The 257,363-nt window shown below is 44.5% G+C and overlaps 1 protein-coding gene and 1 long non-coding RNA gene across 8 annotated transcripts; both read left to right on the top strand.

The window, feature by feature from the left end:
* Window positions 1-18,078: 18,078 nt before the first annotated feature.
* On the top strand, window positions 18,079-240,980 carry PALD1 (phosphatase domain containing paladin 1). 7 transcript variants are annotated; one of them, XM_059729907.1, is made up of 22 exons: window positions 18,079-18,183; window positions 35,979-36,025; window positions 89,445-89,639; window positions 90,337-90,439; window positions 91,287-91,466; window positions 94,143-94,307; window positions 95,066-95,226; window positions 95,861-95,936; window positions 100,061-100,209; window positions 101,995-102,091; window positions 104,180-104,284; window positions 111,994-112,089; window positions 112,632-112,766; window positions 113,243-113,359; window positions 113,488-113,667; window positions 115,451-115,648; window positions 119,598-119,738; window positions 121,053-121,124; window positions 123,993-124,133; window positions 179,885-180,040; window positions 193,707-193,859; window positions 213,629-225,187. In XM_059729907.1, the coding sequence occupies exons 3-22, from the start codon at window positions 89,458-89,460 to the stop codon at window positions 213,776-213,778; spliced, it is 2,757 nt and encodes a 918-aa protein (XP_059585890.1). In that variant the 5' UTR covers window positions 18,079-18,183; window positions 35,979-36,025; window positions 89,445-89,457; the 3' UTR covers window positions 213,779-225,187. The 7 variants fall into 7 exon arrangements, with proteins under 7 accessions (XP_059585890.1, XP_059585889.1, XP_059585893.1 ...); XM_059729908.1 differs by lacking the exon at window positions 18,079-18,183 and adding an exon at window positions 35,147-35,331; XM_059729906.1 differs by lacking the exon at window positions 35,979-36,025 and having other exon boundaries at window positions 18,082-18,183.
* A 3,890-nt stretch (window positions 240,981-244,870) lies between these two features.
* Window positions 244,871-256,589, top strand: LOC132251178 (uncharacterized). The gene is made up of 3 exons (XR_009463055.1): window positions 244,871-244,964; window positions 255,521-255,578; window positions 255,772-256,589. It is a non-coding gene; the product is annotated as an uncharacterized LOC132251178 (long non-coding RNA).
* The last annotated feature ends 774 nt before the right edge of the window (window positions 256,590-257,363 follow it).

Raw genomic sequence — 257,363 nt, 5'->3', positions numbered from 1 at the left:
AAGAACATTGTCAGGTATGTAGCATTTAAAAATTAGCCCTTGCATTTCTACTTTTCCTTCCTTCACTATTTACCCCTGGGAGCCTGAAATACTTTTCCTCTGATCAGGTTATAGACATGTCCATATGGTGTCAGGAATTGTTATGTGGAGGCAGCAGCCAGGGAAGAATGCTCATGAACGTTTGAACAGGGCTCATAAAGTCTGCAGGTCTTCTATCTATAATGTTTTCCATGGAAAATATACCAAGTAACTTAACCTGTAATTATTTCAGAATTTTAAGAGGGATCTACAAATAAAATATGAACATTCCATCTGCTTCAGCAATAGCTGATGGTATCCCTAAGGAGGAGCCCTGCCCATCATTATAGATTTCATAGATGTTAGTGGCCAGAAGGGACCTCATGAGATCATCAGGTCCAGCTGCTCTGCCATAGGTGGGAAGGCATCTGGGATCAAGTGACTCCAGCAAGAAATATATCCAGCTGTTTTTTGAAGGAGTCCAGAGTAGGTGCTTGCACCACCCCTTGAGGGAGTTTGTCCAGATCCTGGTTACATGGAAGGTTTAGTGCCAAGGGGGTCCTCCAGGGATGGACCAGAAGGGTTTGGTTGGCTTGCTTGGTACTTTAAAGACTGTTTTAGTTGTGGGGACTGACTGAGAAGGTCTCTTGGGAGCAAAACCTGCCTTAAGAAGCCAGCAGGCTAGGCAACCTGCTTGGAGCCTTGGACTCTTCCTAATTATCAGAGGTCCTCCATTAACTCAAAAGGAATCCTTAGTCTTACTATCCAGTTAGCCAGGCAGTCAGTCTGTATTGTAGCAAACAATAAGACGCACAGCTCAGATGACTGAAGGGAAGAAGCACTGCATTATAATCATTTTTCTGTTGGTTTACTATCCTTTGAACTAACAGGAAAAACGTAAAGGATGTAAATTAATCTTTAAATTGTAATCTTCAAAAAAAAAGTAATGTGTGCTCACTGCAGAACCACTAGCACAGTAAATGCTAGGACATTTACTTCATATTTAGGCTGTTGGGAGCCAACAGGTCAAGTGGAGGGGAGGCTGTAGTAGAAACTTGAAAGGAAATACAAAACGAAATGTTTAGGTAACAATGCACCTTTTAGCTTAACTAAAAGAGGCACTTAGCCGGTATTCATTAAAGTAGTTGGAATGGTATATTGTATTTGCAGTCCACCTCTACTGGTAGTATGAGACCCGCAGCATATTATTCTGATTGAGTACCCATTAAAACCACTTCCAAGACTGAGCAGTTGTAAGGAATGGAAGTGTTCTAGCCCTGCATGACTACAGTTAAGTGGTTGCTTTTTTTAAAAAAGCATTTTCCAGTGAAGGTTACATTTAGAGGGGCTATTCCAATACTCTCTTAACACTGATGTAACTCCATTGACTGAAAAGGAATAACAGAATCAAGCTGTAAAGTTTTAAACAGGCTCTTAGGTTTTATTTTGTTTTAATAAGGGAGGACTTTTTCTAAACACGATTCTACTCAAAAGACAAGAAAGAGGATGATAACATTATGAGCTATGCAAGATAAATTACAGTAGACCGAAAAAACTACTTCTGAAACCAAGGAAGATACATTTATCTTTAAAGAGAAATGTATTCTCATGTGCTCTAATATATAATGTATTACATGATCAGTTTTGTTTTTTTTCACTTCCCTAGTTTTGTATTGAAATCATGCTCTAAAAATAGCATTTACTGCATTTTACACTGATGAACTATTTTATTCCTAATTTCAGTAGACTGTGCAGTGCAAATCTAAGATGATATAACAAGCATGATTCACATAGCTGAATTGCAGCACAGCCATTGTTCTCCGATACCTAATTTTGTCAGTTGGGAAAGGGCAACACATGGGAATTTTCTGATCCCTACCCCCCCCCCCCCAGCATAGCTGGTCAAAAATAGCGGGGGAAAATACAAAACCTTTTTTCCTAAAGTTTCTATTTTCTCCACAATTTTCAGATTTCAAAATTCCAGCAACATCTGGCAAAGTCATAACCCCACTGTTCACTCCCTACTTCCAAAATGTCAACATCTTGAAATTTGGCATATTTCAAGCAGCCCTGCTCTCTCTGGGAAAAATGCTGTAGGATTACACTGGAATGCTCTTCTGGGCAGCTGCAGGTTGTTGTATAGCTTACACTACTATTGGGCAGCAAAGCAGTATCAGCTAGGGAAGAATAAAAGCCTGGGTTTCCATTGGGCAATGGAAACAGAGAAACTAGCACAAATCTCTCTGGGATTTTCCGTAGAAAATGGCTAGTAGCCACCTGAGATTTCTTGGAGGACTGCGTGGGAAAGTGTACTTTAAAGACCTCACCTTACCTATCCAGTCCCAACTTTAGAAAGGAAATGACAAACCTCCTTTAAGCCTTGTTTCAACAAACTTTAGATATCTCTGTATTTCTATACACACACTATGGGAAAAATGATGAAAGACTATATATTAGCAGAGGTGGGTACAGTTCACACCACAGAAAGCTATACAAAACAGATTAAGATTAAATCTATGGATGCATGAACAGGTTAACCCACAGAAACCCAGGCTGGCTCATTTCAGAGAAAAAATTGTGAATTTATGATTTATGTCTTTAGGGTTAACAGCTGAGTTGTCAAAGTTCAGTGCTGAAGTGAGCAGCCAAGCCAGGATTCACAACAACAGGTTGCCCTTGCAAACCATGTGCTGCTACAGCCCAGCTCTGCAAGCACAGTGAAGCAACTTTGTTGCCCAGCTGACCAACCACCTATCCTGCCTGCCAGGGGCTAGGCTGGAAGAAGCCTCACCATTAGCATTCATCTCCCATGAGTGGAAAGAGTCTCTGAATATAGCATCCCAGAAACTGGGGAGAGGTAAAGCCTTTATCTGATGACTGCCCCAGCTGCCTACAAGTCCATTCATACGCTTTTTTTTTTTTAAGTAGTACTTAGTATCCCCTGAAAGAGATATCCCTGTTGGTTGTCAGTGCACACCAGTCAGAGCTTTGGCTGCTTGAACTGGTATGCTAGTCTTTCTGGGCACATCCACACATGTAGGCACATGTGGTTGCAGCAGCTCAGATAAGAGCAGCATAAATTTGAGCTGGGGATTTTTGCCTCAGTGCCCATGCCCAGACATGCACTTTGATGCGGCACAAATTGTGCCACTTGGGGCAAAATAACCCTGCCCAGCTCCTCCTGGATTTGCAGTCAGGGGGAGCTAGAGCCTGGGGTCAGTATAAAAACCTGCCCTGTGCTGGCCCCAGCAGTATAAAAAGCTGCCCTGGCAAGCAGCTCAGGGCTACTTGCTCTCAGGAGCTTCTGGGGCACTTTTTTCACATTTTGACCCTTAACCCCCATGTCACTCATATCCTGCTTTTTCCTTAGTTGACCTCCCAAAAAAGTTAGTTGCATCATTCACCCTTTGGCCCCACACAGTGGGGGCTATTAGTTAGATAGGTGGGCCTTAAGGCCCATGCTAACTGGAAGATACAAATAGGAGCTTCTGGGGCCCAGCAAATTGGTATCTGGGGACACTACCCCTTGTGCCAGCTAGGCTGCTAAAGCAGCCCTAACCTAGAGTCCCCTGCACCCTTTACCCATTGCAACAGTCTGGCAGTGGGGGTGCTGCCTGGCTATGACCTGCTGCCATCTGTGACAGCATGTGGCCCCAAGGCTGTGTCTGCCAGACCTGGACAGGGACTATATGGCTGCAGCAGAGGCATCTGCACCTCTGGGCTAACTGCCAGTGGGCTGTAGCTGCACAGTTGGCCTTTTTGCGGCACTACTGCCATATGTGCCATCATCCTGCCATTTGGGCAGCTATTGCCCAGAACATGTTCTCAGTGTGGTGGCCTGCTTGGAACTGTCAAAGCATGTCCTCCTGGCCCCAAGTGGCCAGGATGTCAGCCACCTCCAGCTGGGTCCTGGGTGCCAGCCCCAAGCAGGCTTCTCTGCCTGGGTCGTGCCACCAGCCTCACTAGCAGGAATTCTGGTGTTCCTTATTTAAAAACTGCAAAATCTCTGATTTAAAAAAAAAATTCCAAATGTACTCTTTAAAATACCCCAAAATCCATGTTCTTCCACAATGAGAGAAAGAGAGAGAGACGGAGATATCAGTTGGGCAGTGTTTTATTGCTGTATGTACAATGTTGAAGCAGTTTGGAAGCCTACCAGTGTCTCTATCATCCTAATAAAATAAATTCTAAATATCTGTTTTGATGTTTGCTTCTGGTTTTCTTATCATACGTTGGGTGTGTAAAGGGGGGGATATGGGTTTGCAGGAGTGGGGTTGGAAGGGATGTGGGTAGGTGTGGGGGCACTGTGGGTGTGAGGGGATTGTGTGGCGGGCCTGCTCAGGAAGGGTGGGTCCCCTGCCCCCACAGGGTGCAGCCCCTCACAGGGTGCATAGACTGCTCCTCCCCCCCCACAGGGCAACAGGTGCCCCCTGCGGTGGCTACAACCCCCCTACAGAGGGCACAGCTCCCCCCACAGGGCCCACATGCCCCCTTGCAGAGCCCATATGCTCTCCTGCTGGGGCTACAGCCCCCCCACAGGGCCCACAGCTCACCACAGGGCCTACAGCAGCAGCGGCCATCGGGGTGTTTGGGGCACTCCTGGCATAGCCTGCACGTGGTGTGGGGCAGCATGGCTCACTCCTGGCCACCTGGCACCCAGTGCTGTCTGTGCCGCATCATGCAGGCTCGTCACAGTGCCATGTGGCTTCAGGCAGCTCTGTGCCACTTGGGCTGTCACCCGGCACCTTGTGCTGCTTGCGGGGACTGTGTCACGTCGGGCTGGGTCGTGCCTGCCCAGGCTCCATGTAGGGAGGACATGGCCTGGTGCGACACACGGTCCCTGTGAGTGGTGTGGGGCCCCAGGTGACAGCCCGAGCAGTGCAGAATTGCCTGAAGCTGCGCGGTGCTGTGTTGAGCCGGGCCCACATGATGCAGCATAGATCTGGGCCAGGCCAAGCTGCGCTGCCCCACACCATGCAGGGACTGTGTCAAGAGGGCCCTGAGCACCCCAACAACTGCTGCTGCTCCAGGGGTGAGCTGTGGGCCTAGCATGCAGGCTGTAGCCTCAGTGGGAGGGCTGTGGACCCTGCAGGGGGCAGCTGGGGGACTTCCCCCCCCCCCCCCCCAGTCCCTTGCACCCACATAGCCCCATCTCCAGTCCTGCCCTGCCCCAGTTCCTGTTTACCTGGGGTTGGAGCCTGGGTCCAGGTTGCTGCAGCCTGCCACCACTCCTTGACCTGCAAATGTTGCAGCCTGCTGCAGCACCGGGGCAGAGGGCAGCCATAGAGATGCTCTGGCCGGCTACCAGAGCATCTCTTTGGAAGACCCAAGCCTCCAGTTCAGTCAGGCCTTTTTTTATGCAGGGTTTGTTGTTTTTTTTTTTAAATACACCCGTATATCAATGTATCAAATTTTGAGCGTGCGCTGCAAATAAGCAGCTCAGGGAATGGTTTTTTTGTTCCCAGTGTGCCTCTTGATGTGTCTGAAATGGCTTTGAGACACGGCAAGAGGCATGCACAGGCTCATCCAGATGTGCCTTCTGTCTTCATTGCCTAGCCTGAACCCAGGCTTTTTCCCTTTCCCTAGCTGATACTGCTCTGCTGTCCAACAGCAGTGCATGCCATACAGCCTGTAGCTGCTCAGAGGTGCATTCCAGTATCGCCCTGCAGCAGCCTGGATAGACAATTCCCTTCTGCAATCAAGAGGCTCAGTTTAAATTTTTATGAGACATGGCAGCAACAGACAGGAAGGCTGGCCAAATCTCAGCAACCCTGATACTTATCTTAATGACCTCTGTACCATGAGCAATTCTGGTGTGCCTCCCTTTTTTCATAAGGGAAAACAAGTTAGAGTTTCTGGATTCTCTAATATCATATGCTTTTTTTGAACCAGCATGTATTAACATGGATACCTCTCCCATGGTGGTCAGGTAGGACCTGCAGTGCAGTAGGAGAAAAACAATCCTTTTCCTATATATGAGTTTGGCTGCCTGATGGAACAAGCATTCACATTCTTCCCATCCTCCATTTATCACTTCCCTATAGTTGCATGTGAATCCATCAGTGACCTCCAGAACCTTAGTAAGTCTTATGACATATGGGATACTACTTTGCACTCGGCAGCACCAGCAAGAAATTTGCCCATGCCAAACTGATTCATAGTAAACCAGTTGTGGTTGGAGGTTGCAGCTTCCAGGTATATGGCATATGCTGCTGCTTGAACAAGGAGAACCTGTTGCTGTTGGGCTGCCCCTGTACAAAGGTAAACTGCCTAGCTCCACAAAATTCACCAAGAAAGAGGCCTTCTTCCTCAGGTTTTTGCACCATTGGTGATCCATTCATGGTTATCTCCACCAGTCCATACTTGTTTCCTGCATGCAGAACCAGCAGTCCACAGAAAGAAGATGGTCCCAGAGCAAGTCATCATTTATCACTGGATATCCTAGCCTTGAGGTGGTTTGCTGCCATTACGCTACATGCAGCCTGCTGTGATCTCTTAAGTGTTGCATAACAGAACTGTCCGTCTTAGCCCCTTTGCATTATTTCTGGCACACCATGAGGTACAAGTTCTCATGGACATGGCTGAAAATTTGCAGTACAGTACATAGTTGGAGGTAGGAAGCCTGATATATAATTGTAATCTGGTGCTTGCTGAATGAGGGTGGTGCATATCTATGCAACTGCCTCTGTGGTCTGCAAATAGTGCTGCCACCCTGTCAGGAAAAAGTCACTACAGCGAGGGACAGACACTCAAGAAGCCCAAACCTGAATTGATTCAATCTTTGCAGGTTAATCTAACCTGCAGAGTTTGAACCAATTTGTAAGTGGATAGACATTCACTTAAAATTCAGGAAATTTAGGCACATGCCTGTGGTGGCTCAGGCTGGAAAAAGGGGGCCACTAAAGGGAGCCCTCCCTTCCTGTCTCCACTGCTGAGCTGAGGGGGGGATGTGGCCTGGGCCTGGCCCTGGCCCTGGCAGGACACTATGATTAGGGAGCGATTTAAACCCCCACCCTGGCCTGCATAGTCCCCAGCTGGGGTGTGCCTGGAGGTGGAGGGGGAAGCAGCCCTCACCAGCCTGTATTGCCCCCCTCTTCCTGCTCACTGCTTAAAGGGCAGGGAGTGTTGCCAGTTCCCAGCCCCTGGCTAGTACTTGGAGGCAAAGGGCAGAGGGGGGACTGCTTGTGTGGAGTGCATGCATCTGTTGATGATACTGAGCTTTTCAAGCTCCCTTTCCATGCTTCTTTATGTTGTCTGCAGCAAACTGATGGCTTTCACAGGTCCCATGCATTGCAAACCAGGTCACTTCTCACACCTCTCTCTGTCCCATCTTGAGCCCTGTCAGATTGCAGCTTTTGAAGCAAGCTAGCAGGGAGTTTATCAGAACATAAAGCTAATCAGCCCATCAAGGAAACAAGTATCAGCTTTTTCCAAGGCATTTGTAAGGAAGAATGGAGGGACATTACCATCTGGCCTGCTGATTAATTCCAAAAAGCCCTAAGCAGACACTGTTCTGTCTGCCTTTGTTCCAGTGAAATTGGAGACAGCTAGCATGGGGGTGGTATGACCATGACCAGAGGCTGGTGTGTGTGTGTGTGTGTGTGTAGGAGTTTCCTTGCTTGAGAGGGGATGGGGCAGGGAGAAGCCAGGCAGATGCTGCTGTGCTTGCAGTCTCTACCTCCTCAGCCAGTTGGAGCTCCAGCTAGGGAGGGTAGGGGTGGGGCTAGCCATGCTCTGTGGTGCAGACAGCCCAGCCCAGGGCTGAAAAACAAGCTGAAATGCCGATTTAACTTAAACTAGGAAGGGGTCCGAGACGCAAGTTCCATAAATTGGTTTGACCCAAATCAGTTAAGTTTGATACTACATTCAACCAGCTTTATCTTAAACCAGTTTCAGCCATTTTGAAACTGGTTTATGTGCACTGAACTTATGTCCTGTTACAGGTTTAAACCAGGTTCTGATCATTTAAACCAGTTTATGTGTAACTTCTGTCCCTAGCCTACTTATAGGGTTACCATATTTCTAGGACCAAAAAAGAGGATACCTGTTGTGGGGGCAGTGACATGCCAGTGCCCTGTCCCTGCCCATTCTGTTACCCCTCGCTGACAAGCCACACCTCCCCCCCAGCCTTGCTGCTATCCCTCACTCCCAAACAATAGTACCCTGCCCTCCACCCTTTGCTGGTGCCCCTCACTCCTGCCCCACAGCCCCCTGGTGCTGCCAGTGCTCTGCAGGCACCCACATCCCCTGTGCCCTTCACTCCTGATCCACAGTCCCCTGCCCCCCTCTCAGCCCTGCCACTTCCCCTCACTCCCTACCCACAGCCCCTGCCCCCATCAGTGCCCCTCACTCCTGACCCGCAGCCCTCTGTGCCCCTCCCAGTCCTGCCAGTGGCCCTCCCAACCTGAAGCCCCCTGCCCTTCTCCCCAGTCTGGCTGGTGTCCCTCACACCTGCAGCCTCTGCCTCCCAGCCCTGCTGCCCAAGCAGCTCCTGCATTGTGCACACACACTCTTTCTCTCTCTCCCTCTCTCTGTAGCTGGATTGCCAGAGTCCTCACAGGAAGCACGTGATCCCCAACAGCCAATCACTTTGCTTGCTGCTCCCAACCCGAAACAGCCAGCCCGGGGGAGCAAAACACCCAGACATTTGCCCTTATTTTAAAAACCTGCCCAGATGCAGCACAGGGGTCCAGAAAGGACACATCTGGGAAAACCCAGATGTATGGTAATCCTACCTTCATGAATTCTGGAATTTTTTTCTCAGTTGACCCCTAGAATGTGAACTTGGAAACTTCCAGGTACATTTTCCCATGCAGCCCATCATTCCTTGCAGCAAATATCACCCATAGCACAGGGGGAGGCAGCACTGCAAAAGGACTTTGGGATACCAACCTATTCCTCCCCCCCCCCGCCCCCCCGCCTCATCCTTGCTCATTTGTGGAAAAGCAGATACAATGTGGATTGCTCTGGTTTATGCTTTTAGCTTTGTCTCTCACAATTGTCTCTTCATGTGTCCACAGCCTGAGAGAGTGTCTCATGGGGTGTTTTGGATGGGGATTCCCTACAGAACAACAAGGGATTAAAAACAACCTTTTGTTATTTAGGGGAATTTATAAATTGTTTCTCTCAAGATTAAACAAGATTAAAACCTAAAATAGATTGAGGAAGTTGGGGCAGGACTCTTAATTTAGATGAAGATCACACTGGAGATAATTTAATCACCTCTCCTCACCCCCCCTCCCCCCTTGAAAGGAGCATAGCAGGATGCAGGTGGCAGATCTATTTAGATTTGTGTGGTAACATGTCTGGAAGTGGCATAGATCTACATTCTTTGTTGTAGGGGAAAGCAACAAAAAAGCCAATGGAGATTAAGTGAGGCAGTCTTTAAAGCAAGGCTCTTTCTTAGGTACTTGCATTGTTTGCTCATCCAGCTGCAGGGATGTAGATTCACACAGCTGGAATTGTCTGGCAAGGAGAGAATGTGTCAGCTTCTCTCCCAAACATCCAAGGAAAAGTATGTGATACCTGAAAGCATGTCTAGGTCTATCTCAACAATGTAGTTGATCCAATAAAAAATATCATCCACAAAAACCGCTTAGGTCTTGCATATTTCCAGGACCATTATGGCTACAATATCACTTCAAAACTAGGGGGCAGTGGCTTTTATGGTCAGGCCCTAAATGCACCCCTGAGAGGGCTGTATCTGGAGAACACAGGACTGGTTTATTTATCTACACTGCTAATCCCCACATAACTGGTTCGAGACAGGCAACTATCTGGAAACCAGAGATATTTGAATGGTCCTTTGTAAACAGCTTCATAGACAGTTTCTCATCAGTACTAGCTGCTACAGAAAATCCTGCTGCTAACACTAGTAGTATGCACCAGCAAATGTATACTGACTCACCTGTAAGGCCCTTTAAGAGGCTTGTCTGAATATAATCATGCTGGCTGGATAAAGGTGGCTGTGAGTAGCTGGTTAGGAACAAGGGCTCCAAGCAGTAATGTAATACATATGTCTCCTAATTCTGTCCCTCTCCTTTAGTTTGTTTATTAATAAAGCTAACCTGTTCCTGAAAACTGACTACGACTCCTTTACTGAACCTACAAACAATATGACCCAAACTGTTCCTGAATGCAGTTATATTTATGTGAGATACATAGGTATGGACAGATCATATATGTGCACATGCATACACATGACATTTTATATTAGCACAAAACTTGAACATGTGCACCTACCACAAAATGCAGATCATGGAAAAGGTGACACGAATATGACGCAAGCACATGTCAAATCGGCTCCACTAACAGCTAACTGTAACAGAGCAGAACTGTGGTAAGTAGGTGAACACAATTCTGTTAGTATATATGCCCTTATTAGAAATGCAAATAATAAACCCAGAAATCATGGTACTGGAATAACACAGCACAGGGCCCAATGCTGCAGGCTGGTGCATGTGCAGATAAACCTAGGGACTTTGGGTAGTGCCTATCCCACCTAAGTCAGACTGAACAGTGCCCTCACTAGGGAAGAACCAGTGGCACCTGGGCACAGCCCTCACTATCTTGAGAGGCTGGACAATCCCATCCCCGTGCACAGTGCTCAGGGCTGAGGGTAGATTTCTGTGGAGGAAAGGATACTAACTTTTTTGTTCTGTGGCAACTGCCCTTGATGTCTGCCCAGAGCAGGAGGAGAAGTAGTCCCAGTGCCCAGCACAGGAGGGGAGGGATTGCGTGAGGGTGAGGAAGAGTGAGGGGTAGAGAAAGGTGTGCAAAGTAAATTTTGGAGTGAGGGAGATGAGGATGCATGGGGGAAAGTTTTGTATGTGCGTTTTAATGGTCCCAGTGAGGGTAGTGGGGAGAAGCCCCAGGCATACAATGAGGAAGCCAATTTTTCCTCTCCCCCTCCCAGCCCCATAGGCACAGCTGGGTATAATAGGCTCCACATTCCAAGCTGCTTGGTTGCTGCTCTAGCAGGTTTGCTGCTAGCATGTAGGCCTCTACACCTTCTTATCCTGTACAGCCATTCATCTCTTTTTCCTTCACAGCCATTCACACCTCTCTACAGTCGCACACAAACCTATTCTCCACTCTTTCCTTTTACATCCTCGCATGCCTTGTCTCATGTTGCCTTCTACTTGCTGGTGTCTTGAAAATTTCCTCCTTTGAGATGACATGGCTGAGTTCATGATGTCCAAAATGTGCAACGTCCAAAATGTGAAACATCCAAAAACAAGTGAACTTGGTTCTCTCTTGGCTGACACTTATTATCCACTATGGCTCTGCAAAGGGAGTATAAAGTGTTACCAAATGAGAACAGCAGCACTTTTCACTTCTCTTGCGCTCATGTGGCACAGCTCTCCATGGGAGTGCAAGACAGTAGAGAACCAAGATGCACGTTTACAAATTATCCTGCTGACACTGTAAAACCGTGTCAGGTTCTAGCACAACTGAACTCCAGCTGCTTGGCCAGGCAACCATCTCACAATCGATCCATAGCACTGGATATACCATCTGAGTATACCTGTGCATGTGCTATATTTGGTAGACATACTTGCCTCGCTAGATTCTGTAAAAATCTATTCTACACAGTGTCAGGGGCAAGGGCAACAGTCAGGCTAATCTGCCCCCAACTAGGCCTGGTTATTGAATGGGTCTAGCTGCCATTGGCCTAACTACCCCCAGCTGGCCCCAGTGGCTTATATGGCTGCCTGCATATAAACAGCTCTTGCAGTATTCTACAAGCTACTCATTTAGAAGGGTATTTTTCTGTCTTTTCAGAAAAGACAGGGGGTTTTGATACTATGTTTTTAGCTTCTTGTTTCTTATCTTCTTGAGTCTTAGTTTTTCAGTTCCCAATTCTTGACTGTTTGCTCACTGTGTTCTTTGTCCTGTTTTTTTTTTCCTTCTTTGGCCTGGTTTCCTGTTTCCTGGGTCTTGCTTGCTAACTGTTATCTCCTAGTCCTAGCTCTAGCCTTGACACCTTTAGACTCCTTTGCTGGCTCTGAGCTTGTGGCTTAGCTTGGTGATTGTCTGTACCTTAATTCTGTATAGCCCCAGTGGCTTGTTCTGGATCCTACTTGCTTACGGGCCTCATCCTCCATACTCACCTGCTTCTGATCTCCTAGCTGTACTTGGGATCCTTGCTTCCCTGACCCTGTCTGTTCCTGATCCCCTGTGTTGTGACCCTTCAGGCCAGTGGGTCTCCACCTTATTAGATTCAAGGCATCCCTTGGAAAATGCCAGCTCTTAGCTCTTACTTGATGTATGGAGTACTCCTTTTTTCTTTTTTGTGCTTAAAAATGATGTAGTCATTCTGAATTTAATCTAACAGAATTTCTCTAAGAGGTAGTTCTGAAGCATAGTTCTGACACTATAGTTCCTATTTGAAATGTCTGGTGTAATCTTGGTAATCATGTGATCTTACCAGTGCTAGTAGTGTGGCACCCTAGCTGAAAATCACTGCTCTAGAGCCAAGCCCTGACTACTTATATCCTGGTCATGTCTATGACATAGTAGCGTATCTTACAACCACAGGATTTTGAGTTTTATTCAGTTAACTTTCACAAGTTGACTTAACTGGATCTATAGACCTCCCAAGAATCCTGCATGCCACAGGAAGCCATATTTGTGTTTCATAAGTTGTTCTTTCATTCTTTCCTAGAGTCAATACTGAAATGTTGTTTAGTTTAATGCCAGCAGGCAGCATACTATTGAAGATGGCACATTGAACCTACAAGTAAAACCTAAATACATGGAGACATGCAATTTCCATGTCACTCTTACAAGGTGTGGTGTACATTGATGTCCAGATAGTACTTAATTTTGGGAAGTATCTTCTATTGAATCATCTTCTTCTAGAAAAGCTTGCATCTCCTAGAATTATTGGTGCGTGCAGTAATACTTGCAGAGATGGCTGCAGTTTAACCTTGGCTGAGGGATAGTTTTAAACAATATTTCAGAGTCTTTCAGAATGAAATGTATGGCTTGCAAGTAACAGTTAAATCTACTTTTGGTAGTAGACAAATGTGGGAAAAATGCCATTCAAGAAATACCTTTTGAAGTTTGACCTTGTTAGTGGATTTTTCTGGGCAGGAGCCTTGATATCTTCTTCCTAGGAGGGAGGAAGTAAAGGAAATAAGAGGAAAGAGCATTATCTTGACTACAAAACAACCTACAGAGGGTGATCAGAAAGCCAGGACATCTCTGCAAGAATTGCTTAAGGAAACTTCCTATAAACATTTTTTTAAGAGCTGGGGCTTTGGGGAAGTGTAGCGTAAGGCACAAAGGCCTTATAGCATGGACCCTAGGCATCCTCAGGAAAGGGGAAACACTCAATCCTCCAACAAATTCAAGGAGAGATTTACATATAGCCATACTGGGCTCCCATCCACCATTTTGCTACTGGCTGAATATTCTAGGTACTGCAAAGCAGTGGCAGCTGAAGGAATCCGTAGGAAGTAAATTCTGCTTGAAATAACTCTCTTCAGGGTAACAATACCTTCTAAACTCAGTGAGGGTAAGTACTCTTCTAATGCTACCTAGTTGTTAAGATATCTTTTCAACATCTGGGGCATTTTGTTGCATTTCTTTGTATTAATATAATTTGCTGTATAATACATACAGTTCAGTGAAATAAGTAGTATAAATAGTGATATAAAATATAAGCTTGTTAGTAGACTTTAGGAAGGAGCAGATCCTTATCAATTCTGACCCTGTCTTGCTATCTGATACAAATGGGTGAACCCTTATGCCCATCTAGATAGAGCTCCACTAACTTCAGTAGAGCTTTATGTGGTCCACTTGTACAGATCTGATTGCAAGGCTGGGACCTTTATGATTATACCAGAGAAAAGGTATTAAAGGCATCTAGCCAAAATAAATAGGTAGATAATCAAGACTTACCATTCACATTTTATTTACCTGTTATTATAGATAAACAAATAAACAGCCCCTAAATAGCTTGCTGCTCTGTTCCACTGCTCTGAGTAAAGGAAATTATTCTTAAAACAACTGAAAAAGAAAACCCAGTATCACTCCATATGTCAAACAGAAGGAACAGCTATTTGTAACAATTAAGCTCCGTGAATATCTAGGGAATCCTTTTCCCCACACACATAATTTTACTGAATATGCTCTCCAGTGTTTTAGTACCACACTAAAGTTTACTTAGTTCTTCATTGTCTGCCTTCCTAGGCATGTTTCACATCAATGATCTGTGTGAAATGGGAACAAAAACAGTTAATAAATATAAAATGTTTTCATTTAGGACTTTTATGTAGTGGGGACAAAATAGGTCTTTGTGTTCATGTCCAGAGACATTTGATTGATATTTTCTACATTTATTTGGAAAGATCCACTGTGCTCAAGACCAGGAATCTAGACTTTGTATTGTTGGGAAGGAGAGCTGGATGAGGTTCCAGTTCCTGATCTTTGGCTTCCTGGGATCAACAGAAACAGGATATTTTGTGCAGAAGAAGCCCCGAGGAAAGGATGCAATAGCTGAGTAATTGAGCTAAGACTTTTTGTTAACATTACAAAATTATCTACCTCAGTAATGCCAATCTGCCATAAATCCACCTTAATTGCCCAGTTAAAGAGGCTTGTGGTTGCCTGGGTCATTGGAGAAGTGTAAAGCAGCCAGCGATTGTCAGGATTCTGGCCCAGGTTCTTTTTTAAAACAAATTCTTTTTTTGAAAATATTTCCTGTTAACATGACTGAAGAGGAAACAATTGTTTTCTCCATATCCCTGTTAGCCAGGAGTGGGAGTCTCTTGCAGGACAGTGAACACACCAACAAAATGCAGTAGATCTATTTAGTGCTTAATCTCTAGTTTTGCCAAACTGCATTGGTTACTTTTAGGCCTTTATCCAGTTTGGGATTAATTGCTGAGACTTTCTGACATTTCTTTGGGAAGACCATTCAATCTTGCATAAAACCATGAAGAAGGTCAGCCTAAATTTACCTTTGCTTAATTTCATCCTATTCCTCCTTGTCTACAGCCTTCAAATAACAAACATGATCTTACTTGTACATAACACCTTTGACACTCAGGCAAGAAAGATGAGACGGAAAGAAACACACTGGGTAAGTGCCAGACATAACCATTTGTTTACTTTATTTGCATTCCTTCCCAGCACCTCTGTTATCTTATTTACATATTTTCAGGAAGCTCTTTTATGATGTGGGATGCATTTTTTTTTTTTTTTGTAAAGGTCTGTAAAGCACCAAGCACACCTTTGGTATAACTGAAGTAGATAAAGAAAATAAATTAGTTGTACTTTTAAAAAGGGATTTCTCATGAAGAAGGGCTTAATGCAGTGACTTCTTTAAGCAGGGTACCACAAGATCCTTCTAAGTGTAATGCAATATCAGCAGTGGTAGGTGTGCAAACACCTACATGTGATTCACAAGAGGTTTGAAACCCAGAGGTTTTACATAAAAAGCCATAGCATCAAAACCATTCTGACCTGTTGTGGTCTCTTTGTATTCAGTGCAATGTGGGACTTGCTCTAGTATTTTTCCGTAGTCTAGAAACCAGTGAAGGCTAAGAACTGGCATTTTCTAAGGGGATACCTTGAGTCTAAGGAGGTTGAGAACCACTAGCTTAAGGACTTTTTCTCTTTTGCACTACTTGTGTAAAGAGCCATATAGAGCTGTGTTCCTAGCACTCAGGGGGAAACAAAGGCTGTTCTATTTGCCTTCTCCCCTGGCAGCACAGTTCACAAAGTAGGGAGCTTGGACTTCTGATTTGATTTAAGACTAACATGATTCTACTAGTAGAGAACTTGTAAACCTAGGAGCTCTAGGACCCTACCTGAAACATAGCTAGTTCTCTTCATCATGAAGGCTGCATGCCCCCAGAGGCTGGGAGGGCACAGTAACTGCCCACAGGTGTTGGTGGTAGTTTTAGCAGTGGGGAGCTCCTGCAGGCGGTTGCGGTGGTGTTGAGGAGGAGGAGGGGGGATGACCACCTGCAGATGCTGCTGGCAGTATCAGTGGTGGCCAGCGGCGATTGAGGACTCCCCGAAGATGCTGCCAGCAGTGCTGGTGGCAAGGGGACAGGATGGATGAGTGGTGAATGCCCGCAGGCACCTCTGGCAGTGTCAGTGGTGCTTTTTGCAGGGGGTGCACTGCCAAGCTCAGGGGTCTCCATCCATGATCACATCAGATTCACAAGGCTGATTTGATATAAAGTTTTTGGGGAAGGCTAGTGATATGATTAGTCGGGATTCATGTATCTGACTTATTTTACATGGGGAGAAGGAGATCTTTAGGTTCCCTATCACCTTCAGCTACATAAGCAGAGTTCAGCTGCTTGTTCTTCTCTAGTCCAACAATCAGTTTAATTCAGTTTTAGTAGTTTGTTTTCAAGCTGATCCCAATACAGCAGAGCTAAAAACATACTTTAAAATTTGACTTGATCTTCTCCTTCATTGGGCCTTCACTGTTAAGGGACTGACACAAATAACTTTCAGTTCCTTGGTGGATTTAAATACTAAACTTCAGACAGCCAAGGTTGAAAATTGGACACTGAATGCGAAATACCTCTGCTGCACCCTGGAATCTCCAAATGTTGAAGTACTGGCAACAACTTTCTGCAAATGATTTTCACTGATTTATTTTTTTTCTCTTTAGGTTTTCATCAATCTGTTTATGATAAGGTTATGTCTTGCACTTCCAGAACTATTTTTCTCAAAGAGCTAATTCTTACAATAACTCTGAGGCAGGTAAGGAAAATGCAGAGACTCTCAGGGACCTCTGGAAGAGATTATCTCAACTGTTTAACAGTACGTGGTAGCACTACATGGGGCAAAAATACTAGGGTGGGGAAGATGGGGGTGGTGGAATACTACATTCAATTACCTGCAGGAGAAATTTTAGAAAGGTTGAATGTATCTGCTTGCATTAGAATTTGGCCAGGACCATAGTTCGTGTCCCTGCTCTCTACAGAAAAATACTGCAAGATCTTTAATTATCACTGGTAGCCAGGAGTTTGCTTTTGCATTTTATCCAGAAGACAGTGTATTGTCAGTATTCCTTTGATCTGTATGTTTAACTGCAGGCACGGCAAATAATTCTGGGAGGAAGGAGTAGATCCTGATGATGCTGGGTCACAGCTCTTTCCCTTTGTCTCTCTCATCTATCTGCCTCCACCTTGAGGGGAGTTTGTTTGAAATGACTGATGCCTTGTACATCACAGTACCATTGGAGATGATTCTGTGCTTGTATCTCTCAGATATTGATGATAGTATCTAATTTCTTCAGATTGGTCTTCAGGTGTCACGGAATCTCTTCTTTTTCCCACCTCTAGAGTGGTGACTATCAGTGAGCTGAGGATATAAAAACCTGTTTTGGGAGCCAGTTGTCAGGCATCCTTATGACCTATCCTGTTCAATGGAACTGGTGCTGTGTAAACATGGCTTCGTGTTTGATTGAGCCAGCCTTCACCCTGCATGTTTTCTTCTGTCCTTCCCTTGATATGGAACATTTTCCAAAGATGGTAATGCTCCAAAGCTTTCAGGTGTTTCCAATATGTTGTCCAAGTTTCACACCTGTACAGTAGGGTAGGGGTCAGGATGCTGTGGAGGACAAACCAAACACTGCCAGGGCGCCATTCCTAAGCTGGCATCCAGCCACTTAGTTAGTTGTGTGGAGACATTTAATGAAGGACAGGCCCAGGCTGAATGTGCCAGGCGCGGAGGGATTGTTCAGTACGGTTTGGGGGGGGGGGGTTGTCTCTTGGTGTAAAAGACCTTTTTTTCCCCAGTTATAAGTTGCTGGGTTCACCTAGCACCAGCCGCCCTGGGCCTGTGCCGGGACGGGGCAGCTTGTAACTCGAATAAATGCACAAACCGTGGGAAGACGAAGTTTTTGCTGGCTGGGCCCCCCCAGCCTGAGGGCAGAGCCCAGGGGGCGGCAGGCTGGGGCTCCACTTCAGCGGGAAAAAGCAAGCCCTGGGCGGACGGGCGAGCAGTGGCAGGAGCCGCCCCCCCCGCAGGGGGTCAGGCGCGGGGCCCCAGTGCCGCAGCCCGGGTGCAGGGCGCGAGGGGCGGCGGACGGCGGCGCATGCTCGGGAGGCGCCGGCCCCGCGGGTCTCAGCCCGGCTCGGCGGGAACAAAGGCTGCCCCGCGCCGCCCGCGGGCGATGCTGTGGCCCCGGTGAGTCCCGGCGCTGCGCGGAGGGGAGCGGGGGTCGGCGGGGGGGTCCAGCTGGCCTCCCTTCCCGGCGGTGGGGTTTGCTGGGCGGATCCGTCCCGGGCAAAGCCTTGGGCTGTGGGGACCTGCAAGCCCGGGCGACATCCCGCCTGCCCGGGCTGCTTCGCGGTCGGTGCTGGGGTGTCGGTGACGCGGCCGGCGGAGGTGCGCGGGGTCCAGCGACCCCTTGGCTCGCTGCAGGGGCGGCCCGGCCCGCTGCTGCCCGGGAACAGCCATCGCCGGGCGCCGCTTGTCCCGCTGTTCCGCGCCCTGGGACGTGGCCGCTGCCCTAGGCTGTCCCCTCCCCGGCACCCCTACACGGGCAGGGTCATTCCTCTTCTGCCTTCTCTGGTCGTTGGCGACTCCACTAGCCCTCCCGGGTGCTGGGGCGCTGCAGTGCACTAGGACCTGGGCTGCAGTCAGGTATTTAAGACGAGGGGAAGATGGCATGGCGAAGTTCTGCTGTGTCATCTTATTCTTGGGTAAAGCAGGATGTCCTGGAACCGTAGCCTGGGGGGGAGGTGGTGTTGGGTAATGGTTCCTCCGCTCCTTCCCTCCTGGTGTTTGCTTGGGTCTTGTTTCAGATTAGATAGTTCAGCTCTTTTGGGCCAGGAGCCCTGTCTTTCTGTAAGACTTAGCACAATGAAGCCCCAATCCTAGTTGTGGATGCTGCAACCATCCAAAGAATAAAGGAAGCTTTAGGAGGCAATTACTATCCTTCCCCTCAGCATTTTTACTCCATCAACCTATTTGGCAGAATGGAGGAAGAAAGATCGTGGGTTAGTGTTAAGAGCTATGTCATTCCAGGGATTCCGTTTTCTGTTCATGCATGTTTATAATGCAGGTTCGAGGGTTGATGAGGTGAGCTATTTGGGGGCCACACAAGTATTCAGGTACCCACTCAAAGTAGGCCCCAGATACACTGTTTAAACACGTACAAAATATGGGTTCAGTAAATAAAGGGAATCCTTATGCTGTTTTAAAACAAATCATAAAATACAAAGCTATTTCTTTGAGCAAAGGGAACACATTAATCTACAATATTGATTTTTTTTGTTGATGGCATGGAGTGTTTTTCTTATTGAAAACATTTTCAGCAGTTGGACTCATAGACAAACTAGAACATGTTCCTGTTAGGCTGACAGGCCAAGGAGGGGTATTTATATCTGCTACTTAATGGGCACATTTACATGTGGTATTAATGCACAGCAGTAAAGTCTGGTGATATCGCACAGGAGTTTATTGGTCTTGGGCACCCTGTTTGAATGTGCGCCCAGGACTGCAGCACATTGAGCCAGGTTGGAGTAGCTCTGGCTAGCCGGAGGTCTGGGAGGTCAGCCTGCCAGCATGGGGCTGCTCTGACCCAGCTCAATGGCCTGCAGAGGGGCTGGCTGGGTCACAAGGGTGCTTCAGTTTGGGTGCTAGCTGGTAGGCAGCCCCCGCACCCTTGTGCCCCAGCCAGTCCCATTGACATCTACATATGTGTTGCTGTGGAGTAAAAAAATTTGTGTTTACAAGTACTATTCTGCTGTGGAGTTAGTTAGTTTCCTGAGGCCTAATAGCACTGCATGTGTAGATGCTGAGATGTTTACTGCCGAGCTAATTAGGAAACTGCAGTAAAGTCTTGTGTAGACATACCCGTGTGTGCTGAAGAATCCTGCTATTAACTAATTGCTCCAGCAGAGGACACTATAGGGTAACATCATCAAAGATTTCATCTGGACATAGTGAAACTACCATACCAATCATGGTAGTTCTGACAGCTGAATAGAATTGTTTTAAATCAAGATCACAAATCAAAACATCATGTGTTTCAATATCAGTGGTATTAGTGAAGTCTTTGTTTTTGGGTTTCGTGACAGTTTTCCTTAGGCATGCCAGGTGGTATTAAGATTTACATTCAGGTCTTAAATCATACATGCAGATGAACTGGACTTAGTCTGACCTCCAGTGGTTACTTGTGCACATTACAGAATTGCCTCATGATTTGCCTTGATGAATATTAGGGCATTTTCTATATACATGCTCCAGGGTGGAGGGGGCTGGGGGTGGTTTAATTAGAGCGGCTCTCAGCGTCATGTGTATTCAGTGTCCTGTGTTTCAAAATGGCAGCAGGAGCGCTTTTACTAAACCTCATTTGATGAGATTTAGTTAAAGCTGCCATTTTGAAACATGGGGACACTGAATACACATGACACTAGCACATTGCAGCAGACTCACAGCAGATTCAATTAATCGAGTCTCCTCTGATGTGAAGAGCTCTGTCACATGTATAGGTGTCCTTAGCTTCTCCTGAGGGAAGATTTAGGTCCGGAGTGGAAATAGCAGGAAATCTTTTAGGTCAGAACTGTTAACAGTGTTATATGGGCTCTCTGGAGTAGATTAGCACTGCTGCTACAGATAAGAATTATCAGTCTCTGGGTAGACTTTGGGGTATATACTACCCTTGGCTCTAGCTAGTTTGTTGTTGGTCCTTTATTTTTTGCAGCATTAAATTAAAAAATCTCTCTTAAGAATGAAATAAGAGAGCAGTCAAGACATTCTTACACTGGAGCTGCCCAGGAATTCCTCATAATCTCTGATCTGGAATTCTGAGATGTCTTGACACAGTTCCACATGTCTCTTGTTTGATTTCTCCATTCTGCTAATAGAACTGTTGAGATCAGTTTATGGATTTTCATATAGGGATTCCATTAGGTCTCTTGTAAATGGGGATAGTGCCAATTTCACCACTGAAAACCTGTTGCTTCCTTTATTTTCCCCCAAAGAAATTCCACCAGACTAAGTCCCCACCCCCAAATACTACAATCCTATCTTTGCTGCTTCTGATGAAAAAAATAATGTTCAAATCTCAGCTGGAGTCAGATGGATTCATGTCATTCTGGAACAGCTCATCATATAACCATTGTATTTTTTGGAAACTGAATGAATGTGATATTGTCATACACTTTCACTAATGCCAAGTTGAAAGATAAAAAGTATATGGAAAAAGATGTATAATGTGATGAGGAACAGAAGCCTTTTAGAATAGGAGAACATGCATTCTTCTAAAAGAGAGATTTTCTTTCCATATGTGGGGGGAAGAGAGAGACTCTCTCTACATTGGGACCCTAGTCATACACCACCACTGAGTTACCCTATTATGGTCTTGTACTGTACAATGGTATCAGTACCTTCTGGAATGTAATTCAGTTGTTTAATCAGCTAAAGGGATGAGCTGATTTCCCTTCATCCACTGGGAGACTGGAGTGCAGGTAGTTTTGTGAGTGAAGGCTTGTCAATTGAACCTTTAAACTAGGTTTGTTGGGGGACAGGGATGCAGAGGACAGAACCTAGGATCAGCGAACCATGAGCCACGCACTGGATCAGCCCAGGTAAGTACTAAGGGGCCTGATAGACATCCGGACATGGGAGTACCAAGGGCACGCATTGGAGGCCTTAAATGTCTCTACACTAATGCTAGGAGCATGGAGAACAAGCAGGAGGAACTCGCACTCCTGCTTGCAAGCAATAACTTCGACTTGGTTGGGCTAACCTAGTGTGACCCTATTCATGATTGGGCAGTAAGCATTGAGAGCTATAGGTTATACAGACGTGATAGAGTGGGGAAAAAGGGGGGGGGGTGTTGCTCTTTGTGTTAAGGAGCAATACACATCTTCTACAATCAAGATGGGATCAGAGGAGGAGCAAATTGAGGTACTGTGGGTTAGGATACAAGGTGGTCAGGGGATAAGAGACTTGGTAGTGGGGGCCTACGACAGACTGCCACACCAGGAGGATGAACTAGACCTGGAATTCTCAAGGCAGCTTGCAGAGGCTGTACGGTCAAGGGACACGGTTGTCATGGGTGACCTAAACTACTCTGACATCTGCTGAGAGGAGCAGTCAGCCAAATGTAACTGCTCATGTAGGTTCTTAACCTGCATACAGGACCTCTGCCTAACACAGGAGGTATACTGTCCCACTAGGGGAAACTCCTTACTGAACTTGGTGCCAGCTACAGGGGATGACCTGGTGGGGATCTACAGGTACAAGGTAACCTATGGGATAGTGACCATCAATTGATTGAATTCACTCTCTGGCATAGGGTGGGAAAAGTAACCAGCAGGGCAGAAGTATTAGACTTCAGAAAGGCTAACTTCATTGTGCTCAAGAGATTTGTTACTGGGGCATTAAAGATCAAGAGGATTGGCGAGATGGGAGTCCAGGAAGGGTGGTTGTTCCTCAAGCGAGGAATCCTTCAGGTGCAGAAGGAGATGATTCCATTGTGCACAAAAGGGGGCAAAGGGACCAAGAAACCCTCTTGGCTGAACAGGGAAATCCAGGAAAGCCTAGGAGCAAAGAAAGAGGCATACAGGCCGTGGAAACAGGGTAGCTACCAAAGAGGAGTATACCTCCTTGGCTCACACTTGCAGGGAGTCAATTAGGAAGGCCAAAGCAGCAATGGAACTCAGGCTGGTGACAAAAATTAAAGACAACAAAAAGTCCTTCTGGTATATAGGGAGTGAAAAGAAGACTCAGGGTAACATAGGCCTCCTACAAGACAGGCTAGGGCAATTTGTGACAGATAGGAGGGGCAAGGCTGAACTCTTCAATGAGTTTTTTGTCTCTGTATTTCTGAACATGGATTAAGACGCATCTCTCAATTACATTATAGATAGACACAGGAGGAACACCAGCCCACCAATGGTCAGCACTGACCTAGTAAAGGGACACTTGGAGGGGCTAGATATGTTTAAGTCAGCAGGCCCAGATGATCTTCATCCAAGGGTGCTGAAGGAGTTGGCCACTGTCATAGCAGAGCCACTGGCATGGCTGTTTGAGCACTCTTGGTGCTCAGGTCAGGTCCCAGAGGACTGGAAAAGGGCCAAAGTGGTCCCTATTTTCAAGAAGGGGAGGAGGGAGGACCCGGGTAATTATAGGCTGGTTAGTCTCATCTCTATCCTTGGGAAAACCTTTGAAGAAAATTATCAAGGATCACATTTGTGGGAGCCCAGCAGGAAAAATAATGCTGAAGGGCAACTGGCATGGCTTCATAGCAGGTAGATTGTGCCTGATTAACCTTGTTTCTTTTTATGACCAGGTCACAAAATGCTTAGATGCAGGAGCCGAGGTGTATGTCATATACTTGGATTTTAAGAAGGTCTTCAATACAGTATCTCATCCTAGTCTCATAAACAAACTGAGTGGCTGTGACATAAATGATTACATGGTCAGGTGGGTGGCAAATTGGCTTAAGGGTCACACCCAGAGAGTGGTGATGGATGGGTTGGTATTGACCTGGAAAGGTGTCGGTAGTGGGGTCCCCCAAGGCTCAGTCCTTGGACCTGTGCTATTCGGTGTCTTCATCAGCGACTTGCATGAGGGTGTGGAGAGCACTCTGTCCAAATTTGGCAGATGACACAAAATTATGGGGTACAGTAAACACACTAGTGGGAAGGGATCAAATAAAGGCGGACCTGGACAGGTTGGAAGAGTGGGCAGAAAGCAATAGTATGCAGTTCAACAAAGACAAGTGCAAAATGCTGCATCTAGGGAGAAGGAATCGCCAACACACCTATAGGCTAGGGGATGACCTCAGCCGAACAATGGTAGAAAGGGATTTTGGAGTCATAGTTTACTGACTCCAAGATGAATATGAGCCATAAATGTGACAAAGTAACCAGTATAGCTAACCACACTCTGTCATGCATTAGCAGGTGCACCATGAACAGGTCGAGGGAGGTGCCGCTCCATGCGGCATTGGTTAGGCCGCAGTTGGAGTACTGCATCCAGCTCTGGGTGCCGCATTCAAAAGGGCTGTGGATAACCTTGAGAGGGTTCAGAGTGTCATGATCCAAAGGGTATGATTGTGTGTGCACTTCGGCACAGCAGAATTATTTCCTGCCACGTGGAGCTTTCTTTGCACGGTGCAATTCTCAGTCGCATAGAGAAAACCCCGGTGCAAAGGAGTTCCCGCCACCCGTATGTAAATTTGTTTCCCACTATTGGCTGTTTCTAAATTATTCCCACATGGCAGCTAGCGATTGGCTTGCTAGACGTATAAGAGGCTTGAGCAGTTTCTGCCCAAGCTGGAGGAGGAGAACTTCATATCCATCTCGTGAAGAACTCTAAGTGCGCTGTGGAGCCTAACAAACTCCGTGTGTGCGTTAAAGGAGGATACAGGGGCTTGATCATCCTCTAGCCTCTCCCTGTCGCCGCCTGATCCCTCGACGTACCCCACCCTGCACGCTCGTGGAGAGTCACCTTTCGGACTCTCATTTTGGTCGGTCCACGGAGCCTAGCAAACTCCGTGTGTGTATCCAGAGTCCTGTCCGGGTTGTTTCAAGAGGCTCAAGTTTTCTGCAGGTCTTGTTCGAGTTTTGTTTTCATTTTGTAACTGCAACTTAAGAAAGTTTTCCTGCCTGCACCACGACCACCTACGGTGTAAGTAAAATAATCTTTAATCAACCTCTATGTGTCAGTGCCTAATTCTAGTTTGCCGTGCTGACCACTTTCCCCGGCCCACGTGCCCGGGCTGCTGGCCTTGGCCCCTCAGCCCCGACACAGAGGAGGGCCACTCATATGGTTAGGGGCCTGCAGGTAAGGCCCTACGAGGAGAGACCGAGGGACCTGGATCTCTTCAGCTTCTTCAAGAGAAGGCTGAGAGGTGATCTTATGGCCATTTACACATTCATCAGGGGAGGGCAGCAAGAAATAGGAGATGCTCTGTTTACCAGGGCAGCCCTTGGAATAACCAGAAACAATGGCCACAAACTGACAGAGATCAGGTTTAGGTTGGACATAAGGAAGAACTTTATGGTAAGGGTTGCCAGAATCTGGAATGGGCTTCCAGGGGAGGTGGTGCTCTCCCTTACCTTGGGGGTTTTTAAGAGAAGACTGGACAAGCTTCTAGCTGGGGTCATATGACCCCAGTGCTCTTTCCTGCCCAGGGCAGGGGGTCAGACTCGATGATCTATTGAGGCCCCTTCTGACCTTAACAACTATGAAACTATGAAACCTGACACTGTTGAGTGTCATTGCTGAGCACTAGAGTTGTGTTATGTAAAGGTAACTTACGTTTAGCCATGCTTGCCTGAATGGAGGCCTAATAGTTAAGGTTCCTTTTTCTTAACAATTGCTGATTAAATTAATCTTCTAAATTTGCAGTTCCTAGTGTTACACTTTTTTTTTTTTTTTATTGGTAGAGCTCCTCCAGTTTTTCTCCATAAGGATTTTTTTCTGGCTATGTTGATCCACACCCCCCAGAAAGAAAAAAAAAAAGATGGAATGCAAGAGGGGAAACACCAAGTAGAGATTTGATTCTGTAGACATACTCTTTTAGTATTTTATAAGTCTTTTATTTGTGTTTTAGAGAATTTGAACTTTATAAGACCCTGCTTTTCTGTTTTCAGTAGGCAGCTACACAGATTTTCTTTTGTTTAAGAACTTTATGCCAGTGGTTCTCAGCCTTGTTAGACTCAAGATACCCATCATAAGATGCCAACTCTTCGCTTTCATTCATTTATTGGCTACAGAAAAATGATAGAGCCAAGCCTTCTGTTGCAAACAACTTGGACCACAGCAGGCTAGAATAGCTTCAATACTATGGAAATCTTTTAAAAACTACTTGAAATCTTTAGGTTTATCTTGTGAATCGTGTAGATGTTTATTGTTTGCACACCTAACAGTATTAATATTCATGGTATCCCATGGTACCCTTAAAAGGACCTTATGGCACCCTAGGGTGCCACAGCACTGTGGTTGAGAAACACTGCTTAATGTGAAGCTATCTTCCTTTCTCCTCATCTCTTAAGCTTTGTATATAGTGTTGTAGCTAAACAATCTATAAGAAGAAAGCTCTGTTGCTTAGAAACAGCCCAGCAGCAGATCCTTTTTAAAAAGCAAAAAGAGAGGTGGGGAAATAAAGGAGAACAACTGCATTCCTCCTGTTGCTAAATTGAACTAAATTTGATTTTTTTTGGGGGTGGTGATGAAACAAAAAGGGAAATTTTAATGACATTTTGGTCACAACATTCCCTGCTTCCCTTCCCCCCACCATTAATTTTTAGCTAACTATAAACTTGATCAACTTTTCTTCTAAGCAAAGCAAAACAGTACATTTCCTCTCTTTTATGACCATTTCTAATGCTAAAGTTTCCTCAGGGATTGATATTTTCTGTACTTCTCTAACCAAAATAGATTACTGTGGTTTTTTGAACAGCTGCACACTGCATGTAAGTGGGGAGCAAATGTTGTGACAACTGCATGCTCTCAGGATTCTTGTGTTTCTGTTGTTTTAAAAGGGAAAGGTGAAAAGTGATCTTCCAACTATAGGGGTGAAACATCAAATGTTTTTGCTTGGATTTAGAACTCTTGGGGTGGGAATTATTCATGTTCTACATTCAAAACTTGGCGCAATGAGGTTCAATCTATGACTGACATGTCTAAGTGCTACCACAATATAAATAAAAAAAGCTGGGGTGAAACCAGAGTGGGGAATTAATTAGGTTTGCTTGATTTTGGTCAGTTTCTGCTTTTTAATGCTTACATTACTTTGTTTTATTTCAAAGTAACTAATTCATGACTTTTACTAAGAAAGCAGAAGCATGTATGTGTGTATGAAGAGTGAGTGGGAGGGAAAGGAAGGGCAAGGAGATGTGGGGAGGGAGGGAGAAAGAAAAAAACACTTTACAGACTGTACCATATGGAATTAGATGTGAATTGTTTCATATGCTTCTTCTCCCCTAAACCTCCACCACTCCAAAAAAACTGCAGCTAGGCCTGGGATATGAAGCAGCTGCAATAATTATATATTTTTATTTTTATACTGTAGCTGAACTTTTTCATGAATCCTCTTGCATTCTGCTCATGCTTCTATGCAGCTGCAGTTACCACCAGTAGACTACAGATGCAATTTTTTTACTTTTGTTAGATGCATTCTTACATTTTCCTTTTGGTTGCATTCTATGCTGCCCTTATGGTATATATATTATTTGCAGCTTGTCACCTATGTGTTGCTTATTTCATATTAGATTGTCTCATAATTTATCCTGTTTCTCCAATTCTTGTCTATTGCTTTCTGTGCAAAGGGGGATTTTATTAGCCAGAGAGTGTTACCTATGGAAAACTCCATGAAATCTCAAGATTTTATTTTTTGTTTTGTTCTCTTGCTGGTGTTTTTTGTTTTTTTTTTGCTGTTTCTGAATTGAGCTTTCATAAGAAATAAACAACACCCAGTGTTGTGTGTTGTTGGCTTCTTGTTTTCTAAACTGTAATGAGTTCATTAGGCACAAATAATGTAGATGACTTGACTCCAGTTAATCAGTAGGTTGGGGTGCTTGGTAGAATCCAGACTGGAACTGTGAATTCTTAGTTTTTATCCCTTTGCTTGTGAACACCCTGGACCTTCTGACCTAACTGCCTGGGCTGAAGCAGCTGTGATAAGGAAGATGTTACAATGCTCAGTGTCCTCTTATGGCCCAGCAAGGTGTTTTCAGGCCTGGCTAAAGTCAACTAACTCCTACATCAGCCTGTAAAGTAGGGTGTCTGGCTATTATCTAGTAACCTTGGGAGCTTCATCATTAACAAACTTTCAAGCCATGTCTTCCAGCCTTACCATTTTCGGACTGCATTTGGGCTCAGTTTACATTCCTCTCCCTCACTTCCACTGACATTTAATGTGTTAATACGATTTTTCTTTTCCTTCAGGCTGTTGGTATTCTATAAATATTTATTTGGCTTCTACTCAGCAACTGTAATGTGAGTTGATGGTGTCCTCAAAAGAAGCATAATATCCACAGAGGATATTTAGTATATACATAATTTGGGGGCTATGAAAATACCTGTAATAATTCCTATGATGAAAAATCTCTGACACAGTGCAGAAAGGAAACAAAGTGTTTCAAAGTGGCATCTTATCTGCTCACAGACTGTTTTGGTAGTTCTGGGAGGTCAGCCTAGATCTAGGCTTTGCCTTGGTACTCTGTGGCATGAGGTGCTGAGAGTGCTTCTTGTGAAGTGTCAGTTGGCATGGTCTGCCCTGGATGTTTTAGGAGCAACAATGATGTGATTCAGAGGGAGCTGGATCTAATTCATCTCATCTTTTAAGGCAGAGGACTTAAGTGTGTGATCAATTACAAGAGTAGATAGGAATTGTTGATATTAATGAGAATTAGGTACTTAAATATCTTTCTGGAACTGTGTACTCTCATCTGAATAAAATATTGGGCATGAAATGTATGTCCAGAGGAGGAAAAGTGAGAAGAAAAAAGTAATTGGGAACAAATACATTCTTAAATATTTTTTGATGGGTCAACTAACACTGGTCATGTTAGGAAAGTGTTTGATACATGAGTGATGCCATGCCAGGACTTGTCAGGAAACAGGGAGGAAATTGGTTCCCCAGAAATGAAATTTCTCAGTACTGTTCAAGATAGATAAGTTGCAGCTACGGACCTGGAGCATCTTTACTGTTTACTTTTTCTTAATATGGGAAGCAAAGAAAAAAGAAGAGAGAACTGTAATTGGCCAGGGCACTTGGTTTTCTTTCTGTGTGAAAATTCCCTGTAACTGTATGGTATGCTTGCAGAAATTGTGCCCACCTTTGGCCTGTGAGCAAAAGTGCTGGGCAGATATAAGCTGCAGGCAACATCATGCTTTGTGCCCCCAGCCAAAACCGAAGAAATGTAAAATGTGAAAAGCAAAATTTGTGGTGGCTCTGAGCAGTATTGGAGAGTGTTATGGGCAGCACATTGCCTGTAAACTGTGGGTTGGCATCATTCCTTTGTTGGCTCTCAAACTCGGGAATGGTGTATGTGTGTGTCAGGGGTGGGGGTATTATCTTGAGCCCTTGACTTGTTGTTTCAGTCCAGACTGAGTCATGTGGATCTCTTGTATTTTTTTATTCTGAGAGCTATCATGCTGTTTCCCCTCTAATATTTTTATTGTTAGACCCCTGTTATGATAGCATTTTCCAGTCAGTTGGCAGAGACTGCTTGCAGAACAGCTCTTATCACTGAATCTCTTGGAATAATGCAGTGTCCCATGTGGTAGCACACTAGGTCATCCACACCAAGACGGGGGTGTAGAAAGTCCATTCCTTGGTATGGAAACTAAGTTCTTTGCTGTCACCAAGCCAATGGGGCAGCTGATCTGAGGCACTAATATTGTAACAAATATCTGGAATAGTATTCAAGGAAGCTTGGGAGTAAGCCAGGGAAAAGGATAACGGTGAATGAACTGGTGAGAACACAGTACAGTAGTCCAATGAGCCATTATCTTTATTTGCACCCATAAATAAAGTAGACAGGATAGTTCAGCAATTGAGTTTAATCACAGATTCTAAAAGTGTTTGTCAGCATGGATCACCTTGCAAGGGAGCAGGAATCTCTTCAGCACGCAACTGGATTTTCTTTTGAAGACTAGTGCCTCTCGGGCCCATGCATGTGCCACATATGCTTTTACATGGGAGCATAAGGAGGTAAGGGATGAAGTGGCTGTGACTCAGTTAGTTACTTGTTGCCTATGGCAGTGATACAATTTGTGGCGAGTATCTAACCTGCTATTTTACAACTGAACTCAATTTCTCAACTAGATCTTGTAAAAAACAAAACAAAACCCATCTTGCTCACTTGCTCTCTTGCTCTTTTTGTTGTTGGTTTAAAAAAAAAAAAATAGCTCTGAGAGAATTAATCTGTACTGATTTGGCACTGGCCCTAATCCACCCACGGCCTGCCTTCCTTCGCAACGCCCCTTACGGAGCAACCTCCCAGATGAGAATATGATGATGCTCTCTGGGTCAAGGAATGGGAATCGCAGAAAGTCATAAACAAGTTCCTTGTGACAACCACCACTTGTCAATTTGCTGGCTTTGAACTATCATGGTGAGAGTGGTCCCTGCCAAACAGGTTCAGGACAGGCCAAGGCCTCTGTGCAGCCAACCTTCATCACTAATGTCTCAGTTCTGCTAACCCATTGTGTGCTTGTAGAGAGATGAACAATGCTGCATACCACTGAGGAGTGTCCCTCTGCAAACTAAGAGGTAGGTTATTAACTTTGAACTCGGATAATGAGGAGGCCATTGCTTGGCTTCATGGATTTGCATTTGCTAAATAAATAATACTGGCCCTATCAGCAAACTTATTATCAGAGCTGATGGAAATCCAAGAGAAAAAGTGGAACCCAGGCATAGTTCCACAGAAAGAAGAATAGACATCCCTCCTCCTGAGCTTACCAACACTTCTGGCATTGCTACTCTTACTGAGTGTGGGTCCGAGGTATATCTACCCAGATATGTTTGGATCTTCTCTTGGACATAGTTGACACCAGCACAGAATCAAGTACTAGGCTGGAGTCCAGATGTTGCCTCTGAGTGACCACCACCCCTCACTGTTGCTGGACCCCACATTTATCTTCCACATTAAACATGGATGCTTTTTTGACAATGACTTTAGAGACCGTATAGAGACCCTGCAAACAGGGCACTCACTCACCACAGGTGGAAGTAACATGGGCTAATGATCACTCAAAGCCAGACCATCATCCAGTTAACTTGCCACACTGACTATGCATGTAATTTCACGTGTCCTGTAGCAGGCCTCCTTCTTGCAGATCCAGGAGCAGGAGTAAAACAGGCTCACGGGTGTCAGTCAGAACCTAGATCGCCAGTGTTTCAGCCCAAGGCCAGTGGCCAGGAGCTAGGGGTGGAACTGTAAAAACCAGTCTCCAGAGAGAAAATCATCATTGTCACCCACTAACGCTTTCCATACAACCCTTGCTCCGGTGGTTGACCTGGCCTTTCAGGATTTTTTAATGTGGATCATGGAGATCCATGTATTATGAATATAAACAATAGTTTTATAGGAGGAATTCTATTAATTCTTTGATGTACTGTCAGCTGTTTCCAAGGCCTGTCATCTCATTTGCAAGCCTTGGCCATCACTAGTCCTAATTTGAGATGGGTGAAGAAAGGCCTGTCAAGTGCTCTGTAAAAACTGGGGACACTTCCACCCTAACCTGCGGTTATTGCAATGACACAAGAAAAATATGTCAACAAAAAGCACATCCAAAGAGAAGGGTCCCCTACTCTCCCAAAGTTATATCTTTTCAGGCTCAAAGTGAACTTGTTGGACTTATTGCAACTCTGAGTGGCAAATACTGCTTGAAAAAGTGTCAAGTTCTGTTTCCTAGCAGTGGAGGAGGGGACTCCTTTTTTTTCCCAATTGCCTTAGATGTGAGCTGAAGGCAACTGTTAAAGCAGGCCATATGTTTGCCAGGGCAGCCCTACAGGCAACTATGCATTCCCAATACACAGTTGCAAGGTCAGTGATCACAGTCATAGCCATGAGGTGTGTCTCATGGCTCTTGGGTTTTGGGATGTGGAAGAAGGTACAGGATGACAATGAAGACCTCCTGTTGGAGGGGAAGCTCTTGGGGGACACCCTGAAAGTTGTGGACATGTATTCATCAAAAATCCAGAGCCATTATAACTGTCAGCATCACTGTGGAATGGCTGAGCACCATGGACAGGGACTGTTCCTTTTTGGGTTTGGAAATCCTGATACAGAGTAAGAAAATATTACCAGGAAGAAGTATTCTTCAGAATGGAAGAGGTTCTTAGTATAGTTGTCTAAAAACGCCTGGGCCTAGATTACAGGGGTGTAAGGTTGTAGCCGTGTTGGTCTAAGGACATAGGCAGACAAGGTTCTTTGGGTGAATCTGATATCTTTTATTAGACCAACTTAAATAGTTGGAAAAGAATTATTAAGCAAGCAGTTGGTGTGTGCTCCTGGAAGAGCACACACCAACTGCTGAAACTTCCTTAGCCTGATGAAGGGTTTTTGAACCCGAAAGCTTGCTTAATAGTTGTTTTCCAACTATTTAAGTTGGTCTAATAAAAGATAGCAGATTCACCCAAAGAGCCTGGCCCTAGATTAGGCTTTTATACCAGTTACTTGGCTACTTACAGCTTCTTAGACAGTCGGGTCTTTCATCCAGCTCTATTAAGGTCCACCGTGCACTGCTTTCAGCTTGTCAGCTACCTGTGCAGTCATGCTTCATCTTCTCTCACACTGCAATATCAAAGTTTTTGTTACAGGGCTACAACATTTCCAGGAAGATCTGCTTGTACCCGGGACCTCAGTATAAGGCTTCTGAGACTCATGGGGCTTTCTTGGGTTTCTCCATGTTCCATATCTCTCTGAAGTTGATCTGCTTAATTGCTAATATTTCAGTGGGAAGAGAGAGTGAGATTCAAGTAATTGCAGCTTAAACTTACTGTATGATATTCTTTAAGGACAAGGTGGTGCTAAGAGCACATCCAAAATACATCCCCAAAAGAAATCTCAGGTTTTTAGCTTAACCAAGCCACTCAATTATGTCATTGTCTTGGAATTGTGTTAACACCAAAAGATAAAAAATTATATACAATAGATGCATTCTAGTCTCTGCTTTTTTACACTGGTAGAACCTAATCATCCATTCAAACTAGGGGCCCTATCAATTTCTGGTTTATGACTGGGTGTTTAAGACCAGGATGGCTTGTTGCAAATAGCATTGACATATCCCACAATTCATCTCTTGGTTACCAGTCAGTCTCCGAACCTCTCCCACTGAAAAACAATGCTTGCTCTCCTAGAGTTTAAAAGACACATTCTGATGTGCCATGATTGGATATCAACAAAGCAACCAGTAACTTAGTCCAAAGCATCATATTTGACACAGTGGTTAGATGAGATGCTGGATTTGGGAGAGGATGCACCTATAGCTCCTCATTCCCACCATCTTGAGGAGGCATTGCTTGCCAGTCATCTATGGTGGGACCCACACAAAACACTTTAAAGAAGAAAGGTCACGCACACGGCAGTAACTGTAGTTTCTCAAAGTGTTATCAGTGTGCATGCCATGCTTTGCCCTCCTTGGTTTTTAGAAGTTCTAAGCTGTCACAGGCATTGAATTGTGAAAAAAAAAATGGGGGAGGTTCATACCTGTTCTGTGTCCTGTGCCTCCTTGTATTCCTATGTGAGGGCATAAGGCATGGACATAATCCCAGTGGATGTGGCTTTTCCAAAAAGCCAGATCATACACTCACAGGACACATGAGGGATCCCCATTGACTAGAATGTCTCAAAACAGTCACTGTACAGAACTGTCCTGTGCAGTACTGCAGCGAAAGTTCTGATTGGGAACTAAAACAGGTAATTATTTAATGGGGTAACTGAAATTAATTAAACTTCCTTAATGAGAGCAGGAGAGACTCTGAAGGCAGGCTGTCTTCTAAGGGTCCTGCCCATTCTGGGCAAATCATATCTACCTCTGAAAAACATCTGAGTACTTTATATTTCAGCCTTTGGCAGCACATGTAGAGTCTGTAATATGTTGTATTAAAGTGAAATAACTTGAGAATAGGTGGCTGGCTGGTTGGGGACATTAAAAAAGCTTCTGAGGAATGGTGGCAGAAAGAGGGAGGCAAGTTCTCTAGAAAAGAGGATATGGCTGCAGTGAATGATGCACAAGTAGTGGGGAATAGGGAGATGGATAGACCCTGTCTTATCTTTGACCCTTTAAAATTTGGCTGCAGCTATAGCTAGACACATTTTGCATTGAATTCATTGTAATAAGATGTATTTCCCTCTCTTACTTACATGCCTTTGTAAGATTCCTTGGTATAAAAGGAAGATTTTACAGAAATAACTACTTTGTTTTATAGATAAGCAAGAATGTGTAAACATATTTATGAGCAATTTATTAGTGATTTGTGTAACAGAAATTCCTAGAGATCAATTGAGATCATATTTTTAGCATGCTAGGGACTGAACAGAGGAGGAGAAGCACTCCAGGCTCTGAAGAATTGATAAATTAAAGAAACAAGGCAGGCAAAGGGGAGGGAAAAGGTATATAACATGCATTAAAAATGAACTCTGCGAGGGCCAGAGGACATCATGTTAGCTTTCTTCAAAGTCAGTGAGAAGTGCCCAGAGAAATGCTATAAAATTAGCAGCAAGCATACATAGTGCTAACTTCTCAAAATCTTCACTACTCTTAAAAAAGGCTGTCAAGACTTGTCTAATAAAAGATATCTCTACTACAAGATTTTTGCAAAAAAATTCTTTAACTGCAAGCTTTTGGGCACAAACACCCTTCATCAGGCATTGGAGAAAAGATTGTAAAAGTTCTCCTGGGTAGAAATGAAAGTTCATATTTCATAGGATTTCACAAAGGAGTCAATATAGATGAAAAACTCCTCTGGGTAGTCAGTTCATAGCTGGTATGGAGCTTCTCACCTCCTGTGAGGATTTGTAATGATGCAAATGACCTTGAAACAAAGGCAGGAGCAGGATCTCAGGTTTCGGGTGGTCCCAGCTGCTTCCTGCTTGGGAAACTATGAAGATTTAATTTAAAAAAATTGGCTAAAATTCGATATCTTCCATGTGCTGGGTATCCAGGTTGTAGCCATGTTGGTTTAGAGGAAAAGGCAATTAGGACGCGTAGTAGAGATATCTTTTATTAGACCAACAAAAAATCTTGCAAAAAAATCTTTTTGGTCTAATAAAAGGTATAATCTCTACTATGTGCTCTGATTGCTTTTTCCTCTAGACCAATACAACTAAAACCTGGATACCTCACTACTCTTAACTTATTCAGTATAGTCAGTTCCTCTTATTGGCAGAAGTTGTTTGAGTATGGGGGCAGGAATAATTTTTTCCTGTATAATCAGTGGGGAAGATCTCTTTGCTTAACAACCATATTTTTCCCACTGCTGGGTTGCTTCCAGAGCCTCTGGCATGAATGGCTAGGCTCTGATCACTCATCTCGTCCTTTCTGCTTAAATGTTTAAGAAATTGCAGTGTGTAACTCAGTTGTACAGTTGCAAGGTGCTTAGATTTTGCTGTCTTTGATATTGCAGGAGTCCAGAAAGTTGGTGGCCTCTTGCCCTTTTTAAACATATACTTTGGAGCCTGGTTTTAGGTCAGGAACGTGTTGGTTCTGCATCCTGGACCTGCTTTCTTGGGCTGTTTTATTGTGCTTTTTGAGTCGGGAGGAGAAATAAGCAGTTCTTGCTCTCCAGTGTGACTCCTCTGCTCCATTTGCAGAGAAGTTGAGGACCCTTCCAATGAGCAGCATGAAAAGCAGGTAATATCAAAGAGCCCAGAGGTAAGAAATTATAGGCTCAACACTTTTTACTAAACAAGCTTTTAAAATTTCCCTGTGCTCCTTCTCTCAGAAAGGTACAGTGCTGTCTTGCCCAGTAGGTGGGAGTAAGGGCAGGAAAGAAAAGGAGGTCCTTGTTTGCAAGCCTTTCGTCTGCATGGTTTATATTGAATTAGTCCTTCTGTGGCAGTCCCCACTTACTGAGTTTAGGTTGTGTGCTGCGGTTGCCAGGAGTCGCAGGCCTTTGATTGGCAGAGAGAGGCCCACAGAGTTGGCCCTCTTTAAAGTCCGCCCCCACATCCTCTGCATACAGACAGTCAAGGCTGTGCTGCTCAGAGTCGGAGAGAGTGCGTGAGCAGAGCGAGCTCCTGTTGCTCCACCCGGCTATTTTTGCTGGCAATAAGTAGGGCTTGATCACTGACAACAAACTCTTACAGATTTTGCTTCTGCTGCTGGCTCCTGAATCAGCCTCAAATAATGGGTTTAACTGCTTTGTTGCCCTGGGAGCCTTCAGTGGATTGTCCGGAAAAGTTATAAGGAGAGCAAGAGGAACTTCTTAAACCTGTGCCGAGAAGCTGTTGTCTGAAGTTTTGAACTTTTACGGGTTTTTTTTTTTTGTGTCCCTCCAGTACAGCAGAGAGGAAACTGAATGACCTCTGGAGCTGCTGGAATTCAGGTACTGTTGTGGCTCTGTGCATGCTTTTGTTGTTTCTGTTGCATATATTTGGACCCCTATCTCCTCGGGTTTTTGTTTCCTCCTTGTGGTTTTGTACAATGCTGCAGCTCTGTCTGCTGTTCTGCTTTCAATGGGGCTTGGGGCTTAACATCTTGCTTTGCCTGCTTTCTTACTGTGCCTTTTCTTCAAGAAAATTCCCACTCTCCCCACTCTTGCTTCCCAGTTTATTTCTGTAGTCTGTGGTGGTGGAAGGATTTCTTCCCAGCTTTCTCAGCATAGCTGAGTGATGCCAACCACAGGGCTTCCACTCTTATGCCTGGGACTGAGGAATTTTCCCATTCTTCTTTTCTTAAGAACTTGTCCTAGTATTTTTGAGAATCTGAATATTTCCTTTCTTTGTGGTGGAGCAGAAAAACTTGCAGTGTGTAAGATTCTTTTTGAAAAAGGTGGCCTAATAAAATGCAAAGCCTTAATGTCTCTGTTAGCTGTGAGGAAGACCATTGGGCTCAATGTACTTTGTGATATGTAAAATAAAATCAAATCCTGTCATGGAGGTGAAGAGTGGGAAGAGGATATCTGGCATTGCCCAAGACTGACCTTGCTGAATGATTTAAGGACCTGCTGTGACAGGCTGGGAAGGGAATTGCATCTAGTCTTTTTCAGACAAAAGGACGGTGGTTGTGAAACAAGTGCCTTGAGAGTGGCAGTGGCAATTCAGGCAGTGAATGAGAGAAAGCAGTGGTGGAGGAGAGGATCCTCTGTGCCTCTGAGAACAGGACTCAAAAGTTTAGAAATCTTTACAGAAAAGAACTGTGCACACATGTGTGCATGCACTTATGTAGTGAGTTGTAGAGGCTGATGAAAAGTACTGTATAAACGCAAACAGAATAATAGTTTTATACTTATTTTGACCACTTCTGTCTTAAGTAGGTGTTTGTGTCAACTGTATTTTAGCTATAAGCAGTCTAATATTGGCTTTTCTGTGGGCTGTATTTCCTTATAGGGGTAGGTGTATAGTATCAAATAGACTACATGAAATAAAACAGCTTCTAAGGGCCAACATTCTGGGGAACCAAGACCTTTGATTTGGTCCAAGTCCTAGTTACCTTTCTTGTTTTGCCATTCTGCTAGCGGCTGAGGGCATTTTCTATGACTCAGTCAGAAAAGCAATAGTGATGAAACAACTGGAATTTACCTCTATGATCTGAAAGAGCTTGTCCCTCTGTTCTTCTACCTGTTGCCTTCATCAGTTTTAGACATCCCTAAGAATAGGGGATGCATGTGTGTCTGGGGGGGGAGTAAATTTTTAATCGCCTGTCTAGTTTTGTCTTGCTTAGCTGTATTAAATGGAAGTGGAACTGCCCTGTTATGTGTCCTAGACCCTATACTTTGGAGTGAGCATGAACAAGTTATAGCAAGGCTTGACACTGCTGAACAATTAACAAAGTGTTTTTGGCCTTAGATTTTAAGAGAGTGTCCTGTTCACTTAGCTGGAAGTAATGACCTAGCCAGCAAAAAGAGAGAGAAGCCAGAATGGAAATTAGCAAATTGGAAGATGAAGAAAGGTATTTGTATATCTTCTGCCCCAAAGGGAAAAATACTCTCACCTCCCTCCTCTCCCAGCTCCTTCATGATTTAAGTACCAGACAGCACAAGAATAAATTGGGTGTGGTAGTGAGCAAGGAGGGATGCTACCTCAGCAGTAGGGATGGCTCAGAACAAGAATTTCATGCTAGAAATATGCATTGAATGAGTGTTGTTGTTGTTCTTCTGAACCCATACTTGGGTACAGATGGAAAATATGTTATGCTGCAAGCTCAATTTTATGGCAGCTGAATCTTGTACTGAGTGCTCAGTACCTAAAGTTGATGTTTGGGTGTGCAGGGTTGAAAACTGGGGTGCAATATTTAGTCACTTGCCTGGCTTTGCCTTTAAAGATCCTTGCCAGTTAAATGTTAACTTGGATGGCTTGGAATTTTTCCATTCTTGTGGTCCCCAAAGAGCATGTGTCACTTCCATTAAACTAAACAGGGCTGACAGATATGCCGCGTGACTAGAAAACTGACACCTTTCATTTATGTTTACAGCAGAAATTTAAGATGCCCAAATGCAAGGGTCTGATTTTCAGATGTGTTAAGCACCTGCAGCACCAGTTGAAAGTCAGTGGGAGCTGTGATTGCCCAATGCCTTTGAAAAATGAGGCTCTGAACAGGCTACTGCATGTTGATTAAAATTGCTCGGCCAGATAGGAAGTGTGGTTTTAACCTCTGCAGTTGGCATAGACATTCACTGCCATTTGCAGACACGCAGTCTAAGGCACACCCACTCACACAAATAAGCACTGCACATCTGTATGACACCAGCATGTGTACAGAACTGCTTTGCTCTAAAAGGTACATCCTTTGTAAACTTACTTTAAGGCAAAATCAAATGACAGCCCCATAGGAGCTTTTGCTTTGCTGAGGGCAGTACACATCCTGGCTTCTTAAATATTAAAGGGAGTGCTACCTAACCTGCCTGCAAGAGAGAGACTCTCCATTGAATGGCAGGCACTGTTGTAAATCTGCACTGTTTAACAACACCATCCCTGCTCCTAAATGTGTTGGACTGAAGTTCATTGTAAACATTCCCTGCTTTAACGTGCTGTTAGAAATAACATGGGCATATGTGCTGCTCTCTTGCATCCTGGATCTACCATATTTTTTTTACTGTTCTCCAACATGACAAGAATTGCTAGAAAATATTTTCAGCTTTCCAGGATGACTCGGCTCTGCCTGTTCTGGGATTAGTGGTCCGTGGATAGGAGAGAAAAAGTGCTCTGTTTTTTGGGCTGAAGACGAGAGCTGCTGTTAAAAAGCATCAGATCAAAATGTCCTACACAGGATACTTATTAATCTGTCATTTTCTTTCTTTAGACTGACTTTGAGTCTGTTTTCAGTGAAATCAAGGTCTGATGTGCAGAAACTGACTTGAATTTGTGCTTCTTGGGCCTTTAAATAGCACAGTGTAGCTTGTTTAAGTTTATTTGTGTTTTTTTAATAATGCATGTGATATCTAGTATGCATTTGTCTCTGACAGAAGAGTGTGGGACCCTGGCAAGATTAATGGTTAGTGTGGGTAGAGGTTTTTGTGGTACAGACACCCGGTATGTTAAGTGTGATCTGCTTGGGAAGTTTACTGCCACAGGTGTCTTTGTCCATGACATGACAAAGCAAAGTAATCCATTGGGGTGTGTTGGTCTTAGGTTTAGGCCAGCAAGGTGGCTTTGATTTTTGACAGAAGGGTTCAACTTGTGCAGCCTGAGATCTTTGTTTTATGGAGCCTTGCCTATAGATCTGCATATAGGTATGATAATTATGATGGTAATATCTTGCATTGCTTAAGTGTATCTCAAACATGGATGTTTCAGTATTTTATGAACAATAACATAGTGTGATTATATCCCTTAGCAAGTAAGTGAGTCTCCATTTTGCCAGTAGGAAAACAGGTTGGTTTTTTGGGCGGGGGGGAGGGGTTGGAGGGTGTGTGTGTGTGTGTTTAACTGCCTTCCCTTAATGGAAGTTTGAGCTGTTGAGATTTGGACCCTCTGAAAAATTACTTGTCCACATTTATGTGGCTGGCCTGTTACAGAGCCTGGACTGGAACCACATCTCAGAGTCCCAGTTTTGCTCTTTGAAAGGGTCAGAGTTGACTTGACTTGAAATCTAGTCGTTTTTAACAAAGGAGCCGCAGGGATTTTCAGGACCTTTGTTTTCCTACTTCTGCAGTTTTGTTATCACATTTTCTGTTTTACATATGTTGTTCTCTCCTATGCTGGGGACAGAGACAAAAGGGGAAATTGACCATAGAAGGGAAGAATGTAAATGACTGACTGGAAGCAAAGCACTGTCAAATACAGGCAGTCCTCAATTTACAACGTTTCAAGTTACAATGTTTCGCGCTTACGTTTATAAATTGATACCCTGTTTCAACTTTATGAAGTCAGTTTCAACTTTACAATGCTTGATCCGATGTGATGCCACTCCAGCAAACCAATTTGCTGCGTTGCTCATTTCTCTGGAGAACATCTGTCCAAACTTCCTTGGATACTTTCTTTAACAAAGCAGAAAAGAGTCCAGAAAAACCTGCAGCCAAGGCTCCTGAGAAGACTCCAGCCAAGAACCCTTCAAAAAGTCCAGCAAAGTCACCTCAAAGAAGTCCTTCCACATCATATTGTAGATAACAATCGTATTAAATACCTTAATGTAGCTATGCAGGGGTGTAGGTTGTAGCCGTGTTGGTTTAAGGACATAGGCAGACAAGGTTCCTTGGGTGAATCTGATATCTTTTATTCACCCAAGGAACCTTGTCTGCCTCTTAATGTAGCTATATTACTCATCTATAATTGACTGAGTACAAAATTCTGGGGTATTTTTGGTGAAAAAAGAATATTGGGCTTTGGTTCAGGAACCATTCCCCCATTTATAACATTGTTTCTTATGAGAAAATTGGTTCCAAGTTACAATGTTTTGACTTAAGACATTGTTTTCAGGAACCAATTGTGTTGTAAGTCCGAAGACTGCCTGTGCTTGAAACAAAAAAGAAAAATAGAAAAAAAAAATCTTCAATTGTAGTTATGGTGATCTTAAGTCCTGATTGTCTTGACAGCAGCCAGGACATTTTTAGACAGAAGTGATATGTTTAGGTTGATGGTGTCCCTTTGAACACCATTCCTGCCACATGCTCATGTAGTAATGCCAGAAATGGTCTTGCTAGAACTACACCTTGGGTGGAAATGGAAAGCTATTGGAATGTTTTCCTATTCAAGTAGTGAAGAAAGAAAGAGAATAAAAAGAAGAGCTTTAAGCCCACTTTCCGCCTTCCCCCATTCCTCAAGAAGGAACTGCATCTAACGTAAAGAAAGGAAATTGCATGCTAAAGGCTCCAGTGTGGTGTTCTGATGCTGTAAAGCAGTGATTTCCAAGTGGGGTGCTGTAAAGTGCTTTTAAGGCTGGTGCATGATATTAGCACTGTGAGATGGGCAAACACCTACATGTGATTCACAAGACAAACCCAGAGATTTCAAATAGGAGCCCCTAGTATAAAAGATATTCTGACTTACTGTGGTCTGAGTTTTTTGCAGCAGAAGAATTTCTTTATTATTTTTTCTGTAGTCAAAAAGGAGTGAAATGAGTTTCTGAAGCAACCCATTCCAAAAACATTATGGGGAAGAGAAGCAGGGCTTTGAATTGGAACAGGTTGACAACCACTGCTGAGCTGCAGCCTCTCAAGCTCAAATCGTGGAGTTACTGGGTTTTTGGTTGCAGCCTTGTTGGTCTAATGGCATAGGCAGGCAAGGTTTTTTGAGTAGACGTGATATCTTTTATTAGACCAACTGAGTAATTAACTGAGTACAGCAACTGAGAGACTCCCTATGCCTGAAGAAGGGTGATTGCGCCCAAAAGCTTGCTAAGAACTTTTTTTTGCCAACTACTCAGTTGGTCTAATAAAAGATATCACATCTACTCAAAGAATCTTACCTGCCAATCGTGAAGTTAAGCACTCAAGTCAGCAAATGGTAAAGTCAAGATTATGCATCCCCCCCTTTAAAGACATGCATCGACTCTTTGTATTTAATTGTATGGTCGCCTACTATTTCTAGGCAGTGCAGTAGAATACCATACCTGTTCTTCTGTGATCCTAGGATATACATGTAATGCCTGTGATAGATAAACAGTCCACTAAATTTGTTCCTATGTAAAGAACATGGTCTCTGTTGCACAACACAGTCTAGCATAGTGGGCTGTAGAGTACTTCTCTGTGGAGGGAAGGGAGAAAGGGGAATATATTTTAAGTGGTGCATCATTTGTTGCCTTTTTAAAAAAAATGTAAAGGTTCAGAAGACTTATTCTGTAACCAAGCTATATATACAAGGGTTTTGCAGTACCTTGCTCCTTGCTGTACCTCCTTGTACCCTACTGGTGCCTCTTCCTTTTTTTTTCTACGCAGTCACCTGCTTCTGCCACTTCAGTTTTAGTTTTAGCTCTGTTGCTCTTAATGGTGAGTAACTGGGTTTGAGACTGTGTGGAAGTGCAGTGCCTGAGGCAGCCATTGATAAAACAGTTAAATGGGCCAAATGAAAGGCACTGTGTAAAGACCCTTGGCAGATGTTGCATTGTATTGTGCCAACTGGCCATACATTAAAATTATTGTGGGATGCTACTGCCCCACAGAGAAGTTTGGTGGGCAGCTTTATGGATGATCTGCCATTTTTATCTGGGGTAAAATGGTTTAACACCTGCCATGTTATGATTTGTCATGTGTAACTCATGAGAGATGTTATATGTACCATAGCTGCTAGGCACCAAGTGGAACAAACATAGAAAGATGCATTTCCTTAACTGTCTCGTTATAGTTCTTTCATGAGTGCATTGTAAAGTTAAGAGTATTGGATGAAATTGGTTTTTTTGTCCCCCCCCCTTCCCTATCCTGGATGATTGTGTAGCCATAGGAGCCAGGTGGTGGTGGGCTAGCCTTTCTGGAAGCGAGGAAACTTGTCCTTGTTGTTCCTTGGTCTATTTTAGTCTGTGTCATTTATGCAAACACGGCCCTTGTTTTAATGCACCTAACAAGCTTGTTTTGAATGTTCACAGAGATGAAGAGAGAGTCAGATTTTGTTCTCCCATTACTGAATACAAAAACCGTAAAGAGGAAGAAAGGAAGCTTATTTGCTTTGCAGAAGGTGTGGTTTTTTAAAACCCTGTTTAAAAACAACCGTCTTTTGCATGCACAGCAGTAATGTGGAAAGACCATGCGTGGCTTGTAAATTGATCCATCGTGTTGCTTTCAGAACTTTCTAATCAGGAGAGGACATGGTGGTTAGCTAGGAATAGAACAAAATCATAGCTTTCAGTTTCCAAAAATGCATTTTTTCATATGCTATGTGCTCTCTGGGCCAAATATTATATAGACGAGCTTTTCATGTTGCTTTAACTGGCACTTAGCAGTTAGGTTTTGCTTGGGTGTTTCCTCATCTCTAGGTCAAAAAAGACCTAGTTTATTGAAGGGTTGTTTCTGGTATGTAACATTTTGTTTAGGCTTATTTTGTTGGTATTCCAGTAGAGCCAGAGCCATGATGAGACATGGTCTTCCCTGAAAATAGTCTGCTTCATGCCCAAGAGGAAGCTGGTCTTACCCTGTTCTCTGGCCATCTAGATTAACACTGCTTTTGGATAAGTATGGTTATCTAATGCCTTAGTGTTTTCAGTGAGAAGTTAAAAGTAAAGTTAATTTCATTAGGAAATGTGGTCAGGTGCTGACCAGCCGGGATGGGGAGGGGCACAGGACAGAGCTGCAAATGCCTCATCCAGGTGGTGGGGGGCGTGTACCCCTGGATCTGTGTGGGCTGGGCTGCAGCTGCGGGCTGGGGACGAGGCAGCTGCTCATAGCTCTATCCTGTACCCTGCCCTGGCTGTGCAGCCCCTGCCCCAGCCCCACTCCTTCCCTTACTGTGGGAGCTTCCCTTTGTCCCCCTGTGCCCTGTCCCTCCCCCCACCTCTTCTACCTTGGCAGACTTACCAGCTAGATGCTGCTCTTCAAGGTGCCTGGCTGCATATTGGCAATCGGAACGGTATTGGCCTATCTAGCTCGTTAAAAATCAGTATCAGTATCCAAAAAATATCTATCCATGCATCCCTAGTGGCTGCATTTCTGAAATCAAAAGTGAATGTCTATTTGCTTGTTTATTGATTCAATCTCTGCAGCTTAGACTAACCTGTGAAGATTGAATTGATTCAGCCTCAGGCTTTTTGACTGTCTGTACTTAGCCCTGGACTACAAATCAGGCAGTTGGTCCCGTAAGAGGTGTGACCCACATAAATTCTTGACTCATATTTCCAGGACAATCATGGCTACAGCAACAACACTCTAGTTCCCCACTGTTTTAAAAGTCATTCATAAAAGACTAAAAGCTTAACTCTAAGAAGCTCTAGTATTTCATAACAAAGGACATCACTGAGACTTTTGCTAATGATAACTTCAGTAACTTCAAGATTGTGATCCAAAGCGTCATATATTTCCTTACAGTGCTGCCAGGGAAGTGCATATCTAACCTACTCCTTGTGGCTTCAGAAGCTCTGAAGTAATTTTCTTTGTAATCTTTTAATATTTCCATGTTTTCTTTAGACTGATAGAATTCAAGGTATTGGGCACAGGGTTTGAGGCATTTACAGCAGGCTACACATTCGTACATCTTGTTTCATGGGACCATCACACATCTCGGCTGACCGAACACAAGACATTCCAGATATTTACAGTGCCCTATTGAAAAGCAGATGCAACAATAAGTATATTTTGAGGTATTGCTGGTCTATAGCCAAAGGATTTTAATACATGAAAAATACAGTAAAAGGCCCCAAATAGTATAGCATAATTTGCTTTTGCCAAAGCTTGCACAGTGTAAGCGTCAGTTTGGGGACACCATGGTTCACTCTATCAGTCCTGCACCTAGTATAATGGAGTCCCACTTGTGGTCAGAACTTTCTAGACATCCCTACAAATCAATATAATCAAAAGAGGTGTTCTGTTAAATAGGTTTTGAGATGGTTAGGATCCATTAGATGTTGGAACTTGAGTATCTTCCCTGGTCCTGAAGACTGCATGGCATAATATCATATCAAAACATTTGATAACTGTGGTGGTCTGTCTGATGGACTTTGAAACTTTTGCCATGAAGCAGTTTGGATCTTGCAGACCTAAAAAAATTATTTCAACCTCTCATGATGCTTATAGGAAAAGCAGCAGGGCCAGTGCTGTTTGCTAATGCATGTCTGTTTTAATTAAACACACTCTTGTTCTCTTTAAAAATGTGTTCCTAAGTTGTGCACAGGGCTTGACATATGATGGTCAAATCCCATCACTGCTGTTCTTGACCCCTCTCCAAGATTTTTGTTACATCTCCTACTAGGTTGTGGTTTAATTTACATAGGGAACTCTTGGGTCTAAGGATCTTTTACCTCTAATGATCTTGTATCAAGACCCTTCTCCTGACTAGGATCTTCGGGTGCTTCTGCACAAATAGTTGCCGGAGGTTTGTAGCTTCAGGTGCCCAGGATCCATCATATGTTGGTCTCATTTGATATAAGGGGGAAATTCTAAGGATTTACACTAGTTTTTTCTGTCCCAGTACAAGAAAACCCTGCAGAGGAATTTTGGAGAGCAAATCTACAACTGGGCATCTGTCCCGCAACAGATGGACTGCAGTTCATGTAACATGGTTGTTATTGCTGCCGTGCACCAAGTAGGGAAAAAATCCACCCCATTGAGAACTGTAGTTGAGTGGAGCTAGATTGAGATAATGGGATCCAGAGCATACTGAGACAATAGAAACAGAAGGTCCTTGGGGATGTTGCACTATGTAATTCTGAAGAGAGTGATTTATTTCTGGCAGATGAGAACTAGATAGGCACAGATTTACTGAGGGCTGAAACAGCACTTACAAAAAGCTGTTGCTCTGTTCTTTCACTCCCCAAAGACCAGATGGTGGTGGTAGTAGTGGGGGTGGTGTTTAAAAAAAAAAAATAAAAAATTGCCTAATGAAAACAATTCATTATGTTGCATTTCCCCCCTTAATATCTTGTTGGTATAGGTTTCTGCTATTGAGAGATGAGTCAGGTCCTTGGTTGATGCATATCAGTGCAGCTCCAATTAAATGAGATCTGAGGAGTGATATTTTGTACCAATATATAATGTGCCATTCTGAAAACTTGAACAGGTTTGTAAAGTGTCCCTGTGACATACAGAAGTATTAATTTATAGACCAGAATGCAGCAGAAAGGAGTTACCCACAGTCACACAGAGCTGATGCTGGGAAAAGAAGAGTCATGATTTATAATCCAATTACTAGACTCCCTACCATACTGGTTCTGTTGACAGCAGGTGTCTAAAACTTGAGGAAACTATGCAATAGTCATTGTCTCCCCTGGATCTGCCCTCCCACCAGTGACAGTACTTGGTACTTTTCATGTTCAAATATGAAAATGTAGTTGCACAACTGGGAAGACTGATATGGATTATAAAGCGTGCCACAGTCAGTGGAATTACTGGTAGTCAGTGGAACAGACAGCAACAGATTGGGAGCTGCTGATTCTTTCTTTCTGGACTCTAGTCACTGGCCCCTGAATTTCATGCAGTCCCTGGTGTTGTAGTTGTTATAAAATAGATTAGAGAGTTTGGTGCAACATCACCTGGGGAATTTTTTCGTTGACAAGGGAATGAGCTAGATTAACTTCTCTGCCTTTTTATTGCTGCAAAACCAGTGTGCATCAGTTTTCAAAAAGGTTGCTGTGTATGATTGACTGAAGCTGTCTCAGACATTTGTGCAGTCTCTCATCATGTTTGTGTTGGAGGTTTGATGTGGCTGTCGCTATTGCAGATGCAGTTCCTGTTCTTGTCTTTATGAAAGCTCCTGCAGTTTCTCTAAATGATGGCTTTAGTTTGGCAGATGCCTGTTCTTACACTGGTGAGGGGAGAGGGAAAGAATGGGTGGAAAATGGTTGTTCTGCAGAGTGCATTCAGGGAAAGTTTTTAGAATACCTAGTTTCAAAAACAAAAGCTAGCAACAATAGGAGCTATTTTCTAATGCATTTTTTAATACCATAGCTGCAACTCAGAACAACCAGTGGAGAACATGAGAGATGAAGGGCCAGGGGGATTTGCTGAGATTTCTTTTTGTCATATTCCATGGCAGAAGCACTGTTATAGTGCTAGTGCTTTCCTTGTGATTTTGTAACTGCGGAAGAGGCCTTCTCCTTTACGTGGAGTAAATTGCCTTTTCACACCAGTGAATAGTATTGGGGGAGGAGGGAGTGAGACGCTGATGTTGGGGAGAAAAGCTGATATGATCCTAGAATAGTGAGCATCATTGGGAATAGTTTTATAGATTAGTGATTTGACTATATGTACAAATTACTTCTAGGGGAGCTAGAGTGTAAACTCATGGTAAATCAGCTCCCCTGTGGTAACATCACATATGCAAACTCTTACCCCACTGTAAATGCAAGATAGCCCCCACTTTTGTTGACGAACAAGCTACTTGCATTTATCACTGGGTAAGAATGTGCACATAGACAGTTGCTGCAGAGCAGCTGATGTGCTGTAAATTCTTACCCTGGTTTATCACACAGCCCGCAGACTGAGCTTGAGGCATAAAGTTGGAGCAAATTGTCCTCTGGCAGCTATTTGCAAAAGAACAGGCAGAGCATTTGAAGGTGTGAGAAATGAGCAGTCTGTGTATTGAAAGGCAGGTGCTCAAAAGCATGAGAAGATTGTCCGTGTTGGGTGTCTGGGGCTAAATGTGCCTTTCTTGGGATGGGCCTGCATCAGGTGTTCATCGTTTTTTCTTTTCTTTTTTTTTAATAAAGGGTTAACTTGCCACAGGTGACTATTCCTGCGTCCATGGCCAATACTCTTCTAAGCCTTGTCTCCTTGAACTTTTCCCATCCCATTTACACTCTGCAGCAGCCACCATGGGAGCCCTCGTGCAGGCAGATTCCCAGTGCTGGAATCGCTACATTGGCTAGGCTTGCTGTTAAGTAAGCAGTTTAAAAACAGGGACCAGTCTGCAGTAGGTTTGTGATGGTTGTGCAGCAATGGGAGTTTTGGGAGTAGAGAAAAATGCTAGTGTAGCAAGCAGCTGAGATGATATGATAAAGTGGGAGTTACAAAATAATTTCTACCTTTCTTGGGTAAAAATGTAGTGGGGAATGTGGCACCAGTGGCTGCAGTATTACTCAGAGAAGTGGCTTTCAAGACTTTTAGCTTTAAAACACCCCTTTTTAGCTTCAAGGCATCCCCCAGAAAGTGCCAGCTCTTAGTTGGAATATGAGTAAGACAAATAATAGAGCAGTTCTCCTTTTGTAAAGAGCTCCATTGTAGGTCAGAATGGTTTTAACACTATTAAGTCTTATTTGAAACCTCTGGGTGTTTATACATATTCTCCAGGAGGCAGGGTGGGGTGCTTTAACTACATGAGCTCAGAGAGCCACTCTAATTAAAGTGCCTGAAGCATCATGTGTATGTGTCCCCATGCTGAAAAACTGGTTTTGGGGATGCTTTAACTAAAGCTCATTGAACAAGTTTTAGTTAAAGCACCCCCACCACGGGGATGCCGATCCATGTGACACTGGAGTCTGCTGAAGTGCAGCAATTGCAGTGTGTCAGAGCAGCCTCTATGCACATGTATAGGCACCCTCTTTGTCTACCTTGTGAATCATGTTTGCACACTTAACATTGCATGGCACCCTGCAGTACCCTTAAAAGGCTCTGAAGGCACCCCTGAATCACTGAATTGGAGGGTTCTTGCTGTGCTCTATGTAGATGTCCTAGTGGTAGAGGAAATTTATTTCTTCCTTATTTTATATTTTAGCTAGAGGCAGATGGCACAATAGTCATAATGTGCTTGCATCCTTTTGAACCGGGGGGTGGTGGTGGTGGTGGTCTGTGAAGCACAAAGCCATAATTTTCAACCTGCAACCACCTGGCTGAGTGGCATTAATAGAAGGTACATATCTGAGCACAAAAAAAAAAAAAAGAGCATTTAACTTGCTACCAAAATTAATCCCTTTCAGCAAATGCCATTTTCTTCATTTAAATTGTGTATGATGTAATAGGCCCGATATTTGTTCTAAGGTATCTAACTCCTCCTGCTCCACAGAATTTTGCTTTTGCCTTATCCCCTTTGTAAGGAGCACTGTTTACCATTTTTCCCCTCTTAGTCCAGTAATTCTCAACAAGGATTCCATGGCACCCTGTGGTGCCTTGAGATCCTATTATGGGTGCTGTGGGGTGCCATTCAATGTTAGCACTGTTAGGTGTGCAAAGATGTCTCATAAAAAAATCCAGAGATTTCAAATAGGGATTCATAGTGTTAAAAACATTCTGGCCTGTTGTGGTCTTTCTGAGAGCTTTACAGTAGAAGAATTGCTTCTATTATTTCTCTATAGTGAAAAAACAAGTGAAAACTAAGAGCTCGTATTTTCCAATGCATCTCTTGAAGTTAAAAATGTTAAGAACCACAGTTATAGTCAACCACAGTAATGTCTGATCTATTTATATAGGTGTTCATATGGCCCCTTTGCCACAGTAACTGAGTACCTCTAAAGTTTTTAACACCAGCCATTTCTTTCTTCCTTCCATGCATGGAAAACAATATAACTTGATTAATTTAATGGGCTTCTTTATTTGTGTGTGTTCATGTGAAGCATTTACTGAGGGAGACCTACAACTCGGGGAGGAGCTTTGCCTTTAGCTTTGAAAGTGGATCATTGTTATCTCTGAATTCCACAGTCTGGGTCCAGGTCCTGTGAACACTCTCTGCGCTCATCAGCTTCCCCGATTGACTGACTTCCCTGCTTGTTCCAGTGGAATGTAGCTGTCATGATAGGCTATGCTCATGTGGGGATTTCTCAGGTAATACAGGTCAGATCCTGGGAGGACGTTGTGTATCAGGATAGAGAATTCAAACTGTACTCTGGATTCAGTGGAGGAACCAATGTAGAGGGGTGGAGAGGTATTGCACTGGATCTTGATTTACTGGTGTAGTGAGACAAAAGGAGAGGCTGCTCTTGTGCAGAGAGACAGTTTAGAAAAGGATCCTAGTATTGTTTTTTAAGCATTTTTAAATGCCCTTTAAATGCTTATTCTCTTTTCCAGTCTAGATAGTATCTGTCACCTTGGGTGAGCATTCTGGAAGCATGAAGCGCTCTCTCTTGCTAGTTCAGAGTTTGAGTGGGAAGCAATAAATTACATCCCAAAGTTGTTTTTTGGTGGATCAGAGGACAAGGAAGTAGATGTACTTTTGTTTGGGGCAAAAGATGTATACACTTTTATACCTTGAGGAACATTCAAATTTGGCCGTGAAATTCCAAGGGGCAAGGTTGAAAGGGACTGTCAATTTGCTTGTAGGCTGAACTTTTATGAAGACAAAATTTAGACCTTAACTGGGCTGTAAATACTACAAGGGGATATATTTCTTTTAAAATCTCTCACTATCCATTGGTAATTTGTATTTCATATCTATGTATCTATATTATATTATTAAAACAAAATCTGAAGCCTAATAAGGGTGTAGGTTGTAGCCGTGTTGGTCTAAGGACATAAGCAGACATTGTTCTTTGGATAAATCTGATATCTTTCATTAGACTAACTCAAATAGTTGAAAAAATTCTGCTTAGCAAGCTTTCAGGTTTAAATACTCTTTGTCAGGCTGAGGAAGCATCTGCAGTTGGTGTGTGTTCTTCCTGGATGGAATGAAAGCCTAACAAAATATTTCTATATATAAACATGTGTGCGCAGACACACACGTGTGGGCACGCATATGTGATATGGAAATATTTTGTTAGGCTTTAGGTTTTGTTTTAATACTATATATTATATGTTTGTACCCATTTGTATCCATGTGTATACATGGATAGTGAGAGGTTTTAAAAGAAATATATTCTCTTGTAGTATGTTCCCAGCCCGCTTACTGCAATACTGTCAGCACATGGGAAAACAATTCATTGGAATTTGGTATTCTCTTTTCATTGTGCAAGTAAACAAACAACATAAGCAGCAGAAATTTAAGGTTGCGTCCCTTCTAAGCCTCATTGTAGAAAGAGGAAGCTCTGCAGCAAACCAACAAAGAGAAATCAGCATGTGATTAGTTTTTAAAAATTTTGTGTTCCTTTTCTTTTAACTAGAAGTAGTAAAATAACATTAGGGCATGCTGGTGCAGGGGCGGAGGGGGTGTGATAGTGGTTAGTGGCTGCATTTTCCCTTTCTTTTCTTTTGTGTATATGTAGCGATTCAGTGAAGGAAAATAATAAAGAAAAGGTTTGATTTTTTTTTTTTTTTTTTTTTTATGTTCTATTTCAAGGATATTCCAATTTTCTTTCTAGAACCTTTTTTTTTCCCCTATCTCTGGTACATTGCTAGACCAGACCTTTGCTTAACAAGGAAAATTTGAAATGGATAAATGCCATACTTTACAAATACAACAGGCTTGAAAGAACAATCTAGTCACAGTAGCCTGGAACTATACAAGTTGCCAGGAATGCAGCACATGCAGAACAGAAGATCCCAAGGATGAGATTGTTACTTGGTATGGAGAGTCAGGCTTTATGCAGGTGGGGTGGATTTTGCTGTTAGTACTAAGGTGATTTTATTGAGTGCCAATAAAATTGGCATTGACTCCCCATAAAATTTGGTGTTGACAATAAGATATTTCTAAAGTAAAATACAGCATATTTGCATGTATGATAGAACATTATATTACCATTTGTCCTTGGTAGCTCCATGAGTTCTAAGTCTTAAGCCATTTTGAGTATCTGAGATACATTTGTGGGCCTGATTCTGATCTTAGTTAAATCCATGTAATCTAAGAGCCATTTCACTGAAATCTGCAGTGTATCAAACTGCCATAACAATTTTGAGCGACAGGAGACTCAAACTCCTATCATTTTAGGGAGGAAAGCCCTGTAATAATGCATTTCTGTTGGCAACTCTCTCATTAGTTTTAATGGTAATACTTAGCATGTTTCAACATGAAATCTAAACTGCAGAAAACAATTTAGAGATATTTACAGTTAACATTTTAGGAATGCTAGTTTGTTGAGTAGGTTTTTCTTCAATCCTTGGATGAAGGAAGTTGTACAAACACCTTCTGTAATTGCTATCACCACAACTATTAAAATGCAATTTTTATATCATATTTGTGTGTGTGTGTTCAACATGAATGTACGTTTGTGTTTGCAGCTGCTGTGATTTAAACTGATTAAGTGTTTTCCTGGAGAGAGATTTTTTTTCATTGCTGTTGTCAATAGAAGAATCAGCTGGCAGGTCAAGATTAGTGTACTTATAATAATAATAATTGACACATTAATTGTAATCATGGTAAAACCTTCTTTAAGAAAATCTGATGCGTACATGTAGATTTACAATTTTAACTCTTCCTGTAATCTCATTAGACCTCTCTTAAGTTGTGCTCCCTCCTCTTTTTAATTGCTTTGAGGTTGCCCTCCCCTTTGACCCTCTTCCTTTCTTTTACATACCCAACTTCCCTGGTTAATGGTGGCAGGAGCATGAAACAAAATGTCTTCCCTTGACTTGTCTAGCTGGTTCCCTGTCTGCTGTCAGCATATATGTCAAAGGGAGAAGGGGCTGTTAGCCTTTATACTTCATAAATTAGGACAAGAAAGAAGAATATCTACTGATAACATCAGGAGCATCTACACCAGGGGTAGGCAAAATGTTTTTTGGCCAGAGTGCCAAAAACCCCTACAATGCCTACCTTGTAAGGTGTCTGAGTGCCAGCATGCTAGAAAAACAAAATGAGGGCAGGGGGTACATGGCAGGATGCCTTGCTTGTGCCCCTTACCCCCCAGCCCTGCTGCCCTGTGCCCCGCACCCAAAGCTTCTGCCCCCCCAGACCTGCTTATGGCCCTTGCCCCCCACCCCTGCTCATGACCCTTGTCCCCCGCCCCCCAGCCTGGGCTCTGTGGCTGTCAGCAGCTACCCAGAACCTGGGCCAGCTGCAAACATATACTGCCTCTCTGCCCCAGTCCCAGCCCCAGCTGCCTCCCAGCCCCGGCTCTGGGGTCTGGGGAGGCAGCACATACAGGCAGTGCTTCCCGCTGTGCTGCCCTCACTGCTTCTGCAGATCAGCGTTGGAACCTGGTGCGGCAGGGCACAGTGGGGGGTGCAGAAAGCTGCCTGCTTCCAGCTGCTCAGCCATACTTCCCCTGTGTGCATGGGAGCAGCGTGGGCAGCAGCACAGGGCTGTTTTGTGGCCCTCACTGCTGCCCTCACCTGTAGGGAAAGTGTGGCAGGGCAGCTGGGAGCAGGCAGCTTTCTGCACCCCCCGCTGTGCCCTGCCGCGCCAGTTTCCAACGCTGATCTGCAGAAGCGGTGAGGGCAGCACAGCAGGAAGCATTGCTGGTATGTGCTGCCTCCCCAGAGCCCGAGGCCAGGTCTGGGGCTGAGGCGGAGTGGCAGCAGCTGTTTGCAGCTGGCCCAGGGTCTGAGTAGCTGCTGATAGCCACAGAACCCAGGCTGCTTGCAGCAGGGCTTCCATGGGAGTAGCCTGGGCTCCGTGGCTACCAGCAGCTACCCGGAGCTGGGGCTGGCTGCAGCCGGGAGGCTACAAACACCTGCTACCCTCCTGCTCCAGCCCTGGCCCTGGGCTCCGGGAAGGCAGCAGGTGCCAGCACTGTGCCAGTTGGGGCCAGGGAGGCAGCAGCTGTTTGTAGCCTCCCGGCTGCAGCCGGCCCTGGCTCTGGGTAGCTGTTGATGGCCCCGATGCCCGGGCTGCTCCCAGCAGGACTTGCAGCATCCCAGCTGCCTGCTGGGAGCAGCCTGGGCTCCCAGCTGGCAGCAGCTACCCAGAGCTGGGGCTAGCTGCTGCCTCCCCGGCTTCAACGTGCGCCAAAGAAAATGGCCTTGCATGCCATGCTCGGCAGGTATCCCCGGGGGTTGCTGACCCCTGATCTACACAAAGCATAAAAATTAAACTGGAACTAAATAGCCACATCTTGAATAAAAAGTATCTATACTCAGACTGTAACAAATCATAGCAAGCCTCCCTCTCTGCCAAGCTATTCTACAGTAGATGCTTGAGTTAATACCATATTGTCTTGCATATACCACACACCTTGTTTCCAAATATCAGCTGTTGGGGATTGCAGTGCACGTTATACCTGAGAAATATGGTAAGAACAATTTCTACTGGTTGCTATGTGAAAACAGAACTAACATTGGCTCCCTACCTGCTGCTACTCAGTTACTTACTACAAGGAAAGATGGTTTTCCTTTTTTCTGCCTTTCAAAAATAAAGTGTGTGTTTTATTCTGGGGTGTGTTGTATGAAGAAAATATGATGGATAGAATCTACAGTGAACTCAGACTTTGTAGGAGCAAGGGGAAGCAAATCCTGTAGTTAAATCCCATGTGCAGAATGTACCTCATCCAGGCCCTAAAGTTTAAACTGAATTTTACAAATTAGTACATCCCAGCTGATCTCACTCGTTAAGACAGTACAATTTTTGAAGCAGCCAACTTAAAAATAAGCACAGCTTTCCTGATGAAAACCTGCACCTTCAGTTGTACCCAGGAACAATTTTTAATTGAGTGCAATCTATAAAGCACTTATGTCATGTCTTGCGTATGCAACACTAAGCAGTTTCCATGTGCAGCATTTGCAGAAAACCCCATATAGGAAAGCAGGCAAAGATGGGGAGAAAAAGTGTTTTTGAACACCAGTACTGCCTGGAAGTTCAAGAGCAGAAATATCTAAGAATGTTTTTTATTTAGCCATCAACTGCTCCCAAACTAAACTTCAAGGACAGGTTCTCAAGTGGCTCTCAAACAAGCATGAATCTGAGCATAACCCCCAATAAAGCACACATCTGGGTGCAATGAAAGGAGACGTAGAGCTGAGTCATTACATCAGTAACAATGCAGCTAAAACTGCTTCTCTCTGCAGCCTCATGGGTCAGTTAAATGGGAGATGTGACAGTATAAAGTACTTTATTGGTGGTGGTGTCAGTGGCAGCTCCTCAAAATATGGATGACAGTCTTTCAGTAAATAGGGAAGTCATTGGTGAGTCCATAGATGAGTAGGGAGGCTCTTCTGAGGTCTGCACATTGAACTGCAAATAATTCCAGGAGGAAGGAGTAGATACTGATGATGTCAGGTCACAGCTCTTTCCCTTTGTCTCTCTCATCTATATGCTTCCATAGTGAGATGAGATTGTTCAGAATGATTGATACCTCGTTGTACATCACTGCACCATGGGTACAATTCAGTATGTGAGTCTCCCAGGTACTGATGTTAATATAATTTCTTTAGGGTGGGCTTCAAGGTGTCCTAGAATCTCTTCTTTTGCCTACCTCTAGAGCTGGAGCAATTATATTTTGGATGAAGGGCCACTTAATGAGTTTTGGTGAGGTGTCAAGGGCTGCAAGGGTAGCCCTGCTCCTTGACAAGAGCCCTGCCCCCTGGTTGCCATCTTGTGATGGGAAGTCCCACCCTTAACCCCTGATCTTTTTCACTAGAAGTCCCTCCCCTTGCCTCTGGAAGTACTCCTTTTGGGAAGACGGTTTTCCATCTTAACCAGAAAAAATCCCAACAAATTATATACTAAAAATCAAACATCCATAATAATACAATTTAATTTAAAAATATTTTTGTCCTGATTTGTGTATTTTGTGCTGTATCTATAGAAGTGATTGCATAATAGCTCAAAATGAAGTCTCCTGCCACTCCTTCATATTGTGTGGGGTGTGGAGGGGTATGGGGTAGAGGTGCACCGATATAAGGAAAATTAAGTGTATTGGCAATTGGCTTTTTTTTGTCTGAAGTGGCCAGTAATGTGGGTGATAAATGCCCCATGCATGTGCGCAGCACACAGGAGGCCAGGAGCACAGGCCATCAGTGTGGTGAGCAGCTAGGTCTGGCTAGTAAGTCTGTTGTGCGGGAAGGGGCATGGTGGGGACAGACTGAGGCCCCTGCAGTGAGGGAGGGAGTGGGGCTGGACAGGGGCAGGTGCTGCCCAGCTGGGGTGGGGCAGGGCATGGGATGGAGCCGCAAACGAGGGTTAGAGGGCTACAGTGAATTTTGGGGTAGCTGCAGCCCCCTCATATAGCCCCACTCCCAGCACTGCCACTGCCTGTCTTGAGCTCAGCCTGGCCCAGCCCCTGCTGTTGGGTAGAGCCTAGTGCTGTCCCTGACCCAGCCTGCCCTCGCCCTGCACAGATCCAGGTTCTTATGTCCCCTGTGCCCTCCTGGGATGCGCATAGTGGTGGGAGCAGCTCTTTGCACCCCCTAGCAGCACCTGTCCCACCACCAGCCCCAGTCTCATTCCTTCCCTCACTGCTTGGGCCTCAATCTGCCCCTGCATGCCCCTTCCCTCCCCCCACCCCTTTCCCCACAACAGACTTACCAGCCGGTCACCGCTCTCCATGCTGCCGGGCTGCACGTTGGCAATTGGATTGGTATCGGCCCTAAAGAATCTCTATTTGGTGCACCCCTAGTATGGGGGGGAGGGGGGAAGCGGGTATGGGTGGTTGGGTACGGGGTTTGTGGGGAGTTGTGGGTGTGTGGGTGTGGATATGGGGGGGTTTGTGGGGATGTGTGTGTAGGTGGGTATGGGGTTTGTGGGGGGAGCTGTGGGGCATGGGGAGGGGAAGGGTGGCTTGGGTTGTGTGTGGGTGCATGTGTTTGGTGGGGTGTGTGGGTGTAGCAGTGAACAGGGCTCCCCTCAGGCACATGGGTGTGTGTGTGTGGGTATGGTATTTGTGGGGTGTGTGATTGTGTGTGGGGGAGAGTGTGGTTGTGGGGTTTGTGGGGAAGGGTTTGAGGGTATTGCAGGGTGTGCATGGGAGCCTCCTGCAACAGCTCAGAGCCTGCGCCCTGCGGCACCTCCCTGCCACCACCAACAGTGCGCAGCCCCAGTCCACTGCCCTAGTGAGCTGCCTCAATGCACCCCATGCCTGCTCCATACTGCCTGGCTGTGGAGCATCCTGCTACACCTGGGCATGCAGGCTCCTTCCATAGTGGCTCCTTCCGACTGCCACAGCTGGCCCCAGCCCCACGGTAGTGACAGGGACCAGCTCATGCAGCCCCGACCCTGCGCTGACTCTGGGCATTAAGACAGAAGCAGCAGCACTGGGCAGAAACTGTTGCTCAGCATGGGGGAAAGTGGCCTCTCCTCCTTGCTGCCACTGGGCATTTTTTGGTGCTGCTGCCCAGAGCTGGTGCTGTGCTGGGCTGCAGGGCAGCTCCATCAGTGCTGCGTCTGGGCTGCCCAGTGTGGCATTGGTGACAGTGTGGGGCAGCACAGAGGCAGTGGTGATGGAGTTGCAGGACAGCCTGGCATGGCATGGCATGGGCTTCAGGCGACTGCACCAAAAACTGCCGGGGGCAGCAAGGGAGAGGGGCTGCTTTCCCCCCTGTGTCAAGCAACAGTTTCTGCCCAGTGCTACCACCGGTGTGGCTGCTGCCAGTGCTTTGCCGGGACTGGTGAGCCTGAAGCAGGTGCTGGGGCTCAGGCTGAGCAGTGGCAGTGCAAGAGAGAAACTGCTGCTCAGCACGGGGCAAAAGCGGCCCCTCCACCTCACCACTGCTTCCTAGTGCAGCCCCCCAGAGCTCACATGGGGCTGCCTTGCGTCTGCTCTGTGTGGCCACTGCTGCCCTGCAGGGCAGCCCAGAGGCAGCAGAGATGCAAGGCAGTCCTGCGTGGGCTCTGGGCAGTTGCCCCAGGAAGCCATGGTGGTAGTGAGGGGTTGTTTTTGGCCTGCACTGAGCAGCAGTTTGTCCTGTGTTGCTGCTGCTGCTCAGTCCAGGCAGGTGAGCTTGGACCTGGAGCAGGGTGCACAGGGTGGGGGCTGCACACGCTAGTCTGCCGATACCACAGGGCAGGGGCCAGTGGCAGTGGCAGCCTGAAGGAGCCGCCACTGCCCAGGCTGTCTAGCAAGGCAGCCCCGCTGAAGAGCTGCCCCAGCCCTGCTGCATGCCCAGGGGGTGGCAGAGCATGCCACGGCTGGGCGACACCTCAGCCACGTGGGACTAAGTGACTCACCACGGGCCAGACAAAGCCCCTCTATGGGCTGGATCTTGCCTGCAGGCTGTATTTTGCCCACCCCTGCTCTAGAGCAATGACCATCAGTGAGTTGGGTGTACAGGCGACCCTTGCTATTCGCCCTTCCCTGCGAATGGCAAAATCTGTAAATAAGGCACTGCGTTCATGAGCACAGTGCCCCCAGCGGCTGGGGGTGGGGCACGGCAGCGGCGAGAGAGTGGTGGCAGCAAGTGTGGAGCTCCCAAGGAGCTCCTGTAAGTGTATAAAGTGTATTTAAGATGTGGGTTTGGCATTCGCAAATATTTGAAACCATGAATGCCCAACCCACGAATAGCGTGGGTTTTCTGTATGGGGCCTGTTTTGGCAACTGGCTGTTAGGCATTCTTATGACATGTCCTATTCAATGAAGCTGGTGCCATATAAACATGGCCAGTGCTGGTGGTGTTTCCTTGAGCTAGAATGCTGGCTGGCATTCATTCTTCTGTCCTAGCTGACAGAGAGGATTTTCTGAAGACATCACTTATGGTCACATTCCAAAGCTTTCAGGTGTTTCTGATAACATTAAGGTTTCACATCCATACAACAGTGGAGGGAAAATCACAGCCTGATAGGACCCAAACCAAACTTCTTTTCTGATGTAATGATCAAAAACAGTTTCACCTCTCTAAAGGTAGCACTGGCAAATTATATCTGGTGTTGAATATTGTTACCTATGTTTACTTTTTGGGAAAAGTGGTTACCTAGGTAAGGGAAATGCTTAGCATTCTCCTAGGATTGCCGTCTGATTGTTCCAGTGTGGTTTCAGACCACTCAGAGGTACAATAAATATGATCTTTGTTGCTACACAGTTTCAGGAGATGTGCCATGACCAACACACAGATTGGTGTAACTTTCATTGCCCTAAGGCCTTTGATTCAATCTAACAAATAGGCCCTATGGAAGACCTTGATGAGATTTGGATACCCATCAAAATGTGTTACCAGCATCAGACTTCTTCACAGCAACTGTCTTAAGCAATGGCTTGGAAACAGACCTCTTCACTATGAGAGCTGGAGTCAAGCAAGGATATGTAATTGCACTCTTCTGCATTTTATTTCACAGCTATTCTTCATCTTGTTGCTGATAGACTTCCACTTGGAGTCAGCATCCAGCACTGTATGGATGGGAATCTCTTTTACATCAACTGGTTACATTCCAAATCCAAGATATCTAATACCTCCATTACTGATCTTCAATATGCTGATGATTATGCCATGTGTGCCTACTCAGTTAGAGGTCCTGGTCACTCTTGGTTTGCTTCTGTGAAGCAGATGAAATTCTTGGACTCATGTCAAATTCACAAAAACCAAGATCCTTTACTGAGCCTCCCCAAACCAATTGGTTCCACTTCCACTATTAGAATTAGAGGGCAGTCCTTGGAGAAAATACTGTAGTATTTGCTTGAGAGTGTGCAGGGGAGATGAAGGCCAGTGCTGCTTTCTGGGACCTGTATGAAAAAAAGGATCAAAGCTGCTCAAAGAGGACAGTGCTTTCTCTTCTGTGATCTGAAGGGCATACGAGCATCTGATGGCATCGAAGGCAGCTAACTCCTTTTTGAGAATCAGTATGGAGACCTGCCTTTTGTGTATCAGGAGATCTTCAGCTACCAACATTGTATTATAGCAGAGCTAGCCTATTGCAGCCTTTTCAAAACACAAAGACTAGAGAGTACCTGACAACTAGAAACCCCTTAGGCATTAAGGCCTGATTTCTTGAGCATTAGTCTTCCAGTTGCTTGCTTCTTTTAAAGGAGGCTGGCATCTTGCCCTCTTAATGGAAGACATTGTTGATGTGGTCCCAGTGTGCATCTGCTAAATTAAGTTGTATTTGAATTGTAGGAGTTTTTTGTCGCCAGTTCCTACAGCAGCTTGAGAACCTTGGAGAGAATGGTTAAAACCCAAAGACCCACTTTCCCAGGCAAGTGTTTACCATCACATAGGTAGGTTAGCCATTGTAAATCTGTTATACATTACCTTTTAAAGGGGAGAGAAATCAATGCAGTGCGAAAATTTGCCTTTCCATATTTTGAATGATGGCAGCCAGGTTTTACCAGTATTTACCCGTGTGTGTCACTTTCAGATTTACCTACCTTAGCACCACCTTGCTTAGAGTAGGATCAGAAAATAATAATAAGCAATGTTTGATCCCTGTGTCCATGTGGCTTTTCTCCTCGTGACTGCCGCTGGAGGTATGCTGAGATTTGATTAGGGTGAATCTCATTTGTTTCTGAGCTGATGCATCCCAAGTTTCACTACACCAAAGTGTGGCATTGTTATTTGTATCTTGACAGCCCCTAAAAACTTTAATCAAGGATCATGACCCCGTTAGATGGGCTTTGTACTTGCAAACAAGGCAGTCCCTGCTACAGAATGTTCAGATTCAGAAAAATGGATGTGGTAGGTGGACAAATGGACACAAGACAAATGATGAGGGAGTGAGTCTGAGATGACAGCAAATACTGTTTAGCAAAAACACACTTTTTCCCCTCCATTCCTTTAAATTGTGTTCTCTCCTAGTGCCACAGGAAATAATTTTGCCAGACTTGTACTAGGAATATAATACAATGCAATTTGGCTGTTCTAGCTCCTCACCTGCCTTTCCATATCACTTTGCATTCTGAGTTTTCTGAGTGCAGGGCACGTTTGTGTCAGCATGTGGAGAGCTGGAGTCTAGTTGTGTCGTTCATCTTTAATGCTTGGTATGTGCCAACTACATTGGAAGAAAACATTAGAAAAGTAAACCACATAAAGCATGCCCTGGTATAAAGGTGAAAAGGTATTTGTGAGGTTGTGTCTGTAGAACTGGGCAGTGTTTTAACATGGGACACGAGGGCATTTAAAGGAGATATTGGAAAAATGGAACTTTTAAAATTTAGTTGTCCAAGCGCTCACATTTCCCTTTTTGTGGCGCATTGAAGCATTCATAGATTTGGAAAGCAAGATAATCTACAGCTAGAGTGTTTAAATATCGTAAAGTTAGAATGTAACAAGAACAGACCCTTGGCTCCTGCTAGCAGTGGTTTATTTTGCATATAAATGATGGCTAATATTCTGTTTTGTCCAGGGATCCTGGTTTTCTCTATTTAAAAATCACAAATTCTCTGATAAATTACAAATTCTCTGATTAAAACCTCCAAAATTCATGATTAAAATGAAACGCCCCCCCCCCGGTGTATATATATAGTTATCAAATGAGCACAAGGTTTTATTGATATAGTTACAATTTAAAGCAGTTTGGAAGCCTACCAGTGTCTCAATCACTATAATAGAATAAATTCTAACTACCTATAAATTTTGGTATTTGATTTTGGGTTTTTTATCATGGAAAATCAGAGCTCCCCCTGCCGCCTTAGTCCACCAAGATGCAGGTCTAGGCCCCTTACTGCCCACCCACAGCATCCTGGCCCTGCTGGTACCCCTCGCTCTCCACTTCCCCCGCCATCAGAGGGAACCTCCAGCTGCTAGGGCTACAGGGCCAGGGACCTGGGTCTGCAGTCTTGTGCCCCACAACAGCGCCCAAGACCCAGCTGTTGCCCGTAGGAGGTGGCAGTGGCTGCTGTGATGGAGCGGAGCCTGGTTCCCCCTCCCCCATGGACAGCACAGCTGAAGCAGAGCCTGGGGGGGGGGGGTGTGCTGCCCACTGTGGGCTTGGGCTTGCTGTCCACTGTGGGCTTGGGCTTCCTGCCCTGTTGCCCTCCCCCTGGGGCCTCCGCGGCCCAGTGGGCAGGACCCAATGAGGCAGGGCAGAGTGGGGCTGGATGGGAAGCTTATTGCTGCCACTGGGAGCCCCGTGCTGCCATGGCAAGGAGCCCCCTGCCAGCTTGGCAGCAGCAAGGGACACAACTGTGCACTGCTACCCCTGCTGCTGCCAAGCTGGCAGGGGGCACTTTGCCAGGGAGGAAGGAGCTTCCCTACCTGGCCCTGCTCTGTCCTGCTCTGCCAGGTCTCACCTGCTGGGCTGCAGAGGCCCCAGGGGGGAAGGCAGCTGGGTGGGAAGCCGGAGCCTGAAGTGGGCAGTCTGCCTCTGTCCCTGCCCTGTGCACAAATCTGGAGCCAACCCCCCTGTCCCCCATCTGCAGCTCTGTCCTGCTCCTCACTGGGGCCCTGTGCATTCTGTTCGCAGGCCCCAAGCCATGTGCACTGCCCCAGCTGGGCAGCAGCCGCAGCCCTGCCCAACTCCCTCTCTCCCTCCCTATGGGGGCCTCAATACCCGCTTTCTCCCATCAGAGTTGCCTGTGAGAGCTGTTCTCCAGGCTGCCTGGTGGCCACGTGCATGTGTGAGCGCGCACATGCACATGGCACCCCCTGCCTGACTGTCTTCCTCCTGCTGCCCCCAGCCCCTTGCAGGCTGGAATTTTGCCAGCCTGCAGAGAGCTCTGCAAAAGTGGCAAGTCCATGTGTTTCTCCATTAAAATGAGAAGTCTGTGGGTTTTTTTGGTTAAATGGAAAAAATCCACTGGTTTGTCCATTTTTCCATGGGAAACAAAAAGCCAGGATCCCTGGTTATATCTAGTTTTTCCGGTGTTGACTCCCAGGATCTGAGAGCAGGTACAGTGTGGACAGTGTCCTCATTTGTAGTTCATTTGTTTTTTCGTTTCTTTTGGAATAATCAGATCTCTCAGTGGAGATGAGATAAAATGGAATTATGTAAAATATTTGAGTATTAACCCATTTCTGATTTGGTAGATTAACTCTTAATAAATCCATGAAGACAGTGTGTAGATAGAAAGTCACTTAGATAGTTTAAAGTGAATGTTTAGCACTGATGCTCAGTTGGCTTGAGTTTGTGTTCTGGTTTTGGGCTTCCTGGGTCAGTAGACCTTGGGAGTGTACGTCAGAAGTTGGAAAGAAGTATTTGCACCTCATATCCTCCGATAGAAGCAATCTCTTGGTCATAGAGAGAAGCTGATAGGAAGTTTTAATCTGGCTTTGTGAGAGATTTTGTGATGGTGAGGAGAGAGAGGAATTGTTAGACTCGATCAGTCATGAGGAACTGACAGCAAAATTAAGGTTTGTTTGTGTGGTTGTGCCCACAAGAGATTATCTTTCAAATTGCCACGTAAGAGTTTGGTGACTGCCACTCGGGGAATTAATTTATGTGCTGGGAGTTAAGCCGGTCACATATATTTCGACAGGATGTTCTTTCCATTGGAGAATGCTGATTCATGAAATTGAAACATTCCTTGGAGATGGTTTGGTTTGCAGTGAAGGCCCCATGAAACAAGGAAGGATTTTGTCAGGTCTGGTTTCCTTCCATCTTGCCTGCCTGAGGCCATGGACAGACATGCTGTTTGAAGCTCTCCATGTACCTTCAGAGTGCTCCAAACAGTGGGTGTGCAGACATTCGTGGCTGAGGAAGCACTTAAAAAATGCTCCCTCGCCCCCCTCTCCCAATAGATATCTTTGAAGTCTTTTTCAAGTGTGTCCTGGAACGTCTGCACGCTGTAGTCCTCTGTCATCCCACACTGCGGGAGGAGCAGGGTGGATAGCCAGTAAATGCTGTATTTTGCTGTCCTTGGGAACCTCCAGAGATTAGAGGTTAAGAAGTATGCATGTAGGGATTCCTGCTGTGTGGCGCCCTGGATGGAGAGCACTGCTGCTACATGCCTTCATGAACAGTTAGTTGATCTGGGGGTGGAGGTAGGGTCATGTCTATGTGATGCTGAAGCTCACTGAATATGAACCATTCCAGAATGTGGAGTACTTCAGATGCATTTCTGTTCTTGTCCAGAATCCCAAGCAGATTAGGTTACCAGGATCTTGGCTCTTTGGAAAGTAGAAGCCTGAGAACCACTAATAATTCCAGCTATAAAACTCCAACTGTCAGGCTCTCTGGCTTTTCTGCAGCTCACCTGATGGGGAAGCAGGAGCATGGAATGGGATGCTCCCCAATGCTTTCCTTTTCCTAGTGACTTCAAAACTTCTTTGTTTTTGATTCAAATTGGAACAAAACCAAATTTCAAATATCAAAATCCTCTTTGGAATGGAATTAGAGCTTTGCTAGCAAAGCTCTAGCTAATGAAGGTAATTCCACCTGTGCACCCTGTAACCTAGGTTCTGGTTTCAGCTCTGTCCTTGTTCCGTTGTGATTTGCTAAAGATCGTACTTTCCCGTTTGGTTTTGCCCCAGGAGGTGGGAAACTGGGAATTTCTTTTTTTAACAGGGTCATTGTTCTGGCTGTTGTAGTTGATGGTTGGCTGAGTGACACATCCTCTGCCTGCTGCTGTGGTATCACTAGTTCCAGCTAATAGAGAATGTTCCTCTTTACTTGTGAGCCAAAGTCAATCAAATGTCTTCTGACAAGGTTCAGTGTTTTCTTCTGTAAATAAAATTCCTAGTAATTTTATTTATTTATTTATTTTTATTTTAAGGTTCTACAGCTTCTTTCCTACTTTATTTCCTGGTGGTTGCTTTTTTCCTACTTTCAGTATAACCTGTTAAGTGAATATTGTTATAATGCCATTTCACTGGGGAATATGCTGTGTGATGTTCCTGACAGTGGTGGTTTTCCTGCTTCATTGTGCAGGCCACTTTAGAAAGATGGATTTAAATGGATGCTTGCAATTTTCAGTTTCAATGATGTTGTTTGTCAATTTTGCTGTCAAGAAGGGTAAATTGAAGCCAGCCTGAGAGCCTGAAATTGAGCCATCCAGGAAAGTTTATTTGTTTTATGCACATGCACATGTGCATGTGTATGTATGATCTTGCTTCAGAATTTCTGGTCCCTTTTACCTTATTTCTCTGCAATTTTTAAATGTTTCCTTCCAAGATTACTTGAAATACAGGAAGTCTTGTTTTTGCACTCCGTTTATGGATGTTTTCTTACATAGATGATCCTCATCACCTGGGAGAAACATGATGCATCATATCTCTTGGACCTTAGCCATAGACTTGGAGAATGAATTATCCAGGAGAAGATGAGGTTTTTAATGTGTCTGCATTTGTTGCTGGCAACTGATAATACAGCATATTTCTTTTCAGTTTTGAATATTTATTAGCTCTGTTTTCAGACATGCAGTCAGATCATGGCCTTGTGCATAGTTAGCCAATTAGGATCAAAATCTTTCTGTGTATGAAATGCCAGCAGTTGTGATTTATTGCAGTCTGAAGTGATAAGCAACAAACAGTCCTAGACAGGTTTGGAAGACTAGCTGGAGGTATCATAGATTATCACCACTTTCCTGCTGTACAGGATGTGTCTCTTGGCTCTGATCCTCCTGAGCTAAACCATCATCCAGCTTTACTGAGCTGAGTTAAGAGAAAAACAGGAAGATGAAAGGGGCTTCTTTCTAAGAGCTATATGCGTAATGCCTCCCCATCCTTATTTTCCCACTTCTACAAACGTCATTGCCACTGTCTTAATTTTCTTAGAGGTTTCTGTCACAACTGAAATAGTTCTTATGGATACCTTAGTACTGGTGAAAAGAGACAGATGGATAGCGCTGAAGTTTATCCACAGGACAAGTGCAGTATGGGCAGTGCCATCTTGTTTTCCATTGTCTTACTGCCATATATCATTTCTGATGGAAATGCATCTGCAGGACAAAAGGCAAATATGCTCTGGCTTTGTTCATTTCTTGGACACTTGGTTGAGGCTGCTACCCTGAAGCATTTGTCATCCACATCACAAACATCCACCTCAACGAGGCCAGTTCCTAGCAGGCTAGTGGTACTGAGACCACCAACTTACCTGGCAGGAGAAATACCATGATCACTAAGGCAGTTTTCCTAGTCACCCCTGGGGATGACTGCTTTTCTGGCATGAGGTAATACCCGCAGAGGTAATGTATAGTAAACATCCCACTTGCTGCTCAAGCGGGAAGATCTTGGCTTTATGCCCACTTTATGGAAATGGGAAATGCCTCCCTAGCTTGCCCCTGGGGCCTTATAGCTGAGGGCAAGCGAAACTTGGAGGCATCTGAACCCCGAGCCTGTGGGCTTGGGCTTGCACGTAGGATGCCTGCCAAAGGATTTGGAAAAATCTGAAGCCCCAGGTGGGTTGGAGGGTGTTTGCTGGTAGTAGGGCCACTTATGGTTCTTGACTGACTCCTGGATTTGGAATTGATTTGGATTGGAGCACGAATAATTCTCTTATAAAAAAAACCCCAACAAAAAACAAAACCTCAGATCACAGAATAGCTGTCATTATTGACTCAGTGCTCTGAAGCTAAGGTGAAGGATTCATCTTTGCGTCACATTACCAATTTCCTGAGCTATTTCTCCCCCTTTTTTATAACTTTGGAAAATCACTTCTCTGTCATATGTATGTGAGTAATCTCATATAATTTCTTCTACCTGACATTATTAGTACATCACAAGCCTTTCACTAAAAAGGGTTAAACCATTTCCCAAAGGATCCTTTATTTTCTTACAGTGACATGAGGAAAATTATACCACACAAGGTAGCAGATATAGGTTGTATGTATTACAGCTTTTTATAGAAAGGTTCTGTAGTATGGTAGAATGAAAATAGCAAGGGTAGAGGTAACAGTTGGCATTTCAGAGAGAATAGGAGCCTGCTGGTATAAAACACCCCTTACTGAGCTGATCCACTCCTCTTGGCCTACAAGCAGTTTTCTTAACCATGTTCAAAACAAGAAGTACAGCTTGATGGCTGGAAACACAGAGATAAGGCCCCATCCAAATCCTCCCTGCTGGAGGGAGGATGTGTGGTAGATTTTAAGTGGCGGCTGCTTTGTGAGAGACTGTTAAAGAGGGCACGTAAGATGCACAGGATGTTCAGTGGGAAATAGCAGAGGACAGCATGCTTGGTTAAGTCACTTCCTTCCGTGTTCAGTCCCCTGATTGCTGCCGTCTTCCACAATAACATGTTTCCGTTTTACTGCCACAGATTTCCAATCCCATTTACTTCCATTGCCTAGGTCATAAGCAGCTGTGTTGTACTCCATTAAATGTTGCCCTCTCTTATTGAAAATGTTTTTGTCCATTTGTGTGATTGTTTCCGGTCATGTTTAAATCAACTTTTCCTGCTTAGGGATTTTTTAAAGTTGTTATTGTTGCCTGCTGTGCCATACTAGGGGAACAGAATCTTTGTTTTTTGGTGACCTCCCAATAAAGCAGAGTTTAGAAGCCCTAAAGAATGATAACCAGGGATCCTGGTTTTCTCTGTTTTAAAAATCCCAAATTTTCTGATTTAACCTCCTCCCCAAATCCATGCACAAATCTGGGGGGAGCGGGGAGACGTGCCCTCCCATGCCCTCTCCCTGGGAGTGTCTCCCTATGCCCTCTCCCGAGCCAGCCTCCCTGCTGTCCCCCTAGATGAACCACCTGTGGTTCTGTCCCGCTTCTCCCTGCCGGGCTGTGCATTCCCATCCAGGTCCTGGGCAGCACCCCCCGCCACAGCCACCATCCCGCGTCACTCCCCCACCATGGCTGCCTTAATCTGCTTCCGTGCCCCCACATCACCTATACCATCTCCTGCCCCCCCCCACGCATCACCTATGCTCCCCCTTCCTCCCAGACTTACCTGGGCAGAGCTTGCCTGGGGGAACTATTCTCTACCTCTGCCTGGCTGTATTACTGACCACATGCATGTGTGCATGTGCACACATGGATGTGGCACCTCATACGTCCCATTCCCTTGAGCCCCAAGCAGCCCCTGGCAGGCTGGAACTCTCCCAGCCTGCCAGGGGAAATTCGTGGTTTCTCATGTTTTCTCCTTGAAAGGAGAAAATCTGCATTTCTCCATAGCAAATAGAAAACCCATCTCCCTGATAATAACCTACAAACTATGGGCATTTTGTTTAAAGTAACACTTGTTTACACTGCTAATTTTATTATGAATTAAAGGCATTTGTTGTGGGACAGATAGAAAATAATGAGAAAAATGCCATTTGCCAGAGCTCTGGAATATGTGTTGGTATATATGTGATTTCTATACACTTTTATGAGTGTAAACCCAAAATGTATTTATTTATTTATTGTTTGAGGGCCATCAAGCCTGGTATAATGGTTTTTTAAAATAAAAGCAAGAAATTAAAAAATTCTTTAAAAAAATTCTATTCAGCTACTATTGTGATATTAGTAATATCATTGACATTAATTCTATGTAATAGACCTAGGATAATTTTGAGAAAATGCTCCCAATGAAATAGGAATTGATTTATGGGGAAAAACAAATACCTCAAATATAGTTATTAGAAGTAAAAAAGTTTTGAGGGACAATTGTGCTTAAAGCAATGAATTTTGTTTCCAAAATGTCAAAATTCTAATCCAAGTTCTGCTGTTTAATTGGAAACCAGTATTGTGATCTGATTCAATTAGGTCTTTCTGCAACTTACCCCGATTTTACAGTATTTTTGTCTTTTTTTCAGTCAATAGAGAGATAAATTTACCTGGGTGCCTATGTAATTCTGGTAACTCTGATTAATTGGCCAGTGTTTATCAAGCACAGTGAAGATTGCCAGTCCCATAAACTTCTACATATTTTTATTACATCTCCTATCACTAAGACAAATGCAGTGGGTTTTTTTCTTCTTATTTTTCCCTCCAAATACTCACATACTGTTGAACTGGGCCACTATTCCTGTTAGGGTCAGATTGATCACCTTATTTGAGGTCAGGAAGGAATTTTGCTCCATCTTCAGATTGGTATGGACTGTGGAGGTTTTTGTGTTCCTCTTTAGTGTGGGGGGTAGGAGGTGGCCTCTACCTGGGGTCTCTCAAGCTTATATTAACAACCTTTTATAAAAGTAGGACATTGGCTACCATGGTTCCCCTGCTTAATCTGTGGCAGGCTTGAGCTACATCTTGTTGTCTCAGGGTTTTTTGGTAGCTTTTACAAAGAGTTTAGATTATGGAGTGTTGGTTTGGATAAGAATGATCCTGCCTCAGGCATTGGACTAGATGTCTTCTGGAGGTCCCTTCCAGCCCTTCTTCTCTATGATTCTATGATTTAACAGACTTAAGCTTTTACCATGCTAGTTGATGACCATTCTTGCCATGATCCATCAAGTACTTAAGCACGTGAGTGGGCCTTTCAGTTAAATGTGACTACTTGGGTTAAAATACTGTGCTGGATTGTAGTCAGAGTAGTCAGCACCTCGCAGGATTAAGCTCTGAGTAAGTATTTGTGCTATGAATCCAAGTAGTATTATGGTACTTTGGATTTTCTGTAGGGTTTAGGGACAGAGATGAAACAGAGCTCTAGGTTTCAATTTGGCAATGATCATAAATGGGTGGGGGGAATACTAGTAGCAGCCTAGTTAAACATATGGCCCCATCGAAGTCCTAGCGGCACATTAATTTGTTGCCGTTCTATGGTAAGAAGAAACTTGTGCCTAAGGTATTAATGCTGGGTACTGGAGATCAGCAGTTTCACCAGTAATACATCTATAAGCAAATTTTAAATATTTGGTCAGAAGTGCCTATTAAGGATTACATTTGGCATTGTTATTTTAGAAGATATTCTGGTCCATGAAATAAGAGAACCTTTCAAAGTAAAGTCTAAATGTTACATACTACATGGGCACTATATGTGGTATATACTGTAAAATGCATTATTATGATATTGATAAATGTTGCATGATTATATTTGGAGTATTCCGTTGTATGGAATTTGGACTTACTGTATATAATGCATGGAGACTTTCCTGAGTTGAGTTTCATCTTCAGTCATATTATCACAACATCAGCACAACATCTTCAGTCATAGGCATTGAATAGATAGCTGCCACACAAAGCTAGTGATTTCAGAAGTGATTGAGAGCCATGGGATTAAGAAATGAGCATATTGTTCTAATTTGCTTTCATTGGAACAGAGATGATAGGTACTCCATTCCAACATCAGCTTTTAAAGGGGTACTGTATATTAGAAATGGTATCTAACTGACTAAGAAAAAGTTTGACTGATTACCCTTTAAATAGGGTATTCAGATCTAAACAGAATTCTAAATGAATTGTTATTAATGTGGTTTGTTAAGCATCCTTTATGGATGTTTACAATAGGCTTTATGCCAAAAGAGGTTGAGGAACAGAGCTGTAAATGCCCAGGTAAACATGAAAGGTTCACACTTCCACTCTCCCGTTGACTATTATATTAACTGCAGATGCTAGTTATGGTTGCAGCTAGTCCAGTACTTCCAGCAGAAGTGTGACTTTTTTCCCCCTGCCCTTGTAGTTGAGGCTATCCCTTTAAACCTCCGCTGGATCCTTGGTATGAGAAAGTTCTTAACACTGTGCAAAATAATTCTGTGGTGTGAATTTTAAGCCAGCCTACGCAAACAAACAGCATCAGTCAGAAGCATAGAGATGTGCACATCAGCCTTAGTATCTGGTTCTAGAACTTTTCAACAGGGGAAATGTCATACTTGACTGTCTCATTAATATGTGTGGATGCATTTTGTCCTGTGCAGGGTCAAATCTTTTATTTAAACCTTGTGGAGAGTGCTTTTCTTACCCTTCTGGATTCTCATCTTCTATACCACCAAGCAATTGGCTTGGTAATGCAATGTGTGGGCTGTTAGAGGATTGTGTTTGGTAGCTGAGAAATCAGTGAATTGGACACAGAACTGTTATCTCAAGGGCTTCTTATATAAACTGGTTTCATAGTCAGCTTGTCAGTCATGCTTTCACAAAAGGGACCAGAGTCCTCTGCTCCTCTGTTCATCTGGATTAGAAAGGACCAAGAGCAGTGTGACTGAGTCTGTCTCAAGTCATTGGTGTCTCTCTGCAAAGTAAGGCTTTTTACTGAGTTGTGGGTGGAGAAGGTGGGGAGGTAAAATGAGAAAGGAAATGGGTTGAAGCTCTGGGGATTCATAATCCTCTCTATGTGCCCAGAGCTCCAAAGTGCATTTCAAACTGAATGTTGTGGTTAAGAGTTAGTCTGATTCTGAAGCTTAAAATAGCCTTGCTGCCTGAGGATGGTATCAAGTTGGGGCTTATCAAGGTGGGGAAGGAGCTTCCCACTTCCATATATCTTGGGGAACTGATGTGGTTCTGCCTTGGGATATATAACTTCCCAATATGCATTTTGGTGCAAAAATAAATGTTATAACTACCTGAAGAGTATCAGATTGCAATAAGTTATAAAGGATATTTCAGACACCTGGACACCCATAAATAGGTGCCCTTTAAATCCTCTCAGTGATCATGTGGTTCCTATCGAGACAAGTAAATCTATACTAAATATGGAGCCAAGTAAATTAGTATAAATTCAGACCACTTGAATACCCCCAGACTGACAGTTTAAAAAAAAAAAAAAGTACAGAATGGCAAATGTTCCACTGTGCTACTCTCTGGAAACAAGCAGGAGAAGCCAGGAGGGCCCCTGGCAAAGCTGCCTGAAGGGCGCTTGCATGGTGCCTACCTATGTTGTGATTAACACCAGCCAGTGCTGTTAGCCCTTCATTTTCATAGCATCAGATTCACTCACATTTTTTAATATTCAGACATCTCTAAATACATTTTCCATAGCAACTCTTGTCAGTGCTGTAGAGTGACTGCAAAAAAAAAAAAGAGACTAAATTGTAACAGAACCTCATTAACTGCTGCAAACATAGCTTTAGTCACAAAGGCTAAGGACAGACAATCAAAAAGCCTGAGGCTGAATTGATTCAGTCTTTTCAGGTTAGTCTAAGCTGCAGAAATTGAACTGAGATGCAAGTGACCAGACATTCACTTTTGATTCTGGAAATGCAGCCACATGCCTGCAGTGGCTCAGGCCAGAAGCCGGAGGCTCTAGAGTATGCCTTGAAGCCTGCTTGCCACTGCCAAAGGGAAAGGACTGAATCTCCAACTCTTTTCCCCCTTCCCTGCTCCAGCAGAGGGGACCTGGTCAGGCCCCAACCTCCATGCTGGCATGCTGAGGCCATGGGGAGGGGCACTTTAAATCCCCCACCATGGCCTGCATGAGACCCCAACCAGGCTTCTGCCTCTTTGAAAAATTCATACATTTTGTTGAGGTGCTATGTGTGAGATGGGGAACCAAGCGTAGCCTCATTACTGTCTCCTGGTGCATCTTGGGATTGGCATTGGCCTTGAATGGGCTGCTCTGGGTGTCCCTTGGGCAGAAGGAAAGGAAGAAGAGTGTAGGTGTTTGGGGCAGGGGAGAGGGGAGGAGAGGGGCAGAGAGGGCTCTTGGGTGAGAGAAAGGTGGGAAGAGAACAGTTTTCACAGTGGGAGAGCCCTCAGGATACCATCTGGACTAGTCTTCACATGGGGCCTGGCAGGGGAAAAGGGTTTTACGATCAAAAAAGTGCATGGTGCTGGTGGAATGAACAGAGGTTTATTTGTATTGACTTCTTCAGCTCACAATGAGAAAGCCAGGCAAGTGTATGCTTCCTTCTAATTAGTGCAGCCCTAGACAGATGCATCCTGCAGCTGTGGGGCTCTTCTTCCTCCCAGATAGACATGCTGGCTATATTTAGTCCCATTGTTAAGTCTGTCTTTGAATCCTTGCCAAGTGACTACTCTGTTGGAATGTAAATTCAAGACGTGTGAATAATTGTGGAATTGGACAGTGTCTGAAAGGAGAGAGTCTGAAGCATGTGAAGTTGGCACAAAGTTGCTGTGTCGTCCTGTTTCTGTGAAGAAAGGAGATGCTGCTTTGGGATGTTGAGGGTTTGGTGTCTTTTTGTTACCCTGCTAAAGAAAATGTCATGTTCTTTTAGATTGGGGAGTGGGTTCAAGGTCACTTTTTTATGCTTATCCATACACGAATCCTACAAGTTTTAAATTGGCTTCTCCTCACTACTGAAAACGATGATTTATTATGCCTTTCAAACTCAGACCTTATAGGGTGAAAGTAAACTGACCCCAGAAGACCAGAGTGATAAAATCAAGCGACTAGAATTGGATCTTCAGTCCAGCAGGAGTCGGGGTTCCTTGAACTTTCCTCAAGGATTTAAACAGGATTTTGTCAGCTGTCTCTCCTAATCCTCAAGCATTTAACAGATGTTTATATTTTCAAATATTTATTTGTGGGTTTTTTCTTTGTTTTATTTTTGAAATTGTAAGGGACTTACTCTTTTTTTTTTTTTAATATCTTTGTCTTTTCTCTCAGGACATTTAACTTAATGAGGAAGAAAAGTGAAAATTCAATAGTTTGAGCTGAAGGCAGCACTGAATCTGATGGGCACTGTGTTTGGTGGGGGGGTAGGAGAACTGGATATCGAGAAGGTTTCTGAGAAGAAAAAGTCTTGGCAGAAACTTGATTGGGAAATAGGAATGAAAGCTTCATATCATGCCTGTTCTGAGGTTTAGGCATTGTTTTGCAGTAAAAATGGGTCATTTATTCTTTTGATGGCTTTTCTTGTTTATGATTATTCTTTTGTTTGTTTTTTTTTTCTCCCTTCAGCCCCTCTTTCCCTCTTGCTTTCTCTCTTGCCTTTGTTTCTGCTGTTGCTGCCTTTCCCCTTTCCTTTTTTTGTTTACAGCCAGAGTGCACTGGTAGGGGAGCTGAAGGCTTGGATGTCTGCCTGCTTCTTTAGTTTGCAAGCCGTTGCTTTCTATGAAAACATGACAGACCTCAATCTGTCTTTCAGGGAATTCACTGCAGCATGCTTGAAGCAGACTGGTTCTTTCCTGAAACATCTATTGCAAAATTAAATCTGTTTTCAACTTAAACACTGCCTCCAAGTCAAGTCTGGGGGAGCCTGGTTTTCAGAGTCCCTGACCACCTGCAGCTCCTATAGTCTTCATCTGGAGCTGCATATTTTCATCCCCTGTGGGAATTAGTCTTTTAGCAGTTCTGTGAAGGCTTTACAGAGGGCTATGGCACAGATGGGTGATTCTTATAGACCTGCAGTTGGCACTGGTTTTTGGCAGTGGGCCAGACAGACTCATCTCGAATTTGAGATGGGCTGGTGCTAGGACCCATTTGCTGCCACTACCACTTCTCCTTGTTGCCTGGCTTGAGGCATGGGCAGAGTTTATGCTACTGAATGCTGCCAGAGCCCTCTGGTTCTAATGGCCAAAGGTTGCTGACCCCTGGTAAAAAGAGCACAGGTAGATTCATGTGGTGGCTCAGGCTGACAGTCTGCTGTTTCTAATCTTTATCTTCTAGTAAAGATAGTTACTCGTAGAAAACAGTGAAATTGTAGAAGAGAATAATAGAGAATTTCACTTGAAAAAAGTTTAGCTCAGACCATCCCAGTGTTTTAACTTTTTGAACTGGGACTAATCACCGATCCCTTGTACTCCTGGTGACAGAGATGTGCTTAATGTCAAAGGAGAATATTTCAAATCACTTGAGTAGTCCCAGTGGCCAGTAAATGAAAACAGTGCTAAATTACAGCACACAGCAGCAGTTAATCGGTTATGAAGGGAAGTAGGACTCTTCTGCTGGCAGCTGTTCAGGGGCTTCAAGGGTGTCAGGTAGATGGGGATCCTGGGGATTGTGGAAGGGATATAGAGGAAATGAAGGCAGAAGAAAGGGTAAACCAGAGTCCAAAGTGTATCTGTGCCATTGGCAATGCTCTTATTGGAACCTTTATGTAGAATTCAGGAAAAAGCTGGTTAGTGTCTCGCTCACAGAAGCTTCAAGGAAGCATACACAAAGGAGCGTGCTTTTAAACATAGGATATTGGAAAAGAAAAATTACCTCTTGTCAGGTCTGTCACAGTTTTCTCATCTGTGGGGCATGAATTGTGAGAAATCATTGTATGCTCCTAAATCCAGTATTCTCCATTCAGTACAGTTTATTGATCAGATAAGTTCATAGCCTTGCCTTCATGTTAGGCAAACCTCCGAGCAAGCTTATCTAGCTCTGTTGGTTTAGTGAGTGTACTGCCTTCCTATGTGGTAGCTCTTTCTAATTAATATCTGAAAATGGTATCTTCATTAAAGAACAAGACAGACCTAGTGTGATATCTGGTATCCCACTCTGGATGGGTCAGAGGGAAAGTTCCTTAAAAGTAGTGCATCCCAGCCCTTTGAGAGCTTTTTGAGGAGAGGGAAGAAGAATTCTGTATCTTGCTGTGCAAAGAAATGATCCTTTTGGTTGATTAAAGAAGTCAGAAGCCACGAAAGGAATGTAGCTGTGTGTGTTCCTTTCTCACCTGGAAGGAGTCTGTGTGTGTGTGAAATGGGGTCTCCAACTTGGGGGCTAGGAGAAAGAGGGGGGAGGCCTGTTTGAGAGAGTGGGGATCTGTGGGACCCTCTGAAGTAACCGTATGTCTGACATGCTTACAGGAATTGTTTGATGCCTTTTGTTTTTTTAGGAAAGCAAGAGAAGGTTATATTGAAATCTCAGCAGAGCCTTTCCATTCCTGGTTTGAAATTCATGATGTTTTTGCTCCTCCTTTTTTTCATCAACCACAGGAACTGTAGGCCACAGACACATTCCTGAGAATTCTGTTTCTTCCATTGCCATGACTGGAGGAGAAACTGTAATAGACACTTTTGAGCCTCGTGATGCCCCTGCTATTAGAAGAATTTATTGTAACAGTATTCATATTCAGGGAGAGAGCGCCCCTTGTAAAATGTGGGGAGAGGGAGCATGCTAGTGTTAGCTTTGCAAGCCCTAAGGTGGTTGAATGTTAGATATTTAAGTTTTCAAATAATTTTTTCAGGGTTGTTGGTTGTAGCTGTGTTGGTCTAAAGACGTAGGCGGACAAGGTTCTTTGGGTAAATAGTATATTTTTTATTAGACCAACTAAAAGTTGGAAAAATTGTTCTTTGCAAGCTTTTGGGCACAAACACCCTTCTTCAGGCATAGGGAGAGTCTGCTGGTGTTTTGTGTTCTCACGGTGCCTACCTCACAGAGGTCTTTGAGGCTTAGCCAGATGTAGTTGGTGGAGCTCTCAAATTCTCAGGTGGGGGTTGTTACAGAAGAGGTAAATGATGCTGGCTTTGCAGCTCTGGACAGCTTAGAGCCTCCTTCTGGGTTCTCAAGGTTCGGGGTGTAAGGGAATCTCTCCGACCCTCCGGTCTTTCTCTACAGCTGCTTGTGTACTGTTCTAGGTTCCTGCCAGGAGTTCCTAAAGTCTGTTTCACAGCAAGAAAATTTTGCTGTCTTACTTTTCTTTTGTGTGGCCGTTGTTAGGGAGGGGTAAGTGATGAGGAATATCTGGTTGGAGGCAGGTTTGGCACTGTACAGCATTTTAACAAGAGGGGATTTATCTCCTGGACGTCTAGTCACTGGAAAGAGAGGCAGACAAAGTGATGGCAAGGCTGTTATTTTAATTGGGGCTTTTGTCTTTGTGTCATTTCTGTTCTCTAAAGAGGAACCATAAATACTGTTTTGTCCAAGGAAAGCAATGCTTGAAACCCAATGGGACTTTCAGGCTAATGATTAACTTGTGTATTTCTGCAATTTGTCCCCTCCCCCTTGCAAAATGATCCAGCTTCCTGAATGCAAATATGGGCTTTTTGTATGTTTTCCTGACGTGACAAAACTCTCTTCTTATGCAAATAATTTTTTGTGGGTTTTTTTGTCTTTCTGACTTAAAGACAAATATTCTGTACTTCAATAATACATCCTTCCACTGTGGTTTGTTTTTTCAGACTTTGCCAGCTGGTGCCTGTGGCTGGAAAATCTATGTGGTGCCATGATTATATCTACTCACGTTTAACTTTTCATAAAATTTGAATACAGTGCAGTGAGACGCTCCTAATAACCCACTGATTCAAGATTATCTAAATGGATCATTTCCATGCACCGAACTGAAAGATCAACACGAGTAAAACACGTCTATTTTAATGAATATTTCATAACAAACTTTTTTTGAAGGAGGAACATCTACTGGTATAATACAGTGTTTAATACGGCCTGATGTCGACTCTGAGCTCCCCCCACCATTTGTAATGGTGGCTGCAGTTTTACACAGCTCTTTCGTGCTTTTCTTTCTCTCTCAAATTTTGCATTTACGTTTTGAATGTAAGAGGATTTAGCCGAGGCATATGCAAAGCCCTTTAAGTATTATTTTCTTTTTTCCATAATAAACCTTGGGAAATTTACATCTCTTTCCTGACTAAGAGATTACCTCTGTTGTATGTGCATGCATTTGCATGCCGCTGTTAGCAGAGCAGCAGGCTTTTGACTGCTCCTGCTTCTTCCTGAGGCCTTATCTTCCTCAGTCTGCTGTTACAATGAGGATTGCAGAGTGCTGGGAGAGGGAGGAGAGCAAGGTGCATGTGCATTCTGGCACTTTAATTATGTAGGCCACAGGGCTAAAACTGGTGTAAAAAGCAGCAGACATTTGTTTTCCATCAAACATTATGTCCTCCTTGAGTTTTGAAACTTTTCACAATTTTGGTCAGCTCTTGTCATAAACCCATGAATTAGGGCAACAAGCCTTGGAATGAACCTGTTATCAGATCGTTGCCATTGCGTGTGTGTGAGTGTGTATTTGTGAGGGAGAGAGGGAGGACAATGGAACTTTTTATGCTCTCATGTAAAAACGGAAATATAGGGCTGGGAGGGACCTTTAGAGGCCAAGTACTTCAGCTTCTGCCCAAGAGAGAATCATTGGCAATTAAAACCACAGATCCCAAATTAGAGGTCTGAGCACTTACCAGTGGAGTTGCAAGCTGCATGGAAATTCAATTGGAAGAGCTGGATTTGTGCAAGAACCAGCATTGATGTGGGGGACCACTCGCTTAGACTCTGAATGGATGAGATGAATCCAGAGTGGGAAGAGCATTGGACCTCAAAGTGGTGTAGCAACTTTCCTGTCAGGGGAGACAGGTAGCAGGTCACTGGCAGAATCAAGGCTTGAGTTCAGGATTCCTAACTTCCAATCCAAAGTCTTTTTTCTATTAGGTTACCCTGTTTTTCAAAACAGAAGCAACTCCACTGAAGGCAGAAGGCACTCCTAGCTTAACCTTGCCATGGGATTGCAAACAGATCCACAGGTTTTAGTGTTGAAGCCATGTGTTGGGTGTGGGACCTGTAGCTTTTGAGACAGTCTCATCCTATAAATTTTGGCTTGTCTTAAATTCTTTATAATCTGTTGAGGAGTGATTTACAGGCCCAAAATAAGAGAAGTGGCCATTCTTGTGGGATGACTGCACAGTGCAAGACAGCATCATGCCTCTACACACTGAGTTGGCTCTGTGCATGCTAGCTCCAGAACTGGAGTAAGAATGGGCTGCAAGTACAGGGCACTGCCTGGGCTAATCAGCTTTGCAGAGAATTAAGAAAAGACAATCAGGAATAATTCTCTGAGAACTGGATCCAAAAATGTTATATTAAAATAAACAGATTTGGAGAGAAATGTAATGCTCCTGGTTAGAACAGGTTTGTCTGTGTTGGGGAGCAAGGACACCGAGGAGGAGCTTCTGTGGGAATGTGGTGTGCCCTTGTAGGGCCTGGGAGCTCAGAGCACGTACCATCTGCACTTTCTGAAAGTGCTAAATGGAGCTTGACTTTGCAGTTGGAGTTAAACTTGTGTTGGTGCTGGCTCAACTGCTTCCTTTCCTTGCTGCTTGTCAGCTGGAGGATCCATGTCCTAGGGAAGACGATGTGTTTGGAGCAAGCAGTCTTTGCAGTCCTCATGGTCTTAAATAGTGATATCTTCTCTGGTAAACTGGATGCTGGCCTGACTTTATTAATAGCAATTCCTGTGTTTAAATATTTGATTATTAGAGAGCTTGCAGTTTTGTCCTTTCTTAACCATAAGAGGGATTTTCCACAAACTCTGATGGCAGTATGGATCCAGATCCAAACCCTCCCTTACTTCAAGGGTGTTTAGATCTGTGGTTTTGGTTGAACCCCCTGTAGGAAAGAGCATTCAGCTATGAGTTAAGGTCTCGATACAAACTTTTCCAGAGTTTGGGAGTATCTGGAAGTATGACTTGGATTCAAACTGCAGTGTTTTATTGTTACAAAAGGAGAAGAAAGTCACTAGAAAATGTCTAGTTTTGCAGCCAAACCTGGAAGCTTTATAGGTAATAAACTGCAATAGTTGGGTATTTCTCAATTTTTAACTTTTTTTGGGGGGTGGTGGGGATGTCAGAAAATATGTGTTGAAACTGAAATATTTGTTGAAACTAAGATTTTTCTCACAAAAAATGTACCTGCTTTGACAAAGCTCTCAGCTGGGAGGTGTCTTGGTCTAGGGTGGAATTTCTGGTTAAAATGAGCAAGCAATGAATCCCTCTTCCAGCTCCTAGGAAATGGCCAGTAGCTCAGTGCTTGGGGCACTTATCCAGAGAAGCTTGGTTCATTTCCCTGGGGTAAAGCAGCAGGGCCTTGAACTTGAATTCATGCCAGGTGAGTGCCCTCGTGAATCAAGGACTTCCCAAGTTTCCAGAGTCAGATTCTCTATCTGCATCTTATCCCATGAAAAATTTGAAAAGTTCTTGATTTTGTTCTCCATTGCAACAGAAACAAATGTTGAACCTCTGAAATGTTTCCACATCCCAACGTTTTTGTTTTTTTGGCCAGCCTGAACAAAGTGGAGTGTGCAACCACAGGAAAGCAGAAGAGTCTGATGTCCTTGCTTGAAATTCTTCTTTTGTCCCCACCCGCCCTTTTCTTTTGATGACCTACAATAAAGTTTATGCCTGACTTGGAAGATGTTTTCTTGGCTATCCTCTCTCAGCACAGATAACATAAACACTTCCCTATTATGGTGGTTTTCTCTAGAGTTGTTCCAGTGGCCACACAGGATGCCAATTTGAGGCTACACAGCCTTGATAGTGACTAGGAAATACTAAATATTCCCCTTTTCCCTTTATGGATAGTTCTGTATGTCCTGGTTATATATAATGCTTCTGTGTGGTAAGGGAGAAGGAGGCAACATTGAAATCAAATTTCTTATTTATTTCCCTCCATGGATTAACTTGTGTGGTAATAAAAACAATTTAAAGCTGTCCAATATTGTTTTTTTCCATACAATTCCTTGCAATTTGCTGCTGTGGTTTGTTGCTCAAAATGATCTTTGGAGGTTTATAATGAAGGTTCAAGATTTCAAACCTCAAGTGGGAGGAATGACCCAAACTAACAGCTCTCCCCTGTACTCCAAGTACAGTTATTCACTGTGCCTCAATACGGAGGGAATGTATGGGAATCCTGTATGCAGAACGTGTTCCTCTTGCAGTGAAGATGGCAAAGTTGTTTGCAGATGCTGGATAATTATTGTCAGTAGGGTTGTGTTTGCTCTTTTGAAAAGCTCCATTGAATCTGAATGAAACAAAATTATGTAGAAAACTATGTTGGCTAAATGCCTTTCTTCTGCTTCAACTCCTTGAACTTTTAAAGCCAGCCGATGGCTGGAGCAATTTTTGGAATCTTTTTTAATTTAATTTTTTTTCCTGATGATTGAGAGAAATGTACAAGTCATGTTAATGAAGGTTAAAATGATACTTCCCTTATTACTGGTGCCTCCTTCTAGTTGCCCATTACTTTCTCAAACAAACTTGGGATTTTGCATGTTTGGTCTGTGCCCAGGATTGACTTCTTGGGGAACGTTTCAGTAAAATCAAAGTGTTCATAAAGTGTGTGTGTGTGCGCGCATGTGCACGCATACATGGTTGCCTTCAGTTCTGATCAAAAGGTGTGTAAATAAAGTTCAGTGACCAGTTAAGTTTTTTCAGTTTGTTGCTGAACATATTTCAGATAAGAGGAACAAGCCAACTTTAAAGAAACTTGATTAAGTAGTTTTAAAGTGGTGCTTGATTTTTATTCTCTACAGATGCAGTAAGATATTTTTGTTAGGTTTCTTAAAGCTTGGGAGATTGAGAGTAAGTGTACAACTTATGTTTTGTCACACTTTTGCTTTGCTCTCTGTGGGGATCATGTGGTGAGGTCCCCAAAGAAATTTTGGCTTAATCTGAATGGACAAGGATTTTAAAAAGCTAGCAAAATTTATTAAAGCATTATGAGAGTATCGAAATATGAAGGAAAGGGGCTGGTAGAATATGCCAGGGGATCTTGACTTACCTCAGTCCATTAAAGTCAATGATAAGACTGCCATCAGTGGGCTTTGGATCAGGTCTCTTGGTGGGGGTTATTGGTGGTTTCTCTGAAAATGATGAAATTGCAGAGGATTTTCACTCTTTAAGCAGAGTTGAAGACCAGGAGCCAACAAGATTTTCAGAAACAAAGAATATGTGTTCATACAACTACCTCTTCATAGTAAGGAAACAAGAAAGCAGAGTACAGGAAAAATGTGCTACCGAAGCAGAACAGACTCTAAATAGAACATTTTTTAAAGTTTTGTCTGAAGTGTCAGCAGTTGTTTCAGGGCATCATGTTTCCCTGGGGGGAAGCCTTTCTGTAAATGCTCTCAGCAACCATGTGAATGGATTTAAGATCATTTTCTTGCTATTTCAGTTCCTTCCAGTCTGGCTGGTGTGTAGAAAAGGCTCACTGCAGCCAGCTGGGTCCCAGAGGTTTTGTAAGTCTCACTTGAAGGCTTACAGCCAATACATTTGCTGTCAGCAGGGGAAAAAAAAGTCTCCATGCATATATGCGTGAGATTATATTATTCACTTTAGTGAGGTAATCTTCTGTTTCTTGGGGGAAAAAAATTAGTCTTAGTGTTGTCTTTATCATGCTGATGTCTTATGAACAATGTACTTCTAAATGTAACCTGCTGTTTCTTTCCTTGAAATCATTCATTAGATATTTGTTATATTCAGAGAAGAAGAATAGCTGCTATTTTTGTTTAAGGGAAGGAGTGGAATATTCTTATTGACAAATAAAAATTCTTGTGATCTGGTCTCAGTAGGGGAAATGTTTCCAAGGGGATGGAACAGTGCGTCCAATTTTTGAACCCGTGGTACTGGGGTACTCCCAGTGTGTGTGCTTCGCTACCTGGTGGAGCTCCAGTTCTGTGGTACCTGGCGATTTTGTTTTGGAACCAAGAAAAGTACCCTGGTCTAGTTCAAACAAAAGAGCAAATTGCATTGGTGTTAAATCGTAAGGGAAGAATGCAACAAAAAGCTTGCTATGAACTGTCTCTAGGTCACAACCAGTCCCCTCTTTTTATGCAACATCTGGTACTAACCTTTTCTTTGAAGAGAGAGACAATTGAGGCTTTTATAGTCCAGAATTTGTCTTGCTTTACAAAGTTATTTCTTGACAGTAAGTTTTGAAATACTGTGGAGGAATCCACTTCACTTGAGAGACTAGGGGGTAGGGGGGAAAAATATCTTAATACTGCTTTTACCTTCAGTTGCAACATCAGGCTGAACCCTAGGATTGTGTCCATCTAAATGGATTTGTCCTTATGTTTGTTTACCTGAGGGGGGAAAAAAATTAGCTGCTTGTCATGAGGATTATTTTAAATTAGGGAGAGGCAGATTCAATTTTGCAAATTAGTCATCAGAGCAGGCCACTGGGCATGAGCAGTTCAGGGTTCTTGACTTGTCTCTGCCATCAGTTTGCTGTGACACCTCAGGGAGGTCACTTCTTCTTTCTGCTAGGGTGCATGGGCGACTTGTGCCCCCTGTGTCAGGGGGGACACATGCCCCCACAGTGGCCAGTCATCGGCCAGGGAGGGGGAGGGGTCCCCTGTGACCAATCGTACTGCCTGGGAAGTGCGAGCGGCACTTCTTGCACCCCCATTGCCCGGCCAGTGCTCGTGGGGGGGCACCGGTGTTTCTGCCTGTTCTCCCTGCCCATTGCCTAAGTGGGGAGCGCTGACTGTGAGGGGGTGCACCAGCGCTCTCAGGGGGTGTACATGCACCCCCATGCATCCCTTACGCGTTGCCACTGCTTGGGTGTCACCAGGTTGTAATCCTATGTGGTGATTAACTCACTGAAATTAAAGAGTGCTAAAATCCTCAGCTTAATGGCACTGTATGCACTAATTGAAGATTTATATATACATAAATCTTCAATTAGTGCATACAGTGTCATTAAGCTGAGGATTTTAGCACTCTTTTTCTGGAGCTAAAATCTCAGTAAAGTTCCCTTTAAGTCTAAGATGCAGCTTTTGGGGTTTATTTTCTGGTGTGACTTCTGCAGTGCCAAGAAATTAATTACAAAAAATGTTATTTTGTTCCATCCTTGTCCTCCAGAATATATCTGGTTCATACTTGTCTTTTTTCCCATTCCTACACGTAAGCCTAACATTACACTGTCCTTTCATGTCATTTTGTGGACAAGAGCTAGATTATAGCTCCTTCTAGGGCTCACAGTGATAGCGGGTGCATTGTCCTAATGAGGTAAAGTGAAACAATTGCTTCTGCCGTTGTTTCTACAGCTTGTCCAAATTTTGGAAGGTTGGTCCTGAGAGGTAAGACAAGAGTTGTGAACTGGATCTTATTACTGTATAGTTAATTTGGAAGAGGGATCTCAGCCACCAGCAGAAAAAGGTGGAATTTGTGATCTGTGGTTGGAGCTTGGGTAGGGGGAGGAAGCATTTACTCAACATTTTTCCAGAGAAGTTCAATTGCTGAGAGATGCTTTTATAGAGAAGGAGGGACAACTGCAATGATAGTGGCTTTCTCAAAGCAGCTGCTGGGTGTACAGCTGCAAACATCCATTTTGTCTGGGTTCTGCTGTGTGGGAGGAAGCCAGTTGTGTAGAGCAGCTGCAACCCATCACCACCACCATGCATTTGTAGGTGCTACAAAGCAAGAGAGCTGCAAGGAAATAAATAAGGTCATTTGTGCTTCCCCAAAACCTTCAGTTCAGGGAATAAATATTTGCTCAAAATAAAGTTCTCCAAGCCTCAGTAGTTTACAACTTCATTCCTAAGTGAATAGCATATTGCAGTTATGCTGCACCATTCCACATGGCCAAACCCTGTTTCAGTGTTTCTGACCTGTGGTTGTATATCATTGCACTCTTTGGGTGCAGATGCATAAAATGTTTACTTTAATTTACTTTTACTTCAGAGTAAGTTTAGAGCTCACTTATAATGTTCTGCCCTTTGCTAGTGTAAGTTACTCCACTCCAGGGCAAAGATACTAGATGCAAATTATGTTGCCAGTGTGTCCAAAGTACTAGCTGGTTTCTAATGCAGTAGCTCTTTGGCCCTGTTCAGACATGCAGGTAAAGGTGAGAGAGGATCTGATGCACAGTTCACACAATCGTGCTTCCTGCTATGCCACACATGCCTGGCAGGAGGTGTCATTGTAGGATCGTGCATCAGATCCCATTATGCCTTGCAAGTAGCAAGCTCCCATGGCTGGGATCCCCCTCATTTGCCAGGGCTCCCAGCTGCTCTGGGCTCCCAGCCACAGGGGTGTACCTGGCCACGTGTTCAGTGAATGGCCTCATAGGAACTAGCCACAAAATTGTTACACTTTTTTGGTGGAATAACTTTGTGGCTTAGTCCGTGTTTTATCACGCCCATTACATTTATTGAACCTGTGACGGGGTCACAAATTAAGATGTGATTAACTAGTTAGTCACGTCTGAAATGGAACGTGTGGCAGGGGCCTTTGTTTAATGCAAACTGGCCATCACTTTTTGGTGAGGTGCCTTTTAATTATACCTGCCATGGATGGTTACCTCTAGAGGTCATGTTGTCTGTGAACCTTGTGTTTTCTGTGAATGCCAGTGTAAATTTAATCTGGATTAAAATCCAAGGTAAAGTAATCCCAGGGAAACATATCATATGTTCTCACCCTTAGCCTCTAATCTAAGCATTTTCTGGTCATTGGCAAAAATCCGTTGGTGCAGGATCAGGTCCTCTAAGTGTCTCACATGGTTTAATTTCTCACTTCAGAGCTCTGTTCTGTGTTTCATTGCTGTGTTGTCCTGAAGTCTTGATTGCTTTTTGAAGCTTCTGTTTAAAGGTGCCTTACATTCCAGCACAGAATGTCTAGTTAAAATTCACGCAAATATCTCGGATGTTAGCAATGATGTGAAAATAAAGGGAAATCCTAATATATTATGAAACTCTCATTAAAATACCTTTTGGATTTTCTTTAATTTATTAAAAAAAAAATATATATATTGCCTATGGGATAAGTTCAGGGGAGGAGGAGATGTGCAGTTTTGAGAGGCTGGGTTAGGTTATTTGAGGCCTTCCAAATGGGCTTTGGCACATCAGAGAGTATGCACAGATGGCCTGAAGGCTGCCAGGTTGCCTCCTGTCTGCTTCACTGACAATGCTGTTTGTGATGAGGATAGGACTGGAGCCAGTAAAGAACTGTTGTCTGCCCAAAAGCCTTGAAAGACCAGTGCCATGAGGATGCGAACAGTCAGCTTGATGTCTTTTCCCTGTCCCCTCACCCCTACATGTGCAGCAAATACAGGTTGGAGCCACGCATATTGGTATCCCTTGATCAGAAAAGGAATAATCTCCAAACTGGCTGACAGCTGTACAATGTCCACTCCAGGCACATGTCAAGAATGCCCAGAGTAACCAGAATTAATCATGAAATAGCTAGCAATCAATACACTGCTGGTTATTTGAGTGCTGTATCCATGTAAACAGCACTCCAAGATTTCTGCAAATTAATTTTAACCACAGTTTCCAGAGTATTGATGGGCACCAGTTTAATGTTATAAAAATGCAACGAGCTGCTGACTTCTAAAATGTTACTGATGCCAAGCATAACCAGAGACTTGGGGATTCTGTATACCCAGTCCAGTGGTTTTCAAGTGCCTTTATGTCATCTGTCCCTTAAATTGATTGTACTGTGGTGTACCCCCACATTTTTGTTAGGGATAAAAAGTAGTACTTGTGTCACTAAACCCACACTGTTATTTCTTCAGCAGCCTTAGATAGTTATTATTTTTTGCCTTTGTTCTTACTTCACTTATTTTGCTTTTCACTTCTGCTTTCCCATTTCTTCTTCTCATGTACTGTGTAGAAGTTTGCTATGTGCCCCATTTTGAGAAAATCCCTGACCTAGTCTGTAAGTAGGTATTGAAATCCTTCAGGGAAAGTTGGGTTGATGTTTGTTGAGTCCTTGTGATATATAGGGGGGTGCCCTGCTCACACCATCCTGGGTATAAGTAAAATGGGAGCACCTAGTAGAAGGCCCCTGCCACATGTTATACTTAAGAGGTGATTGACCAGTTAATCATGCCTTGAGTTGTGGCCCCACCACATATTCAGTCAGTTAATGGTGTGATAAAACAGGGAAGAAGCCACAAAGTTATTCCACAGAAAATATGTAAAAACTTTGTGGCTGGTTCCTATGATGCTATTAATTAAACGTGTGTCCAGGTGTGCCCCTGTACCTGGTAGCCCTGTTAGCCGATGGGGCTCCCAGCTGCAGGGGAGCACCATGTGTTTCAGTAGCTGGGATCCCTGTGAGCTGATTGGGGCTCCCAACCATGGGGGTGTGCCATGCACTTCCAAGCCTGGGAGTCCGCAGCTGAGCCAGGTGTGGGGACGCAACATGCACCCCCATGGCTGGGAGCCCAGAGCAGCTGATGGAGCTTCCTGCCATGGGAACTTGCTGTTTGGTAGTGCAGGGGGAGATTGTGATCTTAAGGCATGATGGGATCTGATGCATAATCCTGCAACGATGCCTCCTGCCATGCACTTGTGGAGTGAAGTGTATGTGGCATGGCAGAAAGCACGATTGTGTGGGTTGTGCATCAGATCCCATCACACCTTTACCTGCATGTCTGGCAGGGGTGGAAAAGTAAACTAAGACTTGAAAGAGAGAAATCTGTAGGGAAGCCCAAAGTTTAGGATGATGCTTTTATCTTCTTGTTGTTTTTTGAGTTTCCAGTATAATCAAACCCCAAGCAGGGGGTAAATTTGGATGAAATGCAGTCTAAACAGACTTCTTCTGGAATAGTTTGGAATCTCCATCTGCTCATAGTGGGAGGAGGTGCATGGTGAGGGGGAGGAAAGGGAACAGTGCTGCTTACTTCTTCAGTTTACATGATGGCCACAACCCTGGCGTCCTAGTTACTGTTAGAAGCAAAAGCTGTGCTGGCTGCAGCATTAGGATAGCAAATAGCTGGTTGAATATGCCTGGGTAGGTGGAATGGAGGCTTCACTCCAGGGAACCTGAGTCAGATAGAGACTTAGTGAGTTATTAAAAGAACAGTGTTACATAAGTACAGGTGAGGAGTGTGTATCAGTTGACATCAGCAGGAAACGCTGTTAAGTGAACTTGGTTACCTTTTGTTTGTTTGTTTTTTCTTTTTTTTAAAGATGCCTATTAAATTGGCATGTTAATAATCAAGGAGCAGACATTGTAATAAAACTTGGAAATGAGATTGGGGGGCTTATGAAAGAATTACTCAGCCGTTTAAATATTTCTTAATATTTACTCCATAAAGCATCTTCAGTCTGGGGCAGGAACTTTGTGTTTGAAGTAACTAACATACTGCTTAGCACCACAAAAATAAACAATAGTGCTAATCTTTGCTTTGAGCCAGCAGCGGCTTGTGCTCAGAGTTGCCAGGAAAGCCTTATGCCACTCAATGGTGCCATCTGCTGACTGACTTAAATCACACTAAATGAACTGTTGAATTCAAGACAATGGATCTTTTGCAGGTGGGTATTTTAGTCCCCAAATATTAGAGAAAAATACCCATTTCTGACTCTCTTGGAAAGCTTTACTGATGGAAGGCTCTTCTTCATGAGGGTCTCTATGCTGGCAGGAGCATTAAGGTTGCTTCAATTAGCCTTTCCCAATTGTAAGGGATTCATAACAATATGAGATAGAAAAGGGAGTAAATTAGACTGAGGGAAGAGGGCTAGTTTGGCTAATGCCCTCCCTCCATCACTGTAGACATTCTGGTGCCATGTGGGGATATATGAGCTCTTTCTTGGCAGGGTGTAGTCATCCTGAAAGTAGAGTTAGAGGGCAGCCCTGTGGATGATTGATAACACCTTCCTGTAAACACCAGGGAAAGAATAGAAGAAAAAATGTGAACATTTAGCCTTTCCATGAGACACCTATGCTTTAGCAAAGGCTTTCTCCTCAGTCAGGACGCTGCTCCTCTATCCTGTGTACAATGCTTATCCCTGCTCTGCCTTTCTAGCCTGGTTCCACAGCTAGACTAGAAACAGCTTTTTGCAGCACATGTTTTGGCTTCTGTACATCTCTCTGTTTCTTCTGCGTGTCCCGTGACATTGTTTCAGATGGTCTATATTTCTGTCTAAGAAAAGCTGTTTCCATTTCCCTCTTGCATATTAATTTTCAGCCTCTGTCACTGCTCTCTGTTTGGCTATCATTGGAAAGACGCTTAAATGCATCTTTCTGCTGCAGTACTCTGAGATGATGGCTAAGAGCAGTTAAGCATATCTGGGAGGCAGGTGGCTAGACTGTCTGCACTCTCCTACCACTTAAAAAGGCAAAAATATGTTTGTCTGGTCTTTCACACTAGAGTCTATTCAGGATAGTGATGTGGTACTAAGGAAGTGTTAGGTTTGTTAGGTGTGGCTGCAGAGCAGACAACACATCCCTTTCTCCCTCCTGCTACAAAGAAATACATATGAAAGAGTTTGGAAAAGTGTGGTGTCATCTAGCAAAAATGTGGGAGTAAGAGCACATTTTTCCAACCAAAGGAAAACACCAGAGCCATCCCTTGTCCTCTGATCCAAATTATTCAAATCTCTCTGTACCTCCCTGTGTTCAAACTCCAGCTCCTTTGTGCCTGTTGGCTCATACTGGTATGAAGATGGGTGTTTAAGGTGAGAAGCTTTACATCATCTTGAGGTATGAGCTTAGGACATTCTATTAAAAAAAGGTTGGCTGGACTCTCCCCTCTCTCGGCAAACCTGGTGGTCTGATGCATTCAATATGCCTGAAGTCTGGAGAAACAAGAGATTTTAATCAAGGGGGCCCATCATTTTCCTCTTGGCCGTGATACAGCCTGTACTGCCTTTCCCCAGCCTCATTCATACAGGCTGATGGTAGCCTGCAGATTAGACCTTGGTTTGTTATTAAAATGGAGAGAAAGGCAAAAGGAGAATGTGACTGCTGAGATAACTGAGCTGAGTAGCAAGAATGAAACAAGAAGGCAGTACCTGTTCTTTTCCTTATCCCTCATTCTGCAGTCTCCTTGGCTTTTCTGTAGAGGAGGACTCTCATTTGTTCATCAGTAGATTGCAAAGAGCGACGCAGATGGAGAGAGTGAGGCCAAAACAGCCAGGTGCCTTGTCCAAGGCCACTTGGAGACTTATGGTAGAGCCAAGGGCAGCAGTGATTTCTGTGGGGACAGTGCAGGAATTGCAGTGGTTTGTATTAATCCTTGATGTGGAAGGACAGAAGCCACATGTCAGGCTGTGAGAATGGAGTTTAGTCTACTCTGAAATGGCAAGGTAGTTAGGATACATAGCCAGAGGGAACCATGAACTTGCAGCTTATTCGTGTGTTCCTTGAGGCTACTTTTGTATTCTTTTCTGTGAGAAAGTGGAAATGGATCAGAATGTGTCGGAAACCCTAAGAGTTCTCAGCTTCCCTTGGATAACTGTCAAACAAAGTGTTGGGGGTGTTTCTGTTTTGTTTTGTTTAGGTTTTTTTATGTCTGAGTTAGTTCTCTGGGGTCTGACAGGCAGCGTCTGCTGAACAGAGACCATGGGAATAGAATAACAAGGCTGAATGGAAGAACTGATTACTTTTTTTGTGTGACTTGTAGTAGTGGCTGAGAGAGACAAAGATAGGAACTGAAGTGCACTGGATGATGGGGTGTGCAGATGAGCCCAGGTTAAAGAAGATAGTGGATTTTGCCAGGGAGTTGCCAACGCTCTTCCTGACTCTAGTGAGGGCCTACAACACCTTGCTTTCACAAGCATTAAAATAAATGGAAGTCTTTAAATGGGCAGATGGTGTCTTAGAATTGCCTGTGCATTGTCAAACCTGAACCTTTCTGAAGTATAATGTCTGATGACTGTTTGTTGGAGCTGGGACTTCTTTAGAGTAGCCCCCTAAAGGGTTTTTATTTTTTTCCACTCTCCTTATTTCTTCCCCTTTGCCTGCTGTCTGTCTTCCTGGTTGAATTGTGAAGTTGCCTGTGGATTATGGGTACAACTGCCAGCACGGCTCAACAGACTGTCTCAGCAGCTACGTTTGAGAACGTTCACGGCAACGGGACCATGGACGACCGTCGCTCTCTTAGCATCCACTCCTTCCAGACGGTTGGTCTTCACAACAGCAAAGCAAAGTCCATCATCACCAACAAAGTGGCACCAGTAGTTATTACGTGAGTTGCTGAAGCCAGGAATTCTTTTGTAAATCATGGGTCTTTTTGCCCCAGCCAGTTGGCATGTGGCATTCCCTCCCTGCCAAAGCTTCTTGGAGCACTGCCCTTCTTGTTATATTAAAGACTAGGAAATTTCCTCTGCTTTGCCTGAATCATTGATTTCAGGATGCATTTTGTCTTCCTAAGCAAACATTCTTCTGGGGGGAAGAGGTGAGTGCTTCAGCCACACTCTACTGCCTCCTCCCCTAGTAGGGACAGCCTTTCAGAAGGCCTGAGCACCTCTCTCCTGTTCCCTCAGGTCAGCAGGCTCCTTGATGGGTACAGGATTCAGGGATTTCTCTCTTCATCCTGTTCCACAATAGCAGCTCTGGCCTATTGGAGCCAGTCATTCCTGTGCTGCTAGAAAATGCCTTGTCCCACATCTTGCATGGCACATCTGAAGTGGTTATTACCATGCACAGAATACAGTATAATTTTGGTTGCATGACAAAAATTTAACTAATGGTTTTAGTTATAGACCATATGTCATACTTGGAGTTCCCTAATTTAAAAGGATGGGAAAGTTGGGTTTTCAAAACCATATTTCTGCTTCCCTGAGCTTCAATCACTTGACCTTTTCCAGTCAGCGATTCCCATACTGGAGTGGAGAAAGCCCCTTTGTGTTGACTACCATGTGACTTTTGTATGTGGCTTTCAGTTACAACTGCAAAGAGGAATTCCAGATTCATGATGACCTACTCAAGGCCAACTACGCAGTGGGTCGGATTTCGGAAACCACTCCAGAACACTACCTTGTACAAGTAAATACTGCTGACCATCTTTTGCCATTAACATGGTTTTTTTGCATGGAGCCTGGAGCAAATAGGTTAGGTTTCTTTTTTTTTTAGATTAAAATAGTGCCTTTTATGAGCTAAAGGAAGGGTAGGATATCTGGGCAATTTTCTGCATAGTTAATTTCATTTCAGCCATTGGAAGTGAAGCTTTCTTCTACATTTGGGATTGGCTGATTTGCATCTGGAAGAGAATGCTTTGCATAGGTAGAGTGGGTGAGATGATGGGGAAGAACCAATGTCAGGGGCTACTTGGTGGTGGAAGGAAAAGAGAGAGGCAGCTGAGGTTAGTTTTAACCTAGTCATGGGAACAGTCTCACTTCAGTTTTTTGAAAGGTTTTGATCTCAGGTTCCCAAACATGGAATCCTCTGTTCTCAAGCTGTGTACATGTGGGCTCTGGGATTGGTAGCAGTGATTTGTTTAGCTTTTCAAGTTGAACTAAGTTTTCTGCTTCAGAGTATAAGCCCTAGACCTTCTGGAGAAAGACTTGGGAAGAAATTTTTCTCTATAGCACAATGGGCTGAAGTTGTTTTCTGTTATTCAGAAAAGGCAAGCTGATACAAATGGGTAAATCACTACGGGAAAATAGAGTACAAGTAGGCAGAAATATTCTGCTGCACACTTGTGATCATCCATGATCAGAAGGGGTGTGCGGAACAGGTGTTTGGGAAGGGTTTCTTTGAGGAAATTGTCTTCTCTTGCCTCTGTCTCTTCTTGCAGTGCTACAGGTGTATGTAGATGTTTGGCTTTATGTAATATGTTGTATGTTTCCTACTCAACACTTTTTTTTTACCCCCTCCACTACCTATTTTGCAGGGGAAATATTTTATGGTCAGAGATGTATACAGTAAGTTAGATGTACTGAACACTACTAGTAGTTGTGGAGCTCCGAATTTCCGACAGGCAAGAGGAGGGTATGCAGTGTTTGGAATGGGACAGCCCAGCCTCGATGGATTCAAGCAAGTGATGCAGAAACTCCAGAATGATGGGCACAAGGTCTGTGTATATGGTAGGGAAAGGGGACAGTCAATGGCAAAGTTATCTGTATAGTAGACATGTTATAAGGTTTATTTTTCTGTTTTAATATGCATAAGTAAACCCTGTTCATCAATGGATGTAAGTGTTATAAAATGAACCCGTATATACAAGTGAAGTCTTATGTAGTGAGGTCAATTTATATCAAAGTATAATGTAGTACTGCTTACAGTGAAATAAAGTGTCATTGTTGAGGTTTTCTCTGCTTTTGTAAGTTTAGAGTTTGTGCAACAGAAGGGATAATCAAGCTAACTTGTTCGATGGAATCTTTTGTTAATATGTAGGCTGGGTGAGCTGTCGCTCTGCCCTTGCCTAGGCTTTGCAATGGACTGTTACATAAAGTGCTGCAACATCTATGTGCAGTGCAGCCAAATGACACTGGACCTCCTGTTTGTGACAAGTGTTAAGTTCAACCATTCAACTTGTTCTGACGTAGTGACTCTTTTTCAATTTCTGTCTGTCCTTATGACTGAGGCAAGGATTTCTTGGGGTGATATTTTTTACTGGACCAACTGCAGGGTCCAGTAAAAAACCCCAACTTTTGTTGGACCAATTGCAGAGTCAGGGTAGAGTTAGACAAGCTTTTGAATGCAAGACATTCTTCATTAGGTCAGACATCACTCTAACAGTACTTATTATCATTGACGCGTCGGGCCTGTTGCCACCTATGGGCAGTACAAAGTGAAGAGTACTGTGCAGTCTGGATAGGAGTCTCTATGGTGTTTGAGAATGCAGTAGCTGTACATGTAACTCAAAACACAAACAGGCTAGTGATGGAAAATCCCAGCTTAAAGTTCAGCTGTTTAATGCATGTCATAACTACCTCCAGAGGAATAATCTAAGAGCTGCCTTGCTCTGTGCCTTGAGGGCAAGGGGAAGATCATAGGAATAATGCCTCTGTGGAAATTTCCAGCTGTTCAGTCCCCTTGTGGAATACCAGCATTCACTTGAAAAGAGCCACTCTGCTTGGTTGGATATGGATAGAAGTAAGATAATGTTCTAGTATTGCTGCCCTCCTAATTTATTTTTAGTTCCTCTTATTCCCATTTTACTGAGAAGAACAGCTGGGAATCTCTGCCCGATGGCAGGGTGTGTGGTATATGAGAGAGAGAGAAGGGGGTTGACTCCCACAACTCACACAAGTAACAGAGTGGCTCTGGTAGAGAGATCTAACTGAAATGGTTGTCTTATTCTCAAAGGCAGCCTTTCAGAATTTGGTATCCCCCCTTGCATCCAGGACAAGTACTTCTTGAAGATGAATAACATGTTCATCCTTATTGCCATCTCAGCTGTTATAGGGCAAGATCTTGTACACAAGGCAGTGAATTTTATACTATTGTAAGGCTGTTCTAAGAGCCTGTGAGAGAAGGCATAAAGGCTGTTTTTTTAAGTTTCCCAGAACACAGGACAAGTAATAACACTGTCTCCTTACTGTTTTACTTGCTCAGTCCCAGTTTTGGGTAATGGAGCTCTTCATTTTCCAAGCGTGTCAGGATTACAAGTCTCTCCCAGCTGTCTAGGTTCACATATTGTGCATGTCACCATAGTAGGTCAGTGTGTCACAAGCATTTAAAAACTAGAATAAGTTGTCCTACCACCTGGTCAGAAGTAATTTTCTTGCATCAAGCATAGATTCTTTCATTTGTCATTATCTGTGAAAACAATATTGTGGAATGAGAAACAAGCATTTTTTTTCTTTTGGCTCTGGGATTTGGGGTGGTCTGTGGCCACCCTTTTATTCCTTTGCATCAGTGAGTCCCACAGTCTTGTTCAGCTCCTGAGAAAATTCTAACTCCTGTTACTGAGGAGTCTTCTGTGCTTAGCAGTTCTAGGAAAATGTAGCTATATCGGGAGCTCTTGATCATGGAAAGAAGGGGGAACCTCTCAGGTAGGTAGGGTCAAAGCCCATGGAGAGACAAAGAAGACAGAGACTTTGAGGTAGACTCTATATTCAGTGGAAGTCAGTACAGAGACATGTCTGGGGTGACATGTATTGCTGCTGCATTCTTTACTACCTGGTACACTGTCAGTTTGGGGAGCTTTATCTCTAAGTAGAATGTGATTCAGTAATAGAAGTTAAGAGTCTGTGACTGTGGGGCTCAGCATAGTGAGTTCTGGCTTGCAAGAACTTTCTGGACAGGTGCAATTAGAGCAAGGGTGGGCAATTATTTTGGGCGGAGGGCGGCTTACTGAGTTTTGGCAAACAATCGAGGGCCGGATGACAGGCATCCAGGGCCAGATAGATATTTTCTAAATTTTTTAGGGGCCTCGTGGGCTGGATAGAATGACCTGGTGGGCCACATCCAGCCTGTGAGCTGCATTTTGCCCACCCCTGAATTAGAGGCAGGTGTTTTCACTATCGTGCCTGCTTTGGCCTAGATATAGCTATAAGGTGTTCCAAAGGACTCTAAAGCTGGTAACTGATTTAGCAAACAGAGAGGGATCTGTTATGGCAGAATCAAGGTCTTGGAAAAGCTTTTTCCCCCTCTCCCTACCTGCATTGCCTCCTTGTAGCATGGGTTCAACTTTAGCCAGAAGTTTTTCAGCTAGATGTTGATCTCAGCTAGGCCTTCATCTGCCATTCACAAAGCTAGCTAGTTGGAAGGCTGTTGGCTGTACATACTTGTGTCTTTGCAGGAGTGCATCTTCTTTTGTGTTCGTGAGGAGCCTGTGGTATTTCTACGCATGGAAAATGATTTTGTACCCTACACACCCAGAGGAAAGGAGAACTTGCATGAAAATCTGCACAGTCTGCAGAGAGGGGTCAAAGTGGAAAACTTGGAGCTTGCAACCCGGAAAGAGGTGATTGAACATCTAAGCTGGCCATTTCTTTGAATGGGATGCTGGGAACTAGTTCTCCTCTAGTTATTTTGAGAGGTTTGGTGAACAGAGGTGATAGGAGTTGTGTTTGGCAAGAGAGAAGGGCAGTTGGGAACTCATTGTGGCTGTGTGATAATCTTGATACTATGCTGTGGGATGGCTTTTCTGAAGACTTTACTGTCTTGGGAAGGGTCCACCTTGAGGTGTCATGTGTGTGTAAATGTGCTTGCACAATATATATGTAGCTCTATTTGCTTGCGTGCTTAAGAAACTGGTATGCTGAAATGGCACGGGGTCTTGTACTGACCTTTTTTCCTTGCATGAAGAGTTCCTGTGGTTCCCATTCTGGGCCTTTGCAGTTAACTGAATTCAAACAGCTGTGCGGTTCCACTCAGGAGCATCTGTATGACTTTGTCCCTGTCTTTCTATCTGCCCCTTCTGCTCCAGTGCTGAGTCTGTATGCTTTACAGTTCACCTTAGTCTCAATTTACAATACTTTCCTTCCTGTTCCAGTCTTTGGCCTCTTGTGATTTTTGCACAGTGAGCAGTACCTAATGAATAAACTGCTCATGAGCTCAGTAGAGTAGCAGGTTATTTTGCAAAATGTACCATATGCTACTTATAAGAATTGTACCATTTCTCTAGCATCCTCACATGCTGTTTTGGTAATATAGTTGGAAATGGAAGTTAAACAGTAAGAATGGCTTTTAAATTGATTTTGTTCGGTTTGTCTACTGAAGATACATGACTTTGCCCAGCTGAGTGAGAACACGTACTATGTCTATAATGATATTGAACATTTCAAAGATGAGCCGCATTCTGTGAGCATCCATTGTGAAGAGGACATCCATGTGACAGAAGAAGTATACAAGAGGCCTGTTTTTCTGCTGCCATCTTACAGGTAATGCTTAGACATAAATGATATTCCCATATTGCTTGGGTTCCTTTCCTCTTTCTTTTCCTCTTCTGCATGTTTATTCCATAATAATTTGGCAGGTCTTTGCCTAGGAAGCCCATCACATGCTCAGCTTGGGGTTTTGTTTTGTTTTGTTTTTAAATCCAAGGTGCCAGACCTGAAACAGTGTGTTCATAATTACAGCTCTGGGTTGTACTCATCATCTTCCAGTGCACATGGGCTTTATGGTTTCAACATGTGTATTCAGACTGGTGGAAGAAAGGGAAAAAGCCCTTTTGTCTTGCTGGAGAGCAGCATTAGCTGTAGGGGGAGCTAGACAACTCTCTCCTCCCAGAACAACAGGTGAAGGGGTTGAAGAAACATTTACAGAACACCTAATATTAGACATGGATTTCTCCTACGCCCATAAAACCTTTCGGTGCTCAAGCTTGAATGGCAGAACGACTGCCCTTTATAACCATAATAGGAGTCTCTAGATGTACAGGTAAACCAAGTGAATGTTACTAAATGTGTAACAATGTTTCTTGTTTATGCCTTTCTTTGTGGGACTTTCCCAGCCGTCCCCTCTTATTTTAAGTCTCTATTCGCCCAGTGAATGGCTTTTTACTGTATTTGGCAGGTACTGTCGTCTGCCTTTGCCTGTGGATGGGGCGCCTCTTGAAGCACAGTTTGATGTTTTCATCAATTTCCTCAGGGTAAGAATGGCTGAATGCAGAAGTCTCATATTAACAATGTGGAGAGAGAGAGAGAGAAAACATCAGATGGCTGTTGGTTTTTCTGCTCAGAGCAACATAAATTGGGTCAGTGAATTCTGCCCATAGTTGCTGCATATGTTGTAGCTTCTCCTGGGGGAAACAAGGTGAGGTCAAGTGCAGCACCTGATTTCCAGGAAGGGTTCTGTCTTTCTTACCTAGCTTCCCTGCTAACTAAGGCTTGGGCAAGGGAGGGAAGAAAGGTGACGTACATGAGTTGGTCATATGATGAGTCTGACTGAGCCTAAGTTAGAGCCAAGGCTTGCCCTGGGGTTCCTAGTCAGTGGAATAAGCAGACTAATGACCTTCTTACAGTACACTTACCGGATGAGTTTGATTTTGGATTTGGAGCTGGGCAGCCACTGCCTGCCTCTGTTTAAATTTGTGGTTCTGCTTTTAAACTTAAATAGACAATCATAGTTTTGTGGTAGCTGACCAGAAATGCAGTGCTGAACCCCTCTGCTGCAGGAGGTAAGGCCTGTCATCATAAAGGACACTGTTACATAGTTGCTACAAACCTGTACCACGTGGGATGCTGAGAGCACAGACCAGAGGCCCTTCAAGTATTCTGGGGGCCGGAATGACTTGGGCATCACTGGTGGCGCACACATGTACCTCTTGCCTCTAGTTACTGATTCAAATCGGCTTGGATTCAGTCATCAGTAATCCGTTGCCAACACAGGGCTGTGCTCTGTGGCTTCTGTCATGAGAGCTGATAGTCTTGGTCCAGTTCCGGATTAATGAGGACCATCACTATAGTTGACACCGTGGTGAAGAGCACATTCCCTAGAGAGGCTGTGTCCAGATTCGTGGTTCTCAACCTCTTTAGACACAAGGCACCCTCAGACAATGCTAGCTCTGCGCATTCATTCAGTTTTTGACTACAGAAAAATAGACCAATTCTTGTGTTGCAAAGAACTCAGAAGGACCACAACAGGTCAGAATGTTTTTAAAACTGTGCATTTCCTATTTGAAACCTCTGGGTTTGTGAATCATGTTTGCATGTCTAATAGTACTAACATTATATGGCACCCTGTGGCACCCTTGAAAGGATCTCCAGGCACACCAGGGAGCTGTGGCACCTAGGTTGAGAATCACTGGTCTGAGTTAGAGTGAACTGTGTTGAGGGGAATTGTGAATGAGGCTAACAGGCTGCTGACTGTGCTGTACCCATTCATGCATAAACTGAGGGTTTGAGTCTCCTGGGTTATCACTCTTGCTCTTTTTATCAGATAACTCACAAAACAATAAGCTTTCTTTTCTTGTTTGTGGTTCATATTGTGTGGCTCTATAGAGCAGTAGTATGTGCTTTAAATTAACAGTCTGTGTTAAAGTAAGACTTTCTTTTTCAGTTCTTTCAGAGAGACTTGTGTGGAACAGACCTTTCTCCTAGGGAACATTTAAAAACTGCTACTGCTTTCTTGGCATTCAAATTCTCCATCGAATGAGTTGTTTAAGACTCAAGCACAAATGACAAACAGCTGCCTTGAGTTCAGATCATTTCAGATGTGGTTGTGTGTTACTCTGAGGCAGTGCAATAGGAAAAAATCAGCGACTATTGTTTATTTTAGCTCCTTCCTATTTGAGTTGCATGCTGAGGGCAACTGCTCTTCTAAACCTTTTTCCCTCGTGCCTTTATGCTCTTTCACACATTCTCCTCCTTGCCCTGCCTTTTTGGAGCTTTTTGTTGGACATAGCAGGATGCCTGTTCGCCTGCATAGAAGCTTCATCAGTTTATACTCTTGAGAGCCGTGTGCACCTCTCATGCCCCTTAGGGATGAATGAAATGCAATATTTAGTCTTTGTTTGCCTCCACCATCTTCCTTTGTCCCCTTTATTTTTCTAGGTCATTTTGCTTTAGCCATTAATTTTTCTAGGGAGCCTGCTATGTGTAATTTGGAGTGAGTGTCTCTGGTAGCCTTGACTCAGGTGTTATGATTTGTTCTGGTATAGGGTTTGCTTAAGGACTAGCTGCAGCTGAGTACTTGTCAGCCTAAAAAACTCTGTGGTAATGAGCAGGTTGACAGAGAGGAGGACTTCTGTGTGCTCATTTTCCTCAGTTACCCCATGGAGCGACTGGAGTGTGTGTGGAGGTCACAAGATAGGAATGGGACATATAGATTTGAATACTGTTTGAGGAACTTGTGCTGTTTTTCTTTAGGTTTTTTTTTTTTTGTCTTAGTCAATAGATTTCCTGCTTCAGAATAGGCAGATTTTGTCCAATACCTTAAGTGGAGTACCCAAGATGACTACTTTATATGCTGGAAATGCTGTCTATAGTTCTCACTCCAACTATTTTACTTAATATGGATTTCTTTTTTGTTATTGTAACTTAATAAAATGTATCTAAGGCCCCTGCCATATGTTATGCTTAAAATGTGATTAACCAATTAATCGCGTCTTAAATTGTAACCCAGCCATATCGTAAATCCAGGAATAAGCCACAAAGTTATCCCACAGAAAATGTGTAATATTCCCTACCATCTGATGAGTGTCTCAGCTGTGGGAGCTTGCAACTTGCCAGTGCAGGGGGATCCTGGGCTCCCCTAGAACTGGCAATGATGCATGATGGGATCTAATGCTCGAGACCATAATCACGCCTCTTATCATGCATGTGTAGCACAGGAGGAAGCACAATTGTGTGATGGTGGGTTCTTCACTATCACTTTAGCTGTTCACGGGAAAGGCATAAGTGTTTTCAGGTGAAAAATAAGTAACAGTGGTGGCAAAATGCCTTTTGTGGCTAACTTTCATAGATTTCATAGAGATTAAGACTGGAACTGACCTTGTGAGATCATTGGGTCCAGTCCCCTGCCCAAGAGGCAGGAAGTCATCTGGGGTCAGATCACCCCAGGCAGATAAGCATCCAAGCATTTCTTAAAGGTATCCAGAGTAGGTGCTTGCACCACTTCTGGAGGGAGTCTATTCCAGACTCTGGAGACTCGGGTGGTAAAGAAGTTTTCCTTATGTCCAATCTAAAATGGTCCTCTAGCAGTTTGTGATAGTTAGACCTAGTCTTCCCTTGGGGTGCCCTGGTGAACAGATGTTCTCCCAGTTCTTGATGCACGCCCCTTATATACCTATAGGCTGCCACCAAGTCACCCCTGAGCCTTTGCTTCTCCAGGCTGAAGAGTTCCATGCCTCTCAGCCTCTCCTCATAAGGTCTGTTCTCTTGACCTCTAATCATGTGTGCGGTTCTTCTCTGGACTCTCTCAAGCTTCTCCACATCCTTTCTAAAGTATGGAGCCCAGAACTGAATGCAGTACTCCAGCTGCAGTCTCACCAAGGCTGAGTAAAGCAGGAGAATGACTTCTTGGGTCTTGATTAAGATTCATCAGTAGATGCAAGTCAGAGTTTTAGTTACTTTGCTGGCTGTGGCATTGCATTGGTGGCTCATGTTTACCTTGTGGTGGTGGCTAAGTCTCTTTTGGTCATAGTGCTAGTGAGTGTAGCACTGCTGAGCCTCTAAGTATGATGTGAGTTTTTTTTCCCCATGGTGGAGCACCTTGGATTTCTCTGTTGAATGTCATCAGGTTTTGATCTGCCCACCTAGCAAGCCTGTCCAGGTTGGCCTAAATTGCCAGCCTATCCTCTAGTGACCGCACTTCCCCATAATTTGGTGTTGACTGAACTTATCCAGTCCACTTCTGACACCTAAATCCAGATCATATATGAATATATTAAAGAGTACTGGTCTAAGTACTGAGTCCTGGGGAATGCCACTGGTCACCGTATGCCATGCTGACTCAGTTTCATTGAACACCAGGCAGGGAATCAAGTCTTAGCTTTGACACTGACTCAGAGCATGACCTTGAACCAAGTCATTTAATCTCCCTAGCTCAGTTTCCATTTGTGAAAACAGCAAGACTTTTCTCCCTTTGTGATGTACTTTGAGACTTCCACATGGAAGATGGGATTATGTAGGCACCAAGTACTAGTATGTTAACATTTTTCTTCTGTCTTGTATATTGTAGTCTGCTGTTTGCCTGTATTCTCTGTGAAGTGTGTTGTGTTGCGCCTGTGCGTGAAAGAGGTTATAATGCAATCCATGTATATCTCACTCATAGGAGAGTCCAAACCTGCTCCTGCTTCGGGACCCTGGCAAACCACCTCCTGCTTTACTTTTCAGCTGCCAAACTGGAGTGGGCAGGACCAACTTAGCCATGGTCTTAGGCACTCTTGTGCTCTATCACCTCAAGGTACCGCAAAAGCCAGAGTAAGTATGTCTTCTATCCCCTGCTTTGGGAGCTCATTGAATGAAATGAGGGGAAGGGAGAAGTGATGACAGGCCCTGTTTGTACCACAGCATCTTAAAAAACTGATTTTTATTTAAAACCTGCCCCTGAAATTCTGATGTGCATTCATGCTATACATAGGTGTGCAAGGAGGGCAGCTTCAGTCTCTCTACTGGGGACCCAAATGTGAGTTAAAGGTATTGACGGTTTTGTCCCATTAAATAGTAGTTGGGCTGTGTAGGTCTTTACAATAGCATGTTTGGGAGGGTGAGGAGGCCACCTACCAGCAGAACTTAAAAAGCCCAAAACAACTCCTCCCCCCTCCCCCCCCCCCCCCCAGAAAAACCCCCACAAACCAAACAACCCCCACTCTCCTTCAAAAGCATATGAAGCACCAATAGCACCTTCCCATCATATGATGAGATCATATTGTGGATTATTAAAAGCTTTTTAGTTCTAAAACCATTTATGCAATGCATTCCCTCCCTGCACCATTGTAGGAGGGGCTGAATTTCTCTACCCCTTCATCCATGGCTTTCCCAAGGGGTAGCTCCTTTTGTTTTTTCTGAGAAAGGTCTGTAGGGTAGCAGGAGCCTGGGCTCTGGTGGTGCAAATAGACTCTGACAGCTGCTTAGAGAATGGGATGTTTACCTGCCAGGGACATATATCTGGGAGAGAAATGAAAATTGAAACCAGGGGGTGTTCATAGGAGAAGGGTAAAATTAATGCAGTTAAATAGAGGATGGACCTTGAATGCAAAGTTGATTTAATATAACATGCAGCATACTGCATGCATCTGTTTAAGTCTGATTTGTTCAGATGTGTTGAGTACCCAGTAACATAAACACACTAAGTAGAATCACTTACTCATACTTGTAGCCCTTACCGCTCTAGATTTAGATTATGACCGTGATCTCCTGCTTCAAGACTTCACTAGGTTGCTTGCAAGGGGCAGAAGGGTTATTTTTCCCTGATATAGCTGGCCAATTGTTCATCTTTTTTCCTTCACCTTCTGAAGGAAGGTGATTACAACTGGAAAAGGAACAGTGGACAGGAGGGGCTTGATGTTTTGAGGTGGTATAGACACTTATCTTTCTCTAAATGCCTGGTTGGTGTGTTGCTTAGATGTATGGGATGTACTGATCACCAAATTTAGGATAGGACAGCAATTTTCAGCAGCTTAAATGGTCAGTCACTAGCATGTTTTCGCTTCCTCTGTGACTTGGGGTATATTTTGCCTGCCAGAGTCATTTGGGCATGACTTTGCAGAGGCCTCAGGCACTAGTGACATTTTTTTCTGCCCACAGCTCAAAAGGTTTTAGTCTAACTGAATGCTTATTTTACCTATAGTCAAATTTAAGGGCCTGTGATATACAGGAGGTCAGACCTGATTTTTTTTCTTTGTTTTTTTTTTTTGGTTCCATATGACCAAAAACTCTATGAAAATGTGCATTACATATGAAATGTAGTTTACTGGAATTGTTAATATCTCCTTAGTGTATTCTGAATTTTAAATGTAGAAATAGCTCTAAAATGAGAATCTTTCAAAATGAAAGCAACTTTGTAAGTATGACTATTATATGCACAATAGAATATATCTTGCCTACTGAATACTCAGTTGACTGGACGAATTATGCAAAGTGGGACAGTTTCCTTTCCAGTTTTGCGCTAGTACAAGCATAAAAAATACAAATGGGAGGGAAATAAAACAATGAACCAAAATAACAGAACATTTTAATCTGCTCATTTTCTTTTTTTAATCACAGCCTTCCTCATCCTGCTAGAACTTCACCAAGGGATCGATTTCAGGTTATTCAAAACTTTATTGACATGGTACCAAAAGGCCAACAAATAGTAGAGGAGGTAAGTGTCTGTGAGCAGGCTTTAATTTGTAGTTACAGATCACATGGGTGAACTTGTGCTCTTGGGGTAGCCTACCCTTGTGCGGAAAGGATACCTCCTGCAGCACAAAATGTTGGATTCTCCCCAGTTGCCATCCTGTAGTTAAGCTCCATAATACGGCAGTGTCAACAACATTTGGCATTTGAGATGACCCTTATGACTTGGCAAGGAGGTTTGGGGCTGCAAAACATTCTTTCTGAGGAGCCGGTATTGCGAAGATGGCCCTACCTGCCAATCCCAGCACAATGTAGTACTCCTGAAATTTGACTAGAAAGGTGATTACCCTGAAGTCAGTCTGAAGTTAAAGTTCACACATCTCTAAACCAGTTAGTCCCTGACCAACCTGCTTTACCTTTTTCCTGAAATTTGAGAAGTTCATGCCACTAATACACCCCATTTTTTCTCTAGTTACATGTTAGCCACTTGTCATGTATTCCGATGCTACTTCCTCATTGCCCTTGTAGGCTTTATGTAAATGCATTGGTTCCTCTATGTGACGAGGTCTGGACACAATTATCTTTTAAGCCTATAAGTGCTGCTTCTTCGGGGAGGCACCTAATATTTCAGTGAACATATATATCATGTTTGGTTGGCTGTGGACCCAGAGAGTTGCTTATACATTTTGCCACTTTAATCATGCTAGTATGCTTACAGAGATGCATCCCTCAGCATGGGTATAGTTATATCCATATATATTATAAACATGCTTATAGTGTTGTTACAGCTTGTTTTTGCTCAGGGAGCTAAATAAACTGTGGTGGTATAAGGCACTTTTATATCAGCTTATCTTTGTTTCCCCAAGGGCTCTTATGAGCAAAACTATGCTGGCAAAAAAAAAAGACACCCACCCCTAGCCAACACAGTGACTCAGTAAACTTTAAGGTTGGACAAGGTTGTAGTCTCTCTCTCTCTCTCTTTTTGTTTTTTCTTTTTTTTTTTCTTACGAGGTCAGAAGTGGTGATCACAGTAAAGCAAGAAAATTTTGTCCTTCAGTATGATCTGTTTCCTACTATAGCTGGTCAAAAGATTTCTCTTAATCTCAGTAAGAGCAGAATGGAGTCCTTGCTATTTCAGACACAGACTTGTCACTTACACAGCTCCCCTTGTCATTGTGCTCCTCTCTATGCACAGTTGTTGCTTGGAAATGAGATTTTGTTTTCTCTCCTTATTTATCCTTTTAGTGTATGCCAGGTTACTGAAGAAGGTAGTTAGCTGTGTTAGTCTAAAGTTGGGCAGAAGAAAGGGCAAAGTTGCACCTTATAGACTTTGAAATTCAGAGAAAAGTAAGCTTTTGTAAGTTGTGAAAGCTTATGCATATCTGAATTGGTTAGGCTGTGAGGTGCAACTCTGCCTTGCCTTCTGCTTGAACCAGATGGTAACCTTGTGATAGATACCACACAATGCACAGCATAAAAATCTCTCAAATGCAGACAGAATAGCACCGTGGAATGGTTGATCAGAAAGCTGAGCAAGTTTTAAACGCCAGATTGCCATGTGGCCTTCAAGGTGTGAGGCAAACGCAGCTTCATTTGTGGGATAACACTATGGTGTACATATGACATTTGTGACTTGTGTGCATAAAACCTGCAGCAAATTTCAAGTGCTCTTAAAATGCTTCCAGCTGCACTACTGAAGAGCAGCAGGGACTTTTGGGGTACAGGATGGTTTTCAACTGATAAAACACAGTTGGCTCTGCTAGTTGGGAGCAGTAATATAACTACAGGTGGCTGAGAGGGGCACCCACCCCAGGTGCCAAAATAGGCCCTGGAGGCAGCAGCAGTGGTGGTGGGTGCTGCTGCTGCCTTAAGAGCAACAGCTAGGGTAAGAGATAGCAGCAGCTCAACTGGGGACTGACGGTCCCTGGCATGAATAAGACTGCTTTGCCTACAGGGTTTGCCAAGGGCACCAACTCTACTTGTTAGGCCTCTGGTTGAGGGGGGGATGAAAGCGAGATGACAAGGGTTAAGGAAGGGAGAGAATAAACAGGACCAGCAGGAAAAGGATGCATTTTGCTGCTTGAATAACTGAATTCCCTTTGATCCTTCCAAGGTGGACAGTGCCATCACCTTCTGCTCTGAAATGCATGACATGAGAGAAGCCATCTATGAATATAAGAAGAAATTGGAAGGGATTGGAGAAGATTACCAAATTCAGGTACCAGAGGAGAGGCAAGCTACCTCTTGAAGATAATAACTAGCTAACCACCATTATAGAAGAAAATAGTACTCTGAGAATACACAATTCTTTGGCATGAATGCAAGCAATCTAAGGCAGGGGAATATGTTTGTCTTATTTTAAGTGAATTTTGTCTAGCTGAAAGTTGCTAGACTGGCAGATTTGCTCCTGCTTCATTCAGAAACAAAAAGGTTCTGAATCTTCTGGTCTTTTGCTGAAGGCTGTGGGCACTTTCTTCAGATCAGAGACCTCTCTAGGTGACACCTTTATTGCCCCTCTGTGGATGGTGACAAAAATGTGTCTATTAATAGAGTGAGTCAGTTTCCAAGCCCTTTTTGGTGAGCAATTTCTCTGTGAACAATGCCAGTAAGGATGCAGAAGACAGTGTTACTTGTGGTTTATGTTGATGTTTTTTATGAGGTATGGATCTGTCTATTAGCGACTGAATTGAGATGACTGAACATTACATTAAATGTTATGTCCATTTTTCTTGTGACTAATTATTGCATTGCTGGCTCCTTAGCTATGTTTTCTCCAGTGGAGAGACTGTTTGTGTTTAATGAGAAAAGAGAAGAGAGAATTTATAAATTATGCCATTGGCAGATCTTAAAAACACTTTATGATTATAGAAAACTAATTCTAACTAAAGTACAGTGTATCTCTAAAACAGCCTGCAAACCTCGAAGGGACTGCTTGGAGGTACAAGATGCTAGCATTTACCAGTTACATGAATAGAGTGCCAAGTATATATAAAGCCACATGGAGTGGAGTGTTATAAATTCAGTGTTATAAGTTCAGTGAGACTAGTTCAAAGTATGCTCAAGTATTTGACAATTGAAAGATCGTTGTAATTGATGCCAAAAGTCATGTTTGTGATTAGGTAGGAACAGAATCATCAGAGGGATGAAGAGATGATTATTACAGCAGCTGGTTCAAGGTGAAGCTCCCTCACTGCCACTGGAAGGAAAGACAAGCTGATGTGAATTTCTACTTGGAAAAATACTTGTGTAAAATGGCATTTTTTTTTACACAGTCCCTCTCCCCCCAGGGTTTATTCAGGCTCTATGCTGTGACCAAAATATAATTTTCCTTGTATTTTTGCTTCTTGTAGTTCTGTGCAGTCAACACGACGAGGTGATTTGGATTCTGTTCCTCCTTGTGCCTCATTGTATACTAATTTACAGTTGCAAGAGCAGTCAAGTGTCACAGAAGGCACAGTTCAGCTTGGAGGGCTTACATAGCAGGTGTCAGTGAATGGAAAGGAAAGAAATCCAGGTTAGGGGAGATGGGCTGCGTAAAATCAATGCTGTTTTTCACAGTTTTTTTCCAAGTGGCAATTCACTTCAGCTTGTACTTCTTTACAGTGACACTGAGGGGAAATCCTGTTTTCATTATTTTTGAAAGTTACTGATTTTAAATATGGATGCTTGTAATGTCTTTCTGACTAGGCCACTTTCAGAGGTGAGCCAGGCCTGCTACTGGAACTTGGAAGACCTAGGTTCAATTTCTGATTCTTTCACTGTTCTGCTGAGTGATCTTGGACAAGTTGCTTCCCGTCTTGTGCTTCAGTTTTCCCATCTATAAAATTGAAATGATGGTGCTAATTTATTTGCAGAGGGCTGTGTAATCTGCAAAGGCTAAATGCTATATGAGAGCCAGGTATTGTTAATCTAGTAATTCAAGCAGAACATTCATAGCACTATCAGGATAAAAGCTTTGTTCTTCAGTTTGGGGGTCACTGGGGCAATGGTTATCAATAATTAAAAAGCAGCTCTCGCGTTGGGATTTCTACGGTCTTTACTGTTAAGGTCTTTACCATTTTTCTTTAAGATAGAATAATATTAAATACATTTCTCTAGAAATATAGTGAATATAGATAATGTTTGTGCCAACTTTTCTCACATTTGATCTATGAGAGTTTGTAGATCATCCCTGTCCAGTACTAGACCTCTCTTGAGCAGAGGGTGGCACCTACACCCAATGACATGGAGCTCTTTGTGATAAGAACAGTTTCAACTACTGTACTTGTTTTTAGTTGTCTCCTCAGAGTCTTGAGCTTACACCCCCATGCCGTGAGCCTGTTAATTCCCTTGTAATAAATGACAGTGCAAATGAAGAATTGGAAGAGGAAGGATGGAAATGTTTTAATTTTCCTTTTGAAGTCCCCTCTACTGAAGGATATAAACAGGATAGACTGGATTTCTTTAGGTGTAAATGAGGGACTCTATAAACATGGGCATTCTGTGGTATTAGATTGTGTTAAAAGCCAGAAGGCCATCAATAGGACAAGTTTGAGCCAGGTGCTTGCTCTGAAAGCAGAAGGAATGTTGTTTTCTTCCAAGAGAGCACTTTGAGAAGAAAAATTCCCTTTCTTGCTTTTGATGTGTTGATACAGCTGTCTGAGAGAGGGTGCTTTGTTACATTGCACAGATGTGATCTTATCCCTGTCATAATGTGGGTAGGGTCTGAGGGAAGAGGCTTTTGGTTGCAATGCAGTGGCATGCTTTTGGCTTCATTTTCAGATAGCACTCCTGATCTTGCTTATGCTTTCAGGAAATAATTTATGATTTCCTTGCTGGCAGATTATTGTTGGCAGATGTGTGATTTCAGGAAGGCTCTTATGGGAGCATGTGCTTGGAAGTTGTAAGGAGTGTGTGGAGCTCCTTTTTTATTAGCTATTCCGAACAAAATGAATAAATAACATCCAGACTATTGAGCACCAAGGTGATGCTCTACCCTTCATACCAGCTGCTGCAACTGTATACCCCACAAGAGATTAGAGTTACCTTTTTCTTCTTTCCTCCTGATTCTTGAGTGATATCAAAATGATAATAGTACTTCCTTAATTTATTGTACAATATTTTTGGATGATTTAAATGTTTTACAAGATCAGGCATAAACCATTCCTAACTTTCTGTGGTAGCAAATATAAAGCAAGAACATGCTGCAACTGGATGGCATGAGCTTCTGGGGAAGGGGGTCTCTTTCCTGCGCTGTGCTGCAACAAGGTAGCAGGGAGAAGTGGTGAAGGTGACCAGGCTCCCGTGCCTGCTCACCTCGGACCTGAGCTGGGTCATTCTGGCCCCACTGCTGGAAAACATTGCCAACTCGTGATTTACACTACTTCCCATTCCCAGTGAACTCTACAGAGCTCATTAGCCTGGATGCAGCCCTGTATGAATACAGTTATACCGCTGGTAGTTTGGAAGGCTGAGTACTACAGGAATGTTTTGGGACCAGTTGCCTGAATTTGAGGCAAAAGTTTCATGGTAGGGATTTTTTGGGGACCCTGCCTCAAAATTCAGGGCTGTCCTGGATAATACAGGGCAATTTATTATTTCAGGCTGATAATCCTATTCTTTACGCCCTGTCCAATTCAATGTGAAAAGGTTCAATACAAAATTAATTAAAAAAGTCATCTTAATCTTTCTTTTGCTGTATCTTTCCTGGGGGAGTGACAAAAAATAGGGAATGACGTTACTTGCTGAAGGAGAATGCTGTGTGTCAATTGTTCTAATTCCCCTCACACTGGTATAGACCCACTACTGCCCCACTGACTTCAGTAGATTTACTCATAAATTTCACCAGTGTTAGAGGAAAACCAGGCCCTATATAAGACACGTCATCATTTAAGACTTCTTTATTCAGGAAACTACCGAAGATAGGGTGGATATGATGACCTATCACAGTGCCTTCCAGTCCTATCTCCCAAGGAAGGATTAACTATATCAGAACAATTTCTGGCAAAGTTTGTCTAACATATTCTAAAAAAAAAAATCTTTAATGACAAAGATTCCATAACCCTTTTAAGGTAATCTATTCCCATGCATCCCAGTGCAAAGTTTTCTTTTTTTCACAGCAGTATTGCAGTGTTGACGAGCGTTCAGCTCATTGTGCACTATAACTCTCAGATCTTTTTCTAGAGAACTGCTGCCTAGCCAGTTGTTCCTCATTTTGTATTTGTATAGTTGATTATTTGTAGCTGAATGCAAAGCACTGCACTTACTGAATCATGTTCTATTTTCATGCTGTGCTCTACCATCTCCTTTTGGGTAAAGCTTTTATATAAGGTTGTTCTTGTCTTAAGAGAATGTGCTTGAGTACCTTTAGCTGCTGTTGCCCCCTATTTATGGGACTCCCTTTTGCTATAATAGACTGCATTTTCACCATCCCTACGATGGAGCATGTGCTAAGACCATGGGACAAGACCACTTCTTAAGTCGCCAAACCAAATGATCATTCAAATGGAATTCTATTTTATTCAGTTGTATTTGTGTTATAATTGCTCCTGCTCTCTTCCACTCATTTTACACTTGATTGAAAGGCCAACTAAACAGTTGGTGCTGTGTAGCAGGGATGTGGTCCTTGGGATTGTTGTGATGCCTGGGTGAGAGCTGATTTTCTGCGATCTGTGTATCGGGTGTTTTAATTTTTGTTTTGTGATGCCTCAATTACCACACGCTATTTAATTGAGACAAAACAAGGCAATTTAGCTCCTTTGCATTGTCCACTTAAAGCAACATGTATTGGAAAAGGTCACGTATGGCCAAATAGTGCAACTGTCTAATGTATATAGGATCATTCTAGATCTTAACCTGTTGTAAATGGATATCATTCCATTGAAATCAAGGGAGCTGTGTTGGTTTACAACATACAAACATCTGTCTCATGATTTCCAACTTCTTTCACTGACCTTTCAAGCCACCCTGCTTCTGCTGGCTGAGGATTTGCACATCCTAGATTCACTTGACTCTTTTTTAACTTTGATTATGGCTTTTTTCAAACCTTTTTTTCTATCCATTTTAAATAATTAATGTGCAGTTAGAATGGAGTGGAAATGTCAGTGTCGTTCCTCCATGGGCAGTTTTAAAATGTGCACTATCCAGCCAAAGAAAATGTATTTGCCATTTATCAAAGAGGAGAGCACCATTAAAATGATTAAACAGAAAAGAATGTGAGATGGCACTTGTCTAATTCTTCTCAGGAATTCATGCAGATCCAAGATGTTTTCCCCCCACATACACCTTTTTTTTTTTTTTTTTGGTGGCATTTGGAATATTCCTCTGTACACTGAGGTGTTCCATATACCTAAATTATGTTCAGCAGCACATGAGCAATACCTTGTACTAGTGGGCATGTTCTGGCTATGCATATCTTATGTTCTTGGCTCAGCAAGAGTAATGTGTCACCAAAAGTGTAAGTGAAAGAGAAGCTAGAATAACTTTTCAGGTTTATACTCAAAGGCAGAGGGTTCAGATTCTTTCTCTGAGGGTTGCTTGCGTTTTCATGCATTTTATATATCATTTTGTATATCATTTTTACATGAAGGCCTTCACCCTTGTAGAAGTTATACTAGGGCTGACCAGAGAGCTCCTTTGAAGACTATCAGTATTGCTTCTTTGTGACCTAGTGGAGTCAATGTCCTGTGAGAGTGTATCCCTGTAACATTACTCTTCACTCATATTGGCTGGGGACCAAAACATGGGCAATTGGAGTTGATGTCTCAGCTGAAGATTGATTTGCTCACCCATGGCACTCCCGAAGTAACTTTTTATACTAGAGAGATGTAGTTAGCCATTTTATTCTGAAGACAAGTAGAAGGTAGGTTAGATTTGTACCTTATAGACCAACCAAGGTAGAGATGTATGTAGATATGTATATACCTCTATTTTGGTTAGTCTGTAAGGTACAAAGCTACCCTGCTTTCTTTGTATAGTAGACATAGGGCCTCCAATTAGGGTGAAGTATTCAGAAATTGGCATGTAAGCTGTTTTTGTGAAATGTGGGCTCCGCAAAGCTTGTCGCTGTGGGAATGGATATGTTTAATGTATATAAATCACAGTTACAGGAACATGAATGTATGCATAAAAGCATAGCTGAGATGTCATTATGTGAATCTATCAGGTGCTTTCTTTTTTCTCCTCTTTTTAAAGAGAAAGTGTGTCCTGCTAACAGATATAAAACTGGAAAACTGAACCCTGGAATCTGATGTGGCGCCATTCCCTATTTCTGGGGCTGGTGTTAGCTGAAAGAGTCCTCTTCATCTTTTGTTTTTTTTTATTTGAGCAAGAGGATGGGGTGTGTTGTCCGTCCCTCCTTCCCCCCCCCCCCCCCCCCGAAGGGGTGCAGTTTGTATTTTACTCAAGACTTATGCTGATTCTGTATTGCAGCGATTTGCTGTGATGGGAGATGGCTGGTGTATATCATTACTGGCACTGGAAAATAAACTTTTGGGGATTGCTGTAAATTAAACAAGAGAAGTGTTTATTTGAAGTTCAAGTAAAGCTATAGCAGTTTTAAACAATGGAGAGTTTCCAGGAAAATTTGCTTATTGGACATGAACTGCATATGGCGAGAAGGGGAAACAAAAAAAAAATAAGAAAGCAAGGATGGAATATGTTTGGTAGATTTAGGGCCAGATTTTTAGCTAGTGAAAAACAATGTAGCTGCATTGAAGTCAGCAGGCTTTTGCTATGTTCTTAAAGGCTCTACTGGATTGGGATCTCGCAGAGTGAATATTCCTAGATAGTCATTTTGCTGTTGCCTTTTTGAGGTATCAGGGAATTCTCTGCTCCCTGAAGTATGTGTTCCTTCACAAAACTGAGGCAGTAGAGCAGAGCCTGAAATCATCTACGTATGGAAAATAAATGCAGCAGAAGCAGCAGCAGGTCAAGGTTTCATACCTGACCCTGCCAAGATGTTTCCACACCTGTCCTAGAGGAATTGCCCTTTGGGCTGAGGGAAGGTAGCTGTTTGTCTCTGTTCACTCTGTACTTCTTCACAGGCTGTTAGCATAGGTGTCAGCTAGTGTTAAATGAAGAGGTGGCTCTTGTATTCTGGACACCTGTTACAAAAAGAATGAACTAAAAAGCCATAAAATGGTCACTGCTTTGTCTTCATGAGCCTTGTCTGGTTTAAACTTTCATTGACATGGGTAGAAGGACTCTCTCTGCTTTCTAACCAATATTATAAAAAATCCAGTTTCAGTCTCTTTAAATTAAGTCATCTTAGAACAGAGGTGGGTATTAAGCCTGACTTTTTTAAAGCCTCTTTTTAGGGCATGTTAGGGATTTGTCAGAGGTAAAAATAAAGGTAAAGAAAACTGGGAAAAATAAAACAAAATGCCTGGAACCTCCCTCCCTCCCCCAACCCCTGATGGTGATATTAACATCAGTAGAAACCTGGAATATTTCCACAATTACAGACTTTGTTTTGAGTTTCCAGAGTAAGCATGTTTCTTAGTCTCTTGATAAATGATAGAGAGCCGGATTTGTCTTGCAGGTAACAAGTAAATATTCATGAGTCAATTACATAATGTCAGAGGTTTCCAAGTGATCCTTGCCAAATACTCCTTTCCTCCCCCGGCATTACAGGGAAGTGTCTTAGAAATAAACAGTTACAAGTTAGAACATTTTCCATAACATCCTGAAACTGGATTTTCAGTCTAATCAATTAGGGTTTAAATACTTGTAGCATCCAGGTAATCTGTGGTTATTAATGGAAAGAAAAATGATCTTCTTATCTTACCTGGATGACAAATAGTGTAGAGGGACACTTTTTTTTTTATACTTGAAATCTGCATTGGCCTTAAACTTTGCTGTATATTAATAAGTTTCGTTTAAATGCATGGTTCTTACTGGACAGGCTAGTTATGTCACAAGTGTCACCTGTTTTTTATTTTATTTTAGGGGAATAGCACAAAAGAATATTTTCTTCAAAGGACTTTGCAGTGCCTTGAACGCTATTTCTACTTGATTGCCTTCAACTACTACCTTCATGAGCAGGTGAAAATCCTCCCCATCCCTCTCCGAAGCCTGTGTCTTACTCCTCCTCCCTTTATGGTTGGAGTTACAGGTCTAGTGAAATAGAGTAAAATCAAAGTAAAGTAGTAGTGGAGGCCCTTTCATTTCCCTAGCCATGTGCTGTATATATAGTGCAGGTGACTCAATGGATTACTGTATTAACCTTTCCCCTATGAAGTCTAAACTCAAACATTGGTTAATTGTTTTATGTAATTGCTTCAAAATTCTTTCATTTAAAAAATGTATTCTGTTTGTTCAAATGACAAAAACATCCTTCAGTTTAGCAGTGCTTAGTCTGAAGTCTTGGATGAAATAGGAAGTAGTGTATCAGGTCAAGCTGTGTGTAGCTCTGTAATGGGAGCTCTAAATACTGATAAGTTTTTGGCAGTGAGCTTTCAGCCCTTTTATGAACTGCTTGTAAGAACTGCTCTTTGAGGTTGCTTTCTGTGTAAGATATACATGCCATACAGGATAATGCTCGCCTGTTCCTGAATCCAGCATGTCTCTTTCTCTGTGAATGGCAGTACCCCATGGCCTTCGCCCTTGACTTCAGCAGATGGATGTGTAGACACCCAGAATTGTATAGGCTGCAGGTGAACATGAACCTGTCAGAGCTCACTGTGACAGGGGAGCTGATAACAAAGGGGATACGAGTACTGGTGAGTGACTGCTTTAAATCTTCTTCCACGTCCCACCTTGGCAGGTTAGAGGCAGCATATTAGACATGAGGTCTGCCTGTCATGTGCCAGGGCCACCTCAGCCAAATGCTGCTCAGAAACAAATGTGTACACTGTCTCGTATGCTAAAAATCCCCTTGGGTAGGGCCTCCTGAAAGCTGTCAGTCCAGCAGCCCTCAGTTTTGGAGTGTTTGAAAGAGTCCAGTTCTGTGGCTTCAGTCTCATCCCTCTCTTTCTCAGACTTCTGTATGCTGCAGTGCCAGGGGCGACATTTCAAGGAGTGGAGGGAGTGTCTTATGATGGAGGCAGTTTTACCAGTGTGTGCTCCCTGCTTTGAGGGAGTGACCAGCTGGGAGAGATTCTCTGGGAAGCCTTGCAATGGCAAAGGTGCCAGCAGAAATGGGCAGGCAGGGATGTCACTGATTGTCTCCAGTTTATGGTGGTTTGTTCTGCTGCAGGTGGTAGATGAGCGCTTTTCCCCAGATGTGCTCAGTACTGTGAAGGAGATGAACGTAGCCAACTTCAGGAGGGTTCCTAAAATGCCTGTGTATGGGACAGCACAGCCCAACTCCAAGGTAAGTAGAGCTCTTGGCAAATGGGAAGGTGACCAGGGAACAGGATTAAAACCTTCTAGTTTTTATACTCTTTGTAGTGCTGTTTGAATCATGTGCCTTGCATTTCATTTAGTTCCCATTTCCCCTAGGCCATTGGGAAAGTCCTGAGCTACTTAACTGATGCAAAGAGGAAGTACTCCCACATCTTGTGGATAAACCTCCGTGAAGAAGTAGTGCTGGAAGGGAATGAACAAACCTATACCCTCAGGGAACCTGGGAATCTTGAACAACAGATTACAGTCCCTGTAAGAATGCCTGAACAACTAGAGGTGAGACCATAGCACCTTCTTATCCTCTCCCTTTTTTTGGCTTGTGGCTGAAGTGTGGGATACATCTTGGTGTTTTTCAAATGTATTGGTATTATTCAAATGTAGAAGACAGGACAAATAAGCAAACAAATTTCTGCTCCAGTGTGTGCTAATTAGTATGCATCAGAGCAGACTTGATTAATTGAGTCTGCTGGAGTGTGCTAATTAATGCATTCCAGAAGCTTCCGTGTTACATCTATTCAGGATACCTGTGCTTCAAAATAGTGGTGGGGGTGCTCTCCCAAGTTGTCACTCCTTCAAAATAGGCAGCACATGTTGGTAAAACTGCCTCCATCATGAGACACTCCCTCCACTCCTTGAAATGTCTCAGAGCTGCTCTAATTAAAGCATCCCCCCTCCAGCCTGGAGCATATGTATACATGCCTATAGCTCCTTAATCCTGTTACTGTTCAGTGCATTAAAATGATAATGCTAGATGGTATGGTTATTTTTCCTTTTCAAAGAATCTCTGTACCTTTGTGTGGGGGACTAACTTTTTCATTGCTAACAAAGGAGAGAAGAAACATCAACACCAAATACTTGCCTTAACATATAAAAAGCAGACAATGAAAATCTACGCTCTTGGAGAGTCAATTAATTTTAGTTGATGCACCCACTTAAAACATGTCCTGTTCAGATGTCCCTCAGCACATTAACCTAACCAGCTGGCCACCTGCCTGGCTGTTTGATACCACCCAGCACAGAATGGTGCATGCTTGATAGGAAGAGACTGGGTGCTGTCCCCCCCCCCCCCAAAAAAAAAAACCCAAAACAAAAAACCAAACAAACCCCAAACAAACAAAAAACAACCCACCCCCCATTATTATTATGCATTTATACAGCACTCTAAAATGTGTAATGTTCTGCAAAATGTAGAGCAAAACAGTTCCAGGAAGAAGAATGTGGCTTGAAAAGACTGGACAAGGTCCCATTTGGTGAGGGAGAACATATGTTCTTTTGAAAGCATGTAGTCAGGAAGACTGAGGGGAGAAGGCTTGTTACCAACAGTGGCAAGCTTGAGTGAAGAAAGTGCAAAGAGAGTAGATCATGTCAGATGCGTGGCAAGAAGCAAGCCAGGTCCATTGTGGTTAGTTTTTAATGGGATCTTGAAATGAATGGGGAGCCAACAGAGGCATCTTGAGTATGGTGCAAAACTAGCTGTGTTTATTTGTGTATAAGAGAAGGTGGCAGTAGTATTTCAGACATGCTGGACTCTGAAGAGTTGGGATTTTGGCTGGCTATAGAAGAGATTTGTTTTGGGCTATGATGCAGATGTGGGTCAGGATTTCGGCACAGGCTAAGCCAAGATATTGTCATGTACAGCCAATGGAAATGCAGGAGGAAAAGCACTGGCCCTAAGACTTTGAGCAGTGGAGGCAAATGGGAAATCAAAGTCAAAATGGGTTAGTTAGTTTCACGCATCACAAAATGTCACTGGTAGGCTCTGTTGAAGGGAAGTCTGGATGTGAAATATCAGCGATTGTTACAGATCAGGTGAATGGGGATTTGGGTAAACTATGTATGGAAAGCTTCTTAACTGTGGTCTTGCACTGTGCCAGACATTATCACATCTTTCTATGAGCATTACATTCACCTACACATTTATGGAGTGTAAGATGTCCTTAGAACAAGAAGGGAAAAAAAAACTTATAAAACGTGCAGTACTCAGGTAATGAGCAAGTTCTGATTTAGTGTCCATTTCTCTCTCTCTCTCTCTCTCTCTCTCTCTCATTCTCTCCTACAGAAACTAGAGTGCACCCTGAAGAATGACATGCTGAAGTCCCAGAAGTGGCTGGAGGTGTATCTGGAGCAGGAAAAACAGATGAAGACATTTAAGACTTGCCTGACCATACAGGAGATATTTAATCAACACAAAAGCACATGCCAGGGACTGATGTACAAACGGATCCCAATCCCAGACTTCTGTGCTCCCAAGGAGCAGGTAATGGAAGAACAGGAAACTACAGCCATTACCAGAATTTCAAAACTCTTTGAAGAAGGGCATGGTGAAAAACTCTCTAGGATGGGAACTTCGTGGAGCATCTTCCTGTTTTTCTCTAAAGAGTAGGGGATGGGATAGGTCAACCACTTGCTCCCTACAGCCCCTTGTATTCTGCCTCTTATTCCTTGTCCCCCTACTGATGCTCACCTCCTCTTCCAGTTTGATTTTCTTTTCTAGCTCTTCCCTTCAATTGATTCCCTCTCTTACTCTGTTTTCCATTTTCCTCAAATTTATCCCAACTCCCTCTTTCATTCCCTCCTCAGTTGCACTGCTGTCTTTTAGTTCCTCTGCTTTTTGGAAGGGATGGCACTCCTCCAATCTTTCCTTCACGTGAAGGCACAGTAGCTTCTGTATAGTGGAGCAGGAAGCTGCTATTACATTGGCTTGGAGGTGGCTGCTACATTTGCTCCTTCTTCTCTTTTCTATCCAGACATCAGGAGTAAGAACATGGAGGAGGTGATGAAGCAAGTCGCCAGATGTCCTTCTACTGGCTTGTCACAGTGGTGGTCTTTAGTCCTCAGAAGAGGGAAAGGGCAGCTGTAGTTTTGGTTTCTAGACTGTGTAGGGGACTGGTAAACCTGGGAAGATTCTGGCCAGAGTGAGAGAGACTGCAGGTCTGGATTGTGTCCTGTACTCCTGTTTCTGCACAGGTTTATGAAGAGGAAGCTTGGTTTGTGTTCTTTCCCAGGATTTATGTACACTGAGTCCCTGGAGAAAAGGGAAAATGAGAGAGTTAACCCATAAATTGATAGTTAGTTGTCCATCTTTGGCCCAGGCAGTGATCAGTGACACTTATCTGTGTAACTTGACTGCTGTAGCTTTCAGTTCTGGGTTTGTCACTATGAATAGTGGTGGGATCAGGGCTGCTTTTCAGTCATGCTGATTTGAAATGCGTTATTGCCATCTGCTGGCTCCACTCTGCAATGATAGATTGGTACATGTAGTGTGAGTCTCTGAGCATTTCTTCTTGAGTTCATAGAATCATTGAAAATGAGGGTTGGAAGGGACCTCAAGAGGTCATCTAGTCCAATCCCCTGCTCAAAGCAGGACCATCCCCAACTAGATCATCCCAGCCAAAGCTTTATCTAGCCAGGGCTTGAAAACCTCCAAGGATGGAGATTTTACCACCTTTCTAGGTAACCTGTTCCAGTATTTTACTACCCTTCCAGTGAGAAAATTCTTCCTAATATCTAACCTAAACTTCTCATGCTGCAACTTGAGACCATTGCTTCCTTGTTCTGTCATCTGCCACCACTGAGAACAGTATAGCTCCATCCTCTTTTTGAATCCCCTTCTGGTAATTAAAAGCTGCTATCAAATCTCTTCTCAGTCTTCTCTTATCTAGACTAACTAAACCCAGTTCCCTCAGTGTGTCCTTCTAAGTCATGTCCCCCAGTCCCCTCACCATTTTTGTTGCCCTCCACTGGTCTCTCTCCAATTTGTTCACATCCTTTCTGTAGTGGGTACCCAAAACTGAACACAGTACTCCAGATGTGGCCTCACCAGTGCAGAATAAAGGAAAAGAATCACTTCCCTTGACCTACTGGCAACACATATAACAGTGCATCCCAGTATACTGTTAGCCTTCTTGGCAACAAGGGCACACTGCTGACTCATATTCAGCTAATTGTCCGCTGTAATCCCCAGGTCCTTTTCTGCAGAGCTGCTGCCCAGCTTGTCAGCCCCCAGTCTGTACTGGGTCATGGGATTGTTCCATCCTAAGTGCACTTTGCAATTCTCCTTAAGAACCTCATGAGATTCCTTTTGGCCAAATCCTCCGATTTCTCTAGGTCACTCTGAATCTTAGCCCTACCCTCCAGCATATCTACTCTTCCTCCTGCAGTTTAGTGTCATCTGCAAACTTGCTGAGGATGCACTCTATGCCATTTTCCAGGTTGTTGATGAAGACACTGAACAAAATTGGCCCCAGGATCAACCTCTGGGGCACTCCACTTGATACTGGCTGCCAACTAGACATTGAGCCATTGCTCTCTGAGACTGATACTCCAGCCAGTTCTACCTTACAGTCCATTCATCCAGTTCATACTTTCTTAGCTTGCCTGTGAGAATGTTGTGTGTGACCATATCAAAAACCTTGCTAAAATCAAGGTACACCACATTCACCGGTCTCCCAGCATCCGCAGAGCCAGTCACCTCATCATAGAAGGCAATTAGGTTGGTCAGGCATGACTTGCCCCTGGTGAATCCATGCTGACTATTCCTAATTACTTTTTTCTGCTCCAAGTGGTTAAAAATGGATTCCTTGAGGATCTGCTTCATGATTTTTCCAGGGACTGAGGTGAGGCTGACTAGTCTGTAGTTCTCTGGATCCTTCTTTTTCCTTTTCTTAAATGTGGGCACTGTGTGCCCTTTTCCAATTGTCTGGGACCTCTCCTGATCACCATGAGCTTTCAAATATGATGGCCAGGTTCTGCAATTACATTAGCCAACTCCTTCAGCACCCTCATGGACTTGTACATGTCCAGCTTTTCTAAATAGTCCCTAACCTATTCTTTTGCCACTGTTGCCTGCTCACCTCCTCCCCAAACTGTGCTGCCCGGTGCAGTAGTCTGGGAGCTGACTTTGCCTGTGAAGACTGAGGCAAAAAAGGCATTGAGCACTTCAGTCTTTTCGGCATCCTTTGTCACTAGGCTGCCTCCCCCGTTCAGTAAGGGACCCACACTTTCCCTGATCCTCCTCTTGCTACTGACATACTTGTAGAAACCCATGTTGTTACCCTTTGAATCCCTTGTTTAGCTGAAACTACAATTGCGCTTTGGCCTTCCTGACTTCATCCTTGCATGCCTGATTCTTCCCTAGTTATTTGCCCAAGTTTCCACTTCTTATAAGCTTCCTTTTTGTGACTTAGTTTACTGAAGAGTTCTCTGCTAAGCCAAGCTGGTCTTCTACTGTACTTGCTAATCTTCCTGTGCATTGGGATGATTTGTTCTTGCAGTCTCAGTCAGGCTTCTTTAAAGTTCTGTGACTTCTATTAGAAACCTTATATTGATGCAAAAGAAATTAAGAGAACAGTAATTAAGAAACTTTTCTAGGATAATTCTTTAGCATTTCCATTAAAGTGAAAATGTTAATGCTGCTGTAGTTACAGTTATGTATTAACTTTTTTCAGAGTTGCAGAAACCACTTGGTCTGGGCTTGGTATAGTGGCACCCAGAATTCTGTCTGAAGGAGCAAGGCTCTGAGATCCATGCAGTAACATAATCTACATGCTATGATGTTAATCCCATTTTAAATATATTTAGGAAAGGAAGGACAGCTGTTTTCAACACATATGGGGGGGGAAAGTTAGCCAGCCAGATTAAAATGATCACAGTTGTACAAGTTAATGCAGATGGTTTACAATATATCACAATATTGGATTGAATGGCCGATCTTGTAGGGAGAAGTGTTGAGTCTTCCCAGTTCAGGGAGTTTGTATATATGAATTGAATGTTAAAGGACATAATTGTCATGTAAGTTTTTTTCCTGTAAGTCTCAGGAAGAATAGGTCATCATACACTTGGTAGTAACACAGTGGCATTCTTGCTGGCCTAAAGGGTTCATATTCTCCATGGGTAGCTAGGATCTTACCTCACAGCTGACCCTGTTAATGCAGTCTGGGCGTATATGCTGCCGCTCTGATAGAAGTTAGAGATTTTTTGGCGTTTTCTGTAAGGAATAGGCATTGACATGTTGCACTAGTCACATTCTCTCCCCAGTACCTAAAGCAGATTATGAACTACTGTTGAGTGCCTCAGAGGGTGTTGTAGATGTATTTTCTTGTTTTATATTATACTTTGTGCAGAAACTGCTCTTAATTACAACAGAGTCTGCGGTTATATCCGGTGGGAAAAGTTCGTATTTAACCTTTTATGTTTTCCTTCTGCAGGATTTTGATCAGCTGCTGGATGCAATGAAGAGTGCATTGGCTGAAGATTCCCACACGGCCTTTGTGTTCAACTGCCACAGTGGCAGAGGGAGAACCACCACAGCCATGGTTATTGCTGTCCTCACACTTTGGCACTTCAATGTAGGTACTTGCTCAGGGATGGGCCTTTCAGTGGATGGAAGGCTGGAAACAGAGGAGTGATTCTTTAATCTTTAACTCTAAATACCAGAGCCAAGCCCTTACTCTGAGCAGTGAAAGTGGGCTGTGCTGGAGCATTCACAGCAACGTTGGAGTAGAGCGAGGTGTCTTAATAAGGCTCTATTACACTGCTCCTGAGCTGGCCAGAGGTGTGTCTGCTTCTCTGAGCAGGACCATGCAGGAGAAGAAAGCAGTGACCGAGCATTTCCTACCTCATTACAACCAGATATGACCCTAGCAGGGTGCGGGGTACAGGGCAAATCAGCCTGTGTGGGGCCCAAATGTGAAGAAGCCGGCAGCAGCAGCGGTGGGGTGGTGGCGAGTGGCTCGATGTGAAGCCTCTGGCAGCAGTGTGGAGTCACCGGCATTAGGCGGGCCCTGCAAGAAAGACCGCGGCCGCTCGGCTCAGCCTGTGGTGCCTCCCAAAGTGCAGGGCCCGGGGCAGTTGCCCTGAAATGCACTCAGGGCATTTCAGGGCAACTGAACTGATCGATCCAGTCTGTTTCTCTGAGCTCTGCTGTACAAAGCCAGGTGTGGAGCATTGTCTAGTCACAAAGATGATGAGACTGCTGAGTAGCATTGTTGAAAAGCATCACAAAGCTCACAGTGGCAAGAGGGATTTTCAATGAGCTGTGTGGACTGATGCTTTCAGACTTTAGGGAATGGCTTTGGATGCTGGAGACAAAGGGACCTCCTTGTCCTTAACCCTTTAGTAGGGTTAGCCAGTAAATTAGCTGACGAACATGAGTTAGTGTGACAAGATTACTTTTTTTCAGTTTCTTACCACCTTCTATGCAAGGAATTGCAATTCTTGTACACTGGTGAAGGAGTCTCTTTTAACAGAACAGAAAACTAAGACGCAAAAGCCCAGTAACTTGTTTGACATGGCTCACCAAAACCAAGCCAAACCTGGGACAGACCAGGTTTGGAATTCTGGACAGCTTGTTGCCTATTCCTGTTTTTCCCCACTGACTCCTTGGGCAAGTCATTTAAGTACAGTACCATGCTTTGCTGGTTGTTGGTGGTGGAAGGGGAACATCAATGTAAGTGCTTTGGGAGCTATTGATTGGGGAGGTGCGGGGGGGAAGGGCGCGAAGGTATATAGTATAAACTATTATTTGAAAAGCCATTTCTTCTGACACAGTTCAGAGCTTAGACCTCTGTCTCAGCATTATTAACTGTTACATTGTAGGTAAGAAGAGGTTCTGGTTTAGTGTTTTAACAGCCCCAATCTCGTTTGGCTTCTTTTTGCTGTAGGGTATTCCTGAGGTGAGCGAGGATGAAATTGTTAGTGTGCCTGATGCAAAGTATACCAAAGGGGAATTTGAGGTGAGTCCTTCTGCTGTTATTATTACTGCCATTATTTTGAGGTGCTTTGCTCAAATCTCCAAGGGCTATTTGCATCCCATTCCTTAGGCACAGCCTCATTTTTTCAGCTGGTTTGTTCAGGGACTGAATCTGCCAGTAAGTGACAGGATCTGTGTTTAAGGCCATCAGAAACCAGCATCCTGAGACTTTTATAGCTAGTAATGACCATGTTAAAGTGTGGATTCTGGGATCTGGCTATTTAGGACTCGGACATTAAGATTTGATACGTTTTGTGTTTGGAAATTAGCATGATTTTTAAAGTAGCATAAAATGCCCAAGGAGAACCAGGAAAGAAAGAAATAACCTGTTAGTTTTAGCACTTGTTTTAAGGTGATCTGTGGAGGTGGCAAATGTTTGCTTCATTTGAAGACCAAGAATTAGCTCTCAGATGTGCAGCCTGGAGGAGACCAGTCATAAGAACACTCCCCTGTCCAAGAACTGCAGACAACATGCGGGTATCAAAGATGGCAGCAAGCTTACACACTCACCCCACAGCCCACATCCCAACAACATGCAGGAATTAACTGGCTGTGCTTTCAAGCTTTCTAGACTTTCCTCCATCCGCCAGTGACAGTATCTGATTATGCCCTGTTTTATTAACCCCTGCCTCCACTTTGTCACTATTCAGCATTGGACTGTTTTGACCAGTTTTGTTTTATGAAAGTCACAAGTATTATTTACTTAAAATACCTGTGCCATTTTTATTTCCAAAGGAGGTTTCTGAACACTGAACAACACAGTGTTGTGGTGGTTGTATTCGTGCATAATGCTGGCAGGTCCACGTCCGACCTGGAGACCTGCAGGAGTCTGGTATGCCTAAGGGCTAGTCTATACTGCCTCTGTGACATGCCTGGGAATCCTACCATGAATGCTTCACCCACTCATTCCCATTCTGCTTGTGCCAGATCCAGAAATGAGACAATGAAGTTGCATTTGAGCTTCCATGAGCACATGCCAGTGAACATACATGGGACAGAGAGCCTGAAAGCAGCCCTGGACACATGCTCAGAGATACTCTAAGGCAGGGGCGGGCAATTATTTCAGGTGGAGGGCCGCCTACTGAGTTTTGGCAAGCCATTGAGGATCATGTGACAGGCAGCCAGGGGCAAATAAATATTAATTTTCTAAACTTTTTAGGGGCCCTGTAGGATGGATAGAATAGCCTGGCGAGCTGCTTGTGGCCTGTGGGCCACATTTTGCCCACCCCTGCTCTAAAGTGGTTATGTTGCTTCATTTTTGGCAGTGGGGGCACATACTGTAGTGGTGAGTATGCAAGGTGTGTGCTTCATGGTGGTGCTTCTTAGTGTTGGATACAGACATGCAGACATGCCCTTAAGTACTATGAGCACAGCAAGTTCTGGTAAAACGAAGCTCTCTTGATAGTGAAGTAAAACAGAAATCTCTGAGGGTTTGAGAGTGATTAACAATCCTGACTATCATGACATCTTCCTAAGGGAAGCTATTTCTTGTAATCTACTGTGTACAGTAAGAGAGCTCCACTGTCATTCTGCATCCTGGGCTAAAAAGACTTCAAAGTAATACTGCATTTTTGTTAAGACTGGTGAGCTGCTCCTCCTGTCTTACCAACATATTAAGATAGCTGGTTTTGAGATGCAATTGGATAACAGACATTTGAGATTTTTAACTAAAAAAGAAACTCAAGCAGTTTGTCTTTAACTGCCTGACTGAGCCAAGAAGCCTGAAGTGACCAAATGGATTAAAGCAGCAGGATGGTTTGGTGGCTAGTTTAATCATCTGAGTCTAAAATACATGGGTTCTAGTCCCTACTCTGCCACAGAAAGTCTGTGGCTAGTGCTCTTAAGTGTCTCAGGATTAGAGACACCGTGGGTCAGAGGTATTGAGCACTTGCATTTCCACTCATTTCAGCAGTGGCTTGTGTGGGGTGAGTGTCCTCCATTTTTTCTGGGCATTGTCTTTAGTAGAATGAGGTAAAATATTCTTCAGGAATCTTTCTCTTAAGAATAAGTATTTTAGAATATAGCATGGCTGGGATTTTGTTGTAGCTGAGATGGTCCAGGAAATAAGTGAGAAGTAAGGTTTTGTTTTAAATAGTGATATCTTTTCTTGGACCAGCAATGTATTTAGGAAGGATGCTAAACGAGTCTTCAGGCATAAAGTGCTCTTTTCAAGGTCTGAGGAGGAAGCAAGTGCACTTAAAACAATGGTGTGTGTTAATGCCATATGTAAAAAAGCAGGCACTTAAGGCACAGTAAATTAGGAGTAGAAGAGAAAACTGTCAGAAGTAGCTTCAAAGCAAAAAAAAGTTTAATCAAATAGATAACCTAATTATGTAAAAGAACAAGACCAGAATGGAAAAAAATACCTGTGGTATACTGAGAAGTTAGAAGAGGCACCAGCTAGATTATAATGAATCACAAAACCATTGTCTATGTTTAGTCCACTGTTTCACATCCAGTAGTCATCTTATTTCCTGTCATCTCCTGCCACCCCAAAGCTATTGCCAGCTGACCAGTAAGCAACCCTTTTCTACTGCCTGCAGAGGAGCCTGACTGTAGATGATCTGAGTTTATGGTCTTTGCAGATGGTGACTGTCCTTTTGTATTACTGTTGTGCCCAGGGGCCTTTGCCATAGATAAAGACCTCACTTTTACTGAGGTTTGAGCAAACACAGGACAAAAAGACACCTGCTCACAGAGCTAATGGTACCAATATACAACAGAAGACAGTTCATGGATTTAGGTATACAGATGGGAACAAGGGTTAAATCTGAACTAATTTCTTCTTCAGAGGGATTTTCAAAATATGTAGATTTTTGGAATAAAGTGCCTTGCTGCTTCTGTCCCCCAGGTAGTGATGAAGGTGGTCCAGCTTTTGCCAGAGGGTCACAGAATAAAGAAGGAGGTAGATATGGCACTGGATACTGTGAGTGAGACCATGACACCTATGCATTATCACCTGAGAGAAATCATCGTGTGCACATACAGGCAGGTGAGTGTGGCTAGTGACTGCTTTTCCCAGATTAACTTTCTGTGCTCCTGACTCTCCCAGAAATAAACCATGCCAACTCTTTAATGACCTGGATGTCTTTCTTGTTTGACTTGTTAGATATTCATGTTTTGGTAGAACCCTGAAGCCATCAGCAGCAGTTGAGTACTACTGTGCTGGTGCTATAGGAACATACATGAAGGCATGGTTCCTTTGTACTCTAAAGCTCTGTTTCTTTTGCTTGTGTTGCTTCTCTTGCTGTTCTGTAATTTCTTGCAGAAAAATCTTCTTCCTGTCTCCTCCAGCAATAGCACATGAGCATTCCAACTGTTGGTTATCTGATGGGTCATAGCAGACACCAGAGTGGGTCACAGTGTTTTTATCGTTTTCATTTTTGCTGTGGCTGCGAGTCTCCAAACAGGCTAAGATGATGCTGTCATTTGAGGCCAAAACCTAGATCTAGCATCATTTTTCAAGGCTCAGTGTTCAGGAAGATGGTTTGGCCCTTATTCTTTAGCTAGTTTATTATTCACTTCAGTCACTTCCAGAAGTATAATGCCATAAGCTCATGCTAGGTATGACATTTCTATTACATGCTTAAGTCATATGCCCTGAGGCTGATAACTTTTGTTATAGCTCATCTTGCACGATGTGGATGATTGGCAGGTATTTGGTCATGGAGGGGAGGTTGTGAATGAAAGAAGTTTGAACTAAAACCCTAAAAAAAAAAAAAGCAAGTGGATGACTTTCGGAGGTAGTTGTCAAATGAAATGAACTGACTAATGTGCAAGTAGCTCACTGCATAATGGGACAACTGGCTTATTTTTTGGATGGGGGGGGTGGGGCTTTAAATCTGTTTTAACTGGGTATTCCTTGCTTTTAAGACACAAAATATTCCATTTGCTACTTTCAGCCAGCAGGGGGCAAGGGTGCTCTGTTTGGCCTGTGCTTCATCCACATGGTTATGGTTACTTACCCATTTTCTTGTATTTGTACAGCTTTTTCTGTTAATTGAGGGATGGGGGATGTGGAAAAGAAGAGGGCATGTGTTTGTGGGAAGGCACCCTGGAGCCCAACAGTCCCTTTTGGAGACCCTGGATCATCTTTCTCTGCTTTTATATCTCCCTTACTCTTATGCAGCAATAATATCTGGAGAGCTTCTCCAGACTCCCATTGGAGCCTATTCAGTGTTCTGTAGTTGTCCTATTTCTGCCAGTGTGTTTGCATGAACAGCACTGAATGCTAACCTTGCTTATTCCTTGCCACCAGCTGTAGATGTGTGTATGCACATGGGATTGTTGATGTAAGGAGCTGAAGGCTGCTTAAGGAACCTAGTCACAGTACACTGCATGTGGAGTATTACTTGTGCAATCTCTGGAAAAAGCATAAAAATGGAGTCATAAATTTGTGGTTAAGTTCAGAAACAAGTGCAGTAAATAGAAGTTTCTCGTGCACAGATGGGGAAGCTTTTGTCAATCTTTAAGAAATGTTGTCTGGACAGATGGGCCCAAATTTAACCAATTGATAAAAACTTTGCATTTTTCCTTTATAACCCTGTCTAAGGAAAAATGAACTCTTTCTCCCACCACCTACCAAAACTCTTTCATGATGAAAATTCAAATTACTTCATTACCAGGTAACTGAGTTACAAAAGCCCCTGAGTTTTCTTCCTACTTCCTGGCTTGTTTGACTATTACATAGGCGTCTCCACCCATGTTCTACCCTCCTGCGCACGAAAGAGATGGGTGAATTCCAGTGCATCTTAGAAAATAACTTCTCCAACAGAACTTTAGTGCCACCAAACTTGTGCTCTTTTTTTTAGTCAGTAGAAGAGAACCTTTTCTGCCAGCTGGGTGTTGCTGTTATCCAGCTGGCCAGGTGCATTTGGAGGGGAGGGGATGCTAGTTGCTGCCATATCCCTGGTTCCAGGTTAATGGAAGGTTTTGTGATGGAATAATGATGGATAGTAGAACTGTAATAAAATAACAACTTTTTAATTAGATATTATTACAAGCTCTGGAGGAATTTTTTTGCGCTGGAAAATATAAGCCAAAATTTGACAGGGCTTTTGCCAAGTTGGCTATGCCCCAAATTGGACTTACGTTAAAATATGAACTTCTAAATATAATTTAAAAAATGAATTGCTTATTTTGAAGCTATTTTTAATATGCTGTCTGTGCATAACAAGGCAAAAGCCATGTGTTTTACTCCTCCTGCATTTGATACTACAGTAGCAATTAACTATGTTCTCAGAAGTGTGCTGATGTAATCCATGAGGTGAGCACACAAGCAAGAAAGAAGACATGAAAAGCACAGGAGATCTAAGCCCACTAAGGAACATGTTGGTGGGGAGGAGCAGATCCAAAACAGGAGGGCCAATTCTTGCCCTATGGGGTAGGGACAGAAATTACACACAAGCTGGTATAAGCGATTGGAAACCAGTTCAAATCTGTGACACAACAGAAGTTCAGTGCACATGAACTGCTTTCAAAATGACTGAAACTGGTTTAAGATAAACCTGGATGGATGTAGTATCAGACTTCTCTGACTTCGATTAAATAGGTTTATTGAACTTCTGTCCCAGATCCCATCCAGATTCAAGCTGTCTGTTCTAGCAGAGCAGGGAGGCATGCTCTAGTGCTCCCTAGCTTCTGGCCTGGGACACTGCAGGCATGTGGATGCATTTCTGGAATCAAAAGTGACTGTCTGTTCACTTACTTGTTGGTTCAATCTATACAGTTTAGAGTAACCTGTGAAGATTGACCTGATTCAGTCTCAGGCTTTTTGACTGTTTGTATTTAGCCATGGAGACACAAAGCTGACGGTGCACGCATATGAGCAGGTTTTACAAATCAAGCTGAAAACGTTGTTTTTTTTTTAATGTTTACTAGTAGCTCTGCTTTTCAGACTTGTGCCAGCTACATAAATTCCTTCCCTCACTGCAGTCTGGGTGCTCAGGGCTTTGGCTTTTGAGTCTTCCAGCTTTTTCATATTAACATGAAATGTAAATACAGGAAAGGGGACATAAGCTCTGTGTTCTTGCAGGTAGTTTTGTTCCCAGCCTAGTGAAAGAGTCCTTTCCAGTGACCTCAAATTAACCCTGTTCCATGTGGTATTTTTGAAAAGGGAAAGCAGAAACCTTCCCAAATAACAAGTGTGCCTCCAGGCATTAAAGGAAAACAGCCAGGTAGGTTAGGCTCTGAGTAGGTTCAGAGTATTACATACTCTTTGAGTTACAATTTAATATTGATTTAGAAATAGTCTCATGATTCAATGAAAAAAGAAAATTAAAGAGAGGATTTGAAAAGTGAGTTTGGGATGTCACTGGTCCCCTGCAGCATCTGCTGTTCACACACTGCTGCAGAGCTTTTCTGCATGAAAATTGGAAACTGAAAATCTGTGGAAACAAAAATGAATTTGCTCATTTATGTTTCTTTATCTAGATGATTGAAATACTAAAAAGCAAAGAAACAGCCAAGTGGCAGAAGTAAATTTATACAAATTATTCTCCCCCTTTTTCTTTTTAATTTATCAAAAATACTCTTAGAAATGCAAATAAAGACATTTAATAAATTAGCCAGCTAGTTTCTCTTCCACAGACTTACCAGCTGTCCATAAATGTATGGACAGTCTGTAAATAACGAGGCTAAACATGCTTGTCCATAAAGTCTGTTTAAAAAAAAAGGAGCCATCTGTAAAGACACTAAACAATGGGAGCTGATTAAAGTTCCCTGTCAGAAATGAAGCTGGAGCTAAGTGTTGAAAGATAAACAGAACAGAGGAGTGCCACTTGGTATCTGAGTAGGAGCACAGCACCCTGCAGTAAGCTCTTTCAAGGCCTTGTAGCTCGTGAGAGTTTACAGAGCCTCCTGGCCTAGTCTGTGTGCTGCTGCTGGGTCCTGTCATTTGCCTGTAACAATGTTGGGTTGCAGGTAGGCAGGCGATCCTTCTTTAGGGGGTCCATGCCAGAACAGGGGTGGGGACAGGGCTGGCAGAGGTAAGGCTGGGGGAACATCCAGGTGTGGGGATGAGTAGGGGACACAGGGCAGGGCAAGGCAGGACAGTGTGAAACAGGGATGGGCAAAATATGACCTGCAGTAGGTTCCTTAGTCCCCCTGGGCAGAGCACCCTTGTTCCGTGCCAGCCTGCAGCTTGTTCTGGGATGCCTGCATGGTGGCAGCAGCCCCCAGCCTTGCTGGCTCAGCAAGAGGCAGATCCGTGTGGGGCCAGCAGCAGGAGCCTCAGTGAGGGTGCTGCATCTGGGACTGGGGGCAGGACCAGGGGTGGGCCTCCATAGAGACTGTGCACAGCTGGACAGTGAGCTGCACTTGGGGCTGAGGTCTGGTCTTCATGGGAGTTTTGGTGATTGTGTGTGTGGGTAGAGAGGAAAGTACTGACCTGACCTGTGTCAGTTTGCCAAAACAGCCTCTGTGGCTCTCAGGCCCAAATAATTGTCCACCCCGGTGTAAAACCATTGCTGTAGGGCTGCCAACCCAGAAATTCTTCTTCCCATCCCCCCCCAGTAACCTGTAAACTTTTTACTGACAGCCAAACTCTTTTTACTATGGTTGGTGTTAACCCCTAAATTTGAACATGGCCCTTGTTCAGGGTCTGGCAGAAGGATTGCATTTTCATTATGTAAAACATACATCAGTAAAAAAAACTTTGGCCATCAGTCAAAAGCTTTTTGGATTGTCAGTAAAAACAAAACAAAACAAAGTCTTGCTTTGGCAACTCTGCTCTTCCAACTCCTTCTCTTTTTGCCCAGTGCTGTTACTGCCTAGGCTCCTGTATCAGGCACTGAAGTGTGTTGCATAATGATGTATATGGACTTTTGAACTGCAGTTGTCTCACACAAGGACCAGGAAGATTTGGGCTGAGGCTGGAAGGCAGTTTTCAGCAGAGCAGTATGTTTTATTCACTGAAGTAAATGGGTTCCAGGCTGTGGAGGAAAAGCCCTGCCCTTGCCTAATATAAAAATGTTGTAGATGTTTTGGTTTGTCTTTTACGTGAGCCCAGGTGCCCTTTAAATTACCTACCAAAACCAAGCTACAGTCTCTGAGCCTTCCCACAATATTGGCACAAAGCTCCCCTTTTCAGCTCTGCAGGTCAGGGAGAGGCTAAGGGGAAATACAAGTCCATGCTTCAACCTTTATTTGCTTAAAAAATATTCCCAAAGGGGCAGGTTGGCGCTATTGTTACCTCCATCCTTCTTTTGCTAAATCTGCCCTTACCCAAACCCTCAATCACAGGGATGTCAGGTTCCTTTCCTCCCCCTTTCCCTTGCATCCTTTTAAACTGGTATCAGTGACCTGATCATAGCCAGATGTGGCCCCTTCAACCCTGCTAAAGTGCCTGCCACAGACTCTGGATACAAAACAATGGGGCTTTATCCCTCTTCTTTCTCTTGGTCTCGTGCACACACTCACTCTTTCTGTGGCTGCCAGACTGATAGGTTTATTTAACTGGGGCCTGTGTTCTTGCAGCTGTGGAGCCTCCTTCCCCACATGCTGCTTCTCTTCAACCAAAGTCAGCCTTATGTCTTTGGCAGGGAAAAGGGGCTGACAAGGAGTGATGGAAATGCTAGACTGTAATAAGAATTTGTTCAGGGTGATGTGAATGTGGGAAAGGAAATTTGTGATACAAGGAATAAGTCAATTAAAAGGATATTGTTAAGCTGTAGGTCCTATATTGTTTAAAACAAATAAAAGGGCCTTTCTGGAGCTCTGAACATGTGCACAATAATTCACATTCCAAGGTTTACAGCAGAAAACATGACAATAGTAGTAGCTGGAGTAATAAACTACCCATCCATCTGCAACCTACCAAGCAGAAATTATGCACATGCTCATTATTCAAGTCTGTTTGGTTTGAAGCATTATATGCTATTTCTCCCTAAGACACCTATGTAATGTACAGGTAGTTTTGGCATTATAGAGTAGACTGTTTACTTATTCTTTCTTATATATTATCTATATGTTCAGGAAGAAAGGAGGGCATATCAGGAACATCTACCCACCCAACCATGATACCCATATCTAGCTATGAGAATTTGAGAAGCTGATTTTAATACTGCTTCAACTCTTATTTCAAAGGGCCAATCTTTTTTGAGAACACGTGTATATGCTCTTAATAAAATCAACACCAGTAACTTAGCAGTTAGGAGACAGCCTGCAATAATGAGCCAAATGTCTGTATATAGCAAAAGACAAGCAGTTGCAAGCCTACAAACAACTTTGTGTATGGCAGATTTGGAAATGTTGTAGAGTTTTGCACCCTGATATAGAAACACATTAGACATGATGCCATTTTCTTTTTTAAGTATAATGTTGTTAAACTTGAAAACTTGTTTTCTTGATTACTTAAAAGAATGCTAGCAAAACGTAAGTAGCTCAACCTAAAAATCCAAACCAAACAAATTCCCCACCTAAAACAAAAATTCCCCACATGCTGTATCTGCATATTTATCTATTTTTGTGCTTGTATACATGCATTCATTCCTCAAGGGTTATGCCCCTGTATTTGGTTCTCAAGATATGCTGTATGCATTCACAATAATTGAAGTATCTGTTTGATGACTAGATAGAAGTAAGAATGAACAAGTAGCAGAGATGTTGAAGTTGGAGATCAAATGCACTATTAGAATATAAATCTATGGAAAATTCCTTTCCCATCAATGTGATCTGAATTTTTCCTGACAGCTTGAGGCCTGCCCATCTGATTTCATTCTAGATCCCTAAGTCATGTGTCCAATTGTAAAGGTGTCCTTGATACAGAAAAGTCTCTGGGCTCCTTGAAGTGAGAAACAAAACACAGTTCAATATTTGACTCTGGGTTGTGCTGTCCACCACCATGACCTCATCATGATTGGTGTGCACAAAATCCCTAGTTGCCCTCTGTTCTGTATGCCAACTCTGGCATGAGCTGATGTGGTGCTGGAAGTTAAATGTCTCTGAGCAGTAAGAAGCTCAAAGAGCTGAACTGAGTCACTTAGTTGAAACAAGCTACTGGAAGCACGAAAGGGTTTAGTTTTACTTCTTTGCACTCTGAACAGAAGACTACTTTTCCCTGCCTTTTATTCAGATTTTTCATAAACAAGGTGTGAAAAGATTGCTTACTCCGTCTTGGATCCAGGTGACACGTTGCACAGCATTTGCCCTCTAACAATGGCCTTTGTTTACCAAGGGTATCAGGACTTCTTCCTTAAAAACAGAAGGGCCAGGAAGAATGGAATTTGAATTTGGCCCATGGTACTTCGTTGTTGTGTGTGCATGCTTCTAGTTACTCAGTCCATTGATGGAACACCTTCGTAGCACAAGACTCCTGTAGGATCTTTAGTAAAATATTAATGGCAAAAGGTATGCTTTTCTTTCTTCCATTTTGTTTTTACTTTTTCAATTCCTTCCGGTGCATGAACTTTTGCCAAGATCAATATTTTTAACTCTGAACTAGTGCAGAGACAGATCAAGAATTTATTTGGCTGGGATACTACCTGCTATTGAGTAGGGCTCTCAGCAGGTGAATGCAATTCCCAGATGGCATGTGAATGTGAGAGAGTTTACTTTACTTTACCCTATTTTTACTATTGCAAGAGTGGAATTACCATGTTACTTTGCATAGAAGCTTCACTCCGTTTTTAAACAGGCCTTAAAATGAAGAGTGTGGAATACCTGCTGCATTTTAATTAAAGCTGCCCTTAAATAGAAAGTTTTTTTAAAATATACCCACAACTTTGAGTGTCAGTCCCTTTCTGGAATCCATTGGGGGATATCTTTGCTTATAGCAGTGTTTAAAACAACTGGCTATGTGTTGTTTGTGGTGTTTTATTTTTATTTTTATTTTGCTTTGTTTTTAAGTCCTCACAGGCCAGGAAGATATTTCCCAGGCAAGCTGGCCCAGATTGGAACAGTTTGTTCTGTTGAGGGCCTACACAGAAGTATAGGACTGCATGATTTTTCAAAGTTGCGGGCCATGAAGCTCAAGGCCTGGGATTTAACTAAATCTCTTCCCTCACTCCTTTACATCTAGTATTAATCATTATTAGTAGAGTCTGTTTAAGTGATGGTACTGTGCAAAGACAACATACACCCTGTTTAATGGTGTGGAATGGGACTGTATTTATGAAAGGAACAAGTCTCATTCAGAACCTCTTTTAATTTCTTGTTTTTCTAAACATGGATTGGGAATTTTCTGTATTTAAAAGGAAAATGATGTAGCTTGAAAATGCTTTTAATGTGTTTATTATATGAATACCCAGTTTTTTACTTAAAAGCAGAGATTCACTTCCTTCCACCTTCCTTCTTGTTTTAAAGCAGAAGAATGCTCAGATTCACAATGGTGACTGCCCTATCACCTGGTGGCCCCAGTACTGAGATGCTCTGAAGGTGGCATAAAGCATACTTTCCTTTTTTGTGCATTGTGTTGTATGTGCTCCTTGACTGCAGCTTAGGATCTGAACCTTAGGTTTGGCAGGAAAATGGGCCTTATCTAGACTTGGCGAATTGCTGTATGGGATTAGACAACATGATACAACTCCTACTACCTGCTTACCCTGATGCTCCCCCATGGTATATCACCACCAGAAAAACATTCCAGATTTTTAAATTTAAAAAATCTCCTATTGTGCAGAAGGCTTTAGTGTGTGATACAATTCAACCCTGATGTTCAACTGTTCAACCAGTTGCTTTCTTGATTTCCCATCATTCTGTCATAGGACAGGGCAAAATCTATTAAAGGTGCTCATGGACTATACCCAGCCTACCAAATCCTCCCAGCAGGAAGAGAGGCAGCTTGTTCAGGCAGCGTTTAGGATGGGAAAGCTTCTAGTCTATGAAGAAATTATTTGAATGTTCTCACGTGGCTTCTAAATGCCAGTTTCAGAACGTGATAAGAAACAGCAACACCAATAATTAAATCTGCCTATATGACTGCAGCAAGGTTTGTACAGCTGCTTTCATTAGAGAGACCTGGAGTTTCACCCAGTGCAGTATCCAAATTTTGTGGTTACTAATCAGGATTGTGATGTTGCTCTATTCCTTTGTTCCTCCTTCCCACCAAGAGCACATAGTCCCCTCCTACTGTGCAGGCAGAAAGTGCCATGTGGCATCAGTCCTTTCAGCAATGAGACAGTTTTCTTCTGTTCTACAGCCATGGATATACTGGTTGTTGCTCTATGGGAAGACTTTAAGCTGTTTCTCTAACAGGTGTGGCAGTGTCCTTGGGATGCGAATGTGTTTGGCTTGCCATGGTTTGTGCTGAATTAGCCCGTCTCCTGATGGATCATGGATAGGATCTTAATCGTTATGTAAGGCTTCACCCTTTTTCCTCCTCTTGTTGCCTCTTAAGATTGTTTTGGCTGAGTAATTCTGTTTCTCATGGTTTGTCTGGAGTTAGGTAGTCAGGACAGTTGGTGCTTAGACAAGAGGTAGTGGTGCTCTATTGATATATGAGTGAGTTGTTGTTTTATATTTATTTTCTGTAGGGCCCAGATGTATTAGGCACAGGAAAGAGAGAATGCTGACAGTTGTTGTATGTAGGGCAACATGTGACCAAATTTTACTTGCCTTATTGCTGGAGAAAGATCCTTCAATTCTCAAGGCAGTTCTTATGGACAGTTTGCGTGGGGAAGGAGTGGGGAAGTAGCTTATAGTCCAGTCCTGATTCTGTTGAACTCAATGGCAAATCTTCCATTGACTCTTGTGACTTGCTAGATTAATACGGTTAGTAATGAGTGGGTGTGAATGACTATAGTTGAAGATGTAAGGGCATAGTAGTAACCCCTACTGAATCACACTTTCTTGCCAGTGGCTGTTTCTGTTGGCAGTGTGTGGCTGTGGGTTGGGGTGTCCATCCATCCCTCCCCCCAGTACAGTTGCAAAGAAATAGAGTTTTCAATTAACAACAGAGAACAATTGACTGGAAGAATAAAAAAAAAACATAATCACCCAATAATGTTTCAGCTTCCTGTCAGTATGACTCTTGATGCATGTAATTCTCTGGACTGCCAATCAAAAGCCAGCCACAGGAGCTGGACCTAGACCGCTGAATTTCTACCTGGACTGTTTGTATGTAGCTTTTTGAAGTCAGCAGGGCTGGATTAATCCTTTAGTGGGCTCTAGGCAAGTGGGCCACTACTTCATAATGTATATATATTTTTTCAATTAATTATAATATGTAAAAATAAGCACAACTGGGGCCCTTCTTCACTTAAGGCATGTGCCTAGTTTGCCTATGTGTTAATCCGGCCCTGGAAGTCAGTTTTCTACAGTTACGGGGGGGCGAGAATGGAGGATCCATGTTGCTTCTACTTGATTTTATTACACTGTACCTTGATAGATCAGTGAGTAAAAAATGCACTGCCCGTCTGTTCAGAGGTTGTTTTTTTGTTTGTTTTTTTGAGCAGCTGTGTCTGGCCAAGGTAAAACTGCAGCTTAGGCTGGATGAATCATTTCAATGAATGAGGGGTCTCTCTCTCTCTCTCATGCTTTTTTTGTTTCTCTTTTTTACAGCAAGTTATTTTTTATTCCTATCTTCTCTGAATTTAGTGAATTGAAGTTTACTACCTTTGCTATATTACTATATTTAATTATTTCCCAACCCATGGCAAAAATCCATCTCCGCAACATGAGAAACCAAGATACTCTGATTTTTCATAATTGTACATGGATAATATGCATAACATTGACTGTGGGACAAACCTGGGATAAAATAATCTATAGTTTACCAAGTAGCATCAGAAGTTTTGTCTCATTTACTGAGATGAAAGTTTGTGTGTTGTCCTCTTGTGTTTGCTTGCTGACTGCCAAAAAGCAGAGACACCAAAGGCCCATATATTCCATTTGTATTTCTTATATTGAAATATGACAGCCAGTATTGCCCTAGAGCAGTGCTTCTCAGCCTTTTCCAGGCAAACCCCGTTAGACTTGAGACTCCTGTCACAAAATGTCAGCTCTTAATTTTCACTTGTTTTTTGACTACAGAAAAGTACTAGAGCAATTCTTCTGTAGCAAAGATCTCAGAAAGACCCCGAACAGGTCAGAATGTTTTTAACAGTATGGATTCCTATTTGAAGTCTCTGGGTTTATCTTGTGAATCATGTTTGCACACCTAACTGTGCTATGGCACCTTGGTTGAGAATCACTGGTCTAGAGCCTGATTTATATCCAAACATATCCAGAGTGGCATTGTGAGGGTCACAGCAGAGATCTCTTCCTTTCCTTCTCCCAAAAGGAAATCACAGAACCAGCTTGTCCCCTTGCTTCCACCAAAACAGAGTCTACAGGCATTCTTTCATGGGCATGTGTCCTGTTTCTGTGTGAATGGGAGCTCACCTGCCTCCAGTGAGAATCAAGATACCGCTGCACTAAGCCTGATTTGCAAATGCATACAGAGATTCAGACAAGTTCCCACGTTGAGTTGCTCACATCTTCTACCTGGCTGCACCTATAGCTGTAATCTTACAGGCCCAGTCTGGTGAAAATGGGTGTCTTGAGGAGGATTGACTTTTGGGAACACAAAGCAGGATGCCCCGATCCTGACTAATCATCACTGGGCACTCTGTCAGTAGAGCAAGTGTGAGAAGGATCCATGTGTCCCCAGTGCTGCCATCACCAGGCCTTCCCACTGCTTTTATGGTTTCTTGTTAGGGCATCATTCACCTGGCAGTGGCTCTTCTTACTTGAATGTCTCAATTCATGAACTACTGAAATATTTCAAATAGAAGAACCAAGTCAAGGAAAATCCTCTGCCTTCCTCAGCTGTAAATGTTTAATCTTTTTTCAAAAATTTCAAACCTTTCTGGCTGGGATGCCTTACAACTGTTAGTCCTAATGTAAACGCCATGCCTGGCTTCCTGCCAAGTCAGCAAAACCTCAGGCATAGACACCAAAAGCTTTCCTATAGGTTTAAGTGCAGCATGTACTGGCAGCCTCTTCCCTCTTACTTTGTTTCTCATCTTGCCAGATACTCCCAGAAATACAGAGAAGGGTCCCCTTTGTGCCAGATTATTTTTGAGCATTTCAGTGCTCTTAAATCTCTATTTTCCTTTCCTTTCTTTCCAGATTTAAAAATGAATTTTAGTGTTCCTTTAACAGAGGCACTGCTAGTATGGGCTAGAGCCAGGCGTAGTGAAGGCATGTGTTGTGCTGGCTTCCTGCATAGCTCTGTTGGGACACCTCTCTCCATGCCTGTTTTGTTATGTAGTTGAGCGGACTTGAGTCATGCTGAACTGGCTGTTGCTTCTGCAGTCCTGCCATAGGCTATGTGGTTAGCTAAATCTAGAATCACTTTCTTTATGATGCTGAGGAGATTTGAGCTAGTTTCTTAAATGCATAGGCCTCATACACTTGCTTTGCTGAGTTAGACCTTGATCCTGAAGTTGTATCCCCAAGGTGAGCCCTCCTGTGGCCTGTTTGGGACACCCCTGACTTGAATGGGACTTCACTCAGGTATGAGAATCTGTCTGCTGCATGGATCTAGCTGCAGGATTGGGGCCTAAATTGGTGTAATGAGATGCTGTCTGCTTACACTCTGAGGCTCTGCATTATCAGGAGAGCTCTAAAGATTCCTTTTTCAGAAGATATATTAATTTTTGCTAATGAATATCACTGGAGTCCTAAGGTTGAAAGGGTTATAGTCCTGCCCCCCTGCATGAATGTAGAATGCACTATTCCTAAACCATGTGTCAAATGCTCATCTGTCCTCTTCTACTCTTCTGAGTCATAAAAGTCACAAAGAGTCTTTCAGCAGAGATGGATTTTACACATACAGGTCTACCTTATGGAAATTTTTAGTGGAAAATCACCTGTATTAAATGTGAGATGTACTGAACAAATCACCTTTCAGTCATTCCTGTACAAGGTTGGAGTACACCTGTATTCCATGTGACCTGTACTGCTGAAATGTTTTGATGAAACTGTAGAGTTTATGATGAATGGCTAGCCTAACTGGTAAATAAGGCTAATGAGCTTGATCAGAGGACTTTGTCTGCAATGATAACAGATTCTTAAAAATGTATTTTCTTTAAATATCCCTCCCTGACATTGTCTCTCTGTTGGTTGTAAATATTGATTATTATTGCAAACTGATGGTGGACACAGTATTTCTTGAAACTGCACAAAAGCTACAGTAATGTTGTATAATAGAGGAATACAGAAAGTCTTGCAGGAAGTGAAAAGCAATGTATTTTTCTTGTTTGCTGCATGCTGTCCCTGACTATTCAGGCAGGGCATACTTTGGGGGGGAAGCAGAATGCTTCTTTTCCAGAGAATCCCCAATGAGGTAGAAACCATTGGCTGCGATTTTTCATGACATCTTCCAGGAGGTACTGCCTGGGAGCTCTGTGCCCTTGGGTTTCTGGGCTGCTCCTAGGGCAGGTGAAGCTCACAATGTTAATTAGAACAGCAGTCAGGTGCTGCTTTTATTTATAGCAGCATCATGAGGGCTGCCTTACTGGTTCCTCCATGGCTTCTTCAGCAGCCCATAATTGAAAATGTGAGTCTTGATGTTGTCAAGCTTGTGGCTGATCAGTTAGTGGAGCACTTGACTGTATTCTTGCACTGGGGACTACCCAGTTAACTATCCTCTTTGTTCATAGGTGAAGACTCATACTTTTAAGCATGTTTGTTCTTAGTTAATCAGGTTTCACTACTGGGTGTTCCATTGCATGAAATCCTAAAAATACTTCTTCTCCAGTTGGCTTCCATAGTCTTCTGTGAAAGTGAGGATTGACAACACTTGTATTTACTATGTAAAGAAATAAGGAGGGGAAAAAGTACTACTGGTGGTGGTGAAGTGGGTGTGGGAGACTCAAACCTTTTTAGTTTTCACCCCTTGCAGTGAAGCAGAAGAGGGCATATAAAAAGATTTTCTCTTCTGCTATCACGATGAAAGAAAGATGCAGTGCTGATGCAGGAACTATTAGCAAGGGGCTGGATCTTGTAGCCCCTGTTCACAAATTGGCATTGTGACTGACTGGAAAGTCGACATAGATGGAGAAGGGTGGTTATTAAAATAGCCAAATTGGAGGTGGAGAGAGAGATTTGGATTTGGTATAGAGAGCCTCCTTGTATGCTTACCATTATGGGTAACAGTATGAAGGTGGGTCAGGTAGAAAACTGAATTGAATGGAATGAGCTGTTGGTATATCTGATTAATAAGTCAGTAACAACCTTGTTACATACTCTTACTGCAATTCTGAGGGATGTTTGGTACATGTCTTAGCACATTTGTCAACATGGAACAATGTAATAGGAATAAGCAGGTCATATATCTACTAGGTAGGGTCCAAAAGGTTAGCCTAATGTATTATAGGTTGTACCACTGCTGAGCAAAAGCTTCATCATGAACAAGGAACTGGATAGCTATGGATTCAATTATGGTAATATGTGACCCAGAATAATCTTTTTGCCTCTGGTAAGGCAATAGTGCCACTGATATTCATTAGGCATATCTGCATGCAATGCAAGAATCTTGGATCAGATAGGCCCTTGTCTAAGTGAGAGCAGATTTGGATTTGGTAATATTTGTTTTGCTAGCATTTCAAATGCATTACATAAAGCTTTGCTGGCTTGTTTTGCATGTTTACTCTGAGGTAGTGTCATGCCGGGGCTCAAGTTGAGGGGGCTATTGTTATCTTCTTTGTTAAAACACCAGTGATTAGTTTAATAGACTCCTAGCAAAGGAAGTTCCCTTTTGTGGCATGTTAACCATTCAGGCACTTAGAAAAGCAGTTGAATAATGTCCAGATGCCAGGGTAGCTATGTAAGCAAAATGCAAAGCATACATCCCTTATAAATATTTCTGTTCACCAGAATGGAAATCAGTACTGCTAATGGTAGTCCCAAGATAGTTCTGTCTTCTCCTTTAATCTCCCTCCCTGACTCCCTCCCTGATCTTGAGGGATCACATATCTCCCAACTATAGAATTGGTCCACTAAAATACATCATCAAATACATCATTAGACTGGACATTAGGAAGAACTTCTTCACAGTTAGAGTGGCCAAAATCTGGAATGGGTTCCCAAGGGAGGTGGTGCTCTCTCCCCTACCCTGGGGGTCTTCAAGAGGAGGTTAGATAGGCATCTGGCTGGGGTCATCTGAACCCAGCACACTTTCCTGCCTATGCAGAAGGTTGGACTCGATGATCTATTGAGGTCCCTTCCGACCCTAACATCTATGAATCATTCTTGCATTTTCTCTTGACTATCATGGTAACTGCAACACTACCATGGCTCATTGTCTTTGACACTGAGGAGAGTTGAGGGGAGCCTCTTTGAAGAGGGAGAGAGACAATTTCTTCTTTCCCGGGGCAGACCCCAGCATGGTTGTAGCAAACCCAGTTTAAGTGACCTAAAGATCGAGGATCCTGAAGCAGAGAATCACATCTTTTATTCTTTGCCTGAAAATACATGCACCTCCAGGGGCTCAGCAGATGCCTATAGATAAACATTTCAGAAATGGGTAGATGTTTGTGTCCTTGAGATGTGACATCAGATCACTTACACTTTTAAAGCCAGGCATTGCTCTTTGAAACCTGGAGAAATTAATGCTGAAGCCATCAGGCAAAGTGAAGGAAAATATGGTCCAGTGATGAACTCTGATCTGGCTACAAGTTCTGTCTCAAAAAAGAGTGCTAATGGTTCTGACTGCCAGGATCAAGCTGGAGCCTACTAGAGCAGAGAGGCCTTTCTTCTCACCCAGCATCTGGATCCTGTCGTGTTCTATGGCTGTGTTTGCGTGGCACATACCGGGTCTTGGCTTAAGATGTGAAATTTTAGTCTTTCTCCCTCCCCTTTTCTAATAATTCTTTTGAAAAAGCTTTTGAGAGAACAGTTTAAGTATTAAATAAACTCTAACTCATGTTGAGGTTTTCAGCAATATCGGGTGTGAAGTTTACATAGAAGATCTATTGTTCCCAGGAGAGGCCTGCACCAGCATTTTATCTTGATAGCTGGTAACGAACTTGGGCTATTCTTCACCTAAAGTAGTTCAGTGTGACAGGCTGTGGGGGCCCAATGGTGGGGTAGAAGGATCTTATAGATTTTGGTTCCATACTGGCTTCCTGCTATTCAGGTTAGTGAGAAGTGTAACCCTAGTGCTTAATTCCAGAAAGAGGCAGGGTGACAGGTTGTCTGCTAGCAGAATGAAATGTTTTTAACAGACTGAAAGAATGGCTGGACATGAGGATGTAAAATGCATGTCCTGAATTGTGTGCAGCTGGCTGGGATGCCCTGGGTTTGTTTGTTTGTTTGTTTGTTTTTTTCATTTCCCTCAGTCTTATTAATTTTTAATAAACTGCAGGAGTTCTTTCCCTTGTGATGTGTAGCTCTGTGTTCCTTTCTGCTCTTGAAAATTCATCTACTGTGCTGCTGATAGGAGCCTTAGGGCCAAATTCTGCTCTTGTTCTGCCTTAGGGTAAATATGGAGTAACTCCACTGACTTCAGTGGTATAAACATAGCCAAAAACAAAATTTAGTCCTCAGTACTGTTAACAATCTGTGTTCTCCCTTGAAGAAGAGAATAATATGTAGCTCAGTTAAAACTGTAAACTAAACTGTTTTTGATCCCAAGTAATTTCCAAGCACTCTAAACTGAGTGGAGGAAAGTCCCAGTGGTCATCCCATCTGGATGTCCTTGATAATCTTTTGCAACATCCAATCTGTTCTGCAGTAAACAGATTCCCTATTAATAGAATATTTGTTTAATTGTAATTACAAATATACCAAACTAAAAACAAAACCAAGGCTAATCAGTGCTTTTGCTTACCTCCCAATGTTAGAACAACACGTTTCTCCTACAGGAGCTGATGATGTCACTGGCTTCCTGTTCCCTGATCTGGTTTTGGTGTTAGTGATGTTAATGAGGGGAAAAAAATCGCACATCAACAGAGGACTCTCTGTTCAGGTCTTGGCCAATTAAAAAGCTTCCCCTTTCATGGGGTATTTCAGAATTTGGTGGAACTTGGAACCAAGTTTGGAATTACTCCTTTCAAAGAATAATTTTGTTAGTCTCTATATATAAAAATATTTTATTTTTGTTATGCCAAGGAAAGGATTAGATTACCGGGGTTAGACTGAGAATATTTTAAACATTTGCTTACTTAACTTGTACTTATGTGCTGTATTCTTCTGCTTATAAGCTGGCTTCTGTTTTTCCAACAGAACCATAAAAATGCACTTGTTTTATATATAGGCTTGACTTATAATCAACCCCTCTGCACTTTCTGTAATGTCAGTATCTTTGGGCATGCAATAAAAATACCAAGTCAGAAATATTTTCCATGTAGTACTTTTTTGTTGTTAGTTTTTGTTAGTTAAACCCTTTGGGTCCTTTCCTTGATTGTCTATTTCTCCTGTAGGATTTTCTAAAGACAATAACAGTTCATGGTTTTTTACCTGTAATTATTAAATTATAATTTGGGAGGTTGGGTGAGGTGGATGCCTAACTCTCCTAAATGCCTTCTGGAAAACCTCAGCTCCAGTTTTCACTTTCATTGCAAGTCAAGGGCAGTGAGGTGATAAAATACTGGTCACTTGTCTCCATTTTTAGATTCCCAAGTGTTGTTACTTTAGCTGTCTCTGGGGAACGGTCTGATTAGCTGATTCTGTGCATGGATTACAGTGAATTTTGTAAGTAAAATCTCTGTTGATTCTTACAGACCACCCTCTTCGCTTAAAGCACAGGTGCCCAAAAGTTGAAGACTTTGCTTTGCCTTGGTACACCGTGGCTAGGGTTGTAGCTTTTATTTTCTTTCCCCCTCTTTCTCCTCCTCTCTTTCCCTTTGAGAGTGAGCTGAACTGCATAAACGTTCAGTGCATGGATGCATGTAGCTATATATCACATAGCTATTAAATGCTAGTTTCTGAACCTATTAGAGCACAAGTATATGGTGTCATTGTTGATTCTGAATGGGAGAGTTTTCTTTCCTAGCTGAGGAGATGGGGAATTGTCTTACTTGGTTAATGACTGGAATCTTCCTAGCCCCATACCATCCTACCTACTCCCAAGGATTTTATAATAGTCACCTTGTGACTACATGAAATAGGTCTGTGTCCATATATATGGTACACGTGGTACCTTTGAAAATGTATGTGTATGCTCCACAGATAGTGGATATAGATACCATGTACTTTTCAAGGGTGAAAACCAATTGAAGTAATTAAGTCATTGCATTGTTTGTAGAGATTTGAACCATCTTGTGTAGGAGAACATTTGGACAACAATTCAGGTGACCTTTTTTCACTTCTTACAGAAGTTTGACACTAATTATCAACACAGGGGTGTTCCTGTGTGCATCCTGATTCCCATCCAGCTACACCTGGTTCACCCTAACAACCCTGATAGAAAAAACAAGACAACCAGAGAACTCTGCTCTCTGTGTTTTTCAGTCTACTTTTATTAATGTCCAATTTTTTTTTCCATTGCATGTATTTTTCTCCCTATACTCTCTTGTCTAGTTAGTTCTTGCCAGTTTTTTTTTTGGTATGTGTCTTTAGAAAAGAACTCACGGTGTTTATACACATGGTGGGAGGAGGGGTGAGCTTTAACAGAGCGGCTCTGAGAGCCACTGTAATGAAAGTGCCTGGAGCATCATGTGTATCAGCATCGCCACACTAAGAAAATGGTGGCATGGGTGCTTTAACTAAAGCACGTCAAACAGGCTTTAGTTAAAGCATCCCCGCAGCCATTTTTCAATGCGTGGATGCTGATACAGATGATGTTGGAGTCTGCTGTAGCATGGTAATTAACATGCTCCAGCAGATTCAGTTAATCAAGTCTGCATCATAGCTGTCTTGCTGTACATATATAGGTAACCTCAGAGTCCATCTCTCTCTGCAAAGGGGCTGGCAAATCTGGCAGCAGACTGTAGGTGGCCGGGGGATGCATCTCATTGGCTGAGAAAGTAGGGGTGATATCTATACTCTGTTCCTGACATTCTAAAATAGGGATGCTCTCTAGGGCATGTGCCTCCTGCCCTGATTCTGGTCTCATACATCATACCTGCCAATGTTGCTGGGAAGTCACTTCAAAGGAAAGGGGAGGTATCCCCAGAGTGGCTTCAGTGCTGCATTTCTAGGTTTGGAATGTGCAGGTGGGAGCATCCCTGGCAGTGCTGGGGCCGTGATGTGTATGTATCCAAAAAACCAGGCTGTGCCTCTTCTAACTCACCTAATTTATACCAGGGAATGTGTAACCACTGGAAAGAGGTTGAGAGTCTTCACACTGCACTAATGCTCTTACATTAGTTCATACTTCACAGTTCCCATCATATTTCCTTAGTTAAAACCAATGTTTCCAATGCCTAGTTTTACTGTTAACAAGCTTGTTCTGCAAGTTGATGGTTCAGGCCTCTTCAGTTTCTCATTTGTTTCTTCTACTTTCTGTGTTCTCCTAAATTACACAATAGCCTAAACCTTCTAAAAGTCTAAAGAAATTTTTAAAGGGTAAGTTGTGGTCAGTAGAGGAAGAAGGATGTAGAGAACCCCAAATCTGCAGTATCTAGAGGGATTAGCACTCATTCTTTGTTCGGGAATGGCTGTGGGTCTGTGTTGTCTAGAAGAGTAAATACAGTACATAGGGATAAGTGTTAAAGTGTCTGTTCTGCAGATACAAATCCTCAATTTAAATATACATTTTAAAAAAGAAGGTATGGCTGAAATCCTGGTGACATGGAAATGTATGGCAAAACTCTTGCTGACTCAGCAGTCAATACATCTCCAGAGGATGAGTGCCCTCATGAGAAGGGACAGTACGTCCTTCCTGACCAGGAGGGGACCATCAGTTGGACTGCAACTTCAAGCCTCCTGGCCCCTTAAACCCTTAACCTGTCTTCTGAGACTCCCAGAACTTGGATGTATTGTTTTTTGATTTGCACAATGTATTTGAACTGGCATCACTTAGTCATATCTCTTCCTATTTATTGGTCTGGCGTAGATTTAAATAGGTAACCCATGACTTAAGAAGGTACCGGGTAATGTGGGGCCTCTGCAAGATACGCTAGGAAATCTGGTTGTTGCACCAGATGATAAAGCTAACCTATTTAACAATTTCTTTGCTTCCATTTTTCTGAGCAGGGACTGGGTCACCCCCCCCACTGGGACCCCCGTAGACTCCAGGGGAGGTGCACCCAGGCCTAGGGTCAGTGAGGATATAGTCAGGGAACTTCTGGAGGGACTGGACGTATTTAAATCAGCTGGTCCTGATGATTTCCACCCCAGAGTGCGGAGAGAATTACAAGAGGTCATTGCGGGACCCCTGGCATGGCTTTACGAGCACTCGTGGTGCTCTGACATAGTGCTAGAGGACTGGAAAAGGGCCAATGTGGTTCCCACTTTCAAAAAAGGGAGGAAGGAGGACCCAGGAAACTATAGGCCAGTTAGTCTTACCTCAATCCTGGGTAAGCTTTTTGAGAGAATTATCCTGGCGCATGTCCGTGAGGGGCCAGCAGGGGAGATTATGCTTAGGGGCAACCAACATGGGTGCATTCGAGGCAGGTCCTGTCAGACCAACCTGGTGGCCTTCTATGTCCAGGTCACAAAATCCTTAGACGCAGGGGTAGTAGTGCACTTAGTCTTTCTGGACTTTAGGAAGGCCTTTGACACTGTCTCTCACCCCATTCTCGTGAAAAAAAACTAGGAGACTGTGGCATCAACACCTACACAGTCAAATGTGTCACTAACTGGCTGGAGGGCCGCACTTAGAGAGTGCTGGTGGATGGATCTTATTCGACCTGGAGGGTTGTGGGCAGTGTGGTCCCCCAGGGCTCAGTCCTCAGGCCTGCACTGTTCAACATCTTCATCAGCGACTTGGACGAGGGGGTAAAAAGCATCCTGTTCAAATTTGCAGATGACACTAAGATGTGGAGGGAAGTGGGCGCGCTAGAAGGGAGGAATAGGCTGCAATCGGACCTAGACAGGTTACAGGAGTGGGCGGATGAGAACAGGATGGGTTTCAACACTGACAAGTGCAGGGTACTGCACCTCGGGGGGAAGAACCAGCAGCATACCTACAGGCTGGGGAACTCCCTTCTTGTCCGTGCAGAGGCAGAAAAGGATCTTGGAATCATTATTGATGCCAAAATGAACATGGGCCAACAGTGTGGGGACTTGGTCAGGAAGGCCAACCATACCTTGTCATGCATCCACAGATGCATCTCAAGCAGGTCCAAGGAGGTGATCCTCCCCCTGTATGCGACACTGATCAGGCTGCAGTTGGAGTACTGCATCCAGTTCTGGGCGCTGCACTTCAGGAGGGATGTGGACAACATGGAGAGGGTCCAGAGGAGGGCCACTTGCATGATCAGGGACCAGCAGGGCAGGCCCTACGAGGAGAGGCTAAGGGACCTGAACCTGTTCAGCCTCCACAAGAGAAGGCTGAGGGGGGATCTAGTGGCCGTTTACAAACTAGTCAGAGGGGACCATCAGGCATTGGGGGAGTCCCTGTTCCCCCCAGCATACCAGGAGTGACTAGAAATAACAGTCACAAGTTGGCAGAGGGTAGATTCAGACTAGACATCAGGAGGCACTACTTCACTGTCAGGGTGGTTAGGATCTGGAACCAACTTCCAAGAGAAGTGGTGCTGGCTCCTGCACTGGCAGGTCTTTAAGAGGAGGCTAGATGAACACCTTGCCGAGGTCGTTTGACCCCAGTACTCTTTCCTGCCATAGCAGGGGGTCGGACTTGATGATCTGCTCAGGTCTCTTCCAACCCTACCAACTATGAAACTATGACTTAAATGCTTTGTGACCCCCATGCAAATCCTCTGAAGAACCCAGTCTCTTCAGCAGTCTCTGCTCAGCCCACTTTCAAGCACTCTGTAGTAGAACTGCTACAGAAAAGGCAGAAGAGAGGACATCTGCAGGCATGAAGCAGAGGAGGCAGCAGCCTAGAGAGCAGGGTATGCTGGGTCCCAAGGACAAGGGCTCTAGGACCACTGCACCAAGAAGAGAAGAATGGTGGTGGTTACTGACTCCCTTCTGCGGGGAGCCAAGGCATTAACTTATCATCCAGATTTGGGAGCCTAAAAGGTGTACTACCTGCCTGGATCCTGAATTCAGGATGTTACAGAGAAACCGCCAAAGCTCATCCATCCTTCAGATCACTACCCTTCCTGTTTGCCCATGTAGATGTCAACAATGCTGCCAGGAATGGCACTGAACAGATCAGGATGACTATGTGGCTCTTGGCCAGGAGTCTTAAGCAGCTTGGAGCACAAGTAGTGTTCTCATCAATTCTTCTCATGGAAGGAAAGAGTCCATGCAGACAACATCGTATCCAGGAAGTGAACGTGTGGCTGAGATTATGGTGTTGATGGGAAGACTACAGGTTCTTCAAAAATAGGCAGATGTTCTTGGGAGGAGGACTGCTATCAAGAGATGGGATCCATCTGGTGAGAACAGGCAAGAGCATCTTTTGGTGTCATCTGACCAACCTAGTCAGGCAAACTTTGAGCTAGGGTCCATGGGGGATAGTGAATAAAACCTTCCAGCAACCGAGCACACAGTCCAAAGGGGAAAAAACTAGAAGAAGCAACTTAACTCTGGGGAAGGGCCAGAAAGCTACAGGACTGCAATAAGTGTTGCAAAAGGCAAGCAAGCAAGTCGAAATGCAAAATACCATATATACTCAAATTTAAGATGACCCCTCCAATAATTAGATTCTAGATGTGGAAAATTTTATAAATTTGTTATAATTTTCCAGGTATAAAATCTAATTATTGGAGGTTTGCCTTGAATGTGTTCCCTTTCCACTCCCTTACTCTCTGCCTCCCAACCTCTTCTCCCTGAAGCCCCTTCCTGTATTTGATCCTGCTCTTCCTGAGCATGTGAAAGTGAGTGGCAAATTTAAAAACAATGACTTTGAAATAAATATATAGGCAAATTGCTGTGCATACCCATAGACTTAATCCAGAATTAATGGATTTTACCTTTTTTTGAAACTGCTGCAAGTTTTAGCACAAGTAGTCCATAAATATGCTTTTAGGCAGCACTTTTTTACCTAGTTATGTAGTAAAAGCTATGCATGGTATTAGTCCAAAGCCAAAAAGCTCATGATTTACCATACAGTTAATTGGGCTGGATCCCAACAGTCAACAGCATTTCAAACAATAGTGACTCCAAAGCTCAGCACTTCTTGTCATGAGTCTTGGGATCTGCCAAAAATTTATACACGGATAAGGTGCAAGGCAGCCTGGTCCAGCTCTGCTTCATGGAGGGTGATATATGAACCAGGCTGAGAGATGGGGTGACAGAGGGATTCTGGGTGAAATCTTTGGGGCCCCATTTGGTGATGTTTGCTAGATATTTAAGACCGGTGATAAACAGAAATGTGGGAGTGAAGAGGAAGTTGAAATATATGCAGTGTAGTGGCTCACCATGACTTGAAAAAGAGTTGGCACTGAAGGGGGCTGAGTGCAGTGGGCACTATCATATATCTTATTCAGATGGGCTGTGCTAACTTATCCTTGTGGTAGGTTCCTATCAGCATGTTAGCCCAATATGGACCATGTGTTTTATTGTCATGCTCAGTGTTGGTTGCATTTATTCAGCTTCATGGTTGGTTTCCATTGCTGAGCATGTGCTACTTTTGGCAACAGTTTAATGATAGACAGTGTATTTAGCAAGGTTTCCTTGTGTGTGAATCTAAGACAAGGAGCTTTTCCCACCATCCTGATCGTTGGTGGAGAACACACGACGACTTTGTCTTACATTTGAGTAAATACAGTATGTCTGATGCATGTATACAAATGTATGGGAAATAAGATGAGCTGGAAGCTGCAGTTTATGAAAAGAACTGTGACCTGATCGGCATCACAGAGACCTGGTTGGACAGTTCTTTTATGACTGGAATGTCAATATCGAGGTTTACGCTCTGTTTTGGAAGGGAAGGGTTGGGAGAAAAGGTGGTAGTGTAGCCTTGTATGTCAGAAACATATACGTTTGTTCCCTGGTTCAGGAGGAAGAAAACAGTGAAGCGGAAAGTGATTGGGGGAAGATAAGTGAAAGATAGAGCAACGATATAATGGTGGGGATTTATTATAAGCTACGAAATCAGGAAGAGGAGGTGGATGAGGTACTCTTTAAGCAGGTGACAAATCTAACCAAAAGCTATGAAATGGCACTGATGGGAGACTTCAGTTTTCCAGACATCTGCTGGAAGAACAGTGCAGCCAAACATAAAATGCCAAGCCGATTCCTAACTTGTGTGGAGGACTTTGTTCCAGAAGGTGGAGGATACAACTAGGGGACCGTCTATCTTGGATCTTGTCCTGACCATCAAGGAAGAACTAGTGGAAGATGTGAAGGTCATGGGCAACTTGGGAGGAAGTGATCATGACATGATAGAATTCCAGATCTTGTGATGGGGAAGGCGTGGGGTTAGCAAAATTAGGATACTAGATTTAAAAAAGGCGGATTTCATCTGACTCAAGGAGTTAATAGGCATGGTGCCATGGGAAGATAGACTGAAGGATAAAGGTGCCTAGTGGGGCTGGGAGCTTCTAAAGGTCACAGTATTGGAAGTCCAACAAGAAACTGTCCCCACACGATGGAAGTATGGTAAAAGAAGAATGGCAAGAGACCAATGTGGCTGTACAAGGAGCTTCTAAAATGCCTCAAATGCAAAAGGAAAGCATACAGGCAATGTTAGATCACCAAGGATGTGTAGCAGGAAATAGTAAGAACCTGCAGGGAGAAAATCAGGAAGGCAAAGATAAAAAATGTCTACAACAGGCAAGGGAGGTTAAGGACAACAAAAAGAGGTTCTATAAAGATGTTGGCCCGAAGAGGACCAAGGAAGGTGGGGATCCACTGTTAACAAGCTAGGGGGGACTCCTAACAGAAGCTGCAAAGAAAGCATAGCAACTCAATAGCTACTATCTCAGTCCTCACAAAAAAAAAAAAAAAAAAATTGCAGTCAAGACACCTAAGAAGAATTATCTGGGTAAGGAAGGGGGCAAACTGAGGGAGGAGATAACAAAAGAGATGGTCCAAAACCTTTTGTTGGGTCTGAATGAATTCAAGTCAGCCAGCATGGTGGATAAAAAGGATTAAAATTTTTGATTTTTAAAATTTAATTGTATTTTTAAATTTGTTTTTGTTAGGATGCTTTAAAAATAAACCTATATAAAGATAGTTTTAATTTAAGATATGTTAAAGCTCAGAGATATCATCATGGAATAGGGGTTATAACTTCTAACTATATACTATTTGAGACAATATATTCATGTAACCTTTTTAGAACAGTTTTATAAATAAGTCACAACAGGCCATGGACAGGCTCAATCTTATGGGGTCCCCAGAAGCTTCTCTATAGATTAGTAAAGGTTAAAGAAAACCACTCTACCCAATGGGACTCGTTGCTCAGTCTAGAAGATCCCATTAAGCATCTCTGTGATACTTAGTTTCAGTTCTCAAACTGTGGATTTGTGTTTTCAGAGACAACATCTCTGTTAACAGTAATATACTGAGATGAGAGAGAACAGACCTGATTACCCACCCATCAGGCCTTTTGTGTCTCTGCAAGTTTTTGTACACAGAGTCAAGCCCTTACCTCTGTCTAAAAGTGCAAAGTTTCAAGAAGTTTCATAGTAGTTAGAGGTCAGAAGGGACCTAAATAGATCATCTAATCTGACCCCCGCGCCACTGGCTAGAGCACACGCTGGGATCACACGACCCTAGACAGGTGTTCATCTAACCTCTTTTTGAATTTACCCAAGGTAGGAGCGAGGACCACTTCCCTAGGAAGTTAAATGAAGAGAGGATTGTTGGGGGTGAAGTATATCTGGGCAAGGAGGAGGAGTCTGGAGATAAACAAAAAAGAAACATTTTGAGCAGAATATTCCAGAAGTCTTGATGGACAGTTTTCTGAGTACAGCTTCTCCATTGATTTGAGATCTAGTGAGGGAATGGTATTGTAGAAGGGAAAACATATCATGGCAGCCGGCTTGCCAGGCTGTAAAAAAGAGAAGAAATCAAAGATGAGAAGAAATCTAGAAGAAAGTGAAGAAAGCCCCAAGCTAATAACATATGGCTCTAGCGCTCATTCAGTGTCCTCCTAACACAGCATGGCAAAAACTTCCCCCAAATATCCATGATTAATCCAGTGAGTTGGAGATGGTTCACCGCCCAATGACTTCACAAGTATCTGCTTCAGTTGGCTTTGGTAAATAAAATAACCAATTCATAATTCAGTTTTCTGATGTAGCTGCAATATTAATCTGAAAAAAATATCAAAATAAACCACTGCTTTAAAATGTATAGTTTGTACCTTTTGAAAAATGAAACCTACATCCATCTCTGAGTTGTGAAAATGTGTGTTAAAGTTGCATCAAACAACAAGAATGCACTTTTTGTAGAAAACAGTGATTAAATCATGGCTTCCTGATCAGTGATTAATATCGCGATTTAAATTAATTTGGTTTAAATCAAATCCACCCTGGACAGCAGGGCTCGAAAAACTTCATCCCAGTGTACTGAAGGAACTGGCAGAGGAGATCTCAGTGCCCTTGACAATGATCTTTATAAAGTCATTGAAGATGGGCCAGGTACCAGAGGACTAGAAAAGGGCCAATGTAGTGCCCCTCCTTAAAAAAGGCAAGAAGGAAGGCCCGGGGGAACTACAGACCAGTTAGCCTCACCTCAAGACCCGGGAAGTTACTGGAGCCTATCCTAAGAAAGGCCATTTGCAAGCATCTGGAGGAGGAAAGGCTGATTGCAAGCAGCCCCAATGGATTTGTGAAGAACAATTAGTGTCAAACAAACTTGATCTCCTTTGCCAAAGTAACTAATTGGGTGGATGAAGGGAATACTGTGGATATGGTGTATCTGGTAGGGCTGTGCGAAGCTTCAGTTGCCGATTCGATTCGAAGGAGATTCGGTCCCATTCAGCAGCTGAATTTGAATCAAATTGGGAGACCTGCTAAAAGGTCTGAATCTAATCCAAAGTCTCCGAGTCAATTAGGAAAAGATTTGGAGAGATGCGGAGATTCAGATCAGCCAGGGAGAGGCAGGCACAGTCAGGCAGCTGCAGGTTCTCCCGTGGCTCCTCCGGCTGTGTCTGCCTCTCCCCAGGCAGGAGGAGCTGCAGGAGAAGCCCCCATGGCTGCCCTGCCCAGACCCATCCCCCGCCTGGCACTTAAAAAAAAAAATGAAAAAAAAAGAAAAAAGCCCCACACTCAGCGGCTCTGGTAGTGGCAATAAGGGCTCGTGGCAGAGCCCCTGCACACAGCACAGGGCAGCGGGGGATCTCCCTCCCCCCCTGCCTGGCACCCAGGCAGCAATTGCCCCATGGCGCAGGTGCAGCTTGACTTGGCAGGGTGCCATGGGCTGTCTGGGAGCTGGGGCCTCTGGGGCTGAGAGCTGCTGGGCTCCGCCTGACATGTGGGGCCATCCCAACTCCCAGACAGCACGAAGTACCCTGCCAAGCCATGCTGCACCCGTGCCATGGGGCAGCTGCTGCGCAGGTGCCAAATGAAAGGGGTGATCCTCGCTGCCCTGCGCTGCATGAGGGTGCTGTGCCATGAGCCCTCAGAGGCCCTGATTGCTGCTGCCAGAGCAGGTGAGTGTAGGGCTGTTTGTTTGTTTGTTTGTTTTTGTTTTTGGTGTTTTTTGGGTTTAAGTACCAGGAGGCTGGGGTCGGGTGGGAGATGGGCCTGGGCAGAGGCAGGCACAGCTGGATTTCATAGATTTCATAGACATTAGGGCTGGAAGGGACCTCGGAAGATCATCGAGTCCAGCCCCCCGCCCAAAGGGCAGGACGTCAGCTGGGGTCATAGGATCCCAGCAAGATAAACATCCAGTTTCATCTTGAAGGTGTTCAATGAAGGCGCTTGAACAACTTCCGGTGGCAGGCTGTTCCAGACCTTGGGAGCTCGGACAGTAAAGAAATTCTTCCTTATGTCCAGCCTGAAACGATCTTGTAGTAGTTTGTGACCATTTGTCCTCGTCATCCCTTGGGGCGCTCTGGTGAACAAACGTTCCCCTAGATACTGGTGGTCACCCCTGATAAACTTGTAGGTGGCCATCAGATCACCCCTGAGCCTGCGCTTTTCCAGGCTAAAGAGCCCCAGGTCTCTCAGCCTGTCATCGTAGGGTCTGCTTCCCTGACCTCTGATCATGCGCGTGGCTCTTCTCTGGACTCTCTCAAGCTTCTCCACATCCTTTTTGAATTGTGGAGCCCAAAACTGGATGCAGTACTCCAGCTGCGGCCTCACTAAGGCCGAGTACAGGGGGAGAATGACGTCCCGGGATTTGCTTGAGAAGCATCTATGGGTGCAAGCCAGCGTTTTGGTCGCTTTACTAGCCGCAGCATCGCACTGCAGGCTCATGTTCATCTTGTGGTCAATCATGACCCCCAAGTCTCTTTCTTGCATAGTGCTAGCCAACATAGCAGTGCCGAGCCTATAAGGATGCTGCGGGTTTTTCTTCCCAAGGTGGAGAACCTTGCATTTATCGGCGTTGAACACCATCAGATTCTCGTCCGCCCACTTGCTGAGCCTGTCCAGGTCAACCTGGATCATCCACCTGTCTTCTGGTGCAGATGCTTTGCCCCAAAGTTTGGTGCCATCTGCGAACTTGGCCAGTCCGCTTCTGACTCCAGTGTCCACATCATTAATGAAGATGTTGAACAGTATGGGTCCAAGGACAGAGCCCTGGGGGACCCCACTGGTCACAGGACACCACGATGAGTGACTTCCATCAATTACTACCCTCTGGGTCCGACCCCGGAGCCAATTTTCCAGCCAGTGGATCGTGGGGGACCCAAGGCAACAATTGGCCAGTTTCTCCAAGAGACGATCATGGGACACCAGATCAAAGGCTTTTTTGAAGTCAAGATATATGACATCAATCTCTTCTCCCTTGTCCAGGTGATAGGTCACCTGGTCGTAGAAGGAAATGAGATTGGTCAAGCAAGACCTACCCGCAACAAACCCGTGCTGGCTATCCCTTAAGATGTTGGCGTCGGCCAGTCCATTAAGGATGGCCTCCTTAATAAACTTTTCTAAGATCTTCCCTGGGATAGAAGTCAGGCTAATGGGCCTATAGTTAGCCGGATTCACTTTCCTCCCTTTCTTGAAGATAGGCACCACGTTGGCCTTCTTCCAGTCTTCGGGCACTACACCAGAGCGCCAAGAGTTTTCAAAGATCCGCGCTAGAGGCTGGGCTATGATGCTCGCCAGCTCCTTGAGTACCCTGGGGTGAAGATTGTCAGGGCCGGCTGACTTGAAGGTATCCAGCTTCTCAAGATGTTCCTTCACAAAGTCAGCATTAATGGAGGGCAGGGGATCACCCTCACCCGGACTTCCCGGCCCTGTAGCAGGCACAGGCGTCCCATGGGGCTGATGAAAGACCGACGCAAAGTACCTATTTAATAGGTTGGCTTTTTCCTGGGCGTCAGTTGTCAGCTGCCCCATCTGGTTCAGCAGGGGTCCAACGTTGCCCCTGCTTTTCCTCCGGCTCCCCACATATCTGAAAAAAGACTTTTTATTGTCCTTGATGCTCAAAGCTAGCTGGAGTTCAGTTGCAGCCTTGGCTTTCCTGGTCTGCTCCCTACAGGACCGGACCAATACAGAATAATCCTCCTTGGAGGTGACTCCCATCCTCCATCCTTTGTAGGCCTTTCTTTTTAGCCTCAGGAGGTCTGCTAGGTCCCTGGAGAGCCAGAGGGGCTGCTGTCCCCTCTTGCTGCCTTTCCTCCGAGATGGAATAGACTTAGTTTGTGCATTGAGGATCGCTCCCTTGAGGAGCAACCACTCTTCTTGAACTCCCCTCTCCCTGTGGTCACAGTCCCTTAGGGCCTTACTGACAAGCCTCCTGAGCTTGTCAAAGTCGGCTTTCCTGAAGTCAAGGACTTGCGTGTTGCTGACTGACTTGCCAGCTTTTCGGCGGGTGGTGAAGGTGATCAGCTCGTGGTCGCTGTCACCCAGCTTCCCATCGATCACTAGGTCGCCGACTAGGTCCTCCCCAGTAGCCAGCACCAGGTCGAGCAGCGCTTTGCCTCTCGTTGGCCCATAGACTTCTTGAGTCAGGTAGAGGTCATCCACGCACGAGAGGAAGCTCTGCGACCGCTCAGATTTTGCTGAGCGATCCTCCCACGAGATCTCTGGGTAACTGAAGTCACCCATGACAACCATGGTCCTGGAGCAAGCTGCCTCAGCCAGTTCCTGAGCAAACTCCTGATCTAGCTCAGGACTTTGGGTGGGAGGTCTGTAATAGACTCCTACCATTGTGTCCCCTGTGCCGTGTTCCCCACGGATTTTAACCCAGAGGGTCTCCAGCCGTCCACCCTGGTCGCCAATATCGGCTTGCAGGGACGCGTAGCTTTCCTTAACATAGAGAGCTACACCCCCGTCCCTTTTCTCTACACGATCCCTCCTGTACAGGGTATAGCCATCTATCCCCGTGGTCCAGTCGTGGGTGGAGTCCCACCAGGTCTCCGTTATCCCTATGACATCATAATTGTTTGCACTGAGCAGGAGGATGAGCTCCTCCTGCTTATTCCCCAAGCTCCTGGCATTTGTGTACAGGCAGGCAAGTGCCCCCTGGGGGGCTCCTTCCTTGCCCACAGATTTTACCAGGGCTGGGGCTGGGGCGGGATCCCTTGAGTGCTGTGATCCGCTGGCTTTGCAAGGATTGCTCAGCGGGCCAGCAGTGGCGGTAGTCCCCCCGTCCCCCAGCGGGCTTAGTTTAAAGCCCGGTGGAGCAGGTCAGCCAGTCTGGCTGAGAAGAGCCTCCTCCCTAGGGGAGAGAGGTGGAGACCATCTCTTCCCAGCAGCTCGCTGCCTCCCTTGCCAAAGAGCGGGCTGTAGTCATGAAAGCCAAAGCCTTCCTGACGACACCAGCGCCGCAGTCTTTGGTTGACCACATAGATCCTCCTGTCCCTTCTCAGCCCATAGCCTGAGACTGGGAGGATCGACAAGAACACCACCTGTGCCCCCAGACCCTTAAGCCCCGCTCCCAAATCCCTGTAGCGCCTCATGACCTGGCTGGGAGTGCTCCGAGCCGTGTCATTGGTGCCCACATGAATAAGGAGCATGGGATAGTGGTCTGTGGGTTTGAGGAGCTTGGGGATCCTCTCTGTAATGTCCCGGATGCGGGCCCCTGGGAAGCAGCAGACTTGCCGGGCTAAGGGGTCAGGGTGGCAGATTGGCCCCTCTGTCCCCCTCAGGAGGGAGTCTCCCACAACAAACACCTTACGTTTTGTCTTGGGGAGAGCAGGGGCGGGAGTTGCAGTTAGGCCCATGTTGCCTGTGGGGGCCAGCAACTCAGCAGGCTCTGCTGGGGCAGCAAGAGGTGCGTACCTGTTGCTCAGTTCTGGCGGGGGAGGGGCCTTGGTGCGGCGGGCCTTAGGGCCCTTGACCGCCTTGGTCCATGCCCCTGGCTGGACACAGCAGGAGGTCCCAGAGTCCTCCTCTGGCCTGGAGGGAGACTGTGATCTACCCTCTGCCTCCCGTGGGAGAAGGGCCTGGCAGTAGGAGTCTATCTCCTGCTCGCAGTCCCTGATGGCACGCAGTCTGTGGACTGTGGCCTGGAGCTCCTCCAGCTGGCGTGCCAGAGACCCCAAAAGGGAGCAGACCCCGCAAGGTGAGGTCGCCATGCTCCCGGGCCCCAGAGCCTGAAAAAGGGACAGGCAGCCCCTGCAGCCGAGAGCCAGGGGCTCCGTCTGTGTGGAGCCTGGAACCAGGGGCTCCGTCTGGGTGGCCGTCTCTGAGGTGCCGGGGGGGGGGGGCCGTGGAGCCCGAGGGGACCCTCGGGGTGCGGCGCGTGCCCATCCGTGTCATGCCTCAGGTAGGCTGGCTACGGCTGGGACTGTCAACCCAGGGGGGTGCGCAGGCAGGGTCTGGCGCCCTCCCGCACGAACTCCGTGCTAACTCATGCGCCGGTAGAGAAGCGCGCCTGTTCGCGCGGCTCCGGTCGCGTGGCTCCCTGGGGGGCTGGGCGAAGTAGGGGCCTGGGCGGGGCTTGACCCGGCCCGGCTCCACTCAACTGCCGCCTCCCCCACACACACTAAGGGGTTAGCCCCTTCTCTCCACGGGCCCCGCTTACCCCGGCTGCGCTGGGGGTCAGCGGGGGGCTCCGCGGCTGCTGGAGGGTTTCTGGGGGGCTTCGGGGGAGCAGGGGCGCAGCGAGCTTTCACCCATGCGTCTCTCGCTGCTCCCGCGTCTAACTGGGCTTTTTCCCGGTTGGCGGGCCCTTTTAAACTGCGCGCATGCGCAGTGGGCCTGCCGTCGAGGAAGCTGCTCTTAAGGCAAATAAGGGGGCCCTGCCCGGGATTTGGGGGACCCTGCCTTACTGGAGGGGGGCTGGTGAGTACCCCCCCTTCTCTCTCTCTCTCTCTCTCTCTCTCTCTCTCTCCCTGGGGGGCTGGGCCAAGTAGGGGCCTGGGCGGGGCTTGACCCGGCCCGGCTCCACTCAGCTGCCGCCTCCCCCACACACACTAAGGGGGTTAGCCCCTTCTCTCCACAGGCCCCACTTACCCTGGCTGCGCTGGGGGTCAGCAGGGGGCTTCGCGGCTGCTGGAGGGTTTCTGGGGGGCTTCGGGGGAGCGGGGGCGCAGCGAGCTTTCACCCGCGCATCTCTCGCCGCTCCCGCGTCTAACTCCGCCGCTCCCGCGTCTAACTCAACTGGAGGAGCTGCAGGAGAAGCCCTGCCCAGCCCCATTCCCCCCTGGCTCAGTCTCCCAACACTAAAAAAAAAAAAAAAAAGACCTGCATTCACTGGCTGTAGCAGGAGCTGTGGGGGCTGTGGGGCCACGTGGCAGAGCCCCCCCCCCCCCATCCCTGATCTCTCTCCTGCCCAGCCCCACCCTGATGCCCTCCCCACCCCCTGGCCCCAGCATCCTGGCACTTTAAGAAAAAAAAAAAAAGCCCTGCTGCCTGGCACCTGTGTGGCACCTGCCCCATAGCGCGGCTGCCGTGTAACTTGGCAGGGTACTGTGCAGTCTGGGAGCTGGGGTGGCTCCAGCAGTCAGCCAGAGCCTGCCACCACTCGGCCCCAGTGGCTCCAGCTCCCAGACAGCACACAGTGCCCTGCCGAGCCATGCTGCATCTGTGGCATGGGGCAGCTGCTGTGCAGGTGCCAGGTAGGGGGGCGATCCCCACTGCCCTGCACTACGCAGTGGGGCTCTGCCATGAGCCCTGATTGCCACTACCAGAGCTGGTGAGTGTGGGGCTCTTTTTTTAAAGTCCCGGACGGGGGATGGGGCCAGGCAGGGCAGCCATGGAGGCTTCTCCTGTGCCTCCCCTCACCCGGGAAGAGGCAGGCACAGCTGGAGGAGCTGCAGGAGAACCTGCAGCCGCCCGGCTGTGTCTGCCTGCCTTCCCCTGGTCAATCCGAATCTCTGAATCAGTGCCGAATCTCTGATTCTGACTCGGCTGAATCAAAGGGGGACAGTGATTCAAATCTCTGAGTCTGAATCACTGTCCTCTGAATTGGCTGAATCCAAATCTGAATCGAATACTTCCCTATTCGCATAGGCCTAGTATCTGGATTGCAGCAAGGCTTTTGACAAGGTCCCACGTGACCTTATAAACAAACTGGAGAAATGTGGGTTGGACAAAACTACTATAAGGTGGATAGATAACTGGCTCAATAGCCACAAGTAAAGGGTAATTATTGAGAGGTCAATGTCAAAATGGCAGGTGGTTTTGAGTGGAGTCCCACTGACATCTGTCCTGGACCCAGTGATTATTAATGATTTGTATGCTGGCATAAAAAGTATCTTGATCAAGTTTGCAGATGACAAAGCTGGAAGGATTCTGACCACATTGATGGATGGGACCAGAATTCAGAAGGATCTTGACAGATTGTAAAGCTGGGCTAGAGCTAACAGGATGAAGTTCAGCCTCTTTGCAGATAAACGGAAAGTGCTACATCTCAGGGAGAGTAATCAAAACACAATAGAAAATGGGTGACAGTTGGCTGGATGGCAGTACTGTGGAAAAGGACTTCGGAATCTTGGTAGATCACAGACTCAATACAAGTCAGCAGTGTGATGCAGCTACACAAAGGGCAAATGTGATTTTGGGCTGCATCAATAGAAGCATTATTTGCAAGATGTGGGAGGTGATAGTGCCTCTCTACTTGGTGCTGTTTAGGCCTCATCTAGAATACTGTGAGCAGTTCTAGGTACCACATTTTAAGAAGGGCATAGAGAAGTTAGGAAAGATCCAGAGGCAGGCCACAAAGATGATCATGGGCTTGGAAAGCAAGTCACGTGAGGAGAGACTGAAGGAGTTAAGCATGTTCAGTTTGTGGAAAAGGTTGCTTCAGAGGGAACATGACATCAATCTTCCAGTACTTGAAGGGTGCCATAAAAGAGGGAAAGCATCTTCTCTCTCTTGCTGTAGAGAGGAGGACACAGACCAGTGCCTTGAAGTTGCACCAAAGTAAGTTTAGATTGGATATCTGGAAAATCTTCTTCACTTTTAGAACAGTGAGGCAGTGGAACAGACTGCCTAGGGAAATTGTGGACTTCTCATCACTGGAGGTGTTCAGGAAGAGGTTGGACAGCCACTGGTCGGGAACGATCTAGGCATAGCTATGTCTGTGTTCTACTATGGGTATTTCCTATGTGTGGCAGGCCCATGCTCGCAGTGCTGCTGCTAGCATACCCTGCCCGCTTGGGTGTGCCACACCAGATTCAATTTACTTGCCACAACTTGATGTTACCTGAGTTCCTACAGGAAGGTGTTACCCAGTGTTTTTCTGTGCACCTGGGTGCCTCAGCTGATGCTCCTTCTGTGAGGCTTCTTCTCTCCTACACCTCACGCCTTTCATCTCGGCCAGTTTGGCTCGGATTTGATGGCATCACAGGCATCATCTGCTCCCACAGAAGGCCTGCCTTTAGTTCTGGGCAGGAATGTGGTTATGGTGTGCCTGACTGGCAAACTGATAACTTAATTAGACTCTAACTGAAATCATGTAGATGGCGTAGATGAGCAGGGCAACAAGGCTCATTGCACCAGGTGCTTTTTGTCAGCACTCTGTAGCACGTGTAGTGTGACTTTTTTGACCCCTGTGTGATCCTGCATTGTGGGTTTGCCCCATGAGTCTGATTCTGTGGGTCAGCTAGCAACTGGCCATGTGCTACAATGTCCCGTGGGCTGTTTCCTTATGCCCCTGTGACCCTTGGGGTCCTGATGCTTGCCTGCTGGGGAATTTTGGGCCCACAACTGCTCAAATGCGGTGGCCCAAATCAACGGGCTCTCAGGTGGGTTCTTTCCTTGGATGGGTCCCACTGGTGCTCTTTGGGCTGCCAAGGTCCCATCCTGGCTGCCGTGGGTGTATCTGCTGGTGAAGTTTTGTGCGGGTGGGGGCGCAGTTAGGTCTGTACCCCTCCAGTCCCTTTGTGGCTGTTCCCTCATAGATTCCTGGGTCCTCTCTCCCTGGTGTTTTCTGGCTCACCAGAGCTCCCTGCCCCAGGACAAGTCTTCCCAATGATGCAGGTGAGCAAGCACTCAGACTCCACAAGGTTTTTCCCTCTGCGGTCTGAATACCCTTGCTGCCCAGTGACTGGCACTGCTGCCATTGCACCAGGTCATTCTCCAGTGTGGGGAAGGCTTTTGGAGGTGTGCCTTCCTTTCTTCTCTTCCTTTCCTCTCTCCCTGGACACTGCCAGCGAGCTGCTCTTACCACGGGAGCTTTGAGGGGCCGGGCCAATCTGCAGTCCCTCTTATGACCACGTGATGCCAGCCCAGCTACCTGCAAACCGGCCAGCTGGTTGCTGGTGGCGTGGGCCTGCCACACCATGCTTCTGGGCTTTGCTGATTGCTTCCTTCCTTCCTTTCTGCTACCTGTGTCAGGGTGTCGGCTACTGCCAAGGCTGGGGACTTGGACTAGAGGGTGCCAATGTTGCTGCTTGGGACCCTCTAGCCAGGAACTTTTGCTTTGATCCTGCCCTTCCTCTCAGGTTCACACTGTTCACTGTATTTGGGGTTAGGAAGGAATTTTATTCTGTGGTCAGATTGGTACAGACTGTGGGGTGGGGTTTACCATCCTCTGTAGTGGAAGGGACAGAATCGTCTACCTGGGATTTCTTCAGCATATATTGACAAGTTTTTACAGAAGCAGGAGGATATTGGCTGCCTTGGTCCCCCTGCTTTATCTGTGATATGTTAGGGTGCTAAGTCTGTGTTGTCAGGGTTGATGGTAGTCTTATGTAGAGTTTTAGATTATGGATTTGCTTAGGATGGTTTGGATAGGGATGATCCTGCCTCAGGCAGAAGGTTGGACTAGGTGACCTTTGGGGAGGTCCTTTCCTGCCTTACTTCTCTATGATTCAATGATATGATTCCATGAAATCGGAGGACTAGGTTTTGGGGTTTTTTGGCTGGGGGGGGGGGGGGGGGGGGTTAATGGATTTTAAAAAATTCTCTTTTCTGATGACTTCTGGTGGCAAAGCAGCCTTCACCCAGTGCCAGGGAAGAGCCCCACATTGGTAGTTAGATCCTCCTTCAGCAAACAAGCACACCCCCTCAATGAAAGAGAAAGATCCCAGAGGATTTGGGAGTGAAAGGCATCCCTTCATCAGCATCTTTTAGTGAAATTCTCCTGCAGCCAGTTTGCAGACCACAGCAGCCACTACCCTTTAAGCTGCCTTTCCTTCATCTATTCACTCCTCCCCAGCCACATACAAATCTTTGGGCAGCTTAAGTTTCCTTTTCAATGCTCTTTAAATAAATGGGTTTCTTGAATTTGCACTTTGGCCTGTGGCTGCAGTGAAGGCAGTAGAGCAAATAGGTTTTTCTTACCTCTGGAGGGTCGATTTCTTTACCAGATTGCTTTACACTTAGGTCATATGGTTAAATATTTGTCATCTCTTTGATGAGAGGCAGGCTTTTTATTTAAATGTGGGGGGGGAATGAAAATATTTCCGATGTCACATATTACTTTCAGCTTTAGCACTAAATCCTCTTCTGTTCTGACTAGTGCCTCTCTTACAGATTCATAGATTCATAGATGTTAGGGTCGGAAGGGACCTCAATAGATCATCGAGTCCGACCCCCTGCATAAGCAGGAAAGAGTGCTGGGTCTAGATGATCCCAGCTAGATACTCATCTAACCTCCTCTTGAAGACCCCCAGGGTAGGGGAGAGCACCACCTCCCTTGGGAGCCCGTTCCAGACCTTGGCCACTCGAACTGTGAAGAAGTTCTTCCTAATGTCCAGTCTAAATCTGCTCTCTGCTAGCTTGTGGCCATTGTTTCTTGTGACCCCCAGGGGCGTCTTGGTGAATAAATACCAATTCCTTTCTGTGCCCCCGTGATGAACTTAAAGGCAGGCACAAGGTCGGCTCTCAACCTTCTCTTGCGGAGGCTGAAAAGGTCCAGTTTCTCTAGTCTTGACCATACGTAGGGCTTGGTCTGCAGGCCCTTGACCATACGAGTTGCCCTTCTCTGGACCCTCTCCAGGTTATCCGCATCCTTCTTGAAGTGTGGCGCCCAGAATTGCACGCAGTACTCCAACTGCGGTCTGACCAGCGCCCGATAGAGGGGAAGTATCACCTCCCTGGACCTATTCGTCATGCATCTGCTGATGCACAATAAAGTGCCATTGGCTTTTCTGATGGCTTCGTCACACTGCCGGCTCATGTTCATCTTGGAGTCCACTAGGACTCCAAGATCCCTTTCCACCTCTGTGCCACCCAGCAGGTCATTCCCTAGGCTGTAGGTGTGCTGGACATTTTTCCTCCCTAGGTGCAGCACTTTGCATTTCTCCTTGTTGAACTGCATCCTGTTGTTTTCTGCCCACTTGTCCAACCTATCCAGGTCTGCCTGCAGCTGTTCCCTGCCCTCCGGCGTGTCCACTTCTCCCCATAGCTTTGTGTCATCTGCAAACTTGGACAGAGTACATTTCACTCCCTCGTCCAAGTCACTGATGAAGACATTAAAGAGTATCGGTCCAAGGACCGAGCCCTGCGGGACCCCACTACCCACACCCTTCCAGGTCGAAACCGACCCATCTACCACGACTCTCTGGGTGCGACCCTCCAGCCAATTCGCCACCCACTGGACTGTGTAGTCATCCATGTCACAGCCTCTTAACTTGTTCACCAGTATGGGGTGGGATACCGTATCGAAGGCCTTCCTGAAGTCTAAGTATACGACATCCACCCCTCCTCCTGTGTCCAGGCATTTCGTAACCTGGTCATAGAAGGAGACTAGATTGGTCAGGCACGATCTGCCTGCCACAAACCCGTGCTGGTTTCCCCTCAGCATAATTTGCCCTGCCGGGCTCTCACAAATGTGAGCCTTGATAATTTTTTCAAAGACTTTACCAAGGATGGAGGTGAGACTGACTGGCCTATAGTTGCCCGGGTCCTCCTTCCTCCCCTTTTTGAAAATGGGGACCACGTTAGCCCTTTTCCAATCCTCTGGCACTTGGCCCGTGCGCCACGAGCATTCGAATATTCCTGCCAGTGGCTCTGCAATGATGTCGGCCAGTGCCTTCAGCACCCTCGGATGGAGCTCATCCGGGCCTGCCGACTTAAAGGCATCCAGTTCTTCCAAGTGACTCTGCACCACCTCAGGATCTACGTATGGAAGTTGTAGACACTCTTTTAGTTGTCTCCTTGGGCTTTATTCTTCCCCCTGGACCAATTTCTTAAACTTTGAATTAGATAAATAAATCTCCTTACTGCCACGCATTCTGATCTCTCAGTCCTAGACACACCATCAAAATACTCTGGTGTTTGTCTGTAACTTTGCGCGGGACCTGCTCTAAGATTTGGGAGTGGGGGCTGGAGAGAAGAGTGGGGAGGTGGGGTGTGGGGATTATAATTGGCTTTAGGAAGAGAAATCCAAGCAGAACACCTGGGTTAAACAAGTGGAAGAGGCATTTGTTCGTTGAATATTCAGCACCAGAATACCTGGATCGAATGGTGTTCCTTTGTGCCTGGGCAGTAGCTGGATTTAGAGGAGTTCTCCAGTTGTGCAGTTCACTTCTCTGGTGATTGGGTTTCCTGCAATCAGTCAGTTGAGCTTCCCATGCTGGATGGTGTCAACACTGTGATCCAGGTTATGAAAGTTCTTGGGTTTAGCTCAAGATCTGCGTACTTCCTACAATCAAGGGTAGGACATTTAACTAGAATGCTACTTTTTTGTTGTTTCTCTCCTTAATTACTATTGAGCTTGTATCTTGTCCTTTTCACCTGAGATTTTCAAAACACCTTGCAAGCATTATTTATTCACGTCGCTTATTTAGTTATTGTTATTATTAGAGGCAGAAAGTGATTGTGTGACTTGCCCAACATCATACAGCAATACAAGTTGATCAGAGCTGAGATTACAATATAAGTCGCGAAGTCTGCCTTGTGCTGTAACCAGGAGAGAAGAATGTTTCCTTTATTAGTAATGGTATTTATGCCTTGAAGAAAATGTTGCATCTTGATTAGGTCAGAGCTGAGCAGGGGGAGCTGAACTTTTAGCATTTTTTTAAACAAACAAATATTTTGTTTTCCTGTGTGAAGATACTGCCATTGAAAAATCTGCCCTTGATTGGTTATAATCAATCTTTATTGTAGATGCTACCTAAACTTTGTCCATGTACCCGCTGCAGTGATTTAGTTTCTAATAGAGCAGTGGTTCCCAACCTTTTTTTTTCATGACCTGCTGCTGGGAGTGGAGTTCGGCAGGGGTGGGGGAGTTCCTGGCACACGCCGTGGCTCATCTTTTGTGTGAGGTGCCGCTGGTGTTGCCTCTGCGACTCTCATTTGAGTCATGACCCAGGGTTGGGAGCCACTGCAATTGAGCATATTTTAAGGTGCTTTTAATTCTACTGCTAAACTGCATTGGTTAAAGGAGGGTTTGTGACATGGCTCTTGATGGTGGTATAGTTTTCTCCTGGTAAATCAGATTCCTTCTCTCCTTTTAGTGTGTGAAAGGCCTGCAGAATGGATTGTGGAATTAGCTGCATGTTATGAGTTGTCATTTAGCAAGAAGGGCCTTTGCAGTATGGCAGGGCTGAAAAAGATCATAACAGCAGTGCTAATTTTCCATGGTACCTGAAGCAAACAGTGTATTGTAAATTTTATTCTTCCCTCCTGCCACCCACTTTGATTTTTAAAATGTAACATTTTTTTGCAGCTAAAGAGTACAAGATGTTCTCTGTTCTGAACTCCCTTTCTCCTAAGCAAGAAGCAAGTATTTGGTAGCACAAAAAGATATTTTCACCTCTTTGATTTCTCTATGTTGTGATTTTTGTGAACTGTTGGTTCCCCCTTTCTGCTCCCTCTTTTTTTCTTTTCCCTGCCGTGTAATAAAACGTAATAATAAAATAATAATAACAACAGGTAATAAAACTTGCTGAAGTGTTTGGAAGTATATTACTGAGTGAATTATACAGGGAAGTTAATTGAACTGCTTTGTGGCAGGAGGGTAGTAGAGGGATTCTGAAATAAGTTCCTCAGTGGTGTAGTTGATGTGACAATTTTTCTCTGTTGCTTTGGATCACTGTGGGTGCTGCAGCTTCAGTTAAACTGATATCTTAGAAATTGTAATATATTATTGCCTCACAATTCAGTGCATTTTTCCTACCCAATGACTAAATGCATAAAATAAAAAATAATATGGTCCTGGTGCTTCTGGCAGAGTTACTGTTTTGTGCTAGTCTGAGAGAGATCTGGGTTTGATGCCTATTCTCAGGTGCAGTCAAGGAGATATGACACCTTGTTGTCACTTAGCAGCAGTTTCTGTAGACCAGGATTTTTCAAACTTCCTAAGGTCACAGAATCCTTTCATATCACTCCTTCTGCCATGGAGCCCCTACCTCTATTCACAGAGCTAGGCAACTGGGTGCAGCAATGGCAGCGCAATGCCTCCCAGCACATTCTGATCTTATCCCCAGTCTCTTTGTGAAACCCCTGATGACCTGCTGTGGAGCCCCAGTGTTTCACGCAACACAGTTTGAAAATCACAGCTCTGGAACTTATAGGACAGTCCTTTAGTACATTACCATCTGTGACTAACTTGCAATGCCAGGCCTTAAAATGAACACGCACTTTTTGGAGGTTGAAGGTGCAATTTAAAGCAAAGAAAAAATGAGGAGGTATTAAGGCTCTGTCAAACTTGGCAGTTCCTCCACTCAGAAAATATCACAGTGCCTTTTATAATGATGGGTGATCAACATTGGATTAAGGGAGTGGTTTTCAACCTGTGGTCTGTGGATCCCAGGGGGTTTGCAGATTGTCTAAGGGGTCTATGAAAGATGACTATGATCAATCAAAAGTATGTGAATACCCATACTTACAATTCAGAGGGGTCCGTACTTCCATTTGAAATTGTTTAGGGGTCTGCAAATGAAAAAAGGTTGAAAACCACTAGAGTAAGAAAGAAAGGCAGTTAATTGGCCAAGTGAAGGCATTTTTTAGTAAAACTCCATTTTGGAGGAAAGGCCTCTTTTTTGTTTGATTTCTTTATGCTTCCATCCTCCTAGCTCAGAAATCTGAAGGATTTAAACTTTCTAAATATTCAGCTAAAAATAAAATTGCAGCTCCGGGGGAAGTTCCTGTTTGCTGTGAGTTAGGCCAGAGTCAGTGGCTGAGACCAATCCCAGCCTCTAGAAAAAGAAGTTGGTAGTGGACTCTTCAGCAGTCATCCTAGAAGCGGTGGTGTCACTGTTCTGTCCTGCCGTGCCCTGCAGTGTGCCTGTTGGCCCATAGAGAAGGCATCATCAAAGGCCATAAAGATACAGCTGTATGTTTTAAGCATCTTGTCAGATGTAAGGGTCAAGGTTTTCAACCTCCAAAAAGTGCGTGTTCATTTTTACAAAGCTATACTTTACTACATGTGTAAAATGGCAAAAGCTTTGATGTATGTACAAAATGTTTTTTAAATTTCTCTTTTAATGGGGCATGTTAACATTAAAAAAACTTTTAAAAAGAACTACAAAACACAGGAAAATAATTGAAAAAATACTATAATAATTATTATAAAAAATTGAGGGCTTGAGGCCCCTGGGCCTTTGAACCTACCTGTGTGAATTGTGTTTCATCTTTATTGTTCCTTTTTTATTCTGCTATTTATAATTAGAGCTTGCATCAAACATTGTCAGTGACCATCTTCTCCTGAAGGGAGGTCGAGCCATGCAGAAGAGAGTGCGGGAATGTCTGGTCAGCCAGTGTGGGAGTCTTTGACCATATAATCAACTTAGAGAGTATTCTTACAGGAAAGGATTTACTACTTGTCACTGAAAAGGAAATGTGTACTCAAACACTCACATTTCTCACAGGAGGGCCACTCTCTCTCCAGTCTCTCAGTCCTGATCCTCAAGGGAAACTTACACAACACTTCCCAGAGACGAGCCTATGAGCTCCATTTCATCAACCTCCTGGATACTAGGGATCATGGACTAAACATAGACATTGGATTTTTGATTCATTATAATCTGCCTGGCAACTGACTCCCCAACCCAGCCCCTGGCTTGTTTACTTTTCATTCCATCCAGGAAGAGCACGCAGCTAACTTCCTTAGCCTGACGAAGGGTTTTTGAACCCGAAAGCTTGCTTAATAACTATTCTCCAACCATTTGGGTTGGTCTAGTAAAAGATATCAAATTCACCTAAGGAACCTTGTCTGCCAATGTGTACTCGAGGCATTACACTAATGGACTTTGAATCAGGCCATAGTTTAGCGTTTAAAAAATGTATGGTTTCAGTAAATGTATAGGTTAAAAGGATGGGTACTAAGTGCCATTGTCTTCCTTACGAGTTTTATTTCTCCAAGGTTTTCCAAAGAACTCTGAATGGTTGAGTAGTGCCAAAGTTAGTGCAGGTCATTGGAGAACTGTGAGCATTTTTTATCTGGTTAGTACCACCTGCAGATTGGCATGATGAAGGTATTCATCCTAAAATGTTAATGAGGAGAAGAAAAAGGGAGAGAGGAAGAGACTTTCAAGGAATTAATAGTGTCTGTAAAGAATTCTGCCTAGTAGTTCAAGGTGTCTGGACCTTGCTTTGAGATGGTGAGACTGCTAATTTCCTACTTCATTGTTTTTTCAGATCTCTGGTGCTGTCATTGGATTTTCTTTAATACAACAAACAAGATCCACGTGAATTTTTGGGGTCCACCAAAAACAGAATAAGAGCTCTGTGTCTGGAACAGGAACAGTTTAAATTAAAATCCTGGATCCTTTGATTATGCCATTATACACACACATGTCACTTTCCATTCTAACTCCATTAAAAACAAAGCATACAGTGGTGGTGACCGAGCAGGTGTGCAGGACATGATTATGTTCTACACCAAGATGGATTTCTTAGTGGGGAGCAGAAGAATTGAATTCCACAGAGTTTCTTCCTGCAGTGCTTTCTGGTGCCCCCGTTAGGTGACAAAACTGTATCAGACTAATTTTCAGTGTCAAGATGAGGAGTAAATACAGGGAGAGAAAAAAAATGAGTGCTTCCCAAATTGGTGATGGGGGAGGGAGAACTGGAGGACAAAATACTGCTAGGAAATTTTCTGTCTCAAAAATGGAGTTGTAGGTAGGGTTGTTTTTTTTGTAGCCTTTCCTCCCCCCTCCCCCCCACAAAAAAAAAAAAATCTCCTGTGGAATCGTAATAGAAAATATTTATTTTTCTACAGTTAGGTTTGAGCCACCTTGTTGAATGCAAGTAAAATCTTTTGGTGAAGAATTATTTAGGAAGATTCAAAAACCTATAGAAAGGATCGCATTCTCCATTTAGTTCTGTAGGTTTTCAGGGAAAATTCTCTAGGACTGCATTAACATCTCCTTTAAAAAAGAAAACGAGGTTCTGAAAACAGACACTTTTGTCTGAAAAAGCAACCTTTTACTAGCCTGTTCTGATCTGCACATTAAATGAGTGCTTATTTGTTCCAAACCCCTCAGGTTCCCTGAAACTCTTCTCTGAGGATGTGAAATTACTCTTGTTGCATGTGTAACTCAGAGCCAGTGTATGGGCTACCATGGCCCCTTCACATGTGCATTATGCATGGTATTAGAGGGCAGTTTTTCAAGCCTCAGGGAAGTGTTTCCTGTTCTGAAACATGATCCATTTCCATTTAAAAGCCAATCTGTAAACAGCATTACTGTTTTTAGACTCTTACAGTATTGCAAAAGGTTCTCTAGGTTTGCGTGAAAATGTCAATTTTTACCAGAAGAAATTTCAGGAGCTGCATTATACAGACATTTCTGCAGCCCAATGGCTGGAGAGCTTCACAGGCAACCTTTCCACCCAGAAGGCACTAGAGGCTTCCTCTTTTGGTCATCCCACTGCCTTAGGGGAGCTCAATAATTGACACCCTGTCCTCTCCCTTGGGAAGGGGGCCAGGGTCAGCTGGGCCTCAGGTGAACACAACAGGAAGCTGGCATAGCCAAGAGCTAGGTTTGTAAGCCCAGCTTGCTGCCCTTGCAACTCAGCTGACAAGTGGGGGGGAGGCAAAAACTGGGTTTGCAAGCTGCCACTGCTCCTAATACCCGGGTGCCAAGCAGAAGAAGCAGCCTGGCAAAACCCCTGTCTGCTTCTCACATTGGGAGCTCCAGGGTGAGACGGAGGTGTGGAGCAGCTCCACCCCTCTCCTTCCATCTATGGGAGCAGCTGGCCCCATGCCTTCTTCAAACTAGGGTGATACCAGTCTTAGAAAGGCATGAGAACATTTTTCCCTTCATGCCACTCCTCTAGGTCCCCAGATGTTCAGTCTCCCATGAGAAGTTCTCCCAGGAGAGATTTAACCCTGGATTATTTTTCTCTTGAAGCATCCATTTTTGATGTGGGAAGGAAAGCTTGAATGTCTGCACACACTGATGAATGTTTGTTGTAAGTCACGGTTGTTGGTATACCCTGGACTCTACTGCAAACTACATCTCTCTAGTGATAAGAAACTCTGGCAGACCTGCCATCTCATTTATAGAGTCCCTTATTTGTTGATTCCACACATGATTTTGTTCCATATTTTTGGGAAGGAAAGAACAAACATAGACCCTGTCCCCACCTCTTTATTTTAAAATATGGTCTTTCTGACAATTGAAAATGAAGGACTTGCAGTACTGACTACTTGGGCATAGTTTGGGTATTGCACGTACATGTGTCTGCACTACAGCAGTGCTAGTGCTAATCAACTATACAAGATGGTTTTTGTCCACAAAAAGATGACCTTGTCTCATTTTATCCCGTCTCCAAAATGGGCAAAGTAGAGTAAAACTTCAGAAGCAGAGAAAGTTTCTTCATGTGTGTCTTCATTTACAAATTCCACATACCCTTTATGTTCTGAGGCTTACCAAAAACAGGGGGTGGAATTCACTGCTGTTCTCTTTGTATGTGTGCGTGTGTGTGTTGTATATCTAGTTACAGAGCCTTTATTGATGTCAGTGGCATAGCAAGCAAGCTCAGAAAAAAATCATTTGGTGATGGGCTGATGTGACAGTATCTGTGTAGGAGGGAGGGAGACCTGATGGTGGAGTTCCTTTGGGTTTGAAACCAGATCTTTCCTGAATGTTTTTACTGGAAGGAATATCTTTTGTAGCTAGGCAAGTGCTGGTATCTAGGGTAGTAAGTATGTGATTAAACCAAAATGGAGAGCTTAACGTCTTGGTAGCCTAATATTTTTAAGTTTTTGCTTTGGCCAATACTTTGAAGTACAGATTATTTTTAAAACATGACAACTACTTTGCAGTGAAATAACTTCAAGCTGAAAATGCTTTTTGAACTGGGTTATGAATATCACTTTCTGATTGATGGACTGTCAGCAAGGTCATACTTCAATTACCATTACCATTAAATGCACAGGACTAACTGTTCACACATTGTGGTATATAAACTCCACTTCATAGTAGTACCAAGGTACTGTGTGCCAGGCAATCTGTGGTAATAATTATTACACTCCTTGGGTGGTTAGAAATTTAGTTTCGGCCTCTTGCCTGCAGCACTTCCAGGGACATGTTATAATTACCTGGAAATACATTGCCTGTCGTGTCCTATTGCTTAAGTAGTAGAGTTACAGGCATTGGGAAAATATCTTCCCAGCATGTGTGTGTCATAAACTCTTAGAATAATACAGCTCATAAAAGTGCAGCTCAGTGGAAAGTTCTCTCTTCCTTGGGCCAACTTTTGCTCTCCTGCAGCTCTTTCCCTCTTCCCAATCCTTATCAGGAAGAGCCATCTCTGTACAGCCAGTTGAAAGCCAGTGCTGCACAGATGACAGCCAACAGCAACAGGACCTACAGAAGAGTGAATGTACAATCCAGGAGCTAGTTTAAAGATGAAATGGGCTGTGCACTAAACATATAATCCTAGTGATGGTTTGCATCCTAACTCCCCTCTTTTTGCTCATTGGTGCTGCTCTATGTGTGATGAATGAGGTTACTCCCACCTCAGACACCTTAATTTAATACTTTCAGTAATGTTAGACCATGGTCTTTCTTTCCCTCAAATATTATTATTTGTATTGCAACAGGATGTCAAATGCTCCAGGTATGAAGTAGGTACTTTGTTAGGTACTGTACAAATGTAGAAAAAAAGGAGATATTGCACAAATACTTAATGTTCCATGGGATAAAATAGAGAAGCTGTCTGAAGCCAAACCAACCCTTTAAAATATCTCTGGTAGTAACCAACCATAGATCTTTGTTTTGGGTGGGTGAGGGAAGGAACTCAAGATGGCTGACACGGACATGAGGAGTTCTGAAGAAAACACATCTTTTCCAGTATTTAACCTTTGTAATGTATTTTAATCAACCTCCATTTGCAAATATTTATTTCTAGGAGAACACGTTTATTTTTGCAATCGACTTGAAAGCTAGGTTTTTTCAGTTCTGTATTATTCCAACATGTTTGCACCCTAACCAGGAGCATGGATTTAGGATTGTGGCAGAACAGGCAAAAGATGACACAGTAAATTGCACGTCCTGAGATACTCACTTTAGTGATGCCATATTTATTTCATGAAAGTAATTTAAAATGACTGCTGAGTAACAGAACTGTATGCATTTAGGATGAGAGCTGGAAAAAAAAAATGTCCAGCCAGTGATTGATTTGCTGGGGAATGTCTGTGAGTCTCTTAAGTATTTATTTTTTAAGTTGTTTGCCAGTTAATTATTTCAGTTTAACTTGCATGTATCTGTTGTTTCCAGGTGGAGATTTGCCAAAATCATGTGTTGCACTAACATTGGCCTTTAAATCAGGTTTCTGTTAGAAAGGCTTTCAGAAAGCCAGTGTAGTAATTTGCATTTTGTCAAATATTTAAATGTACCAATTTAAGAGACTGTCTGCTTAGGAGCAGATATGATTGTGTGGATGTATGTGGATATATAACGCAAGGAGCACAACGTGGATCAAAAAAAATGCTTCCAAAGAATATTTTTGGATATGTTTGGCCTGCATACCACAACAATTAGCAGCATACAAATATCTGGGTAAAACAGGATATTCATTCAAGTTTGTTTCTGATAGGTGGTGCAGATTTGCACTCATACTTGAAAACCAGTGATGCTTCTGTCTCTAGAGATTGTAAAAATGAAAGGGAAAAGACAAAGGGAAATGGAACCTGTATTTGGTTACAGGATCAGGCCCAGTTTTTTTCACAGGACAAAAAGGAAAGTGTATCTAAGCTGCTTTTAAATTACCAGCCTGAAGTTCTCCTTTCCTCAACTCCCTCCCCACAAAATGGCCATTATATTAGACCACCGGTTTGACTGACTTTCTCCCCAGAGGTTTCATTCTAGCAGGTAATACGTCTTGAAGGCCAGGCCATGTGTAATTAGAGCAGCTTTGGAATGCTGTGAACTGTCATATAAAAATGATTCAGAGAAGAATTGCTTTCCAAATCCAGTTAACGCTTGGCTTAAAATAGATCTGACGGGTCATTTTTTGGCTTCCAAAGCCAGCAGTGAAATTCTTGGCAGATATTTCCACCACCACTGTTGTCACCACCATTCTCCCCTTCTTCACCCAAGTTCCATTTATTTTATGGCAACATCTATTATTGCATTTTTCATTATGTTATTAACTTTTCAGTGATTATCACCTAGTTGCCCAGGTAACCAAACAGTTACACCATCAAGACCAAGAGTTATAACTGCTGAGTAGGAAAGGAGGGGTAGGTGTAAACACTCTCTCCCTCTGGTATTAGCATAGCAATGGAAACCAAATATTCTTCTCCCCAGCGGCTGGTGGAAGATAGATGCTACATTGTGAAACAGTCTTCCACATCTCTGTAGCCTCAGTTGTTCCATTTGTTAGACATCCAAGGGAAATCCTTGTAATTGGTGTGCATATGAAGTGATCAAGCTTCCCACTGGCCATCTGTTGGGAATATGGGGAAAGGCATCTTTATCCCTCCCTCCTTTCTTTTCTCCCCCTTACAAATTGTGGAATGTGAACAGAGAATCACCTTGAACCCATTATTGTAGCCTCAGTGCAGTAGTACACGAAGCAGTTAATCTTTCTCTATCTATATATTTAAGTAAGCGGTCAGTGGATGCAACAGCTCCAGTGTCTATTAGGGAGGCTCCCATGAAGTAGGGGTCTCAGATACATGTGAACATGGACTTTCTGCAAGTCATGGCATTCATAAATGTTGTTCCTTGTCCCCAAGGGGAAATGTGACAGGCCCTCTCAGTTGTGGACAGGAGGGAAAAGGTTTTGCATGCCTTGCACGTTCATTTTTGTGGAACAGAGAGCTACAGGGTTTTCCTTGTAATTACTTTTGCTTGGGGGAGAAAATCATTTTGTGACTGAGACCAGAGCTGAAATTGTTCAACTCTCCCAAAATAGAATTAGCTCCTTATCACTTACTGCCGGCCGTTACATATCCACAGTATAGTAGAATCTTACAGTTCAGACCAAGGTAACTGGCACACCCCAGAATTCCCCAGGAAAGATGAAAATCCTTCCTAGCTTCTCAGCAAAAATTCAGTGTGCCACTTGATTTCTGTTATTCAGAAAGATCAGGGAACGGCTAAATATCCAACATAGACTCAGTCTAAAATAACTTTTAAAAAACACTTTCATCTCCAGGTATTTTATTAGGTGAGATTTCAGTTGTGTTGAAAGTTTATAGAGATGTCTTGCCTACTCAATCTGATATGATCGGTGCATCTCCAGAACACCAATGCCTCATCTGAGCCAGTGTCCCAAGACTCATACAAATGGATCTCTCTAGCCCAGGACCATGTGACCAAAATCTATAACCAGTGACTACTGTTATTTAAGCAGGCAGCTGAGACTATATGCCAGTAGATAGATGTTTCTTTGCTATTATGTTTCCCATGTGTCCTCCAAAGTGAAAATGGGGTGGAACTTACTGCAGCTGTTATTACAGAGCTGAAGAGAATGTGGAAAGAATTAGCAATGATCTGTGGTAAACCTCCTCTTCCAAAAAGTCAAAGATGTAGGCAGTTTTTTTTTTTAAAAAGGGGGTATAAAGAACAAGCTTGCTGTAATGAAAATTATGTCAATGAATGGGATGTCTAGGATTATACTGTTTCATAAACAACACTGGCTAAGGGACCAGTCACTTGCCAAATGCAGCTCTATTTCAGTAAAGATATGAACGTCTAATTAACATGATTGTGCTACGTTCTGTGCGTCCTTGTACCCTGTAAAATACTAATACCTTCACAAAAGTGTTAGGAAATGTGTAAGTAAATGCAGAATTTGATTCATTGTCTCCTACAGCTGGACAACCCCAAATAGATGCATTCCAAAGGAGATTTTAGGATACATCTAAACTGCAGTCATGGCAATAACTGCAGTATATACAAACCCTTTTGTCTGTTTAGCTTCTGCATATAATCAGAAGCATTATAAACAACTAGTTTCTCATAGCCAATATGCATGTTCTTCATTGTCATCAGTGCCTTTCATAGCACTTCTACCATCCTCCAGCAACTGGGGGAGAGCTTGGATGGAGATTTCAAACACCTGATTATTGGCAGTCACATGGAGAAGGTATGATGAACTAAATAGAATCAAATTTGCTTGCAAGTAACGGAAAGGCCAGACACCCAGGAATGTTCTTGTATGTGTTAAGTCAACGCAGTATACACCATGCAGAAGAAGTAACCAAATATCAAAGAGGAAGGAAAACTGAACTGGGCTGCCACAGAATGTCTGTTCTGGGTCTTTGCCCCCAGAGATATGAAGAGGTTTTGAAGGCCTAGTTCCCATGTGGGCTCTTTGGGTTTGCATCTATGCTGCTTACTAGAGGATGTAACATTGCTTAGATCATTTTTTTTTTTAAATATGGAATTAAATTCCCATTTAGAACTATGAAAATAATTAAAATGAGCCATTTCTTTCTCTTAGTGTTTTATTTGAGCTTGTTTGAACTGTGTTTTCCAGAGTGGTGGTGTAGTGGGACCTGCCTGTATGTCGGTATCCATCATTCCACTGTCGTTTCACGCAGAACAAGATTTACTATGTGATTATTGCCACATGTATTTTTTACGATACCTTCCTGCTCATTACTGAAATGATCATAACTTTGGGCCTCCCAAGTCTGCTTCTGGAGGCACGAGATGTCTATATCAGCAGCCTTTATCCTGCTGTCTACACCAGTTCTGAATAACTGCCAAATTCCAGGGGAATTTGAAGTCCTGGCTCTGTATTAGATTGAAGCTATTGTTAGATGCTTTGTTCCCTGACTTGTGTTGGGGGACAAGGTGGGGGAAGGAGTGTATTAAGCTATTCCTGGCCTGTTTTGGCAGTGCTGCTTATCACCAGCTTGCTCCTATTTTACAGATACCAGTGCCTACTTAGCCTTTCTGAAACACAAGACTAAGGATGAGGACCAGCCAGTTCCAAGCAGCATGGGAAGCGCTGAGGGCCTATGTGATGGGAGGAGACCAGTCCAGGAAAGGGTACTGATAGGGATAAGAGCAAATATAAAGAAGCTATTGGGGACACCTAAGAATCAGTCAAGGAATGCTTGAGCAGAGATAGAAGTGATTTGAAGTAGCAAAGAAAGAAAAAAAATGCTGCCATTGAGAGGAAATGAAGAAAAGACTAAAGGAAGAAGAGGAATCTCTTTTCTTAGCGAAAGGGAAGAGGATAATTTTATTTAAAGAGCAAGAGAAAAAGGAGGACTAAAATGACAAAAAAGGAAGAAACTGGGCATTAAATAAGCTGAAGAGGAGGAGGAAGGGAATAAAAACTTTTAAATAAGAAAAAAGCAGAAAAAAGAAGATGTGTATATATAGAGATTGTAGATCTTCCCAGACATCCCAGAGCTCCATACATTTTTGGGGAGAGGGATTACACTATATGTTGGTCATGGGGATTTGGGACTATTGGTTTGCAATGTTACAGTTGGTCATATCTTTTTAAAGTAACATACCAGAACAGGTGTGTGCAATTAGAAAGAAGTTCTTCAAAATAGGGGTGACTCATGATTTGGTTTGCAATTGGCATTAACTTCTTTTGTTGTTCAGCAGCATAGTCTACCGCTAAACTAGAGGGATCTTAGAATCTGAGAAAAACTTTTCCCCCTTCCTTGATAACCTGCTCTTCCCCCCACCCTGCTTTTCTCCCATTTGTTAATATTGCTAGATGAAGGGAGACAGCCTTTTAAGATATGAAATTGACATGTTTTTTCAGGTGTTTCCATTCAAAATTAATTAATAGCAAAAGCTACTTGTTGCTTGAGTACTTGTTAATTCAGGTTCATAAGCACTCTGGACTACCTTTATTGTTTTCCTGTTACTGTTTATTTCCCTTCCTCCCACTATTGAGAGGGAAGAGGATCCTTAATTTCAAGCAAGCACTTAGTTACTGTTTTCCTTTGTGAGCATGTGGGTCCTCCCACCTATCTTTCCCCCCTTGTGATTATCTGGACCCCTGGCACATCCTCCCCTCTCACCTGCCACCTCTTGATGTTCTAATGATGTTTGGGAAGACAGATGATGCTTTGCACTTAGGTCTGCCTAGCAGGGACGCTGGTCTTGTGCAGGCTCCGCCTTCCTGGTACCCTGCCCCTTTCTTCAGGTGGTTGGTCTCTATTCTCTGTTGTCCAGGAGTGTGAGTTGCTTGTCCAGGTTCTTCCTCAACTTAACTTAGTTCTTTACTCCACTGTTGTTCTGCATCAGTTTCCTCTGTTCCAATACTTCTTTAGGCTTAGTTGCCCAGGTTACTCTTCACCCAATTAATCTTCTCCCTCTCTCCCACTCTCTCTCTGGTTGATGCTGTCTCTTTCTTCGTGACACTCCTAGTTTCTGCAATTATTCCTGGGTCAATCTGCCTCACTCAGTTTGACCTCTCTCAGCAATACTTCAGGCCTTTTAGATTAGCTTGTTTAAAGAGTCCAGGTGCAAAGGACAGGACCCTGTTAACCATAACAGAAACACCAAGGGGATACTTTCTTCTTTCTTTACCTGGGGATACCAAATCAAAGGGGAGGCAGACTCTGGTCCCCGGCTTATGGGTCCTAACTACACATTTACAAATGAAAAAGCCCTGGTTTCACTGGCTTCCGTCATAGATGCATAGATGCTAGGGTCGGAAGAGACCTCAACAGATCATCGATTCTGGCTCCTGCTTAGGCAAGAAGGATTTGGGTGTTCAGCCAGGCTAACATCCTCTGCTTCAAACTGCTGGAGTTACCTCTGCTGGGTTGGACAAATTCCTCTGTTGGCTGGGCTGCCTCCACTTTTCTTAAGACTACCTGAATCCTCAGTGGGTCTGCCTTTGCCCCCTTCTCGGAGGGCTTGACCACCAGTCTCCTGGGGAATTCTCCTCTTGCCCCTTATTCTCAGGCTTGTGGGGACCACCCTTCATTCCTCGCTGTCCATCGCTATTTATCTCTCCAGACTTCTCAGTGGATGTCCCCTGTTTGTGAGTCTCCTGAATTGGTGATCCCACAAGTTGGGTTGGCTGGACTCCCAGCTCTGCTGGACGTCCTCCTGACCCAGCGCTGCAGTCTTTGTCCCCAGAGATGCCTACCACTGTGCTTCTCTTGACATCTCTCTTTTAAACAGCCCAGGCTTTCCCCAAACCAATCAGTGCAGGCTCCTCGGGGCATGTCTACTCCGGCCCCAGGTGCCTGCTCTTGGCTCTCATTTCTTCCCCAGACTTTTCTTCCAGCACACCAGGGATGCACTACTCACTCAGACCCAGCCAGGTAAGTTTCTTCCTGGTACTGCCAGTTCCATGGAGGTATAGCAGAGGCTGCGCCCCTGCCCCTGCTACACTTTTTTCTCAGAAAATAATTGACTGTATGACCAATTTTTGCAGGAAATTAGAGATAAAAATTCACCTGGATTAAAAAAGGGATTGGTTATTTATAAGGATAACAAGACTGTCCAGATCCTCATATTTCAGGCATTAAATTAGTCTTTTATTATGCGAGGAAAATTATCGGGGGTTCAGATCATTATGCATCTGCTTCCCATGTGTCCTTCTGAAGCCTGTGGTATTAAATTACCTCAGAGATGGCATGCTGGCCTGGGCATATTCTGGATTTGTGAAAATATGGCATTTCCCATGTTCTTAATATTGCAGTTGTTTTGGATTTTTTTTGTGCCACATTGAGGAAATGTTCTTTGCTGAGTAGTTCTGGAGTTCTTTTGAGTAATTTGTCATCTCTCAAGCATAATATTTGCTTGACTAACTGTGATGCCCCCTGCATTGTTTTCCTGTTGCTGTAGTGTCCAATACAATGAAGAACATGTGTGGGTTTAGACCTGGAAATAATAGTAGACATCTATTGATATAGATGTTTGCATTGTGCACTCAACCTCTGTTCTGGAAGGCAATATGAAAGCATCTAAGGCCTACTTACTGCTGAAAGTGAGGCATTCAAGTGAAGCATGGGCATGGGTAGAGCCTTGGAGAACTCACCTGGAAATCGTGACTCAAACCCCCAGGATACCTGGAAATTGATGTTGCCGTGACATACTTCTGTTGTGGGATTGTGCCTTGATCAAAGTCAAGTTAAGGACAGTAGTCAAAGAAGAACCAATTCAGTGGCTCAAAGCCCCTGGCCACTCAAAAATAGAACAGTCATAACAAAGACCGGGTACAGTTTATAGTCTGAAGAGGCACAGAATGCCTATTCCTGGCAGTTCCATAGTACACACACACATAGCCATACCTCTTCTATTTTTGTAAACTAAATGTTAAAGAGGAAGTTTTTATACAGTTGAAACCACAAGTTAAGGAGAGCTTAAACTGCCAGGTTAATGTAAGAATGATGCTAAAGTTCATACCTATTTCTGTAACCAGCAGAAGGCTGGTTGACCCTTCCGTCCAAAGTACTTGATTTGAGGGTGTTTTCAGGGAACATTAAGATCTTCTAAACATCAAGACAGACTAACATGTACAATCATAAATGCATAATTTATCAAGGTATAAAGGGCCATGTGCTTGAAAAGCAAAGGCCAGTATGCACCTGCAAAAACATTCCTTTGCCCACGTGTTACTTGCTGATACATCGTTAACTCAATTGGAGAAAAATTTCATAGTGCCTGTATGCTTTAAAAGGTGGTTGAACTATCTTGCCTCTTGTTCACAGTGGTGCTTTTGAGGAAACTAGTGATTTAGACTCAGCAAATGGAGTCCTTCCTTTTCTACAGAGAGTTAAAATAAGAGTTGTGGGTGGCCTGCTATGCATAGAGGGAAAGCTGATTGATATATGGAAAGGTCAGAGCTTTGTGTATATTGAAGCCATTAGAGACAGCTCCCTCTCATTCATTTTTAATATAAACATTGTGAAATCACTAGCTACTTCTATAGTTGCCAAGGAGACATAGTATGATGTCACTGTAGTGAAAAAAGCAACAAAAAAATAAAATGTGTTGACTTTGTCTGAGTCAGGAAGAGCCATACTACCCGTACAGAGAAAAACTGAACACAGACCAGTCCCTCAGATTTCAGTGTTTTCAGTCTTTTAACAGCATGATAACTTTTAAAAAAATGGACAGACATGGCTGACACAAGGGATTGATGGGATAGTGGGGGAAGGGATTTTGTTCCATGATAAGAGAGTGAATTCTCTGATAGACAAGTTGGTGGATTTACAAAAGGGCATCCCCTGATATAATACATTCTTAATGGTGCTTTCCACTGAATTATGGGAATTTCTGCTTAGTGAAAGCCGTTCAGGGTAAATTCCAATGGGGATGTTAAATGGAAGGTCCCCAATGATATGAAATGTCCGTCTGATTTTGGTTGGGAGAACCTCTTAAATCATACACATAATTAGCATAGCTATCTAAAAGCCCACAAAAAGGATTTGCTCTGTAAAATGGATTTTTTTGTTCCAAGGGAAAAAGCCCAAATGGTGGGAGCATCTCAACTGTACACATATCCTTAAAAGAGAAGGAGATAAACCCTTTTGCAGCAGGTCAGTCACTAAAGGGGACAAACACTTCTTTAGATGAACTGCTCTTAAAATTTAGGAGGCATTCTGACCACTGTGGAATTGCTTAGCTGAGAATTCAGTAATGTCTTATAAGAAGCATTTCATATACCAGCTAAGCTCACAGTTACTCGTTTCCTACATATCTCCCAAAATACTGAAGCTAATTGTACTCTTCCCTTTCTGCAAAATTAAATAGTCAGATGTCATTTGGATGATCAGATGTCTTGCTTTTAACAGTTCTGTCCAGACAACAAAGAAATAATATACTCTTTTTTAAGTAGTGTTCTCTCTTTGCCTTCCTGCTTTTATCAGCTCAGATTTAGGCCCCTGGTGTATAGCTTTTTATTATTTAGTGCATACCTGTATGTGCTCTTCAGGTTGATCCTAATGGGGTTCTGAGTTACTTACCTAATATCAAAAGCAAACCCAGTTACTGATTATTCATTTCAGGGGAAAACAGCTAAGGAAGAGAAAGAAATGAGAACATTGCAGCTGAGGAGCCTACAGTACTTGGAACGATATATCTGTCTGATCCTGTTCAATGCATACCTGCATCTGGAGAAAAAGGACTCTTGGCAGAGGCCATTTAGTGTTTGGATGTATGAGGTAAGAGTTTTCCTGACCCCTACACCAAGAACATTGGCAGGGAAATCAGCCCTGCTAGGTATATGCTAACAGGGCTTGCGTTCAATCCTCTATTTAAAATTGTAGTGAAATGATGACTTTTTTCTGCTTGTTAGCGTGATTTATTTTTTAATTCAAAGCTTTCACCAAAGCAATATTCTGCAAACCTGTTCTATTCATACTGGGGCTCTGTGATGCGAGTGCATTAATTTACCCACCTGTATCTGTGTTCATGTGTTAACTTGGTTACAAATAGGAATATTCAGTGTTTACCACATTTGAATGGGAAAAAAAAAGACCCAAAGCTTCCACCCTGACTCTCTCTTCCCTTTCCCTTCTCTCTCTCTCTCTCTCTCTCTCTCTCTAGAATGGATTGAGGCTCATATAAGAGTTATCTCTGTGCTTTCTTTTTGGTCCACTAATGCCAAAGCACAGAGAGAATTGTTATGCCAAATAAAAACACAAGTAGTATAATATTTTTCTCATTTCAAAATTGCTTCATGTTTATTGCCTTTAGCATAAATGATGTATTGGATTATTGACAGTGTGCAACCCCAGTATGCCGTTGAATGTGTTGCGTAGTACAGATGGAGATTCTTAAAGCAAGAGTGCACACGGGCCACACATGCACACACACACATGATAGTACAGTTCAGAAGCTTTTGTATGGATTTGTGCTAGACTCCTCCTGAACAGGCTCGTGCCTGCCATAGCAGAAGAGGTCCTCCCAGAGAGGCAATATGGCTTCAGAGCAAACAGAGGCACAATAGATATGGTATCTGTGCTCAGACAAATACAGGAAAAGTGCCAGGTGCCAAACAAGGAGCTGTACATCACTTTCATCGACCTTATTAGGCATTTGACATCCTAAGCCAAGAGGGCTTCTGGAAGATTCTCAAGAAGCTTGGATGCCCACCTAAGTTCCTCACCATGGTCAGGCAATACCATGACAGTCAGCATGGACACAACTTTTTGGACTCACCATCAGGCTGAGGAAGACTGAAGCTCTTCATCAGGCAGCTCCACACCAAGCTTACGTGCCACTGAAGATTACTATTGAAGGAACTGAGCTAAATGCTGTCAAGCAGTTCACCTGCCTGGGGAGTGTCTACTCATATGATGCCATGATAGACAAGGAGGTAGACAATAGACTCTCAAAAGCCAGCAGTGCCTTTGGCAGACTCTTCAAGCAGGTCTGGAACAGTCACAGCCTATGGGCACTAGACCTGTCTGACGTGGAAAGTATTCACTTTGCATTCTGCGATTTGGAGGGACAGTGATTTGATTCAGTGATTCGAATCTCTGTCCCAATTTGATTTGGCCAAATCCAAATCCAAAGATATTCAGTGCCAAATCTGATTCGGCCATAAACTGTACAGGCAGGCAGTGCCGACAGGAATAGCTGAGGGAGCAGCCAGACGAACCCTGGCTTGAGCTGGCAGCCCTGAGAGAAGCTGGGGCTCATCCGGCTACTGCCCTAGGTCCCCCACCACTGGGGCGAGGCAGGCAATGCTGGCAGCCCCAGGAGGAGTCACAGGGGCTGGGGGGAGTGATTGGGGATCTGGGGGAATGAATGGGGGCTTCTCCCCAGCTCTTGGTTTGATTCCCCAGCTCCCCGATGATTCCATCCAGCCCCTGCAGCTTCTCTCGGGGCTGTTGGCTCTAGCTGCTCCCCTGGCTACCCCCCCACTGGGGTGAGGCAGACAGTGCTGGCAGCCCTGGGAGAAGCCACAGGGGCAAGGGAGAATGATCAGGGACCTGGAAAAATGATTGGGAGCTGGGGGATTAAACTGGGGAATCTAAGTGGGAGCTGGGGGGAAGCCCCTGTTAGTTTTCCCAGCCCCAATCATTCCCCCCAGCTCCCGGTTCAATCCTCCAGGTCCCCAATCATTCCCCCCAGCCCCCGTGGCTTCTCCTGGGGCTGCTAGCACTGCCTGCCTCACCCCAATGGGGGGCAACAGCCCGGGGAGCTGCCGGGGGAGCCACGGCTTCTCCCAGGGTTGCCGTCTCAAACCGGTGCTCTTCCGGCTGCTCCCCCAGCTGGTCCCACTGGCACTGCCTAGTGCCTGCCTGTACAGTCTATGGCCGAATCTCCAAATCTCTCTGAATCAATACGGAGGCTTCCGATTCAGTTAGGAGATATTAATGGGTCACCTGTTTTGATTTGGATTCAGAGATTTGGCTGCTGAATTGTGCCAAGTCTCCTCCGAATCGAATTGGCTACTGAAGCTTCGCATGGCCCTGATGGGTACAGGCCAAAGTTAAGGTGTTCAGAGCTGTTGTTATTTCCACTCTACTGTACAGTGCTGAATCATGGGTCTTATATTGCCACCATATACACCTCCTGGAGCATTTTCATCAGCGCTGCCTCTGCACCATTCTCAAGATCTGCTGGAAGGATCACGAACGATGCGTGCCCCTGGTGACTGGGGGGCAGAGCAGCACCAGGACCACAGCAGCGATGGCAGGAGCACAGTGGCAGTAAGTGGGAGAGTTCCCACAGATGCTGCTAGCACTGTCAGCGGGGGTTGGGGGGGTGGTGAGCAAGGGTCGGAGACCATCTGCAGCTGCTGGTGGCAGTGTTGGTGGGGGCCTTTGGGGATCATGGACTGCCTACAGATGCTGCCTTCTTTTTGTAGGGGGTGCACTGCTGCCACGCTCAGGGGGTGCATGTGCACCCACATGCACCCCCTACGCGTCGTCCCTGGGCAGGATTATGTCACCAATGTGGAGGTGTTACAAAGAGCCAAAACCACCAACCTTCTCCTGCAGACTCGGCTATGGTGGGCCGGCCACATGACCTGGTTGGATGACAACTGCATACTAAAGGCCATTCTATACAGGGAACTGACGACTCGGTAATGTGACAGAGGGGCCCCATGCAAGTGTTTCAAGGGCACCCTGAAGAGGTCCTTTTCTGTCTGCAGTATTCCCACAAACTATGGGAAACAGGCTGCAAATTGCAATGCCTGGTGGCTCCAAATCAAAAAGGCAACAGCCCTTTTTGAATGTCAGTGTAGAGTCAGCATCAAGAAGAAGAGGAGGAGGAGGACGAAGAATACAGAGTTTTGTCTCTCTGCAATTGGACTGATTAGTCACCAGCAGGCCTGGAACTATCATGGGCAGTCACCTTCCTAGTATCTTCATCTGCAAAGAACCTCCAAGAATGTATGGATTTGTTCCCCGAAGTTTGATTTCTTAATTGGCTTGTCCAAGCCTTTGCTTCTGCTGGTTCTTACCCTTCCCTACTCAAGGTACTGGTTACCTGCACACTCCACCTCAACTGCATGAGTAGTTGAAAAGGGACAAGAATGATAAATAAGTAGAAGGGCTGCCCTAAGCAAGTTTTATACGACTTCATAGGTATGCATTTTGTGTTCAGTTCAGGGGGCACGGTGACTGTTTGAGAGCTGGTCCTTTTTCAACCGAAACCTAACTGAATTTTTGGTCCCATGTACTAACAGTGCAAATAATAAAGTCATTGTGCTATTTTCAGTAGAAATTACCTTCAGGAACATTTTAATTTACTTGTGTTTTTAATTCATGTCTACCCTTTCCTTACTAAGCACTGTTCACAGTCACCAGCTATCCATCTTGCCTCAGAAAGAAGCGCAGACCGCTAGAGCAGTTTGCTTTCAGTTCCATGCTGCCCTAGGTTCAGAATGGGCTATTATTTCTGCACCCTCTTGGACTTCCCTGCAAAATAGTTACTTTCTTCTTCATTTGGTACATTGTTCACAAGTTAGGATCTTCCAGAACCAAGTAGTTCCAGTATGGTGTCCCTGAGCTGTGTCACACCATTTGCACTTTAATACAGTCTTCTTCAGATGTCCACTATACCTTTAGGACTCTACAATAAGCCTATAGCCTCTGCACCGAGAGAATAGGGCCCTCCAATGAACTTCACAAGAATCACATGGACACAAGAACAATGGCCAAAGAAACTCCCCAAAACCTTTCAAAAACATTTTATCCCTTTCATTTGAGCAACTTCTGTTTCTTTTATCCATTCAAAATCCTTCAGGTCAGCATGCACCAAAGCCCAGCATCAGGGCCATGTGCCTAGCTTGGAGTGGCACTGAACACATGCCCCAGTACTTTGCCAAGGCTCTGTGTTCCTGCTGTCCTTCTTGGCATACAGTCAGGACCATTCTGAGGCAACTATGTCATGTCATTCCCAGAATTTGGGGCATAGTGAACGGGAGCAAGTGGGCAGGGCATGTGTTTTGGCAGGTATCCCAGATGTGGAACAGGGCATTATAGACCAATTCTTAAAGGTTTGTTATTATGTGGGGTGCAGGGACGATGTCCAGAAAACCTGTATGGAAACCAGCAGTTAGAATGGAATCACCCAAGTGCTGCCTCCTCAATTTGACTCATTTAAACAGGAGGCACAGGGGCCTTCTAACTTTATTTCCCTCTGGTCATGTTTTAAATAGCAACATTTTGGGCTGGAAAGAAGCCACATAGCCCATCCAGCTCCCTCCACCTATCTGTCTAGCTCTGCTACCCTGTAATGTTTTTCCCTCTAAATGCCTGTCTTGCATTCCTCTTAGTTTTAATACAGACCTAGTTACATCCTCTCTTGCTTCCTATGGTTACATCTCTCATATTTGTTCATTACTCCTGAACTTGCACTAGTGCCTACCCTTTTTTCGCTGTAGTTCATGTCCTCTTGTTGAAGTTGCCCTATGATACAACACAGTAAGTGTTGCACCCTAAACATTACATTAAATCTGAATTAAACTGATTGAAATCTCTTTTGGGGCTCTGGACAGTTGGCACTGTTAGCATTGTTAGAAAAACAGCAAGAAACTGTGGTCTGACAATGCCCAGATAAGTTGAAATTTACTTTGTTTATCCTGCCCACTTCTATCCTTGAGATTGTTGTCTGGCAGCATGGCAAATTGGCTACAATATGGACAGAGGAGAGACTAAGACTCCTGAAGTTCATCTGGCACTAGATTTATGACCCAGATACCTTGTTTCAGGTAGACCCAAACTCTTAGACTGACTACGACCTCTCCATTTGATAATAGGCGAATGTTATTGATACACAGAGATAGCAAATAAAAATAATGCAGGCAAGGCAAACAAAATACCTCTTCCCACCCCCTACTCCCTGATTCCACATCTACCAGTCCTAGAGCTGTCACAGAGGGAAGGTACATCTGATCAGTACATGAGCTTCACCCTGAGGTTCTTCATTGAATGTCAGATGTCAGGAGGCTGGAGGTCGACAGTCAAGGCCTACCATGCCCCAGTCAAGCGGGTGAGATGGGCTGGTGATGTGCCCTCTGTCTATGGTGGCCTTGGGTTCCCCTCTTGGGAAACGTTTGGTACTCTGAAATTGCTCCTTTTGTATTCTTTCTTCCCTCTAATGACTTTTCATTCCCAGGCATCGCTGATTAGTTTCCCTGTGGTTGTCATACTGTCCATGTTCTACGCACACATCTTAATTTAGTTATTTACCAGGCCTCCTAATTTGATCTGTTCACCAAAACCAGAAATCCCAAAGGCTCTGTAGTTGGACACTGTGACCTAATGCCAATGCTGGGGAGTCCCTTATCTCTGTTTCAGTACACTGTTCATGTTACGGAACAGTGTGGTGTACGTCTTTGTTCTTTCAGCCTGTGTGTTTGCTGGCTTCAGACAAAGTGGGCCTTGAAGGAAACTTTGTTTACAAACAGGCTTTTAGAAATCAAAACCCTTGTCATTCCCCTGAACCATTGTTCTAATGCAGTATTTACTACACCTACAAGCCAATTCCCAAAAGCAAACCTCTAAATACCATTTTCTAGCCATCGCCTGTCAGAATCACTCTTGTTTGTCCTATATTACAGCTGAGTGATGCTAGTTACTCAGCTGTCTGTCAGCAGATTAAATACACCTGAAAAATTCCCAGTGCCAAGCTTGTCAATATACTAAAGTTGTTACATGAATGTGATTTTTAAACTGGTACAGGTTAACACAAAGGGCGCCTATACACGAGCATGGAGGCTGCTCTGATGTGCTGGAATTCCAGCATGTTGGAGCAGACTCAGTTGAGTCTGCTGGAGTGTGGCAATTGCTACACTCCAGCAGCCTCCTGTGTCTCATGTATTAGTGTCCCATGCTTAAAAATGGCGTCAGGGGCGCTTGAACTAAAGCTTGTTTGATGCACTTTAGTTGAAGTGCCCCCGCCTCCATTTTTAAGCACGGAGACACTGGTACAGGAGATGCGGGGGTGCTTTAATTAGAGTGGGTCTTAGAGCTGCTCTGATTAAAGCACTGCTGCCCCTACCCCCCCCCCCCCCCCAAGGTCGTGTAAAAGTGCCCAACAAGCCTTTAAAAGACTTTGGGCATGATATAAAATCTGATATAGACCAGGCCTATTCTGGTTAATCTTAAATCAATTAGGAATCCAATTAAGCTAAATTTGAAGGAAGACTGTACACAGGGGTTTGGTAGCCATTTCTACTAAACTGCTTCAGAAAGATTAATAGATTCATAGATGTTAGGGTTGGAAGGGACCTCAATAGATCATCGAGTCTGACCCCCTGCATAGGCAGGAAAGAGTGCTGGGTCTAGATGACCCCAGCTAGATACTCATCTAACCTCCTCTTGAAGACCCCCAGGGTAGGGGAGAGCACCACCTCCCTTGGGAGCCCGTTCCAGACCTTGGCCACTCGAACTGTGAAGTTCTTCCTAATGTCCAATCTAAATCTGCTCTCTGCTAGCTTATGGCCATTATTCCTTGCAACTGCCAGGGGCGCCTTGGTGAGCAGAGCCTCACCAATTTCCTTCTGTGCCCCTGTGATGAATTTATAGGCAGCCACAAGGTCGCCTCTCAATCTTCTCTTGCGGAGGCTGAAGAGGTCCAGGTGCCCTAGTATCTCCTCATAGGGCTTGGCCTGCAAGCCCTTAACCATACGAGTGGCCCTTCTCTGGACCCTTTCCAGGTTATCCACATCCCTCTTAAAGTGTGGCGCCCAAAACTGGACGCAGTATTCCAACTGCGGTCTGACCAGTGCCCAGTAGAGGAGAAGTATCGCTTCCTTGGTTCTGTTTGTCATGCAGTTAGCTTTGCTGATGACTTTGTCACACTGACAACTCACGTTCATCTTAGAGTCCACTAGGACTTCGAGATCCCTTTCTGCTTCCGTGCTACCGAGCAGGTCATTTCCTAGGCAGTAGGTGTGCTGGACATTTTTCCTCCCTAGGTGCAGCACTTTGCACTTCTCCTTGTTAAATCACATTCTGTTGTTTTCTGCCCATTTGTCCAACCTGTCCAGGTCTGCCTGTAGTTGTTTCCTGCCCTCTGGTGTGTCCACTTCTCCTCACAGTATTGTATCATCTGCAAACTTGGGCGGAATACACTTCACTCCCTCGTCCAAGTCATTGATGAAGACATTGAAGAGTATTGGTCCAAGGACCGAGCCCTGCGGGACCCCACTGCCCACGTCCTTCCAGGTCGATATTGACCTGTCCACCACCACTCTCTGGGTATGACCCTCTAGCCAATTTGCCACCCACCAGACTGTGTAATCATCCAAGTCGCAGCCTCTTAATTTGTTCACCAGTATGGGGTGGGATACCGTATCGAAGGCCTTCCTGAAGTCTAAGTAAATGATATATACCCCTACTCCTGCGTCCAGGTGTTTTGTAACCTGGTCATAAAAAGAGACTAGATTTGTCAGGCATGATCTACCTGCTATGAACCTGTGCTGGTTTCCCCTCAGCATAATTTTTCCTGCTGGGCTGTCACATATATGATCCTTAATAATCTTTTCAAAGACTTTACCAAGGATGGAGGTGAGACTGACTGGCCTGTAGTTGCTTGGATCCTCCTTCCTCCCCTTCTTGAAAATAGGGACCACATTGGCCCTTTTCCAGTCCTCCGGGACCTGGCCCATGCGCCACAAGTGCTCAAATATTCTTGCCAGTGGCTGTGCATTGACATCAGCCAGTGCCTTCAGTACCCTCGGATGGAGCTCATCCGGGCCTGCTGACTTAAACGCATCCAGTCCTTCCAAGTGACTCTGCACTATCTCAGGGTCAAAGCTTGGTGATCTGGCGCCCTGCTGTTGTCTCTCTACGATCCCATTGTGAGACTTGTCTTGCCTCTTGTTTAGGAATACTGAGGCAAAGAACTCATTGAGGAGTTCAGCCTTGTCCCCCCTGTCTGTCACCAGTTGCTTTTGCCCGTTCAGTAGTGGTCCTATACTGCCCTGGGCCTTCCTTTTACTCCCTATAAATCTGAAAAACATTTTTTTGTTATCCTTAACTTGGGATGCCATCCTCAGCTCCAGGGTAGCTTTGGCCTTTCCAACTGCCTCCCTACAACTGCAAGCTGAGGAGGCATACTCCTCTTTAGTAATTTCTCCCTGTTTCCACTGCTTATATGCCCCCCTTTTTGCCCTTAGGCTGCTCTGGATTTCTCTGGTTAGCCAAGGAAGCCTCTTGGCCCCTTTTCCCCCGCATCGGGATCATCTCCCTCTGTGCCTGAAAGATCGCTTCCTTAAGGCACAGCCACCCTTCCTGGGCTCCCATCTCACCAAATCTCTTACCCTACAGTATGTCATTGACTAAACACCTGAGCTCGCTGAAGTCAGCCTTCCTAAAGTCTAGCACTTCCACCCTACTAGTTACCTTTCCCGCTTTACGCCTTATGGTGAATTCTATTATTCGGTGGTCACTGTCCCCTGGGTGACCACTGATCTGTAGGTCCCCTACCATGTCATCCCCCATTGCCAGTACCAGGTCCAGTAAGGCATTCCCCCTAGTGGGACCATGGACCTCCTGCGTCAGGTGGAGGTCCTGCACAGAAGATAGGAACCTGTGTGAACGGTGGGAATTTACTGTCCGTTTCTCCCAGCAGATGTCAGGGTAGTTTTAGATCCCCCATGACTACCGCTTCCCTAGTCTTTATGGTCTCTGAGAGCTGCCTCAGGAGTTCCAAATCTAGTTCTTTCCCTTGCTGTGGGGGTCTGTAGCAGACCCCTACCACCAAATCCCTTTCCCCTTGACCTCCATGTATCCTAACCCACAATCCTTCTACTTTCTCCTCCTCCAATTCCATTTTGATAAGCGTTGATGTATAATGCTCCTTGACATAGAGTGCAACCCCTCCTCCTCTCCTCCCTACTCTATCCTTTCTGTATAGCTTAGCCCTCAATGTGTACTGCCCAGTCGTGGGTAGAGTCCCAAAAGTTTTCTGTTAACCCCACTAAGTTGTAAGTGTTTTCTGTAAGCAGGAGTGCTAGTTCATCCTGCTTGTTCCCCATGCTCCTAGCATTAGTGTATAGGCAGTTGAGCCCAGTGACTGGCACCTTTGTTGCCCCCTGGCTCTGATGCCCAGTGGGCCCTTTATTGCTTACCTCCTTATTGCTTACCTGTGCTGTACTGCTGGATGTCCCATGAATTGCAAGTTCCCGATGTTCTCCTTCTTCTGCCTCCCCGTCTGAGCTAGTTTAAAGCCCGACATAAGAGATCAGCCAGCCTGTTGGAAAAAAGAGTTGAAGTCCATCGCGTCCTGGGAAGTCCCTTGCCAGGAAGTGTGGGTCATGGTTGAGGAAGCCAAATCCTGCACGATGACAGATGTCTTCTGTCATTGTCACCATTTAACATCCTGGCACTGTATGTCTACATCTCTTGATGTCCATCAGTAATGGAAATTTTTGGCATTACTGGGATGATCAATGAAAGTAAAAACATGTCAAAACCAACAGAAGCAGCCTCCTAAATGGTCTGAGTGGGTGACTAGGAAATTTGATCTTTGCATGCAAGGTTGCTGACAGGGTTAAGAGGCTCTGCATAAGAATTATTTAAAGTCTGGAAATATGCCTTACAGTGGGACACTTGATCTACCTAGCTTAACAAAGAAGAGTAAGAGGTATCTTGAATACCATCTGTAAGTACTGTGTGGGTGAGTAAACTTCATAGATTCATAGATTCGTAGATTGTTAGGGGCTGGAAGGGACCTTGCAGATCATTGGGTCCAGCCCCCCTGCTCTAGGCAGGAAGACAACTGGGGTCAAGTGACCCCAGCGAGGTGACTGTCCAGTCTCCTCTTGAAAACCTCCAGGGTAGGTGACTGCACCACATCTGGAGCGAGTTTATTCCACAGTCTGGTCACCCTGACTATGAAGGAGTTTTTCCTGGTATTCAACCTGAAGCGACCTTCCAGGAGTTTATATCACCTTACCCTTTGAAGTGTTAAATTTCATCTGGTTCCGCTCCGTACAACTCTCTAGCCTATCCAGGTTCGCCTGTATCAGCAACCTATCTTCTGGCGTAGCCACCCTGCCCCATAACTTGTTGTCATCCGTGAACTTTGCCAGTGAGCTTTTTACTCCCCCATCCAAATCATTAATAAAGATGTTGAAAAGCACCGGTCTAAGCATGGACCCCTGAGGGACACCACTGGCCACTTTGCACCAAGACAACAGGCTGATTGGCCTATAGTTGTCTGGGTCCTCCCTTTTACCCTTCTTAAAGATGGGCACAATGTTGGCCCTCTTCCAATCCTCAGGGATCTCCCCTGTGTGCCACGAATTCTGAAAGAGCTTCGCCAGGTGTTCTATGATGACCTCAGCCAGCTCCTTCAGTCCTCTCAGATGGAGTCCATCTGGTCCTGCTGACTTATAAATGTCTAGCTTTTCTAGTTGGTATTGCACCCGCTCAGCATCCACAGTAGGGAGACTGTCAGTCCTGGTGTGCCCCCTTTGAGATTTATCTTGCTTGACTTTCCCCATGGTCCGGTGAAATACTGAAGCAAAGTGGGCATTCAGGAGTTCATTTTTTTCCTGAATGTTGCTTACCAGCTGCCCCGAGGTGTTAAGCAGGGGCCCCACACTTCCATTTGTTTTCCTTCTACTGCCTACATACCTAAAGAAGGATGTGTTATTGTCCTTGACTCCCGTGGCTAACATAAACTCAGTCACCGCCTTGGCTTTCCTGACCATTTCCCTACAAGTGCTGGCCACTAAAGTATAGTCCTCCTTGAGGACTGTCCCTAGCTTCCACTGTGTGTGTGGCGAGCCAGTAGGGGGAGCTCCTGCATTAAGCCTCCCACTTCACTACTCCTGTCCACCTTCCGGACTCCATGCGACTCCCCAGGGGCGCCTAAGCCCTGGCAGACCCCCTTTCGAGCCCCACCGCAGAGTCCAGGGGTAACGTGCTGCCACCACCCCAAGAGGGGACCTTCTAGGTTCTGTGTCCTCAGGGAAACACAGGCCTAATAGTCCTATGGGTACTCGACCCAATACAAGCACTTAGGGCTCCTCCCCAAGTCAGGGGCCAAAAAGGATAGTCTCCCTTAGTCCACAGACCTAAGGGGCCTCCTAGGCATAATTAAACCCACCCCTCAATAAGTCTCCTACACCAGTCACAAAGGAGAACTTTATTGGTTACAAAGGGTAGTGTTAGAATAGGGTAAGAGGTAGAGCACTATCAAGGGATTACCATTGAGCAAAACAGTCTGGCCGAGGTAGCAGTTTGATACACAAATGCATCACTGTGAGCTGACTAACTCTCTAGAAACACAAGTATCATCCAGAAGATGGTAGAGATCTGGCTCGGAGATTTCCAGAGAAGGAGCGTTTCAGTTGAATCAGACTCTCTCCCTGTGTCCTAGTGTTTGGGCCATGCTAGTAAAATGGCTTCTCCCCCCCTTCTTCTTGGACCAGGCCCTTATATAGCCTTTCTGACCTCAGCAGCCCAGTCCAATAGAAGCCAGCAGTGTTGGCAACTAGCCAACCAATTTAAAAAGCATCTCTGGTTCCCTGGGCAGATGAGCAGGGGCTTTTCCCTCCCCCCACTCAGGACCACACCCTAGGCACCAGGCTTTTGTCAAATAGGCAGAGGGAGCAGGTTTCCCCCCTCCCTCAGGAGTGTATCTAGCTCAGGTTACCTAAAGAGAGAGAGTAAGGATGTCTCTCTGTGGGGCCCATCCTTATCAAATTGTCACAGCGCAGGGACTTTGGGGAGAGGCAAAGGTGGCTTTCTGCCACAGTGCGTATACCTCTTTTTTCTTTTATAAGAGGATCGCAATGTCCCTATTAAACCAGGAGGGCTTCCCAGCCCTGCTGCTACCTTTCTTCTTTACAGGAACGGTGTTCTTTTGTGTTTCGAAGATCATGTCCTTGAGCAATGACCACTCTTTGTGGACCCCATTTTCCTTTGCTTCCTGGTCCCTCATTGCCTCCCCTATTAATGCTCAGAGCCTGTTGAAGTCAGCATTCTTGAAGTCCAGGACTTCAATCCTGCTAGTTGATTTGTCGACCTTGCAGCTGACGGTGAACCTGATAATTTCATGGTTGCTGTTGCCCAGGTTACCCTCAATGTTCAAGCCACACACCAGATCATCTCTCTTGGCCAAGACCAGATCCAGGAGAGCGTTGCCTCTCGTTGGCCCTTGCACTTCCAGGATCAGGAAGAGCGCCTTGATCACGGTCAGGAAACTGTGTGAACGATCTGACCTAGCCAAGTGTTCCTCCCAGTCTGTGCGGGCAGTTGAAGTCACCCACGACAACCAAGTCCCTTGCACGTGTGGCCTTTGTCAGTTTGAGAGAACTCCAGATCCAGCTCCTCCCCTTGGCTCAGTGACCTGTAGTAAATGCCCACAGTTAGGTCTCTCTCACCTGCCCCCCCACACCCACCTGCCCAGAGGGTTTCAAGCTGCTTATCTTTGGAGCCAATGTCCACCTTCAGAGAGGGGTACTGCTCTCTCACGTAGAGAGCTACCCTTCCACCTCTTCTCAATGCTCAGTCCCTTTTTTGCAGAGTGTAGCCCTCTACAGCTATGCTTCAGTCATGCGAGGAGTCCCACCAGGTCTCTGTGATCCCTACCAGGTCATATTGCCCGCTAGAGAGCAGGAGGGCTAGCTCCTCCTGCTTGTTCCCCATGCTCCTTGCCATTGGCGTACAGGCAACTGAGGCCCTCAACTGACACCCTCGTTTTCCTGAGATGCTGTGGGAGAACTATTTGGTTAGCGTTTCCAGAGACAGTTTTGCTAGTGTCCTCCACAAGGGAGCTTTCCTGTGTGCCAGTCCCCGGGCATGCTCCGCTTAGAGTTTCCTCATCCCGCAGCAAAGTCAGTGTAAAGCCCTGTCCAGTAGATAAGCCATCGTGGCTGAGAACAGGGCCTTACCTCTCCGTATGAGGTGAATGCCATCTCATCCTCTCTTGTCCTGCAAGTCCTCTCTCTCTGAAGTGTGTGCTGTGGTTGAGGTAACCAAACCCCTTGCAGTAGACCCACTGTCTGAAGTGTCTTCCATGGCTCTTCCACGCGGCCTTCCCTCCTGGGTGCGTGGCCTGCAACAGGGAGCACAGAAGAGAAAGCTACTTGGGCCCCTAGTCCCTTGAGCCCAGCCCCCAGAGCCCTGTAGTCACTCATGACTCGGTCAGGGTTACCCCTGGCTGTGCCGTTCGTGCCACATGGATGAGGAACATTGGGTAATTATCGGAGAGATGGATCCTCTCCACAATGTCTCTTTACCCACTTCTGGTGGGTAAAGGGTTTTTTAGGTTGGTGGACCAAAACATAAGGTCCAATTCTTAGAAGATGAAGTGAGATAATTCAGAGATAATTAGAGCAATGAAAACAGTTCGGGGGCTAGGGCACATGACTTCTGAGGAGAGGCTGAGGGAACTGGATTTATTTAGTCTGCAGAAGAGAAGACTGAGAGGGGATTTGATGGCAGCCTTCACCTACCTGAGGGGGGTTCCAAAGAGGATGGAGCTAGACTGTTCCCAGTGGCAACAGATGACGGAAGAAGGAGCAATGGTCTCAAGTACAGCCACTATTACACCATTACAGTAAGACAAAGAATTTTGCTTTAAGTTAAAACATTAGATATTTTTCTTGTTTTACTGTGTGTCAGTGAGCCATAGCTTCTCCAAAATACAAGCAGAAAGCGGCAATATCCACTATATTGGATTTAAGACTTACAAACCACAACTTAGGTGGGACTGGGTATAGGAAAAGTACTCTTTTTCTAAGGTTCTGTGGTTTCAAATGGGTGGTAGGAACTGAAAGAGTCTAATGTAAGTATATTGATGGTACAAGACCACCTGTGGAAAGGAGAAGAAAATGGGCTTGTGCCTTTCCTTGTTTCCTGCTTTATTTCATAAGAAGACCTGAGAGCTGTGTTGAGTGTGTGCGAGTACTTGTTATGTGTGCCTTTGAAAATAGAGCACAGGCAACAAGAAATTCACCCTCACTCCACATAGTAGATTAGGTTCTCCTTCAATCTTTAAGTGTGGGAGGCTATTTTCTGGTACTTTAGGATCCATGCTTGCATAGGTGACTGTTAGGGGAGACACAGGGGGCGGGGGGACATGTGCACCCCCTGACAGGGCCGGCCCCACTGCCGACGCCACCAGTGGCTTCTGCGGGTGCTTGCCAGCCCCGCTGCCGATGGCTTCTGCAGGTGCTACCCCAGGCTCAATAGGAACCAGTCGCCCATGCATGCTTGGCATCACTTACCTTTGAGTAGAAATCACCATGACAGACAGCTGCTGTCAGATGGGAACAGCTGAAATGTGTGCATGCGCTGTGAGGCCTTGTAAAGTCTGTACCTAGTTGGCCCTCACACTTTTTTGTTTCTTTCCCCCCCACTTTTCAGTTCCTTCTCCTGTCCTTCCACTTCTCAGCTTTTTGAGCAGAAACTTATGGTCTAGCTATTAGGGAAAGATTTTGTGTATCATAGACCCTTTCTATCCCTGCCTGCTCTCTCCATGCACTGAACTTCAGAACGTCTGGCTCCTGTGTTGTTATTGGGGTGTTTAATCTCAGCCTGTGGTTTGGTCAGATGGACGTGCACAGAAGAGAATGGAATTTATGCGCATTCTTGACAGATTACAGCTGATTTGTCAGCTCTTGCAGCTTTGATGTTCTGCTTGTTCTTTTTCCTGAAGTGAGCTTAACAACAATAAGAGGAGAATTTGTTCCAGATTAATTGTGGAAAGTAGGCAGGGGGAGCCCCATTTGGGGGTAATAACTTGGCTCCTTTTGGCATCCTGGACAATAAGAATGAAACATCTCTTAAGTAATCTTATGGTGTTGATTTACTAATAGTGTTATCACATCTGCTTGCTTTGCATCCAGAGGCCCCATGAAAGAGAAACTTTCTTTAGGGTATGTTTCTGCACTAAAGTAAAGGTGGTTTAGCAAATTTCCCTAGGGAAGGAGTTGGTGAAGGAAGTTCACTAATTGGCTTCTAGTTTATACCAAGAACTGCTCTAAGAATATTTGGGTTGTAGGCAGGCAAGGAAGTGTGGGTATAATTTAAATCAGAGGTTGACAACATTTTTGGGCAGTGTCAAAAACATACTGGCGTGGCAGGACTGGATGGCAGGGAAGCCACAGGGTGGATAAAAATCAATGATTTAAAAAAAAAAAAAGTTAACAATCAGATTTTATTTATTTATTTATTTATTTAATTGCATTTTTAAATTTTTTTCCATTAAGATGCCTTTAAGAAAAATAAACCTATATAAAAAGTTTAATTTAAGATATATTAAAACTCAAAGATATCATCATGGAATAGGGGTTATTACTTTTAATTATATACTATTTGAGATGATATATTCAGGAAATCTTTTTAGAAGAGTTTTCTAAATAGATCTCAACAGGCCATGGACTATGTTAGAGGCCCAATCTTATGGGGTTCCCAGAGGCTCCTCTATACAGATTAGTAAAGATTAAAGAAAACCACTCATAGATTCATACATGTTAGGGTCGGAAGGGACTTCAGTAGATCGAGTCCGACCCCCCTGCCCTGGGCAGGAAAGAGCCTTGGGGTCAGATAACCCCAGCTAGGTGCCTGTAGCCTCCTCTTAAAGACCCCCAAGCTAGGGGAGAGCACCACCTCCCTTGGAAGCCTGTTCCAGATTTTGGCAACCCTTACTGTAAAGAAGTTATTTCTGACGTCTAACCTAAATCTGCTCTGTCAGTTTGTGGCCATTGTTCTTAGTCACTCCAAGGGGTGCCCTGGTAAACAGAGTATCCCCTATTTCTTGCTGCCCCCTCTTGATTAATTCATAGGCAGCCACAAAATCCCCTCTCAACCTTCTCTTGTGGAGGCTGAAGAGAGCCAGGGTCCTCAATCTCTCCTCGTAGGGCTTTGCTCCAACTGCGGACTGACCAGTGCCTCATAAAGGGGAAGTATCCCCTCCTTGGAGCTGTTTGTCATGCACCTACTAATGTATGATAAAGTGTGGTTGGCTTTACTGATCACTTCATCACATTGACAGCTCATGTTCATCTTGGAGTTAACAGTGACTCCAAGATCCCTTTCTGCTGCTATACTGCTGAGAGTCCTCCCCCAGCCTGTAAGCATGCTGGTGATTCCTTCTCCCTAGGTGCAGCACCTTGCATTTGTCCTTATTAAACTGCATCCTATTCTGTCCACCCACTTTTCCAACCTGTCCAGATCCACCTGGATTTGTTCCCTACCCTTTGGTGTGTTAACTTTACCCCATAATTTGGTATCATCAGCAAATTTGGACAGAGTGCTTTCTACACCCTCATCCAAGTCATTGATGAAGACATTGAACAGCACTGGTCCAAGGACTGAGCCTTGTGGGACTCCACTGCCCACATTTTTCCAGGTTGATACCAACCCATCCACCACCACTCTCTGGGTGCGACCCCTAAGTCAGTTTGCCACCCACCTAACTGTGTAGTCATCTACGTTACATTCTCTCAGTTTATCTATGAAAATATGATGAGATACCATATTGAAGGCCTTAAAATCCAAGTAGATGACATCAGCCTCGATTCCTGCATATAAGCATTTTGTGACTTGGTCATAAAAAGAGATAAGATTAGTCAGGCACAATCTACCTGCTACGAATCCGTGCTGGTTGCCCTTTAGATTTGCTTTCCCCGCTGGACACTCACAAATGTGATCCTTAATAATTTTTTCAAGGATTTTCCCAAGGATAGAGATGAGACTAACCAGTTTATAGTTACCCGGATCCTCCTTCCTCCCCTTCTTGAAAATAGGGACCACATTGGCCCTTTTCCAGTCCTCTGGGACCTGACCTGAGTGCCAAGAGCGCTCAAACAGGCATGCCAGTGGCTTTGCTATGATTCTGGCCAATTCTTTCAGCACCCTTGGATGAAGATCATCTGGGCCTGCTGACTTAAACACATCCAGCCCCTCCAAGTGTCTCTTCACTAAGTTGGTGCTAACAGTTGGTTGGCTGGTTTCCCCTTTATGCCTGTCTAGGATGCAGTTGGGAGCTTTGTCCTGATCCGAGTTCAGGAATACAGAGGCAAAAAACTCATTGAAGAGCTCTGCTTTGTCCCAACCCTATCTGTCACTAATTGCCCTAGTTTGTCTTGTAGGGGGTCTGTGCTACCCTGTGCCTTCTTTTTGCTCCCTATATATCTGAAGAAGGACTTTTTGTTGTCTTTAATTTTTGTTGCAAGCCTAAGTTCCGTTTCAGCTTTGCCCTTTCTGGCTCTACCCAATGGGAGGACTCAGTGCTCAGTCTAGTAGAGCCTATGAAATATCTCCGTGATGCTTAGTTTCAGTTCTCAAACTATGGATTTGTGTCTCCAGAGATAAGTCTTGTTAACAGCAGTATATGGAGGTGAGAGATAACAGACCTGATTATCTACCCATAAGCCCTCTTGTTTATCTGCAAGTTTGTGTACACAGAGTCAAACCTTCACCTCTCTCAAAAAGTGCAAAGTACCATAGCATGCTGTATAAATAGGCTACTTGCAGGTATCCTCAACTGGTCTTTCGTAGAATCATAAAAAGTTAGGGTTGGAAGGGACCTCAGGAGGTCATCTAGTCCAACCCCTTGCTTAAAAGCAGGACCAGCACCAACTAGATCATCCCAGCCAGGGCTTTGTCAAGCCAGGCCTTAAAAACCTCCAAGGATGGAGATTGCACCACCTCCCTAGGTAACCTGTTCCAATGCTTCACCACCTCCCAAGTGAGAAAAATTTTCCTAATATCCAACTTAAACTTCTCTTGCTGCAACTTGAGACCATTGCTCCTTGTTCTGTCATCTGCCACCACTGAGAACAGTCTAGCTCCATCCTCTTTGGAACCACCTTCAGGTAGTTAAAGGCTGCTATCAAATCCCCTCTGTCTTCTCTTCTGTAGACTAAATAAGCCCAGTTGCCTCAGCCTCTCCTCGTTAGTCACGTGCCCCAGCCCCGTCACCATTTTTGTTGCCCTCTGCGGGCGCATCCAAACAAGTCCGTGTGTGCCTTTTGCAGCATCTCAAACCCCTTTGAGATGCTGCAAAAGGCACGTGCAGGAACAGGAAAAGGTTTCCTCTGCTGCAAGTTTGCAGTGTGTGGGCAAAATTAGATCCTTGGATATCGAGGGGTCAAAAAAAAAAAAATGAAGTGAAAAAAAATGGGGCAGGGCATGGTCCCGGACTGTGTCCTGATGCAGCCAGAGGCTGAGTACTGCTAGAGCATCTCTGTGGTTGGCCCTCACCCTGGTGCTGAAGCGCACTGCCTGCTGTGCAGGGCAGGCAGTGTGCCAGCAGCAGGGCTCCAGTGCCAGTAAGTAAAGGGTCGGGGGGGCTGGAGGAGGGGGGAGGGAACCATGGGGGGGACACCCCTGCTGGCCCTGCCCACTCCCCCCCCCGATCCCTTCCTTGCCTGGCCCCATCCCTGCCTGCCTCCCAAGTCCCCCCCCCAATCCCTACCTGGCCCGAGGCCCCCGATTCCTGCCCCCCACCCCAGCATCCCCACAATTAAAAAAAAATAAAATAAAAATAAAACCAACCCCAAAGCCCCTGGCACTTACCAGCAGTTCTAGCTGCCCATCTGGGTCATTGGGGCCCCGCCTGCACAGAGGGGCGGGGTGACAGCCCCAGCCCGGGCCCTGCTGTCCTGTGCTGCCTGGGGCGGGGGGCTCTGCCAGGAGGCCCCGGAGCCCCCATAGCCCCTGCTCCTAGGGTGAGTAGAGCCTTTTTTTTTTTCTTTTTTTTTTAAGTGCTGGAGCCTGGGTTTGGGGGGGACAGCCATCAGGGGGCTGGGGGTGCAAGCAGGGGATGGAGCATGGCAGGGCAGCCATTGCGGGGAGTGGGGGGGTTTGGTGGGGACAGCCATCGGGGGGTTGCAGGAGCTGGCGGGGGATGGGGCCAGGTGGGGCAGCAATCAGGGGCCTGGGGTGGGGCATGTGGGCACTCAGGGGGGTGGCAGCCCTTGCGGGGGCCATATGACCCCCATTGGGGGGGAGGGGGGCTGTTACCCCTGTTGCGGGGCTGTAGCCATCCAAATTACTTTAACACTGCTAACACTAAATTGCTAGGTGTCTAAATTGCTTTAAACACTGTAGATATATCAATAAAACACGCCCAACTGATCGCTGTCTCTCACTCTCTCTCTGTATATAGTGGTCTTTTTTGTTTTAATCATGGAGAAACATGGATTTCAGGGTATTTTACAGAGTGACTGGGATTTTTTTATCAGGGATTTTTCAGTTTTCGAATAGGGAACACCAGAATTTCTGCTGGGGAGCCCAGTGGCAGGACCCTGCCTGCTCAGAGCTGGCATCTTGGACCCAGCTGAAGGTGGCTGATCTCCTAGCCAATTGAGGTCAGGAGGACATGCTTTAACAGTTCAAAGTAGGCTACCACATTGGGAACATCTTCCAGGTGATAGCTGCCCAGGTGGCTGGGCAGGGGCACACATGGCAGTTGTGCCACACAAAGGCCAACCCTGCAGCCACAGTCCACTGGCAGCTGGCACAGAGGGGCAGATGCCTCTATTGGCTGTGCAGTCCCCATCTGGGTCTGGCAGTTACGTAGCAGGTCACAGCCAGGAGGCAGTCCCCACTGCCAGACTATTGCAATGAGTAGAGGGTGCAGGTGACTCTCAGGACTGCTTCAGCATTCCAGCTGGCACAAGGTAGTGTCCCCAGGTACCAACTTGCTGGGCCTCAGAAGCCCCTGAGAGCGAGTAGCTCTGAGCTACTTGCCAGGGCAACTTTTTGTACTGATGGGGACAGCACAGGTGCTGGCCCTGGGCTCTAGCTGCCCCTGGCTACAGATCCAGGAGGAGCCAAGCAGGGTTATTTTGCCCCAAGTGGCACAATGTGCTCCAAAACAAAGTGCATGTCCAAGTATGTGCGCTCAGGCAAAAAGCCCCAGCTCAAATTTGCACCGTTTTTATTTGAGCTGCTGGAAGCGCACGTACTTGCATGTATGGACATGCACCACTGGATTCTCTCCAACTTATCCACATCCTTTCTGTAGTAGGGAGATCCACAACTAGAAACAGCAGTCCAGATGTGGCCTCACCAGTGCAGAATAGAGGGCAATAATTACTCCCATCCATCTGCTGGCAAGACTCCTAGTAATGCAGCCCCATATGCTGTTAGCCTTCTTGGCAACAAGGTCACACTGTTGACTCATATCTAGCTTACTGTCCACTGTAACCCGTAGGTCCTTTTCTGCAGAGCTACTGCCCAGCATGTCAGTCCCCAGGCTGTAGTGGTGCAGGGATTCTTCCATCCTAAGTACTGGAAGAATTTGCACTTGTCCTTATTGAACCTTATGAGATTTCTTTTGGTCCAATCCTCCAATTTGTCTAAATCTCTCTGAATCCTAGCCCTACCCTCCAGTGCATCTACTACACCCCCCCCCCACCTTGGTAATCTGTAAATTTGCTGAGAATTTAATCCATCCCATCTTCCAGATTTGTTCATGAAGATATTGAACAAAACTGGCCCTGGGACCGATCTCTGGGGTATTCCACTTGATACCGGCTGCCAACTAGACCTCCAGCCATTGATCACTACTTTTTGAGTCCTACGATCTAGCCAGCTTTCTATCCGCCTTACAGTTCATTCATCCAATCCATACTTCCTTAACTTGCTTACAAGAATGTTGTGGGAAACTATCAAAAAAGCCTTGCTAAAGTCAAGGTATAACGTGTCCGTTGCTTTCCCTGCATCCACAGAGCCAGTCATCTAATCATAGAAGGCAATCATGTTGGTTAGGCATGACTTGCCCTTGGTGAATCCATGCTGACTGTTTCTGATGACCTTCTTTTCCTCCAAGTGCTTAGAAACGGATTCATTGTGGACCTGCTCCATGCTTTTTCCACAGGCTGACTAATCTAGAATTCCCTGGATCCTCCTTCTTCCCTTTCTTAAAGCTGGTCACTATATTTGCCTTTAACCAACTGTCCAGACCACGAGTTTTCAAAGATAATGGCCAGCAGCTCTGCAGTCACATCAGCCAACTTCCTAAGCACCCTTGGATGCATTGCATCCAGCCCCATGGGCTTATACCTGTCCAGCTTTTCTAAATAGTCCCTAACCTGCTCTTTCACCACCAAGGGCTGTGCACCTTCTCTCCAAACTGTGCTGCCTAGTGCAGTAGTCTGGGAGCTGACCTTGCCTGTGAAGACCGAGGTAAATAAAGAATTGAGTACTTCAGCCTTCTCCTCAACATCTGTTACTAGGTTGCCTCCCCCATTCAGTAAGGGACCCACACTTTCCCTAACCTTCCTCTTATTCCTAATGTAGTTGTAGAAACCCTTCTTGCTCCCTTTCACGTCCCTTGCTAGCTGCAACTCCAATTGTGCTTTGGTCTTCCTGATTTCATCCCTGCATGCCCAAGCAATATTCTTATGCAGGCAGCCCCCACTTAGCACTCTTAATTGGTTCCAGAAAAACCCAAGTGCTGAGCGAAACAGCATTAAGTGAAACCCATTTTCCCATAGAGTTTAGTGTAAATAAATATAATTGGTTCTGCACCACCTGCTGGCCCTGGCCCTGCCGCTCCCGGCAAGGTACTGCATGGACTCTGCTAGGGAAGACACTGGCTCCTCCTGGCCTCATTGTTTTGCTACCGCAATGGCCCCTGCTGGCCACCAGAGCATCTGTGTGCGGCTTCAGCTGCCCTGCCCTGTGGGGCCTGAGTCAGGGACCTGCCCGCCCAAGGATTAACGCTGGGGCAGGCAATTATTTTGGGTGGAGGGCCGCTTACTGAGTTTTGGCAAGCCATCAAGGGCCACATGACAGGCAGCCAGGGGCATATATGTATTAATTTTTTAAATTTTTAGGGGCCCTGTGGGCCAGATAGAACGGCCTAGCAGGCCACATCTGGCCCGCAGGCCGCATTTTTCCCACCCCTGGATTAATGGGGAGAAGGCAGCAGGGCTCTGGCCAGCACAGGGGGATGCTTGAGATGGTGTCTGTGCCCTGTGGGTGAGTGCATACCCAGAGCAGAACAGGTCATGGGTTTCAGCCCGGGGATGGGGGGGCTCTGTGGGCTTGTCCCCACTGTGGCCTGGGGCGGGGGACACTGTGCACGTGTCCTTGAGCGCTGGCTTACATCGGCCTATGCCCTGCACTCCTGCTAGCCCTGGCCTCGGGCCCTGTGCTCATGACCCCTGCCCACCCCTTCTCACTGCCACTGCCGCTCCTCCCTGGGTGCTCCAGCACCACATGCCGGAGTGAGCCCTGGGCTCCTGCCACCTTGCCCTGTGCCCCGCCGGCTGCCACTCACCGATTCAGTTGACGACAATGCCACCGCTGCTGCCGCCACCCACCATGCTGAGCGTTATAATGAAATGCTCTGCATGCTAAGTGAAACTAGGTAGGTATTTTAAATGAGCGCTATAGCAAAACCGTGGTGAGTGAAACCGCATTAAGTGGGTGTTGCCTGTACTCCTCCCTAGTCATATGGCCAAGCTTCCACTTGTAAATTTCCTGTTTGTGTTTAAGCTTACTGAAGAGTTATCTGCTAAGCCAAGCTCATCACCTGCCATATTTGCTTGTCTTCCTGCACATTGGGGTGGTTTGTTTCTGCACCCTCAATAAGGTTTCTTTAAAATACAGCCAAGTCTCTTGGAATCCTTTCCCCACTCAGACTGGCCTCCCAAGGAATCTTGCCCATCAGTTCCCTGAGGGAGTCAAAGTCTGCTTTTTTGAGGTCCAGGGTCCATACTCTGCTGCTCTCCTTCCTTCCTTTTGTCAGGATCCTGAACTCAATCATCTTTTGGTCACCACTGCCCACATTGCCATCCATTCTACACAGGGTTAGAATTACACTTCAACTCTTGAGGGGAGTGGGGTTTGCAGCTGTTGTAGCTGGAAGGAGCCACCGCTGCCACCTGAGCTGCTTAGAAAGGTGTGGGGCGGGCCAGGGGCTGACTGGCCCGTGGTGGGGGCGCGTTCTCGTCTCCTATGGGGGAGGGAATCTTGTCTCTCATGGGGGTGCTCACCTCCCCCCCCCAAAGCTCCCCCATAATTCAAACCCTGCTTCTACATCCCTCACTGATTTCTTTCCTGTTTGTGAATAGCAGGTCAAGAAGAGCATGGCTTCTAGTTGGTCTCTCCAACACTTGTACCATGAAGCTGTCTCCAACTCCCTCCAGAAGCTTCCTAGATTGCCTGTGCACTGCTGTATTGCCCTCCTAGCAGACGTCAGGGTGATTGAAGTCCTCCATAAGAACCAGGGCCTGTGATCTGGAAACTTCTGCTAGTTTCACAACAACTTTGTGAGAGTTAGAGGGGTTTTATGACAACATTGCACAGCATCGTAGTAATGAAATATAACTAGTTCTTCTAATCTAGAGCTAGATCTGGATAGCCTCAGTTTGCTACAGGTAGCAAGGAAGATACATATGATACTGATTTAAACACAAATTTTTAAAAAACTGCACTGCAGATGGAGCTTTAATCATAACTTTGGAGTGCTGGGATTTAGCAACATCCCTGCTTTACTTTTTCACATCATGCTTCTGTGTGTAGTTGTTATATAAGCTTCCTTGTTTTCCACATCCTATTTTTTCTTCTTTCATCAGCTTGTACATATGGTCAATATACCAAGAGGTTAATGGCTTTCTTACCCTAAAAGTAGACGAGTTTATCCTTTTGTCTAACAGGAGTTTAGTTAATGGGTCCTGACTTGGGGTAGTTTTCTTTAATATGTACTGTGCATGTGCTTCCTTCCTGTCCCTGAATACACTAACCTACACTTCTCCCCAAATGCTACTGTTGAAAATGAGTTCCCTAGTTTGAAATGGCTTGGACATTTCTACCTCTGTAAACAAACAGGACATGAAACAATACCACTCTCCAAACAAGTCTGGGCTAGGTCACATCTCTAGGGGGTGAGGTCATGTTGAGGAAATGAGGGAGATAGAGTGTAATCCATTAAAGTAAAAAGAGGCTTGTTGGGCAGTCAGGCAAATACAGGCTTCTCCCTCCCCCCTTTCCCCCCCTTCGCCTTTTTCACAAGGTATCAAAGCTGTGAAAGCACTATCTTCCTCCCCATTATTCCCAGGCACAAAAGGCTTTTTGAGGCTTCTCCTTCATCAAGACTTTGACATCGCTTATGCTCAGGCAATCAGATTTCTGTGCAGCAATCCTACTCCTTTGACCCAGGGAAGGTTTGTAGATGCTTGCAAAGACTGGTTGAGGTGGTCCGTCTCTCAGTACAGAGATCAAAGATGTGTGTGTGTGTGGAGTTCCAAGGGGAAGGGAGTTAACAGGTTAGTTGAACCGTACTTTTGTAGTTTTGCAGATGTAGGCAGTCTGAGGCATTCCATTGCACTTAGACCAAACAAAAATGTTTCAGTTTCTCAATATTAAGATTCCTCAAGGGCAACTCCCAGCCACAATCGGTAAAAATAAAATCATTGGCCAAGATTGCTTTCCAATCCTTCATATACATTAATGCCCCTCTAGAGTTGTATATGTTTACAGTGTGAAGGACTACATTGTAGAGCTGAGGTTTCTGAAGTGTGTGTTTTGGATAATAAAGGCTCATAGATGTCTTCCACCATTATAAAATTGGAGCGCTTGTAAAATCAACGGGCATCTTTACATGTGCTCGGGGCAGAGGGTGGGGGGGAGTGTAAGCTGCTATGGGCAGACTCTGAGCAGTGCAAAACAAACAACCTTCAGGGTGCCTCTTATCTTTCAGAGGCTTTGCAACAAACAAACAAACCTGTTCTCAGCCTTCCCGGTGGCTGCTTAACCCCTGGTAGCCCCAGGCTGCAGACAGCCTGCACCAGGTAGGTGCAGCCCCTTGAGGCTGCTTTCAGCATCTTTTATCCTTCCCCCTGTGGGCCTACATGGCTAACTCTCTCTCACTTGCCACACCTGTGTCAGATCCCATGCTGGGAGAGTCACTACGTCCCAGGACCTGGTTCCGCAGCCTTCGGTGAGTCCTTCCAGGTCTGGGGTGGGCATGGGGAAGTGCTTCTGGGGTGTGGGGCTATTCAGACTCCTCTGCACCCATAGTAACAGGCTATTCAGACTCCTGCCCTGTTATGGGAGTGGAGCACTTTAATTAGAGCAGCTCCGAGAGCTGCTTTAATTTAAGCACTCGCAGCATCTCATGTATTCAGCGTCCTGTGCTTCAAAATGGCGGCAGGGGCACATTACCTAAGCTCATTGAATGGCCCCTGCTGCCATTTTGAAACATGGGGACACTGAATATGTGTGATGCAGAGGCTCCAGCAAACTGGATTACTCCATAAGGTTTTCAAATCCTATAAATTAAACTATAGTTAGAATGTCCTTGTTTCATTTAATCTTTAGGTGTTCAAGTAGGCTGGGCTGTCCATTATGGTATAATATGATGGGATGGGATGGGATGAATTCTGCTGTCAAGAATTGAGTTGGACAAAAGGAGAGAGAAATCTGCTAAATCGGATGTGTTCATGCTTTCTCTCCCTCATTGCTGTTCTCTGGCCAGCTCTTGTTCTTTCATGCAGTTGTATCAATTACAGAATGACACTCACCATCCTACTTATTTTTAAGGCTTACTTTAAAGGTAAAAGAGATTTCTCAGCAACTGTTGATCCTTATCCTGGTTACAACTTTTCAAGGGCTTGCTATAAGCTACCAGAATGGGTACTGGTTATGAACACAAATCAATTCTGAATGCTTCTCTGTAGCAAGGCCTAGTCTGAAACATTCTCCCCCAATACAGAGCCATAAGTTTGTTTCCTGTGAATGCAGCTCTTTATAAAAGGCACTGGTTTTTATTTTTAAAGGCTTACTGGGTCCCAAAGACCCTTTTCATAAACAAAATGCATTGTATAAAGGAGAATGTTTGATTTTTACCAGCCTAGGCTCTGAGTCCAAAATTGCAACCACAGGTCTGATTACTCCAGGGAGAAAATACAAGCTTCATTTCTGTATTTGAAATGTTATGCAGATATGTTATGTGTATGTGTGTGTGTGTGTGTGTGTGTGTATGTATGTGTACGTACACACACACACACACACACACACACACTCTCTCTCTCTCTCTCTCTCTCTCTCTCTGAACTGACTCTGTAATGAGCCAAACCAAAATCTGGGATCCAAGTAGCCCAAACTGCTGACTTAAAAGTTCTGCTCTTGAAACAAACTATAAATATGTTATTTATTAATTTATTTGGATTGATTCAAATTCCACATTAGAAAAGCATTCCTAAGCTGGTCTCTTTGCTGCATATTAACAATACTCTACAAACCCCTGCAAAACTAGAATTTCTCCCAAACTATGAAAAAAAGTAAAAGAAAACCACCCAACTCAGTACATTTTTCCTTCCCCCAAATCTGGGAAAACAGATGAGCTTGGCAAAATGCCCTGAAAGTTAACAGATTCAAGCTAAATTGGAGTGGGAAGGACTGAATTCTAGATCCCACAGAGAAATCCCTGTCAGTAGCTCCCAGTTCATTAAATGAAGGCTGCTCCAACCTGAGTAATGCTCCTGATTGCAAACTTAACGATGTCCCCTTGGGATAAAGCCGAGTAGATTTGTACCTTATAGATAGGGGTCTTCTGAACTTGAGAGGAGGCTGATTTTGCAGACAGATTGCGCAGCTGGCTTCCATTTTCACAGTTTGAGTACGGTGGGGCCTCTCTACACCTCTTGGCTGAGAGGCCCTGGAAGTCCCACCCAGCCCCACAAGCTGCCAGATGGTCCAAAACTGTGGCTTAATTACCCTGATTAAGCCCAAGGAAGCCATTAATCCATATGTTAAGTGTCAATTCATGGCTTCCCCGGGCTTAATTAGGGTAATGGCAGGCTGTGGCAGGTAGCAAGGAGGCTACAACTGGCTTCACTAGGGTCCGTGGAGCCCCGGCCCCACTTGTTGCCGGCGGCAGGTGCACACATGCAACCAGCTGGACTGGGGCTGGGCGCAGCTCCTTGCAGCCTTCCCACCTCCTGCTGTGAGCAGCTAAATTTGCACCTCCTTGCAGTGGAAAAAGGACTTTCAACAGTTAAGTAACAGTAAAGAAACAGTAAGAAAACAAGAAGGGGTGTACGCGTGTGTGTGCACACTGTTCGGTTATTGAGTCATTCTAAGAAATAGAAGAAGGTAAAATTGAGTGGACAAAAGGAGGAGAGGGGGATGGGGCTCTTTAAATTAGCTGTGCTCGCACGCTCTCTCGCATGTACTCTCTCTCCCTCTCTCTCTTTTCCCCTTGTTTGGGTAGGCAGTAAGTGTGGAGTTGCTGGCTTGCGTGTTGTGGGAAAACCTCGTCCTCTCTCCGTCTCAATTAGCCCTGCTAATTCATATTGGCATGTTTGATCTCCTCGGTGAGAGATGAAAGGGGCATCTGCCAACTCTGGTTATGATCAGAGCCTGCCCAATCTCGATTGAAGGGACGGCACTGGAAAAGGACATTCATCACTTTGGGGGAGGGGAGGGATAGAGAGGGAAAACACCAGTAGTGCCCTGTCCAAATCAGCTGCATAGAAGAGGAGGGAGAAAGGAATGTTATCTGTGCTGCATTACCCAGCATCTGCTTTGAAAACAAAATTGAAACCGAACTGTGTTCCACTATGTTCAATCTGAAATAGCTGAGGGAAATGGCACCTCATTTGTTTCCCTGTTTTCATTGTCAAATAGGCGGGGAGGGGGAGGGAAGGAAAGAGGGACAGCACAAGAGCTTCTGGAGCCCTAAGCAAAATTAAATTACGGGGCATGGCCTTCCCTCCCTCTTTGTTTCCTCACTTGGAATTAGACATGAGGGAGTTTGTAACAACAGATTTCCTCGCTAACCAAACGGAGCATGGGATTCCACTCAGAAGATGTTGGTGGAAGCCACATCACAGTCTTTGAGCTTGTCTATGCACAGAAGCCGTACCCATATAATTAAAGTACAACCTTCCCTCGACCTCCTCTGCCCCCCACCCTGGCTCCCATGTAGGTGTGGCTGAACTACTGTGAAGCTGCTCTCATCATAGGTAGGACAGTGAACTGTACTAGTATAAGTCACTATTTTATCAATGCATCTGTGTCCACATAGAGGTTGTATAAGCATGAAGTATATTGGAGGAAAAAAATCACACTCGTATCTAAAATGATGATGCTCTTGGTTCAGAATTTGTGTCAAGCCTTGGTCAGAGAGGTGATCAGTACTGCTGATGTGACTGCACAGAGACAGAGTCCGGAAATGTTATTACTCTGCCATGGTTAAAAACATAGGGTGGGCAAACTGACATTTTAGAAGGACTTATACTTACTGTATGTGCCCTTCCATAATGGGTACTCTGGGTGGCTGCTTGTTTTAGGGGTCTGTCAGAATGGTCTCATCATTACCTCTTGCTGCCTCCTCTCTCCCTGTGGCCTAAGCTTTATATCACAAGCTCCTTAAGGTCAGGACAGCCTCTCTGTTAAATGTGTATACAGTGCTTAGCGCAACAGGGCTGGGCCCTTGAGGACCTGCTGCAATATGGATTATGCACTGTGGGTAGTAATGCTTCTGAAAGCCAAAGGGATAGTGTTATTAAGGAAAAGGACATGATTACAGTGCCTCTCCATTAGGAACGTCAGACCACATTCTACCTTATGCATTCCTATGCAGGATCTATAATGGATCATTTAATCCACTCCTATGTGCTGCAGCAGATGATTTCATTATCCCTAAGGGATGTGGGGGAGGGAGGATGTCTCCTTTAAATCGGAGTAGAGATGCCAAAACTTCCAGCCTGTTTTACTACCTGACTGTGGTCACATCTATAATTTTTATACTGATATTTAAGTAAAATCCCCCTTGCATTTCTTCTTTTTTGCTTCTGATGGTCTCTAAATCAAGAAGTTCAGCCTGTTCCCTAATGATTCTTTTAGAATGTTGTTTTGTTTCTTGAGTTCATAACTTCTCTAGGTCATTTCAGGGTTCATAAAACAAGATGATGCAGTACTCGAGGGTTGGAGCAAGAGCAAGGCAGGCTAGCACCTCCAAGCCTTGTCACTTGTAGTCATTAAAAAGTCCACAGCTCTTTTTATATGTTTAGCATGTTAACTATCGTGTCCTGCCCAAATTCCAGCCTGGCAACTATAGTTTCTTAGGTCTGGTTTTCCTCTTTTACCATAATTCTGTTCACTGGTAAGAGAGGAGAATCAAGCCATGCTTATCTAAAATTCCTCTAGCATTTCAGCTAGATATGATCTATATCCCCTCTTCCCGTACTTCATTCCCTAAGTATGTCCCTACTGTGTGTTGGATAGTATCAGGTGGTTCTGTTTAAATGTCAAGTGAGTGAACCCCAGACATGCCTGTAAAATACATGGGATCTTTCAGAATGGAAGGGGCAGTATTAATGAAAGCAGAGCTCTAGGTCATATACAGCAGGAAGCAGGACTGCTATCTCACATACCCCATGTCTTGCCTCCATGTTCCCCAACCCCACACTAGAGGACTGTCTGTAAAGTACAGATCTCCCTCACCAACCACGGTTTTGCCAACCACGGTTTTAAGTATCCACGCTTAATATTCTATGTACCATTTTGGCTACCATGGTATACAGTATACAGTTTTGAGTACCCACGGTTTTCTGTGGCCGCGCATCAGCGTGCCACCTGCCATTTTTCCTATAAGCCTTTTGTCTTGCCAACCACAGGAACTTTCAGGAACCTAACCCCAGTGGTTGGTGAGGGAATCCTGTATCCCTTGTTTTTTGCATATGATTGATTTGGTTTGCACCACTTTTGCATTTCCAATGTGCTGACAGTTTTATTTTTCTATTGATAGTGCAAGAAGGACTTGGAGGGGAAGTGGGAAGCTTTTCCCGCCCCAGGTGGGTACTAGCGGGAGTGACTTTAAACCTGGGACTGGGGAAACTGAATTCCTCATTCCCTATTGCAACATAGGTTGCAAACAAATAGCTTCCCTATTGTATCCTATCCCAATAGCTGCCCCTGTTCCCATCAGTGAAGAAGTACAAACTAGTATCTGTGAAATAGTATGGTCACACATAATATCTCTTAACTTGGGTCCAAAATGAGCTTCCTACTGAGATGAATAGAAGCAACTTACTCTTCTCAAGAGTAATTCTTTGAGGCTTTCAGCTGTCAGGTAAAGTTTCATTGTTTATATATTCTGAGGGTTTTCTTTGCAACAGTAGTATGCATAGACTTTTTAGGTTTTATTTTTCTTAACTGAATTAATAAAGGTGAACTCAGTTTCTGGAACAAATTATGAAGGCAATCCTACAAGGAGCTTTTACCATTAGAGAGCCAGCTGCACCTTACTTCTGGTCCATCTGAGCCCCTGTAGGGAGCAGGCCCTGACTCCTGTGTCCTCTAAAGTAGAATTTCACAATTCTCCCACCCTTAGGCCAGGGTGTGGCTTTGTTCCATTCTGATACCAACCCTTACCACAGTGCTCTATACTAACTCAGTTTTTAGGCCCCTGTGATTCCTTCCTGGGGAACCTGTAACTAGTGATACCAGCAACTACTTAAATAGAGTCTATTTGTTTGCTAGTTGGAGCAAAGCATTAGAGATCAAGGAAAGATTTTTAAAACAAATAATGGATGGGCACCTCCTAGCCTCTGATACAGATGGGCACAGAACTCAGAGTCTCTTGAGGGCATCCTGGACTTGATCTCCCTGGTTGGTTCCCTCTGACTGACCCCACCTTTCCCACAAGGAACCTAGGCTCAGTGGCCGTAATGCTCAATAATGTTCCCTTTCGGAGCTTTGCAAATTGTATATCGAGTGCTCTTTCTTTCTTTTGAACTGCTTTGGCAGCTGTGACCCCTGGTAGAATAACATGCTGTAGGAGTCTTTCCTTTCACTAAAATCACAGGACTTTTCCATAGTACAGGTTTGTCAACCTGTCAATCTGTCTTCACCCTTCCAGTTCTCTCTGAACAGCAGCTTACCTTCTTTTTATCTCAGTACCTTTTGTTGTAATGTTCCTATTGTCAATGCTAGTGTTGACATGATTGGAGACTCTTTAAAATGAGTGCATGGGGATAAAAAATGAACAATGCAGCATGTTTTAATTGAAAAGAAGACTGGATATTTATCTAGTTCTCAAACCATGGGTGATGCATCAACTACCTCCCAGCCCTGTGGATTATGTATAGAACTTCTCCTAATGCAGAGCCTGTCGTGCACTATCCATTCTCAGGAGCTTTCTTTGTTCAGAGTCTCCAAACGCAGAAAATAAATTGATTGTAAGAGGGCTGTAATCTTACCATACTCAGAGCTAGGACAGCGAATGTACTGTATTTCAATCCATCCCCTTGCCACTTTTGCTTGCTTTACATATACAGGAGAGGGGGAGGGTCAAGGAGAAGCTTGGGCTACTTCAGGGGCGATGGATGCCTGGCTTATGGATAAAAAGGAACCTTTGGCCTGAAGTGCTGTCAGTCGCACTCTGGCCTTTCATAAGCACTACATTTTTTGCAAAAACAAGGCAACGTTGTAACTTTTCCAGAAGGGTGCCAAAGCTAACAAACCCTGCAAATGCTAACACAAACAGTTAAAAAGTGGCTTATAAAATGTTAAAGCACCAGATGTAGGAAAGAAGGAAGATTTGGGGGGGGGGGGGGGGGTTGGGTTTTTTTTTTGGGGGGGGGGGGGGGAGGGAGGTTGTTAGTGTACGTCAAGCTCCAGTTCAAGCTTTTGGTAGGTTATGTATCTTCTGAACTTTTCACAAGTCCTCTAGGCTGAAGGTTAAATTTTAATGGAGAAAGGTGGAAATGACTGATCAACTAAAATAACAAAGAAATGAGAATGGAGAGGACAGGATGCAGGGTGCAAGTCTTAAGTCTCTTAAGACTTTCCTACAAGTGTTTTAAGAAAGTGTTGGACCACCTCATGCTCCTTGTATGTAGTGCTACTTTGGTGTATAGGTGAAAGGGAAAAAATGACTTGCAGCATTCTGGCTGAAGAAGGGAAGGCACAATCCAGATGGGGTAGTATTGATCCCAGTAACGAAGGAAAATGCAGCTTTTGCATGTGCAATTTAATGAGCACATTTCTGTGACTGACTTCAGCTCATTAAATTGGTGTAACAGTTCTGGGACTTGTCCGGGGCTCAGGAACTTGGGGGCTTATTTCCCTGTAGACTTTTACCTATCTGACCTTGAGGAGGGCACTTAGGATGTGCCTGTGCAGCAATGACTGCTGTTCATGTCAACACATACCCTGCTTTAACCTAGTAGCTCGGGTACTGATTGCAGTGTAGCTGCAGCAGCTTGGAGCTCAGCCCAGGCTAACCACTCAAGTATTTACTTAACTTCTTAGATGAATTCAGGTAAATTCCCTGCAAGTGCATCAGGAGTGGAGAGTTGGTTTGATACTGTGGGATTGAGTGCCATGTAAACAGCTTCAGGGGCCTTGTTTACACGTGGCAGGTTTTATCATTATAGTTATACTGGCAAAAAACCTTTTCTGTGTACCAAAATCCTCTTAACAGTATATCCAGTCCTAGTTCTCCAGACTAGCACCAGCTATGTCAATAGAAGTACAGTTATGCCTGTTGAACTGAATGTACAGTAGTGTTTTTACTGGTATATCTATCTGGGGAGAATTTTTCCCCCTAACTGATGTTGCTATGTCATAAAAGACTTTTATTGGAGATTAGGGTAAATAAATGCTTGTTAAAGAGAAGAGTCCCTTGATAATTTTTGTTTGGGGTAAAGGCTGGCCTCTATAGTTAGGGGCATGGACAGACAAAACATTTACACAGACTGAGAAGAGGAAGGACTTAAAACAGCTTAGCTGAGCCTGGTGCAACTGTTACACCTGTCCATTCTACCCTCCAGTTAGTGGGAAATAAAGCGCAGTATTTTACTACCTCTTTTATTCAAGGGGGTATATCATTGTGGCTTGGCTTCAATTACTGTGGGATAGGAGTGGACAGATGGAATAATTATTATTTACTACGGATCAGCTGAGGCACACTCACAAGTAGTAAGTCTTCTCCCCTACCCCACTTTAAAGAGGTATAATTGTTTATTTGTCCATGCTCTAGGCAAGATGTATATTGCCCCACATCCCTGGAATAGACCTGCTTTTGCACCAAGTAGTTGGAAATGTTCATTTTTTTTTCTGTTAACCCCATTCTTTCTTATCCTAGCAATGTGAGAGCCTTCAGCAGTAGACAGTTGCTGCCTTCCCCTAGTAGCCTTAAAAAAGGTATCCATATCTTTCTACCAGAAATGCATACGCTCCTTTCATTCTCTGTATGTATTCTTTCCAATGTTACTCGTTTACCCAGGTGCTTTTATACCAAGAGCAGTTGGAATGCTATCATTGTAAAGTGATTTCTGCACCTGACTTGAACTAGCTTCTATAATCAAGAAATTAAGACTTTTTTCCCCTTTCCTCTTACTGTGCTTTCAGGTGGCAGCCAGGGCTGGAGTCTACGAGATCCTCAATCAGTTGGGGTTCACTGAGTTTGAGGACCTAGAAGACATGTCTCTCTCCAAGCTCCGTTACCGTTGGCAGGAACAGACCCTTAGTCTGCTTTCATTCCGAGGAGAGTTCATTTAGGACCCAAGACTGTGACACACCTTGGGAATTTCTGTGTTTCTCCAGACTTGGCTGGTGCTTTTTATAGGTGTGGGAGAGAGAATTTGCCTTAAGGAAAGACTGTGTTTTCAGAAAGAAGGGGAGGGAGGAAGGGGAATATAAACTGCCTTTAAGAAAACAAAAATTTATAGGGTTCTTTTAGACACAATAAAAAATATTATAAATTAAAAAATAACATTAGACAGGTGTTTAATTGCAAACATTGAGTAACTGTAAAAAAATCTCTGAAATGTTTAAAACATGATCTCCTGAATTTAGTGAATGTACTAACAGTGAGTGCCAAATTCTTCAAGGCCTTCTTCACTTTCTCAATAGCCCTGTGCAGTATGCGCTATATAGATAGATATAGCGAGAGAGAGAGAGAGACGTAAATGTATTTGGATGATGATTTAGGATTCCTGAAGAGTCCTTAAGGCACTTGAGTGAGATCTGGAGTTTTCTGTTTGTGCATATTTATTACTCTCTTTAAAATTTTATTTTATTTTTGGAGGTTAAGAAAAATATAAACTAATTAATTCACACAACCTTGCTACTGTGTAGACCCCTATTTTCAGTGCCAAGATGCTTCTGCTGCAATATAGTTAAATACAGCACTGAAGTTCCTGTTCAGTAAAAAAACAAACAGGCTCCATACATTTTATATCCAGAAATAAAAGATAATGAGTGAAATCTCAGCTCTATTGAAAGCAGTGGGAGTTTTGCAATTGATTTCAGTAGGGAAATCACAAAATACATCTAAAACCATTTAAAAAATCAAGGGAAATGTAACGAGATGGAGTTTAAAAGACTGAAAAATAAAGTGAATCAAGTGTGTTCAAACGTAATAAAATCCCATTCCCACTATCTAGAGCAAAGGGAGAGGCTGGCTGCAGAAGATTTGGTGGGCAGGAAGTAAATGGAATAGGCGAGAGCTAACATGAATGGGAGGATAAAATAGGATATGAAGACAAAAGCATAAGTACAGTCTCTGTCTTTCTCCGACTCTGCTTTCATCTGCAGCCAGTAGTGCAGTAGGTGCAGACAGCAGTATTAAAAAGTGAATGTGAAAAACCCCCATCTAAAATGGGAAGAGGTGGTTTGGGGTTTTTTTTCCTTTGGACACATCCCTGATGCTTCTTCAAAATCCAAACTCCAAGATTTCCATTAACAAAACATTTTATTTGTGGCTTCTTTCTGCAGAAGCAGGTTGGTTTTATTTTCTTTTTTTTAAATGCAGAATTTCTGATTGTGCATTTTATATCTCCAGCAGGATATTTTGGTGTTTGAATAATTTGCTGGTGATGTAACTGAATAGTTGAATTACAGTAGTAATCTGTCGGAGCCAGTTGATCTTATTTATTTATTTTTTATCTATTATTCATGTGATATTAATACAGCCATCTGACAGCATAAAACATTTTCCCTTTTCCATGCCCCTATTGTGACAGAAAGGCAGCTACCCTGAAGTGACATAAAATCTATTTGAATTGCTCATTAGAGAGAGTTTTTTGCTCAGGTATTTAGAAAGCTTTGAAACAGCCTTGTTCTTTATTGATTTCTATTCACAAGCAGATACATGTCCTTTTTTATATTTAGTCCTTCTACTTTCTGTTTATAGAACACATGCCTTTCTTTGCAAAACTACTGTGCATCTTTGGGGCACCATTTTGTTTGTTTATTTCTTCTTTTTTTATTGTATATGACCTTTTGGTGTCCCCCCACTCCTGTTTTTGTGTTAAGGTTATGCATGGTGGCAGTGAGCAAGTGCCTTCACAAGCCAGTCTGCAGGAAATTCTTTTGATAATCTGATACCTTCACATTTTGTATCGTGCCACCAACAAATCCAACATATTTACCAGATGCACCAAAAGTCGTGCATTTAGCATTTCTTGTAGCTGGCCAAAGACAACTACTTTTTCCTCCAGGCTGACATCTTATTGTTTTAAAGGTCTGATATCTAGGGTGAGATCCTGACTCCCCTGAAGTCCATGGCAAAACTCCCACTGATTTCACCACTCATATCCCTACTTGCACAAGCTATAAGCATTTCAGGAAAAACACTCTACATGACAGAAACCTCCTTACTGAACTTCAGCATTACTTTGCCTAGGCTCTTAAAGCAGCAAGAAACGGCTAAAGGCAGCCAGCCTGGGGATTGGGTAAAGTTAAGCTGGTCTTTTTCTTCTCATAACTCATACTAAGAGGGGCCACTCTCTTCCATGCACAAAGCATAGAAGTAACCTGAGACTGTGCCTTCCCTTCCCCCAGCTGGGACTTCTCATAGATCCTTCCAGGAATACAAAGCTCTGGCACTTCAGTGGTTGATGCAATTGATGTTCTTTGGTATTTGGTTTTGAAAGTAAAACTACTACAAGGATGGATCTCAGTCATGGGGATCATCCAGGTTCCTTGTACATGGGACATTTCCTTTTGCCTAAGAACTAGAATGCAAATATTATGATTGATGGGTGAAGGAAGATGGTGCATTAACAAGTCTATGGTACTTCTAAAGGCAGCATTTCTTTCCTATTCTTATTTTGAGCTTTTTTAATGTTGTTTTTAATGCAGACTTTAACAGTGCTATTGCACACATTTAAAATGTAGTATTTTGCCACAACTGTAGTTTGTCATAGCCTGTGGAGATGCCAGTGAATGTACATGCATGGGATTCTGCTCCTCACTGATGGAATCCAGGTGGAGGTGGTGAGTTTACAACAGAAGCCTGGTCCTTACATCTACATGTTATATCTAAGTCATCAGCAAGACTGGGAGAAAAGCTATGGGGAGAAAAATATAGTCTTATTACAATGAGAATAAGCATAGATCTTAGGAGATCCAACCTAAGGCAGCCAGGGGCTCATTAACTCATCTTCCCCAGGGGACATTTAGCTCTGCAAGTGCTGGTTTATTTAACAGTAGGCCTAGTGAGTAGATGGCCAATTCTGAGTAAATTCAAACTGGAACACAAGAGCTTTGAAAGCCTATGAGATTGTCACCAACTTGCCCCAAATCCCCATTTATCAGTTACTAGAACTGGTAAACTTTGTTTTTTCAGTACCAAGTAGAATATGCTTTGCAACTGTTCTTATGAAAACCCCCCCACAAACATTTGCTCGTCTGCCCACATTGACAAGATTATAGCTACTGTAAACGGTACCCCGTAGGCCTGTGTGAATAGGGAAGTATTCAATTCAGATTCGGCCGATTTGGAGGACATAGATTCGATTTGGAGATTCGGATCACTGTCCTGAATTGATTTGGCTGAATTGGCTTTGGAAGATTTGGTCCTGATTCAGAGAAATTTAATGATTCAGATCAACCAGGGAGAGACGGGCACAGCCAGGCGGCTGCAGGTTCTCCCATGGCTCCTCCGGCTGTGTCTGCCTCTCCCCGGGCAGGGAGGGCTGCAGGAGAAGCCTTGGTGGCTGCCCTGCCTGGCCCCATGCCCCACCTGGCCCCCACCTCCTAGCACTTAAAAAAAAAAAATCCCCACACTCACCAGCTGCAGCAGCAGTGATTGGGACCTCTGGGCACTCATGACAGAGCCCCCCCCACGCAGCAGGGGACAGTGGTGGGCAGCGGGGATCATCCCTCAACCTGGCACCCGTGCAGCAGCTGCCCCGTGGCGCGGGTGCAGTGTGGCTCAGCAGGGCACTGCACACTATTTGGGAGTGGGAGTGGCTCCAGCAGTCACTGCTCAGCCCGAATGGCCCCAGCTCCCAGACAGTGCATGGTCCCCTGCCAAGCTGTGCTACACCCACACCATGGGGCAGCTGCCATGTGGGTGCCAAGCGGGGGGGAGGGCATCCCTGCTTCACTGCGCTGCGTGGGGCAGGGGGTCTGCCACAATTGCCCAGATACCGTTCCTGCAGCCAGTAAGTGCAGGCTTAAAAAAAAACAAAAACAAAAAACTCTGCACTCACCAGCTGCAGCAGCTGCGACTGGGTGCTCTGACGGAGCCCCTCCATGCAGCGCAGGGCAGCAGGGATTGCCCCCCCCCCCCAGCACCCACACATTAGCTGCCCCATGGCACGGGTGCAGTGCGGCTTGGCAGGGTGTTGTGCGCTACCTGGGAGCTGGGGTTCCTGGGGATGAGTGTTGCCAGGCTCCAGCTGATATGTGGAGCTGTCCCAGCTCCTAGACAGTGCACGGTGCCCTGCTGAGCCATGCTTCACCCACACGATGCAACAACTGCCATGCAGGTGCCAGGTGGGGGGGGTGGTCCCTGGTGCCCCCCACTGCCCTGCACTGTGTGGTGGGGCTCTGCCATGAGCCCTCAGAGGCCCCGATCCCCACTGCCACATCTGCTGAGTGTGAGGCTTTTTTTTTTTTTTTTTTTTTTTTTAAAGTGCCAAGAGGCTGGGCTGGACCGGGGATGGGGCCAGGCAGGGCAGCCGTGGGGGCTTCTCTTGTGTCTCCTCTGGCTTTGCCTGCCTCTGCCGCAGTGGGGGAAGCTGCGGGGGTGCTGCTTGCCCAGGCTGCCATGGGGAGGGGGAGCGTGTTGCAGGCGTGGGTTGTTCCAGGTGGCAGCAGGGCAGAGCCCCCACTCTCAGCCCTGCCACACCCACATCCCGCACCCCCCTCCTCGAGTAGTGCACCCACCCCGGCTGGGCAGCTTGTCCCAGCCCAATCCTTCCCTCCCCAACACCCCTTCTCTCTCCCCTCCCCCAACCCCAACAGACTTACCAGCTGGAGCCAGTTGTGTCAGCTGCCTATTTAGTCTATGGCCGAATCTCTGAAGCAGCCAAATCTTTTCCGAAGTTTTTCCAAATTGATTCAGATACTTTGAATCAATTTGGAGCTTTTAATTTGTCTCCTGATTCGATTTTAGATTCAGAGATTCAGTCCCTGAATCGAGTCGAATCTCCTCCGAATTGAATCAGCTACTGAAGCTTTGCACAGTCCTCGTACCAAGCCTTTAATAATGTTACTCTGAGATCTATGTTCAGCCAATAACTTAGTAAGAAAAGTACATCTCTTTAAAATTCTGTCTAATGTAAAGTCCTGAAATGCTGTTTATACAGCCAGGCTGGCGTGCTACTTGCTCCCATGGTTGTTTGATGCAACACAGACCCAGGGGGAAGACTGGTGTCTAAGGCTACTGTCCAAGACATCCTGTAGCTGACAGTCATGATGCCCTTGGAATTAAGGCATCATTTTCAGTGTCCACAGCACCTCTTGGAGTGCATGTGAGCAGCAGGTGCACAGCACTTCAGAAAGCCTGTCCTCTGTGCCCTCATGTTGCTTGTTAATATTTCAGGATAGTAGTTGCTTTAAGGTTGAAGGTATCTTGGAACTCACTTGGACTGATTTTCAATTTGTAGGAGAGGTAGGGGCAGTGAGCTAAGAATAAACTATGCAGCAGGTCCTAGATGCTTTGACCTGCTTTATTCTAGGAAATCTTTTTTTTTTCCTACATTTGCTTGGCCTTGTCCTGGAGGGAGACCAGTTTCTCTGTTGGCTGCAGGTGCAGAAGTGTTACATTTAGCCTGGAGTACACTTATTAGGGACTGGAGTCTTTTTACAGTGGCAAAATATTCTGATTACCTCTTAAAATATATATTCATTTTAATGCATGTTTTGTCATCTCACCTTCACAGGGAAAAGTTTTTTCTGGTATTTCTGGCATGATGAAACTCTGGGAATCTCTTTATGAGAGATCCTTTTCTTTAAGATCTGTAGCCTGTTTTGTACAACAATCAGTTAGGTTTGAAAAGTTTCTGTGCCCTTGGGTCTTCATCCAGGTCCTTACATTTTTGCTAGTGTGTGGGGGGATGAAGAGAAAAGAACTTTTCTCATTTTGTCTTTCTGTTGCTTATTTTCTTCATTATATTTGGAGCTTCCTTTCAGAGACATAAAACACTCTATTTCCAAGTGGGCACTAGAAAAACCAGCTGCCAAGCTGTGCTTCTGTTTTTTCAGGGTGGTGGCTGGGGGAAGTAAGTAAAGGGGGCAGGCGATGACTCATAAAGAATAATTAGACAAAACAGTGGGCTATTAAATCTTTGTGACAACACTGCATCTTTTGTGAAAGAATTCCCCTTCCCCTCTTTCTTTCCTTTTCTCCATCCACAGACTGCTTTGGAAGTCTTGCACAATATCCAAAAGGAAGTCTGTACAATTGCTTAATTAGATGACTGTTAATTACCTAGGAAATCCAGCTCTTTGATCTTATTGTGTAGGATACAGACTTGAATAGCATCACCTGGATTTCTACATAAAAAATCTCTTTCCACTTTTTCATCTTGACAACAGGCAGTTTCAAGGAACAACTCAAAATTTGGGGTGGAGCTGGGGAGGAATTAACACAAAAAAGGCTTATTTTTAAAGGAGGATTTTTTTGAATGTGAAGAATTACCTTTACCTTTTTTTTATATTTTTTTTATGATAATTTCCTTGCCTTTTCCTAATATTTTTAATTTGATATTGAAAATTGTAAAGAACATATTTGAAATACCTGTTGAAAATCTTCACACACTAAGAAGAGGTTTTAGTAAATGGAAATTTCCTGTAGCAATTTTGATAACGCTTTTGTTAAGCATTTGTAAGAATCCAAAAAGATTATCTGAAAACATAATTTGCAAGCAGGTCTTAGAATTCTGTAATTATAAACCAACCCACACTTCTAATTATTATAATCCTTGAAAATCTTTCTCCTCATTTAATTGAAAAGCAGCATTTTGTCTAGACCAGGTCCGTAAGTCCAATGAAAAGTTTATATTTTGTATATTTTCACTGCTGCTGCATTGATTTTCTTGCACAGGTGTGTTTTTCTGTGTGGTACATCTGAGAATATTAACATCTTCTACTGTTAAATTCAGGCTAGTGGTGAAAGTGGCATACTCCCAAAATAAGCATGTGCTTCAGCTCTGCTAGTGATATTAACACGCTTTTGTATTATCCTGAGACCAACCTGTGCATCCATCAGACTTCCCCACCCATTCTAGTCCTGTTGAAAGTGCAAAACTTTGTGTGGGGGGAGGCGGGTGCTTTTCCTGTGGACCATTAAATAAGCAGGGCATCTGGATATGTGCAAGTACACACATAGATTATGGACCAGATCCTCAGGTGGAATAAATTTTCATAATGCCATTAACTTTAATAGGGCCATGACATTTTACAGCAGCTGAGAATCTATTGCTTCCTTTTTTGTGGCCATGCTCAATTGCACCCTTCTGTGAGTCTTGGCAGGGAGGACCTACAGAGCCCACTCTCAGTGGCCCCAAGCAGCTAGATTTCCACTGTGGGTGCTTTGCCGTGCCCAGATGCATGTTCTCACAAAGATGCAAGGATACTCCTCTGCTCTATTCATCATTCTCTTTGCCCTGAGTGCATTCATTCATGGTCACATCCATAGCATGTGTATGAATTTCTGTTGTCGTCTTCACAGTTTCAGCATTAGCCATTCTTTATTCCCCTTTTTTGGTGTTTTTAGTACTGTGTGCTTTTATTTTATGTTTTTCTGCTAAACAGGGTAGTATGGTTAATAAATGCCATATTTACTACAGAATGTCTGTACTGGGGCCATCTGCTGCTGCAGAGAGTGAAGAAATAGGTTAAAGCTTAAGGGTTTTGAGTTTTCTCAGACTGGGATATTCACGTTTTCCTTGTGCATTTAATAGTATAAAGTTGAGACTGATTCTTATTATAAAATTGGCAGCTTTATACTGCTGAGAGGGGAGTGGGCCTCACACATTCTTCCTCTTTAGAATTTACCCATCCCCATGTACTTTTATTTTTGTCTGTTAGCCAGGATGTGGTATGTGTTTCAATGTTGCAGAATTTTAGGAGGGTTTTAAGTTTAGAAACCATAGATCTTTCATTTTCTGTAGGACGAGTTGGCTTGCAGAAGATAATCCTGTGAAAATCTTAGAGCATCTCAATTACTGGTAGTATGGAAATGATGTACTTGATATCAGCAGGGGGCTCAGATCAAGAAATCAGTCATTTTCACTGTGCAAAGAAATGTTAATCTGCTTGATAATCTGTCTTGTTCCATTTTGGTAGGTATATATCATTCACTGTACACAACATCTAATTGTATTGCATGTGTTTTGAAGCCTGCATTAATATTGATTTGCTTTTATGTGAGTTCAGATGTTTGCTGCCTCATCTGAATATCATTTAAAGCTCCTGTCATCCAGGGGTGAGCTCTGAAGCAGCTGTATGGGGCTAAATTATTAAAAAATGGTGCAAAAATTTGTATCAAAAAACATCTTGCATTCAGCCATGGCAAGGATGCTCATGTGCTCTTTGAAGGCTGGTGATGGGCAGCTATGACCAGGACTGGCCATCACTTCAACACCTGAGAGATGAGGGGCTGTAGAAACCCCAGATCTCATGCTTCAGGGTTAGCCTTTTAATGGAACATCTATGAGGCTTGAGGATGTTTTGGTTGTTGTTCTTTTCCCTTTTCTCTGGTTGGAGATGTAGGCACATGCCCTAATGGCAGTGGGCCTTGGAGTTTCTATTCTAAAGCAGTTTAGGCTGTTGGTTGAATTTTCTCTTACAGAGCAGAATTCAATGGGGAATTTTGCCTTAGTGATGGCACAATTGCTTTCCAGAACCGATTGCAGGACAACATAAGAATACACATCACCCCCTGTTCAGGTACTGAGCCTAAGCTAGCTGAAAACTTGCAATGCCATATGCTTCCTTTCTTTTCTAACAGGGACTCAAGTGAACTGGGTTCATATTAACACTGTCATGTTCTTCTGTGGTTGTATTTTGTGGAGATGGCTCAGCTGGCTGAGAAAAGGTCTGGTACCCTTTGTTAAATTCTCACATGCTACTTCTCCACCCATATGTATAATGGAGTTTCTGTGATTAAAAAGCACAGAAAGTGGTTCTAAGTTCTCTTGAGAATGATATTGGTAGGTGAAACCTTGGCCCTATTGAGAGGATGGACCTTTTTAGGACTTTGCAGACACATAAATGTCATGTACTTGTAGGATTTTGACCTCTGAGTGAACTGCTGATGGGATAGCCATGGAAGTGTGGATCCTAGGATTTCTGTGGCTGGTTTTTCTATCCTAGTTTTGAATAGAAGACAGTTTCTATGACTTTGGTGATTGCTGGATATGATTTCAAATAGCATCAGTAGTTGGAATAGGAAGCTCTTTGTTGGGGGAGTGGGGTTAGTACAGACTACCTTCTCAACAGCATCGTACCAATGCAAAAGGCTAAACCAGCAGCCGGTCAGTAGATGCATCTGCCAAAGCACTGCAAAACTGACCTGGAAATCTGTGTCCACCAATTGTCATATCTAATAGGGCATCTACCCTCAATTTGTGTATCGTGCATGTGCACCCAGAAGGATGAAATAGATGTTTGTTTAAGCTGCAGTGGCTGATTCTGGATGGGATGATGGCAAATGGGAGTGTTCATCTCTGTTGCTCTAAAGAAAAGACAGTATTCCAGAAATGAATTTGGGAGTGGGGAAGCAGGAAAGAAACTGGGGAAAAATCTCAATTTAGCCTCTTTCTTAATAAGCAGACCTGTTATCATCCTTTCCTTTTTGTGCATCAGTTTCCACTGAGCATCATTATAATTGGGAATAAAGTTTCTTTAAAAATGTAAGGCATTTAGTGGGCCAGAGGAGAGAGATTTTCTGTCTTGGCAGATGAAGCATTTAGTTCAGGGGAATGACAATCTCCATCCTATAATTTATCTCTGTTTCTACAGCGTTCTAAAGACCTTGCCTATGTTTGGAAAGTGTGATTTCCAAGGAAGGCTGCTTCCAAGAACTAGGAGTTTTACCTTGCGGCAAAGCAAAGTGCTGATATGGCAGAATGTGTGAGAAATGGTGGGAAAGGATGGCTGGGGTATGGTCACGATTCACCATTCCTTTGTTGGAGGATGGATGTTATTACAGGCAGAAGAACAAGAAAGCATAGGGGAGGATTGTGGAGAGAAGTCGATGATGGAAACAGATGAGACATTAAAGGAGGAAAGAATGCAACACTTGTTTTTCTTTCTGTTTAACATTAACATGTTTATATATAGGCACAAGCTGTCCAAAGGAAATTGTTTAAAAATAACAAAACTCCAAAGTATGGCAATGACCTCACTTAATCAGCAGCCTACCATGGGCCCACCAGCATGGGAGAGGGAGTTCTTATCACTTAAATCACATGCATGTAACAGGAAGAAACTCCCAACACCAGGGTCAGGAAACATTTCAAGGCACAGCTTATACCAGGAGGAAGGAAGACAGACACTCAAAAGTTTCTTAGTTACCCCTTTTGCTGGGAAATAAAACTAGGGTAGAGACATCCCAAGCAACAATAACATGATGAAATGTGCTGGGGGGTGGGGGTCAGGGAGGAGAAGGCAGGCAGTTTCCCCTTCTGCTGCTTCACAAGCCCTCAGTGAATTATACTGTGCTGCTGTTTACACACAAAGTTTTCTCAAGCCAACATGAGTGGAACATCAAGAGTGGAATCATAAGATGCGTGTGGAAGGTTCAGGGGCACCAGAGATGTCAAAGGCTCAAAAAAGCATACGTCACATCCTTCCCATCAGGCTCTTATTGGAACAAGACTAGGGTACAATCCTTTCAGTTTGCCTAAGAGAACCTGTATACACAATGACATTACAAACATACACATTGTGAGACTTACTGGCACAGGAGTGTAGTTGCTAACTTTGTTGCTTGTGTTGTCACTTTTTCTGTATTTAATACCCTTCAACCCTGGCTCAGAACAGTCCAATCCCGCTTACTCCTAGCTGTGCCAATGAGACACATCCGTCCTGCCCTGCAGCACCCTTGCTATTTTGGTTTCGACTTTAAATTCAACAGTGCTCAACAGACTTCAATGCAGACCTGTTGCTAAGCAGGCCTTTCTCAAAAAGACCCTGAGCTGTGTATGAAACTTTTGTACTGTGTTTATATGAGAAGTAAGAAAAATCAAGTACAAAGTCACCAAAATAATTTTTAGTTATGATCTTATTCATATTGGTTACTAGAGGTGAAAGGTTTTTGCAGTAATTAGCTGTAGCAAATTCTTGCCCTTCTGCTTATTTGTTAATTGTTCCTTGAAACTGACGCCATCATCAGTAAAGAGGTGGTTTAAAAGATTTTTGTCTGAAACTGTATGCATAGTCCCCCCGATTTCCTCAAGGAAACTTAGAAATTGTTATCCCAAAGAAAATAATCGGCAACTGAAAAAGACTCAAAGCAAACATGGTTGTATATTTGAAACAATTGTCATTAAAATGTGGTTAATGAAAAGAAAACTGACCTTGTTACTGTATCTTGAATTAATTCAGTTTGCTGATAGTGTGTGTTTCACTTCATCAATCCTGCAGAGGCAAAAGAGATGTGAAAGAACAAAGCTGCATCATATTATACATCACACATCATTAATTAAATTACCAGTTACTTTCTGACTCCAGAATTCTTTATGTTAGTGGTAATGTATGAAATAGGGAGGGCACAGCCTGCCTTTTCCTGATGCCAGGTTGAGTTACAGATCTCTCAGTCTTGGACATTAAGCCAGAGTGAGTCTTCTAGACATCAGGTCCATTTAAGATAGTTTCCTCCCAGAAATTCTTTGAAGAGAGAAACTCAAAATGGTGAATTTGAATGGAAACGATTTCCAAGCAAATGGCTTGCTAGCTGATCCTCTCATTGATAATGATTTTTATCTAAAATTCAAGCATCATCTTTAGCCCTTATATCCAAGTATAAAACAAGCCCCTCTCTTTTTAACACAATCTGCTAATATTGATGAGATGACACAAGTTGTTAGTTTTTGTTTTTTTTTAATGTATGCTGATTGTTCATATATTTCTTTATTTAACATACAAATCCCTGCTCTGCAAGTGCATCTTGGCAGGAAGGTAGAACTTTGTAGCATGAGGAGGCACAAAAATTCTGTTCTGACTTGTGAACCAAACATGTTTGATCTTGAAGGTGAAGAAAGGAGAACAAACGTTGGATGCTCAGATGCCATTTAGATGGAGTCATTTTTCTGCTCCTCCCCACCTTTTAACATAAAAGGGCTGTGTGACTCCTGACCTGAGGGGTGACCTCAAGATTTTTGAAGCTGAAATGTTTAAAATGAGACCCTTAATGATGGCTAAGAGGAGGAGGCAACAGATTTGAGAGGAGGCTTGAATTTGGAGAAGGGTAGTGGCCAGGACATGACTGGCTAATTGAGTGCAGCTGCTCACTTTAAGCAGAGGAAGCACCTCAGGGTTCAGTCAAACCCCTTCATTACCCTATTTGAGCGGTTGCATCTCCCTGCTCTTCACTGGGTCAGTCCCATCTGTCATGCCCGCTGAGCTACAGACATATTTCAAGAAAAGATTTAGTTGAGAGAGAGGTGTTAACTATTTAGGGTTTTTGTTGTTTTTGTACTCCACGTAGTGGCAGTTCTTTCTGTGTCATAAGCCTCTGTAGTACTGAGAATATGTAAGTATACATGGTGTGGAAAAAAAATGATTTGTTGCATTAACAGGACAAGGAAGAAGCAGTAACACACGCTAGTATTGGTTTCCAATACTTTTTCTAAGAGACACTTAAAAATCAAAGATTGATGACTTGGCATTAGCTTCTACTTTTTTTATGAGGGCTATGATGACATGATCATGGCATATAAGACTTATATAAGGGAATGCCCCAGTGTCAATATGCTTTATAGCCCATCAGGAATTTGTATTACTTTTGTCTGTATATGACTCTAAAGACAGCCTAAAATTAACCCAGCCACTGGTTCCTGCCTGTCCTCATTGATGCTCATTTCACTTTCTCATGGAAACCTTATGATTGAGCCTATTTCTGTCCACATATTTGAATAAAAAGCCAAACATAAGCATAGCCAATTTTTGGCTAAGTTTAAAAAATGTGACTCTTGTCTCTACCCAAGGTAAGGACTTTCTCCTGGCTATCTGATGATATTTGTATAGGTTAAACCACCAGCAGCTCTTTCATCTCATGAAATTGAGTAGACCAGTTTATCTAAACATGAGAAGAGTTGCCAAACTTCACCCCAAGATGTTAATAAGAATCCCTAACTACCTAGATAGCTAAAGATCTGGTGATAGGACCTGGAGCCTCTCATCATTCAATAATGGGACAAGAAACCAGAATGCAAAGCCCATAGTTACTGTCAAAGAGTTCAGAAATCCAGCATGAAATAAGAGTAGTAAATTTAGGGCCCTGACAGCTGTTACATTTATCATGTGATTAACTTGTTAATCTCACAATAAATAGTAATATGCCACATTCAACAAATTTATTTGGCTATCAAGTTGGAAACATCACATGCTTCCTTGACCTGGTTTTTATGTTGATTCATGTCTATACCCCAGACTAATAACTATGCTAATAGAATGTTCTTGTCATGGGAAGGTGGTCCCAGGAAGCTACATCAGTTTTAAGGTATAGTCGGTGGGCTAATTCTACTCTGACACACGTGCAAACCCACTGAATGCAGCTGACTTGTCTCAATGCATTCCTTTGCAAAGCAAAAATAGATAGGCTATCTTGGATAGCCATGTATTATCATAGCTCTATTTTTGGGACACCTGAATCTTGTTGTTTTATGGCTTCCAAGTTATTATAAAGGGAGACTAAAAAACTCATTAGAATTGTCATTCAAGTTGGTAAATAATTGACTTTAAAAAGCTATTAGGAAGGATTAATTTCATACACAAAGAAGTTGTTTTAAAAACACCTAGTGACATGTAGCACAGATGGAGAACGAGTTCTGTTGTGGTCCAGGTCAGAGGGGTGTTTTCAGTTGAGATGGGCAGAGTATAGGGGACAGTGGGCACATCTACATGTGCCCCTATGGTGCTATTGTTACTGTGCTGTCATTTAGTACTTCCTTTTGGAAGTACTGTACTAGTTCAATAACAGCCTGTACTGTGAAATGCTAGTGGCGCATAGTTATTTTTAGCTGCTGCGTTGCTATGGCAATGTAGTGGCAACGTCATGGTTTTTGCCTGCAGACTCTATGTCACCGTAGTGTGTTGCTACAGCGATGTAGCGTCACATGTGGATGTGCCCAGTAAGGCTGTGTAAAACAGCACCATTTTGTTTCAACTTCCTTTTTGCCATTTTGATGGGATAGTGTTTTGTTTTGAGGTTTGTTTCATTTCGAAGCACTGCTCCGTATCGTTTTGTTTCATTGAAATTGTTTTGCTGTTTCGACGTTTTGCCCATAGGCTATAATGGGGAAGCACAAAACTGCCCGTGACATTGTCATTTTTTGGCAGATTTGAATGAAAACAGCAGGGATGGTAGTTCCTTCTGCAGGCATGAAGCCTGCCAAGCTTCAAGGAGATAGGTGAAGGGGTTTCTGGGACGCTGCACCTTAAATTCTTGAAAGCAGAACTTGTGTCATTTGTAAGTGTGAAGGCACAGGGGGGTGAAAACTGCAGGCATGGTAACCCCTGCTGACCTTGACTTGTAAGATGTTGGGATGTCAGGAGTGGACAGCGGGGGAGCCATGAGGGGCCTGATCCTTGTTGTGGCAGTGCAGTGCAGCCCCTTCCCTGGTGTGCCAAGCAAAATGCCTTATGTGCCACACTGGCACCTGTGCTAGGGGGTGCCTACCCCTGGTGTAAGGTACATAATAATGAGCATTATTGGGTGTATGTGAAAAGATCCCAAAGTACCTATATTCGGTTTTCTAAAATGACTTTGACATCAACTGTCATTGAGCATCAGTAGAACCTGGAGCAATGGCTCACATTATCTTGATTTCAGTGGGAGTTAAGTGCCTAAATTCCTTTGAAGATCTGAACTTAATTTCTCAAAAATGACTGCCTTGTGACTGAGAATCCTGGTGTTTTAAAAAGAATAATTTTTAGAGAGAAGGGTTTTCCTCACTTCTTGAAAATAAAAATGTTTAAAGATTTTTCAAATATGGCACCTAAACTCAGTAGTTATTTTAGAAAATCTTGGTCTTAATATACACACAAATTTAGGCTCTCATCATAGAAGTGTATGAAAATATTTAGATTTTTTTTATCCACTTTCTAGGTCCATTGAGGCCAGTTTCAGAGCTTTCAGGCCTATTTTCAACCACATATTGAAGACTACTTATGCTCTCTCTGAAATTGTGCATCTTTTACAACTCAATCAAGTGGTGAATGCAGAAGCCCAATCATCAAGACTCCTGGCAGAAGAGATCAAACAGGTTTTTGAACATCTCTCAAACAAATTCCTCAAGTGCAGATTCATTTCTCTAGTACATGTTCCCAGTGAAATTCTGAGCTTCACAGGAGATAGGGAAAAGCTTTCTTGGTTGTCATCTGACTTTTTTTTTTTTTTAGGCAGTGTTAAATAGATAAGAGTATGTGTTTCAGTCTGGAAACTAAAGATTTGTCTTCACTTTTTTGCCTGTGTTTGTTCTCAATCTTTTTATACTACAGGCACCCCTCCATAAGTTTTCTGAATTGAGTGGCACCCAGTTAAAAAAATCTAATTGATAGATTACTGTGTTTACCTCCTTGCAGAGGGACCTGGCAGTGGGCATGGCAGAACAGCCAGGTGAGCCTGAGCCTGCTCTTATCTGCTTAGTTTACTTGCTGATCTCCTAACACCTCACATCACCCTTCAAAAAATCTAGAGGCACCCCAGATTGAGAATTGCTGCCTTAGGCTAATGTACTCTACCTATCCCAAAGCAAACGTTTTATCATGGAGTTAAGTTTTCCAAGGTTAACCCCAGATGTGTTACCAGATTTGCGCATTACTTTGGGGTGTGCTCATTTATTAGGGATATGTTTCTAGGGTCTTGGTAATTCTGTCAATGTGCTGCTTGTGTTACCTGTGTTTCAATACGGAGCTCTATCTCCCTTCTGCAAGTCCTCACCCCCAATGGAGCTATCTTGCAGGACTTAGTTTCAATGGGGCTGGGTTCCTCCAGTCACCAAATCAGTCATACACACAAACACACACAAATTAACATGACACGCCTGACCTGGCCGGGTTGATCAGCATGGACAGGCTGACACCCTCATATGCCAAGAATCAGTTCATCAGAGCAACAATAAGCTGCAGTCAGACACAAGCACACAGGTAAACAGAATCCCTCTGAATCCAGCTGGGTGTCCAGCTGACACCCTCATGGGCCAGCATTCAGTTCATAAGGGCATGTCTGAGTTAAACTGGGTCAATCAGCCTGTACAAGCTGATCCCCTTATGTGTTTCAAGCTCAGCACGTCCCAATCTTTGGCCTCTTGATGAGCAGACGCCACAGTATTTTTGGGCTTCACAGGGATCTTTAGCTTAGGTAAAAGAAGTGTTGCTGCGGAGCTCAGGAGGAAAGAGAAGCAGAGAAGGAAAAATATATGCAGTTACTACCAGTTTGACTATAAAAGTTATTTATTGCTAAGCATATGAAATATATAATGGTACTAGTAGTAATAGACATGCAAAAGAAAAAACAAACAAACACAAACAATTACAATACTACCCTGGTTTCACTAAGTACAATGAGGAAACTTAGCTCAAGCTTAACTAATACAGTTCAGGTTCAGAAATTTATGCCTAGAGAGAAAAGAGAGAGAGAGCGCTGGGATCTCACCAGTCCAAGGTACTCGGGCTGCAAAGCTGACAGGCACAGGCCATAGCACAGTCCTTGAAGAGAGAGACGATCTGTTCTTCCAGCGTCCCAAGAACAACAGGGGATGGTGTCAGCACAGGAGTTTTCTTCTTGAAGTGCACACACTGCTGCTTTTTTACAGATTTTTATACCCTCAGTTCAGCTTTTTCAAAGCATTCTCAATAGTGCAAATCATTGTCTTTTCTCTTGACACGGGGTTATCTGGTTTGGAACATCTCAAGAAACTGATTGATAATCAGGAAACGCATAAGGTTAGGGAGTAACCAGATACTTGGGAGCCAGCTTGAAATTCCTATGGATAGTAGATATACTGATGGGATATCTCATGGTTTCTTCAGAAACAACAGATAGCTTGCAGCATCAGGATTTTGGATTTTTACTTGTTGTGAACAAGCCTCAGCTTAGCATGACTTTTCCAGATCTTACTATAGTCTTTTAACAGACTTAAGACCATTATTGGGGTTCTCGTAACCCTTTTTGGAGAGGACTTCTACCAGTCCTCTCGGAAAAAGAATGGCAACACCTGTGATTAGGGCTCTAACGGGTTGGATGCTGTGATGAACCCCTTTACCATTGTTGAAATGTTGCCCATACCCCCTCTGACTCGGTCTCTTGCCTCAGCATTCCCTAACCTGGGAACCGAGTTTTAGTCAATCAAGTTTAAATAGGCCTCCCATAGTGGGACCGGAGAATGTACGGCCCAAGATGTAAGTGTGAAGGCACTTTCCAGTGAAAACGAGCCTTGCCATTTTCACGCTTGGCTTCCTGGAAGGAGGTGGCAGCATAGGAGCCAGGGCTCTTCATTCATTGTTCTGCTGTGAATTGAAGACATCTAAGGGGAGGAGAGGAAGGGCAGGGAATCCTGTCACCACACCTCTCTTCATATCCAGGCAGATCTGCTCTCATCCTGGTACAGCACAGAGAACTCTCTGTTGCCACCTATAAAAAAAAAAAAAAAAAAAAAGAAAAGAAAACCGATTTGTTCCCTGTCAAGCAAGAAGAGGTCTTAACTGGCATTGTGCTACTGCATCCCAGACACTGTCACCTGGAGGACAATGGGAGGAAGATGGACAAGAAAGGTTAGGGAATGAAACTGCAAATTTAGGATTGCCTATCTGTCCAGGTCCATGTTAGCCATGACATTTCTAGGCCAGGTGCAGTCACTGAAGGCAAATGTCTCATATGATAATTAGAAATGCAAAGCTCTAGAACTTTTGCTGCAGAGATTATGCCTTTTATTAGACCAACTAAGAAATCGCAGAAGAAAAAATTTTTCTGCAAGCTTTCAGGCACACACGCCCTTCCTCAGGCTCAGGGAAAATTAAAGATGGTAAAAAGTTCCCATAAGTAGAAGAAGGGCATCTGTGCCCAAAAGCTTGCAGAAAAAGATATTTTTTTTTTGTGATTCCTTAGTTGGTCTAATAAAAGGTATCATCTCTGATGGAAGGAACCCACAGCAATCTCTCTGCCCCTTGCTGAACAGTGATAGTCAGCAGGGCGGTTGAGGCTCAGCAGGATGCTTCCAAGGGGATGCTTCTGCACACACCCTGTCTTCCCCCAATTTTCAGAACTACCCTGAGGCAGGGAGGAGTGGAAATAAGGCATCTCTAACACACTCTCCCTTGTCTGTAGGATGAATGGACAAATTACAAACTCTCCTTTCTATTACAAAGTCCTGAATTGCAGGCAGCTGGTTCCTATGGCCCTGGTTCATACCTAGCACTGTGTCTGGTATGCCAAGGCTGCTTCTTATCACTTTTTCCACATCTTATCATTTCTGACACATCAGTTTTCATGTCTTCTTCCAGACAACACAAGTGCAGCCTGCAGCAGGCAAGTCTTTGCTAAAACCTGAGAGCAGAGTGGGAAGCTTCTGGACAGACCTACCCCTTGTGTTCAGGTCAGAACTGTTTAACAAGACAGCAACATTAATTTGCTCATGTCATCTACTGCTTTGTAACCCAGACTGAAGTTTTCCTGAATATGCTACATAGGCTTCTTGAAATTCTGGAAGCTGGTAATGGAAACAATGCACAGTCTTTAAGGGAGACTGAGATATATTATATAACATATTAACCACTGACTTTACTATGATACAAGAGAAGAACAATTCATTAAAGTCGGGATTCAAAACCCTGTGCAGTCAATAGAAAGATTTCCATTGATTTCAGTGAGTTTTGAATCAGACCCTAACTGGTTGTGAATCTGAAATGTATTGAAATAACAGACAGACAACAAGCAGCAGCTGCCAACTTTGCAACATCTGAGGGAATTCAGATCCCATTAAAAATCACTGAAAATCCCTAGATCCAAGGGTCCATTCTGAGACAGTTATTTGTGTATTGTAATTTAAAATGCTTTGGGAAGGCACAATACAATTTACATTGTAGACCAGTGTAGCCAAGTGATTTTTTTATGTCCAAGAGCATCTTTTAGCTGCCTATCGCATTAAGGCAAGTTGCTGCAACTTTCCTTTGAAAAAAGTGGCTCAAATAATGTTACTATGGTAAAAATCTTTGCTTTAAGAAACATCCATCGGGGTATGACTGTTTACCTGAAGGGTTTTACTCGAAAGCAATGTGTGTGTGGGCGACAATTAGGTTAGAATGACCTCCCTGCTCTTAAGTACACATTTAAAGAAGTCACTAAGTGTGATACAGGCATTGACAGCTAGTGTAAATCTAGCAGCATAATTGTGGTACATGAGGCATCTATGAAAGACTGAATTGATCCTGAGAAATCTCAGGACATATCTTGGTCTCAAGATCACTGATCATCCAATGAGAGATCTTTTGCTTGTGAGATAATACATTCAGTCTAATATTTGCTTGGATTGGTATGGGTGTCATTTTGCAAACACTGCTCTGAATGATTCAAGTCTAACGAAGTCCATTAGCAGTCTTTTTTATGCAACTAAATTTTGCTTTCCCCTTCTCCCCCAGCCCACCCTGATCCTGTATTTGAGTACAGCTCTCCAGCTCTGAGTGTCAGTGTGTTGGCTACAGATGTCCAGTAGGTTACTTCTTGCATGACTAACTGAGCCTTTGGTCTGCTGACCCTGAACCCAGTTTTCTGGATCAGAGCCAGCACCCTCCCCGTACGTTCCTTCACCTCCTGCTCCTGATCTCCCCATACCAATATGTCATCTATGTAAGAGACCACCCGTTCCTGATCGGGTCCAGCTAACCTCTGGAGCATGGATACAACATGGTGGTGGGCTATAGCTGGGGCATTGTGAAACCCCTGTGGGACCTGGGTAAAGGTGTACTGTTTCCCTTTAAAGGTGAAAGGGAATCGGCTCCATGACTCGGGGTGCAGGGGGATTGCAAAGAAGCAGTTGGCTAGGTCTATTACAGAAAACCATTGGGGACTCTCTTGTACCCTGCTAAGCATGGCAGGCATGTTAGCCACTATAGGAGCCATGGGGCGAGTCCCCTTGTTAATGGCTCGATAGTCAACAGTTAGCCTCCACGATACCCGGTCCGCTTTTAGGACAGGCCATATGGGGGAATTAAATTCTGAATTGGTTTCAATCAACACTCCCTGCTGCAGTAGGTCTGTGATAATTTATTGTATGGCTTCCTCTGCTTGCTTGGGGAAGCTATACTGTATTTGAGGAGGCACTGGATCCCCTATGATCTTAATGCAGGCGTTGATCTGGCCACAGTCACTTTTGCTCCTAGCCCATACATTAGGGAACTGCTGCACCCACTCATCCCCCGAGTCAAAGTCAATGGCTCCAACCCCCTTACACCGTTCCCACCTCCAATATGGGTTTGTCTCACAAGGCTCCCAGGGGTCAGCTGTCTGTGCTCGCCATACAACTCTGTTGGCTAGATCCAGGATCCAGCCTTCCCGGTTGAACAAGGGGGCTCCCAGAATCAACTGTTCAGAGGAGCCCTCTTGTTGAACTCCATCTATATTAATCTCTTGGGGCTCCTCTGGAAATTGGATGCAGGTGGTTACCCCTGTGCACACCACCCCGGTGGACTCCTGCCCTGTAAAGGACTGGAGTGTAATTCGATCTGTTTCAAATTGCTTCAGGTCCTGTTTCCTCCCAAATACATTTAGCACAGCTCCGGTGTCCAGGAGCACACTGGTATGCCCTTGAGTTCCCACCGTAACAGGTATTCGAGGTCTCCCTCCTGGATCCCAATCGAAGGTCCCCAATTTCTCCCATGAGCCAGGGCTTTGCTCAGGGGTCCAATTACGGGGGCTCCATCAGTGCTCCTTGGAGACCGGGGCTGAGGCTGCTACCCTGTTAGAATGGGGAGGTGCTGCTCCCTCCCCGATCAGCTCTGCCATTCGGATAAGCAGCTCGGCTAGAGGCTTTCCATGCCATTTCCCTTTCAGTTCCCCATGCTGAATTAAAAACTTCCACACTGCTGACCGAATCCCGTTTTCCCCCTCTCTTTCCTTTGATACCCTCGGGTTAACCCAGTGTGGGCTGGGGCGATAATTTGGACCCCCAACCCCCCTATCAGTTTTGGGGTATGCACTTCCATTAGAATAGGTAACCATATAATTCGGTGTGTCATTAAGTTTTTCTCTGAACTGGGTGGCTGCATTCGCCCCCCCCTTGATGTCCAATTAACCTCTCTGCATCCTGAGCCCGGAATAGGACTTCTCCCAGCACATATCTCCCAGTCTCTCGGAGTGGCCCCATCAGTCCAGTTATGGACTGATGCATGCCTTCCTGTACCTCCTTCCAAAACCCAGGAGGGTAATCTATACTTCTTATGTCCGATGTCCTTTTGTTCTCCTTGTCTAGGGGCAGAACCATCCCTGACAGCAATCCCAACATAACACACCAGATCACATAGTCCCTAACAGGTTCCCCAGGTGTTTGGTGGCTAGCCCCAAACTGTCCCTTGAATGTCTTTCTCCCCAAACCGATCCTCAAACCCACTGTGCTCCAGAGAATATTGTCTCCCCGAAAGCTGTCCTCCTGATCCATAGGTGCCTGAATCTCTGGGGTGGTGCAAGCCCTTAGTAGGCGGTGCTATTCCCAGACACTCAGGGTTTCATACTCCACTACGTTGAGGGATTTCTGCAACCACTGTCCCAAATTCCTAACGTTAGCAGATCCCAGGGTCTTGCCCAGGGCTGCTAGATCAGCTCCACTGAGGGGGACCGTTACCTGTGTGGTTTCTGTGGGTTTTCCCTGAGCATCCCGAGTGACCGAGGTCCGCGTGATTGCGCTCACCTCGGGCACCAGGGTCTTTTCCTGATCTGACTTAGGGTCTTCAGGAAAGGGATCCCCTGCATCCTCTGGATCTCCCCACGTCTCCCCACGCCAAATCTCTCCTGGATTGAAGGGGATGTCTGGATCCCTGGCTTGGTCTCCCTGGATGACAGCTGCTACTTGCAGGCTGCGCTCCTGGAGTTCGTTTTTCAAATGGTTAATGTTATTTAGACAGGGGCCGTGGTTGACTTTGGCTCCCTTCTCGGCTTGGTCTTTAGCTATTGTCTTTACCAATTTTTGCAAGGCTTCTTGGCTAGCCTTTTCTTGGTCCAATAATTCCAAATGTTGGGCATTGTCTTGATTTATTTTTCTCAATTGCTCATTTTCATTTTCCAAGTTCTGAGACAACCCCTTTAGAGTCTGATTACTGGTTTCCAATTGGACACATTTACCTTTATGATTTGATTTGCTCCTCCTTTTCCTCAATTTCAGAGGCTCACTGAGCTTTTTCCTCAACTGCTGTTTTTACAGCATGCCACAGTAGCCAGACCAAGGCACTGTGTTGCCTTTGAACTGAGGGTTTTTCACAAAGGCAAAATCTTTCAAATTGGGATTCAATGTCCCCTATGGAAAAGCCTGAGGTGTACACATCCTCCCTCCATGGGTTGGGTCCACCCTTCAGAATCTCCCTATGGAGAGGGGAAATTTCCTCCTTCCGTACCCACTTATCTTCTTGGCCTCCTGCTCCAATCTTAGGGGTTTTTTTCCTAAACAAAGACATTTTCCTCAACTTGCCTCAAGCCTGTCAGTTTCCTTGAGCCCTTACGCTCCCAACTGACTCTGCCCCTGCCCCTGCAGTTCTACAACCAAATCCCATCCTTGGGATATGCCCACCCACTTAGGTGACAACTAAATCCAGACCCTCCTTGGGTCTGCCCACCCCCTTGGGTGACTTCTAAATCCAGACCCTCCTTGAGTCTGCCCACCCCCTTGGGTGAGTCTAAATCCTAGCCCACCCCCTTGGATGACTATTGCCCATCCACCTCCGTGGACATGGGTTCTATCTGGAGACACGGTCTCCCCAGTTACCAATCTGCTAATAATCCTAGAATAGTGCCTGTGTTCTCCACCAAATAATGTTGGCTACAAATGTCTAACTCGGGATCCTTAAATTCTGGTTTATTAGGTGGATTGAAACACTGTAATGAAGTTCAATCATAAACCTTGGGGCTGCCCCCCCCTCCCCCCCCACACACATGCACACACGCAGTAGCAAGCTACAAGAGTCGGGTATACCTATCCTACAAGCGCTGGAGTCTGCCGTCGATGACCAGTCGAGGCTTCTTTCAGCGTGGTGTTATCCTCCAGAAGGGGGTTGCTGGCTGGTCCTTCTGGCTGGACAGGTTGGGTGCTGGTCAAGTTGGAGATCAAGAGGGCGCCACAGAGGGTCACTTTTCACTGCTTTTTTATCTGTCCTTGGCAGACTTTGGTGACTCCCCAGTTTTCAGGTTTGCCCAATCCAGGGGTCGTTGACCCTTGTGGGACTTCCCCCCTCGGTGGCTACTGGATGGCATCTGTCAGCCCCAGGGGTCATCCGCATGTACGTGCAGGTTTGGGAGTCCGTTGATGAATTTTGAATAGGGCTCTGGGAGCGGTCGATCTGGAGATATTCAGCCCAAAAGTTGGTCCCCGGCATTGATTAACTCAGGCCAGGGCTTCTAGCTCTTGATCAGTGACGTTTAGAGATGTCCCAGTTGTTACATTGTCTTCTATTGATTTCTTCCGTTGGTTGATCTGCGGTTTCCCTAGGTGTTAATTGCTGTCTGCTACTGTGTTACACATTCAATCACTGATTCACTCACTCTTTCAGGGGCCCGCCTGATACAGGGAAGCAGCAGTTTGACTCCTGTCCTTGTTAACATTGTTACTAAACACATTTACAGTTGAAAGTTGAAAGGTGAGGAGTATAAAATTTAAGCTACAAATGCCATGGCACACAAATAGATAAAAATACCAAAATACATGAGGAGATACAAAATGCACACATACAAATTTTAAAACACAATTCCTTATCTTATAGTGAAAGAAAGAGGAAGGAAGCAAAGGTAGAAGAGGAAAAACATATTCAAAGAGGGGAGAGCAAATGCAGGCAAGAGGAAAAAGGGGCTTTCTTCTACAAGTGCACTGTATTGTTTAGAAGTTTGGAGTGGACATGAGAAGACCTGAATTCTGTTTCAATTTTGCCACTGGTGGACCATAAGCTCAATGGATAGGGAGCTTAGATAGGTAATAAGACACTGCTTGTTATAGACTTCCCAAGGGGGTGGTGCAGTCCTCAACCTTGGAAGTCTTCAAGAGGAGAATGAACAAACACCTTGCTAGGATCATTAGATCTCAACGGTATTCCTGCCCAGAGTAGGGGATTTGGACTCTATGATCTTCCAAGGTCCCTTCCAGCCCTTAATTTCTATGATGTTATGATTCTATACAATATACAAAGGAATCTCAGGAGGTTCAGCAAGGACAAGTGTAAAGTCCTGCCCTTAGGACCATGAACAACGTGTGCACCTGGCAGCTGGGGGGCACAGGTGCGATGGTGGTGGTGGGAGCGTGAAGGAGGTAAGTGCGGAGCTCCTGCAGATGCTACTGGCACTGTTGGCAGCAGGGGGGCAGCAGTGAGTGCCAACGAGAGGTCAGCAACCACCAGCAGGCACTGTCGGCAGCGCCTTTTTGTAGGGGGTGCACTGCCACGCACAGGCGGTGCACCCCCTATGCGTCACCCCTGCTTAGGACAGAACAGTCCCATGCACCAGTACACGCTGGGGGCTGACTGGCTGGGCAGCAGCTCCGGAGAAAAGGCCCTGGGAGTTATAGTGGACAATAAGCTGAATATGAGCCGACAGTGTGCCCTTGTTGCCAAGAAGGCTAACAGCATACTGAGCTGCATTGTTACTTGTGTTGCTAGCAGGTCAAGGGAAGTGATTATTCCCCTCTATTCAGCACTGGTGAGGCCGCATTTGGAGTACTGTGTTCGGTTTTGAGGCCCCCACTACAGAAAGGATGTAGGCAAATTGGAGAGAATCCAGTGGAGGGCAACAAAGATGGTGTGGGGGCTGGGGCACATGACTTCTGAGGAGAGGATGAGGGAATTGAGCTTATTTAGTCTAATGAAGAGAAGACTGAGAGGGGACTTTATAGCAGTCTTTAACCACGTGAAGGGGTATTTGAAAGAGGTTGGAGCTAGACAGTTTTCAGTGGTGGCAGATGACTGAACAAGAAGCAACAGTCTCAAGTTGCAGCAAGGGAAGTTTAAGTTAGGTATTAGGAAGAATTTTTTCATTAGAAGGGTAGTGAAATACTGGGACAGGTTACTCAGAGAGGTTGTGGACTCTTCATCCTTGCTGGTTTTTAAGACCTGGCTTTACAAAGCCTTGGTTGGGATGATCTAGTTGGGGATGGTCCTGCTTTGTTTGTAAGCTACTAACTGATCTTCTTTCAGACACGAAACTAAAACCAGCAGCATAGCGGCTGCTGCTGCTGCAATGGAGGAGATTGACCTGAATTTCCTTCTCATCATCTTTTAACAAATGAAAGTATTTAGTCAGAGCTAATGAGCATGTCTGAGCAGTAGGGGTCTCAGGACAATGCACTGATCTCTCATTCAGTGACCACAAACTCTTGAAGGTCCTTGTGTTACTGTCTTCAGCCAACACCACCCTCTCTGTTAACTGCAGTTTGACTATTTTTAATTTTTCATGAGCATTGCTTTAATGGTGCCAGAGAACCCTTCCATGGATTTTTATAGTACTATCATGGGATTCTGACAGACAGACATACAGGTCCCCGCCTCACTCATGGTGCTTTACATAAAGTGCCATGAGTTAGAGCTGTCCACCTGACCCATGAGTTAGAGCTTCTTGGGTTGCTGGGGGAGGATCAAGCTTCACTTTGGAGCCAATCAAGCCTGAGGAGCCTGCCTGCAGCCTCTGTCCCCTAGCTCCACCCTCCTTCCCAACTCTGGTGCTGTCTGCATGAAGGAAGAGGAGAAGTGAGCTGTGGGTTGGAGTTTGCCTGGCCTGAGTTGAGGAGGCTGGGGGGGGGGGGGCATAAGGGGGCTCCAATCCACTCACTCCCCCCACCCCCAAGCTCAGGAGGAGCAAATCCCAGCCCACAGTTCACTCCCCTTCCCCTCTCCCTTCCTGCAGACAGCACTGGGAGCAGGACTGAGCTGATGCAGCCCAGCCCCAATCATGCAATGTGTTGACCTCAGGGAGCAGACGTTCTCTAAGTCACTCCAAAGTGGAGTGCTTTCATCTGATCCTTCACTAGATAAGGGTTAATTTGTTGCACAATGGGCTACTTTTAAAGTGCTCTGAAGCTGTGCACATGTGGCACAGCAGGGCTGGGGAGTGCTTTCAGGGTTCTGATTGCATGACAAATGTAACTTCTGTCCATGCCCATGCATATGACTTATCCATTCAGCCACTGTCTTTATTTTATATGTCACCAGCACTAACCATCAACGTGATGGTGGCATAAACAGTTCTGATGGGAGGGGTTTCCATTCCTCTCTCTTTTCTTTTTTTGTGTTAAATTTGGAGGTCTAGAAAAGTAGTTCATAACTGCTGGTTGGTGGAAAACAAAATTTATCTGATGTGCTCTCTGAGCTCTTGTTTGCATACACTTAGGCCATGGTTTGCTTAATTTTGGTTTTGCCATTTCAAGTGTAATAGAGGCTGTTTGTCATGCTCTGTCTACACTCCAGTAAGCTGGCTTCTTGTGTGGTGTGATTGGCATGGAGATAATAAATGACCTGAGGTGGTGGGGGCCGCCTGCAGCTAGGGAAGAGGAGGCGAATGTATATACAGCTAACTGACTGTTAGATATGTGGGAGGGTATAAAAGGCAACCTTGTCTTACTGAGATATATAAAAATGATGTCAAATATATTTATTGGAGGGCTGAAGCTTCATGTAGCATTCACATGATCTAGTTTGCCATATATTGGCTTAATTGTACTCCTTTCTTTCTTTTTTTGTCTTTCCACCACTCACTGGTTACCCTGACCATTAAATGGAAAAGTGTGGCTGCAGTTTTGTCATGTCTGCCTGTTGTTAGGCTAGTGAGGATGAGACAAACCCCCCCCACCAAGTCTGTTGTCCTCTCCAGTGCTAAGAACTTCCCCCACTGTGTGTTTTTATTAGCCAGGGAATGTGTCATTCTTGATGATTTGCTTCAAGGCTCTTTGTCTGGCTTCTTGCTTCTGATTCACTAGTTATGACATACTGACCTCTGTGTTGGAGGAAACAGTAGAAGAATTGTCCAGTTGCTTATAACAGCTTTTTATTGCTGGCATAAGTTTAAATAATTTAAAGCAGTGAATAAACATGCAAATAAATCAAATTATTTTGAACTCTAGAGCTGTCTTGGTGGGATTAAGAATACCAGCGAATAAGATCTAATATGCTGGTACCTATGTGTTTCATAGTTTCATAGTTGGTAGGGTCGGAAGGGACCTGAGGAGATCGTCTAGTCCGACCCCCTGCCATTGCAGGAAAGAGTACTAGGGTCAAACGAGCCTGGCCAAATGTTTGTCCAGCCTCCTTTTAAAGACCCCCAGAGTAGAAGCCAGCACCACTTCTTTTGGAAGTTGGTTCCAGGTCCTAGCCGCCCTGACAGTGAAATAGCGCTTCCTAATGTCTAGCCTGAAACTACCCTCTGCTAACTTGTGTCCGTCGTTTCTTGTAACTCCCGGGAGTGCTCGGGGGAACAGGGACTCTCCCAATGCCTGCTGGTCTCCCTTGACTAGTTTGTAGATGGCCACTAGAGCCCCTCTCAGCCTTCTCTTTTGGAGGCTGAACAGGTTCAGATCCCTCAGCCTCTCCTCATAGAGCCTGCCCTGCTGACCCCTGATCATGTGGGTGACCCTCCTTTGGATCCTCTCAATGTTGTCCACATCCCTTCTGAAATGCGGCACCCAGAACTGGACGCAGTACTCCAGCTGTGGCCTGACCAGTGTCGCGTAGAGGGGGAGGGTCACCTCCTTGGACCTGCTTGAGATGCATCTGTGGATGCACGACAAGGTATGGTTGGCCTTCCTGACTGTCGTCCCATGTTCATTGTAGCATCAATGATGACTCCAAGATCCTTTTCTGTCTCAACACTGGCGAGAAGGGAGTTCCCCAGCCTGTAGGTGTGCCGCTGGTTCTTCCTCCTCAGGTACATTACCCTGCACTTGTCAGTGTTGAACCCCATCCTGTTCTCTTTGGCCCACCCCTGTAACCTGTTTAGATCCACTTGCAGCCTGTTCCTTCCTACTAGCGTACCCACTTCCCCCCACAGCTTAGTGGCATCTGCGAACTTGAACAGGGTGCTTTCTACCCCCTCGCCCAAGTCACTGATGAAGATGTTGAACAGTGCGGGCCTGAGGACCGAGCCCTGGGGAACCCTACTGCCCACATCCCTCCAGGTCGAATAAGACCTTTCCAACATCACCCCCCGGGTGCGGCCCTCCAGCCAGCTAGTGACCCATCTGACTGTGTAGGCATCAACACCACTGTCTCCTAGTTTCTTCCTGAGAATGGAGTGAGAGACCATGTCGAAGGCCTTCCTGAAGTCCAGAAAGACTATATCCACTGCGACACCTGCATCCAAGGACTTGGTGACCTGGTCGTAGAAGGCCACCAGGTTGGTTTGACAAGACCTGCCCCTAATGAACCCATGCTGGTTGCCCCTAAGCATAATCTCCCCTGCTGGCCCTTCCTGGACATGTGCCAGGATAATTCTTTCGAAAAGCTTCCCCAGGACCAAGGTAAGACTCACGGGCCTATAGTTTCCTGGGTCCTCTTCCTCCCTTTTTTGAAGATGGGGACCGCATTGGCACTTTTCCAGTCCTCCGGCACATTGCCCGAGCGCCATGAGTGCTCATAGAGCTGTGCCAGAGGTCCCACAATGTCCTCTGCTAGTTCCTTCAGCACTCTGGGGTGGAGATCATCAGGACCTGTGGATTTAAATACATCTATGTCATGACCCAAAGGTCTGATTTTTTGTGTGTGCTTCGGCACTCAAATTATCCCCGTGGGTATACAGCTTCATTGCACGGAGGAGTTCTGCTGTGCAGAGAACCCGCGTGCAAAGGAGAGTGTTCCCACCACTTTGCAGCTGTCTTTGCAGGGTGCATTTCCCTTTGCAACACAGAAATGCATGGTGCAAAGAGTTCCCGCTCATCGTATGCAAATTTGTGCTCCGCATTTGGCTAGTGCTAAATTATTCACACGTGGCGGCTAGCTATTGGCCTGCTAGCTGTATAAGAGGCTTGAGCAGTTTCCGCCCAAGCCGAAGAGGACTCCGCATCCATCTCGTGGGGACTCTGGGTGTGCGCAGCAGGGTAATAGAAACCCTGTGTGTTGCCCAGAGGAGTTTGGCGGCCTGATCCACTGCCCACCTCTTCCCGTCTTCAAACGGAGCCTACTATAAGACGTACCAACGAGTTTTATGCGCGCTTGTCCTGGACATCTGGAGTTCTGTCTGCGTGGAGCCTAGCAAACTCCACGTGATTGTTCGTGTTTTGTCTGCGTGGAGCCTAGCAAACTCCACGTGATTGTTCGTGTTTTCTGTTGTAACCGCAACTCAAGCAAGTTCTCAGCCTGCACCGTGACCATCTCGGTGTAAGTAAACAATCTTAAAATCAACCGTTACGTGTCTGTGCCTAATTCTAGCTTGGCGACCTCCCTCTCCGACCCGGGCTGCCGGCCACAGCCTGCGTGCAGAGCGACGAAAAGGGCCCGGGGCCTGACCCCGCCCGCACAATCTAGTCCTCCCAGAAGTTCCCTGACAAGGTCCTCATGAACCCTAGGCCTGGGTGTGTCACCCACAGGGCCCTCGGGGGGGGGGCAGTGGGGGAGATATCTGGGTCCTTCCTCAGAAATACGCAGGCAAAGAAATTGTTGAATATGTCAGCTTTACCATCAGGTGAGATGACCAGATTTCCTAGTGTGTCCTGTAGAGGCCCCATGTTACCTGGCACCTTCTTTTGCCCCCCTATGTATTTGAAAAAGGACTTCTTGTCCTTGATCTGGGTCGCTAGTCCCAGCTCCATTTCCGCCTTGGCCTTCCTGACCACCCCCCTACATTCCTGAGCTACCGAGGTATAGTCCTCTCTTGTGATGGCCCCTCCCTTCCAACGGGCGTACACCTCCTTTTTTGTTTGGAGACATTCCCAGATGCTTTTGGTGAGCCATGGGGGCTTTTGTGCCCTCTTGCCCCCTTTGATTCGTGTAGGGATTACTTCCCTTTGAGCTTGGAGGATCGTCTCCTTAAGGAGCGACCACTCCTCCTGGACACTCAACTCCCTCCAGCTCTGGGACCTCAGTGCTTCCCCCACTAGTCTTCTTACCTCATTAAAGTCCGCCCTCCTGAAATCAAGGGCTGCTGCCTTGCTGGAGGCTTTCACCACCTTGCGCTGGATGGTGAATTCCAGCAGACGATGATCGCTATTGCCTAGGGGGTCGAGCACCCGCAGACCCCATACCAGCTCGTTGCCCGTGGCCAGGACCAAATCCAACAAGGCATTCCCCCTGGTGGGGCTGTGTACCTTCTGGGTTAGATGAAGGTCCTGTATGTCAGTTAAGAACCTGCGTGAGCGGTCAGACCTGGCTGTCTGCTCCTCCCAGCAGATGTCTGGTGAGTTTAGGTCACCCATGACAGCTACATCCTTGGACCTAACTATCTCCGTGAGCTGATTTAAGAATTCCTGGTCTCGATCTTCCCCTTGGTTGGGTGGTCTGTAGTAGACCCCCACCGTTAAGTCCCTTTCTCCCTGACCCCCTTGTACTTTAACCCAGAGCACTTCTGTTTGCTCCTCCTCTGCCCAGTGATACACATTGTGGATGTGTGTTGCTCCTTGACATATAGCGCCACACCCCCACCATTCCTACCTGTCCTATCTTTCCTATCTTTCCTGGAGAGCCTGTAGCCCTTGATATTCACTGCCCAGTCATGCGTTGGGTCCCACCACATTGCAGTGAGCCCCACTATGTCTGGGTTGGTGCTGGCTAGCAGGAGGACTAGTTCCTTCTGCTTGTTCCCCATGCTGCAGGCATTAGTATAGAGGCATTTGAGGCCTCCTGAGGATGAATGGACCACCCCCCTAATCCTAGTGGTACCCAGGCTCATGTCACTTACCTGATTACCTGTTTCTCTTGTCATTGGTTTAGGCTGGGCTGCTCCTGCAGGCGATGCTTGGCTTGCTTGTCTGAGGCTTCCTCTGCCCACATCTTCCCCTTCCCCCTACAAGCCTAGTTTAAAGCCCGCCGGAGGAGATCCGCCAACCTAGAAGAGAAAACACGCTTACCTTTCCATGTAGACAGATGGATATTTACAACATGGAAGAGAATTATGCTGGTGAGTGTAAATAAAATACATTTTTACTTATCGCTTGATTAAAAAATGTAATTTGACTTTTACTTTTCAGCATTATCAGCTGTGTACAGTGCAGTAATTGCTCCAGGAGACCCGGATGATTGAGACTAAAAGTAGGCATTTGAATGATAAAGTTAAATAACATTTGAAGTATGCAGTTAAATGACAAAATGAAACAGCCCCTTGGGCTGCTGACTGAAAGTGTCTACCATGTGATTTGCTATCAGTATTATTATTATTTATTTCTTTATAGTAGCACTTGGATGCCGCAACTGAGATCAGGGTCCTATTGAAACAGATGCTACACATCTACATAGCGAGAGACAGTGTCTGACCCAAAGAGTTTACAGTTTTATACACAAGACAGAAAAAATGCGAGAGAGAGAGGAAAAGATTTGTTCAAGTTTACACAGTAGACTAGTGCTGGAGCTGGGAATGAAGCTGAGATCTCTTGCTTCCAGTTGATGGCTGTTCTGTTGGTAGAACAAGTCCATGCCCTACATAAAGTTTCTAAAGCTAGTTGCAAAATATCCTAATCCACAAATTCAGTGACATTCTTCATCAAAATAAAGAATTTCTACAAATGTGAGACAAATTTTCTTGTTACCTTTGTGAAGCATGCATCCTGTGTTTTGACTAGCTCTAACATTCCCCAGATATATTGCATTCTCTCTATGAAGGAATGTCCAGTTGGGGACCTAAAGGCATTTCTACACATGGTCATTTAATAAAGATTATCCCATTTCAAGCTGCCTTAGGGGTGCGGGTCTACATGTGTGCACCCTTAAGGCAGCTTAAAAATGGTGATTTTAGGTTATGTAAGCCTAAATTTGATACCAGCCCAAACCAAGTATCAAATTTTAGAGGGACTAATTAATGTGGATTAATGTATGTGAAGATGTACTACTCTACATTAACACAGGGAATTTAGTCCTGGGTCTGCCCAGCCACAAGGGAGCTGACTGGAGCCCAGCCCCAGGGCTCCTGGCTGGTCATTTCTCTTTCCCCATGCCTGGGCTGCTCTCTATATAGCTTGCCACTTGTAAGGGAGATTTTTATTGTGGGTGGGTGGGGAGGGTGGTGGAGGGAGTACTGTTTGTTGAGGTGGGGAGGGGGAGGAATGAGGGTGGGTGTTGTGAGGGTAATAAGGTTCTTTTGTTTCAAGCATGTGAATGTCCTGAGATTGGTGCTGAGGGTGGGCAGGGGATAGTGGGGTATAGGCAGCAGGGAAGGAGGGGTGGAGCAGGAGTGCAGGAAGAGGAGGTCAGGCAGGGCCTCTTGCATCCAGTGCCCTGGTCCCTGCTAGTGTGTGCCCGGTTCTCCTGGGTCCTGGGCAGGGGGGGCGGGGCTGCTGGGGCCAGCACCATGGTCAGCAGGAGCACAGGCTGCTGGTCGTCTCTGGCAGGGACCAGGTTGGGGCAACAGGGAGCTAGGCATTGCTGGCAGGGGCAGAGGCAGCCCCTTTCCCATGGAGGCAGGGTGAGCAAGTAAGGAGCTGCTGTGTATTGCCCCTGTACTGGGCACACAGCTCCTGGGCAGGGAAGGGACTGGCCAGGGATCAAAGGGTGGGGGTGTATTTCCAAGATGGTTGCAAAATGCTGGCAGCTGGCTCTGGCTTCAGCATGGCTGCCAAGTGATGGCAGCTATGTGTCCGGAAGCTGGAGCTTCTCCTGGTGGCAATAGGGGCACATAGCAGGGCTGAAGCAATTTGGGACTAAAGTTATTCCCAAGTCCCACACTGTGTCGGCACCTGCCAAAACCCACTTAATCTGCATTAGTTTAATGCACATTAAATTTAAGATGTCTTAAATTCATGCACAGATGTGCCCTGAGTGTCTTTGCTTATAGAGGTCACCCAGATATGGAAAAAACCAAAACACCATTGAGAATATTATTTGTGAAACTTTAAAATGAATGGGGACTAAGAAAAGTTATGGTTAATACAGAGCTGTGTCCAGAACAATCTGGTCCATGATTTGTGTGTTGTCAGATGCACAAAATGTGCTTTGCACTAAACAACACTTTAGTGCCCAAAGACCAGATGTGGGTTTCTGGATCTTTATTTCTAGTAAGAAAGGTACTAGGAAGATACGTTTTTTTGACACCAGTATGAGATCTTGATTAACAAGAGTTTTCCAGTGTACTTTAAGGGCTTGGGCCATGCATAAATAATTAAAAAAAAAAATGTCTCTTCTCTAGGATGGTAAAAAGACTGGAGATGGGAGTCTGGCCTGGTCGTGCCAGATTGACCTATGTGAAGGTGGTCCTCAAATAACATCCTGGAGTTTACATTATCCTGCATACTCCCCATCCTGTGTCTTTCTCTTTCTTGGAATTGGTGTATACGCATGTGGCAGGCTTGCTGGTAGCAGCCCGGCTCACCAGTTTGAGCCAGAAGGCTCAGAGTGATTGGTGAGGGCATTTCCCTTCCCCCACCAATCAGGAAAGGGAAGGAGAGAGGCTTGCATCACCCCGACCTAGGGGCAAGGTGAAGAGGAGGACCTGAGGAGGAACTAACCCATCAGGCTTTCCTATTGATCCGCTCCCTATCTGGGGGCAGAGCCTTCTGAAGGAATAAAAAGGCAGCGTGCCCAGCATATGGGCAGCTTTGACGAGGGATGGTGAAGAAGGGCTGAGAACAGCTGGTTGAGCTGACCAGCAGGGCAGAGCAGTTGCCCCAGAAGCACTCTGAAGATGCCATTGCCAAACGGGGAGTGGTAGGTGGCTGCATCTCTGCCCTGTCGTGGAGCTAGCCATGGCGATGGTGCATAGGTCAGTGCATGGAGGGTCCAGGAGAGGACGGGACCCCAGCAGCTGCACGAGGCAGCGTGGGTCTCCAAACCCTGCATGAGGCAGGAGCAGGGCCATTGGTGCACAGAGCAGTGCACAAGGCCGTAGAGCGGAGGAACCACAGCCACTGCGTGAGACAGCGTGGGTCTTCAACTCTGCATGAGGCAGGAGAATGGCCACTGGTGCATGGATCAGTGCACAGGGCCATAGAATGGATGAGACTCCAAGGGCTACCTGAGGTAGTTTTAGTCCCTTTCTCCCTACCATCACCTGCATACACAGGTGCCCCTTCGGAACACAGGGTGGTGCATGGGGTGGAGAGTTGCTGACAGGCTAGGGAGCCGCATGAGGTAACTCGGGCCTTCCTGCAGTGGCGGCATGGGTCGACCACCCTGGGGAGTGGGGGGACGCCTTGGTTTTACATTATGCTGCTGTAGACGAGACATCCCATCAAGTGTGGGAGTCATGAGTCACCCAGGGAAGGGGAGTCCCACAGGGGAGGAGGCCTCTCCACACTATGAGCGGCTGAGGGGAAGCCCCTTACGGGAGGGGACAATTCACCCTGGGATATAGCAAGGGATCCAGGGATTTTGTCTGTTAAGGGGGTTCCCAGGTTAAGAGCCCTGCCAGCTAAGTATGCCCAGCGAGGGTAAGGATGTCCTGTTTGGGGATGGAGTCCCCTTCCTGGGTTGACATTTTTTCCTTGGGCACAGCTGCTGTGCCACTGTTGGGTCCTGTTTGTTTTTTCTATGTTACTGGGATTTTTTTTGTAGCCCTGAGTCTTTATTATTGTATTAGAAGAGGGTTTTAAGCTGTCTTGTATTAGTATTTATTGTATTGATTAATTGATCCATAGGTGTCTTATGTGGTGTAACAGTGTGTGTGTGTGTGTGTGTGTGTGTGTGTGTGTGTGTGTGTGTGTAGCCCTAACATTGTTAGGTATTTGTGTCATTAGTTTATATCAGTTAACATTGGGTATATATATGTTGTATTTGAGGTAAACTTTTTGTGAATGTTGCATTATTGTCCTATCACTGCTAGCTGTTTTTGTTTTTGGTCCGTTAGCTAACCTCTGTTTTTATTACTGAGCGCCCCTTCCCCCTCAGGCCTGGAGGGCTCTGAATGAGGGGAAAGGGCTACAGTCTAACCCGAAGGCCACAGGGAGCTAGGGCTTTGCTTGAGGTCGGGGTTAATTAGAGTTTTGTTCAGGTAAATTCATATCTGTAAATTATATATATGTACATATATATGCATGTAAGTTTGTGATTATAAGTTACATATTATTTTATAATATTAAACCTGTATATAGTTAAGATTCACTGAGTGTCCTGGCTGTCTGCTCTGTAGGAAAAGGAAGTGAGCTGCATACAGTTAGGCAGCCATGCTTCCCATAGCATACCTGCACCCGCTGACATTCCTTTGAGAGGGGGTACCTTTCTGCAGACCACCCGGGTTACGTGCAGGACTCACACTTGTAGAAATGGTTGGTTTTGAAATGTTGTTTTTCTTGACAGTTGTTTGTTCACAGAACTAAGAAAGGTAATGCAGACACTTAACCGTTTTAGGAAAACACCACTTATAAGCCTATGGAAAATGTGACTTGCATCAATGAAAATATTCATTGAGTCAACAGCATGGGTGGAGACTTAGAGAGAACTGATTTGGATCTTGAGTATTTTAAAGAGAACCACCATGTTCTCAGTAAATATTGGTGGCAGTGCTTCTGCTGTTCCAGAGCAAATATCAGTGTAACAATGCTTTTAAAAGCAGCCACATTATTAGTGCCATAGCCCTGTGCAGTGGGAAGGGTTGAAGGGATCTGCGCCTGCAAGCTATTCCTCCTTTTTACCTACAAAATCATTGTGTTTGAGGTTGCATATTGTTTATACAGACTTTTGCTCCATGATATGCAGAAATCTTCCACTTGTCTATCATTGTGCAGAGGCTTGCTCCAAAGCAATGATTCATGAACTACAAGGGCTCCATGTCTTTATATGGTAAAGGGCTCATTTCTATGCTGTGTACTGAGCACAACTGATATATAAGTGGCATGGAGAGAGACTAACATAAGATTTTGCTGCACTTGCCATTTATGATCCATGACAAAAACTCTGCAGTGCATTGTCAATACAATTATTTTTAATGCAAATCAGCATAGGTGGCTGAGTTCCTGCTAGCAAAGCTAAGATTAGGGGTCAAAAGATTTATGACTAGATTTTTCTTTTCTAACTGACCAGATTCTGGGATGGACAAGGTTTACCTCCTACAGGGTGTGGTTGTTTTGGCTATCTGATCTTAATACGTGTTTTCTCAGAAGAACTGATTTTCTTTTCCACTGAAAAACATACTTTCTGGAACAATATCCCTCCATCAGACCAAGTGGATAGATTGTGATGATGTTGGGAAGATGACATGCAGAGAGATCTACTAAGTAATCCTTTATTTCTGAAATTCAGTCCATTAGTGGAACATGCTTACAGCATTGGCTGTACTGGTGTTTAAAAAGGAGGGATTGTTTCTCTCTTACCATGCACAACTGCATTGCAATTTAGACATGTGCAAACAGTGTCAAATGTTAACAAATCAGACTGGCTGTTTTTCATACGCTTTATACTCGATGTAGAGAAGAAGTGTGGCCTAAAACTGTTTCTAACTGTGCAAGTCTGACAATAGCCACAGAACTTCCCTTCAGAGAGTGCTATCAATTTTCTCGCTTCCCTTCCTAGTTTGGAGAGAACAGCAAATTAGGGAAAGTCATTTGTTAATGCCAAAATATTCTGGATTGCCATCAAAGGAGCCTTTAGCCTGTTTGCAGAACCAGCTCTGCTGTCATAAAAGTCATGAATGATATTTTCTGTCAATGGGTTGGGGTAATGTGGCAACTGTTATTTTTATGCTGCTGAAGACATTCTACACTTAAATATGCAGGCATGATGTATGAAGGAATTGGCTTACTATTTTTTTACTTAAAGCCATCTGTTGAATTGCATTCATGCATATCTTGCATTTTTGTTTTGTTCATATCTTTTAAAGTGTCATGGATGGATTTACTATCTGTGAATCAAAGGGACAGAGGCCTAAAGTCAGGCACAGTTTGTTCAGGCACTGTATTATCAATTCACCCTGCACAGTACAACTCCTGACCTGCAGAGTCCTCTGTTTATTCCGACCTGGGCTTTACACAGCTCAGTTCCACCAATAAGTCTCAGATTCAGGGTTGGCTCTAAGCATGTGCAGTACAAGCACCTGCAGAGGATGTGGCTGGAGTGAGCTTTTCTGAAATAAGCAGTAAAAGAAAAGGGAGAAAAGGTACGAAATAAGGACCAAATCCCCAGCTTAGTACTTGGACAATGGAATTGAGTTAGTTCTGTTCCTGGGAATGTGTGTTAGGTGTTATAGGGAGAAATAAAGGTGTGGCATTTCCTATTCAAAGCAGTAGGTCCATTCTTCAGTGGATGAAGTTGTGTTTATGGGCCCCTATTCCACCTCCTTGCAGTTGCAGATCATCATCTCCTCTGAACCCCCCCCCTCCCCATGCCATCTTCAGCTGATACTCAGCAGGGAGCGTGCACCCAGCAGCACTCTGTTCTGTGCTGGGAGTGCACCTGCCTGCAAGTAGAAGCACAGATACTTGGCAGCCATTTTTATGTCGTCATTTAGATACCTCAGTTGCCTAGTTTATGTGTGAATAAGTGCCAAGTCAAAGCATTTCAGAAACCTTGAGCCAGGTCCCCAAAATCATGAGATTGGCTTAAAACATTTTAAGATGCAAAAAAATAATGGGGATTCTGTTTATTCTTTATTTTGGCTCCTTCCAGTTTCTGAGTAGTAAGTGTGCCCTTGCTAACAATTTTTATAGCTTTTCTCATGATCCATGAAGGCCAGGAACTCCCTTTTCTTGGACACTGAGAGTTTCAAGTTATCACAAGAACTACAAGCTGAGGCTTAAGAAAAATACCACATAAAATGAGATGCATGATAAAATTGCAAGAGTTGCCAACACTGAGTATATTATTCATTGATCAAACAGAGATAAAGAGGTATTCATTACTTGGCTTATTAGTTACAATTTATACTGTACTACACCATCCTACTTTGTTTTTCATTAAAAAAACCTGTACCCAGAGGCATAGTTGGTGGGGTTTATGCTCTGGACAAAACCCTGCTGGGGTAGAGGAGTGGTTTGGTTCTTTGTTTTGTTTTCCTTTTAAATCTAGAAAAATGTCCTAAAACGAGAGAGGTATTTTCAAGAGAACTGCTTCCATGTTATTTCAAAATTAAATATATCCATCTGTGATTTTATTTGTGAGAAGCAGAGATCAAAAGATGACTGCATGTTTTTATGTAGAGGTGTATCGTAATTCCTAGCACATGCAACTACACTGATTGGGTTGTGGTGGATATAGCTGTGTAACTGATGTGATTTTGTTTTCTTTATACTGAACTGCTAAATATTGGAGGAGCCTGCCTGTCTGTAGGAGCAATGGTCCTTTTGTGAGCCACAGATGAAACAGTGTTTTACAAGATAGCCATACTGTGCTTTTCCATTCAGATGTTAGATTTGCAATTTCTCTTCATCTGAAACAAATCATTTAGAACCGTGGTACTCAACCTCCTGGCACCGCAGGCCAGGGTGGCATGGGCATGAGGCTGGTCCAGGGGTTGGATCCAGTGCAGGGCTGGGGTGCAGGGTTGGTCTGTGGGTGTGACTTGGCACATCAACCTGGCCTGACATGCTGGATCTAGCTGCAGAGCAGCTATTTGTGCCAGTGTGATCTGGTGCATGGGGCCGTATCATCTAGCCTGCAGTGCTCCTCATGGGTGCAGTTATTTGGCGGGGGGGGGAGCAGTGGTAGTATTAATTGCCATGTCTCTGGAAACCACAGGCTGGATAACATGGCTCTGCTGGCTGGAGATGGAACACCATTGATTTAAAACTAAAATGTTCGGGTGCTCTGTGTGTGTAAAACTCATTATTGGCCAGACTTGTCACTAGTATAACTCCATAGTAGTCAACACAAGAAAAATGAGAGAATTTGTCCTGTAAAGATTGGGCACAAAGTCATATGCGTAATTCAATTAAAATGTATTTGCAAGTTTGTCAGAGCTACATTTCCAGTTTTACTCACATGTTTTTATTGAGACTGACAATAGATTTTAGGCTCTGAATTATAGGAGTGTGTACAAATCCAATTTTATCTTGCCAGGTCCTCAGCTTCTATTTTCAAATGTATCTATCACATGCAGCTCTTTGAAAATGTGTCTTTGTCGGTATAAGTACAAGAAGTGGAGCCCTGTTTACTCTCCCATTTCCCTTTTTCTTCTATGGGTGAATAGAAATTCTTGGGAGATTGAGCTGATATTTCTTTATGGTTTTATTTCATAAACAGAGATGAAAAAATAGTACAGAGCCAATATTTCCTGGCATGTAGAAGCAAAATGGGAAACCTGGTACAATTTGAGTTAAATCGTTGCAGTGAGCAGGCCTTTGTCTATGTAAAATGTTAAATGACATGATAGGAGCTTATCCACTTACTTAGTTTGCCAAAATTGTTATTTTACCTTAACAGGTAACTGGACTTTTGGGTACATTAAAGTAAATGGGAGTAATGCAGCTAACAAACACATTTTGTCAGATTTACAGTTCCATTTTTTATTACCAAAATTGTAACCAAATCAACTTGCCTGCCTTGACATAGCCATGAAGATTTTGCAAAACTATCATACAAAGTGGGGGTCTCAGTCTTTCTTGGTTATCAGCATCTACTGCAGTGGGTAACATTGCTGCACGATCTTGCAGGATCTGTCAGAGGAGAGCAGAGGCAACACACGTTGCCCTTGTTTGTCATACCTGTGTCTATTTTTCTTAATTGATTCCTGGAGCACTATATAAATAAAATGTACCAATTTCTACCCGTTAGGCCTGGTCTCAGAAGCTGGGAAGGAATTTTACCCTGTGGTAGATTGGTAGAGACAGTGGAGGACTTTTCCTTCCTCTGGAGCATAGAGCATGGCTCTCTTCCTTGGATATCTTGAGTGTATTTTTAACAAACCCTTGTCGATAAGCAGCAGGACATTGACTGCTGTTGTCCCCCAGCTTTACCTGTAGCAGCTTAGGGTTTTATGTTTTTTGGTTGTGTCTGTGTTGCCTGGGAAATTTTACTAAGAGGTTGGACAGTGGATTTGTACAGGATGGTATGGATAGGGATGGTTCTGTCTCTGGTAGCAGTTTGGACTAGATGACCTCTGACCTATAATTCTATGATTGATTCTGTGATTAAATGGGACCTTCTAGGGACTCCTTCCATCAGCAACCACTGAGGCTTTCCTTTTCCTCACAATGTTGCAGTACAAACAACACTATAGTTGGGGGGACAGCGGTGGGAGGGATGGCATTTCCCTCACTAGAGGACATTATAGTCTTAGACACATTCTAATTTTATTCCCTGATCCAGTGAGAAGAGGGTACATTTTGTAGATTAGAATTTACATCTTTCTTAGTCACTTGAGCAATAGGGGTGTGTGTGTTGGCGGGGGGGGGGGGAGGGGGGAGGTTTGGGGCAGAGGGGGAGAAGGGAGGGAGGCATAGCATGTGTTGAAACTGAAAGCACAAGGGCCACAGCTAGTTTGCTGTATAAACTGAAACCATTAAGGTGACACTGGGAAGGCCCCTGTGGCATGGAGCCACTGTCAATAGCTCTGACATAGCTGTTCTTCTAAAATAATAATAATTCCCATGTTTTTATTTCTATAATATACCACTGTACATGAAACCCCATTAAATTATTGGCCCTCTGCAAAGAGAGAGCATTTGTGCTTCATTTAACAGCTGAAGAATAGTAATTAAGATGTTTTTGTGGAGCAAGGGCTTGGAGAACTAAAAATAAAATCCATACATGCACAATATCATACCTCTAAGCATCATTAATGCTTCCCCCTTCCCCCCCGCCATATTGCCCTTGCTGCCCTGTCAGCCTCACAGTCATTGCTGTGCTGAATCCTTGTCTTCCATTGCAGGGCACCGGGGCAGAATTCTGAGAATGCCCCGGGTCAGACAGTAGGTCCACGACATATTGTACGTACAATGGGAGTGTGGAGCACATGCACATATAAAACAAAGTAAAAACATTTTATGAAAGTCATAATGTGATCTGTTACATACTGTAATTCTGGATCTCTGCACTTCTCAAAGGTTCAAGGCACTTGGACATTCAACTTCATGGTTTGCAGGCATCAGCTGTATCTGCATACGAAAACAGAGAAAACATTAGCTGGAAAATGCATAACCTTTGACACAGGTTTTCCACTCCATTATACCTATGTGGGCTAGGGCTAAACTGTCTAAGATCTATGTGGGAAATCCCATGGATATCCAGGCATCCTTACAAAACTCATATGCTCTGTGGTACTCTCTGAGATCTCTGACACTTAATATAACAGCTGTGGCCTCCCATCTGGTCATAGCATGCTCCTCTTACCACAAGTCTGCAATATGTTTGTGTTAAAAAAAATACAACTCCTCCCCCCCTCCCCACCCCACAAATGCAAACAAATAATCCATTTGAGGAAATGGTGCCCTGTACCTGAATAATTTGCAGACAGTCAATGAGGCAGACGTCAGAAAATAGGGTGCTATATACAGTTTGTTGACCTCTAAGTGTGATAAGCTCTTTGTTCAATCTATGAAGGAGACTTGCATATACACAGAGTTCCAGAAAGCCTAAAACCAGAATGCGTTATTTTAACAGAAGCTGTGGTTCACTGGACAACCTGGTAGGAGCCAAGATAAGCTTTCCTCAGCTAAAGGTGAGTCACTTTTTCATATACTGAATCTTTGTCTGATAAGGAATAATCAAGAAAAGAAAAAGAATTTGCACATGTGCAGTTAATTTATGGGTAAAATTATATGTCTGGACTGCTCTTGCTTTTAATCAACATCTGCTCAATTTTTTTCTGGCTCCCAAAAACCTCAAACACTAACAATTGTGCTCTTTTTCAGCCAGTAGAAAGGAATTTACATACCAATGTCTGTCTGACAGTTTTAGGCTACCAAGGATGGTGAGATCTCCAGTGAGCTGACTGGTAATAAAAATATAACAATATACAATACGTGTAGCTCCTGTCACCCACCACATGCAGTTGTTGGCCAACCTTTTGTTTTCTTCCTTTCAATACTATCAGAGGGTATGTAGAGCTTGATTTCTTTTTGATCATACTGTGCCTACACTTTTTCAGATGCAAATTGACTACCTGTAATTTTGCATTCTCAAGCAATCTCATGTATAGCTTGTCACACTGTATGTTTATCTGAGTATATCTACGTACCATTTAGTAAGACGTCTAGATATTGTCCATTACACCCATTTCTTACATTCAGTATTCAAATGATTCTTTGTGGGAGAGAAAATTTCCTGTTCCTGAAGAATTTACCTAGCTTGGGGGGTACAGTATTTTCTTCCTGAACGTCTCAAAGTTATTATGAATGAAAAAATATTTTACATGGTTCCCAAGTGAGACAGGACAAGAGGCAAGAGACACCTCAGTGAAATTCACTCTAAAGTGCTAACAGAATTGCCAGGGTCATATGGAACCATAATCATTATTTTTGAGAACTTCTAGAGAATGATGGCCCCAGAGGAGTGGAAAATGCTCAATTACTAGCTTTAGGAAGAGGTAAAAAAAGAGATGTGGGATTTACACACTAGTAAATTTAATTTTAGCAGGAGAGTGATAAAATTAATATTTTATTCAGTATGTACAGAGAAGACAATGTGATCATAAATATAAAGCCATGTGGTCTTGTCAAACATGTGCCAATGTAACCTAATTATTTTTTTTGATGGGTGAGAGTTGGGGGAGGGAGGGGGAAGGCAGAAAATAAAGGCAATGGCAAGGCTACATCATTACAAGTTCACTTTTGGGAGGCATATGCTGTCATTCAATATGGCATTTTCCGAGGGAAACTAGAGAAACAGAGTGGGTGGAACAACTATACAATGGAAAAAAATAGTTAAAATCCCAAATTGAGCCAGATCCCAAAATAATTCTGTGGTGAGAGTTTAAAATAAATTGTTTATTTTCTAGGATTCCACATGAAGAGAAGTAAATTAGCATTTAAAATCAAGCACTGCCCAGAATTGGCATGGTAATCTCTGATATGCAGTGATGTATTTTCCTTTGGAGGTCTGAATCATCTAACCTTAATGTTGAACTAAGAGGGCAGCAGAGGATCCCCCCTCCCAGCATGGAAAGATCTAGCTAATCCACCTGCCTTTCCTTTTACTCCTATGTAGTAGAAGGTTTGTATTAGAGTGGGAAGAAGAAACCTGTGGCCCAGAGGGATTTAGTAGAGAGTGTGATGGACTCCACCCATCCCCAGTTGACAGAATGGCTTAGAAACCAAAGCAGATACTTTAACTTGGGCTAGAAATTGTCTTGGTCATTTATTAACCCCAGGATCTGTGGATGTGGAGAAAGCAGTGGACATAATTTACCTTTGACTTTAGCAAGGCTTTTGATACTGTCTTCTACAACATTGTTGCAAGCAAGCTGAGGAAGTATGGGTTGGATGAATGGACTGTAAAGGTGAAA

The sequence above is a fragment of the Alligator mississippiensis genome, chromosome 6 (assembly GCF_030867095.1).
Source record: "Alligator mississippiensis isolate rAllMis1 chromosome 6, rAllMis1, whole genome shotgun sequence".
Classification (NCBI taxonomy): Eukaryota; Metazoa; Chordata; order Crocodylia; family Alligatoridae; genus Alligator; species Alligator mississippiensis.
Note: the sequence above shows the minus strand (reverse complement) of the source record. Positions and strands in the feature narration are given on the sequence as shown.

Coding starts and splice junctions, on each gene's coding strand:
- PALD1 (XM_059729906.1), top strand. CDS start 18,092: ATGCTCGGGAGGCGCCGGCCCCGCGGGTCTCAGCCCGGCTCGGCGGGA. Junction 112,090..112,631: donor ACTACTACCTTCATGAGCAG/GTGAAAATCCTC, acceptor TGTGAATGGCAG/TACCCCATGGCCTTCGCCCT. Junction 124,134..179,884: donor TCGTGTGCACATACAGGCAG/GTGAGTGTGGCT, acceptor TATTCATTTCAG/GGGAAAACAGCTAAGGAAGA.